General features: G+C 35.0%; 6 protein-coding genes and 1 long non-coding RNA gene across 20 annotated transcripts; 2 read left to right on the top strand and 5 right to left on the bottom strand.

The window, feature by feature from the left end:
• Window positions 1-32,534: 32,534 nt before the first annotated feature.
• Window positions 32,535-33,802, top strand: LOC138857858 (uncharacterized). Its single transcript, XM_070111814.1, has one exon. It carries the CDS (start codon window positions 32,589-32,591, stop codon window positions 33,690-33,692), a length of 1,104 nt encoding a protein of 367 aa, XP_069967915.1. The 5' UTR covers window positions 32,535-32,588; the 3' UTR covers window positions 33,693-33,802.
• A 55,546-nt stretch (window positions 33,803-89,348) lies between these two features.
• On the top strand, window positions 89,349-254,685 carry CapaR (Capability receptor). Of its 13 annotated transcripts, XR_011397124.1 has the most exons (13): window positions 89,351-89,721; window positions 94,538-95,483; window positions 125,712-125,862; window positions 142,299-142,389; window positions 142,628-142,827; window positions 143,034-143,204; window positions 143,498-143,569; window positions 156,557-156,701; window positions 161,292-161,481; window positions 170,414-170,524; window positions 176,936-177,744; window positions 177,796-178,013; window positions 178,638-178,778. XR_011397124.1 is itself a non-coding variant. In XM_070112015.1 (12 exons), exons 3-12 carry the CDS (start codon window positions 94,761-94,763, stop codon window positions 178,779-178,781), a joined length of 1,998 nt encoding a protein of 665 aa, XP_069968116.1. In that variant the 5' UTR covers window positions 89,354-89,721; window positions 93,595-93,677; window positions 94,538-94,760; the 3' UTR covers window positions 178,782-181,973. The 13 variants fall into 13 exon arrangements, 10 of the variants coding, with proteins under 10 accessions (XP_069968122.1, XP_069968123.1, XP_069968121.1 ...); XR_011397123.1 differs by having other exon boundaries at window positions 176,936-178,013; XM_070112015.1 differs by lacking the exons at window positions 176,936-177,744; window positions 177,796-178,013 and adding an exon at window positions 93,595-93,677 and having other exon boundaries at window positions 89,354-89,721; window positions 178,638-181,973.
• On the bottom strand, window positions 114,528-116,025 carry LOC118681121 (uncharacterized). Its single transcript, XR_004976756.2, has 2 exons — window positions 115,075-116,025; window positions 114,528-115,009 (listed from the first exon to the last, which is right to left on the bottom strand). It is a non-coding gene; the product is annotated as an uncharacterized lncRNA (long non-coding RNA).
• Window positions 208,883-222,563, bottom strand: LOC106618817 (Gustatory receptor 5a). Its single transcript, XM_014236705.3, has 9 exons — window positions 222,194-222,563; window positions 220,977-221,104; window positions 220,727-220,795; window positions 210,424-210,615; window positions 210,123-210,317; window positions 209,777-210,048; window positions 209,543-209,697; window positions 209,041-209,293; window positions 208,883-208,977 (listed from the first exon to the last, which is right to left on the bottom strand). The coding sequence occupies exons 1-9, from the start codon at window positions 222,304-222,306 to the stop codon at window positions 208,900-208,902; spliced, it is 1,455 nt and encodes a 484-aa protein (XP_014092180.1). The 5' UTR covers window positions 222,307-222,563; the 3' UTR covers window positions 208,883-208,899.
• LOC106618803 (gustatory receptor 5a for trehalose) lies at window positions 226,003-228,277 on the bottom strand. Its single transcript, XM_036364258.2, has 6 exons — window positions 228,079-228,277; window positions 227,810-228,004; window positions 227,483-227,754; window positions 227,267-227,421; window positions 226,221-226,473; window positions 226,003-226,170 (listed from the first exon to the last, which is right to left on the bottom strand). The coding sequence occupies exons 1-6, from the start codon at window positions 228,239-228,241 to the stop codon at window positions 226,093-226,095; spliced, it is 1,116 nt and encodes a 371-aa protein (XP_036220151.1). The 5' UTR covers window positions 228,242-228,277; the 3' UTR covers window positions 226,003-226,092.
• Window positions 251,356-262,334, bottom strand: Gr64f (Gustatory receptor 64f). 2 transcript variants are annotated; one of them, XM_036364167.2, is made up of 9 exons: window positions 261,962-262,334; window positions 261,581-261,714; window positions 261,460-261,528; window positions 255,898-256,089; window positions 255,335-255,529; window positions 252,764-253,035; window positions 252,522-252,676; window positions 252,176-252,428; window positions 251,356-251,783 (listed from the first exon to the last, which is right to left on the bottom strand). In XM_036364167.2, the coding sequence occupies exons 1-9, from the start codon at window positions 262,099-262,101 to the stop codon at window positions 251,661-251,663; spliced, it is 1,533 nt and encodes a 510-aa protein (XP_036220060.1). In that variant the 5' UTR covers window positions 262,102-262,334; the 3' UTR covers window positions 251,356-251,660. The 2 variants fall into 2 exon arrangements, with proteins under 2 accessions (XP_036220060.1, XP_069968124.1); XM_070112023.1 differs by having other exon boundaries at window positions 251,709-252,428.
• An 11,478-nt stretch (window positions 262,335-273,812) lies between these two features.
• On the bottom strand, window positions 273,813-283,570 carry Gr64e (Gustatory receptor 64e). The gene is made up of 10 exons (XM_014236692.3): window positions 283,352-283,570; window positions 283,189-283,265; window positions 279,574-279,648; window positions 278,052-278,243; window positions 277,769-277,963; window positions 277,416-277,690; window positions 277,113-277,267; window positions 276,594-276,756; window positions 274,951-275,040; window positions 273,813-273,965 (listed from the first exon to the last, which is right to left on the bottom strand). The coding sequence occupies exons 1-10, from the start codon at window positions 283,450-283,452 to the stop codon at window positions 273,882-273,884; spliced, it is 1,407 nt and encodes a 468-aa protein (XP_014092167.3). The 5' UTR covers window positions 283,453-283,570; the 3' UTR covers window positions 273,813-273,881.
• Between the last annotated feature and the right edge of the window lie 4,788 nt (window positions 283,571-288,358).

Here is a 288,358-nt window from a genome sequence, read left to right as displayed (position 1 = left end):
TCTATGTAGTTCTAACGGTAATTTGCTTAAAATGATTGCTGCCATTTTTCTTTGCAACTTTCGCTTATTATACTCAAGTCAACATCTGCAAGTATACCGCATAAGCTCCTTCCCCGTCTGGTGCCATATGCTGAAAGCCTTTCTAAATTTTCGCTTGTGTACACCGACTTCTCACTGAGCACTATTTGTCACTTGTAGCCATGAATAAATGCCCAAAAAGAGTTATAGTTGCGGGTGAAATTTTTAAGTGTCGCATTATTGCACTAAACTCAATTTTGCTTCCCGGCGGCTACATGGGCGACCCATGTGCGTTTAAGATATTTGTATTATGGATATGTGAATATATTTGTATACACTCCGCAATCAATTTGTCGCACTTCCATAATTTTTATGCGTACACGATGATAAATTACCGCTCATTTTGCAGAACTGTGTGGTTTTCAATTCTTGCTTTAAGCAGAAACTGGATTATTGTACCTCAGGATTCAAAACAACTTTTTCTATCTCAAATTTATGGAATACACAGAGTGGACTGAAAACAGTTTACAATTCAGTCGTTAGCCCTCGTGGGTAAAATATGATTAACGGATTATTAAATTTTCAAACAATCCATGGGAATTTAGTGCCGAAACAGTATCGATTAGAAAATGGATGTAGAAGTTGGATGAGACCTACATTTGTCAAGTCTTTTCAAAATAATGTTGCTTCTAAGAATTGTCGAATTTTCTCGAAAAAACAGGTCAAAATGTAGTTGAAAATTTTCACTCACGGTCACAGCAATGTCAAAACTACCAATAATTGCGGTATCGTGGATGTCGTATAATCTCTACTTATGTAACTTCCCAATATATTAACAGGTTTTACTCACTATACGTTGGACGGTGTATCTATTGGTGTACAATTTATTTTCAAGTGTGTTAAATATTGGGTTCTTTTAATAAATTACAGTGATTCGTAATACAACTCAAGGGATTCTACTTTATATACGTTTGTTTGAATGGTACACATATATGTATGTATGTATATAATAAAAGATAGGGACGAATACGAAAATAAATGCGTGTCAGGCGTATCAAATTATAAATATTATAAACATATACTTTTTAGGTAAAAATATCATAATTTCAAATCTATATAAAACCAATCGACTGTGACAAATAACGCTCAAACTTTGTAATTAAAGATTATTGAATAATATCACACTTGCAAATAACTAAGGTTTTAAAGTTTCGATATGATTAATTAAGATGATTTTTAAAAATCTGGAATCGTCGCACACTTCGATTTCGTTCCAAAATTACAAAATCGACGTGGATGCCATTAGGGTAGCACTAGATCTACTGCTCCGGAGGCAGCCTGCTTTGGAGTGGTGACTATCCACTCTGATATTGGCAGCGATATTAGCCTTGAGTTCGCTGGCTGTGCGCTCAAAACCAGTGAAAGGATGCCTAGATTCCTTATCTCTAACATTGAGTTATTTTATGATTATACATGTAGGAATCTCTAAGACGGATGCCATTGCTAGGACAGGTACATCTCTCCTCTGGCTTCTTGTTGTTCACTACTGGACTGTTGGGCCTCATACCAATTCAGCCAACGCTGGTCGACTACCCGCAGCTGTAAGGTCGCAAGGTTCTACTGGGCCAAAAGTGAAATCGTGAGAGGTCCAGACCATTCTTCGCTCCCAGCAAGGTCCACCTTTCAGTGAATGTTGGAGTTCTAACTGGGCACTATCCTATAAAATTAAATATTTTACCAGCTACCAGCTGCATAAGTTGTTCGGAAGAAGATGAGATAGACTCATCTCAACACTTCCTCCTCGAATGCCCCGCTTCTCCCAGATCAAGGCATAAATACTTTAGATCTCATACTTTTAGACATCCAGGTGAAATAAGGAAATAGAAATAAAGCACCTAAGCGGATTTGTGATAGGTTTAGGTTTTTGAAGGCAGCTGACATCCAACTATGGGAGTTTTTCGTTTTTTTTAAAACCGAAAATAAGAAATCTTAATGAAATTCCGAAAGAATTTCTTTCTAATAACAGTGTAGTTTCTTGACTGTGATTGTTAATAATGAATGCAACGTCTCCTACTATTAATTAAAATATATATGTACGAAAATCCCATATATCACTATACTTTGCGGGGGTATAAAATATTCGGTTACACCTGAACTTAGCCCTTTCTTACTTGCCATTTTGTTAATTAAAAAAACAAACCTTCGATCATGTACTATATTCTCTATTAATAGAATTAACTTTTTTGTCCGATTGATTTTAAATGAATCTCCAAGAATTAGTGATGATCACCGCAAATAGCTTCGGTTGGAACTAGATTAACACAAACAGGCATTATTTTTAAAATTATCAATTTCTATACACGGAACAGGGTACATTAAGTTTGCCACGAAGTTTGTAACACCCAGAAAGCCCGTAAAAATATGTATATGTATATATAGACTGTATAAAATATATATATTATATAAATGAGCAACATGTCGAGCCATCCTCGTCTGTCTATCGGTCTGTATGTACGGGAGCTAGTTCCTCCGTTCGCGAGATATCGATCTAAAACTTTACACACGTCCTTTTCACCTGTAGAAGCTGCTCATTTGTCGAAACCGCTGATATCAGTCTAATAAGGCATATAGCTGCCATACAAATGGGTGACCGGTATCAAGTGCTCGTGTGGAAAGCTTTTTCAATTGTTCAGATCCAGTCATTATTTCATATAGCTGCCATACAAACTGACCGATTAAAATCAAGATCTTGTATGTTTTGAAGCGTATAATAGGTAGCTTCAGTGCAACCGAAGTTAAGGTTTTTTTCTTGTTTTTTGAGGCATTATTCTTTCGTACTAAAAAACCTTCTCAGACTTTTTGTGTTTTTCTTTGTCAATGTCTTTGGAACCGTCCTCGTTAGTGATGGATAGCGACATGGACATAGATAAGGGCATAAAAATCCAACGAATGCTCTGGTTTGACCACGTCGTTCGTATGCAAGATGATGCTCCTTCAGTTTGAGACGAATGGGGGGACAACGAAAGCAAGGTCGTCAACGCAGCCAATGGAAGGTCCAAGTTCATAGCGACTTGTATGGATGTATTACTGGCGTGACTTCGTAAGGAATAGAGGCAACTGGCGAAGCTTTGTGTTGTCGACCCAAACCATGTCACGGATGTATTGCCAAAGAAATAGAAGAAGATATTAAAAAGTTGGTTCGTCTTTTGGTTCAACCTCAATTTCGTACACGATCATATCTATACGAGTATAGGTATGTTGCAATTTTGTAAGGGTGACATAAGCGCCAAAAGTCAGACAATACAGATTACTACCAGATTACTAACCTCCCGACATATCTGTCTAAAACTGGGGAGTTTTTTTGCTTAATCTGAGTACAGATTAGAACGCTATTGTAATTTAGCAGTATAAAATCAACTTTGCAGCGGAAAAGCAGGTCGTCAAGAAAAATATCTTAAGAGACCACTTCTATAGAGTTCACCAATTATGGTCTGTTCTACTAACCAAAGTCGAAAACTCGATGTTGCATTCTGGCAACGAAACCGGGTCGTCCATATATTTACATATATTGCCGTCACATACACATATTTTAAGCGTATATATGTAAGTAGGTATATGAAGATATTTAATGGATTACAAGCGCCCAACAGAAGGCGCATTTACACAAAAATATAGTCAACCGGTCAGTTGCTTTGGGGCACAATAAGCTTATTAGCTCACCAACAGATGCCATCGACCGGAGGTTGGGGTTTGTTGACTTCATGATTAGAATGCTGTAAGGCGGTGTAATGTTTTGGAATACTGAGGATTGTAAATTTTCATTTATTATGCGTGTAAATAACCGAAAGGTTAATAGCTGCGGAGACTGCACAGAAGCACTTTGCAATGGTCAACGCGCACGGTAAAACGTAAACAATTCCACGCACACACATGTGAACACGAACACACTCGTATGCACATAAAAGTTTAATTTACAATATGTTTTTGCTAAATTTTATGCTTGACAGAGGTTTGGGACAAGTTTCTGCCGCCGGCGCACCTACGCGACTCAGCGGAGCATGAAGGATTTTCCAATAATTTAATTGTATGTATGTAGATATGTATACATAACACAGCTTTACAAAACAAAAAAAAATTTTGTTGCCCTGGATACTTTAGCAAATTGTGATGGTTGCAAGTGTCCAGATTTATTCATAAAAATATTGAATGTGCTCTTGTTTTTGTGATATTTGTATTTCTTATATTTTGTTCAAATATCGGCTTATTAGTAACAAAATGAAAAACTTTCTTTGCGATTCAAGAGCATGCACCCAGAAACAATGATACTGCCAAATTCACCGAAATCGGAACAATCTATCAGTGGAAGTGAAAGGGGAGGGTGAAACATCTACGCCAAAATAATTTTCAGGAAATGAACTCAAGAATTTATTTGATATGTTATCAATATAGGAACGATAAAGCAATTTGTCAAAGCGTCGGACGTGGAAGGATATTGTTTTAATTACATTTGTAGAAATATTCCAATTGGTATGGAAAAGTTGAAAGGTTGGTCCGCAACTACGTCGATTCATGTAAGATTTTATCAACGTTATGGCTGTTCCGGAAAGTGAAGCTTGGAAAAGTTTAGTGTTGATAGTCGCAATTTTCCTAGTTAATCATAAAGCATCAAATTATGAAAAAAGTGTGCAAAATATGCTGATAAACTTTAAGATTCTTAGTGCAGATATAAATATCAAATTAGACTATATCCGCAATCATTCTGAATAAATTTCCCGATAATTTAGAAAATTATAGTGAGAACCATAAATGAGTTACATAATTCCAAAGGGTAGCAGCACCTAACCTTACAATGGAGAATAGAATAAATGGCATATGTTATATATACAAATCCCATCATATGTCAACCTACCTGCAAGATAGATTGTACTTATATTTATGTGTCCACTATCCATTACAGTAGACCTATACTCGATTTGAATATGTCAGAGCGATTGTATTAAAATCCCGCTATTTAAATGTCGTCTTTTAGACAGTGGTTTGTCAAGATACGGAGTATTGCAAACCTCACTGCGCTTCTTATTCAAGTATAATATTAATATCTTTTTATAAACAAAAAAATATCTTATACTCTCAAAATTCGTAAGTGTGGGTTTAAAGGTTGGGAAATATTTTCAGGGGTATGCAGTATTAGAATCACAAATGGCATGTTATTAACCTATATTATACAATAGATCGTGGACTCACCTGGTTTCAACACTACATTTTGCTTCATATCCGAGTTATTGATATTAAAATCAATCCAGTTATCTTAAATGACATATATGTGATATTAGCTCAACCAAAGAGGTTAAATTTAATATATTGGGTATATAAGGAAAAAATCAACCAGTGAAATAAAAATTATTATATTATATTAAGGATATAAGGCTTAGACCATATACACAGATTGACCAATATAGCGGAGGAGAAGATCTGGCTTTATTTTTGTTAACTTGTGACATTACTCTACTATATCCGGAAAAATGTTTACACCAATTAGATACGGCATTTGAAAAACCTTTTATGGTATAAAAAATGCGCCTATGAAGGGTATTATGCTTCAGTGCAGCCGAAATTAATATTTTTTTTTGTTTTAAAACATATCAACCATGAAATCCACAAACATATTTTGTTTTTATTTGCTAATATCATGTACATTATTTGCAAGGTATTTAATTTTTTCGATTCGTTTTTCTTATTAAAGAAAGTTTATTTTATTGAAGATAATATAGTTTTAAGCTTGCATTTTTACCAGTTCCTTTTTGAAGCTCTGTAGTACAAATGTACATACATATATAAGTTCATAAGTTCCCTTTTAATATGTATTTAACAGATGATGAATTGCTTTGATGCAAACTTAATTAATCATTTAAGCAATCATTACGAGTTAATCAGCACCATTTGCTTTGTAGTTGGAGGCCTTTTGGAAAACAAATTGTTGTTGTCATTAATTGTTCTCTCTTAAGTCTTTACAGTTACACGACCGCCAAACACTTTTATGATGCCGAGGTTAAAATAGAACCACGCTCTTTTGGTGACAATTATTTGCGGTGCGCTTTATACAGTAGGCCGCTCAGATAACCTCAGACGTCTCTATACTAACAACACTGGTGAACAGTACTTTTATCACACGAACTAGTATGGACATTCTTTTACCACCATTGCACATAAAGAGCGACTTGATAAAATATTTTGTATAAGCTATGTCGAGAGATTGCAGTGGATATGTATATCTGAAAGAGAAATTCCCCAAAAATTAAAGAGAGAATATTTGTAGGTCTACAAATATGGTAACTGATAAAGAATAAGATCTTTGAAGGAAACCTGAATGATTCGGTAAAACTCGCCTGGAAATGTTTTGTGAACGTTGTATTTTCTAGGAAATCATAAATCGGAAAATTAGAAAAACTTAATAAATAAACTAATAATGACATATAAAGCTTTGGGGTGTAATATTTTTATATAAAAAGTTCAAGCTCAATGGGGTTCAAGGTTACCTACCTATTTTACACTCATTTGAAGTTGTATGTGTACATCTTAGTAAAATTTATTCAATTAGAAAGATGATGACACTTTCAAATTGAGTGTACGAAAGTATAAAAATTTTTAATTTTAATGTCTAAATTATGATGGTAAATATATTAGATTAGGTTTCGTCGAGTCCGGTAAGTACATATATATTTTTTCTTTCCATTAACGCGCAAATGTTTATCATAGCTGGTTTATCAGTACTTTATGTACTCCATGCACATTTCTCGATTCTCGGGTAATTTGTAGTTCTCTACTGTTTAGTTCGGAGTCGGTCACCGTCAGGTCGAGACAAAATCTCCTCCGGAGGAATGCGCCCCTGCCTGAGAAGGCAGGTGATATCACCATAATAACCCAACGATTACCTTCCTCTCGCCCAACCGGCGCAATCTGCATACGCGCGGAAATAGCAGTGTCAGAAAAGACAAACAATGTTTTTAAGGGTTGAGATCCAAAACTGCTCAGCTACAAAAAAAAAATTTCAACAGCTAAGATTTATAGTTACGATATAATAAATTGTTAAGATTTAATTTATTAAGAGAAAGCAGTATAGTCATTTTAATTTTGAAAAGTGAGTCATATTAATCAAATGTGCAGGAAAGAGACTTAACATTCAAAATTTGATCTACAAGAATTTAGCAATAAGGGTCTAAGCTGCCTCGAAAAGCTAACCGGGATATTAAATTTAATTTCAGACAGGGGAAAAGAACTTCATACTGTTCCATTCAAGATTTTCACTAAGAATATTATGCCAAGCATTTCCCTAAGACTAGAAAGTGTAGGTAGATTTATAAGCTTAAAACGACTAGTGTATGGACGTATACTTAATCCCAACCGAAATGCCCAAAGGCGATTAGTAAAAATTGTTTTTGAACATACTCTAACTTGTCAGAATAGATTTGGTAGCTAGGGTTCCATACCACAGAGCCATATTCCAATATAGGTCTAACCAAAGTGTGCAACGTATAACAAAACTGAGGACATCTTTTGCTTTCAAAACTATGGTATCAATATGAAGACTAAAATTAAGTTTAGGGTCCATAGTAACTCCCAAATCAACAAAGTTAAAAACTTGCTCTAGACTATTGTTTTTTATTACATAAGGAGAGGGGTGCACAGGTCAGGGAAAAGCATTGTCTTACATTTATTGAGATTCAATGGCAAATCATTTCTATCGTACCAAGCAACCAAATTGTTTAAATCTGTTTGCAACAGATACGTTAGACGCTATTTCGGCTTGGATACCCATCGATGAATCAAGAAGATGGAAAGGAGTTCCCCTCAACAAGGAGTACGGACACTGAGACCGATACGAAAATGGCAGCAGGGTCAAGGTTGATCCTTCCTCAGGAGTCTAAACTTCTGAGCAGCCCAAATAAAGATTGCTAAGCACACAAATTAATTACCACCGAAACAGCGTGGCGCCCATGAATCTCGTCGACAGATTAACAAAATATATGTTTGACATTGCCTTAATCCAGGAACACACTACATCGTACCAATAACAGTGTCATGCCAACCATTTGAATAGTATGCAAAAAACAGTACAATTTTTCTCATTATGAAACACGCTGACAGAAGATATCACACGGGTAAAATGGCGAGCCATCTGCTATTTCTGGTGGAACTGTGCATACCCTTCGACCCGTCATCTCCACCTCCTCCGAATAAGTTGAAGATGATCGCGGAGTACGCGGATAAAACAGTTATACAACACATTATTGAAGTGGGATGCTCAATAAGTACGCTTTCAGTCCCTGACTCCTGAAGTTCTGTGTTAGATATCAAGTTAATAAACTGTGCTAATGGTTGATAGCCAAGGTTGTGGGGCATCTAACAAACAACAGACTACCCAGTCAGGATGACGGTTTTTTGTTTATCTCAGAAATGGTTACTAGTTTAGTAGTTTCATATCTTTTAAAGCACATGGTACAACAAGTTGCCAAATTCTTCTAGACCAACTGCAAAATATAGAAGAATCTGCGACGATATTATCCAGCAAATGTAAATTAGTTGTTACCGTTCAACATATGTTAAAGTAGTTGGGACAATCGAAAGATCCTTTGGCAAATGAAATTCACCCTAGCGGCGGACGGTGTTTTCAAATACGCTAATACGACTGCACAGCTATAGTATGTCGTTTCTTCGGATATTAATCAGAACTTGCTAGCTTGGTTAAGTCATCTGCTAAACAATAGACCAGTCATATACGATGGTTAAGGTATGAAAATAGCTCACCAGATAGTAACGCCCCGGAAGTAGGTATCTTATCCGCCCTGCTTTGGTTCACCTTTTTCAATAAATTAATATTCCAACCCGACAGGTAGAAGTTTAAGGTCGTCTACTAAGAAGACGTAGTATTAATGTCGGAAAAATCAAAAAACTTCTACCTTTGGGAAAGAGGGCAACATTGGGTAATGCATTACAGTGCATCTATAAACTTGGTAAAGTAGAATCGACAGAATGCAGAGTAGAGGATGATAACGTTAGAACATTACTATTGCGAATGCTCAGTCTTCAACCTATTGAAATGAAATATCTTCCACGTCCTTGTTTGGTTCAACATAAAATATATTGGGAAATTAGGTTAAATAATCAGATATTTTATCAAGTCAACTCTGTTGCTGAATAGGGATTAATTGATTTCCAATTGCGAGCACAATAGTAGTAGCAGATCAAACAATCAATCATAATTAAATACTTTAAAATAAAATTAAATTTAGTAAGAGAATAATTCCATTCAAAGTAAAATTAGTGGGTGCTTAATATATTTAATGTGACCATCATTCATTTTATCTGCAACTATTTATGAGAAAAGTTATGAAAATATAGTAAAAGACACCTAATTTTTTTACACTGAATTGAATCTTAATAACTTTAATTTTATTTTAATTATGATTGATTGTTTGATCAGCTACTACTATAATATAAACTCTTTGTAATTAAAAGTTATTTTCTACTTTTTAGTTCGATTAGCTACAATAGCGTGGTTTTTTAATTTTTAAAACTATTATTTACTTATGAAAGTAAATCTAAATTAACTATCCGTTTATTAGCAAAGTTCGAAAATAGTTGTAATCGACCCATAGCTTATTGGTATATAGGGTACCTCATTCCATTATTAAACATGGTACTACGGATTTTTCTGCCGGTGACTGATAACAACTGTTGGTCGATAAAACTTAAAATCTTACATTTATTCCCGAAAATACCTTGATTTTGGTGAAAGTTATTTATTTAAAGCATATTTCTTACTACTTTCCCAGTTTCGTTAAAAATCTCTTACTGTACTATAAAATTAACTTTTGCTGCGAATCTCCCCACAACTCTCTCACACGTAACTACCTTGGCGTTTACTTTTGATTTCCTACAGCTTTATGCTTTTTAAATTCCGCTCACAATTCACACTTTGCCATGCAAGCATCATAAAGCCTTTGAAACGAGCAAAATACTAGCACAAAACACACCAAAATACCAAAAAAAAAAAAGAAAACAATGAAAGCAGTGTCTTCAGCACGCATGAAAAACAACTGTAAAGTGTAAAAACTTATTTTTTTACTCAACTCTTTCATACGTGTATTTATTTGCTTCACAAGGTAAATTTTCGCGCGGTTACAGGTTTGATCTATTAAATCCCTTGAGGAAGTCATAAAACGCGCGTCGACTCAAATCGACGCATAAACGTGACAACAGAACTTTGATATGTTACATTATGGCCTTCACGCAATGGCGTGAGCGTTTATTAAAGAATAACTTGAAATTTTACCGTTCAATTATAAACATCGTAGTCTTCTCTATTCAATTTCCGATTATTAACCTAACAACTGCCGCTTTTGAAACAAAGAGACAGAGTCATGAAGAATGGAGAAATACTGGTGAGTGTAGTACCTAGAGGGCAGTGAATTTATCCTATTTATCCGATTGTGAGAGTGCTTCAAAATTACAATCATTTATTTTTATATTTTTAATTTCATTAAGACATTTCAATAAAACACCTTAGATTCGGAAATATATAGGTATGTATATTTTTTTTGATATGTACCATATATTAAGACATCGAGTTCGTGATAGAAAATTTAAAAGGGCAGATGTGGTGAAATTATAAAGATATATATTTTTTAAATACACACAACTATGTTTTGTAATATCAATAAGTGATCGAAAGATTGGCAATACTCGTATTAAGAAATATTAATATGATTTACACTGGAAAACTAATCCTTCTGTATTGAGATTATACAACAAGAACTTTTCGTTCATTTGAAGGGGTTTGGGGTGGTCAGAATTAAGAAAAAGTGCATTTTATTAAGGTATAATATCTTAGAAATATTCTTTGAAGTAAATTTGACAAATACTTTTCGAGTTATTCGCTAATTAGCAAAGGGTTCATGGGCGCCGTGGACCGTTCAAATGCGTTTTACTCAAAACTATGCTTTTGAACTGGTGACCACTTTAGCTCGAAAACCGTTAGGTAGATTTCTGTGAGTGCCACCTTATTTAATGGTGCTTTGTTTTTGCTTTTATAAAATAAAAAATTTACTGGCAAAAAAAAAATTTTAAGTTGTAATTTTTTCATGTCTCTGACTACACCTAACCCTTAAGTGTCTTAGATTCTTTTTGTGGTCTTACGCATCATTTATAAGTGTATGACTTATATCCCGGTCTTCGAAACGTCGTACTTACTCAATCCTGTTAACCGACATAGTTCTGCAGGTGCTTATCGTAGTATCTCACTGTGTTTGAAGAAATCAAGTAACTAAGATAAAGCAATATAGATTCACGCAACGGATTCAGTGACCAAGGACACTATCTCGGTGACCGGTTTCTACAAAAGAAGATGAACACATGTGTCTGCTCATCAAAATCGTCGGGAATTTTTGGAACAATATTTACATACACAAAATTTTAAAGAGTATATCAGGCTTTAATTTACAGCAGAAAAATTTTCCAATTAGGGCAAATCTTGTGCTCTCTCATGCATACATTTTTGTGTTGAAGATACTTTTTATATTCGAAAAAATTACTGAGGTCTGCGGTTAGTGCCATCCAAAGACGCGCATTATGTTTCAGATTGTGGGGAAAACCCTTTTGAAGATAATGACTCATTTTCTGTTAGCATAAATGAGCACTAAATTTCAACTCCTATATTAATATTTAAGCAAAAATAGCTCTTGAATGTGCTGTGGGTGTACCACATAATTCCGGTAAAAGTGCCGTAAACTTAGTAAATAAAATAAAGATAAAATATAGCTTTAATAAACTCATATTTAATTTAATAAAAATTTTATGAGGGGTATTTTGGTGATAAGTTTGTGTGTTTGTAAATAAATTTTGAACATCAAAATGAAATGGTGGAGTTAGCGTTAAAGCATAGATCACAGCGAAACTTACTACATACGTGACGGCTTTCAGCGTGCATTTGCATAGACATAAACGCACATTTGCACACGTAACTTCCATGCGAAGGCCATGCGTGCTTAAATGGGGATTTATACAATACCAGTGTTTCTAGCTGAACATAAAAGAGACTCACGTTTCATTTTGAATTTTAAATACGAATCAGCATGCAGCTGTTGAGGCATCAGTGACTAAGCGCCTTAAAGTATGTGAATTATGGGAGTGAGCAGCGTGATTGAATTGTATTATGAAGTTTTAAATAACAACACATTCACAAAGTAGTGTAATGGCAAATTACGGTTACATAAACCACTTGAATTCGATTCAGTTTATGGATGAGACCAAAAAGTATTTCCACGTAAAGTAAGTGGCATTCACAGAATTGAAACCAATATATGATACAATCATGATTTTAATTTAGTTAAACGTTTTTGATGTTACATTTTTCTTAATGAAATTTCATTGGCAAATTAGATTTAGTTGGTTACAAATTATAAATATAAATTATCAATTTGTAAATAAGTAGCAGAGCTCTCAAAGATGTTCTCCACTACAAAATGTTTTGGTCCTTTCAGTTCAAATCGCTTTTACATTTTAAAGTTGTTGTTAATAATTATCTTAAATATATATATTTCTATTTAATTTTTAAAATTGTTTCGTCGTTTAACATAGCCGTGACGGTATTTTGTTACGTAACACAATTTGGTTTCAGTGGCCAAAGTAAGGGCTGCACTGATTTGACTGTTTTCTGTTGTGTTATGCCTAAATATTATATTTATATACATATTTCTATTTTAAGACGAAAATTGACGAAGTTACGAGTATTTTTACACCTGTCGGTATGAACGTTTATATCAAAGTTTTTGGTATCAAAATTTTAAAGCGTTTTCCCCACAAATTTCTTCGAATAGTGTCTTCAAGGACCAAAATCGCACAATAAATGTTGAAGCCCCGGCTTTGATCTCTGAAAATAGCGAGAGTATAAAAGTTTCGGTTACATATTATTTCAGGCCTTTAATAGTTATTCTATTCTATTTACTATTTATTATTTCTGTCTAAGACATTTTTGAGAAGGGTTGCCGCTGATAGGATAAATAATTCGATAAAATAAAGAAATTCTACAATATGTTTAAAAAATTGAGAAAGCTTAAGAAAGTTTACAGTTGAAGGTATTTATTGGAATTTTCAGGGTCAAATTAAGGTCGTCTTCAATATCTAGACAGTAAATACTGTGGCAACAAATGTTAAATTCAGTGCTACGAAAAAGCTGCAAGATGCATGGAAGTAGGTACATCATCAGTATACATATGTATTTGAATGAAAGAGACTGAGCTGAGTTGGAATAATAAAGTCAAGTAGATATTTAGTTAATTGAACTAAATGGAAGTAAGCTAATAATTTTCCTCCGTCGGCCTAATTCGCAGACATAAATATGTAATACAACTACATGAGCTTAAACATATGTATATATCTGATAATAAAAACAATGCACAAGCACAGCAATTCTGGGAATAACAAATCGAAAGTACGTGGAAAATGCGTGAAGAATGAAATACACGTACAAGAAGGAAGAAAAAAAGCTTGTTAACGAACATGCACCTACATACATAATGGATGCCTAGATACATATGTTTCTCAATAGAGAATACAGCTCTGACACTTTTTCTGTTGGCAGAAGTTACTGAAATTGTGCTTTCAATATGAAAATGTACAAGAACATGGAAGTAAATGGCTTTACTTTACCAAATAAAAGTGGGATACTAAGCGCTATATTTCATCATTGTGGCTTTTAACTTTAGTATTTCAAAAAATGTAAAAATACCGCGTACGTCTCCTTTTCGGTCAATATTTCAGTCAGTTTATAAAATTTTTTTTTTTCACTTTTTAGTTTGAAGTGCATTAAAAGTGTGCTATTTAGTTTTTTTAAGCTATGTTTATTTTTTTCTTTTTAGTTTAATGTTCTTTAAAATCATTTTTTTTTTGTATTTTAAGCCATACTATTATTTAGCCACACGTGTTTTTTTCACATTCTGTAAGGACGCGTTAGAGTAAATGTGTTATTCAAATGACAGCATGGAAAGTTGATGCTTTTAGCTACATAGTTTTAAGGGCATTTCTTTGCAGGATGGATAGATAGTTCATGCTTTTACCTTAGTTTTAGAGTCGTACGATTTCGCTTACTTTTACAGTGTGTGATAGGAATGGCGGGGTTACCTTATATACCTAATTTGGTTGAAATTAGTTCGATAGTCCTGAGGTATAGCATTTCACCTAAAGGTTGGAGGTGCCACGTCCATTTTTCAATTTTTACACTTTCTCCTAAAAAGCTCTTCCCTAATATCTTGTTTGTGAAATTTATTGCTTATGGCACATTTATAATACATATTTAGTGAGTTATCGCACTTTTAGTAGTTTTTAACATAATCGTTATATACAAGATACAATTCAAAAGTACCAGGACTTTTTAAACAACGTGGCTTCTAGTGCCGCCATCTGTCTGAAATTGTTATCCCTCAATTGTGTATTCCTCAGTGTTGTCGTATAAAATTTATATAACAGCTGGCTTGTATAACAGCTGAGATATCGCGCTACATGTGACATTACATTTGTATTGTCGATCGAAAAATGAGCATCGAACAAAGAGCCAACATTAAGTTTTGTTTTAAACTTGGTAAAACTTTTACCAAAACTCATCAAATGATGAAACAAGTTTATCGCGATGATTGCCTATCCCGTAGCAGAGTGCATGAGTGGTTTCAAGTGGACATAAATGAGAAATGAGCCGAAACCCAAAAAATCGCGATAACCTTCTTGAACGTGTAAAACGTTGTATTCAGACGGAAGGAGACTATTTTGAAGGCGACCAATAAATTTTTCAAAAAAAAAAAATAATAATATTCGTTTTTTAATAAAAGTCCTGAAACTTTTGAATTGCACCTGCTAAGAGGCTTCATCCAAATTACAGTTCGGTATTTAATTTAGTGCCTAGTTATGGCACTTCATAGGTTTTCTTTGAATGACGTTTTATGGGCATGGCAGTGGTCATATTACGCCAATCTGCAACATCGACCTCTCTTTGGTGCCAAGAAACATATGTAGCAAGTTTCACGAAGATATCTCAATTTATACTCAAGTTTTCGCTTGCACAGAAAAAATTACAAACATACAAATATACAGGTGAAGCTAATAAATGCATTAAAAAAATAGGTTGAATCGGATGAATACTTCTCTTAGCCACCATATACCTAATTAATATTTTCGAAATTTCGGTTGACTTTATACCGCATATATCGGCAACTATGTAAGTTATTTAAATAAAATTGTGAGAGGGTGTTTTTTTAATAACGGTGCATCCTTGTGCCTTAAATAAATAAAATCAGGTGAAAACTTGCCGTATACACCATATAACTAATATCAGGATTTTCAAACAACTTGTTCACTTTACTCATTTTATACTGGTTATGGTATGTGAGGTTCCTTAATGAAACTCAAAGAGCATCTTTTGCTGTTAATAAAATGTAGAAATGCCAAAAATAGATAAGATCGGGTCAATACTGCGGAATATGAATATATATACGAATTACCCCGAATTTCCATAATTCTGCAATGTAAAAATCGATTGTCGCAATTTTTTGCCAATAGAAACGAAGGCTCCTATGAGAGAGGCATAATAAAATTACCCTTAAAATATCAACAAGTTATCGAACAAGACGGCGTATATTTGACCTAAACCGGATCATTTTAACTATGGTAATTAAAGCCTTTAATTTCATGCAAAAATAATGGAATTCTTTTTATTACACCAATATAATTATATATAGCTATAAAAATAATTAAATCTTTGATCCTTATACAATATATGTTAATAATATACGATAAGATTTGAATGTATTCATTCTTGATTTTGTCGAAAAATGAGTGTTTAATCTTTTCGCAGCATTTTTAAAATAAAGCGGTGCCAACACCTGAAGGTATTTCCCCGGCTTTGATCTTGGCAAGTTGCAAGATAATAAAATATTCGGGTATACCCAAACTTAGCTTTTTCCTTAGTAGCCTCGTTATGCCATTTTATTTGAGTTCAAAACTAATTAGACGATTGAGCGTTATCACTGAGAAGTTGGTAAAAGTACTCTTAAAATTTTCACCTACTTTTATTCGGAGACTTTACGTAATCAAAGATTATTTTGTCAGGAGATACTTACTTCACAACTTTCGATTTTCGTTCCCCTCGATATATCTTATTTTCAATCATTTAGAGAGTATTCTTCTTCGTTTTAATTCGATTTTAACTTTTTCCTGAGTTGGAAGGTAGTAAAGAGAATCAATTAACTTTACTCCACCATACAAATATTTTCATTAGAATTGATGAGAACTTATAAAGAGATTTTGTTTAAAAATTTCTTTTGATCAAACACATAGGCTATGGAGGTTATCCTCGACATCCGGCCTAAACAAGTACATATGCAAATTAAGTATGAGGCAATGCTTACGGGCAGGCGGCTCAGGGTTTAAGGTCATCGGGGTCAGACTTGGTATGGTATGGTATCAGACTCAACCTTGTTAATGAACGTAAGCTAAATTTGCAATGCGACCGAGAAAAGGAGATGGATGAGGAACTCCACACAACGTTTTCATTCCTCAGTAGAGAAGAATGGACCAATGATCCTGTGATCAAAGAGTTAAATAGAAACAAGAAGCTTCTACATCTTGTTAAGGGGGAAGTTAGTAATATTGTAGGGCTCATCACAGGGAACCCAGCTGAAACATTATCTTCGAATAATCGGGCATTATTATCGAATGTTCAGCTTTCAGCCGGATGAGACGGGATATATTCCACGGGTCCCAATGCTCCAACTTAAGAGACAGTAGGCAGTTTGGGTGAAAAAATTAAGTATTTTACCACATTCACTGAGTTGCTGGATAAGGCTTAACTTGGCTCCAGTGCCGCCGCCTGTTGTCTGGAGCTCCTGCGCCTTCCATTTCAACCAACTAACTTTAACACTAAATAACAGGTACGACTTCTAAGAAGATTGTCGATATCTATTTCACAATTGACAGTCTTTAATTTTTTAATGATTCGGAAAATATTATTTGTACTCCATTTTGTTATGTTGGAGTTACAGGATTAAGGATCTTTTTATGTGATCACGTCAATCGAAAGTCGAAAATGTCAGGGATGGACACGAAAATAATCAGACGAACATCACAAAATAGATTAACGTAGGAATAGTAATAAAGTCTTTACATATAGTCGTGCCCATCATTTTGATATATATAATATATACCTATAACACTATATCTATCACCAATATTTTTAGGTGTGGGGCGAACAAAACTATTATATACGGAGCAACAAGTTGCGAGAGTATATATCGATTTATTTAATATGCTTAGGCTATATATCTTCTTAAAATTGGAAGCACCCTGTATATTCAAGACACAAAGTATTAGAGATAAATATTTGCTTTTTTCGTAACAACAAATTTCCAAATCCGTATTTGCCTTCTTCATATACATGAACTTGCGCATTTGTTGTTGTTTGTTCAAATCTGTCTTTGTGTATTTTGTATATTTTGAATTGCCTTGTTGACTTTTAAGCTTAAGTGGCGAAGCAAATAAAGCAAACACATTTACATATTTGCAGTCGCAGAATATTTGTTCCTTTTGTGTGGATACCTATATTAAAGCCTTAAAGTGAACATTCCGAATAATAATCGACTCATGTGTCCACAAGCAAAATAAACAGCTAAAGCAAATAATAATTTGTGTATCGGGAGTTGCTCCTCGCGGGGCTATTTAAGAATTTTTGTATTATCTATTGATTGGATACGTTCAAAATTTTAAATTTACGATGCGTTAAGAGGATGCAATGAGATGGAAGAGTACAAGTATGACAAAAGGAAAATGCAAGTCAGATATCTCACACAACCAAACAAAATAAGTATAGCTTGATACATACTTTAGTGGCGAGGTTTCTGCGTCAGAAGATGGCGTAATGTGATTACTATTCCATTCTTTCAATATTACGAAAATGAATTGGAACGCTACTGTCCTTGTGCGTTTTAATAATTTGTAGCATTCATTTAAGGAGTAAACAACAATAATTTTTTGGCTCAAATATGTCGAATTTTTTGCTGAAAAAGTTTTTTTGCAGGGAGTTCTTCTTAATTTTTTTTAAGTGAAGAAAACTTCAGCTGGAAGTCATCGTAATTTGGTCGAAATTTATGGCAAACGTGCTCAAGCTAAGCTCACTTGTCAAAAGTGGCTTGCACGATATAAAACTGGCGATTTTGGCTTGGAAGACGACAAAAACGTTTAAGAGCGGCCGGATAAATTCAAAAGCAAGGAAGTTAGGTGCCATATGAAGTAAAGCCAAGAGACGTTGAAAGAGGATTTTGCAAGTCAAAAATGTTGTTTGAACGTTACAAAAAAATATTATTTTTCTTAAACCAGGTGAAGCCATGAATGCGGAATGCTATTAGCAACAACTCATCAAATTGAAGCTAGCGATTGCCGAAAAACGACCAGAATATGTGATGGACACGAACCAATAATTTTCCATCATGACAATGCTCGGCCTCATGTTGCAAAACCGATTATTTGGAAAACATGCCTTGCCCCTTCTTTGCACCATTTGTTCGTTGCAAAATGCCCTCACTGGTATATTGTTTACATAACAACAATTTTCCCCTTACCCTTGCCATCATTCATTCTCGTATGAAAAACTTTTTTATTTCTCAAGAATATTATAGCTTCGGTTAAGTTTTTCTTTTTTTTAATACATAAATAGCATTATGTTAAGTCAAATATTCTCGCATATTTTTGTTAAGGTATAACACGTACTAACTATCGTATACAGTGCAAAGTGGAATGGAGGAAAAACATATTCTTGAGTAATGTGAGTATAGCAAAATATATTAAGTGGTTTCAATAATTTTTCATACCCTATCACTTCAAGTATTAGGCGCAACACATTCTCCTAACGTTATGCAAACATCTCTCCTATCTTTTGAAACACAGCCAATTTATGAATTGATTGATTAACGAATTATTCTTTTATTTTGGGATCACAAACTGTGCACCCATTTTTACGCTTTGCCTAGAGACCGTGATGACCGAATGTTTAAATTAAATTAACTTAAGTGAACCGAATAGCTTGTGAGATGTGAAGTTGCGCTAGAGACATGCTGGTCCGACACTTCTAGGGTGTAAACTGTTGTAACGGTTTTTAGACGTCTGACTTTCAATGAGGTAATATTTTTGCGGAGTTGGTCTTTTTGACAGCTGTTATTTGATTAATACTCAGTTTGGTTTGCCATTTAATAATCAACAGACTTCCTCCGGAAAAATATTTGCTAATCGTGAAAATTTTTACCAAAGTATTCGGTCGACATAAGCGCCCATCGGAGTCGGTTTCCTTCCACATTTACTCTAGTGGATAATGTGGATCCTCACAGATGCCGTATAGTGCGTACCGATGACGCTATTGCTGTAGTGTTGAAGAAGACCCGAATGAGTCCATCCGTCATCGCACGTAACAATTGGAGCTGTACCCACCCACTTTATCGAAGATTATGCGGAAGGATTTTAATTTGCGGGCTTACAAAATATAAGTCGTGCACGAATGAATGATCATCAAGCTCGTTGCACTTCTTTGGTCCATAGTTCTTCAAAAATGAAGCCGGCCATAATGTTAATGACTTTTTTTTGCCTGAATTGGAGAATGTTGATGTGGACGACCTTTAGTTCCCACAAGACGACGGAACATGCCATACAGCCAATGAAACAATCAATTTATTGAAGGAAGTTATCACGTGCCAAGGGCCTGTGGTGTGACCTTCAAAATTGTGCGATTTAACACCTTAGAAGGGAATATTCGGACCGGTACTGCTGATATTCGATCCCAATTGCTACAAAATGAGGTGGAAAATTAGGCCTATGTGCTGGAGTTTATTCGATCCTGTCGAGGCAGTCACTTGCTCGAAATAATGTTTAAAACATAATTGCAAGCTCGCATGTTTATAAAGAATCTATATTCTTGGACATAACATTAAACTATTTGAGTTTTATTTCTTCTTGAAAACCGCATATCTACAAAAGCAATTTTTAAAACTAAATGAAATCATGTGTTAGTGGTAAAGGCATGATCATTTATTAAATGAAAACAAAGCCATGTCCCACAATTTTCTAAATGACATATTTATATTTGCATGTATTTACATTGGTTATAATCTTCCACTCTGTAAATATTATCACACATAGGAAGTATGTATTCATTCATTTTAGATATCTTTTGGAGGTATGAAGCCCAAATATGAAGGTGTGCTATTGGACCAATACTGCTATGTGTTTATTTACGTGACTGGGCATACATCGATTACATTAAAGCGCCTTTGTTTACTTATGTCCTATTACTATATGAATCGGTCTGATTAGAGCGTACGGCATTTGATGAATGGACCACAACTTGCATCGGTGAGCAAAGAACTCAAGATTGCAATATTTTGAACAGAACATGCTGTGGCCAAGTGGAGGGATAATAACAAATTTTTCGTGTAAGAAACGACTCTGCTCAATTTGGCTATATTGACAGAAGCTCGCTGTGAGCGATTATTACGATTACGGTAATTCATATTGTTGCAGCTTTTTGCTTCCGTTAGAGGTTATTAACGATGTGTTGAATATCAACTCCGTAGGAAAGTTGTTGTCTTTAAGGAATTTTTGTTTTACCCGCAAAACACGTTTTACTTTCTGTTTACTGGGCTTACTTTAAAATTTGAATGAGTTTTCTTAAAAAAAATATTGTTTGGGGATATAGAGATTTAAGCTGCTTTATGTTCGACACTCATGTGTGTCTGGGTCGATCTATAGGGATATAAATTTCTGTGTTATTCTACATTTAATTTCGGTCGGAATTCTTTTATTCGGCGGTTTTTCTTTTATATTGGACATTAAGCCTTCTTTGCCTGTTTCGATTGGCTCAACAGGTGGACTTAGATTTCCTACTTCTTAGTACTACCTTAATTTTTTAAATATCGATGCATAATTCGAAGTAGAGCTCAAAATTTAATGAGTTCATATAAAACGGGATGTAAACAAAGAAAATGGTGCTAATTTTTTAAATCAGTTTAATAATACAGCACTGAAGCATTTTAGAAAAACTTTTGACGGTTACTCTGTGGTTATGATAGCACATTGATTTATATACCGCAATCTCAATAGCGGCTGCTTAATTACCGTTTTTTAAGACTTTCAAAAGTGACATCAATTGAGAAGTAGACGTGGTTAGGCTCCGAGTTCGTTAATTTACAAATAGATTAGGAGCAGCTCACTGAGATGCTATGCATTACAGCTTGATTCTTGAATAGATATTGGAGTATAACATAATGAAATATTGAAAAAGCTGAAATAGTTCAAGGGCCAAAATCACTAAACGCTATAATGAACCTAAGATTTTTGGACAACACAATATTTAGGTTTGCGAATTTTAAAAATTTTTGATTAAAAATTAGATTTTCTTTTTAAAATGTTTGGTATTAAAACTTGAAAATGTTACTTTGTGTTTTTTATTTTTCAATCCGATAGTTGGGGTTAAAAGTTAAAAATATATTTATAATCCGGTTTTTGGAATACATATTTTTTTCAGGTATGTGGGATACCCAAATAAATTAAAAAATAAATGTAATTTTAATTCGAATAATCTTGCAAGCCTGACACTTATTAATAAATATTTTTCTATATTTGTATGCAAACTATTGTAATTGCCGTCAACATATTAATTATTTTCAGCTATAGTGTTACCAAATATTATTACCCACTTACCTGCTGGCGTTTATTGCCGTTACATCCGTTCTCTTGAAAATAGGAAAACACGAAATAGTAGTTCTATTATTGCTTGACGCAGCCTATGAATGTCTGGTGATTTAATGCGCCAATTTCATCGGCCTGGGAGAATGTAATGAAAGTCAGTAGCAGATATTAACGTCTACGCACATACACAGGAACATATGTACGGGCATCTGCATCTGCATTACGTTCAACGACAGACACCCATATACCTCGTCATAGCTGTCAAGAGAACGACATGGTCTCGGGCATTTAAATCAACAAAAGTTTGCTCCAGCCCAGTTAGGTTGAACACGAACGATTGGCTGGCTGACAGACAGGTGTTAGCCGCAGAAGCGTTCTTGCCTCTCCAGTGATGCACCCATTCCATACAAAGCATACTTTGTTTACTTTTGTCATCAGTATTGCTAAGGGTGCCCTGCTATCGTATGACAGGAAACCGAAAAGGTTATCATTCGTGTCTTTTGAGCTGCGGGTATGTGATGGCGCTTGTATTGGAGAATTTAATAGACCAAGCTATTAAGACACCCAGACACCCAGACCAGAGAAGGATGGTGTGGGAATGGGCTTGCATTACTTTACCTATTTAAAAAAAGGTAAAGACGTTGTTATAATTTTTGTGCAAATCTTTAAACAAAAGATTTTGTGAGCTGAACTGAATTCAATTGCAAAGATAATTTAATGTTGTTTGTGTTGTTACTTTCTTATTCGTCTTGGTTAGTTCACATATTTTCGTCTTTTTATGTAATGAAATGCTCATTGAGAGTCATTTAAGTATATATTAAATAAAGTTGCTACCAGGATATGTATATTTTCTGTGTGTTCAGGTTGGGTGAGTTGGTTTGAACTTTTCAATAAAATATCTGAATCAATGTTGAAGATACTTCAACTAAGTCAGAAGTTCAGATTGATATTAGTCCCTTAGTAAAAGAGTAAGTAAGGTATGTCAGATAGTAGTGATACCGTATACAAGAGTAACCTGTGAACCATTTTTTTTCAAACAACACGACATTTGGTCGATGTAATCGAAAAGTCGTTAAGCGGGTAATGGGAGAAGTGAACGCTATTATCAGTTATATAAGTGAAGTCGACCTTTATGCTAAGCGAAATATTCTAGTTTAAATTTATAGTAGTATCTACCTCACTAGATATTATGTGCTGCTTTCCTTACCCACCGATATAAATTTGCAAAGTTAGACATTTTTCAGTGATCTGGACTGGCTAAATCTCTTAATGCACACGAAACCATTCCAAACGAATTTCACACTTATCGATGTATATAGTATATGATGCTTACCATAGCTCATTTACTGATTCCACCTAATTTTGGCGCCAAACTTCAGTAAGCAAAACTTGATTTATATAAAGGTTTCTTACATAACAACCGATCTGTCGGATATAAAGATGACAGGCGTAACGTAAATCGTTGGTTGCTTGAGGGCTAGGAGAAGGTGTGGACCCATTTTGTTCATTTTTATACTATCGCACCATTTTCGTACAGAGTATAATTGTTTTGTTCTCCTAACAGTTGTTTGTATCATCTTAAACTAAGATAGATATATCCATCTGACTGTCTATCTGCGCAAGCGATAACTTGAGTAAAAATTGATATATCGCTATGAAACTTAGGCATCATAAGACAACCATGCCAACTTCCCGTATAACAATGAATATATCGGGATGAAACTTTGCACAAGTAGTGCCCTTAAGGGCAGCAGGCTAAAACTTTTTAAGAACCCAGATATATCTGGACCCAGTGAATTTCGCTGAGTTTTTACCAAACATATCGGTCAATCTGTAAGGTCTTGTTTTGAAATTTGGGGAGAAAATGATTGTGATGACAGCAAGCCCTTCGTCCAAAAATTAGTAAAAGCGGGTAAATTCTTCCCTTAGCTTCCATATACCTTATATAAATATTTTTGAACTTCCGGTTGACTTTAATCGCATCTATCGGTCGATATGTAAGAAATCAGAAATAATGACTTTAATAACAGTGTATCCTCTTGTCTAAATTAGATAAAATAAGGAAATACTTCCCTTATTCCCCATGTACCAAATATAGGGATTATATTATATATTGGCAAATTTGTAAGGTTTCTTGAGGAAATACAGAGAGAGCCTCTATTTCTGTTAATAATCGTGACAATACTACCCCTAGTCTCCATATACCTAATAGATGAATTTAAAACTTTCAGTTGGCTTTATACCGTATATACCGGTCTATATATAAGACATCATAACAAAATTGAATGAAAGTAAAATGCCAACAAAAAGCCAAAACTGTGCGATATCGATCGATGATCCTCAGCTTCCACACATAACATATAATGATATTCATTACTCCAGAATGAAATTAGAATTTCCAATCCTTTATTGATATTTTCCTTATATACCCTATATATTAACTTAAACTTTGATTGAGTTTACATACGAGTATATCACATATATAACATTTGAGTTTATAACGTTGACCTTAATTTTAATATTTGGGATAAGTAATGAAACTAAGTAAGTCTATGATTTATAATAGACATAAGTTAATAAAATACCAAACTTGATTGTTATGTTTTCAAGAATTGTTTAATTCTTTCGCAACATATTCTAAAACAAAGTTTTTCCAACACCTTAAGGTATTTCCACGGCTTTGATACTTTCAAATTGCGAGAGTATAAAATGTTCGGCCATACAACTTTACTTTTCTTCGCTAATTGACATATATTTTTAATATAAAATAAATCATAGGTAAGATGAATTTCAAAACGGTGTTATATGAAAAGTGATTGTAGTCAACTTTGCCCTACCCAAAACTTGGTTTACAGCTTCGCCTAGAAGTAAACTGTGCCGTTGCTACTGGCTACTGTATCATCTTAACGACAAATTTAATGTTTCTGACATTATTATATAGTTATCACTTTTTTAATGGTATTAAACCTAACTTTATATCGGCTTTTTTCGTATTTTCATTAAGTTCTTGAAGACAATGTTCTCACAAAGTAAACGTATTAAAAGGATGGACGACGACCACTTTTTAAACCTCACATGTTCCTTCTTCCTGAGTTCCTCGCTGTCAAATATAATTTTCGGTGCTTGAATATTGAAATTTGGCATATCCCAACTCAAGTTATCGCCTTCAAAAGATTTTAGACCAGTTAGTCTTTCCTCATTTCATTACAAATAAGATATAATTTAACTCCAGAAAAGCTACCAGTCTCGCGACATGTGTACTCTGTGGGGAAAAACCTCGATGGTAGCAGGGACTATAAAATCTCGGAAGGCTAAAAACACGCCCTCATAGCGATAAAGATCAAACATATGTTTCCATTCAAATTCATAATAGCAACGCTGAAGGTGAACAATGTGTAGATCTGTCCAAAGGGTTACACATCAAGGTGTTCTCCCCATTTCTATGGGTATATGGTAAACTATGAAAAAAATATTGTTAAATTTAGATAAATGAGTAGTAGTTATATTAATCCTAGCAAAACAGAGCTATTATAGTTCACTTATAAACACAGAATTTCAAGTTATCAATTAGATAGAAAGCAATCTTTGGGAATAATTTAAGAAAGGAAGCTCTCATGGAAACCAAACTTAGACGGTAGGGTAAGCTCTTTGGATTCACATGGCAGTTATAATAAGACCGATTATGACACACGGTATATTGGTTTGTTGGCCAATATTGAAAATGAAATACGTGGTAAAGCGTATGGAAAGCAAACAAAGAATAGCAATTATATGTATAATTCTTGGAACAACATCAAATCAGGCACTAAACGTTATTTTATATTGACTACCACTGACTTCCCTGTAAACAACTGGCAGCGAAGTCGGCACTTTGATTGAGGGAATCTGTCCTATAAGTCACCTGTTATAAAAACCATTATACTACTTAGTAAATTCCCGTTTTTACCTTATACTAGGGATTTTCGTCAGCTAAAAATCAATTTAATTCGGCCCTCAATATTACCTTTTCTTCTAGAGAGGGGTGGGATAGCGGTGAGATTGACAAATATTTACATATAAGTATCTGTACAGATGGATTCAAAGTAGATAATCGGAGAAGTCGTTTCTACTCGACTACGAGATCACCGCAGTGTCTTCCAAGCGAAGATCACTGCAATTAAAGATAGCTTTCTTATCCTTATAAAAAATGGTGCTTACAACAATAAATGTATTTACATTCACATATAGCCAAGAAGAGACTGAGAGAGAGAACGTTTCTAATATTTTATCAATTTTATTAACTTCTTCCCACTTACTACTTCCAATCTTTTGAAGAAAAGTCAGTCACTCTGCATTATATTTGCTTTCTTGTTGATGTTGGGTGGAACAAATTTGTTTGGTATGATTTTGAAAATTAGTTCATACATAGACTTTCAGTCAAAAATATTTTTTTAGATTATACCAGAATATATGCTATAACATATTCATATAGCAAGATTTAACAGTAAATAAGAAGACAGAAATATCTCAATCAAACATTTATTTATCGATCTGACTAATGAAATAACGGTTCTTTTGAAATCTGTTGACTATCGTTATTAAGTTTCTGAACATGCAGCTAAAAATCGTCCAATCTTAAATTTTTTGGAACTTAGAAGTGAGCTTTTGAAGCTTTGGCGACAGCGAATGATAATAGACTGGAAATCCCACTTCTTAGCTGATTCTGCATCTAGGAACAGTATAGCTAGTCCTGTAATCGTGCCCAAATACTTGCATGACCGATGAAAATTTTTGATCCTTTCTAAAGCACTAAACGAACGTTCACCATCTGAAACAGAAAGGTAAAGTTCAAAATATTCTCAAAGCGATGCAAATATTTGGGAAAAGTTTTCCTAATTTTCGAGCATTGATGGCATTCAATGTGCTGTATCGAGTAAGACGGGTTTAAAAATGTGCATCGTAAACGTGACTGCGGTGAATAGCTCCAATTGACAACTTATCAGATACATCAACGGAAACTTTTTTTCAAAATTTTTGGCAGCTGTTTTGAGTTCATCTTCTTTCATATCATGGAACTGTGAAAGACAGTGAAGTGAATTGGGTATTTTGAATTTCAGAATTTTCTAACGTTGAGCAGCCTCTGTAAATATTGAAACATTTCTAAACGACACCAAAAAAAGTTATTTCTCGAGGACAGCATTCAGGCGAGTTGACTCCATCCAAATTCAGCGTGTGGGCACCACAGGGCGAACGAACTGCATACTTATTGGGGGGAATCAACCGCACCGTACTTCAGTTGTCTACACACTCTCCTTGATGGGTTATGGCGTTAAGCAGCTACTTTATTGCTGCCATAAATCAGTGTTAATAAATTGTAAATAGCGGAAATTGAAAATTCTTGATTTACTTTCGCGTTTAGTGTTGTTTCCAACAAAACCAAATAAATAAATTCTAATTTTTCTCTGTTCTGTTTTAGCGAGAGTACTAAAGATTTATGAATATCCGGTTCCTGGTTAGCATACACAGATATATGTATTTATATGTATATTGTATATATGTATGCGGCAATTAAATGTAAGTAGTTACTTACAGTAGAACTAGTAAGAATCTTAGGACAACTAGTCTGCTGACTTTGTTCTTTCGTACCAACAGGACTTGAGAGGGGTTCACAGGTTTTGGTTCAAAATGCACCAGTCTTGTACTTGTTAATATTTCTTTAACAAATTGATTTAACGTCACTATGTAATGGGTGTTTTCAGACGTGTGGTTTACAATGGAACAATACTTTTTTCGGAGTTAGTCTTTTTGACAGTTGCTAGCTATTACCAAAATAATGGATCGGTTCGCTCAACGCATCACGCGCTACGTTCAATATGCGGTCGACATAACCGCCCAGCAGAGTCGGAAATTCGAGTAACAATTTCTCGGTTTGGCACTACGTTTACTTTAGTGGATAATGCGGATTATCAGAAACGCCGTACAGTGGGTACCGAAGACACTTTGCGGCTGTGGAGCAGAGTATCGATGAAGACCTGAATGAGTTCTTCCGCTATGGTCCATAACAACTGGAGCTGTGCTAATCGACTTTATGGGCTTACAAACTCCAAATCATGTAAGAATTGAAGTCGAAGCACCATCAAGAGATGTCCATCCATATTTTATACTCTTGCAACAACTTCAGGTGTTGATAATAGTAAAAAATGTAGCGAACGGGTTCAACTACATTGCTCGAAGAAATCGTGAATGGATTGAAATCAAATTTGGTATCATATTAACTTATTTTGAAGGTCATAGCTTCCATTAGTTTAATTACTATATATTACTTCCCGTCAGCGAAAATCACACTAAAATCATAGGGGACAGAGAAATTTTAGGAAATTATTGCATTAATTTTTGACAAATATACATGGGACCTTATTTTCAAGAAATTTTATAAATATATATTGCACTATATTGTAAATATAAACATATATATAGAGTAAATTTAGTCGGATGTTTCAAAATCGTGAATATCAGTCATATGGGAGCTAAGGCACACGAGTTATGTGTACACTATCATCCCAACCAGACACCACACAACAAAATATTGTAAATTGGACAAAATAAAAGATTAAAGAAAAACAAGTAAAAATTACAAAAAATAAGATAACAAGTAGAGATAAAGAACATAATGCAAATGCATACAAACATGTTTTGGTCCTTATGTTTGACTGTAATGATAACCCAGACATTATCGGGTAAACCACACAATCATGTTTGTTTGCATTCAATAGAAAATAAGATTACATTTAACAAATATTGTATTTCATAAGAAAATAGAAAAACAAAGAAATATATTAAGAAAATTGTAATCACTTTAGTAGTATTATAAGCAGAACATAATTTGAAAAAAATACAGAATAAAATATAATGTCACAGAAGTAACATCGTCGGAATTTTTATTTTTCCTCTGCTCGAACAACCAAAACTGGCGCAGTCGGTAAAAACAAACTGCAAAGTTAAGCGATACTAAAAACTGAAGTTTTTTAAGTTTCGTAAGCTTTAGCAACGGGAAGCAAATCCTAAGATTAGCTCCCATTTTAAAGATCTCTTGTATATATATAAATATATAAGTCGGGCGGTACAGATAGCCAAGTTTAAGAAACTTAAGTTTCTACACAAGTTATCTGGAACGTCGAAGAGCGACTCCGAGGATTACAATTTGTGAAGGCGAAGAATACCTTCATTCCTCCCATCAACATCACCAGGAAAAGTGGGATTAAAGATTAATGCCCCACACACAGAAGACGCAGAGAGAGCGAAGTGCACCATACAAAACAACAACAACAAGTTCAGTTGTATTAAAAGAGGATACATCAGCAATAAATCCAGGCGAGCAGCAACCACTTCAGATGACAGGATCGCAAATTTTGAAGGAAGCTTCAAGAATCATGGACTTTGACGGCAGAGATTTATCATCGTTCATCAGGGAAGTTGACATGATCCTTCCTTTATTCAATCCCAACCCATCAATGTTGGAATTTGTAACGCAGCGACACGTCAAAACAAAAATTAAAGGAGAAGCAGCAAGTGTCATCCGCCTTTGGGACCTACACCAACATGGCAGCAAATGAGAGAAGAACCCACAAAGAATTTTGGAGTAAAGGAGTCGTACCACAACCTTTACAATCAGGCGATTGTACTACGAAACTATACGTAAGTCAATGTTTTCAAAATTTAAAAGATATTTTAGATAAGCTAAATTTAAAATATGAATTCGATAGGATAAAGCCTATAGAATTTTCTCCAATTACCAACGAAAGTTTAATTCTAAAAACATTTTTAAATGGGATACACCTCAACTTAAGCAGTGTAGTGATTAGTAGAAATATTTATAAGCACCATTAGAGAGGCTTTTAGCGTTCTTCAAGAGACAGGTTTGCTAATACAATTTGATAAAAGACAAAACAGTTTTCAAAGAAATAATCATAGAAATTTTTCAAATAGAAGTTCTTTGGCTCACAATTTTGGCAATTTCAATAATAAACAGTATGCAAAATTCCAATAATTTTCAATTTGGACAAAATCAGCAGAGAGAATTTCGTAACAATTCTAACCAAAATGACAATTATCAACAATTTAACTTTGGACTAAAAAGGCAAAATAATTCTGAGCAATTTAGCTTTGGACAAAAGAGGCAAATTTTCGGTTGCCAGCCCAAAATAATCGTTACCGATAATAGAAGTGACCATAAAAAATTCAAAAATTAAATGTCTTATTGACATAGGGTCTACAACATCATAATTGAAATATAATGTGTTAAAAGATTATGAATGCATTGAGCTTGATAAACCAATACACCTTAGCACCATTAAGGAAAATGTTTCCCTAAATAAAGAGTTAGTCACCCCAACCCCAAACGAATTCAATGAAAAAAGTTATATACATTGGAAACTAACCAACATAAAAAATAATAACTTTGATGCTATAATAGGACAGAATATTTTAAAACCTATTAAAGCAATAATTAATTTAGAAACGGAGTATGTAGAAATAAACGGCAACAAAATTAAATTTATAAACTCATGCTCTTACAATTACGAAGATATTAATATACTTACAGAATGTAAAGAGAATTTGCTAGATATTTTATCAAATAGTTACATGAATGAAGAAGAAAAGCAAAAATTTGAATACATTCTAAAAGCAAATAGCGATTTATTTTTCCAAGAAGGTAAAAACCTTTCTCATACTCATGAAATTCAGCATGAAATTGTTACAAAAACAAGTAGACCAACTTATAATAAAATTTATAGATATTCCCAAATTCATGAAGAAGACATTAGTAGACAGATGAACGAGATATTGCGCCAAGGTATAATTAAAGAAAGTAATTCCCCGTACAACTCGCCTCTTTGGATTGTACCGAAAAAGCAAGACAATTCAATGAAGAAAAAATGGAGAATAGTTATTGACTACATCAAACTAAACGAAGTCACTATAGATGACAAATTTCCAATACCCCATATAGAAACAATACTCAGCAAACTTGGAAGAGCTCAGTATTTTACAACATTAGATCTTGCAAAAGGCTTTCATCAAGTATTAATAAAAGAAGAAGATAGACCAAAAACAGCTTTCTCTACATCCCAAGGACACTTTAAATTTATAAGAATGCCTTTCGGACTAAAGAATGCACCAGCAACTTTCCAACGTTTAATGAATTCAGTTCTAAGGGAATATATCAACAAGATATGTGTAGTTTATTTAGACGACATCTTAATTTTTAGTTCAAGTATTGAAGAACATACCCAAAATATTTTCAGGATTAAGAAAACATAATTTAAAGATTCAGGTAGATAAATGCAAATTTTTCGCGAAAACAACTGAATTTCTAGGTCACACTTTAACAACAGAAGGGATACAACCAAATTTAAGCAAAATCGAAAACATACAAAAACTAAAGTTGCCTACTACATCAAAGCAAATTAAATCATTCCTAGGTATAACAGGTTATTATAGAAAATTTGTAAGATATTACGCTAAAGTAGCACATGGTTTAACAAAATATTTAAAAAAGGATATTAAAATAAACACTCGCGATACTCAGTACATATCATCCTTTGAAAAACTTAAAAATCTATTAGTAAGCCCACCATTATTGAAATATCCAGACTTTAACAAAAAATTTGGCATTTCAACTGATGCAAGTGACTTTGCAATTGGCGCAGTATTAACCCAGGACGAAAGAAGTTATTCCACTACAGAAAAAGAACTACTAGCTATTGTCTGGGCAGTGACATATTATAGACCATACATTTACGGCAGAGCATTTGATCTCTTAACCGATCACCAACCACTTAAGTGGCTCCAAATAAAAAACAAGGGAAAAGACATTAACCCAAGATTGCAAAGATGGTTAATTAAACTAGGTGAATACAATATTAATATAAATTACGTGAAAGGAAAGGAAAATAACGTAGCCGATTTTCTAAGTAGAATAGATAGTAACACAGGCGAGATTCATTCATTGAAAGAAGACAACATAAGCACAAATGCTACAATCCACCCTCAAATCATTTTAACAAAAAAGAAAATTATGGAATCTGAAGAACTAGCCACATAAATAGTGGAAAAGTAGGTATTTTTTCTTATTTAACCGATAATCAGTACAATATAGTTCAGCAAAAGCTTATTCAAATATTTAATAGACAGGTAAAGTTTTTTTAGATGTGAATACCATGCTAAAGATATGAAAAATGAAGAACAAGTTTATAAAAAAATTGCTCAATATCATAAAAATGAAACACCATCAGATATAAAAGAAATAGAGAAGAGTTTAATAACACTCAAAAAGAACCTTACGTAAAAAATTATAAAGCGGTTCGGCACAAATACGAACCAAGGTATAGAAAATTGCCATTAGATAATATTCACCCGACAAATATTAAACGTCCAAACAAATTTTTTAGGTCAAATACATCTTCAAAATAACATTGATGATAGCAATTGTAATAATTAGTAATGCAGCCAAACTGGAAGTACATCAAATACATACCGACAATGGATACGCAGAAATTATCACCAACACTAAACAGATTGTTACATCATCTGACCTCGTAATTCACATAATTGACCCTCGTGAAATTCTTTACATACTAAATAATATAACAAAAATCTCGCAAACATATTCACATCTACAATACTACACCCTATCTAATGAAATTGAAATCTTGGGAGGTAAAATCAAAACATTAATCCCAAGAAAAGAAGTTAGTGGAAAAAAGAGAGGTTTAATTAACGGTATAGGTTCTGTACATAAATTTCTATTTGGAACGATGGATGATGGAGATAGAATAGATATTGAAAATCACCTTAAGAAAGTAGATGAAAATTTACATAATTCAATTACAGCTCTCAACCACCAAATAAAAATTAATAATTTCTTTTCGAACACGGTCACAAAATTAAAACAAATTATTGAAGACGAAAGAAAGAATTCTTTAATGTATCAAAAGAGAACAGACAAAATATTAATTCTTCATGAACAAACAATAACGATAAACATTCTCAAAGACGCAGTAAACCAGATTCAGGAAAACATTATTTCAGCAAAAAGTGGTATTTTTCACCCAAGCATTTTAACAAATGAAGAAATTTATAATTACAACATAGACCTCAACAAACTTCAATATATAAAATTATGCGCCTTGGAATATAAAGAAAATTTGATAATGTTCGTGGTCAAAATCCCAAAAGAATTTCAATCGGTACAATTAAAAACTATTATTCCTATACCAAATACAGCAGGCAAAGAAATAACAGCAGAAATTGAAAATGTTTTTGAATACAAAAATGTCACTTATAAATTCGAAGAAGCTAAAACACTCAATGAACTACAAATTTCTAAACATTGCATCTACTTATTAAATTGTGAACTTATCAAAAATAGCATTACAGAAATTTTTCAAATTGATGAAGAAACTATTTTAATAAAAAATGCAAATGGCATAGAACTAAACCAGAACTGCGACAACAGAAAAATTAAGTTGAAAAACACTACATTGATTCATTATAATAACTGCACAATTAAGACCCTATACCAAACATTCTCAAATACTAAAATATCATACAATCCAAACTATGATACTCACAATTTCACTATCAAAATTACAATTAACGACCTTGTATTTAAAAACGCAGAAAATTTAAAAGAAATTTATGAATTAAAATATCACAAAAATATCTCTCATATTGGAATATCAATTTTAGGTTTTATTACGATTATAATAATAATTTTAATATCTTGTAAAAGTAAAAAAAAGAAAAACAATACTATTCAAACTCAGGAGAGTTTTCAATTAAGGGAGGGAGGAGGTATGTGTACACTATCATTCCAACCAGACACCACACAACAAAATATTGTAAATTGGACAAAATAAAAGATTAAAGAAAAACAAGTAATAAAGATAACAAGTAGAGATAAAGAACATAATGCAAATGCATACAAACATGTTTTGGTCCTTATGTTTGACTGTAATGATAACCCAGACATTATCGGATAAACCACACAATCATGTTTGTTTGCATTCAATAGAAAACAAGATTACATTTAACAAATATTGAATTTCAAAAGAAAATAGAAAAACAAAGAAATAGATTAAGAACATTGTAATCACCTTAGTAGTTATATAAGCAGAACATAATTTGAAAAAAAGACAGAATAAAATATAATGTCACAGAAGTAAAATCGTCGGCATTTTTATTTTTCCTCCGCTCGAACAACCAAAACTCACGCGATCCAATTTCATTAAATTAACTGGCACATTGGCCGATGTATGTGCTATAAAGTCGACTGGAAGTTCGAAAATCTTTATATAAGGTATTTGGAAGCGTAGAGAAGTATTGCCCCGATTCAACCTAGCCCCTGTACCAAATGACAGTTTTATATCTTAATTTAGCGATTATGTCCATCTATGAAGATGGCCTTACTTTTTGCCAAAAAACACGTGTACAAAGTTTCAAAACGATATCTAAATTTTTACTCAAATTACAGCTTGTACGGAAAGGCGGACGGACGGACTGACACTCACCCGGATTTTAGTTCGTCTCGTCACCCTGATTATTGTATAGATATATAACCCTATATCTAACTCGATTATTTTAAGGTGATACAAACAATCGTTAGGTGAACAAAACTATAACTGTGCAACTGTTCTACATAAAAAATCATTTGAAAATTGTTTTGAATATTACTAATATTGTAAATTTCATATCTGATTCCTATTAAACAAATTACTATGTTCAGATTCCTGAACAGCTCTTGACGGCTACAATTATAGTAAAGATATTTTTGTAAATCTGTACTTAAACAAATATATATTACAAATCTTAATAAACTTTATCTCCAGCATATACAAATGTACACTTAATGTATTTATCAATTACCCATTTCTATCTGCACATGAAATTAATGTTAATTTCGGGTATATCGAATAGAGACTGTAGTATTTATTGTATGTAATACAAATATTGCACTGACTGTGTAAAATGATCCTAAATTAATAAAAAGATAAGAAACAATTGTGTTATGCCGTTATAATTGACATATGTGTACAAACTGCCGTTCTGTATAGTAGATTTGGATTATGATATGTATGTAGTTATATATAACACAACTATGTATGTATGTGTTACATACGAGCACACGAATTACGATAAGGAAAATCTATAAATAAAGGAACTCTGGGCTACCATACTCTCTGTCCATAAAGTATAACGTGTCTAATCTCTTTCGGAGCAGTTTATTCTCTGTTAGGCATCTCTAACTAGTGACATTATTGTTCACTAGTCTGAAGTTTCATTACAGCGTCTCTCTATAATATTTTACAGAAGTATGTATGTACGAATGCGCAACTGATATGTATGTACATATGGCGTTAGAAAACGACTTTAGCTGTTAGTTTATTGCCTAATTTGCCGCTGAAGTAATTCAATTTGCTTGGTGTTGGTCGTAAAATTCTATGGCATGGAAATACTCGTAACATTAGTGTCACTCAAGTGTTTAGTAACATTGTACCTGCAGTCGTAACTTCTTCTATTTACTCGCGTTCTCTCATCTATTCCACTTTAAATGGCTGCTGGTTATGGCCCAGTTGAAAGATGTATCATAGATCAAGGCACATAACGCCATCACTATAATCTGCTGCCGTTAGAAGTTATCCAATAAATTACCCAAGATGCTGACGAGATTAAGAGAAAAGATACATGATTATGTTTAAACAACTTAGCACCAGCTTGTTAACTGTTTGACAAAATTTTCTTGAGCTGTAATTTGATTTCAGTGGTCTAGTTAAGCAATAATCCTTCAACATTTGCTCGTTTTATATTTAAAACAGTCTCCTACTGGAAGTTACACATAAATGTATGGTATATGTAAAGTATAAGGTCAAATATCTCCCTTCCGCTTTTTTGTCTTTTGAATTTCGCGGCTATGTACAAAGCGCTACAGAGCTCGTATCTGGCAACACTATACATAATTTGAAAGGTCTTGACATAAACTACAAAACAACGCTATGCATGATTAGTTTGGATATTGCGTTCAACAGTTATAGACGTGTAAACATGGAGTTCACTAACGCCGAAATTCGCGTTATTTTAAAGTTTTCCTTCGTTAAAGGCAAATCCGCTAGAGAAACGTTCCGTGAGATTAATGGTGTTTTGGGGGATGGTACTCTATCACTTCGAACCACGGAGGAATGGTTTCGACGATTCAGAGCCGGTGAAAACGACACCATGGATAAGCCAGCCGGAGGAAGACCTGTGACGACAAATACCGATCAAATCATGGAATACATCGAGTTATACCGGCATATGGCATCTCGTGACATCGCCCAGGAGATGGGAGTTAGTCACCAAACCATTTTGAACCATCTGCAGAAGGCAGGATACAAAAAAAAGTTTGATGTTTGGGTGCCGCATAATTTGACGCAAAAAAACCTTCTGGACCGAATCAACGCCTGCGATATGCTGCTGAAACGGAACGAACTCGTCCCATTCTTGAAGCGGATGGTGACTGGCGACAAAAAATGGATCACATACGACAATATCAAGCGAAAACGGTCGTGGTCGAAGGCCGGTGAATCGTCCCAAACAGTGGCCAAGCCGGGATTGACGGCCAGGAAGGTTTTGCTGTGTGTTTGGTGGGATTGGAAGGGAATCATCCACTATGAGCTGCTCCCATATGGCCAGACGCTTAATTCTACCATCTACTGCGAACAACTGGACCGCTTGAAGCAGGCGATCGACCAGAAGAGTCCAGAATTGGCCAACAGGAAGGGTGTAGTGTTCCACCAGGACAACGCCAGACCACACACTTCGTTGATGACTCGGCAGAAGCTACGGGAGCTCGGATGGGAGGTTTTATCGCATCCACCATATAGCCCGGACGTAGCGCTAAGTGATTACCACCTGTTCCTGTCCATGGTGAATGCCCTTGGTAGTGTGAAGTTGAACTCAAAAGAGGCTTGTGAAAAGTGGCTGTCCGAATTCTTCGCAAATAAGGAGGGGGGCTTCTACGAGGAAGGTATTATGAAATTGCCGTCTAGATGAAAACAGATCATCGAACAAAACGGCGCATATTTTAACAAAATCCGATCACTGTAACACTTTTTATAAAGCATTGAATGAAGAGCAAAAAATCGGGAGATATTTGACAACCTTATATTATATACTTGTATGTATAGCTCAACCGCCCAAGCATTTGTGTGACTATGATTTAAGCTATTCGTACCGTTTGCAGTATGCCGATCTCCATTTCAGATACGTTGATTGGCTCATTTATAATGTGGTGCCACTAGCTTCCAATTATGAGTTTCTATATATTTGAAGCGACAATCATACTAGAGAGTTGTAATTTGTGAGTTTTACTTCAATAATGCAGAAAAAGAATTTTTCTAGCATACATACATCTGTTATTGTATCTATATTGTTTTACTATATACGATAGCGGTCATATGTTTTAAATATTTTTTATTGTCATTCGTTTCACAAAGCTTTCTTCATGGCTGTTTAATGGGATTTCTTCAGGTCCTCAAAATTCACATATTAATATTAGCCGTGGGCACTTCCCTTAAAGCAGGCATAATTCAATAAATCGCTGATATTTTATTGGATTTAGGTGCCAAAGTATATTGAATCCTCAAGATCCTCATCATCTTTTCTCTTTTCTACAATTAAAGACGACAAATTCCAAGTAATGGCTCTGAATCAGTCGTATTTAAAAGTAAAACTAAGTTGGAATTAGATCCGCCACCTATGAAGTTTTGATTTGAAAACATTCCTTATTTGTGCTACCAGGCAGAATATTTGTATAAACTTTATAATCATATGTCAGAGTTAGTACTTTTGGCAAACATTCAAGACCATATTGGCGCTTTCATATCTACATGCTGTCTACTTGAGGAAAGATAGGCGACGTGCTGGTAGTGAGTATGGGTGAAATGAAACATGTCAAGCTGTGAGGTTCTTGCCTTTAAACGAGAAGAAATATTAGTAAAGAGAAACTTTTATGGACTCACTGAATACCACAGAGGGTACTAATGCAAGCACATGATAAACATATGAGTCCGATTATAATAAAAACAAAATATCGATAATCGAATGTACAAAGCCCGCGAAATATCAAAATTCACCTTTTCCTTTGAATACACCTAATATCTCGTATATTGAAAGATTTATACTGTAAAATGTCCGCTGTTATAAGGCGATAGTAAAGATATAGCTAGCAACACCTTTGAAAGCACTGTTTTAAAGAAAATGCCGAAAATCAAGAAAAATATGTGTCTGGTACTTTAATCTATGGTATAACTTTTAAGCAAAAATCATAAGGCATGTGGGCTTGAAGTTTAGAGTTATCGCCATTTTTTACTCTTATATATTTTCTTAATTAACAAAACTATTTATGTGATTGAATCTTGAATATGACTTTTACCCACCGTAAAATCCCTAAATGCCACAAATTGCCTGATTTAAGTCATTTAAGAATAATTTTAAAGTTTTAATAATGTTTATTTAGCGTTTCTTTGTCTTTTAATTTAAAATTTATTTCACTCCACTTCTTATGTGAACCCATAAAATACCCCAATGTCAGCTTATATTATGCTATAAGGCTTCTAAATCGTAAAGTCAAATGGTCAACAAAACAGTTCGTGATTTCATGTGAAACACTCAGCCAAGTTTATGGTGTAAACATCAAGAAACCCATCATCTATCATATCGGCATTTGAATACAGTTAAATGCTGTATAAATTATCGACGGCATATCTCAGCGTGTCCGGACAGAGAAATCGAATGTGTGACAGTAAATTTCATTGTTTTATCAGCGTTTGCCGAAATGGGTTTGACTTCCAACGCGCAAACATTAACCCGACACCACCCGATTTTCTCACACCGTACGTGCCTTTCGGTTTTGGCAGACACATTACCAACCGACGAGCAGAAAACAAACTATTCAAACACAAGCTCGAATAAAATATGTACATAGTTGCATGCACTTTAACTCCTTCGTTGGGCCACACGCAAGCCGCAAGTGCTTATAACAGCCCTAAATATATCTGCCTTCACTAAAACCGACGTTATAAGCCATAAAACCAACACATACCTAATTGGATTTATGTAGTGCCTAAAATGCAGCGAATAAAAAAATATTGTTTACGTGCAGGGGGCGGCCGGCAACTGGAGCGGCGCGAGTAAGGTTGCAAACTCACACACATGGCCGCAGTTGGCGAACTGACGCACACAAGTGCAATAAAAAAGAAGAATGTGCAGGGTATATATATATTTATAAATGCGTGTGCTCACTGTTGACTATAAAATCTGCCGGGCACGTGGTGGCATCTATTTCCCAATAGCAAATATTAGCGCAGCGAAAACGTTCCACAAGCGCCGCCGCCAAAACAATGAACAGCTGTTAGTGCCAAACTGTTATACGCCTGCAAGTATGCTACGAAAAATATCCCTTGGCAAACTCGTGAATGAATGTCTGGCAGGACAGTGCTGAAGACTGAGGCGGCAAGTTCACAAATCAGTATTCATAGGATGTTGGTGCTTGGTCGGTTGACAGTAGCGCCGAAACAGTGCAACGAGTTACAGTTCGGGCGGACACGGCCTCACTGATCGGGACTTTAACCGTAGTGCGTTTATTGCTGATTTCGTTAGTTGGACTGTTTAAGTTTAAGCACTTCAGTTTGCTTCGTCAATGCAAGTAGGGCAAGTGTTAATCGTGTGAACGGCGCTTTAAAGAATTTAATTCCAAACCGATTTATTTAAAATATACCACTGACACAGTAAACATATTAAAGTTCATTGAAATGAAATGTTGTGAAGAATTAAAAAGGAAAAAAATATTATTTCAAAATTTAAACCAAGAATTAACACAAGTGAATGGAATGTAAAGCAGCACAATTGTGTGGAGAATGCCTGAAATAATTGTGGAAATTAAAGACGAAATTATTGAATTTTAATTATTTATTATTGAAGTTTACAAAAACACTTAATAATTGTTGAGAAATAAAATCGTAATAAAAATAATTGTAGTGGACTACTAAATGTTTTTGTGAATTTGCTATGATATATATGATGTTAGTTTGTTACAAATTTTAATAAAAATTCTGAAAGAAAAGGGTAAATATTAAGAAAAAATAATAATAATATTATAGCTTAGTGTAAATGTGGGACCAACTGTGTATAGTAAATTGAATACCGAGTGAGAGTAAACTTTTTTAAAGGAAGTGTCGAAAGTTTGAAAAAAAACGTTTGCAAAACATACACAAAGATTATAATGTAAAAAGAAAGTCTAAATTCAGGCTGAGCCAAGCACAAAAAAAAATATTGAAAATTTTATTTAAAAAAAAATGACAAGCAGAAGAAAAACACCAGTCAAGTATCTTTACACAAATGTATATATATTGTAAAGTGTGGGGATGAAGAGAAATTTTTCCAAGTTTATTAGCACTCGTGAGGTACTCGGATATGAAACCCATTTTTAAACCCTGAAAAGAGTTTATTTAGTTCGCCACAATGTTTGTAACACCAAAAAGGAAACGTCGAAGACCCTATAAAGTATGTATGTATGTATATAAATGATCAGCGTGACGATCTGAGTTGATTTAGCTATGTCCGTCTGGCCATCCGTCTGGTCTGAATTTGTTCACACGTCCTTTTCTCATCAGGAAACTGCTCATTTGTCGGAACCGCCGATATCGAACAATTATCGCTTTGTCGCAGTTTAAACGTTAAGTGCATGTATGAAAAACTTTTTAATTTTACGAGAAATCTTCAAAATTCGGCACGGATCATTGTTTACTAAAGTATATAGCTGCCATATAAAATGACCGATCAATCTAAAATTCTTGTAGGAAATGTTTTGTATTTGTGAAGAGTATTATATATTCGGTGCAACCGAAGTCAAAGGTTTCTCTTGTTCTTAGTTTCGGAAGGATGCGCATACTCGATTTTGTAATTGTGATAAAACTGCTCTGTGGGCGTGGTTTGCATAGCAAAAATATTTTATTAAATATATTATAATTTACTCACTCAATTGATTTTATAATTATTATTTATTTTCCGTCTGCGAAAATAATATTAAAATTATTCTGAAATGAGATATATATGACATAAACTGAACTGAAAAGTGGATATGAAATTGACACCAAGATCTAGACCAACTCCATTCATGTTCAGCGCTTAACCATTAATATAATAAGGTTTGTTAGAATAGCGGAAATATATTTTCGGCATTAAACTATAGTATATTAAATATTAATCAGTTAATTTCACAAATATATTTTATATATTGACCAAAATATACGGTAGAAAGCCAACTGAAAGTTTGAACAATGTGTATGAGGTATATGAGCTCTAAGGGATGTGTTGACCAGATTTTCTCTAGTTTTGGCATTATTACATACTATTAACAGAAAAGATGTTTTCTGAGTTTCATTAAGTTACCTTAAATATCATCATCAATATATACGGGATAAAGTCAAACGGAAGTTTTAAAATTCTGGTATTCAATATGTGGGGACTAGGGCAAGTTTTTATCCATTTTGGATATATTTTTATTAGGTATACGGGAGAAATTATAAGGAAAATATAAGGAAATTACTGCCTCAATTCAACCTATTTTCGACACTCAGACATACTATTATCAAGGCAAGGATTCTCTCCGAATCTTATTTATATACATACACATTGAAATCTTCGGTATCTTGGGATTTTCAGAGTTATGGTCCGATTTTGAGAATAATTAGACTTGTGATGGCATATCCCGATTTATTCATTGGTGCTTGATTTGTCTACTGGAAAGTGAAAGAATCAGATGTAATTGAAAGTGGTGTTCTAAGGGGAGGAGGCGTGATTGTTGTCCGATTGCGCTCACTTTCGCACTGTTAAATTAATAATATCGCATTTTTAGTAGTTTTTAAACTCTGATTTCACTTATTTTCGTAAGAGGTGTCAAAGGTATTTGCCCTGCATACATTTAGGTGGAATAGCTTGAATGGTTTGGGGGATATATAGTACATTCAACCTATTAGGTAGCGCAACCCCGCCCACTTTTTATATAGCCCAGCGAAGTCCCTCAATAATTCACTGTACTAAATTAGAGCTTTGTGTCTTAATTTGGACCTTATTTATTGGAGTTTATAGGTTTTCGATTAATGGCGTTTTGTGGGTGTGGCAGTGATCCGATTACGCTCGTCTACAATAACAGAATTTTTATGGTGCCAGGGAATATGCGCACCAAGTTTCATGAAAATATCTTAAATTTGATTCAAGTTACAGCTTGCACAGGCAGAACGACGGACGGACAGTCAATCACCCAGACTTCAGCTCGTCTCATCATCCTGATCATTTATTTAACCCTATATTACCAGCAAGCTTAGTGTGAATAAAACTATTATCCGTTGTAGACCCAATTGGGAGGCTTTTACATTAAATTAGAATAAATAAAATCATTATACTTAGTCTTGTCAGAAAATGTCTTACAAAGTTTTTCATGACTATATAATAATAATTTCAGTGTTTGTTTTTATTTATTAAAAATGGAGAACTTTGAACGTGGTATTGCGGGGATATTAGTCGGCCAATTAGTCATCATTAGACAAAGTGCTTAAAGCAAATTAGGCTCAACAGATACAAACGGCCATGGAAGCATCTTTTCTACTTTTCAAAGACATGCTCCCCATTCATCCGATGTATTGGTTTGATGGGGAGTGTCCTGTAAAGGCGTTACAACTCTTCACTTATGTGAAAAATGGTGTTTAAACTGGGTCCAAAGTGTATGGTGTTGGCGATATTTTCTGTATAAAATCAGCTTTACGCCCATAGGTCTTTATATAAGGTGGCCTTGAAAAGTTATATTCCGTTATCAAACATTTTCAAACTGTAAGGTTTGAGGTTTTACCTAAGAGTCGCCGTTATTCCCCCCCTTGTCCAATTTTTTTGGCGTATTACTTTTACGGTTAAGTTTAATATTTTTGACGTCTTTCGTTGCACCTTGACCTAATTTTTAGTAATTTCGCAAGTAATCCTTGTATGGGAAGTGGGCGAGAATATTATCGGAATTTTCTCATTTTTACACTGTTTCAAATAGTTCCAAAAAATAGCATTTGTACAAAGTTTGATTGATAGAGTTATTTAGTACACTAATATTTTGCGGCTAAGTTTTAGTAGTTTATATAAGTTCATTGTGAGTATTTTGTGGGCGTGGTATGATTGTGCCCTCAACAATTGCAATCTCCTCAGAGTTGCAAGGAATATGTGTACAGAAATCATTAAGATATCTTATATTTATCATTGGGACGAACAAATGAACTGGTAGAAGGGTGGAAAAAGGTCCGGAAACCAAATTGTCTTGTATTTTGATCATGTCTATCTGGATTAGTTTTAAGCCGGTAGTTAAACAAAACTAGTAGACTCTGAAACATGGCATCAAACATTAAATAATAAAAGTGGGTGGCGTCCAATTGAGGATTTCAATTTATTCACCAGTGCCTAATTATTTATTTAACTTTCTCAGAATAAGTATTATCTGCGTGATTAAAAATGTTTAAACGAGTTAATTAGAAAATCAAAATAACAGCTAACGATGGAAAAGAGTCAACAAAATGCAAAATAAAAACTCTTGGTAATTATTTGTTCTTCATGGTGATGAATAGTGGATATTTGTGTATATATATCATATTAGGTTGTTCGTTATTTCCCAAGTTGAAAAATCAACTTTTATCTTCAGTTTTTGCAACAAGCTTCTTATTTTCAATTTAAACTGTACCTAAATCAGTTTTCTTTTCCTATATATTCTGTATAGGATATTTTGATCCTTTGCAATAATATTTGTACTTTAAAGAAAATAGATCTATTACATCTTTGAAAAATTGATATTCTAATACAAAACTTTCCAACCTTAAAAAAAGTTTTTATACCCTGAACAGGGTATATTAAGTTTGCCACGAAGTTTGTAACACCCAGAAGGAAACGTCGGAGACCCTATGAAATGTATACATAAATGATCAGCATGATGAGCTGAGTTGATTTAGCCATGTCCGTCTGTCTGTATATATACAAACTAGTCCCTCAGTTTTTATGCTATCAATCTGAAATTTTGCACCTTTTCTAACATATCGATATCGGACCACTATAGCATATAACTGCCATACAAACTGAACAATCGGAGTCAAGTGTTTGTATGGAAAACTCTTTCATTTGACGAGGTATCTTCATGAAATTTGGCGTGTATTATTATTTAAGGCATTAATCCAATCCTCGAAGAAATTGTATAGATCGGATGACTATAGCATATAGCTGCCATATTAACTGAACGATAGGAGTAAAGTGCTTGCATGGAAAATTTTTTTATTTGACGAGGTATCTTCACGAAATTATTCACGAGTTATTGCTTAAGGCAACAAATTATTCTCCACAGAAATTGGTCAGATCAGATCACTATATCATATAGCTGCCATACAAATTGAACGTTCGGAATCAAGTTCTTGTAAGGGGCCTTTGTATTTGTGAACGGTATTATAGCTTCGGCGCAACCGAAGTTACCGTTTTTTCTTGTTATTGATTTTTTTCATACAAACATTGGTTTATAAAGTTATACCTTAAAGGTGCTGTATTCATACAGAGCACCATGTCGTATGACCAACACAGAATGACCCATATAAATCACTTGAATGAATGTTCAGGTAACTGCGTATAACTTCTAAAATAATACTTTCATGAAAAAAATCATGTAAACCTTTTTTGTAGAGGGGAAAATTTTGTATTCGAATATCACTTTTTCAGGGGTTTAAGTTTACTTCTTTAGTGCAAAATATCCTATGTTATATACAAGGGAAAATAAATATAATTTGGGCACGGTTTAAGTTGAAAATGAAGAGTTTGTTTACGCTGGATCCACAACTTTAGTGAAAAAAATTAAATTTCAAAGAGCGTTTGAAAAAACGCAATCATCTTGGGAAATAACGGACACCCTAATATTTATGTATATATAAATATATGGATATGACGGCCATTTAAAAGACAAAGTTTACATAAATAGCAAGTCATGGAAAATGCAAACAAAAAGTGCGTCAATAGTGATCACATAAAATGTGGTAGTGGGGACGGAAAGATCAAAAAACTAAAATTGACTTCATAAAAAAATCGGTAAATTAAAACAACCAAACGTAAAATAATAAAAAAAAAATACTCGATATAACTCAATTGAACAAAAAGCGCTAACAATAATATTTTAAAGCCAATGCTGAATAGTTATCAGTTATACTTTACCATTTATACTTTATACAGTGTATGTTTAAGTTATGTGGTTATAAAAAATCTGGACTCAACAAACAAACCATGTTATGCACAATATATAGTTTGACTGGACATAAGTATTTGTGAGTTGGATGTGCGTTTGTGTATTTATGTGCAAGCATCAAAAGTCGGAGTGTTAGCACTTTTCAATTTATGGATCAGTTCTACGAAACAGTCGAAGCATACGTGAAGGAATGCCTTAAGTTTTACCCAATGGTATTGCAATTACATATGTCATTAATCTACTAAATTTCCCACGTTTGAACATAACTTTTTAGCGATATCTCCATATAACGGAAGGGTTGATGGTTTGAATACATTGTTTTTTTATGATGAATATTTTTTATTCGTTTTTTGATTTAAATATTAAATCTTGAATTATGAAACCTGCTTATTTAAAATCTTTCAATAAACAATAAATCTTAAATTTACTTAAATTTAGACAAGCTCAAGGTTGTGGTTAAGCCGTTTTAATAATACGTTGCTCGTTAGAAGGTTGGTCGATTTCTTCTTTTTAAGCGGGTTTGTTTACGGGATTGTAGTAAGGCATTTGCTAACGGCTTTGGACGTTCATGCAGTTTAAGTTCATATTTCTTCCTGCTGTCCTCTATTTATTTTCTTATCTTTGGAATATCAATATCTTTGTAAATATTTTTATTACGAATGTATCATGGTGGACCTGAAATCGAAATCAAAATTGCTCTAAGGCTTTTTGACTGGAGCCCCTGTATTATGTCGATTTTGGTTGCACAGGTCGTACTCCACATTTGAACAATATATGTCTTTCATGCTCTGGTGAGACATATATTACGGCATACTATGGCTGTGTTATTCGCAAAAGTAACTGTCAATACAATATTACCTGTATAAACCAATCGGCACACGGTTTCTAGAAAAACTTCGATTTAACACAATACAAACAATCAAAATTACTTCAATACCTCATATAAAAATAAATTAAAATATTTCGTAAAACTTGACGACTTCATTCCGATCGTTGAGTTTGTAGGGCAGCTATACGACGGACATGTCTAAATCAACTCAGCTCGTCACGCTGATAACACATATGGGTTCAAATACACCTCTAAGGGTCTTTAACAAGTACGAACTCTTAATTTTAACCATCTTACATTTTCTTATTTTTTCTTATTATCAGCTGATAAAATTCAAACCTGACTAGAACTACTTGAAAAAATATCTCGTTACATAGAGCATGTATGAAATTTAATGATCTCCAAGAAGATCTCCAGACTTTTGGGTAAACTTAACCGTTTAAAAGATATTAACTTTTTATTTTAAGGCAAATTTTTTTCCTTATGAATTTAAAACCCAATAAAATAAAATCATTATAAATCGGAAAACTCATTATGAAAGTTAAAGATTTTATATGGGAGTGAGGTCTGCCATGCACCGGTTTCGTTAAGTTTGGTACAAGTATAAGTATGTAATGTTTGGCTGCACATTATCTTAGACCCCTTTCTTCTTTTATTGGTCCCGCACACCGATCACGTCATACAAAACCTTAGTAAATCATAATAAATTAGAAAATTATTACATGGTGGTTGAGACAGAATATCACTATTAACAAATTACAGGATTAATTAAAATGAGCGGGGAAATGCTGCATATGAATTTTTTTATTTATCCTGCTGAAGTGTAACCTTCCAGCCAATTTAAATTATTTTTATGTAATAATTCTTCCCGAATTGGCTTTTTTTGCAAGCGGCTCCTGAAATTTCAGTTTTTGCTCTAAAAATAAGTATCCAGTCTAAACCAACTGCTTATTTTCAAATTAAGCAAATAAATCTACATATTTAAAAAGTTGATGTTCTGATAAAGAGTTTTCCTCTCTACAAAAAATGTCTGAATGATTTTTTCCTAACAAATATTACTTTAAAAGTTATACGTTGTTAAAATTATGCATCAAATGTACTGTATTCATATAGTACGCCATGTCGTATGAGGAACACAGAACGTAAATACAAATACCTTGTATGAATGCGGGTAACTTTTAAACTGAAAGTACTTGAATGTTATTTTGTCAATATTTTAAGCTTAACTTTAATCCTAAATTTCAAAGTCCTATGTTTTGGTATATACATTAAAAAATAAATTTGATTTAGGCATGGATTAAATTGAAAATAAAGAGCTTGTTTACGCTGGATCCTTGTATATATTTTTAGGGCAAAAAGTGAAACTTCAGGAGTCGTTTGCAAAAACACAATTAACTCTGGAATTAATGAATAATGTGAATACGTCTTTATGTGTTAAGCATATACATATATAGACAAAATACATGTGAGCATGGACAGGATTTTGTTGTTATGAAAGTTTGCGGAAATTCTCATCTAATTAAAACCCCAAATTCATATGCATAAACCCAATTCGGTTTGTTATTATTATTTTGCCAATGCAGAATTTCGTAATAACTCCTGGACAATTGCAGCACTTATCAGACAGCACAACATCAACAACATAAATATTGACTGAAATTCGGTGTTTTCCATAAAACGATTAATATCACTACAATAGAGTAGTATGGCTGCTGACATTTTCAACCAAAAACGGCAACTTTTGCAGAGATATGAGAATTTATATTCCGACAATTTCGTTGCAACGATATTTATAACAAGTATGAAAGGGCTAAGTTCGGATGTAACCGAATATTTTATACTATCGCAACTTGCAAGGATCAAAGCCGGGAAATTACTTTAGATATTGGCAAAATTTTATATTAAAGGAAGTATTGAGCAAACTCAACCCATTTTTGACTCAAAAACATACTATTATCGACAACTTCATTTATTTATTTTATTTTAAAAATTTCAATTATATATCTTAGACATTGACCGATATTTTCGGTCAAAAGTCAACTATAGGCACTGGGGTCCACATATTCAGTACCTAGGGGCTTGAACAGTTTTTGTTCGATTTAGACAATTATTGATCACAAGGTGATATGCTTCAAATGCGTTATTCACGCAAAGATTTACGCCGATACAATCATTGTTGTTTGATTTGCATAGTGGAAAGTGAAAGAATCATATGGAATTTAAAATGCTGTTATATGGGAAATGGGGGTGGTTGTAATCCGATTTCGCCCATTTTCGCACTATAACATAGATATATAAGAAGAATATTATGCATCAGTCTACCGGATTTAAACTCATCTCTTCATCCGGATCATTTTTATAAACATAACCCTATATCTAACTCGATTTAGGTGATACAAACAACCGTTAGGTAAACAAAACTATTATACTCTGTAGCAACATGTTGTGAGAATATAAAAATGTTGTTATTCGATGAAACTGTAAATAGATTATAATCAAATTTAGTATTTTTTTGAGCTATATTATAGTTCATAGAGTCACTTCGTTTTATTACTATATTTTACTTCCCGCGAGCTTAAGTTGGGTTACAATCATCTTCAAGTGAGATATATGGTATAAAAACTCAACTGAAGAAGCTAAATTTAATATAATGAGTAGACCAATTTCATTTACATTTCCACACAATTTTAAGGTAAATTTGTTAATATAATTTTTTCAAGTATCACACAATTTGTCAGATGGAAAGGCGGAAATTATTAAACCGGCCATATTGAACATATAACAGAGAAAGGTATGGACGAAAATCAATATATGTAGTATTTGGGAATTGCGGTAATTCGTAGACTAAATTCACATATTTTCGGCACTAAACTATAGTGTGTCCAGTATTATACGTTGAGCTATAATATACCCATTATTAGTCAGTTAATTTTGCTAAGATATCTTACATATTGACTGATATAAATGGTATAAGGCCAACCGGAAGTTTGAAAATCTTATGTTAGATATATGAGAGATAGGGGTATTATTGACCCGATTTTATACATTTTTGGTAATACAACATACTATTAACAGAATAAAATGCTCCGTGAGTTTCACTAAGGCACCTCACATACCGGCACCAACATATATGGAGTAAAGTCAACCGGAAGTTTGAAAATTCTATAGTTCAACCGGAAGTTTGAAAATTCTATAGTTAATTATATGGGGGAAAGGGTAAGTTTACTCCTGATTGTACTTAGTTTAGGTACAAAGTTACACTGTTATTAGGAAAATACGCTGTCTCATTTTAATTGAGATAAGTTACAAAATGGTCATTGTATGCGGTATAAAGCCACTCGGAAGTTCGAAAATCTTTATATTAGGTCTATATGGGTTAAGAGAAATATTGATCCTATTCAACCCATTTTTGACACTTAAACGTACTATCATCAGGAAAGTATTCTATCCGAATTTAAATTATATACACATATAAAACATTGAGTAATTTTTTCGGTAAAAAGTTGACTATATGGAGTGGAACCTACTTATCCTCTGTACATAGGAGCGAAGTCGCTTGGGAAGGTCGAGCGGCTTTAGTTCTTGCACAATATGTATTTTGTATGCTTTCAATTTAAGATCTCGACGTGAAATACGCCAAGTCGTTCCATACATCAGTCCGAGTTGCTGCGAACGGCGCCGAATCGACTTGCCACGGTCTTCTTGTACACTCTCAGCTACGGCCGCTATATTTTCTTTACTGGTCGTGGTCTATTTGGTCGAATATTATCCAATTATAAATGCTGGGTCTCAAGATGGATAATGGTGTTGCGAATAGTACGCTCAGTAGGCCGATTATGTTGACCATAAGTTAAGCGAAGCGCGCGAAACGCATTCCTTACAGAATGTGAATTTTCGTAATTAGAGCGCATACTGGGAGAGCTTTATTTGAGGTGTCTATCCACCAATTTTTCAGAGTACGAAGCGAAAAAAAAAAATTCGTTTTTTTTTGATCCACTGTTATGTATATTTGTATATATATATACATTCATCTTTATGTAGGAATGATCATGATGAACAAACGAGCTGAATTTTTAACGTCTGTCGGATCTGAATAAATAAGTCAGAAGCATGAAATTTCATAACTTATATGATACTGAAGAGCTTCATAGGACAATGGCGTGGCACCGCCCACTTTTAGGTGAAATCACATATCTCCAGAAGTACTGAACCAATTTCAATAAAATTTAGTGTGTGAGGTAATCCAAACATTACCATCACACACTGTGAAAATGGGCTACAACCACGCCTATTTCCCATGTAACACAACTTTAAATTTCATCTGAAACTTTCACTTCAAGTATGTAAACCAAGAACCAATCAATGTTTCGGGATAAACTTTGCATGAATAGTGCGTTTGAAGTGTGCCACCTTATGACCAAAAATTGTCCAAATCGGGTACAACTGATTACGCCCCTGATACCGAATATGTGGACCATGGAATATATCGGTCAATCTGTGAGATATATAATATAATTGAAATTTGGAGAAAGTTATTGAATTGAATTCGAATTGGGTTAATACCTTTTTTAGCCTCATATTCCTTATATAAAGAGTTTCGAACTTCCGGTTGTTTTTATGTACAATATATATCTACGTCCCGAATTTATCGGTCTATATATGAGCTATCTTAAGGAAAATCATTGAGCGTATTTTTCCAATAACAGGGTATATTAATACCTTAAATGGATAAATACGCTTGACCTACTCCACATATAGCTAACATCAGGGTTTTCAAACATCCGATTGTCCTTACTACTTAGATAACTATTGGTGATGGTATTTGAGGTACCTTAACGAAACTGAGAGAGAGTTTTTTTCTCTTCATAATATTTAGTAAAGCTAAAAATGGATAAAGTTGGTAAAGGTATTTCTGATATCTTTAACATATGATTTTCAAACTTGCGGTTGACTTTATTCCGAAAGTATCGGTTAAAATGTAAGATATCTGAACAAAATTAACAGAATGTATAATATTGGATAGATTATGATTTAATGCCGTAAATATGTGCAATTGGTACACGAATTACCCAAACTCTCATATTATAAGTACAATATGTATAGAATAGTTTTTGTTATTCTAACAAACCTTATGCCGAATATGTCGGTCAGTGTATGAGTTATATATTTACATAAATGCTTTAAAATATATGTTCTCGAGTGTAGTTGAGTAATGTCAAAAGTTTGTGCAATCAGGTCATGACGACATGTAAAATATTGTAATAAAACTAAGTGTGTCTACGACTTTTAATATAAGTTTATTAGATACAAATTTGATTGTAATTCAATCGCAATTTCATCGACTGTTGATTGTTGAATTCCTTCGCAACTTTTTTTATACTCTCGCAACCTGTTGCTACAGAGTATAATAGTTTTGTTCACCTAACGGTTGTTTGTATCACCTAAAACTAATCGAGTTAGATATAGGGTTATGTATATATAAATGATCAGGATAAAGAGACGAGTTGAAATCCGGGTGACTGTCTGTCCGTTCTTCCGTCTGTCCGTCCGTCCGTGCACGTGTTTCTTGGTACCGTAAGACTGGTACTACCGTAAGGTTGGTATTGCAGATGGGCGTAATCGGACCACTGCCACGCCCACAAAACGCCATTAATCAAAAACAAATAAATTGTCATAACTAAGCTCCACAATAAGATACAAGGCTGGTATCTGGCACACAGAATCGCATTAGGGAGGGGCATCTGCGGTAAAATTTTTTTTTTTAAGTGGGCGTGGTTCTGTCCCTAATAGGTTTAATGTGCATATCTCTTAAACTGCTAAAGCTATAATAAGAAAATTCATTGGGAACAAATGTTTTTAGCACTTCTATCTACGGTGTGAAATCAGGTGAGCACCCCGCTCACTCCCCATATAACGGTACTGTTAAAAACTAATAAAGCGCGATAAATCAAGCACTAAACACGCCAGAGTCATTAAACTTAAACACAGGGACTGTGTGAGCTGACTTTATAGGTGCCGCGTTCGAAATTAGACAATGGGCGTGGTACCGCCCACATTTAGGGGAAAACCGATATTTCTCAACCGATTTCAACTAAATTCGGTACATAATATTCTTTTCATATTACTATGCTACAGTGTGAAAATGAGCGAAATCGGATTACAACCACGCCTATTTCCCATATAACACCATTTTAAATTTCATCTGATTTTTTCACTTTTCACTATTCAAATTAAACAACAGTGATTGTATCGGGGTAAAACTTTGCTTGAAGTATGCCACCTTGTGACCAAAAATTGTCTAAATAGAACCAAAACTATTCAAATCCCTAGGTACTGAATTTGTTGAAACCAGTGCCTATAGTTGCCTTTTTACCGAAAATATCGGTCAACATAGAACAAGGCGGCAAGGTCCACAAATAAATCTAAAACGAGAATACCATTTGACTTTGCGAGAGTATAAAATGTTCGGTACATCCGAACTTAGCCCTTCCTTCCTTGTTTGCATTCAAATCCTTCAGAAAATTCAGAATAGGATTTACCAACTTCGTGAGTTGATCTTTAAAATTCTAAGAACTATTTTACGATGTAAATTTTAAATTACTTCACGATCTTAGTAAACATATTTTCTTCTCTTATCTGCACATTAAATTCTCGGATTAGTAAACCTTACTCTCCATTAAACATTTGTACATAACTAAAATGACGCATTGCCAACGCAAAAAACTCTTATGACATAATTCATTTCGAACAGTTGTTGTAAGTTGACTTTCAATATAAAGGGTAAACAGATCCTATTTTTATAGGTGAGACGTGAGACAAAAATACACAATTTCTTAGCGTAAATTTAAAGGAAAGTAAGAAATCGAAGGAATCGTCCTATTTTGAAGGCTTTCAGTATTTACCTGATTTAACTGAAATTATTTTTATTTTGTTTTTACCTTGACCTTGTTGTTTTTCTTAGATAAGTAGTCAATTAATGACAGCTGTCAGACGAAACCTATCATTGTCGCAGTGTTATGTAAACCGCCAACCTCAGTGGATTTGAATCTACCGCTGCCCACTTCAGAACAATTTCCAAACTGTACAGATTTGTTATATCACTACGCACGGGATACGTTGTCAGGTGTCGTGTATATGTATGCACATGCCTAGAAAACACTCGGATTATAAGTGGCATAAATAACGTTGACAATGAGAGATATTCCTTAAAAGCGTGTGAGTACATATTGGCAAAAAAGGTAGTTTTTTTCTGTGGTTATTTTTCGTTTTTGTTGATGTCACACATTTGCACGCCGTTGAAAGCATTTTTTATTTTTTAACCTAATATTCGAAGTGAGCAGTGTAGGAAAAAATATCCAGCGCTCATATTTATCTAGAAGGTGGATTCGATTCGTTTGCAAAGTAACGTATAACATGCAAAGCATTTCAACCCACAAGGACAAGAAAAAAGTATTTAATTTTGTACTTCTGATAATCAATTCTTTCAAGTAAACGAAGAATTGCTTCCCAATTGATATATTGGATTTATACTACCACCTTTGACCTTTTTATGTGGAACGAACTGTTCCCTTTTCTTTGAGCATGTCCTCTGAAGAGACTAATTGTACCCGAATACCCGTTTTCAACATTAGTCTGTTTTTTCACAATTAATCCACATACAAAATAACTACAGTTTAAGTTTTTGATTCCATTTTTTCCATCAACGCCATTAAAGACTCAATGAATTTATCACTAACTAATTGTATCCTAAAGATAGACATTGGAAACTAATTCATTCCGAATTGTACCCTTTAGAGAGTAATCCGGGAATACTCTCTTTAAAGATTACTCGCACAATTTTTAGCAGAGATTTGAGTCGGTTTTCATGACACCTAATAGAATTAAATTTCCTTAAAATATAATAAAAATGAATTACAGTGCATATGTATTCAGAAAGGTCTAGCACTCAGCTGATTTCCGTCACAAGTCGCAAAAACTGCAGTCTGCACAAGAGGCTTGTTTGACAGGTGTAAAATCCAATTAGTCAACGGAATTTGTCTGGTTAGGTTTATGATACTTTTAAACCCTGTAAGGTTGTAAGCCGCCATTTTTAGATTTACCTAGCGCATCGTTGACAGAGATTTATTTCTGCATACTGACTTATAGCAGAAGCTTCTGCTTGAAATATGCTCGGGAAGATCCCATCAGTGAGGTAATTTAGTGTCTTTCAACGATTTCGAGCCGTTAGTGTACACTTAATAGTGTTATGCCTCAAAAGTGGGTCACATGTGGAATCACTCCAATCGTCCTTACTGCAGAGAGTGTCTTTAAACCTCTTTGTGAAGTTAATCCTTGTGTTAATGCCTTCCTTTGGGAGCAGAGGGCTTCAATTGTTAAGACCAGTTGAAGATAGATTAATTATAATATCATCTCAACAAATAGAGGCCCTAGGTGAAGAGACACCACTGGCCTTGACTTTTGTTATAGCATAGTGTATATCTCTGCTGTTATAGCATAGTGTGCTTTACTGCTGGATTAATAGCTGTATGGATGACTTATATAACTGAATAAGCATATTTAATTACTACTAAAAGTATATTAAAGGTTATTTTCATGCTTTCTTGTGAACTTAAACATCGCTTAAAATGTTTTCATTAAATTTCACAAAGTGCCTTTAGCACTTAGCAGCTAATTCGCTCAATTCACAAATTAAAGTACATTTTCATATGGATACCATAATCACGTATTTTAAACGAATACAATTTATTGAGAATTCACTTATAACATGTGGATTTAACGCTCTCATTTTTGGCATCAGTAAATAAAAAGCAATTTGTAAATATTGCCGCGAAACTCAGCGAAAGCGCGTGCATATTTAAATGGGCTTTCAGAATTGTTCAACAACCGGCAAAAAGGTGAAAGCAAGTTGCAATTTTTCGCGCTTGAATGAGTGTTACCGTTATATCTTCCATAACCACCCACGTATATACAAAAGAAATTCGAAGGAAGGTACTCAAAAATTTTTAAATTGGAAAAGATTGCTGAAAGGAGAGCGCATGTAACTCTTTAGAATTGCGTGCAGACATTCAATATGTTTTCTCTCAGTAGACAAATTGGCAATTATGATACGTATACGTATACATATTAAAATACCATACCAATGCGGTGAAAAAGTATTGAAAGGTAACTAATAATGTCGAAAGCTTTCGTAACAGTTCGGTAAATTTAATAAACCATCAGTAACGATATTATATTGGAGATTGTAACTGATTTGCCTTGGGTTGCTTCAGTCAAGGTCACTTATTCGCAGATGTGCAGACGTCAAGAGAGAGAGGGAAGAGACAACTTGGTCATCATACTTATTTTGAATATAGATACGCTTCGATTACTTAAATAACAGTATATAATATCAGTCGAAAATCAAATAGTGTTTACTTTTGAATTATAGCTTAGTCGCAGTGCGAAAGCTATTGACATGTTTCGTAATGAGAGAAACCTGAAAATATTTCGAATGCTTATAATTAAGTTAACCGAACAAAAGCTAAAACAAAAACAAGTATTTTATAAAACCTTTAAATGTCAAAATTTAAAACTGCATCATTTTGCGACACAGTTTGTAAAGGCGATCAATGTCACTCAAGTGCTACGAAAATTAATAACAACTTTTAAATAAAGCATATACAAGTAAATATTAGGCAGTTTTGCGGTACTTGTGGTGTCTATCTCACCATCTCTTTTTATCTTACCTAACGGTTATCTTTTTCTATCGCAATACTTTTGCTCCCCTCTAATGGCTATCAAATCTTTCACTGAAAGTCTTCTTAGATTTTTAAAGAATCGCTTACAGCAAGTGAGTCAATATTTTTACTAAAACTAATATCTATCCTTATTAGTTTTGCTTTTGCTCTTTGTTTCTTCGGCACCATACCGTCGTTTCCTATAACGCTGCATTATATCATTTTATCAATATAGTCAAGTTAACGTCTAGATCACAGACTAATTCATAACTTAAAGAGAGGTATGCTCAAATTTTATTTTGTGATTTGCTTCAGAATATATTTGCTCCAGAATATAATATTTCTGAGATATGTAGCTAAAGTTAGTGAAACCTTCCACAACCGGACACTGACGGTTCCACAATTTATGTCCGCTTATTAAAGTGGTAGAAGAAAAAATTCACTAAGATATATATGTATGTACACACGCTTCCTTTTAAATAAATTAGATTTCGTGGTAATTTACTTTACATATTTTATTTTTCTTGTGAGATGTATAATGGTTACAATAAATTCGTTTGTGTACATACATATTTATTTATGCTTTTGTTTTCAAAAATACTTTTACCGTAGTTTGTCCCAACTTTTTTTGATTCTGTTTTATAAAACAGTTTTCAATATGACTTTCCAAAGTTTTGGCGTACAGGTATCCAGTAACGTCCTCACTAATGAAATTTTAATGCAGTGAAGTTGTTCTAGTGCTTAAGAATATTATATAATTTGACCCGCACCCTGTGCATACACTTCATTTAGGTCTTCGGTTTCTCTATCTGATAACTTTTTAGTATCACTTTCGTCAGTGACAATGTCAGTGTCAATATTATTTTCATTCGTATTAATAATTTCGTCAATTAACAAAAATGCGTCCGAATGCTGACCTTGTTGATTTTCTGAGTTTTATCAAAGCCGATAGCGTCGATATGGAAATGTCGTCCACCGCCAAAGTCAGATATTTCACTCACACTTTTTTGAAAACCAGCTTTTGAAAACATCATGTAGTATTAATAAAATAAACAATCTCTAAAATGTTAAATGTTTTTGAGAGTTTGTTCACTGAAATGTCTTCTACTATCCTCAAAATATGGCATATGTAGTGACATTTAAAATTTTGTATAATTCCTTGATCGAGGAGCTGCTCATATACGCAGGTAAAAAAATCAACTTTATGTTACTAAGTTTAATATCTTGAGGGTGAGTTAAATGGAAACATTTTGCAAAGACAAATCAAATGATTTACAATAGTTGATATAGGTCCCGTTACATCTTAACATGGTCTCACATGATCATCATGATCCTTTCACCAAAAAATAGCACTACTAGCTCCAAATTTTCTTTTCTCAAATTGGTACATCTATCTTGAGAACACATGCAAAGTTACAAGTCAGTCTGTCAATTATTTCTTTGTTCATAAGTCATGTGAAGTTAACGTGTAAATATGAAAAAAATTGAATATTTTTAATATGAAAAAAATTGAATATCGCGATTCTTTGTTTTGAAGAGCTCAAAAGCAAAATAAATTTATTTTTCACCTTACCTTCAAAATTTTGGGTTGGTTAATTTAAACGTGGTCGTACTAGGCTTGAAGACGATCCACGCGAAGAACGACCATAAACCGCAACCACACCAGAAATCATTGAGCAAGTTCATAATATTGTTAGTACAGATCCAAGTTTGACTAAGCATGAAATTACTAATGCCATAAGTATCTCAGATGAATGAGAATTTCCTATTTTACCTTGAGAATTACATATGAAAAAGCTGTTTGGAAAGTTAGTGCCGCACACCTTAACATTTCAACAAAAACTGGATCGAAAACAAATTTCTAAGCAAAATTTGGAGTGTTTTAAGCAGAAGATTTCTTGTATCGTTTTATAACTATGAGGCTTTGATCTACCACCATGATTCTAAATTGAAACAAGAACGTTTAGAGTGGACTAAAGCTGATTGTTCAGTTTCAAAGCAGGTCAGCAAAGAGGGTTATGGCATCCGTTTTTTAGGATGCAAAAGGATTTTTGTTGATTGATTATCTGCAGAAAGAAAAAAATCAATTTTGAATATTAAAATTCGTGTGAAAAGACCTGGTTTGCAGCACAAAAAAATAATTTTTCATCAAGAAAATGCACCTGCTCAGAATGGTGTTTCAACAATGACAAAATTCAATAAATAAAAGTACAAATTGGATGAGCATCCACCGTTTTCACCAGATTTGGCTCCCAGCGATTACTACCACTTCAGAAAGTCATTATAAGGATGGCATAAAATTATTGGAAGATTGAAGTTAAGGCAGATTAGGTCGAATAAAAAAATATTTCGTACCAAAAACAGTATTTTTTCATTGCAAGCGTTGAAACTTTTCAACCAGTATATGTGTATAAATCAGGAGGATAACGAATTTCAAACATCCGATTGACTTTACTCCTTTTATATTGGTTTTCTGTTAATAATATGTGATAAGGCAAAAAATAGATAACGTTGGGTCAGTACTACCTATTATCTCCCATATACCAAATAAAAATTTTCAAACTTTCGGTTGGTCTTATGCCGTATATATCGGTCAATGTATAAGAAATCTTAACAAAATTAATTTGGATATACTTTAGTTCAATGCCGAAAATATTTGAATTTATATTAAATTAAATTAAATAAATTCCGGTATTCTAACACACCTTATTGTATTAGTGGTTTAGCCCTGAGCATGAATGGAGTTGGTCTAGACCTTGGTCTTGACCTCATATTACTAATATTATCAATTCCGATCTCTTGTTTACGTTTTTCCCGTCAACTGAATATATTAAATTTAGCCCTTTCGGGTAAGTTTATGTCAGATATATCTCATTTGAGTATATTTTAAAATAAGTTTCACTGGCGGGAAGTAAAATATAGTTATAAGACGAATTGTGCATATGACCTATAATGTAGGTTAATAAAAAAACTAAATTTGATAATAATTTATTCACCATTTCGTCAGAAACTGAATGTTGAATTTTTTCGGAATATTTTTTAATGTGAAGTTCTGCCAACATCTGAAGATTGAGTTTGTTCCATTATGAATTAGCGGATGTTAAACTTATTCCACTTTCTATCTTCAATTTTGTAGCATTACCAGTGCAAATCAACTTTTTAGCCATTTCAATAAAAGCTTTGTTGCACTCCTCTTATTTTTGCTGCATTTATTATGTGTCCTTAAATATTTGCTTAAAATTTTATTTTATGCATTGAAATTTCGCGTTTATTTCACATTTTGCTGTTGTACATTTTTTATTTGCATATGCTATTAGGTTGGTTCTAATCAATTGGCAAACTCGTTCCCGCTCGCAAGTTAAAATGCCAAGTCACCGCTGTATCTCTGCATGCCTTGATACTCGTACAAGTATATGTAGTTATATATTTGAATTTTTATTTTCCTAAATAATTTTGTAAGAACTCCTTTTTTTAAACCTCGTTTGAAAATTCGTCTCTCTTCCTTTTCCATATCCAGCTAATAACACATCGAATACTCTCCTAGCAAGACACTTAACAAATACTAGAATGAGTACAAAGCCGCTGATTTGTATTACGGTTCTTTTTAGTCATCGTGCAGCTCTCCGGATTTCGTCATTCACATCGTTACTGCGTCAAATGTTAGTAGGGGCTTTGTTCATCGATAGATTTCTATACTTCTTCACTCCAAAGTTGCAATTATTGTCAAGAGTGGTTAGGTTAATGATATTTTCCAAAGCAAATTTTGCAGCAATACTAAATTGAGGTATATGACCAATTCCTAAACATTCTTTTGAAAGCGGTTTTCGACAAATAGATGGAAGGGATCTGTTCTTTTGGGTCCAAAGCTGCACACTTGCTGAATTTCATTTCTAAACCCAGCTAAAGAGCTCGATAGATCCTTCAGGCTGTTCGAGGGATTTTCTTTCATTCAGGCATTTTCTTGCACTCGTTTTTTTTTACTGAAAGTCTTTGATCGGATGAAAATCCAAACCCACTGCAGTTACATAGATCCGACTGTGGTGGGTACGGTTTGATAAGTTGCTCCCATTAGGTAAAAAATCGTTACGTTCTTGAAGCCATTTGGGAGACTTTGCACCTTTTGGTAGAATCTTGGGGCGCCATTCGTTTTTTCTATTCACTCCAAGTTTCAACTTCGCACTAAAGCGCTTAAACGAACAAGAACATGACGAGGTCGCTCATATGCATTGGCCTCTCATACCGTTAACCTAACCAAGTGGCCGATGGGGTTCATCAATCTCATCACCACGGGAATTTCGCGAAAATTATAATAATGACAATGTAAATCAATTAAATACTTAATTAAATAATTGGCTGTCACTCAGTTATATGGTATTTGAAATTTGAGGTATATGCACGTATGTATTTGTTATAGCATGTATACTTATTAGGATATCCGTTATTATCCAAGTTGATTTTTTGTTGCAAACGCCGCCTAAAAACAAGGAACGTAAAAATAAAGCTCTTTATTTTGAATTTAAACCACGTCAAAATTATATTTTTTTCATCTCTATGTAACATGGAATTTTTTGATATTTTGTATTAGGTAACATTCTAAAAAAAAAATTTACGCTCAATAAAAAAGGTTTTAATAATTTTTTCATAGAAATATTCTTTTAAAAATTATACTCATCTAATCATGTAACTTTTTAAGTAGCATTTACATGAAAAAAATTGTTGAGACCTAATTTGTAGAGTTTTGTAGACTTTTGTGTTAGAGTATCACTTTTTTAAAGTTGCAGGTGTATTTTCTATTTATATAAAAAGTTTATTACAAAAGATCAAAAAATTCGAAATTAAATATATGGAAAAAGTAAAACGATTAGGCATGGTTGAAATTGAAAACAAAGAGCTTGTTTATGTTGGATCTTGGGCAAAAACTGAAACTTCGGGAGGCGTTGGCAAAAAAAACCACTTCGAAACTAACGGACACCCTAATACTTACGCGCTCATAAAAAGTGTGTAAATATTAAATACGATTTACGTAGGTTAATTAACTCGAGAATACCACAACTATGTGAATTGATTAAATACTCATGTATTAAATAACTGTAATTTAAATCAATTGCACCAACAAACAGGGTACGTAATACTTAAAATGTATATTCGAAGCATATGTTATGAGTTGATTAAAGTATGATAATGTTATTAAGTGTTAAATTGATTAAAAATTTGAAACACAAAACATCGGAGGGGTAATAAAAACTGCATTTATGGAGTACTTTTATTTGAGCACACTGTTGGTTCCAAATATTGGACTGAATATTGTGAATAAAACAGCAATGTTGCTCTTAAATACGTGCAAGTGAAACCACAGAGCTTTATTTGTTGTGAACTTATTGTCGTTATTTTAAAAGAATAATTCAATTATTTCAATATTTAACTGTAAGAGTAAATCGTAGTATAATAAATTTTGGAATTCGGAAACTGTATTCAATAGACGATTAATATTGATTTCTTTTGCAACGTTTGTTTTTAATGTAAAGTATTTCTCATACTTGAAAGTATGCCTTCAGCTTGACCTCTGAAAAATGCTTGTGTTTAATTGACCCACGGAAACACCTTTAGGCGCATAATGGTTGTTAGAACAACGAAAATCAATATTCATACATACAATATATGGCCCAATTTTACATTTTTTGGCATTAAATTGTACTATATCCAATATTATACATTCAGTAAATTTTGCTAGGGTATCTTATTTATTTACCGATATATTCGATATAAAGTCAGCCGATAGATCGAATATCTTTCTATTAGGTATATGAGGGCTAGAGGAATTATTGTCCCGATACAACCTATTTTGGACAAACAGCCATATTGTTAACAAAAAAGGATTCTCTTCGTATTTCCTTTATATATCTCACAGATTGACCAATATTTTCGATAAAATGTTGCCTGCAGGAACTGGAGTCCACATGTTTGGCCTCTGGGGGCTTGGAGAGTTTAAGTATGACTTTTACAATTTCTGGTCACAAGGTTACCTCCTTTAAACGCATTACTCGTGCAAAGTTGTATCTCGATACATTCATTTGATCTTGATTTGCATACTGGAAGGTGAAAGAATTAGATGGAATTTGAAATTGTGTTATATGGGAAGTAGGCGTGGTTGCGGTATGAAGATTATATAAGGTTGTCATATATCTCCCTTCCGCTTTTTTGCTCTTCATTCAATGCTTTATAAGAAGTGTTACAGTGATCGGATTTAGTTAAAATATGCGCCGTTTTGTTCGATGATCTGTTTTTCCATCTAGACGGCAACTTTATAATACCTTCCTCGTAGAAGCCACCCTCCTTATTTGCGAAGAATTCGGACTGCCACTTTTCACAAGCCTCTTTTGAGTTCAACTTCACACCACCAAGGGCATTCGCCATGGACAGGAACAGGTGGTAATCACTTGGCGCTACGTCCGGGCTATATGGTGGATGCGATAAAACCTCCCATCCGAGCTCCCGTAGCTTCTGCCGAGTCATCAACGAAGTGTGTGGTCTGGCGTTGTCCTGGTGGAACACTACACCCTTCCTGTTGGCTAATTCTGGACGCTTCTGGTCGATCGCCTGCTTCAAGCGGTCCAGTTGTTCGCAGTAGATGGTAGAATTAAGCGTATGGCCATATGGGAGCAGCTCATAGGGGATGATTCCCTTCCAATCCCACCAAACACACAGCAAAACCTTCCTGGCCGTCAATCCCGGCTTGGCCACTGTTTGGGACGATTCACCGGCCTTCGACCACGACCGTTTTCGCTTGATATTGTCGTATCTGATCCATTTTTCGTCGCCAGTCACCATCCGCTTCAAGAATGGGACGAGTTCGTTCCGTTTCAGCAGCATATCGCAGGCGTTGATTCGGTCCAGAAGGTTTTTTTGCGTCAAATTATGCGGCACCCAAACATCAAACTTTTTTTTGTATCCAGCCTTCTGCAGATGGTTCAAAATGGTTTGGTGACTAACTCCCATCTCCTGGGCGATGTCACGAGATGCCATATGCCGGTCTAACTCGATGTATTCCATGATTTGATCGGTATTTGTCGTCACAGGTCTTCCTCCGGCTGGTGTCGTTTTCACCGGCTCTGAATCGTCGAAACCATTCCTCCGCGGTTCGAAGTGATAGAGTACCATCCCCCAAAACACCATTAATCTCACGGAACGTTTCTCTAGCGGATTTGCCTTTACGGAGGAAAACTTTAAAATAGCGCGAATTTCGGCGTTAGTGAACTCCATGTTTACACGTCTATAACTGTTGAACGCAATATCCAAACTAATCATTCATAGCGTTGTTTTGTAGGTTATGTCAAGACCTTTCAAATTATGTATAGTGTTGCCAGATACGAGCTCTGTAACATCACCGAAATGTGGGTGGTGCCACGCTCATCGTCCAATTTTGTATCCGGCTAGTACAAAGTTCTTTTGTATTATTCTATATGTACAGTTTGAAATGAAATTTTTTTTTTAAAAACTGTGTGGAAATATGAATGAAATATATCCGTAAAATAATAAATTGCTATCCTCTGATTGTCGTTTACACATCAACTCATTATATTCAATATACCTTCTTCAGTTGAGTTTATATTCCATAAATCTCATTTGAAGATGATTTTAATATAATTTTAGTAAACTATAGTAATAAAGTTAAGGGAATCTGTGACCTATAATATAACTTAATAAAATACCAAATTTGATTCTAATCGACTCACGATTTTATCGAATAATGCGTGTTAAATTGTTTCGCCAGAGCTTTTAACATAAAGTTTTCCTAGCACCTAAAGGTATTTTTCCTGCTTTGATCCTTGCAAGTTGCAAGAGTATAAAATGTACGGTTACACCCAAACTTAACCTTTCCCTACTTTTTTTTTGAATTTTGTGAAGAAGCATTTTATGTAATAAATAAATAAAAAAATTATATTTAGAGAACATAATGTATTTCATTTATAAACAATTTACTTTGAAAACATTTTAAAACCGATTTCTAGTAGGTCCGCCGAAATAAGGTGTCTGTGAGTGAGAAGGTTTCCTGCTTAGAACTATATGAAATTTAGAAGCATGAATTTAGATAATTATCGAAGAACAAGTAGAAATTCGGTTTGTATTTGAAAATTTACACTTCAGAATCAAATGTACCTTTGTGAAATATAAAATTAACATACTATATTGAAGTTTCAGCATTAGGGGCTTTTCATTTTAAAGGTGGTGCAAGTAAAGCGCAGTGTATAAGAATGTGAAGATACTTGTACACTTGTAATCGCAGACAACCACTTTTTTTATGAACCAGGGAATGTATTTTTCTTCAGGCAATGTAAATGCATAAAAACATCCCAAGCACAAAAAATCCCCCATGGAGGAATATAAAAAATGCAACAAAATGCAATTTAGCGCTTTCGCCTCATGCGAAAGCAAAACAAATTGGGTACACAATTATTTATGCTGGTGGAATATTGCGTTGTAAAAGTTTTGTGCGAAATCAACTGACAACAGAATGTCAAGTGCTTCGGTTTGTGAATCGCTAGTTGCATATGGCTGAAAGCAGTATATTTGTTTCAGCCGATTGGATCGCCTCATTTGCATACAAATTAAATAATTTTAAAGTATAATACATATGTGCTAAGATTGTGAATTTATTTTTAATCTCAAGACGAATATAAAATGGATTTAAATGCTATCAAATATTTTTGATATTTATAAGGCGGTAATAAACTGTTTGTTTGCTGCTATTTGTTTTCTTCAGTTGTTCGTGAGATGATGGTAGAATATCACAAACCCGGCGATATTTATATGTATGTATATGTATATGAATCTAACGGTTGCTGTTCGGCACTATTAGTATTGTTTATCTAGACCATAATTCGAAAACCTGGCTAGATAATAATTCGAATCATGTGCAAAGCAACAACACAATTCCAATTATAAGTTGCAGTTGAAAATGAGTGGGTAAAGGATATCCAACCTGGATCAAAGGATTGTAAAGAAACACTTTAGCATGTGACACATCTTGGACATCGTAACCAACATCATATTTTGTCCAATGCTTTCGTTTGCATGATCATAACCATAAGAAGTAAAATCAAAAAAAAGCAAAAACAATCTCTGGAAAAATCACAAAAACGCACACTTTATATTCTCAGCTCCTGTAAATAGGTAGGATCCGCTTTTACCGTTGCTAATAAGAAATTTTTGCGGTTAAGTCATAAAGAAACAGGCGATAAAAAGACGGAATTAAAATTATATTTCAGGTTAAAAGTAGTTAGTTTGACTGAAATGAACGACGTTATCAAAATTTAATGAGATCGGTCCAAAACAGCAAGTAACTTGTCATGGTGTCGATTAACTGATACAAGTACTTTCATAATTGACCAGGTGGCAATATTTATAGCTATAAGTTATTAAGAAAGAATCAATATAATAATCGGCAAGTTATGTGGAATACAGAATGCAGCCTCTGCAGGGGATGCAGGGGCTATTAATTCATGTCCGTCCGATGCTAATAATATACTCCTCCATCAGTGGCTAGTTCTGCTAAAGGAATAAGGAGGTCGGAACGGAAAGGATTATGGAGATATCGCCAACCTGAACCAGCTAAACTTAAGTAAATCAGAATTTATCCTCCAAAGGTAAGATTTCTATAGTCTGAGTTAGGATACCCTCCAGACATGAATGGAAAAGAGGTTTAGTAAGGAAGGATGGTGCAGCCTCTACAAGTATAGCATCCTTCAAGCGGAAGTACTATGTATACAGAAGACCTGTGGTATTTTATTGAATAACTACTGAGAGATAAATAAAGCAAGTATTGTATATACACGGGTAGCCAAGCGGTATTGATAGCCTTATCTACAACACAAATTAATTTCAGTGAGGTCAATAATTGAAGGAAGGTTTAACCTCACTGGCTGGTCAAATCCACTTCTCCATAATTTGGGTTCCCGGTCACAGGGACATTTCGGCAAGAAAAAAGCAGACGAATTGGCCAAGCCAGGAGCATCTTTATGCCCGCTGGGCACGATCAAATGACAGTTTTATACACATTTTGAACAAACAGCTCATATTAGATGGAAATCAATAACTAAATACAGAACAACGAAAGAGTTATGGCACAAGTATAACAGTCGTAGAACCAAGGACTTATTAAATAAGTTCAGAAATAGTATATACAAACTTACAGCTACTATAACGGCACTGGCCTTTTGGAGAGCATGCGCTAAAAATTGGTTTGACTTATAACAATATTTCCTGCAACTGCAAACTCGAAACTGTCCTCCACTTTCTCTGTGAATGCCCATCTCTTTCACAAACCTAACACTGCATATGTGGAACCTAACAGGCTCCCATTGAATGGCTGTCAACAAAAAGTACAACGGATGTAAGTAGTTTCATTGAGAACACCAAATAGTTTGAACGTAACGATGAAACGAGATATTAAGATTATAAATGTCTTACGATAATTAATCAAAATGGCGCATCCAGCGCTAATTGAGCCCAGAGTGGCTGCACTCCCACCTACATAGTGAGAGAGAATAAATTTGCGGATGTGTCATATTTTGAATGGGATTTCTGCTGGAGAAAGTCTCGCAACAAATTTGTTGGTATTTCGTAGTCTGTTTAAAACTTAATTTCGATTACTTGTGTGATATCGTCAATGCGCATAAAATACGATTTGATTGTAGTCGATGAGAGTCCAATAGTTACAAGGCATTGACATTATCATAGTTTTTTAGAACAAAATATACAATTCCTTCCTATTCTCTGTTTTAATACCCTTATGGTCAAAGCGAAATCGGAGTTTAAAAATGTATTAAAGATTGGATCAAGCGTTGGCATAAGTGTAAATGCACAAAATTTAATCTTCTATTACACCCGAATGTCATCAACTTGATTTTTAAGACCGAAAGTGTTGTAGAAATTGTAGTTTTTCATTTTCTTGGCTGCTTAAATAGTAAATCCAGCGTTAAAATCATATGCGTTCACACATTGTGGCAGCAGAATTAATTCCCGCTCTAATGCAGTTAAAACGCTTGCTTCCATGCATATTCTTTTCATCATAAACATATTTATAGATACCCAAGCGACCACCATGTTGTCCCCTTTATGGATCGGCTGTTGGCAATGGGGGTGGTGCCGGCTCGCCAATATAAGCGCGTACGTGTGCTCGTTTTTACTGGACGTATTTCAGCTCAGCCATCTGGGCTGTTTGAGAGTGCCTGTGAACTTCTCTTTGTACTGTCCACGTCAACAACACTTTTCCGTAGATAAATTTGCTTGGAGGCTTCACAATTTTTTATGAAGTTTCACTGGACTACCTTGGCTGTTTACTCGGCTTCTCTAACTAAGTTTGAATTCTGCAATAAACACTGTGAGATGGTCTGTTCGAAGCCGGTTATAACATACCTTTAATACTCTCACATGTAATTTGTTTTCAGTTGTTGAGTATATTCTTTGAATATATGTTCTTGCAAAACATCCGTTACTATTGGCGATTACTAAACAGAAACAAATAAGGAAGGGTTAAGTTCTGGCGTAACCGAACATTTTATTCTCTTGCAACTTGCAAGGATCAATGCCGGGCAAAAACCTTCAGGTTTTGACAATACTAAAAAATGTGGCGAGAAGGTTCAACTTCTTTGTTCGACGAAACCGTGAATGGATTACAATCACATTTGGTATCATATTAACTTATATTGAAGGTCATAGACCCACTTAGTTTTATTACTATATTTTACTTCCCGCCAACGAAAATTATACTTCATCCTTCAATGAATGTATGTGATATAAACTCAACCGAAAGGACTAAATTTAATATATTGAGTTCATGTGAAAAACGTCAACCAGAGAATCGCAATTCATTTTATTAGGAATATTAGTTGTTGACCAAAATACCATTATTAGAGTTTTTTAATTCTTAAGAAAACGTGTCTACTTAATGTCATTAAAATATTACACATTTTGATTAGAAGGAAAGTCAAAAATCATTATATAGGATATATTGGGGAAAAGAAATGGAATGGCTGATTACATTAAGTTTAGACATTGTTCAGGTATTTTTAGAAGTTATTTTTAAGAAAGTTTAGAAATATATAAATATAAGCAGATATATGGAGTAAAGTTAGCCGGATGTTTCAAAATCCTGAATATCAGTTATATAGGGGCTAAGGCAAGTTTTCGTTCGATTTCATTTTAAACAAAAAAATACACTGTCGTTAGAAATTCTGGAAGTTCGAAAATCTTTATATCAGGTATCTTAGTATATGGGAAGTATTGACCCGATTCAACCAATTTTTAACGCAAAGGCTTATTATTGTCAGAAAACGGTTTCCTTAAATTTCGATAACATATCTCATAGTTGGACCGATATTTTCAACAAAAAGTCAGCCACACGCACTTTGGACCACTCATTGAGTATGTGGAGGTTTGAACAGTTGTGGTCCGATTATGGCAATTTTTAAACTCGAGATCGTATTTGCGGTTAATTTGTGTACTGGAAACTGAAAAAATGATATAGAATTTCAAATTGTGCTATATGGGAAGTAACGCCTATTTTCCACAACCACGACGGTTGTAGTCCGATTTCGCCCATTTTTACAATGTGATATATGATGGTCAGGATAATATTATGTTCCGTGGTTGAAATTGGTGGAGTACGTACGAATATTTGTGATTTCACCTAAATATGTCCGGTGTTACGCTCATCGACCAATTTTGACCCTCGGATTTTGGTCGAAATGCTGGATGTAAAATTTAATGTCCCTGGCACATTTAGTTATTGATTTATCGACTTTTTGTAGTTTTTAACAAAACCGTTATATGGAGAAATAGCGGGGTTATAATCACTTTTCACACTGTCTGTAGAAGTTCTTATAAAAATTATTCTAAGCGAATTTGGTTATTGTAGCTTTAAAGGGCTTGGAGATATGTACATTCAACCTATTAGAAAGCGGGGCCACTCTTATTTTTTTAAGAATTTTTAGCCCACTAGTTCCCTTTGTTATTGCAATCCACTGTACCAAATTCAATATTTAATCTATATATTAATTTAGAGCTTAGTTATGGCATTTTATAGATTCTCGAATAATGGCGTTTTGTGTATGTGGCAGTGGTCCAATTACGCCTATCTACGAACTCGTTCTAACTATTTTGCCAAGGAACACGTGTACCAAGTTTCATTATATTAATTTCTACTCAAGTGGTCGCTTGCGTAGACCGACATCAGACTCGGATTTCAACTGGTCTCATTACCCTGATCATATATATATAACCCTATATCAAGCTCGATTATTTTTAGGTGATACAAACAACCGTTAGGTGAACAAAACCCCCATTAGGAGTTTTTAATAACCAATTCGCTGGTCGCAATCGTGATGATGTCATTTATTTGTCTGATTGAAACCTGATTCGTTTACCACTAAATTATGCCAACGCAGACGTCCTCTAATAACATCAGTCTGAACCATGTGCAAAGTAAACTATGTAAATCTGACAACGCGTATAGTGTAGAAATTGATATATTTTAAAAATATGAATATGGTTAGATGAAGATCTAATTTACTCTGAAGAAGCCCTTGATTAAAGTAAATACAAACCATTTTCAGAGTGCGAAACTAAAACCCAAACGCCATTAATCAAAAACAAACAATTTGCCATAACTAAGCTCCACAACATGACACAAGATTCTTATTTGGTATACAGGATCACATTAAGGAAGGGGCATCTGCAGTTAAAAAATTTTTTTCAGGAACCACGTTTAAAATTAGAGAGTGGGCGTGGCACAGTGTCTATAGTTGACTTTTTACTGAAAATATCGGTCAACATAGAACCAGGCGGCAAGATCCACAAAGAAATCTAAACCGAGTATACCTTTGCGAGAGTATAAAATGTTCGGTAAATCTGAACTTAGCCCTTCCTTACTTGTTTTCATATATTTTGTAAGTAAAAATAAACAATAAGAAATTAAAGAAAAGCAATAAAATTATCGAAATTAATTCATAAAAATTTACTAATAATAACTAATTTTGTCAATAATATTACACTGTGCGCCGTTTCCTTGTGGGTGTTACAAACTTCGTGGCAGACCTAGAATACCCCATTCAGGGTATAATGATTCGCTTCAAATACTTGGAAGAATTCGCGCCAGCTCTGAGTTGCTCTATAGTTACTCACATGTCGTAACATGTGTTGTTCTCAGAAAGAAAATTCTATGGTCAGTTACTGATGTTAAGGTGCTATTATGGAAGTCTCTTGCGATGAGCTGCTATCTGTGGAGGTTATGTCAGTCTTTGCTTTAGCCCAGTACAGTAATTCGGCAACAACCCATTCAGATCCTTAAAGAGAAGACAATTTTTAAAAGAAAACGAAGGAATTGAAAAATTGAAAATGCTATAAGTATAAAGGAATAAACTCTACTACCCATATTGCTGAAACTTATATGATCTGAATCATTAAGTTACACCATGTTTCAACATTGTGCAGAACTGCATGATTAAAAAATGGTTGTGTGTAGCTTTATTCTGAACTTCTCTTAACTTCTAACTGCACTTCTCTTAACTATTAACTGATTAATTTGAAATTCTTCACATTTTACTATGAATAACAATGGAATTTTTTGTAGCAGGAACTTAAATGTAATTCACTTTTTACTTGAAAAATGAAGTGTTTTTTAAATTTCTAATTCGATATATCAGTAATTATACATCACTATTTGCATATTGCATGCGTATGTGCGGAAAAAATTTGATATTTTCTTTCATAAATTATTAATCAAAACTTAATGTCAGAATGTTGTATGCTGAAATATTTTCGTTAGCTTCCGAGTACGATAGACAGTTATATTTATACTCTTGCAACATGATGCTACAGAGGATAATGGTTTTGTTTACCTGACCGTTGTTTGTATCACCTAAAACTATTCGAGATAGATATTGGCTTATATAGATATACAATAAATTATCAGGATGACGAGACGGGTTTAAATCCGGATGACTGGCCGTCCGTCCGTCTGTCTGTGCAAGCTGTTACTTGAGTGAAAATTGTGATATCATAATGAAACTTGGTACCCGAGTTCCTTGATAAAAAAGTAAAGACGAGTTCGTTGATGGCCGTAATCGAAACACTGCCACGTCCACAAAACGCCATTTATCGAAAGCTTATAAATAGTTATAACTAAACACTAAATTCAGCTATAGAACTGTAATGTGGCACAAGATATCGTAGTAACTAGCGACACCTGTGGTCAATGCCATGGTCAAAAGTGGAGGATGGACGTAGCTCTGCCCACTTACAGGTGAAATGACATATCTCGGGACCTGCTGTGGACCGATTTCCACCAAATTCGGTATAAAACATTCTTCTAATATTCCTAAGTTACAGTGCGCAAAAGGAGGAAATCAGACTATAAAAATGCCTGTAAAGCGTGCCATCTTTTGACCAGAAATTGTCAAAATCGAACTAAAACAAGCCCCTATGTACCGAATTTGTGGGCCTAGTGCCTATAGTCGACTTTTTAACGAAAATATCGGTCAATGTGTAAGTAATATAATTGAAATTCGTAGAGTGTCCTTCCCTGATTATAATATATCTGAGCATCAAAACTGGGTTAAATCGGGCTTATATTTCCCTTAGCCCTCTTTTACCTATTAGAATACCTATTAGAAACCGGCTGACTATATACCGCATATAGCGGCCAATATATGAATTATCTCAATGAAAATGAGAGAGCGTATTTTACTCATAACGGTGCCTAAAATGATTAATGATGGGCGAAAACTTGACTTAGCATCATGCAACTAATATTAAGATTTTTGATTTCATTCAGCACTTGCAGGAATTAGCCGGGCTTTGCCGAACTTGGCTCTTCCTTACTTGTTTTAAATAGTTTAGTATAGCTTTGGAGAGCTTATCTGCTACGGTTATGTCCAAATCGAAATAATTTTCCATCGCCATATAATTTTCAATATTATTCCAGTCAAACATTTAAAAGCGATTTGTTTCGTTTCACATGAGAGCACATATAGGGATGTATATGTGTACTGATTTGTGTAAATAATGGCGAATTTTCATTTAACCGAGAACACAGCATTGACATCAATTCCAACACACAAAATATATACACAGCAGTTATGTAGCTTGGAAAAGCAGCGTTTACAAACGGGCAAAGTGAATATAGTTAAGAGCGTGTGTAAACATAAATGTGTATGTACTTGTATATGTATAGGTAAATACGTAAGTATTTGGATTTTCCCCACAGTATTGCACTTTATCAACTGTCCCGTGTGGCAACTTTGTTACATTGGCCCCCTTAATAAGTAAGTTTTCTCATTTTGACTTTCTAGTGCACCGGTTTACACACTTTCACACATACAAACACACACCCACGTAATACATTCACTTACGCGCTGCAAATATTGGTGTCCAATTCTGAAATTTTGTACACTACATAGTTCCATAAGTGAATTAGGGTGTCCATCATTTCCCAAGTTACTTTTTTTTTAAAAGAAGGCTTAAACATAAAAAAGCAAATAAAACACAACAAAGCAAATAAATCTACAACTCTAGAATAATTTTATTCTAATACAAAATTTTCCGTTCTAAAAAATTCTCAATAATTTCTTTCATAAAAACATTCCTTTGAAATTTACAAGCAGTTAAAGTTATGCACCAAATGTACAGAATGCCTGAATCAACTTTATAAATCCGCAGTACATTTGATTTATACATTTATTTGCGTATATATTTTAGAAAAATTGTAAATTAGAATAAAGCTTTTTAAAAGTTATAGCTTTACCTGCTTAGTGCAAAATATCAGATATTATTTACATGGGAAAAGAAATATAATTTTAACACAGTTTAAATTAAAAGCATATTTACGTTGGACCCATATTTTTAGGGCAAAGGTTTAAAGAAGGAGGAAGTTTGCAAAAATAATCAACTTGGGAAACAAGGGACACCCTGATGTATGTGCACATGTGTTACCGGGGTTTACTTATGTATGTACTATGGTCGTAAATTTTCACTTTGCAGAACGAGCGCAACGCAGCGAGTAACTTTACAATTAAAGAATTTGACAGTTGCAAGGACACCGCAAAAATTGAGTGATTTGTGTTCATAAATCGAAACCGAATGATGCCAGCGTTCATTTACATACGCATGGGGTTTCATAAAGGGGATTCATCAAGTTTTAGCAATATAATCTCACGGCGCACGGTGTCTTAAATTTATTATAGCCCACGGCATCCCATCCATAAAATAGCGGCATCTGGCAATATTATTTTGATGGGCGCTGACAGGGCTGACAAGTTATGTTATATGTTTTGCCTTATTCTTCACCCTTTAACTGCCAGTGTGTGTTACTTTGTCCTTTTTTATGTGAAAATATGAAAAGTGAATGTTGCAATGAAAAGAGCGCATTTGGGCGGTACAAGTATTCCACGTATGCTTTCGTGATAATGAAATTTATGTAAAACATGCCTTAAAAGGAATTAACTTACAAGAGTAAATTCGTACAATATAGCATCAGTACTTTTGGAAATTTACAGTCGAACAACAGAATGATGCACATAACGCTGGAAATCACTCATTAATTGAAAATATATTTGGAGAACATGAACGCAATAGAACTTCAAGATTATATACCAATCAGTGAGAATTGATCGCAGTAAAAAAGGAAGAAAAAAATTAGGTTTGGTTGCACCGAATATAATACTCTTCACAAACAGAATTCTTTACAAAAACTTGATTCCACTCTTTAATTCTGTATGACAGCTACATATATTCTATAGTATTCCTATTTGAACAATTTCTCCGGAAATTGTACCGTTGCTTTGGACAATAGTCCATGCTAAATAAAGTTCGTGAATAAAGCTCTTTTAGTGAAAAAACTTTCCATACAAGCGGTTGATTCAGATAATTTATGTATGTATATATTTCATAGGGTCTGCGACGTTTTCTTCTAGGTGTTACAAACTTCGTGGCAAACTTAATATACCCCGTTCAGGATATAAAAAACCATACAGCCTGAGTAATTAGCGTCGAAGCTGTAGCACTGGTGATTATGTAATTTGGAGACAGTCCGTCGAACCAATTCAGAGGTTAGTTTTGGTCTGCAAGCATATACGCTTCATTTAAAAGGTACATTCAAAATTATACTCAAAATCTACTTTTGGCTGTTAGGAGCCAAATCTTGAATTTAAGTTCTACAGATAACAATTAAATAACTCTACCGAATTGAAATTGTACTGGTTCTAGTAGTAATTACATAATTTCTAACGTCTTTCCGAGTTTTCAAAATCCAATTATTTCTTTACCTCCCACACATTTGTTCACTACCCCTTGATGCAGTGTTCTATTGATTGAATATGCACTCCTGGCATAATTTTGTTATTCAGTATACTTATTAAATTTGTACCTCTAAGAGGGTATATTCCAATACTTTAAAATTAATATTTTATGGAAGCAGATCATTACTATACAAATATCGTGGCATAGACGAACTTCCCGCTATTACAAAACTATTTCCAGAACTTTTTACACATGAAATATTTGATCTTCTCCAAGATATCCTCGAGTTTTCGACTTAGATCTCCAATGCGTTTAGAGAAAGTAAAAATATTGATTATTTATGTAAATACTTCTCTAGAGCATTTAAAAAAGCGTGTCAGTCAATACTCAATTCTAAGAAAGTTCTACTTGGATTTCGACCAACAATGAAACCTTTTATTCCTATATGACAAACACGAAAGTAAAATATTTATGGGTTATTACTAAAGTGTAACTAAATTAACAAAACTTGGGTAATTAAGGCAATTTGGCCTTTGTTATTTTTTGGTATTTTGCATTAAAGAAGTAAACCAACAACTTTTTCCAATTTATATTCTTGTAGAAAATTGTTCGCTCTACAAAAATTGTCTTATTGATATTTTTTTCATAAGACCTCTCCTTTAAAAGTTATTCTCTGTAAAAATTAATTTCTGTTCTAGGCTGGTGAACATTAAGTGAAGTATTTGAAAATAATTCTATTGGTATTAAGGCGTATTTGAAAATAATTCTATTGGTATTAAGGCGTTTGTGTCTCATAGATCATCGAAGCAAAGCTCTCCACTTTCAATGTAGCAGAAAAAAGGGAAGAAATAAAAAGCTTCAATAATATTGACTGACTGATGTCCAGATAATTCTATAAGAGCTTGTTATGTCGACATTATACGAGTATACTAAATAAATATTGGAGTGCGTGAAAAGCCTTTGTTATATTTTTTGACGGCTTCTGGAAAACAGCTCCTTTAGCTGCATTTTTGATTTTTCACGAACAAAGTTCCTTTATTTGTATATATACTTACTCAGATCTAAGTTTAGTATGAATACCGTTACAAGTATAGCTCTTTGAGAACTTTTTATATTCATTACATGTGTAAGTCGGAGTTAGGATTGACACTTTAGGAAAGGAATACAACATAAATCACGGATGAAAATCTGAGGAAGTTCCTTTTAAAAAAGAATAAAAATAAATAAATAATGGTTTTTAAGGAAATCCAAGGCTGATATGTTCTATTGACGTTTAAATATTTTAAATTGTGGTCATGTCATCGCAGACAATTATTTCAATACAATTGACTCGGCTCGAGTTCATTGGGGCAAAATTAGTCCCTACTCTGACTTCGTCGCTTTATATTATATTTAAACACTTAGCAAAGTTTTTTTAACTCGTCACATTTTCTATTCAGTGATACGACTCTCTCTTTTAACTTGTATATGTAAATTGGGATTTCACTTGAGGTTAAATAAATATTATCTTATTAGTTTCATGTTAAAAGTCGAGTATTATATTAGTATATTAGTTATAATGCCGAAAATGTTCAACGAGTTATTACTGGAGAGCAAATTTGTATTTATTATTATATAATAAGTAGTCGCTATCGCCTTATTTGGGCCACTGCTGCTAGGAAAAATTTATTGAAAGTTAGTATATTTCAAGCGTAAAGGTCTGCTAATATATATATAAAGGACTTTTACCAAAAATATCAAATATTTTCTTCTATTGAGGATACAGTGTGAAAAATTACCGGTGTTTTTGATCACCCACAGTGTTGCAAATAATGCATTGAAAATTATTGAATTAACATTTGAATACTTTTTTTTTTGTCTGTACCGACTATATTTTAACATATTTGCAATCTTTTTTTCAATCAACTGAATTTTCCAGGCCCTGAGTAGACTATTTAATTTTTTTTTGTGTTTTTTGTTGCCTTGAGTAATTAAACACTCATGCAGTCCCGACTAAGTATTCACAAAGTTATTGACGGTCGGTGTTTTTCATTTATCAGTGCTTTTTCAAAACTTTTTGCTGGTCTACCCAATAGTGCGAATTCATTCACACTTTCGATGATTTATTTATACTTCTATACTCATTCCGACGCGCCATTTTGAAAAATGAGAAAATTGTATGATGACATGCACTTTCAACAGGAGGTTATGTATCTATGGGTTTGAAAATTTACGTTGAAATTCCGACACAAGTGGGCCAAAATAAATGTGACGCAGTTTTATAACGAAGATTGAAGTGACCTATTTTAAATTTTCAAGTTGCTTATTACTTGGAGCTAGAAATATTATGAGCCAAACGATTTTGGATCGATTTTGAGTTTAAAGTTTCCTAAGAGTTAAGGAAAGGTCTATATAAGGCTACCATTATTTAGAAAATACCTTCATTTTGACACAGTTTATTGTGGTTGTTTGGATTACGTTAAATACCCTATTTTTACATTAAGAGGGCCATTTAAAATGCGGGATTTTGAAATTTTCACATCTATGTTTTCTTTTCGGAAAATTAAATTGGAAGCGAAACATTCTGCCTGCATATTTTTGAAAGCGTCCTCCCAACTTTCCAAAAGTAGAATCCAAAGAGTGAACCTCATAAAAAATATGCCAAAGATGCTGCTGATCTAGTTGACACAAGTGTGTTTGTGCTAAGCATTTGATTATTTGTTATAGACTCTATTTTCATAGGGAATTTTTCAGAAAATAACCCAGTATTGGAACAATGGTTACTATTGCAAATATTTTCTCCTTTCCTTTGAGCCACGTCCTTTATTTACTTACTTAATTGCTATTTAATATTACATTTCACATATACAAGGTGTCTTTGATTCTCCATTTCTCTGCTCGCCGTATTTGCGATGTGCTCTCTTGTCGAAAAAATTACACTGTGTTAATGCCACAAGGAAAGTTTGCGAATTTAATTTGATACAGAAGAGTACACGGATAAACCATTAAAGTGGTAAAAGGTTTTCTTCAATGTCTCTAAGCTCATGTTATCCAATTTCAAGAACGAAATACAAAATTTTTTTTATTAATTTAAAAACTCAAGACTTGAAATAAATCAAAATTGCTAATAGATATCGTTAGGCATGGGCGCTGTTCGATAAAGGTTATTAAAATGTGCATTGCCGTGCAATGAAGATGTTTTTTCAGTAAAGAAAGAAGCGCAACACAGTTATGCACGTGTCAGAGCACATGTTAGCGCAAAGTTGAGCCGTAAGTGCTGCAACCTGCTTTCTAACGATTAGCGTATCAAAGCCAGCTACAATTTGCTGTTACCAGTGCAAGCACACCCTAATGTGCTGTAGTAGAATATGCTCCCAAACTATGTGCATAACGAATATTGGCAATAAAATAACACTTTGTACTTCGATACACGCTTTCATCATTAATGTCTGCCTTGTGTATGTGTATGAGTATGCATGTCCACATATGAATGGTATAGTTGCTATAAAAAGATTTTCACAGTCATTACTACGCGCCAAAATCAATATTTTTGCAAACATATATTATAGTGGCTAAGTGTCATGCGCCTAAAAGCAGACAACGTACAACGGTCGTTAGATAACACGCCAGAAACGCCAAAAAATAACAAACAACTGTGAAGGCATCCGAAATAATGTTGCTCACAAGTACATGCAAATGCTTATGGCAATACTGTTCGCTTTGCTTATTAGGAATTTGTGCACATTTACTTATATTATATATACACATACATTTATGTATGTATATGGTCTTGTATCAAAGTTAGACTAAACTGTTTGTCATGTCGTGCCGTCACACCTTTTACTGGTGTTCCGATAATATTAATACCCTAAACAGAATATATTAAGTTTGCCAAAAAGTTTGCAACACTCGGAAGAAAACGTTGGAGACTCTACAAAATGAGCAGCGTGACGAGCTGTGTCGACTTAGCCATGTTCGTCTGTCTGTCCGTCTGTATATACGGAAACTGGAGCCCATTTGTAGGAATTGCCGATATCGGACCACTATAGTTCATAGCTGCCATACACACTAAACGCTCAAAACCAAGTTCTTGTATGGAAAACTTTTTCATTTGACTATATATTTTCATGAAATTCGGCAGGAATTATTGTGTAAGGAAACGGTACAGTCACCGAAAAAAAATGTTTAGATCGGATAACTATAGCATATAGCTGCCATATAAACTGAACGATCAAAACCAAGTTCTTGTCAGGAAAACTTGAACCTGAGAAGAGTATCTAAAATTCGGTACAGCCGAATTTTCTTTATATAGCAGCTAGTACAAATATTGACATATAATAATTTTAAATTTTCTTTTCCATATGATCATTCAGGTAAATATATTTGTTTGTCGGTGCAATATTTAATTTAATTGGTTCAAAACTAAGTAATTAAGAAGAGTAGAAAATTGAGGAAATCCAAAGCATTTGGTGAATGAATGGGGTAGATTTGCTTATTAAGCGAAATAAACCCATCATTACTTGCCAATCAAACTTCAAAGATTCCAATTTAGCAAAAATATGTCGCTTTGCCACTTAAGAGAAGAATTTTGTGTTAATATTTAAAGTATCAGACCTATTTCTTTCAAGATTTCGGCTGTTGAACGAAAAGCTTCAATTTGTCAAATTAGACGCTTGTTATGATTACATAAAACATTTCGACTGTTGCCAAGATTTTTGTTTTCCAATTACTTACTCCACACAGGCTAATTTAAAACATATACTGTTACTAGTTAACTAGTTGTTGTCAAGTGATTTTGGTAAATACTCACACAATTTATGATATTGGTATTGACTTTATTTTTGGTGTACATTTTCAGAGTTTGAGCGTCACTTAAAGTTTGTATTTGTGTTTTTGAAAGCTTTGGCGCTCCAAATCACTTGCGTTCAGGTTGGTTTACTTTTTGCTGCAACAACTAAAAAGTTAATTTTCAAATTTGACAATTTCTGTGGGAAGAGTCGCGCAAGTGCAAAGCCACATAGATTGCTTTTCTTTCTGACATATATGGTAATAACCAAGCCCATTCCCGATATTGTTGTATATTTAAATTACAACAAAAAAACATTAACTTCGGTTGTACCGAAACTATAATACCCTTTACAGATGTATTTTTTTAAGCATAAAATTGTTTAAAAAGATCGTCATCTTGATTTTGATGGCTTAGTTTGTATGACAGCTATATGCTATAATGGTAGTTTAGAGATTATAGCACTCCTTTAGATAATGATCTACGCGAAATTTCTGGAAGATACGTTGACGAACAAAAACGTTTTCCATACAAGGATATCTCTCGATATCTCAAAAACTGAGTATTGGAGAGACAACCGAAGGTGGCTGAATCGACACAGCTCGTCAAGCTGATCATTTATATACATACAGATATATACTTTATATAGTCTTTTTTCTTGCTGTGTATTACAAACTTCGTGGCCAACTTAATATTCCGTGTTCAGGGTATAAAAGGTATTACATATCATTAGCAAATGCTGATGTGACTTCAAATGTATCGGGCTTAAATGGGATTGGGAGCGTAGTACTATCCACTTTTGAATATGCATGCAAAGCACTTCACAAACTTGAATTTAACGTACGTTGAGTAAAATAGGGTTTATTTAATTTGTTATATGGGCACAGAGGTTGACAAATGATCCATTTCATTCAGCGATATGCGTTAGTCCATTAAAATTAGAACAATTTTTTACGGTGAGTCCCCGTACAGTAAAGGAGGATCTCCGGAAAAATAAAAGAGCTCAGAGAGACACTGAAACTATTACCTGTCGGCGCCATATAAAAGTGTGAATCAATTCGAAATCTTGTGGCCCCACGGAAAAATTCTTTCTTGATAGCAAAGGAGAAAGAGAAAAATTCTCCACTTTAGAGAGGGAGTGTATTAAGTGTCTCACAACCTGTAGTGCATATCTCTACTGTTATCGCAACATGTTGCTACAGAGTATAAAAGTTTTCTTCATCTAACGGTTGTTTGTATCACCTAAAATTAATCGGAAGGAGCTTAGTATCACAGATGGGCGTCATCGTACCACTGCCACGCTCGTAAAACGCCATTAAACGAAAATATACAATGCATCATAACTATGCGCTAAATTAAGATACAAAACTGTAATTTAGTATAGAGCACCACAGTAGCACCTTTGGATTAAATAGTTTTTAAATGTGGGCGTGGCCGCGCCCCTAAATGGTTAACTAACTGTTTAACTCCATCTGATTCTTTCACTTTACAGTATACAAATCAAACATCACTGAAGTTATAAGAATAAAACATTGCATAAATAGTACCCCAATTTATTTCCAAAATTTGTTGAAATCAGGCTATAACTTTTCAAGGGACCCTGTTGTACCCATACACCTAATATAAATATTTTCGACCTTTATACCGCATCTATCGGTCAATACGTAATAAAATGATATTCAGAAATAATCTCTTTCTAATAATAGTGTATCTTCTTGCATGTGATTGTAAATAATTGATACAATTATATCTTACTTTTAATTAAAATATCACTTTTATACGAAGATCCCGTATATCCCATTACCTTGCGAGAGTATAAAATGTTCGGTTACACCCGAATTATTCTTGACCTCTATTTTTTAAGTTCTCGATGCCTTAAATAAATAATGGTCGTATATTTCAATTTTAGACTTGCCTAAAAGAAAATGTATTTTCAAAAAGCAACTAATTTAGGCGCACACTAACACATAAAAAAGCAATAGATGGGTGAAAATTTTTAAATTTGCAGCGTCGCTTCTTGTACCTATAGTAGCAGCAAAAAATGCACCGTTATATGACCACTGACTTAACTTGCCAACTGCCTGGTCACGTCCTTGACAGCGACACGTGTGCAAGCCATATATTCACGCTATTCGAACAAAGTTTGTACACAGTGAGGGCAATATGCGCCAAAAACAGTAAAAAATCGCATCTATTGTAGTTGGCGTAAATATAATGAGCTAAAAGGAAATTTTGGTAGAAATACTATATGAGTATTTATAAAACGTGGCTGTTTTTGTGCATGTTATGGAAACCATTCTATCATAGTCCTTTCGATGTTTGAGCCGTATTTATTTATTAATATTTTCTATTTCGGACCTAAAATTACAGAAATACTGCACACAAAGTCACACCCAGTGAACAAACTGAGTCGATTTACTCACGTCCGTCCGCCTTCCTGTATATACGCGAACTAGTCCTTCAGTTTTTGAGGTATCCGTCTGAAATTTTTCAGACGTTCTTTCCTCCGCAAGAAGCTGCTCATATGTTGGAACCGCCGATATCGAACTGCTATAGTATAAAGCTACTCTACAAACTGATTCATCAAAATTTGTCTTGAAGCTTGTTTACATTAAATAACGTGGCCATGACGCAACATAATGTGCTCACCAGAAGTTTCCTCCAATGAATTGATTGTTTCGTTGGCTACAAGACATCTACCGCCGTCCAAAAGGGTTTCAAAGAGAACCAAGGGTCGTCCACATTAACATTCCCCAATTCAGGCACTAAAAAGTCATTAATCATGGCTTCATAGCCTTCCCCAATGGCTGTAACATTATGGCTGGCTTCATTTTTAAAGAATTATGGACCAATGATTCCCTCCGCCCATAGTGAGAGACCAAACAGTGACTTTCTGGGAATGTAGCGGCGTCTCAACAATGGCTTGTGGACTTTCATCACTCCAAATGGGACAGTTTTGATCAAAATTTTCTTGTGAAAATTGCTATCGGTAGCAATCTCGTTTTGCGTCCATTTACCGAATGTGCAACGCGCTTGATGGTCATTCGGTTTCAATTCTTGCACGAGTTCGATTTTGTAAGCCCGCAAAGCAAGATCCTTCCGCAAAATCTTTCATAAAGTGGATGGTCACAACTCCAATTGTTGCACGCGTTGGCACTCATTCGGGTCTTTTCCGATATACTTTCTACTCATCACTCACTATCCACTAGAGTAAACATTATTTTGGTAATAAATTTGCAAACGTTGTTCCGGATTAAGTCTGATTATTATGAAATGACGGATCAAACTGAATATAAATCAAGTAACAGCTGTCAAAAGACCAACACCGGAAAAAGGACTGCCTCATTGAAAACCTCACGTTTGGAAAACCACCCATTAAAATAGTTTCTATAAGAAAATCATCTTTAAACGGTATTATATATAGCTTATGCAGGCAGAGCTAGTGTTTACGTTTTTTTAACTCAAAGTAATCGTCTTGGCGGCATTATGGCGTTCTGAACAAGCAATGCAAAAAGACACTGTTCGTTTTTTAGATGGTCTGACTGTACAGCCATTATATCGTTTGTTCACGCTTAACGAAGTGGAATCAATGCTGAATCAAAAGCCCAAAGAAATTAAATGTGTTGAAGTTCATTGTCATGGTTCTCCCATTGTATTCCTGTTATTGGCACATTGCCAGCAAGAACGCATTCAATTTAAAGTTACTTCTTCTTCTTACTTCTTGTTGAATTGAATCGACTGCGTTCCTTGCCACTTTTTTAATAGCCAGTATTTCAACATTACTTAGCTAAGCTAAATTATTGAGCAGTACTACTAAGTATAAAATATATTTGGTATTGACATTTAATTATCTATTCCACGATAATCACCTATAATCTATTCTAGCAATACAATTTTATGTTTTTGTGGTAATGAAAAATTTCCAAAGAAGTTTTGGGAAATCGAGTTTACTGTGTGTAAATCGGGGTCCTTTTCAATCACGCATTCCCAACTCTCGTAATCTGATTACCAACGCACCAAACTGGATTTTCTATATACATACATATCACTGTGATCAAAAAATAAGGTGAATTTGTTTTGAAATGTAAATTCTTTATTTATTTTTCCAAATCAAGTTCATCCTTTTCAAAGTAATTACCGTCCGATAACACACATTTTTTGTCAGAAATCAGAATAATATTTTTCCGGTATAGCCTTCTAGACATTCTTCTTTGTCAAAACGGCGTCTCAGCATTGGGCTTTTGAATTTGTTTAATAGCCAGAAGTCGCGAAGAACCAATGCAGTATGACATGGTGAATTATCGTAATTAAGGAACCCAGATTTGTTCGTCCATAATTCAGGCTGTTTCAGACAAATAACCGCAAACGACGCATAACGTTCAAATAATATTCATAAGTATCAAGTAAATGTTGGAACCTGTTTGTAGCATATAATCCACAGAACATCGACTTATTTATTTCTTTTTTCTGAGGAGAGGATATATCCTGTATTTTTACGAGGACGATCTTTATCACGTGGGGCCACTAACGGAACAAATTTTGTATCATGTAAAATATTCTCGTAGATGGAAACGTCAAAATTTCAGCCGAATTGTACTCATAGGTTTCGAAACGCTATAGTTAGTGGATTTTAGAACAATAAAAACCTATATTATATTTTTTTTTTTGAAGAACGTCGAACCTTTCGAATGTGAGTTTTTGATGAGACATGACAAATTCCTCGAAAACGGGTACCACGGAGGTGTGATGGATGTAGCGTTTTGTCACTTCGGACCACTAACCACCCCTACAGTGTTTGACGGTGTTTAAACAAGTCCGAAGAATAATCTGCGTTATTTGGTGCCTGTTGACGATACATGAATCGACTAATACACATAAATTCAAGGAAGATTCGAAATACCGGACTTCAGCCGGCGGCTTAGCCTTGTTCGCCTTATTCGAAAAACTTTTCCGAAGCTATAATACCCTTCACAAATACAAAATTTCCCATTTCTGCCTTTAATAATGATCCGTGCCAAATTGTCTGCATCGGCTGTTTCGACAAATGAGCAAAATTTTAGTGAGGAAAGGACAGGTGCAAAAATTCAGATCGATAACTTTAAAACTGAAAGGCTAGTTTGTATATATACAGACTGACGGACAGACAGGCGGAAACTGCTAAATCAACTCAGCTAATCATGCTGATCATTTATGTATATATTTTATAGGGCCTCCTACGTTTCTTTCTGGCTGTTATAAACTTCTTGACAAACTTAATATACCCTGTTCAGGGTATAAAAATATTTGAATTTGATTGCCCAGTTTGTTTATCAGCTATATGCTAATATGAACATATGAACAGCTTCCTGAGGAGAGACGACATGTGCAAAAGCTTAGATAGATATTTCGAAAACTGATGGACTGATCATATATATATTTATGTATTTTATGGGATCGGTGTTCAGGGTATAATTATACTAAGACAAAACCTACTAAATGAAAAAAACTACCATGTTTGGTAGAATCGGCCCATATTCGGCAACACTAAAACATAGACCGTTAAGGATGTTTACAATTTAAATAATGCGGCAGAAGGTTGAGATGAATTTGGTAGGTAAAATTAAGTTCAGGTGTCATGTCGTAGTAGTTAAAGTGTTAATGTTGCGACTGGCAAATGAGTTGGGATTTGAAAATATTTGCGTACGGAGTTGCGAACTAAGGTTATGTGTAGTAAATTTAAACTGAAATTAAGAACTTAAAGATGCTTAAGAAACCGAAATGAGAATGCAATGCATGAGTAATGTAAAAGCAACTAAAGCAGATTGGAATATAAGAAATCGGAATAATTTAAATAAGTAATGAATAAAGGTACCTTCAATTGTAAAATAAGGCAGCTGAGAAGTTCGTATATTTTAAAAGTAAAATACATGTGTAATAAAAGACATATTTTATATAAAATGAGTCACCTTATCGACGAGTAAGTCTTCACTGTCGCTAAAGTTATTTCCAGAGAACATTCTCTTGACATCTAAGATTTCAAAGGAATATCACTGAACCAAATCTGAGAAATACGGTGATGAGAAAACAATTTGATGTAAAAAAAAAAATATTTCTTCATTACGATACAAAATTTCATTTATTCATGTTTTCAAAATACCAAGACTTTTTTTGAGACAAAATGAAAATCAAATACGGTTTTTGGTTCCTTTCGACTGTTAGGTCTTCTTCATATAAGAAAACCAAATACAATTTGGATATGAGGATTGACTGCTTATATATTATATCTTCTACTTAATATATAATGGCGGCTATCATTTGAAGAGATAATAAAGGCTTTCATACCAAATTTTCTGTCAAAATAAAAAATACGCTGTGATCATTTACAGCAAAAAGTACTTTCCACGTTTTTCTGTGAGAATTTATTGTCGCTTAAATAAAATACCGTAATAAGAATAAGCACGAAGCTGTTAGGCAAATGCCCAAAGTTACTCATACGCACCTTGTCGCACATCAAATATGTTAGTATAATATATACGTACGTGTATGCGCGTGTGCAAGAAAAAATGTACGCTGTGTTTAATGTGGCTTTTTATAACAAAACAACAAAAGCCATGACTGTTGTGGCGCTCTGCAGGGGTAATTAAATTATTTGCGAACGACTTTAAGGCGCGTCAACTGGAACAAATAGCTGACTGGCTGTGCAATGTTCAGCTTTTATTGTCAAGTTTGAAAATACTTTAGTGTAGTTGGCAAAGCCCAGCCGACGTCGCGTTGTTTTGAATTATGATTATTTTACCGTAAATTATCCACCCGCTGCCCACCTTTTTACATTTATTCATAAGATATTTGTTTGCAGATTTCTAGTACAGAGCACGACCGATATTAAGATTCATTAAAATACTATTGCTGAAAGGTCAACAGTTACCGCTTAGGGCACTACTGTGTAAGTATCATCGTTTGAATTACGATCAAATTCAATGCCTAGCGTTACTTTTCCATGTCCGCCAGTATATAACAAACAAATATTCAGCATTATAACATATATATCCTACATATTTAAATATTTTAAATCTCTTAATTAATTTAAAATGCAACTGATACTCCTCTCGAGAGGCAGTTCATCCATTTCCATACACAATATATAATTACAACATAGACAAGTTTTCCGATTCTGGAGCAGAGCTCAGTAATTTGGAGTCAGAAGTATTGAATTTATTTAGTAGTGAAAGTAAAACTTCCTGAAGCCACTAGGCTATCAATGTACTTGTGCTCCAAAATATTAATAAAATCGTAACAAGAATGTCTTTCTATAATTTTGAAGTTTAGGACTCGTCAGGGTTTCCTTATTTTATAACAATGTTTCCGTTGATCTTACAAAAATTCATCAATCAAGTCTCTATATCGTCCTCCATTGACTGTAACATTATGGCGGCCTTCATTTTTGAAGAAATATGTACCCATAACATACCGGAGACCCCATAAAACATAACGAACTGAGTCGATTTGGCTGGTCCAAGTCCTGCAGTTTTTGAGACATCGATCTGAAATTTTGTATACGTTCTTTTCTCCTCAAAAACCTGATCATTTGTCGAAACGATCAAATACAAGTATGTACATGTAGGAAAACCTTTTTATTTGACAAGACATCCTCAAGAAGTTTGGTATGGATTATTGTCTATGGCAATACATGGTACAATCTTCGATTATATTTTTTAATTCGGACCACTATAGCATGTGCTTGTATATGTGAAGGCGTGACTTGTGTGTGAAGAATTTTGTTTTTTTTTTGTTATCAATCAGCCAAAGGCACTAAGGTCTTCAGATTCGGTTAGGGGCTTAAAATTTTTAATAGAGAGAAGACATACTTTAAGGCACTATTTGTACAAAGCTCTTGAACGATATATTTACTGCAGCTTGATTTAAACTTTACTACCGCTTGTGTTAAATTTAGCGATTTCACCAAACTTTCACGCTGTATTATGAGCTGCTTAGAAGAAGTGTTTTCAACAACTTTGCTTTTTATGACTTTTTTCTGTATGAACCGTTGCGAAAATATTATTATGAATTATGTATATATTTACATAAGTTTTGATGAATTACTACTCCACACAGATAAGTAATAATATATTACATTTTCGAAACCCTTAGATAAGTTACCACTATCCGGAGTATAGGTATGTCTGATATGACATAAATCTACATTAGCAACTTTCCCCTTAGAATACCCTGAGTATTTCTAGAGTTCTGTGCAATTATGCAGATAGTCACTAATATGACAGTCTCTAAATTGTGAATAGAAAACGCTGACCAATGGCAATGAGTAGTCACGGCATAACAAAACAGAGTATTACTGTGACTGTCATTCAAAAATTTTGAAAATAATATGTTACACACGTTTATCTCACAGAAGGAGGTCATGCTACAAATATTCTATTTGAAAAACGGGATGGGTTCATAGGTGGAACAGCTGCAACTGATAAAAATTGGTATGAATCGCCGAATGGTAAACGCAGGAGCAGCAAACAATGGAATGTTAGTAGGCATACAGTATGTCAGCTGGTATTTATGTAAAGTTAAATGCGTCTACGGCAAACAGCTTCCAGAAATGTTGACACGTCACACTGCTGTTGAATTTATTGCTCATTGCGGCAGCTGCAGATAAGTCGAATAGTGCGACACTTTCAAACAACGGCGACAGCGCGATTAGATAAGGAGTTGCAGACAACAGTGCTCACAAAGGCAAGGCAAAAATAGCTCAAACTGCTAAAAAAAGCAACAAAAGAAGGCAAATAAATGAGCGCTTGTGATACACACACGCGCCTAAGCACACACGGTTCGCAATAATCCGGCCGGCAGCTCGTTGAACGGAATCACGTCAGCAAAGCGGTGGCAATGCACAATATGTGGCATAAAGCATTTCAGTTACGTCCAAACAATTTAATAACACACTGTGTTGACGTTCTCCAGCAGACAAGAGTGGGTTGGTAGTCTCGAAATAAACACTTACTTATGCTTACCTATGTATGGCATGATAAGTGACTACTTAATGACTATTAACATTGTGTGATGTTCTGAAAGTGGGATTTTAGAATAAATGGGTTAAATATGCTAAAAGTAGCAGCCTTTTGGTTGTTCACTATTAAGATTAAGACTACCACAACATATTTTTGTCGCTTGCGTTGTTTGCTGGTGTTCTAAGACCAGAGATATTCTTCTAGCGTCCATTGCTTCAAGCTCTTTAGCCCCCATATACGTATTTTCGAACCTTCGTTTCTCTTCAAATTCAAACGGAATCTCTTTCACTTGCCATGGATGAAATGGCGATACCTTCCTTAGTTTGATATAAAGTTTTACCAATACGTAAAGGTATTTCCCAGGCTTTGATCCGTGCAAGTTGCAAGAGTATAAAATGTTCAGCCGAACTTAGCCCTTCCTTACTTGTTGCACTATTAACATATTTGATATACAATTGAATATATATACAACCATTTCAAATACTTTTAATTATACTTATTATTTTAAATGTAATTTTTACTCGTTTTTTGTGTCATTTTATTAATTGGTGAAGACACCTGTCACGTTCCAATTCTTATTTCGAATACCAACGAAATCGAGAAAATACATACCATAAATGCACCATTTCCTTCAACTCGTTATAGACTGTTCTACAACTGGCATTAACCAAAACCTTATCTAAGCAGACAGTTGTCTTTTTTTCTAGTATTGATGCCCTGTGAGGGGATTCATATACTATTCCAATTTTACCAGTACGAAAAATATGTTTAACAAATTAATCTATTAAAAAATCATTCTATAATTAATGTGACGTTTTTCTGTCTAGCTTGACATCAGACATGAATTTCTAGTTGTGAATGGTAAACTTGATTAATGTTTCAAAGCTCATATGTATAGACATTTTTACGACAGCAGATTTCGTTTGAATTTGGCTGCATCGAAGCAATAATACCCTTCACAGGTTCACTTTTTATAGCCTATAAAAAGATCTTTATCTAGCTTTCGATCGGTCAGTTTGTATGACAGCTATATACTATAGTGGTCCGATCCCATGAACAATATATTTGGAAATATTATGGCGAATTTAATACACCCTGTTCTTCGTTTCAAGCAGCCGCTTAATTGAGTCATTAATGTATGTATTCAAAATTTACTAATTGACTGAGTTAACTTTAAGATTATATGCTTATTCGAGAAAGCATACCTGCACGTTTATATTTGTAGTTACATCAGATAAACATGTTCAGATTTTATTCGCTTTGGAGGATCTATAATTGTAGGCCCAACATTGTATTAGTGAATGCGGCTTCGTTCATCCCGTTCTCACATGGGAAAAATCGCTGTGTTGGCAGTTTAATTGCTTTTTAATATTTACATTGTGAGCGTACGCCGTTCTGCGGAATTTTTTATGACTGCTTAAAGAGCAAAAACAAAAATATAACGTTTACTCTAACTGTGATAAAAATTTATCATCGCAAAGTTTGTTTTTATCTCTCGGCACTTTTAATACTCTCTTAATTGTTTCTACTTTCGGCAGCTGTGGCTATGTGACTTCTAGAGCACTTGCGCCCACTTGTAGACGAGCACTTAAATACATATCAACGACTGTATGTATGTTTAACTGGTGTGTATGTACGACCACATGTTTGTGGAGCAACAAAGCCTTGTGTCATCTGATGCTGAATCTAGGCCCCTCCGGCTACTGAAGAACGTGTGGCGCTTTTTATTCGGCAAAGTCTGTTTGATAAAAAAGTATCTATCTCGGCCACAGATCTTTGTGCGACCGCTTTCGCATTAGATAATACGGGTGAATGTGTTCCGCTGTCTACATTCAACAATTAATGAATTCTACAAAAATGCCGAAGATTTCGCGTGTTTAATTAATTTTTATAAATATTCGGAAAAAAAGTGTGAACAGCTCAATTATCCATTACGGACTTAATGATCACATTTCGTGAGAGAATTGTCAGCGGGTCAAAAGCTAAACGCTCAAATGCATAGCGTGTGTGTATGTAAGACGTCAAGCAAGTGATTTGTTTGGTCCAATTTCAGCAAATTCTTTTGAAATTTCAAGTGTATTAAAGATTGATGAGCCATTAGAAAGTGCTTCTTAGTGCTTTTGGAGTGTTAAAGAAGTGTGGCTGTGAAATCGAACAGAAATTGGAACAAGTGAATCGTAAATAATAATAAGTTAGAGTAATTGTGAAACCGAGCCATAAAAATTTAATAATTACAAGTATATTATTAAAGATATTTTGGTAAAACAATCTAGCCTTGCAATTTTGGATAAAAGTGTGGCTAGTGATCACTGAAGTGCGACAATTAACAGACCTTATTGCAAATATTTCTAAATCCATCAAACACCTTCCATTCAATGTCTATATTGCAGTATTTCATTTATTTTATCAATTTCATGTAGGTACAAGTAAGGAAGAGTTAAGTTCGGGTGTAACCGAGTATTTTATACTTTCGCAATTCCGAAAAAATAAAGACCGGGAAATATCTTCAGGTGTTGCAAAACTAAGGTTATGTTAGCCTGGTAGGCTCGTGAGCTACGCATGAACCAGTTTTGATTATTAGCGATACCAGATGGAGTGCCATTGCGTCTTCACTATCGACACATCTTCCAGTGTTTCGTACCGAGGGCCACCAATTGTTTAAAGCGTTGCCTCGCTAGTGCAGGACAAGTTCTCAAGAGATGCTCCATTGCTTCCCTGATGCCTTGCTCTTGACATTTCCTGCAGTTTGCTGCGAAACAGGAGTGAGCATTCATTCCATCGAACTTTACCTTCATCTCCACTATTTCCCTCCGCTCCTGTGACATCTGATGACTGATCAAATACCGTTTTGCAATCTCATTGGCTACTGCGGCTGCCATCGATGTTGTCGGTTAATCGTTTTTCAAAGGCGCCTTCGGATCGCTATCTGTCGACCGCTGCCTCTTTTCAGCGAGATGCAAAGTGTGCCCGGCCGTTTTTCACCTCTTCTCTGGCCCAAGCCCACCGTTTCACCTCCTTTTCCTTCAGGTTGGACTTGCTCTCGAGTCGGTTACATATTCGAATCGCGAAATATTTATATTAAAATCAAGATAAATAACTAAAATAAGATACATACATACATGTGATAAAAAATCAACCGAAAACCCGAAATTTAATATATTGGGTGTCTAAGAAAATATCAACCAGAGGATCGAAAATCATTAGGGATATGCGACTAAGACCAACGTCTAGACCAATTTCATTTCTACTCTGCGTATATTGGGACTAATAGAAGATCTCGATTGGTAATACCCTTTGCCATTAATAAAGTATACTCAAGAAATTGTTTCGATGTAGGATAATTCAGTCACTAATCGACATATTGGGCACGAAGTCTACTAGAAATCCCAAATCAATATAGAGAGTATATGGGGGCTGGGGTAATTCGTGGACCGATTTTACACATTTTCGTAATTAAACTTTAGTATATTCAGTGTTATATTTTCACTTAGTAGTCTTTAGATATATTACATACATATTGACCGATATGTCAGTATAAAGCCAACCAGAAGTTTAAAATTCTTCTATTACCTATATGGAAACTAGGGCAAATTTTCAACCGATTTTATCTATTTTAAGTACCAATATCCACTGTTATTGAGTACAGATTTAATTGGAGTTTCATTGAGATAACTAATATATTATATTAACCGATACATGCGGTATAAAGTAAACTGGATGGTCGAAAATCTTTATATTAAGTACATGCTGGCTAAAGGAAATAGTGACCCGATTCTACCCAATTCAAAATGATAGGCATACTATTATCAGGAAAATATTTTCTGTGAGTTTCTGTAATATGTTTTACAAATATTTTCTTAAAAAAGTTAGCCATATTCTCTGGGACTTAAACAGTTACAGTCCAGTTTTGAAAAGTTTAGTCATTCAGACAATGTAAACTTTAAAGATACTATATCCGTAAAGTTGTATCCCGATATATTTATTGTAGCTTGATGTGTGTACTGGAAAATGGGCGGTGCCACCGTCATTGTCCAATTTTGTCACGGCCTTTAAGCTTTTGTGCCATAGAGCATGTAAAATTTAATACTTCTGGTATAAATACTTCATTATCGCACATTTAGTAGTTTTTAACATAACCGATATATGGCGAGTGGGCGTGGTTACTATCCGATTTCACCTATTTTCAGAGCGATTAAGGACATGCTGAAGGGAACTATCCTCAGCAAGTCTCGTTAATACAGCTTTTGTAGAGCTTCTGCTAGACGATTAGGCATTAGGCGAACTCTGCGCTCCAATAGAGCCCATAAATGCTCAATTGGATTAAGGTCAGGTGATTGTGGAGGTGAATGTAGCTGTTTTGTAGCATTGTAAAGAAGCCAAAGGCGAACAAGCTCCGCTGTATGCTTAGCGTCATTATCTTCTTGAAAACAAAACACGTTTGGTATTCCTAATTTGTCAGCATTTTGCTTCATTTGTCGTTTTAAAATATTTAGATAAACAAATTTATTCATTATATTTTCGATAAAGTCAATGCCAACTCCACTTGTTGCCATACACCCCCTCAATTGAACTCCACCCCCACCATGGTTTACGGTTGAAGTAAGATTTCGCGCTTCAAAGGCCGTACCAGTTTTTCGCCACACCACCTGTCTTCCTTTATTTTCAAATATACTATATTTGGTTTTATCCGACCATAAAACTGATTCCCAGAAAGATATAGGCTTGGTTATATGTTCGTTTGCGAATGCAATGCGCTGCATACGGTTTTTTAAGGAAATTAATGGCTTTTTTCGTGCCACTCGCTCATGATATCCAACCCGTTTTAATATTTTTCTTGCTGTGTCGCTGGATATTATTTTTTTAAATCGTATTTTTACATCTTTTTCTATTTGGGAAGCGGTTAAACGCGGATTAACCTTTACAAGAGATACAACTTTGCGTGTTTCCCGATCAGTTGGACCTCCAGATCGAAGCGTTGAAGTAATAATTCCCGTTTTTTTGAAAGCCTGGATGAGTATCGCACTGATGACCCCGTTCTGTCTCCCTTAATTTTAATATTTATAATTTTCCGATCATCAACATTTATTTATTTGCCTTTTGCACTCATTTCGATTCAAGCTGAATAATTCGAAAAATTTACTCACAAATTACAGATTTTTCCTTCGATTATCTAAATCTGTATTATTGACAACAACGCACAAAAAATTATCAGGTCTTAAACGCGTAGAAACTACAAAAAACTGATGTAATAAGCAATGGGCGGATACTTTTTCTGCTTATTCTCCATTAGAAGAATTCAAAAAATGACGTTAACTAGGAATTCCATGAAATTTGGCGACTGTAATGCTATTAGCATGCGCATCTGATATTCTGAAAAGAACTTCAAAAACGCATATATTTTATTAATATTATAGCTGAGCTACGCCCATTTATTATAATTCTCTAACACACAGATTTCCCTCACTACTAATCCCCTGTATTAATTAACGATTTTACATCTTAATTTGGAGCTTAGTTATAGCACTTTATATGTTTTCGCTCGTTTGCAATTTTTGGACGTGAAGGTTGTCCGATTACGCTTATCTGCAATACCAACCACCCTTATTTGCCAAGAAATACGAGTACCAAGTTACATCAATATATCTCACATTTTACTCAAGTTACAACGTGAATCGACGGACATATGGACAGACAGCAAGTCAATAAGTCTCGTCATCTTGATATCTATCTCGATTAGTTTTAGGGGATACGAACATTGAACAAAACTATTATACTCTGTAGCAGCATGTTACATTAGATAAATTAAGTTCAATCAAATTTTTCTACAATCTTTATATAATTACGCTTACAAACGCTGTATTCCCTTTTTGACTGTGTTGCAGTTAACATATATGGATAAAATGTATATCGTTAGAAAGGATAAGACATGCAGAAGTGCACAACATGCACGTCAACGAAAACACAGGTAAAAATGCGTTGGCACAAATTTAGCGACTACAACAGCTACAAGCGCGGTGGCGGGTTTTCATTGGTCTATGTTGTTTCTCCTTTGCGCGTCACATTTGACACAGTCACTTACAGAAATACATTTCGTCGCTGTTATGTATAAGTTGCAAATTCATATATCGGTGCATCGTGTACGGCGGATTTGTGGTTGCGATATTTTTTCCCAATTTTAATTGTGTTAGGACTTTGCGTGTCGCAACACTGAATTCTGTTACAATTACATTTTTAACTCACTTTAAATTTCAAGTATTGTTTGTAAAAAGAACACAATGAAGTGGAAATAACCTTTGATATCATTCGTTTTATTTTGGTGAGTTAGCAAATTTTAGATTAATTTGAAGTGAATTGTGTAATAGTTAATTTTTTGAAAATTTGTTTTCTAATGTCAATTTTAGGTAATTGGTTGGATCGAAAATATCAGCAACTTTCTATAGATTTTGTTAAAATTTTGTTCAAATTCTTCAATCACATTGTTAATAAATTGTGTTTTCTGTAGGACAGGCGACCCTAGTTATATTTAATCGGCAAATTTTGTTAAGCTCTTTAAAGGAAACTGTCATTTGCATTTTTTTGTTGTTGTTCTTTTATCATGTAAAAACGTGAACGTGACGAAACCGAAATAGCAACTATTTGGACCTTGGCACTTAATTTTTCCAACTTCCACACTTGACCTACACATCTAAGATTGGGTGATGATACTTCGAATTTAACAAAATGAAAATGAATGTAAAGTTTTCGGAAATTCTAATGAAATCCACGAAATGAATTGCATATTTACGAATAAAAAAAACTTATAAACCTAATGATTTTTAACAATAGATTCCAGTGCTTACATCAACAAAAAACCAATTGAAATACCCGTATCTTAAAAACCATTTGTGAATTAAGACACTTATCAAACTATGTTAATATAAACAAAAAAATATTTAATATTCCAAAGTGTTTTCTATTCGATTAACGGATAAGTGTTAAAATTTACACGGTGAAAATGCCAACCGTAGTTCAAATTGCCAAACAAATGATAATATAAACATCGACCGAAATGAATTTACTAGCGCCCGCTCTAAACATAACCACCGATCTCCCCACCATTCATACAAATGCTAGCAGCTATAGTTTCGCCAATAATTTACTCAATGAAAGCTTTAACAACAGCAATAAGCTGATTGGCAATGCATTCCTTGATGAAAACTTCGCTAACGGTACAGACGTTGGCTTTTTCGACGGCTTCGTGAATAACGGCAGTGAGAGTGCTTTCAATGAGTTAATCGCCAATCTAAGCACAATTGCATACGACTTTGGCAAACAATTAGTAACCACAGTAATCGATGCAAGTGCCGATGCTACAGCTTCCGCCGTCAACACAATACCCGTCCCACCATCAGTGACGTCGGCAACGACGCTGCGCGCTAGTGCTGCCACTGATGCTAATAGTAATATTGTGGGATATCACGATGTATCACTATTGCTGAATCATTGGTGGCTTAACGCCACGAATTCAACGACACCAACCGCCGTCGATGACGGAGCGCGGAGAAATGAAGAGGTACTCGATTTCGCTACAGCTGTGGCTAAAGGGAATGCGAGGAATACAAGCACTGATGCCGATAGTTGGGTGACCAGCACACAGACTTTTTACAGTAACTTCGACGACGAAGAATTAGACCCTTGCCACCCAAACAATTCGAAATTCAACTGCACACAGACTGATTTTGTGAAATTCCTGCTCGGACCACAAACGCTGCCGCTCTACAAGGCGTTGCTGGTAAGTAAACACACAATTTTAAATTTATTTGTTTGTAAATAGAATGTGTTGATTCTGGCATGAAACCCATATATTTATAAAAAATAGTAAAACCATCTTAACAAATCAGTAATTCACGATAAATAGTACGTAGGTGGCCTTAGCTTTTCTTCGCAAATCGACGGAACTTGATTTGAATTAATTTTTTATAAGATAAGATATAGTGTAATTGACGACACGAGAGCTTCTGATCTTTAAGAAACGTCGATTCTTCGTCTTTTTGATGAAAACTACTCAAACTAATGATGCGGGGATAATGTTTCTCAATTTCCTATTCCACCTAAAATCATACCCCTTCTTACTGGCAAACCTTAGATAAACAGAGAAGTGAGGTTTGCAAAATATATGGTTTGTTAATTTTAAATTTCGTAATTTCTGAGATATAGTACTTTATAAGCATACACGCTCTCTCAACATATTTTATAGAGGATTATAAATTGTTCATATTTATTTATAACATGCTGAAATAATAGATATTTATGAATGGTTTTAAGTAAATGGAGCACAGAGTTAAAAGAACTGAATTGATTTCGGACGGTTTATCTGTCCGTCTTCTGTGGTACTCTGAGAGAATGGAGTGTATCGAATTATCTCCACCCTTAAAAAATTATGGTATGCCCGAACACATATTGTGCTAAACTTTGCAAGGCATTAATTCGGCGTAGAGGGTCACAGAAAAGAAATATATAAATAAATTTCTATAATTTCACTTCAATGTTGTACCCCTTAAGCTGTTGCTTATGCCATCATGGTTTTGTTGATTATGTGTAAAATTCCACGTCCACTTTCCACAAAGTCATTTAGTTCAAAATCAACATTTCCGATTCAACTCTACAGAAAAAAAACGTAGAGCTTGTTGCTAGGGTTTATACTTGTTTGAGTTCAAGAATAGACCACTCTGAACTAACTTGTATCTCTCAAATCACTCTTCTGATTTGAACTATATACCTCTCCTCTCTATATGGAACCGTTTTGTGCCGATGCAACAGCTATTTAAAGTATATATTTGCATGCGGAAACAACGCACAGCTCGTCTTCCTGATTGCTTTTTCGCTGTACATATCGGCCAACGCTAGAGTTAAGAAACGTTTTCCTTATAACATTATCTCAAAAAAATATCCTAAACAAATAAACATAAAAACAACTTCATATAAGCAAAATATATAAAAACAAGTAAGGAAGAGCTAAGCTCGGATGTAACCGAACATTTTATACTCTCGCAAAGTCAAATGGTACAAGTATACTCGTTTTAGATTTCTTTGTGGATATTGTCGCCTTGTTCTATGTTGGCCGATATTTTCGGTTAAAAGTCAACTATAGGCACTGGGGTCCACATATTCAGTACTTAGGGGCTTGAACAGTTTTGTTTCAATTTAGATAATTTTTGGTCAAAGTTTATGCCGGTATAATCATTGTTGCTTGATTTGCATACTGGAAAGTGAAAACATCTGATGGAATTTAAAATGATGTTATATGGGAATAGGCGTGGTTATAATCGGATTTCGCCCATTTTCGAACTATAACATAGAAATATGAGAAGAATATTATGTACCGAATTTCGTTGAAATCGGTGAAGCGGATCCCAAGATATGGGGTTTCCTTTAAAAGTGGGCGTTGCACGCCCACTGATTAATTTTGAACGCGGTTCCTATAAAGTCATCTCATACCATCCCAGAGATAAAATTTAATGTCTCTGGCGTGTTTAGTGCTTGATTTATCGCGCTTTTAGTAGTATTTAAAAGTACCGTTATACGGGGAGTGGGCGGGGTTGTCACTCGATTTCACCCATTTTCACACCGTCGATAGAGATTCTGAAAAAATGTATTCTCAGTGAATTTTGTTATTATAGCTTTAGCAGTTTAGGAGATATGCACATTAAACTTATTAGGGACCACGCCCACTTTAAAAAAACAAAATTTAAACTGCAGATGGGAGGAGCATCTATCTAATGTGATCCTGTATACCAAATAAGAGTCTTGTATCTTGTTGTGGAGTTTAGTTATGGCAATTTATGTGTTTTTGCTTAATGGCGTTTTGTGGGCGTGGCAGTGGTCCGATTACGCCCATCTGCAATACCAACTGTCTTATGCTACCAAGAAACAGGTGTACCAAGTTTCATAAAGAGATCTCAATTTTTACTCAAGTTACATCTTGCACAGACGGACGGACGGACGGACGGTCAACCGTATTTCAACACGTGTCTTCATCCTGATCATTTATATGATATATATACAACCCTATATCTAACTCGATTAGTTTTAGGTGATATAAACAACCATTAGGTGAACAAAACTATTATACTCTGTAGCAACAAGTTGCGAGAGTATAACAAGCTTATCTTTGAATGAACAGAATGTTTCAAAACAACATTCAACAAAAAACATAAAAACACCCTTATCTTAGAACAAACGGAAAGTATCTAAACAAACAATATGATATATGTATGTATGTAAACAAACTATCAACTAGTATGAAGTAAAGACAATAGTTAGTATAAATAGTAATTAGATCTATGTAACAAGTTAGTCTTAAGAACATCAATAAATAGTACACTTTTTGGGACAGTTCAAAAGTATATTTTTAAGGACTCATATCGTGTAAACGATATTAACACTAGCGCTTTCTTAATAAAACTTGACGAGGATTCAGTGTAATACCAGCAAATACACGACAATATATTAAATCCCCCCTTCTTTGTCCTCGCCATTTAAATATTATTGGGCTGATCTAACCTGCTTGGTTTCATACCGAATACGAGTATATCTGTTCGTATGCGATATATCGGACTAAGCCGATCAACATCTCCCTTTAGCACCCCTGGGGTGAATTTAGTGAGTTCTGTTTGTTCACTTCGTTATAGACACTTCGGATATGCATCTACAGAATACATTTGTTTTAACGGCCGATAATGTTTTCATAGTTGGAGGCTTTAAGACATTCAAATTGGCGTTTGTTCCCATTTTGCGCTCCTTTCTTGAGAGCGAATATTTTTTGAGTCTAGGAAGCACTCGCTGTGAGCTAAATTTGTTGAATATGATGAGTGTACTTGATTGCCGATTACTTTGAGATAGACTTCCCATGACTTATTTTTCCCATCAGGACACAAACTCACTTTGTGATATGTAATGCTTTTCAAAAATGTTCATAGTCCACTTATGTGAGACAGTGCAATAAAAAGTACCCTAGTAAAGTCCTTCAAATACCTTTAAATCGAGAGCGATTTTTGGAAATTTCTATTTCAGTAGAAGTAAATTCGTTTATAGCAATATACAGAATCTAATTTAATATAAGAAACTTAAGAAGCTCATCGCCCATGCTTCTTTCATATATATGTACGTATAAGTGTGTCTGTTCAGTAGCAAAATGGTATTTTTGATCGCCCCTGCATTATCAAGAAAGAGCTTACACAGCTCTGAAACTAAAAGTTATAATATTTGGTATGCAAATGAGTTCGGTGTTAGCGCTCGCCCCGCAGACGCCTACGAAGCCGTTTAAGCTAACGAAGCCACGCTATCCTGCGCTGTTAGGCAAATATTTATCTGTTGATTTACTTCTTTGCGTCGACATTTTGCTGATTAAGACCCACGTTCCTAGCACACCCAGTTGAAGAAATGTAAGTGTAAATGAATATACTGTAATCCTACAAAGTTGAATTTACTAATATTTTTGTTAAACTTATTTGTAAAAGGGAAACGGATTGGCTGCAGAAAGCGACACCTTCCATCCACTTTATTTTTCCGAACACAGAGTGGGCATTTAGGCAAATTGATTTAATAGTTAACTAAGATAGTTTTCTTCGCATATTTTGCATTTTTAAATGAATTTTTATTGGTTTAAAAATAGATGAGCAGACATCATTAACTATGACCATTCAAGCACTGACTTTACACTATATAAAGAGTACATTGAAAGACCATAGTGGAAAGTTCTCCCGGGTATTTTTGTTGCACTTAAAATTCATTAAATTTTATTTGCACTCATAAAAGTGTCCGCAACATTTTCAGCATATTAATTTACAAATTGGTATTTTCGACACTCTCTCCGCTTTGGTTCTTTCGCAGCTAGGCCGGCCAGGAATGAGTTTATTATCAAATAGTATATTTTCACGCTGATAGTGTATACGGAACGTAACACTTTTTTTAGTCATTATTTTAATTATGGGTGGACTATGGGAAGTATTGACTCGATTTTAATCGTTTCGAGCACTAGGGCACATTATTAGCACAAAAAGCTCCACTCTGATTTTGTTTGAGCTATCTCATAGATTAATAGACACGGAGTTTCTCAAATTCGGAAAATGCGGTCTTGGAAAGATGTACCCTTTTCATATGAGAGATACCCCGAATGCAATTCTTGTGAAATGTTTTATTATGATATCTTATATTAATGCTTGGTTTATAATGGTATTGTAAGAAAATCTAGTTGAATTTGAAATTGTGTTTTTGTAGACCGATTTCGACCACTTTCAAACTGTAACAATAAGATGTCAGAATAATATTATATACCATATTTGAAATTGTTTGAGTAGTTGCTGAGGTAAGAGATTTCACCTAAAAGTCCTCAGCCTCAGGCCTATTGTCCAATTTTTACCCCGATGGTACATGTCACCCTTGTGCACCATCTTTGCTGTAAAATTAAGTACTTCTAATATTTTTCCGTAGATTTCTCAAGCTTTTAGAAGTTTTCAACAAAATCAATATGTGGAAGATACGCATAGTTATCCTTCGATTTCATATATATATTTTCGCGCTGGATGAGGGGGATTTTCTTTTTCTCAGCTAGTTTGGTTAATTTAAATGTAAAGGTTTGTGATATAAATTTGTGATATTATCGTCAAGTAAAAAGTTCGTTCGGTTTTATATTGATTTTTCAAAATATGGTAACTTTGTGCAAATTTGTCCGATTTAGATGATGCCAACTTCATTATACCCGTCTCGTAGAAGACTGCGTCCCTATTGGCAAAAAACTCGGAGAGTCAATTTTCACAGGCCTCTCTTGAGGCCAATTTCTCACCATTAAGCGCGTTCGCCATGGACAGGAAAAGATGGTAATCACTTGGTGCCAGGTCCGGACTATAAGTGAGTGCACTAGGACCTCCCATCCGAGCTCCCGGAGCTTCTGGCGCGTCACCAAAGACGTGTGTGGCCTGGCGTTGTCCTGATGGAACTCAATTCGGCCTCTGTTGATCAAAGATGGCCTCTTCTGGATGAGTGCTTCCTTCAAGCGGTCCAGTTGTTAGCAGTAGAGGGCCGAATTGAGCGTTTGGCCATAGGGGAGCAGCTCGTAGTAGATGATTCCTTGCCAATCCCACCAAACACACAGCAAAACCTTCTTAGCCGTCAATCTGGTCTTGGCCACCGTCTGGGCCGCCTCCCCGAGCTTTGACCACGACCGTTTTCCCTTGATGTTGTCGTAAGTGACCCATTTTTCATCGCCAGTCACAATCCGCTTCAGAAACGGGTCGATTTTGTTGCGATTCAGCAGCGAATCGCAGATGGAAATTCGGTCCATCATGTTTTTTTGCGTTAGTTCGTGTGGCACCCAAACATCGAGCTTCTTTTTGAATCCATGGTTATGCAAATGGTTCCAAACGGTTTTCTGGCTTATGTTTAGTTCCTCAGCAGTTAAATAAGTGCACACGTGACGGTCTGTTTCCACTATTTCCATGATTTTATCGCAATTTTCGACGACAGGCCTTCCAACGCGTGATGAATCTTTGACATCGAAATTACCGGAACGGAACCTAGCAAACCACTATTGTGCTACACGTTCGTATCGGGCCCATAAACTAAGTTAATTTTTTTAGCGAATTTTCTCCTTGCTGGTGACCATCTTTGACGAGCGCTCCCAACGTAGTGAGTCAATCAATCGAAAAACTATCAAAGACAAACTTTTAGCGCGAATAAACACGTTTTCAGCGCCGTGTGGTATGACATGATACGACACGTTGTACTATGAACAATAACGCCATCTCTTAGATAAAAACCGAACGAACTTTTTACTTAATTTACGATTTGTACATCTCAGAATCGAAATGAGAAGCAAAGCAAATGAAAATGAGGAAAATGTTAACAAATTATAATATAACAATAAATTTTACTAGACAACCGAATCTCACGGGAAAAATATCCATTAATTTAAAGATATTAAAAGCGGAAATATAGCTAGAAACATGCTGAGGTTGCAGCTCTTTCCACCTCCTACGCAAATTAGCGAAACGGCCTGCGACTTCTGTTTACCTTTTTCGCGAACGTAAGTACGGGCAGGCTTAGGAACGTGTACGTATACACAAACCTGCATATATATGTATATTTCTGAACATAATATATCATCATATTGGTATATTAATTTACAAGCGAAGGTGTGAAATGCGTTTTAAAAACACGAATTTGGGTGGAGCGCCTTGATTGCCATTGTTCAGACAAACTTGTACTTGTACTGGCTTATTTATTTCATTTGTAAATATTATTGTATCTGTTAATTGAGGTCGCTGTATTTCAGAGATAATTTGAAGTAATTCGAAGTTCCTGTTTATTGTTTTTCAAACTTTTATTTGGAAGAAAAGTGCCTAATTATGAATACGGAATTGCTTACATACATGTATTCTATAAGCAACGATTTAATGAAATTTGCTCACAGAGAAAATGTTTTCTTTTCTACAAAACGTCTAAAGAGAGTTTTGCAAATAATTTTTAAATTATTATTTTCTTTTGCGAATACCTCTCCATAATGTAAAGTCTTAACATGGAAAATATCTCATATATATCAGGAGACAAGTCTACCAAATTTAATAAAAAATTTAATATTCAAAATAAATATTTTTTTGCTGCCCTCGATCTTAGCAAATTTTGATTGTCCAAATTTTATTCATGAAAGTAGTGAATATGCTCATGTTTTTATGATTGTTACATGTCTTATATTTTCACTATCTGCTTGTTAGTAAAAAAAAAAAAATATTTTGCCACGTCTGATTAGGGATCTAGGCCCCTGTTTCGCGTAAAGGTTTTAATAAAAATCGAAGTGTATAAGACAGACATTTTCCTTGGGATTTCAAAACTTGTTGAAAAACCCTCAGAAGGAATTATCTCGCCAAATTCCCAGAAATCAGTACAGTCTACCAGTGAAGGTGAATGTTAGGCTAAAATATCTAAGCCAAAGTTATTTACTCAAAATGAACACGTTGGGTTAATTCGCTATAAAGCAATTTTTCAAAGCGGTGGACGTGGAAGAATATTGTTTATTACGACTGTTCCGGAAATTGAGGTTTGGCAAAGTTTTGTGTTTAATTATTAATTTTCTGGGTAAAAAAGCTGAATAAATTTTCGGAAAATCTAGGAAATTATAGTAAGGAACAGAGAAAGCGGTTTCCGCAAGATCTAATAAGGATGGAAGAAACGTACCAAGATTGACCAACTGGAAACATAAAACAAGAAAAAACGTGAACTTTGCTCGCATCGAAGCTACAATAACCTTCACAAATACAAATGATTCCAAACAAGAACTTAATTATATATATACAGACGGACGAACAGACAGAGGGACAGACCAACGAACATGGCCAAATCGACTCAGCTCATCAATTTGATCATTTATATATGTATATTTTTATAGGGTCTCTGACGCTTCCTTCTAGGTGTTACAAACTTCATGGAAAACTTAATATAGCCTGTTCAGGGTATAAAAAATGCTCATAGCAATGATCAATGCATTTTGTTGGACATTTTTCTTTCTTACTTACTTTGATGATTCTTTATTTTCCAAAACAAAACCAGCATTAAAAAAATATCTGTTATATTGATTCATGTTTTCTTATTTTAATTATGTAAAATGGAAGTAAAGATTTAAAAGTAAACGAGAGCTAGTAGACCAGTGTTATTTATTTACTTAGCATATATTCAGAAAAAATCTTCTTTTCTCTTTTATTTTCTTTTGTTGTTAGCAGTTTTGACTCTTGGTAAACTTCCATAAAAACAACAATTAGATAGATTAAGCCTTCCTTGCAGAATCTCTTAAGAACGGTTATATGTATTGCTTTAATCCTATCGTCATATTCACACATGGGTTAACTTTTGACTTCTTCTCTCGCAACCATTTTATCTAAATGTTCATTTATTGAAAGGAAATAGTTTCTAGAAAAAAGGCGTGAATTCTGTTTTTTGTTTTTGTACTATTCTTCCTGTGTTACGACTTTCTGAATTCAAAGTTATACGAAATTCAACATTAAAATCCGCAAGAATTTGAGAATGCAATTCGATATTTGGTTGTGGTGAAAAGCTACTTTAAGAAGTGTAATCAAATACAAATAATTATGCAAAGCGCTCATTTGAAATCTGCCAAAAATTTTTTCGTTTACATTTTTAGAACCTTTTCTCTTCTCTGAAAATTTGCAGCTGGCCACTATTCAAAGCAGCTGGCGATTTGCTGCTAACGAACAAACCTATATTTAATTAAAATGTTTGCCAACATTTTTGATTTTTGTCCTTAATATGGTTCAAAAAATTTATAATTCAACTATAACCACAAATTTTCCTCTCTTTTGTTCCTACGAGGGAAACTTTTAATTGGTTCGAAAAGCTGTTGGTAGCTGAGGGTATTAAGATATACCTATGGAAATATTTTTAAGTAAAGGGTGAGCCAAAAGACGGGTTTTCCTGTAACTAATGTAAATTATGCACCTTGCGAAGCTTTACTAGACCTACCAATATGCAAGATTTATATACATTTTCAACGCGGCGTTTAGACCACCCTATACGTGTGTTTATGCGTACATACATGCATTTTGTTTATGCGTACATACATACGTATAGAAGCTTGAGCAATTTTGCACTTTCTGACTTGCTGTTTTCAGTCAGTTTAAAAACTTTTGGCAGTTATTTAATGTGTTAAAATTTGTTTTATTTAGTTGCTCCTCAGTATGGAAGCCCTCGTGAACCACTATTGTGTTAACATATTTTGCATACTCGTTTAAAGAGTTTTCAATCAACAATTTAAGTGCGAAATAAGCACCACACAGTACCTTGAAATGATTTTTAAATTGATCGTTGGCGCATGCGCTCTCATTTCTATACTTTTCACTGAAAGAAACTTTAACCTAACGATGAATGCATGAGAGAGTAGACATTTAAATGGAATACGGACAATTTTGCTTTTGTATTCTCCAAAAGAACTGAAAGGTACTCAATTTTTTCTCACTCTCTTTCGACTTGATTTCTAAGCCGACCAAAAAACCTTCCGGAAATGATTCTTGGGAATCGGCATAATACTTTAATTATTCGACTGATGAAGAAATTTCAAGCTACGGTGGATGTATACGATATACGAATATGCTCTCTGATGTCTTCAAAATGGCAGCAGTCTCCAATAACTTGATTTTACGGTCAGCCAAAATCATATTTCGGATTTTTCTTATGTTTTCGTTCGGACATCCAATGTAAAAGGAGTGAACTAATGATAGTATAAATGTGTCTTTTTACTGTAATTAATGTGAAAGTAAAATCAGTGAAACAAACATTGCCACCACGAGCGAGTTAAGTTAGTAAGAAGAGGAAAACGTAAGAAGAGAAGGTACGTAGAAGTGTAAGTATGCTGTTAGAGATAGGAGTATCGGTCTATCACATATACATTTTCCGTTTAATATTACCTTTTGATGATTAACATATAATCGTTGCGCCAACTAATTACCCGATTTCATATTGAAAACGCTTATATAGTGATCTATTTTGCTTAAAATATAGACACATTTATTTTTCTTTCAAGACATTATGTTAGCGAGCCTCAACAGTGATCCTAAGCTCCTCACGGATACATGGCGTGAATAACCTAAATAATACAAGAATACTTGTATATACCACCTGATCAAATACGGCTTGGACTGAACCATCTAAACTGCGCCAACAAGCCGAATCGATAAATTTTATTTTCATAGATTGGTACATCATTTTTTATGTTCGTGTGAATTTTTTTCTTGAAATGTCAGTTAGTGTGTGTTTGGCAGCTGTTTGTTTTCGCCGCGAAAAGTTTGCCTGGCGATTTTTACCATGAAAATTTAACAACGAGTTTGCTTAAAATTTTATGTTTCCAATAGAATCATGGCAACGGAGTAATTGAAAATATTTCAGAAGTATTTTGGGGTATCTACTTTATCATGAAAACAAGTGTTTGAGTGGCACAAAGCATTCCGTGGAGGTCGTCAAATCAGCACAAGCTTGCATCATACATTATCCATTCACCTAAACTACCAAATTCGTTTGCAAAAACTACCGAGAACAACGGTCGCAAAAGAAATGCTTGACAAAGTAGCCATACATTCTTTAAACGCATAATTGTTGAAATGAAACGGAAAAAACCAAAAATCGGTAAACAAGATTCGATGAATCCGGGTCAAATTTGATCACACGGTTATAAATCAAAGAATAACAACTCTAACAAATAATTTATAAGATTTCGCTAAATGTTCGAAACAGAAAAGCTATATAAATTATTTATTTAAAATATATGGCCAGAAGTGTACAAAAGTGTACTTGCATATAAAGCGCTTTAGCATGATTGCCCATTCAAGTCGTTCATATTAGGCTTTTAGCAAATAAAACCGAAACTTTAGAAAATGTGGCGAATTTAATTGCGCGAGTTTCATTACGACATCACATTTTCTTTATTGCACACAAGTAGTTTAAAGTTCTCCTTTGCAGATCTATATATATATACGTTTATATATATTTATATGAAAGCAAGAGGGAAAGCATTCAAAGCACGTTCTCCATTGCCCTTCTACAATATCGTAACGGCGTGCTTTTATGCCACAACATAATGGAAATTACTTTTCCCAAATAGCCGAAAAGTTGGCCGTTATGGCCTCAGTAGCGATCTTTTGGTGGCATGTTTTTAATAATTTTTTGTTTTTCGAACTTAATACAACCTAGTACTCAAATACGCACAGTCTAAACCATTTGTGAGCCTGTCGCTCTTTCGAAATGTTATTGATTTGGCTTTGTTACATACATTTTGCACTTGCACATATACTACTACAATACTACTATACTTATATAGAAACATGCAAAATTGTTATTGTAAATTCCCATCTTTAGTAGAATCGGAATAAATTTAATAGATGTGAACCTGAAAATGCTTAAATTCGATAAACGAATTGCACATAAGCGCGTCAATGAGGCACGTAGACATTTCTGGTGTACTTTTAGGGTTGTGCTTGGGGTTAGGGAAGCAAGACTTGTAAATATTTGTGAATTGCTTGCAATAAAAATTGTATTGTAAGTTTCCTTTGTTGCTTTACTTTCAATTAAAAATGTAATAATAATCACAAATGTGCAATCGGATACATCCATTGTATCTGTTTTTAGCTTAACGTGCGTGCCCACTTTGGCTGCGGCAGCAAGCACGCTCGCTTCGGATAGGGAAACTTGTATGTCTAGTACTATTTAAATGTGCAGCAAACCAAAAAGAAACATTTGAAACTAAAATTCGCTCCATTGCTTCTTCATATGTACAGTGGTGCTCACGGTTTGGTAGGACTATGTATACATATATCGACAAACACAGTAAATGTGTACAAAAAACGTTCATCCAAACGTTCATTGAGTTGATTATACCCGAAACGTGATATAATATTAAGTTTACCACGAAGTTTTTAACACCCGGAAGGAAATGTCGGAGACCCTACAAGGTGCGTTCCAAAATAAATAGGACTTTTGAAAAAAAGACAGAACATATGTTGGCAAAATCAATTAATTTTATTCAAAATAGCCTCCTTCTGCTCTAATACAGCTTTTTGCACGGTCCAAAAGCATGTCGAACGAGTGTTTTAGCTTGTTGCCCGGTATGGCCATCATTATGCCGGTGTAAGCCTTTTGAATGGCCTCCACGTCTGCATAACGCTTTCCTTTCATTGACAAATTCATTTTTTCGAAAAGGTAGAAGTAGCACGGTGCCATATCAGGTAAAAACGGGGAGTGGTTGATTGTTAAAATGTGATTTTTGGTCAAATAATCGGCCACAAGCGTCGATCGATGAGATGGCGCATTTTCGTGCAACAAACGCCAACTTCCATCTTCGCGATATTCGGGCCGAACACGTCGAATACGGCGCACCAAACGCTTCAAAACTCCAAGGTAGAATACCGCATTGACGTTTTGGCCGGGTGGAACAAATTCTTTGTGGACAATACCCTTGGAATCATAAAAACAAATCAGCATTGTCTTCACTTTTGACTTCTTCAGGCGCGATTTTTTGGGTTTCGGCTCATTTCTCATTTATGTCCTCACGACCACTTTGAAAACGTTGAAACCACTCGTGCACTCTGCTACGGCATAGGCAATCATCGCCATAAACTTCAATCAAATCAATTGAAACGTTCCGGTAAAAGTTTTACCAAATTTAAAACAAAATTTAATGTTGGCTCTTTGTTGGAAGCTCATTTTCGAACCGATGATAAAAACATACTGGCACTTAAAACGCAATAACTTCACTTCCAATAGATGAAATGTCATGAAATTTTTACTGGAAGTCGATAAAGGATAGCAGATACTAACGCACTAGTCGACATATAGATGGCGCTACTAGAGTTTACTTTGTTACTTTTTTACTGTTTATTTTGGAACGCACTTTTATAAAGTATACGAGTATACTCGTATATAAATGACCAGCATGACGAGCTGAGTCAATTTAAGCATGCCCGTCTGTATACACGTGAACTGGTCTCTCGGGTTTTGAGGTATAAATGTGAAATTTAGCGTAATATTATATTATGTTCGCACCGACACAAATTCGTGTTTTCATAGACAAAAGAGGTTTTCACGCGACAACTTGTGTTTTCGTCCATACAAAATCTGTCAAACGAAAACACAGTTTTCGCTGAAAACCCCTTGAAAACTTACATTCCACTCATTATAATCGGTGCCTGCTCTAGTTTAATCGATATTATTAGAAGACATATTTTGCCAGCCCTAAATGGCAGTTGACAATTTGTTTACATTCCATAATTGGCCTAAACGTACCCTACAAGAAACTGCTGATGGGTTCACCAATACACTCACATTTGATATGTCAGTACTGTTAATTTACATTTGCATTTCTAAATTCAGAACTATCCACTGATTGGAGAAAGACGTACGCAGAGCTATTGAGAGGAGGAGATGGCATCAAGTGAAAATTCATTTTTATATTTTCATATTTTATTATATTTTTTGTTGCATTCCTTTTTATATTTAAGTATATTAGTATAACTAATTTTGATTAATAGTTTGAAATTTATTAAAGAAATAAAAATTATATTATCTACTGCGCAAAAGAATTTTTCACTTCTGATAGCGTTTCAGTCATAACTGACAATTTTCAGCTATGACGAATTTATGGTCAGCTTTGACTGTCATATTACCCATCAGATGACCATCACTGTTCTTGTAGGGTACATAACAAATGTAAACAAATAGATGTGTGAACTGTCAATGCAAACTCATCGAAAACACACAATGTCGGTCAGAACGACTTTGGTTCCACAATCCACAAATTATGTTTTCAAGAGGATTTCAATTCGGTGCGAACATAGTATAAGTAAGCTAAGTTAAACCCAAAAATAGAGATAGCAGTTCGGGATGAATCTTTTAGTTCAAAGACTAAGTTTTAGTAAATCAGTCATGAGTCGCTGTGACGAACCATTTTATAACAGTCCGGATTTAACCCAACATTATACTCTTAGAACTTACAAGGATCAAAGCCCGGGAAATTACTTCAGGTGTTGGTAAAATTTTATATTAAAGGACCCCATTAACCCATTTTTGACTCAAAAACAGACTATTATCAAGAGTTTTATTTATTTATTTTAATATATGAATTTCAACTATATTTCTTACACATTGACCGATATTTTCGGCAAAAAGTCATCTATAGGCACTGGGGTCCACATATTCAGTACCTATGCGCTTGAACAGTTTCAGTACGATTTAATGAATGTTATGTGCCTTATTCGGTTGAAATCGGTTAAAATCCCAAGATATGGGTTTTGACCTAAAAGTCCATTGTCTAGATTTGAGCGCAGTTCCTATAAAGACATCTCATACCATCCCAGGGATAAAATTTAATGTCTCTGCGTGTTTAGGGCTTGTTTATCACGCTTTTAGTCGGTTTTAACAGTACCGTTATATGGAGACTGGGCGGGGTGGTCACCCGATTTCACCCATTTTCAGACTGTTGATAGAGGTGCTAAAAACATTTTTTCTCAGTGAATGCAACTATATTGAGTTGATGTGCAAAACGTGGATCGGAGTGCACGTCCGGAGATATTGTTGTCATCTTAATGTGGACGGTGCCACGCTCATCGTAATTTTAGCAGGGGCTCCTATTAAGCTATCTCCTGTGATCTCGAGTGTAAAATGTTATGTTTCTGACTCATTGTTTTTGTTCAATTATCGTGCTTTTAGCAGTTTTAACAGTTATATGGGGTAATCAACTGCTTTCATACGATATCTGTAGGGGCGCTTAAGGGATTTGTCCTGAGCAAATTCGGGTATAATAGGTTGAATAGCTTAGGAGATTCACCTTTTTAGATGGCGGGGCTAGGCCCATTTTTTCAAAATTTGTAGCGCTTAGGAACTTTCTAAAAATAGCATTAATCTTGAAAGGTAGTTATTTTATGTTACAAAATTAACAAAAACTAACTTGTGTTGTATTTATTTTTAAATCGATACTTTAGTTTACTTTGTATTTTATGCATTTTATGTGCTGTCTAATAGGCAGACTTGCAAGTAGATTTGGATTGCCATACTTGTATAATGACTATTGTAGAAACTGTCAGGAGGCAGAAGAGGAGAAGACTGTAAAACGTCTCCTATGCGAAAATAATCGCATAATAATTTCCAGAGGAAAATTATCACAGCCATCGGTCGAGGGATTCTTGACGACGTCTCGTAGGTTGCACGGATAAAATCTATCTTACTGATAAAGTTCGTCAGAAGTACGGGGTGGTTCAAAGAGGAGCCAATAGAGTGAAGGGACCTTAATATGCTTACATAAAGTTTGAGTTATGTTCCCCCCGATTCCTTCATTTTTTTCTTGTTCAGTATATTTGTATATGTCTAAGGTAATAAAAAATTAAGTCTAGCTGCCCAATCTGCGTATAATCTGCAATATAATAACGTCATCTTAATAATATCCCTGGTGTGACTCCCTACATTGGTTCATAAAATTTTACCTCAAGGTTTTGAAGTTGTAAAACATTCCTTGGTTCCGATTAAAGAGCATACACAGAAAAGTTCACGCGTCGCTTTAAATACAGATTTAATGAACATATTAAGTTCTGATCCCTTTATTACCGGGCAAAGACAATTTGCTTATAACCACAAATCAACGCTACTAAAGTCAACTATAGATTTACTTGATGACACAATATGATAATTATTTATAAAATTGTTGTTCGTTTTCTAATTATTATATAAATGTGTTTTTCTTGGATTATTTTTTTGTTATCACAACACTTTTGAGTACCTGTAACTGTAACTAAAGTATCGATTTAAAAATAAATACAACACAAGTTAGTTTTTGTTAATTTTGTAACATAAAATAACTACCTTTTAAGATCAATGCTATTTTTAGAAAGTTCCTGTGAGTTACAAATTTTGAAAAAATGGGCCTAGCCCCGCCATCTAAGAAGGTGAATCTCCTAAGCTATTCAACCTATTATACCCAAATTTGCTCAGGACAAACCCCTTAAGCGCCCCTACAGACATCGCATGAAAGCAGTTGATTAGCCCATATTACTGTTAAAACTGCTAAAAGCACGATAAATTAATAAAAACAATGAGTCAGAAACATAACATTTTACACTCGAGATCACAGGAGATAGCTTAATAGCTAAATGAGATATATCTGAATTTAATATATTGAACTCATGTGGAAATGGTCAACCAGAGGATCGAAATTCCTTATATTAGGGATAGAGGTTTAAACCAAGGTTTAGACAAATTCCATTCACATTCAGTGGCAACCACATAATTTTCAATCATTTCATTAATATATCACATATTTTGACCAACCTGTACGGTTTGAAGTGAGCTAGTTTGAAGTCGGGCTGATTGCATTAATTTGGGCATTGCTTAGGTATACTTGAGAACATTTTTTCAAGCAATTTTATAAGTAAATATATAACTCACACACTGAACGACATATTCGACATAAGGCTTATTAGAAAAACTACAATCATTACATATATGGGAGTAAGAGTAATTCGTAGACTAAATTCACATATTTCCGGCATTAAATTATTGTACGAATATATATACATATGTATATATGTATGTATATCGCACTTTTAGTACTTTTAAACAAAAGTTATATATAGGGAGTGGAGTCATCCGATTTTAGCAATTTTCACACTTTCGTAAGAGTTGGCGAAAAAATGTATTCTGTGCAAATTTAGAAGATATAGCTTAAATCCTTAGGTAGATTCATGCACAAAACCGCTTGGGGGACGGGGCCACACCTACTTTTTCAAAATTTTTAAAACCACATATGCCGCTCTCTAATGCGGTTTGTGGGTGTGGCAATGGTTCGATTACGACCATCTGCAATTAAAATTTTTTGCGGTGCCAAGAAATATGTGTACCATATTTCTTAAAGATATTTCAATTTTACTCAAGTTAGCGATAGCACGGACGGCCAGACATCCTGATTTCAACTCGTCTCGTCATTGTGTTCATATATATATATATTACTATTAGTTTAAGATGTAGAAAAACCACATTGTAAATGAAAAGCGTATAACAAGTAGAATACCTCTAGTAAGATTCGAAATATGCTTTAATGCAAGACACGTATATATTTGCGATTGCCATTTCGCCTAAAATTGTGTTTTCCGCATAATGACGGTAATAATGGTATAGAAAATTTGTAAGAACCCTAGCCCTATTTCCCCTGGTTTTGTTAAATGGTCAAATTCAAAATGACGGAACATTTCAGAGATGGATAAATGTAACATGTTACTTTTCATTTAAAATTTTTAGCAATAAATTCTCGTCCTCAAAACCGCTCTAATATGTCTCAGTATACTGTTTTCACCGAGAAGGATGCAGAAGCTTCTCATCCAGTGACGATGCTTCTCATCCAGTGACGATGTCTTATGTATATGAATCATGGCATTATAGACCAGTTCAAAAATTTTAATAAGTTTAGGAGGTTCGGGGCCTTTAAGAAGACGAAGAACTCCAAATTTTACCGGAAAAATATCAATAAATGAGAGTAGATTGCTCAACTTATTGATTAGAACCCAACCCGAAACCTTCATTCAAGATATGAAGGAGAAGGAAAATAAACAGACCAATAAAAACGTTCTATGATATGCAGAGCGGCTATCAGTACGGCTGATAGGTGCAAGGGAGGGTTTAAATGACACTATTCTGCCGACTAAATATTAGTACAATTATAGTTTTATTTTAATTAAGGAATGGAATTTTTGTTTTTTAGTGAATATGTTTTTAATTGTTGTATTGTTTTTTTATAAACACATATTTTCGTTTTTTTAACACTTTTGATGGAACGTAAAGAAATAAAATATAATTTATATATGGAGCTATTTGTGTGTATCGTGTATCCGAAAACAAGTTGCTTTAAAATTTAATCGCATTGATTTATGAAAACGTATTAGTTTTTCTTATTCCTAAACTAGTACTGCTAGTATTATGAACTCAACTGTTTGTATATATATTCATGGTTAATACTGTTTGCGTTGCTCATAACCGACAAGGGGAGCGATTTATATTAATTTTCGTTTGGCCTTGTAGACTTGAAATATTTTAATATTTCGAAATTCTGATTGTATGCAACGACTGTTATTTATAGTTTTATGTTACATATGTATTTGTGACGTTTGCCTTTTGCTTTTAACTACTTACATACACACAGACTATAACTGCATATATAATTTGTGCATGAGTATGCTTGTTGTTGTACACTAACTGCATACCCTTCGCCAGTTCTCAAATCGTTCAAGTGCAAATACATGGAAAGAGCACTTTAATGGTAAGAAATGCACAAATCTATTCAATTGCTCTCTAGTTGTAAGAGCCTGATCCACAAACCTGCCCTATGTTTAACCCGCCTCTGTCAATGACAGACAAGGACATAAAAAAATTAATATTTCAAGAAAAAGTAGAGTTTAAGATATACTTCAACAAAGGATTTGAAAGAAATTTAACGAGATATTTTTACCCGATTTGGCATGGGTTATTGTCCACCGCAATGGTACAATCAGCAACCAATTCTAGTGCGGTACAAAAAGGTTAGAGAAAACTAATTTGTTCTCACAATGTTGTAAGTACGTATACCGAGGTCTCTTTAGGTAAAGTAATACAATATTTTCGCAATATTTAATTGAAATAATGCCCTTCTATTTCGAATCTATTAACTCTGTATCACATTTTGTGTAGATATAACTGACTATAACCATTTGGTATAAATTATAATAAAACAAGTAACGAAGGGCTAAGTTCGGGTGTAACCGAACATTATACTCTTGCAACTTGCCTGGATCAAAGCGGAGAAATACCTTCGGGTGTTGGCAAAACTATATTTTAAAATTGTTACGAAAGAATTCAACAATGTCACCAATAAGAGTAGCCATCAATATGTATTGATAGAAAATATATATATCTTAAAAGAATTTAATGAGTATAATTATTACGAATAATGTGGTTGAAATTAGATGACATCTTTTAACTTATAAAGTGTTAATTCATAAATTTTGTATAAGTACTTCAATAAGTACTAATCATAAGTTGAGCGAAGCGCGCGACACACATTCTTACAGAACGTTAATTTTCGTAATAAAGTTGAACAATTTGTAAACGTTTTTCAGGCGTATGTCTTTCCTTGATAAAATGTCAAACAATACTAAGCAAAAATAACACGAGACCTTGACACGATTCACGCGTGATCTGTCAAAAAAAGAATATTGAAAAAAGTACCTCTACTTGGTTCACCCGTTATAATAAGCACGCCCATATGTAGAGAAATTAATTTTACAACTTTTATTTTGCCTTACTATAGGATAACTACTTATTGGACCGTCCTCGTAAATGCTCCCAGCCCTACAAGTATATTGTAAACAGCGACTAATTTTTGCGGAATCATTAAACAGAGAGTTATCATCATAAAAGTGGCCAAACAACGTCCACTGCTGTACATAGTATCTCGTACGGTTAATTAATTTTAAGCTTTCTTGTTAACTACATATTGTATATTCTTTTTCTTTTTTTTTGTGGCAAATCCGTTGGCATCATCGTTATACGCGCGATCAAGACATCCTCTCCGTTGCATTTTTCCTTGATGATCTTGGCTTCGATGACGTTATTCATTAGCTAATACACATTTAGTTTTGTAGCAGGAGGGTAGGTTTGTAGCAATGTCAACAAATTTGTAAGTTAACAACTATCCTGGAAGGAATTTAATCGTCTCAGAAGCACGCTGAATAAGCTCCACTTTCGAGTCTGTGAAGTGACAGAAATCGGAGGAAATGATATTAATCCAGTCGAGATATCAATTGCGACCTTACCACTTCCAATATCCAGCAACTGCTTCGAAAACACAATCGCAGTTTGGTCTTGATACAAAAACACTCGCATCATAGTCGTTAATTGAAGTTTCTTTACATACCGATAATTTCAGGCATGCGTTTAGTTCGTGAGGAACATTTGATCGATTGCGAAAATCACATGATGACAGAATTATAGCTCCACCAAAAATGTTTTGGTTGTCACGTAAGTCTTTCAAAGTTCTGGCCAGTGCCTCCAGCGACTTATCAATTCGCATATCTGGAGAATCTTCGCTATCACGCTGTGTTGGTGATGTTGCAAATTGGCGATTCCTTTATTTGCATGTTAAATAATAATTTTAAAGCAGAATGTGCATTTCGTTAGGAACGTTTTTCCAGCGAACAGTTTTTGAATTTTATGAGGCGATAAAGATAGAATGGAACTCTTGGGTGTAATATCTCAATGCGAATCGTTCTCGAGCAACTCTAGTAGTTGACACTCCTCACGCAGATGTCCATCAACTCTTCTCTGTTGTCTAACAACGTTATAATGGTTACAGAATAAAAGTTAACTCTTTAAGTTTTCGTGTGATGTTCGACAGATGGTTGAATATAAACAATCGACAACCAACTAACATCCCGATTGTTTTTCATTCCACTAAAAGAGTTATTGAGTGTGCGAAGCAGCAAAACAAAATTTTCTTTACATTTCTATCATGACAAACCAATTATACTTTGGAGCATGCTTCCTCTTCCAAAAAATGTTTATTTCATAATCACAAAAAAACTTTCTTTTGTTTCTCTCATGAATTTCTTATTTACATTATGCTGATTTTGTGGTATTTACAATCTATTCGTATTTAGTATTCAGGAATGTTTGAAAAATAGCTGATTTTGATATTATGAATTAAAATACTTTTGATAAATTGTTGTTGACAGTCAATATTCTCATAACGAGCGAAATAACGAAAAATCAAAGAAACGGAAAACCAGCAAACACTAGCAAGGAAATATCAACATGGTGCTTTTTTCAATAACTTTATATCAACACTTGAAATTCAATCAATATAATTTTTATTTTCACAGTTCAAAACAATAATAAACTATAGTTTAAAAAAATAAAAAAACACGCTTTAGAGGAATTTTTGAACTTTCACCTATAAAGCTCTTCCCTACCATCTTGTTTGTGAAAACAGCAGTTAATGCTTATGTCGCATTTATTTCGTCAGTTATCGCACTTTTAGTATAATTTAACATAACTGTTATATGGGGAGTGGGCGTGGTTATTATCTGATTTTGCCCATTTTCACAGTTCACACTGTTATCAAATTATTGCATTGTCATCGGTCCTTGACACGTCTGCAAAGTTTCAAGTTGATCAGACTTCTGGAAATTCCATTACATACATACAACCCAAGCTAATAAAATCGTATTAAAAACAAGTAAGTAAGTGCTAAGTTCCGATGTAACCGAACATTTTATACTCTCGCACAGCAAATGGTATACTCGTTTGAGATTTTTTTGTGGATTGACTGATATTTTCGGTAGAAGGTCAACTATAGGCACTGGGGTCCACATATTTAGTACTTAGAGGCTTGAACAGTTTTGGTTCGATTTAGACAATTTTTGTTTACAAGGTGGCATACTTTTTTTTAATAATAACCCAACGATTACCCTCCTCTCGCCCAACCGACGCGAGGGGCGCACTCCGCATACGTGCGGAATTAGCCGAGTCAGAAAAGGCAAGAGAGTTTTTTACGTGTTGAGATCTGAAACTGCTCAGCTACAAAAACAAAAATTTTCAACATCTAAGATTTATAGTTACGATACAATAAATTGTTACATTTTAATTTATTAAGAGAAAACCATAAAGTCTTTTTAATTTTGAATGAGAATTAAAATCATGACATATACGGCGGAATGGTTCATTTAGCTCGAAATTTGATCTACAGGATTTTAACCGTGAAGGTCTAAACTGCCTCGAAAAGCGAACCGGAATATTAAATTTAATTTCAGACAGGAGAAAAGAACTGCAAACAGTTCCATTTAAAAGTTTCACTAAGAATATTACGTTTAACAAAACTGAGGACAGCTCACATGGCTTCCAAGACCATGGTATCAATATGAAGACTGAAATTAAGCTTTGGGTCCATATTAACTCCCAAATCAACATAGTTAAAAACTTGCTCTAGAATATGGTGTTTTATTACATAAGAAGAGTGGTGCACAGATCTACGGGAAAAGCACATCATCTTAGATTTATTGAGATTCAATGGCAAATCATTTTTATCACACCATGAGACCAAATTGTTTAAGTCTGTTTGCAACAGACACCTTTCCTCAGTTGAAGTGTATGATTTAAAAAGGTTTACGTCGTCAGCGTATAATAAAATTTTTCAGAATTCTATTACTTGGCTGAAAGCCCAGCAGATCAAGTTTATGTATGAGAATCGAGATATTTACTTTATCGAAAGCTTTGCTAAAGTCTGTGCATATAACATAAGAATGCTTATGTTCCCTAAAACCCAATGATACATGGTTTACAAATTCAAGTCAATTTGTTATAGTCGAACTCCCTTTACGAAATCCATGCTGAGATGAGGAAATTAACGGAGAAATCGAAAAGGGTATATGGTCAGCTTCAAAAAGTTTAGGTATAACTGATAGTTTTGCGATACCTCTATAGTTTTCAATGTTGGATGTAAATCCACTTTTATGCAAAGGGATTATAAATGACTGTTTCCATATTGAAGGAAATATACCGTGTTTAAGAGAGGAATTAAATATCCTTGTCAAAGGCAAGTAAATATATTTGGCACTATTTTTTAGGAAGCATGAGGGTATCATGTCTGGGCCATAACTAAAAGATGGTTTTAACTTATTTAAATTAAGTAGGACGTTCTCTTCAGAAATAATTGGAGCGTTAATTAAAGTATTCGAACACAGCACGTGCTGATAAGAAAAAGTTTTGAAAGAAATATTACAGTAGTTTGACTTAAAAAATTCTGCAAACATATTGGATATAATAACATTGTCAGTTGAAATGATAGATTTGTATTTCATCGCGGACGGAAATTTGGAAATCGTGCGTTTGGAGTTGACGAAATCATAAAACGATTTTGGATTACTCACAACATCCTTTTTTACTTTATTTAAGTAATTATTATAACATTTTCTGTTTAGGTCAAAATATTGTCGACGCAATACAGAATATTTAGAGTAGTCGATAAGAGTTTTTCTGTTTTTCAATTCATATAACTCTTTCGAAACCAACCTTTTTCGAACAACTCATTAAAACATGACCGATTGCAAATCGGCACGATATAGTCATCGAAAGGTTTCCACGAAGCACACGGTAAATTGAAATCGCCTAATACAATTATTGAATCTGCATTATTTGCCATCGAGGTAGCACTATTTATTAAAGAAGCATGCTGCATGTATACCTACAGATAAGTCCGAATGGGGTGGTATACAAGATAGGGTTAAATAAATAAAGCAACTATTAACGTATACTCTAATACATTTAAATTCAAATGAGTCGGTCCCTGGAACAAGAATATTTTTAGATGGGATAGAGGAATGCATGGCAAATAGAACACCTCCACCGATTCTGTTCAGTCGATCACATCTAAAATTTGAAATTCGCTGTTTAAAATCTCATTATCAAAAATGTGAGGTTTTAACCTGTTTCTGTGAATCCAATTATATGGAAATTAAAATTGGAACTGTTCAAATACAAGTCAGTTAACTTTGTATTAAGACCTCTAACATTTTGATAATAAATGCTTAGCGAATTTCTACCAATCAGTTTTTTATATCGGTGGTTGCTTTTGGTAATTTAACAATGTTTTCCTCAGTTTGACTTCTAAGTTTAGGTTTAAATTCGCGTACAAAGGCCCCAGGTGGCCAGAATGAACTATCTAAGATCTTTTTGAATGTTTCAAGAGATACGTCTATTTTAAATGATGATATACTTCTATCATAATTGAAGTTAAATTTACGTATTTTGATATCATCGATTTTTAAACGTGACGAAATGTAAGATTTAATGTCCTCCACCAAGGTATCTTTGGCAAGTCTCGAAATAAATATAGACTTTTTAGGTGGAATAACTATCAAATTATTAACTGATGCTACTAAGTTAATAGGGGGAGCCTCTGGAATTGTGAGACACTTATTACTATTAGATACAGCTTTTGGGGAATTGAGCTCTTTGGAAGTTGACGGCTTATCACCTTGAGGGCAAGGAGAAGAGAGATTTATTAGGTCATTGGGAGGAGACGTTCTTTTCTGTACAGAAGAAGTAAGTGTTACTTCATCGGAAGGACGTTTACGCTTAGGAGCAGGTTTAGAGGATTCGTGAGAATCATTCAGGCACTTAAAAGATTTGAACAATTTTTCATAGTGCCTAAATTTTTCAGTGAGGGTTACAAGATCACGACCGATTTCGTTAAAGCCATTGCGTGTCTCCCTATAAACTTTAAATAGATCGATTTCAATAGATCTACAATTTAAGCAGGACCAACGCAATCCCTTACAGTTGAGAATAGAATCTAAGATTCTACCTGTCAGTCCAGCTTATTTAATATGGGCAAGCCCATCACAAAGCCAGCATGAAACGTAGCGATCTGACTCGCCTTTAATGTTACAATTGGGGAAGTTACAAGACATAATAAACTACAAGAATTAAGATCAAATAAAAAAAGAAGTAGAACAAAATTTAATAGATAAATAATAAATTAGTGTGTTAATAAAATATTAATAATAATAAATTCAAATCAAATCAAAATCAATTTATCAAAGTTTAAAACCAAGACAATTTGAAAAAGCAATGTAGCGAGCAGTTTTAGAAGCACTGTAACAAATAAAAAGCTAAACGCAACACAGCTGTGAATAAAGAAGTAAATAAGATAAATAAAGAGAGAAAATAGAATAAAATAAAACAAAATGAAACAAAAAGCTGACTCGGCACCAAAAATTCGAAAGTTTAAACTTTTTAATATTGCACAAAACTTAAGAACATTTATTACTTATCATGAAACTGAGAGTTAAATCACTAACAATTGTATTAACACGGTAAAAAAATCATTTAAACTTCAAGATATTTTTAAATAAAAACACAAATGTACACAGCCAAAAAATTACAGCTTAAGAGCCTGAAGTGTTGCCACTCTACTTTAATATATTATTCACGCAAAGTTTAACCCCGACATAATCGTTGTTGCTTGATATGCATAGTGGAAAGTGAAAGAATCAGATGGAATTTAAAATGGTGTTACATGGGAAGTAAGCGTGGTTGTAGTCCGATTTCGCCCATTTTCGCACTATGACATAGAAACATGAAAATAACGTTATGCACCGAATTTGGTTGAAATCGGTTGAGCAGATCTCAAGATATGGGTTTTCACCTAAAAGTGGGCTGTGCCACGCCCACTGACTAATTTTGAACATGGTTCCTATAAAGTCATCTCATACCGTCCCAGATGTAAAATTTAATGTCTCTGGCGTGTTTAATGCTTGGTTTATCGCGCTTTTAGTATTTTTTAACAGTACCGTTATATGGGGAGTGGGCGGGGTTGTCACCCGATTTCATCCATTTTCACACTGGGGTGCTAAAAACATTTGGTATCAGTAAATTTTGTTATTATAGCGTTAGCGGTTTAGGAAATATGCACATTAAACTTATTAGGGGCGGGACCACGCCCACTTTAAAAAAATTTTTTAACTGCGGATGCCCCTCTCAAATGTGATCCTGTGTGCCAAATAACAGTCTTGTATCTTATTGCAGAGCTTAGTTATGGCAACTTATTTGTTTTTGATTAATAGCGTTTTGTGAGCGTGACAGTGGTCCGATTACGCCCATTGCAAATACCAACCGTCTTACGGTACCAAGAACCATGTGTACCAAGTTTCATAAAGATATCTTAATTTTTACTCAAGTTACAGCGTGCTCAGACGGACGGCCGGTCAGACAGTCACCCAGATTTCAACTCGTCTCTTCATCCTTATCATTTATATATACATAACTCTATATCTAACTCGATTAGTTTTAGGTGATACAAACAACCGTTTGGTGAACAAAAATACTACTATTATACTCTGTAGCAACAGGTTGCGGGAGTATAAAAATGATCAGGATGACTAAACATGTTGAAATCTGAACATCTGTCTGTCCGTTCATCCGTCCATTAACTTCAGTAACTTGAGTAAAAATTGAAATACTGTACACGTGTTCCTTGGCCAAAAATGGAGGACGAGTTCGCAGATGAGCGTAATCGGACTACTGCCATTCCCACAAAACGCCACTTAGCACTAAATTAAGATATAGAATTGTAATTTATCACAGGGGATCGCAGAGCAAGGGGCACCTGTGGTCTAAAATTTGTAAAAAGTGGCTGTATTCCCGCTCTCTAAGAGGTTGAATGTACATATCTCCTAAACTATTCAATTTTATAAGCAAATTATCTCAGGACAAATTCAATCAATAAATAAATAAATGCGTCAACAACATAACATTTTACACCCGAGATGACAGGAGAAGGCTTAATAGGAGCAGGTATTTAAATTAACGATGGGCGTGACACCGCCCGTATTTAGGTGAAAACCCATATCTCAGGACCTGATACACCCATTTCAACCAAATTCGGTGGGTGGGTTCCCACATAACACAATTTTCATGTCCATCTGATTCGTTCACTTTCTAGTATACAAATTAAGCCCCAAGAAATACAACGGGTCGCAGGTCCCTTGTTTCTATATGGTCGCTAGTTTCTATTGCGAACTTTTTATATAATATATCAGTCAGTCTGTGGGATATATTATAGAAACTCAGAGAGAATATTTATCTGATATAAAATTGCCTCTGTGTCAAAGTTGGGTTGAATCGGAACAATAATTCCCTTAGTCCCATATACCTAATTAAAAAAATGTTCGAACTTCCGGGCTTATATTGGTGATGGTATGTGATATACCGAAATGAAACTCAGAGATAATCTATTTCTGTTAATAATATGTAGTAATGGAAAAAATAAATAAAACGTTTCAATACTATTTGCATCTCTCATACACCTAATATAAGATTTTTAAACTTTCGGTTGGCATTATATCGTATGTATCGCTCAATATGTAAGATATCTTAAAAAAGTTATCTATATGTATACTATTGGACAAAATACATTTTAATGCTAAGATTATGTGATATTGGACCCTCGTATACTACATATAAAGATTTTCGTTATTCTAACAAACTCTATGTATGTAACAGTGTATGAGTTATACATTTATAAAAGATTGAAGATATGCTCTTGAACATAACTGAGCAATGTCCAAAGTTAGTGTAATCAGGTCAGATCTTGACTGGATCCAATATACCCTATATAATGATTTTCGGCTTCCCACCTGTCCTGAAGCCGTTTAGGTGGGTCCAAATGTGTGATATTTTATTAAATTTAAGTGTACAAGCTTTCTTAAAAATTATTTGTATAAATAGTATAAATGGAATTAGTCTCAACCTTGGTCCAAACCTCATTTCCATAATATAATATAATAATTTTCGACATTCTGGTTGATGTTCTGCACATGAACTTAATATAATAAATTTAGCCAGATAAATCTTATTTCTTATATGTGATTTAAATATAATTTTTGCTGACAAGAAGTAAAATATAGTTATAAAACCAATTTAATCTATGACCAATAATATAAGTTAATAAGATAAGAATGTTGAATGTTTTCGCTACATTTTTTGAAATAAAATTTTTCCCACACCTGAAAGAATTTCCCTTGTCCTTGCAAGTAAACGAAATGTTCGGTTACACCCGAACTTAACCCTTCCTTACTTTTTGAACCATCTTCAGTTTGAATGGAAAAATAAAATTTTCGTTTATTTCAAGACTAAAATGAACCAAATCGGTTCAGCCGTTCTCGCGTTTTATCATAATTCGCTTCAAAAAAATAACCCTGGTCCAGCCAGCACCGGGGTGTTCAGAATTCTTTCGAGTCAAATTTCTACACTGTTTATGTTAATTATGACATTACTTTAACTTTTGTTAAGATAACCCTCAAAAGAACTTCTACGGCTTGGCAACTAGATTTTGCGAATATTTACAAAAATATTTTATCGTCTCAGCCTACCGTTATCATAAGGGGTAAAATATAGAGACTATAAATAATAAAATTGGGAAAGAGTATTTGAAGGCAAAAGTAATTGCGAGACATATTTCAAAAGAATCCCATTGCGTGCTCGCAATAATAATTGTAGTGGGAACAATCATAATGATTATATATTACAAATTTAAAATGTACTGTAGAGAAACCTCCATTCAATTTTCTCTTTCATTGTCTTTTTGTTGTCATCATTTTTTCGTTCCTATGCACACATTTCCGCGAATGTACTTGTAATGATTACTTCAAGGTATTAGTTAAGCGACTATCGCAACATGTGTCGGATACACAGAGAAATAAGATTGAGTATTGGGGAATGCCGCAATAAATTTAATCTGTTTTAAGGTTTATTATTAAGTAATGAAAGCTTCTTTTGAATTGTGTTTCAAATTCTTTTTCTTATAAATGAATGGCAGAAAACAATGTCATATCAAACTATATTTATTGTGATGTTCGCAGATTATTTATCATTTCCGAATCCTCGCTTTATTTATATCAAGGAGTCTTCAGCAGTACTGGAACTACTCTGAATTTCTCTCTTATCACTTTATCAAATTGGAGAGCAAATAACTAGGCATTAACATATATAATATATTTTTATACATTTTGATACTTACCTTTCCATTTCATATGTATTGAACTCTGGCTTGGTCGAAATTTGGACTCACAACACACAAAGTGGAGTCCCAAAGACCTCCTTGATTCTAATACATCAGCAAACTTTAGACTACAGGACAAAACATAAAACTGATCGACAGTTAACAGCATTTTTCCCATCAATTCACGAAGCGTTACATATCAGGGACCAAACTCAATATTTTGTAGTGTTGTCTCGAAAACTTTTAAAATGCCTGTTGCAGATACTTATAAAGCTTTTTGCATATACTGTGATTTATCTTTCAGGTTCTAATCTACCGTTGTTTTTTCGTAATTTTCGTAACAATCAATAAAACAAAATAATATTAGCTCGCGAATTCCAAGTTCTCACTGGGGTATCCATTGAATCATTTGTATTTCTCGCTAGAGCAAAAAGCTGACTATTTCGCGTAAATAGTTGGTTTGCCTTGCATCATAATAACTGTAACAGAAATCTGCTTATTCTAGTTTTACTGAAGAGTGAGCTCATTTAAAGTAAGTAATAAAATATAGTTTTACACTAATATCTATTAGTTAACCATTGCAATAAGCTTAAAATCTAAAACAACATTTCGAAATGGAGAAGCAAAACATTTTGTGGTCAAATCAAGGTCAACGGTGACTCATAAGTAGTCCATTCCAATGATAATGAGCATTATTACATGCAGAAATTGTCTGAGTGTGCGAATTGATATAATTGTCTACTTGTAAAACTATAATGAATCCTTTTGAATACCTTATTACATGTTCTAAATGCTCTTGTTAGTAGAAATTGCTTCCTGGTCTTTCTTTCCTTTTGTGTACTTTATCTTGCAAACCCGCTGGGAACCATTACTTTGTCTGCTGTGGCAGGCAGGTATTACAGTAACATTGGGCTAACGCAATGTATAGCCTTTAATACTTTCAAGGCAAATGTAAACTGTGCCGTATATTCATACATACCATAAAACATACTCGCACATTAGGGTGTCCGTTATTTCTGAAGTTGATTTTTTTGTGCAAACGTCTTTGATGTTTCAGGCTTTGCCCTAAAATATGGATCCGATGTGAACAATTTCTTATTTTTTTCAATTTGAATGGTGCCTAAATCATACTTATTTTCTCATGTACATATATAATATAATATATGCATTTTTTTGATATTTTTTATTAAGCAAATAAATCTACAACTTTAGAAAAAGGATATTCTAATTAAAAATTTTCCGCTTTCCAAAAATCGTTTAATGATTTTTTCCATAAAAACATTCCTTTAAAAGTTATACGCAATGGAGTTAACACATCAAATGTGTGCAGATGATTTAAACATTCGGACATGGTGGCTTTAACAGCGTATAAACTTGGCAGCAATATTTTTATGAAAAAATTCAGCAGCTTATTTTTTATAGAGCGGAAAATTTTGTATTATAATATAATTTTTTTAAAGACCTAGGATTTTTGTTTTCATACAAAAAAATTGATTGCGAAAGATAAAAAAGTCACTTTATAAATATATTGAAAAATTAAAGAGATTTAGGCAAGGTTTAAATTGAAAATAAAGTGCTTGTTTACGTTACGTTTTTTTAAATCAAACACTGAAACTTCGTGGAACGTTTGCAAAAAAATAAATCAATTCGGGAAATAACAGACACCCTAATATACATACATATATATAATATAAATGTAGTATGTGAATGCGTAACATAAATTGAGGTAGTTTCAGTTTACTCACTTGCCTGTTAATTCTTCTAATTTTATGTAGTACCGCGGTAATAATTATGACTTACGATTGCTTTTATGAATAAGTAAATACATATATGCGCATCTAGAATAGTAGTAATTGTTGCACACTTTGGTTTGCTATATACTTTTACTTTCAGATCACAATAATTTTTGGTGGAATTTTCATAACCGGCATGCTGGGCAACATTCTGGTGTGTGTGGTTATTATACGCCATCCAACAATGCACACGGCGACGAACTACTACTTATTCAGCTTGGCAGTATCGGATTTAATTTACCTTCTGTTTGGTAAGTGGCAAAGTTAAAGAAACCCTCTTTACAACTATATTTATACAAAAACAATGTAAGTATTACTAAACCATAATAAATAACATATTATATGTTACATACCTAAATATATTCTGTGTTGAACTAGTTGATATGAGACATGTTTACTCATACGCCGTGACGTCCCATTATTAATAACCTTTAGTAAAGTTAAAACTATGGAATTCCTCTAAAAGCCGATTATCAATTCATTCAGTTGAGATCTCGGTTAAAAACTTATTGTTATAGTGGTTAAGCTTTCTAACGAGCATACAATTGGGTCAATGATGAATGTACAGAGAGATATTGGAATGTACGGAGAGATACGCAATGTTTCTAAAGATAAAGTGTTTAAAATTAATTGTTTTTTTGTACCCTGAGCAGGTTATTACATATACTATAACAGGTTTATGAAGAGGTGGATGTAGGCAGGTGGGTAGAGTGGGTGTATGTTGACGCGCCTAGGCATATAGGAGGACCATTGTGATAACACCGGGACTAATGTTCCTTTACTCTATTGTCTTGTCTCTGAACCACGCCGTGCTTTTGATGAAGTTCATCAGTACAAAAAGTTTTATTTGTGCAACTTCTGAAATGTCGTACAGAAACCCTCGACCGATAGTTGCGATTCTTTTCCTGTATGTATAGAGCTTTGCCTTCGCATAGAAGATGTTTTACAGTCTCCTTTTCTTCTACTTCTTTACAGATTCTACAATAGTCTTTGTGTGGTGCACCTAGTTTGCTGGCATGTCCTCCAATTAGACAGTGACCTGTTAGCACTCCTACTAGAGGTGCTTATGTCGTTCCTTTTGAAATTTAAAAGTCGGCATGTGCGACCCATGTTCCATTCATGCCATCTTTGCATGCTTGTTGAGCAAGTCAGGGATTGACTCCACTGATATTCAGCTAAATTTATAATATGTTCGTGGAATAAATGCTTACAAGTGGCCAGAGGCATAAAAATTCTCTCTTTTTTTGATTCTAATTATAGGGTGATGCCTGCTTTGGCTATAATACATTCTTTCACTATCTTTGACGAAACCCTAGGAGACTTTAGTGATTTCAAAGCCGCTTGGCTATCCGCATATATAAATATAATATAATAGTTGTTGTGTGCCCGCTTCTTGTCAAAAAACAAGGCTTTCTTTGATTGCTGTGATCTCCGCTTGGAAAACACTACAGTGGTCTGGTAAGCGGAAGGCGATTTTGGCATCTAGTTTCACTGAGTTGACACATCCGTATAGGTGCTTACCCCTGCGTCTTTGTCTAACTCACCCCTTTCCCACTCCGGGAACGCAATATTGGGGACCGAATTTAGTTTCAAATCCATAGGATTTCGAAAATCCGTGGAAGTGGGTAGAAACGGGAACTTACTTAATTTCTTAGAATGCCCCTTATCACAGCCGACTAATCAGTCTAAAAGATGACTTTGCTGCCAGTTACTTACAGAAAAAATCTGTTGGCAGTAAGTGTAAAATGACGTTTAGTTCTAAGAGTTCCACTGATACATATACTGACTGCTCTTTGGATGCTTTCCATACGCCACGCCGCGTATTTCTTTTCTATTATTGGCTACCAATATACCGTATGTCATCATCGGTCTAACAACTACTGTTTAGATAAGTTACCCGATGCATTAACACCCATTTGTGCCCCGAACATCCTTTTGCAGGTGTAAAGTATGTAGCTGCTTTCTTCACCCAAGCGTCTTAGTTTGGTTTCCATGAAAGCTTCCTGTATAATGGCGCCATAACTTCTGGAGTACTAAGTTTCCTAGTAAACAATAGTAGCTTCATCTTGCTATCATTTAAGTTTACTCCGCACGATACGGCCCAACGATTTATGGCATTTAATATTGTTTCCATAGAGTTAGCGAGAGTGTTTGGGAATTTATTTTTAACCGACACATCGACCACATCGTCAACGGAGGCCACAACATATATCCCCCTCTTTCTAAATCTAACAGCAATTTATTCATTGTTAGGATCCAGAGAAGCGTTGTTTTAAGTTGTGTTTTATGTGTATGTCTATTAGTTTCTCGAACGTTTTTTAAAGAAATGAGGAGAAACTAATTGGTCTAAAATCCTTTGGACTTGTATGTGGGCTTTTGTCCGCCTTAGGTATGTAGATCACCTTCAAGTGTTTGAAACTTCTTTTCGCCTATTTCTACAGGAGAATCTATCCCTACTCCACTGTCTTGCGTATACTCCAATGTATGGTTATTTGAGCTACCTAGGAAGTGGTAATCCATTAGTAGGCCTAAAGACGCTTCACTGGAACCCGTCCAGCTGTGGTCTGGTTTCTGAAGGTGTCGAAACGCTTCCGGCGTATTCTCGATACCATTGCAAAAAAATTGCCTAGAATTTCTTTTAACTTTCCCAACCTCATTTCTATGACCTTAGGAGGTTGTAATAACTATCCCAATATTCCTCGCCTTGGGATAATTAACCTAAATTAAACTGATTCCTGCAGTCCTTCTGTAATTTTTAATTGCAGGAAACTACCATGAGTGCCTAATTCTTCTCCTAGTATGTGTTATTGGACAAGCCACCTCTAATGCTTGCCGGCATTCTCACCTTCGTGAATACGTAATTGATCTCCTCTCCACTTTTCGCCAGCAGTTCGATGGGTTTCTTTATTTACACAACATAATTTACATCCTAGCCTTTTTGGTCTCCATGCCAGGTTCTGCTTCGGGGTCCTTAACCAATTTCCATCCCTCCGTAGGCAGATTCGGATTGCAGGCTTTGATGAGATGCATTATCTGGGCCGGCTGCGATGGTGTTGCCGGGATCCAAACCCTTGCACTTGGCCTGGACGGGATGTCAATTTTGTCCTTTCCTTCGGGATCTCTTTGATCCAGCACACCAATGATAATGCGATTTCCACCAATGATAATCCGGGCCACAGCAGCAAACAATTTCGAAGGATGTAACGTTCTTTGGTCTTTTGGCTGACGGCTTGGCCGCAACAGCTGACCTCTGTCGCTTGGCTGCCACTGCTGGTAGTTCAAGCTTAAAATTTAGTAAGAGTGACAATCAATGGATTCTTGGAGCTCCTTCGCGAGGAAGGTTTTTGTGGTTCTGGTTCATGTTTGTTAAGGCTCTCTTATTACGGAGGGTGCCAGGTATTCGTAAGCTCCATTCGATACTAGGCTATGTAAGGCCCCCTGCCAATTTGATCCTCGGTATGGTTCGCAGGACACCTTGATCCAGCCCTTTTCGTACGCCCAACACTAGTAAGACTGATCTAACCCTCTCGCAAGTCAAACTGATATATGGGATTATGGTATATATTTTTGCATGAAATTTAATGCTTTAATTATTAGTTTTCGTACCAAGCCTTATTAAAATGGTTTTTTATGCAATGTGTAGGTCCTGGACAATTGTAATCGATGTTTGGACTCGGCGATTTCCATTAGTTGACCGATTTTTTCGATAATTGGTCTTCCAGAGCGTGGTGCATATTTGACCGCCGGAACGGAATCGACAAAACAGGGCGATAAACGCTATTCACATTTTTAACCGCCTGGCTTGAGTTTTCGCCCTTACCGCAGAAAAGGTTTTTGCTTGTGTCCGCTCAAACGAAACTGAATCAACCAATCACAAAATTGTCAGAATTGCGTTTTTAGTACGAAATGTCATCTTTTTAACGCCATCTAGCCAAATCCGATCGAACTTATATTGTACAACGCGAGAACAGATATATAACGTCATCTATTGGAAAAACAATGTATTTCTTTTTGCTACATTCTTTTAATTAAAAGTAGGAAGTATTGCATCCATTAGTTACAATCACAGGCAAGATGGTACACTATTATTAATATTATTAATTTAAAAATATTTATGTATATTAGGTTTATGGGGGCTAAGGGAAATATTGGCCCAATTTTGCCCATATTTGGCATAAAGATATGCTGTTATCACAAAAATATTTTCCCCGAATTCGATATGTATACTGTAAAGTGAAAAATTAAGTTGGAATTTTAATTTGGAAGTTTGTTTTAAGAGGAATGCCCGATGGCTTCAGCGATTTGGAAGATATATGTACATATAACCATTTAGAGGGCGTGACCACTCCCACTTGTAAAATTTTTGTAGTGCACAGACGTCCCTTACAACCGTGATTCCCTGCACCAAATGATTCTTAATTAGGTTATAGTTATGGCACTTTTGTGTTTTCGTTTATCACTTCGTGCAGGGCAATTGTGGGCGCGACAATGTACCGTTTCCACCCATCTGCAATTGACACCTCAGTCACTCGGAATTCAACTCGTTTCGTCACCCTGATCATTCATATACTTGTATATATAACTCCATACCAATCTCCATTAATTTTAGGCGATACAAAAAACCGTTAGGTGAGCAAAACATTATACTCTGTAGAAACATATTGCAAGAATATTAAAAATTCATTGGTTTTGTTAGCATAGATTTTGTAAGAAGTTTCTCCAGTATAATAATCTTCTTCATTTAACTCGACATATGTAGCCAAATCTGGAGAATACGGTAGTAGTATATCAGTTTTCAGCCTATTTTGTCCAATTTGGTCGGGCCACCCAGAAAATGGTAGCCGTCAGCTTTCTGACCGATAGCCTCTGCGTTCTTCGGAGCAGGTTCATCGGGTGAAGTCCATTGTTTCGAGTGCCTACTGGTTAGTTACAGGTACAGTTACTTCGTATCCGTAGTAAGCAAACGCGGCACCCATCACGCCAGCATTTTTTCTAATATTTCTTACAAGAAATGACCAGCGCGGTCTTTTGAGATAAATACTGTCTATTCAATCTTGCGCACCTTTAATTGTTGGTTGGCCAATGAAAAATCAACGTGCACCAAGTGTAAACTCGTTAAACCAATTTTTACCACCAGCATTGGAGGAGAAGAGTCGCAGTAAACAACAACTAAGCGCTGTTTAATTTCACAACGGGTTTCTCTTTCGAAAACAAGAAACGAATCGCCGGCTGTGGTTGGGAACTTATCGAATTGCCAAATAAGTGCAATTTGATACCATTATAAGAAATATATCTTTAACTTCACCTAGGCCCCATATGATGCTTCCTAATTATCAGGTTGATTTAACAATATTGTATAACGGTCATTATATGAGATACTTGAGGAAAATAATGGGAGCATGTTGTACTTGGCATAATGTGATTTGTTATCAAATATGGATGAAGTAGGTCAAGAAGAAAATATTATTCTCGAAAATTTTAGTTGTCAGTTTTAAAAACAAACATATTTGAAAACCTGGCATTAAGATTGTGTAGTGCTTCAAACAGCTGACAACAAAATTCACTTAAAGATTTTTACAGAATTGAATGCGTTACATTATGGGAAGAAGACAAAGGCATTGAAGGGCAAATATAACTAATTAAACCTGTAGGTAATGCGGATTATTTCGATTTAAATTTCAGTTACGCATACATTTAAACAATTTATGCTAATATCGAAACAATACAATTATGTCAACTGGCAAAATAAGCAAATAAACAACAATGCGACAACACTGAGGCAAAATAATAAAATTAGCATAACTTAATAATAGGCCTTGTTGCCCCAAATTGTGCCCTTCGGAGACAGCAAACACACACACTCGTACACCACCCCCGATCGCAAACAACACGTTCACATATATATCCCTCAGACATTCTACACGCGCCACACACATGGATTTAATTCCGACTAAGTGCGAAATAATAATGTAAAGTTACTACAAGTAGTACATGGGGTAGTTAGGTTTAACGGGTGTCACGTTTCCGAAAGTTCCGACATGTGTTAAAATGAAGTGCTGCTAACACAATGACTCCGACGAGCACTTAAAACGAACGCAAATTGTGGGAAGCACATCCGTGACGGGTTCATTATTGAGACCATGATTCCACACATTGCAGGCACTGAATATATAATATATAACGGTACAATTATTGAGCGCACCAAAAAAAATCCGTGGTTTTAGACTATCTGTAACACAACAACTCACTTGTTCTTACAAATAATCAAGCAAAGACTAAGTCTATATTGGCAGTCTTCCAAAGCTCACACTCTCACATGGAAAGTGTCATTCTTGACTCTTGATTCGTGACTCTTGCCATATAATTTTAGTGTTCCATAATAACCTCTTAGATAAATTATAATTTTCCTCCTCACAAAGGTGCCGTTACGGGGTTTAAACTTGTGAAATGTAAATTAGCATAGCGATTGCCTGAATTTGTAAACAGAGAAGTAAATTCAAGACGGAAGGCACTTTCATAAGACAATAAATTTCAATAAAGCGCCTGCACGCTTTCGTATTTATCGCAGTATGAAGTCATTACGCTTTAATTGTTTTGGCAGGAAATGAAGTAGATTTTTATTGCGCTTGCCGGAGCTAGAAATTATCATAAATGAAGAAGTAAGAGTTGTTTTTTTTCACGTAGAGTGGTAGGAGAATAGTTTATGGACGTAGAATGGTGTAATGAAAAATATCGAAAAAGGTATTCAAAAATCGTGGTCATTCAAGTTTCCTACTTCTTGACCATAGTATATGGTAATTAATAGTATTTGTTTGAAACACGTTTTATTATAACAATTCGCCAAAATTGATCTGAATTCGATCATTTTGTATGATAGCGTTGCCTTGAACAATAATATGTGTCAAATTTCGTAAAAATGTCTTGTCAAACAAAAAACCTATAGTGATCTGATATCGGCGGTTCGGACAAATGAACAGTTTCTTGGGGACTAAAGAACATGTGCAAAGTTTCAGATCGATATCTCAATAATAATATTTAATTATTCGGAACTATTCATCGTGAGCTTGCTGAATTTGAAAAATATTAGACAATATGAGATATATAATATCAAAGATATAGGTATTACATTTCAAAATCTTTTTCAATTTTTCGATTTAACTAAATTGAAGCTTTTTAATCAACTTAGTTTGATAATCTTACAATTCTTTGAGTTATAAATTTTTAAAAGCTAATGTTTATTAATTTGGTTGAAACCGATTACCGAAGTATATGTACAAATAATCAGGGTGACGAGCTGACTCCGTTCTATATGTGTGTCTGTATATATGCGAAATAGACCCTCAGTTTAAGAGATATTGATCTGAAATTTTGCACACGTCCTTTTGCTCTCAAGAAGTTGCTCATTTGCTGGAACCGCCGATATCGGATTACTATAGATAGTGTGATGACACTTAGTACATACGTTCCTTGGCACCCTAGGAAGATTGGTGTTACTGATGGGCGTAATCGGACTACTGTCACGGTCACAAATCGCCATTAAATGAAAATATATAAAGTGACATAACTAACCACTAAAATAGAACCAAATAGGTCAGTCTGTGAGGTCTAGTAATGAAATGCGGCGAGAATATATTTGTGGTAACCGCTTTGCTCTTATACATTTTTTCGAACTTCCGATTCTCTTTATACCGCATCTATCAGTTAGTGTGTAAGAAAGCTTTATGAAATTCCGAAAGAATCTCTTTCTAATAATAGTGTATATTCTTGTCTGTGATTGTAAATAATGGATGCACTACATCGTTCTTTTAGTGAAAATATATTTTAAAAAATCCCGTATATCACTTTACCTCGCGAGAGTATGAAATGTTTGGTTACACCCTAACTTAGAGCTTCCTTACTTGTTTCTTGGCTTTTTAGACTCTTGCAACATGTTGCTACAGAGTACAATAGTCTTGTTGTTTGTATCCCCTAAAACTTATCGAGAAAGATATGGAGTTATAACATATATAAATATATATATATATAAAATAATAGATCACGATGAACTTTGTACACACGTTCACTGGCACTAAAGGGAGAACGACTTCGTAGATTTGGACAACTTCCACGCCCAAAAAACGCTTTTAATCGAAAAACTATAAAATGCCATAACTAATCACTAATTTAAAATTTTGCTGCTATTTGGTACAGGAATTGCAGTAACAAGAAGCTTGTGTCCTAAACATTTTTTAAAAATGGGTGGTGCACCGCCCTCTAATAATAATATCTCCTAAACCACTAAATTTCCAATAACCGAATTCGCCAAGGACTAATCCTATATGAACCGCTACCGACATTGTGAAAAGGAATGGAATCGGAGGTTAACCACGCCTACTCCCCATACACCATAACAACTACTAAAAGCGCAATAAATTATTAAATAAATGCGTCAGAGACATTAAATTTTACACCTAGGGTGGTACAACAGGGCTTTACAGGAGCAATTGTCAAAATTGGACGATAGGCGTGGCGTAACATATTTCCGGACCTATTTGACCAATTTCAGCCAAACTTAGTACATAATATTTGATATTACCATGTTACACTGCAAAAATGGGTGAAATCGGACCGCAACCACGCCTACTTCCCATATAACACTACTTTAAATTTCATCTGATTTCTTCCAGTACACAAATCAAGCGCCAATTAATATATCGGGATAAAAACTAGCGCAAATATTGCCTTTAAGGTATGTCTAAATGTTTCCAAAGTCGGACCATAACTGTTCAATCCCCCATATACCAGAAATATATATGGAAAGACCCCATCGCTTACGGCTGACTTTTTACAAAAAGTAAAAGTCAATATATGAGAAAAGTTATTGAAATTCGGGGAATATGATTCTTTAATAATAGTCCTTGTGTTAAAATGGGTTTGATCGGGTCAATACATCCCTTAGTCGCCATACACTTAATTCAAATTTTTCAAACTTCCGGCTGATTTTATATCACATATATCGGCTAATATGTGAATTATCGTAATAAAATTGTGTGACGTGCTTTTTTAACTACGGTGCATCTGTGAGCTTAAAATATATAAAATCTGATGAAAACTAATCCTGGCCCCCATATAACTAATATCAGAATTTTCAAACATCCGGTTGACTTTACTTCTTATGCATATATTGTTGTTGGTACGTGAGGTACCTGAATGAAACTCAAGGAACATGTGTTTCTGTTAATAATATGTAGTTATGCCAAAAATAAATAATATAGGGTGAATACTACACCTATCGCATCGATATTGTTCATAGTACCGAACTCAAAAATAGACTACTACAGAAACTTCAAAATATGCACCGATTAGTGAAATGATTTTAAAATTAAAGTTGTTAAGTATAATACAAATAGTATGTTAACATGCCATGAAAATTTTTTTAACACAAGATGTGGAATATTTAATATGTATTAGGATGTTTTATAAGGAATAGAAAAAAATATCATATTAAATAATATGAAATAAGTTATAAATTTGGCCTTGAAATATTAGTAGCGGGTATTCAATACATTCTGGTGTATTAGGGAGTTCCCGTCTTAAGTATTTCTTTGAAACCATTAAGTGGGTATTATGCATATTGTTCTACCACATTCATGGTAATTCATTGCAACCAAAATGTGAGACCATCATCCCAACATACAAATGAAATATGCAACACACTCTAAGCGCGCTATACCGGCAGCGCTAACCGCCCATCATAAAATTTTTTTTTTGCTTAATCTAATCGCGATCAGTAAAATTTTTTTGCAGATTTCGTTTCTTTAATGTTTATTGCAAAATACTAAAATTTTTTTTTTTAATTTTTTGAGGGAGAAGTCATTAAAATTTTCATTTGTTAACTTAAAAGTTAATTAACAATATAAAAACAAGTAAGGAAGGGCTAAGTTCGGATGTAATCGAACATTTTATACTCTCGCAAAGTCAAATGGTACTACCATTTTCGCACTATAATATAGAAATATGAAAATAAAGTTATGTACCGAATTTTGTTGAAATTGGTTAAGCAGATCTCAAGATATGGGTTTTTACCTAAAAGTGGGCTGTGCCACGCCCACTGTCTAATTTTGAACGCGGTTCCTATAAAGTCATCTCATACCATCCCAGAGATAAAATTTCATGTCTCTGGCGTGTTTAGTGCTTGATTTATCGCGCTTTTAATAGTTTTTAACAGTACCGTTATATGGGGAGTGGGCGGAGTTGCCACCCGATTTCAGCTATTTTCACACCGTCAATATAAGTGCTAAAAACATTTGCTCCCAGTGAATTTTGTTATTATAGCATTAGCGGTTTAGCAGATATGCACTTTAAACCTATTAGAGGCGGGACCACGCCCACTTTAAAAAAAATTTTAACTGCAGATGCCCCTCGCTAATGTGATCTTGTGTACGAAATAACAGTCTTGTATCTTATTACGGAGCTTAGTTATGGCAATTTATTTGTTTTTGATTAATGGCGTTTTGTGAGCGTGGCAGTGGTCCGATTACGCCCATCTGCAATACCAACCGTCTCATGGTACCAAGAAACATGTCTACCAAGTTTCATAAAGATATCTCAATTTTTACTCAAGTTAGAGCTTGCACGGACGGACGGACGGACGGACGGACAGACAGTCACCCGGATTTCAACTCGTCTCTTCATCCTGATCATTTATATATATATATCCCTATATCTATCTCGATTAGTTTTAGGTGATACAAACAACCGTTAGGTGAACAAAACTATTATACTCTGTAGCAACAGGTTGCGAGAGTATAAAAATTGTTGTTAAAATTAAAATTGTTGTTAAACTGAGCTTGGGATTACTTGTTCATATTGACTACTTTATGAAAAAAGACACACATTCAAATTCAATGATCAAGTGGAAAATGGGGGGTCCACTTGACGTGTTTTTACTCATATATTAAACTTAGTCTCTTCAGTTAAATTTATATCAGATATATCTCATTTAAGTTTTGCTAACACCTGAAGGAATTTCTCCGGCTATGAACTTTCGCAAAGTGCAGGCTCCAAGAGTATGAAACGGTCGGTTACACCAGAACTTATCCCTTCCTGTCAACGCTGCATATATTATACTTCCTCCGTCTTCGGTTGGGACTGTTCTGCCTCTTTCGCACCAAAAGTTTGAACTATTCACATATTTCTAACGCAAAGTGCCGTTTCACATTGGGACGCAAAAGAGTCTCACACCAGTTTATTGTGGGCGAGGGGACGACGAGGAAAGACGAAGGGACCGTGCCACTCGTGTTCGGGTGGCACGCTTTGTGTTCTTGTTCGTAACAGCTCGCTGCTACCCTTTTCATCATTCCTTTTCACTTTCAAATTCTTTGAATGGTTGCAAGAGCGCTCGGTTTCAAATGAATTCGATCGCAAATTTGAGTTCTGTTATCTATTTTTTTATGTAATATGCAAATACGTATGCATAGAATAATAGAAATATTATGAAAATTGGAAATAAGGAGAAAATTAAGATATAGATTATGGAGTAAAGAAATTATGAGTTTTTAATACTTAAAGATTAGGAAATTCCTATTATAAATTTGGCCTTGAAAATATTAGTAGCGGATATTCAATACATTCTTGTGGATTAGGAAATTCCCATCTTTAGTATTTCTTTGAAACTTGTGTTATGCATATTGTTCTACCATATTCATGGTAATTTATTGTAAGCAAAATGTGTGACCATCATCTCAACATACAAATGAAATACGCAGCACGCAGTGTTGCGCGGTGTTGCGCAGTCGAACCGCACAAATATTTACGAAAATTTTGTGAAAAGGAATGCAGAAAAACTAGACTCGAGTTGTTGGACTCTTTTTGACCGTGTGAATGCCCAGAGCCACACCAAAAGAAAATTTGAAAAACATCAGACTCTTTTGAATCCCTGTCTGAAACGGCACAAATTAATGCTTAGAGTGCCTGACTCAAAACAACAAATAAAGGAAAAATAAATTTATTCCATAAGAAATGCGAGATAAAAGCAAAAAACAGTATAAAGTGCTGTAAATAGGATCAGTTACGAGTCAATGACCGCAAATGCTTAGGTTTCTCAAATTAATTAGATCTTGACTTAAAAATTAACCGTTTTATATGCGCGCATACTAAATTTAAATGCGCAAAACGTTTCTTTTATGTTTTCCACTATTTGCAAGTTTTTAAGTAGGGTTAACGTAAAAAAAACGATTTCGAGTTGTGAAACTTTAGCGATTAATATTCAAAAGGTACACGAATGAAATTTACTATTCACACATATAAACACACATGACATGTGCCATATTTAAATGCTCACCTTAAAATGGTACACATGAACACGTTGTTGTTGTTAAGAGGCTGTTGTAATCTCGCATCAAAGCCACGAGGATGCGATACTGAAGACATAAAGAAATCGTAAAATTCTTCAATGATTAAGAAAATACACTTACATACATATAAATTGCTGCAAATGTGCATACCCTGCAGTAAACCATTAAACCAGCAAGAGCAGGAACTGGTAGGATAAGAACTAGTCAGAGATATATTTAGATTCGCATTTACTATTACGAAAATTGTTTTAAAAAGGGCATGCAGTTACTTCAGAATTAGTATTTTTTTACAAAATTAAAATTATTATAGTATGAACTGGTATATTTCTGACCGAAATCTAACAATGGGCGTCTCGAAGCATATCATCACTTACAAAGGAATTTTCGTTCTTTGTTCCAAAGTTGGTTTTATAATGTTTTGGTAAAATATTTTTTTAGTTTGAGTTTGCTTTTGTGTTAGCTGTAGTAATACTAGCAAATTTTTAGTTATTTATAAATTTTAATTAATTTCAACACATTTATAAACACCGCCAGCGTGTTCACCAATTGTAGCAAATCTTTGAGCTTACTGGTAGAGTAACTCCACAGGGTTCTTGGACACAGAAAAATTTTCTGCAACGAAAACAATTTCATATGACCTACGTATGACAAGAAAAGAGCTTGAGGTATATATGTACTTCTTAAATAGGTCCAGGAAAATAACATCCAAACTTTCGGCTACCATAACGGAGTATTTGGTGAACATGCGTTGAAAATAGGTCTGCCCTATAACAATATTTGCCGCGGCTACAAACTCGAAGGGACTAATAAACCAGTAAGGAAGGGCTAAGTTTGGGTGCAACCAAACTTTTAATACTCTTGCAACTTGCGAGGAAATACCTTCAGGTGCATAAGATTTGTTAGTTATATTAAGTCTAGGGCAAGTTTTAACAATATTTTATTCATTTTAGGTTCAGGGATACACCGTTATTAGGAAAAGACTTTCTCTCAATTTTATTAAGATAACTCACCTATTTATCGATGTAAGCGGTATAAAGTCAACCGGAAGTTCGAAAATCTTACTATTAGTCTAACGGGGGCTAAAAGAATTATTGGGAAGCAACTCTGCCCGAATTACAATAATATGTCTCACAAGTTGACCGATATTTCCGGTAAAAAATTAGCAACAGGTACTGGGGTCTCCATATTCGGTATATGGGGACTTGAAAAGTTATGATCCGATTTTAACAATTTTTAGATTTGGGATGGAATGACTCAAACTAGTTACATGTGTAAAGTTGAATCCGAGTTTTTTAATTGGTGTTTGGTTTTTATACAGAAAAGTGTAAAAATCATATGGAATTTTCGCAAAGTAACAGAGGAATGTCATAGTAATGTTATGCACCAAATTTGGTGGAAATTGGTCCAGTAGAACCCGAGATATGGACTTTTACCTCAATGTGATCGGTGCCACTCTAATCGTTCGAATTTAACACAAGGTCTTTCGTACCATACCATACCACCGGGTATAAACTTCTATGTCTCTGGCGCATTTATTTGTACATTTATCGCACTTTTAGTAGTATTTAACAGAACTGTTAAATGGGAAGTGGGCGGTGTTATCATCCGATTACACCTTTTTTCACACTAGTGTGATAAATTAATATTGCTAGTGTGATATTGTTAGTTATGGTACTTTATACGTTTTTGATACCCCGTTTTGTGGACGTGACAGTGGTCCGATTACGCCTGTTTACGAACTCGTCCTCACTTTTTTGCCATGGAACATGTGTACAAAGTTTCATCAAGATATGTTCCTTTCTACTATAGGTACAGCTTGCACAGGCAGATGGTATCGGATTTCAACTCGTCTCGTCATCCTGTTCATTTTTATGTATATAACCCCATATTTATCTCGATTAGTTTTAGGTGATACAAACAATCGTTAGGTGAACAAATCTATAATACTCTGTAGCAATATGTTGCAATAGTATAAAATGATAACAAAATGAATCTCGTTAAAGGTTGGTAGAATCGTTTCACTTATTTTCGCCTCTTATTTCGAACGGCAAATGTAAGATTTTACTGATCTTAGGCTAACATATGCCGATGTGTCGTCAGATATTAACTCTACCTAGCTAGGCTAACATATATTAATCTAACTTGGGACTAAACAAAATTCTAACGGTTTAACAGTTTTCAAATCTTAGAACTTAAGACGACGGAGTGTCGACTATATAAATTCACTAAAACACAAGTAAGATAACCTAACTGCGGGTGTAACCGAACTTTTTAAACTCTCTCATATGCAAAAATTAAATGCTGGGCTTAATTTCCGGTATTGACAAAGCTTTATAATAAATAAATTATGCGTATAATTTCAACATTTAATATTTGACGAAATCTTGGATGAATTACAATAAAATTTAATATCTTACTAATTTACTCACTTAGTTTGGTTACTACATTTCGCCTCCTATCCGAAATATTTATTAAATTCAACATAATTAACTCAAACGAGATATATAGGGTAAAAAGTTAACCAAAGGGGCTTAATTTAATATATTGGATATATCAGCTAAAAGGCAACCTAATAATCGAAAGCCATTACATTAGGGGCATGAATTTTAGACCTATTCGATTATAGAAATCAACACTACCCCACGATTTCTTCCTTTTAGGCACAAGGCCACACTGTTAATAGATAGCGATGCTCTCATAATTTCTAACGGGTCGATTCAGGCCTTGGAGCAAAACACATGCTCGATCAACTCATAAAAAATTGGACCCAACGGATGAACCATCTGAGACGTAGCCGCGGCCAACATTTGAAAGAGATAATCTTCAAAAAATAAATGCCAGAGAATGTTCTTTCGAATGATAATAAACATTCCCCATTAAATTTGAACTTTCCTAATTTTTTTCTTTAAAGATTTTGCAAAAGTAGGGAACCTCGAAATGGATCACCCTATATAAGATGTCTCACATATTGACTATAAGGTATAAGCTCAACCAGAATTTTTAAAATCTTACTATTAGGTTTATGGGGGTTAGGGTAAACCTTGAACCGATATTATCCATATTTGGCATCACGATCCAGAAAAAGATGATCTCTGTCTTTCATTAGGTAATTTCACAGATCGGCCGATATTTTCAAAAAAAACGACAGCTTTAGTTAAAGAAGTCCACATTTTCGGAACTTCAGACATGAAAAGATTAAATAAAATTGCAACATAACGTCATTGGCTCTCATATTAAATATGTGGGGAGTGGGCGTGTTTATCATCCGATTTCACCCATTTTCACACTGTATGATGTTTCTAAAGGTTTCCTTCTTAGCAAGTTGGGTCGATGTAGCTCTTATGATTTGTGAGATATGTATCTACATTAAATTTATTTAAGGGACGACTTCTTGCAAATTTTCAACCCACAGATGCCCCTTGCTTTTACGCCAATTAAGCCTAGCATTTCACAATGACCAGCGAGTACGGAAAAATTTATTTAAAGTTATGTTTTGCAATACGCTAAGGCAATAAAGAAAGTTTGCTTTTTAAACGTCTCTAACTTAACGTAAAAAACTTGACAGTGAAAATTGAATGTTTTACTCTTCTTATTATATAATATAATATATATAAAAATATTTCAGTTGAAGGATGAAAATTCAAGCGAATCGGTAAATAGAGATAAATCATCGAGTTTTTGGTTGACAATATTGCTTCTAGGAAGGGAAGTTCAGGTGATATCATTGCGCTACCAGAATAACTTTAAATTCAAATTTCTATATTGCAAGAGACATCAAGAAACCACAAGCCGTATTACCAAATTTTATTAACATGGCATTTATTTTAGTGTAAATAGCACAGTCTCAACAAATACTAAAGTGAACGGGCCTATAACTTTAAGGATTTTGCAATTTAAATATTTTGTACTAAGCTTAGTGGTCTGGAACCTTCTGAGACTTATTATTCGTCCTGAAAGTATTTTCCGCACACATTTTAAGTGCTGGTTGTCAATTGCGCGAGATTTACGAGCTTGCACCATTGACCCGCCGTGACCGGCGAAAATCCAAGTTTTATATTGATTTAGATTATTGAATTGTGTTGGCGACGCCAGAGCGTGCATAATTTATGTGAAAACTTTCCAAAATGAACAAATGTTACACGCAGATACATACATACATATGGGAGTATCCAAACAGCTGAAGTTAGAAAATGTTAGGTATTTTTTTAAACTTAAAGTTCGCATAATCTCACGCGGGAGCACTTTGGTTTGATTTATACATTTATCGAGTTTTAATTGCTAAATACATATATAATATTATAAATTACATAATAAATGTAGTCTAAAGAATTTTTTTTTTGATTTGCTTCTAGGCTTGCCCGCGGAAATATTCCTCTACTGGCATCAATATCCTTACCTATTTGGATTACCCTTCTGCAAGATACGCGCATTCATCTCAGAAGCGTAAGTAGCCGCCTTGGGTATTATCAGTGAAATATTATTGATGATGAATGTTAAATGGACGCTAGAGGCATCGTATTATGAATTTCGATAAAATATTCAATTATTATTACTACAGTTACTTAAAAACATTATCTTGCCATTCCTTTTATTGCCTTAATGTAATGCTTTCACCATCACTATAATTATTTTATTGTAATTATTATTGTTGTAATAATTGTTATTGCATTTCAATCGGCAGCTCGACGTACGTCTCCGTACTCACAATCGTCGCTTTCTCCATGGAGCGCTTCCTCGCCATTTGCCATCCTCTGCATTTGACCGCGATGAGCGGCTTTAAGCGCGCAGTTCGCATCATCGCCGCGCTTTGGATTCTCAGCTTGTTAGGCGCCATCCCATTCGGTCTGCTCACGGATATACAGTACTTGAATTATCCCTTAAGTAAGCAAGCAAATTATTCGTTTGCGAAATATGTTGAAAATCTACTCAACACTGTCAGTCACAGCAGTCTATAAATATTTTATTCATTTTATGTTAAGTCGATTTTCTGGTTAATTGGAGAATTTCAATTCAATTAGGAGTATATGTTACGCACTTCACTCACAACGTAATTATAACAAAAACTTTTTTCTTTCTGCTTCGAATAGCTGAGACGACAATACCGGAGTCCGCGTTTTGCAGTATGTCGCATTACCCTGATGAGTTTCCACTTTTCGAGATCTCGTTCTGCTTCTTCTTCGTCATACCGATGCTGCTGATAATAATCTTGTATGGCAAGATGGGCGCACAGATACGTTTTAGCACGACACTACAGTTGGGTGAGTAAGAGTTTAAATTAGTTAGTATTTTAATTTGATGAACTTGAAGAATATATGTTAGTCACAAGTAAGTAAGGCAAGGTTGGTTGATGAGCATATAAATAAGATGTTATGCTAGGATAAGCGTTGGCAGTACTCTTTCCGCTAATACTTATCCCTACATTATGTTACCTTGTTATGCCCAGTTATTGGCTTAACTCTATTATTTCTCAACCCATTAGATTTGCGTAAGAGCACACCCACATAAGAAGCCCTTTACATTAACGCTTGCTTCATTTATTTTCTCTCTCCAGGCGTTCAAAAGGGCTCTATGCACAGAGAATCTCGCCACCAGCAGTCACGCAAAGCAGTAATACGAATGTTGGGTAAGTAAAATCTTTTCGCTAGTTTATTTTCATGGGTTATCAGAGGGCAACATAAAAAAAAGCATGTAATGAAAATGAAAAACTGCGAAAACTTATGGCGTTGTAAAAAGCTACCGATTATGAAACGAAATAAAAAACGAATAAAAATTTTTAAAATGGTAACAAGTCCAAAGATAAAACGAAAAAAAAATGTTAACTTTAGCTGCAGACTCGGTACCCACTTTACAAATAAAGAAGTTTACATACAAGAACTTGATTTTGACCGTTTAGATTGTATGGCAGTTTTATGCTATAGTGGTCTGATATAAAAAACTGTGGGAATAGTTTCCATATATACAGACAGACGGACATAATCAGATTAACTCAGCTTATTATGCTGATCGTTTCTTCTTCTTCTTTGGGTCGATCTGAGCCGAGAACACAAAACTTCGACAGTGGCCTCTATCCTTTGCGAGGTCACGCCAGTTGTACATCTCAAGTTCAGATAGATCGAAAGAGTTTTTAGATGGAACATAATCTTATTGCGAACGACATGGCTTAACCAGCGCATTCGTATAATTTTTATGTACTTAACTATATACATGTTACTGTAGAGCTCATACAGTTCGTGGTTCTATCATCTTCGATATTCATCGCTCCAAAGATCTTGTGGAAAACAGTTCTTTCGAATGCTCTCTCATCACGGTTCATCATGGTTCATATTTTTGCGCCATATTATAGGCCGGGAATAATCAGAGACGTATAAAGAGTAACTTTTATTCGTCAATTGAATACCGATCCCAAAGTCGCACCTGTTGGCAAGAGTTATTCTGCGCTTAATCTCTTTATGTTATATTATTTGTGGAATTTACGCTGATTCCTAGACATACAAAATCCTCAACTTTTTTAAATTTATATCTGCCAACATTGACATAGTTTCCAAGAAGGTGTGTGGCCTCCAGTTACTTTCGCTTGTTTTTGTTCTAGGCTGGGCAAGGTTGCCCTGGCGGTTCTGTTATTAAGGTCTACGATGTCAACATCAGCTGCGCATGCCAGTAGCATTATATTTTTAGAGTAGGCAATGCCACTACTGTTCAGATTAGCGGCACATAATCATTTAGATATATATATTTTATAGAGTATTCGACGTTTTCTTCAGGGTGTTACAAACTTCACGGCAAACTTAATATACCCTATTCAGTGTATAATCTTTGGCAAATGAAAAAGCTTAGCCATATATTACTTTATCTCTAAAAACAAATGCATCAAAAAGTAGAATTTTATCTTGGACTCATTCAATCGGAAACGTATTTTCTAACAATTATTGTCCAACTGCAGGTAAGATGAAACCTTAGTGATTTCAACCCCTTGTCATTTGGAACTGAGACTGAACCCTCGCAGAATAGGTCCATTTTTGAATCATACCTATATACCATATGTAGTTTGTACATTTTTTTTTTCAGAAATGAAAGAAATATGTATGTGTACGTAGTGGTAGGAGCAAATTTCAGTTTTAGTTGCGTAAAAACAGGTTGGGACTAAGTTTCTCTTATCTCATCTCCTGCCCAAAAAACTTGCACGCCAAATAATCAGTAACCAGCCTCCAACACTATTTTCTTCACTTTCATTTAAAGCTTTCATCAGCCATTGACGTGGTGATACGACGAGTGAAATTAGTCGGTTCTTCTTAGAAGAGTATTGGTAAACTCACTTCGAACAATTTTCCACATTTGAAGTGTTTTTTTCTATTCCTAAGACACAATTTTAAATGGGTTTGAAAATAAATAAAAAAAATTGATTTTGTTTATATTGTTTTATTAAATAGAACATTATGTTTAAATATTCTAACAAACTTATTCAAATCGATCGGAGTAAAATTCAAAGAGATAGACCTTTTGGAAGTTCCGCCCATCAGGCCACGTCAGTGTAGCGCTTCGCACTTAAAAGCGTTTATCTCAAACCTCAATTTATTTTGTCATTGTAACCAAATTTTTAAAAAGTTATGAAAAGTTTGAAGTAACGTTATCTAGTCTTTGAACAAAATGTTTTTATTTTTTATTACAAATAATTTTTCAGTCCAATACATGGCGTAAATTTGACCAAAAAACTTATTTTTTTGTTAAAAATCTGTCAAATATTAACTATTTTTTCCTTCGTCCAAAACGAGATTAATCTTTGTACTATGTACTGCACTTTTTGATTTTAGATGAACTAATAATAAGTTACGCTGTCAACTGCAAGAACTTTTCGCAAAATACTGTTTGAATATGTATCTTTGATATGTCGAATTGTTTAAATTAAATATATGATTGAATATACTTGTATTAAAAAACATAGGAAAAACACCTTTTTTAAACATCTAAAACAAAAATAAGCGAAAAGCCAGGTGTAGCAAACAAACAAAAACAAGGAACTTTACACTGCCGTAGCCCTAACTTTTTGAATACACCTTGTATAAAGGATATTCTTGTACTTTGACGCTTTATATGAAACCCCTTGTAACAAGCACGAAAATAATACATTCAACCCAATGCAGTCCTCTGCACAATGATGCTTTTGTATATCCATATGTGACACGAGTGCGTTTGGTCTTTCCCTAAGCAGACCTTAATATCCATAGAACATGTTTGCAGTGGAAAAGTCTAATAAGTGGCACTTCAACTCAGCTTACAGTGCTTCAAGTGCGTCTGCCATGGCACTTACACACATAAATGCGGGTAGGCAGGTAGATATGTATGTATGGATGTGTGTATTATAAATATAGTATCCTGGTAAAAATGTGTCTGCAGACTCAGTTTTATTTACATATGGATATTATAATGTCTGTGAATTAAAGTTGTGCTCAATATTCCGATGGAGGTTTTTTTAACTAAAGTTAAATGTCCTTGAACTATTGATTAAAATGGTGACATTTTATGTTAGTTACAAACTTATATTTGGACATGTGATTTCATAACTGGTATTGACTGGCGGTCAAAAACAGGTCGAACTTTGGTCTGGAATCCACAGTTTACTCTTCATATCGTACGAGTATATAGGCCAGTTTTTAAAATCCTCGACTGGTCTAGCACTTTAAATATCTCACATATTGTCAGGTAGTGCGCATAAAGTCAGCCAGAAGAAGGCAGATTCTCATAATCAGTAAACGGAATTAAAAGTATACCTACAATTTGCATATGCCAGGACTTCCATTAGCTCTAATTTTATTTTGATATCTGGGTTGTGCTTAAATTTGAAAGTATTAGTGTTGGCAATTACTTATATTTGCAAACTTAAACATACTCAAGAAGACGTGAGGAAAATGTCAAGAATCAAGTTATATTTAAATCCGTCACACAGTTAATTGTGTATGAAATTTTACATAAAACTTGGTAAGGCCATTGTATAATGACCGAGATGTTTTTTAGGCATCTTTTGTCGAATCTTCACTATTAAAAATTTGGGATTTAGCGAGAATTTCTTGTGGTGGCTTTGTACCGAACTTACACCTTTCTTTTGACCTTTAATATGCTCTTTGTATGTGGTATCGTTAATAGTTAACCCGCATGCTGTTTCAGTAAACCCTTTATATACAATTTTCTAATTCGAACGGAGTTAAGGTTGTCTGTGAAGCAGCTCAAAATCCCAAATCCATGAGCAGAGAAGAATCCATAATCAGGCACAGGTTTAACAGGGGTTGAACAATACAAAAGTTGACTCATCTGTAAATATTGCATTACTCCAATCATGGTTGATATTTTCCTGCGCCCAATGCAACCTTTTTCCAATGTGTGGTTTTGAATGTAGGGGTTTCTAATTTCTCCATAATGGTTATACCTCATCTTCAAATTGTACAACTTGTACTTAAATACTTCACCATTTTTTAGGATGCTTCGTTAGAAGGGCTGCTGCTGCGGCAGTTTTTCGCAAATTAATCGCGTAAAGGAAAAACGTTATTTTTTGAACGCACTGTTTATAATTCATATATGGATATATGCTATACTAATGTATGTAGTACATATATTCGTACATAAGTATGCAAATGCTGTGTCTTCTTAGTATTGAAAAATATATCATGCGGGCACTGAATTTCCGACATAAGTATGCAAGAGTTTTAAACACGCTGTTACATATAACTAGCGATAACTCTCTAGGAGACTTGATTACGCTCATCGAAATTTTAACTTGCGTTAGCCTAGAGCAAATATAACTAAGCATGTTTAGCGTTTATTTGGATTCCAAGAACTCTAAAAAAAGTAAACCACAAATGCCAGCAGCTTGGCTGAGTTATCTAATCAAATCTTATCCGAATTACTATTTATTTATGTACTTTAAGAAACTTATTTGCAAGCCTTTAGCATTGAAATCTATTCGAAATTATTCCTGCGTTCTCATGCGTCGCAAAATTTTTTCTTTACTCCACTCTCATGTGCGAACACAATTCCATTTCACGAAAGCATCCTTTTGTAATACTATTCTTCGGATTTCGCATATAAAGACCCGTTGAATTATATATGTGCACCAGAATACTTACATACCTAAATATATATGTGTTACTGTGCATGCTCGCAACAATTTCTTTAATCTGAAATCAATTTACTTCGTCTGTTTAGTTCACATTCGATATATGGACTTGCTCTTATAAATAGCTAGCTCAACAATATGTTTTGCAAAATATCGTGCAAGCTTTTTGTTTACCTACAAACATATGTAGCTGGTAAGCCTTACATTTGTTTGTGTAAATGGCCTATATAACATATATCATGAAGACACACATATTGGAAAGCGATTCTGAATTGAGGACATAATCTTCAAACGAACTCAGTGCAAATAAATTAAATCGCTGATGTACACAAATTGTCACCCCATCCTTAGAAGACTAAATGAATGCAATCAGTATTAAAATAAATAAAAGTTTAAATGGTTTCGGATGATAATGAAGAGGCTGTGGCAGATTTTGAAATTTGACAGTAAATCACTTTGCAATAAAAAAGCTTGCATCCAACACATGATCGATTACAATCACGTTTGAATTTCTTACTTTTTTATTTTGGTCTATGGGCACACTTAGCCTCATTGCCATATCTTTCTTTATATCGGAAATATCTGTATTAAAAACAACATAACACTTATCATTTTAGTGCTGGGGGAATGTACATATAGATAGCGCTCCTTTTTTTCTACCAAGCGACATAATTTTAGAAATGAATTTAATTGCACCGCGACCTATTGTGCGCCGAGTAACATAATGCTAATCGCAATATTCATACTATATTTTACTGCTACATCTTGAGCCCACATCGTGATATGCGATACAAACTCAGTCAAAGAGACAAATATTATAAAAGTATATTCAATATTGGATTCAATAGACCCAATAACAGAAATAATTATATTCGTTGTATGGAAAAAAAGAAAATGGAAGTCAACATCCTTAGATTAGATATGTAGGCGAGGGAAAAAAAACTGAATCGATTTCATCCATTTTTGACACCAGAGCACATATGTATCGGTTAAAGATATACTCTTTTATTCATTAAGATCTCTTACGAATTGATCGATTTTTAAAGTAATTACCGGGTTTTCCAATAATAGTGATTTAATTTTTTTTTTTTTAACCCACTATTTATTAAGGAAATTCAAATGTTTTTTATTTAGTCTGACGAACAATCGATAAAATTATGTTCTGAATTTAACTTCATTCAAATTTCCTCCACGACTTTTTTTGCAGAAACGATTACGATGAACCCAGTTTTCGAGTACTTTTTGCATTAAATCAAGTCGTATGTCAAGAAGCGCATTCAATTGACTTCTAAAGTTTGAAGTGGGTCTGTTTAATTGCTGAAGACCAATGACTTTAAATAACCCAACAAGAAGTAATCTAATGACGTTCAATCACAACTTCTTGGAGGACATTCTATGTCACAATTTCTTGAAATTATCGAATCTCCAAACTTTTCTCGTAACAATTCGGTAATAACCCTACAAGAAGTAATCTAATGACGTTAAATCACAACTTCTTGGAGGACATTCTACAAGTATGTCACAAAAATTCTTGAAATTATCTAATCTTCAACATTTTTCTCGTAATAATTCCCCGTCTTGTTGGAACCAGATGTTGTCAAGATCAACTTCTTCCAATTTCGGTCATAAAAAGTTGATCAACATCGATCCATACCGCTCTTTTTTGACAGTAACGGTGTCCCAACTTTATTTCGAGTTAAGTACGGACCGATTATTGCACCAGACCAAAAACCACACCTTTCAATTAAGGTGATTGTAATGGTTGTTCATAAATAATTAGTATTAATAGTAGAATTAAAAAGCTCACGAAAAGCTGCAATTGGAGAACGAATATTTGGTTTATATCAATATTCGCGCTGGATACCTTATTGTGATGGGAACCGTATTCCAGTGAGAGCAGGTGTACATACTGCAACGGTCATAACAAATGATTTCAATGTATTTTTCCACGTAAAGTTGTCGCAGTATATCCATTTCTCGTCATCAGTCACAATCCGATGCAAAAACCTTCGGTTTGTAGCGTTCAAGAAGAATTTCTGACATGCAAAATCGACTTTAAAGCTTTTAAATGATGTATACTACTACTAGAGATTTTAACCTACTTTGATAATTAAATTGTTTTTCAATTCCATTAGATTCTACCGCTTTGAAATATATAAATGAAGATATCGAAATAAAACTTTACTTATTAATTTTAAAGAATGGCAAATCTAATCTAAAACGGCTGAAATTGGACTACACCTTTTGATAATGAGTATTAGGAGCGTGGTTTTCCAATAGGGATGATATGATTCCTAAGTGTAGCTTCGGTTATTTTGAATATGTCATGATCTGTAGTTTTTATACTCTCGCAACTTGTTGCTACAGAGTATAATAGTTTTGTTCACCTAACGGTTGTTTGTATCACGTAAAACTAATCGCAGTTAGATATAGGGTTATATTTATATAAATGATCAGGATGAAGAGATGAGTTGAAATCCGGGTGACTGTCTGTCCGTTCGTCCGTCTGTCCGTCCTTCTGTGCAAGCTGTAACTTGCGCAAAAATTGATATATCTTTATGAAACTTGGTACAGATGTTTCTTGCTAGCCAGAGGGATTAAATTTTATTTCTGGGATGGTATAAGATTATTTTATAAGATCCACGTTCATAATTAGATAGTGGGCGTGGCACCGCCCACTTTTAGGTGAAACCCCATATCTTGGGGTCTGCTTAGCCGATTTCAACTAAATTCGGTACATAATATTCTTCTCATATTTCTATGTTGTAGTACGAAAATGGGTGAAATCGGATTACAAACACGCCTATTTCCCATATAACATCACTTTAAATTATAGTTATGAACTTCTACCTGTGCTCGCTATTCGTCGAATTGTTTAAAATTAATAATAAATGAAGTAATGAAAATGTTGCTGCCGTCCAGGCAAGTGTTGCCGAAGGCAGCAATTTGTCGATTCCAAGATGTTGTCAAAAATTGCGACTATCTCAAACCACAACCTGGCGGATTTTGAGAAAAGATTTTGGCGTGTATCCGTATAAAATTGTTCTCACTCAAGAACTGAAACAATTGGACTGAAGCCACAAACGTCGTGAATTTGCAGATTTTACATTAGAACAACTTGAAAACGATAACGATTTTTTGAAAAAAATTATTTTCTCTGATGAGGCTGACTTCCATCTGAGTGGTGCGGTAAATAAACAAAACTGTCGATTCTGGTGCGAAGAAAATCCACAAATTATTCATTAACAATCATTACATTCACCTAAATTAACAGTTTGATGTGGTGTTGGGTCCGGTGGAATCATCGGTCAGTACTTCTTTCGAAATGAAGCTGGTGACACCGTTACTGTCAAAGAGGAGGGGTTACGGATCGATGTTGATCAACTTTTTATGACCGCAATTGGAAGAAGTTGATCTCGACAACATCTGGTTCCAACAAGACGGGGCAACGTGCCACACAGCACGCGCAACAACCGAATTATTACGAGAAAAGTTTGGAGATTCGATAATTTCAAGAATTTTTGTGACATACTTGTAGAATGTCCTCCAAGAAGTTGTGATTTAACGTCATTAGATTACGTCTTGTAGGGTTATTTAAAGTCATTGGTCTTCAGCAATTAAACAGACCCACTTCAAACTTTAGAAGTCAATATTGAATGCGCTACTTGACATACGACTTCATTTAATGCAAAAAGTACTCGAAAACTGGGTTCATCGTAATCGTTTCTGCAAAAAAAGTCATGAAGGCAATTTGAATGATGTTAAATTCAGAACATAATTTTACTTTCATACTAAATAAAAAATATTTGAATTTCCTTAACGATTAGTGTGTTTTTTTTAAATCATATAACCTTGTATTATCCTATATCTAACTCGATTAGGTTCAGATTTGCAAACAACTGTTAGGTTAACTTTTTAACGATTGTCTTTCTTTTATTATTTTTAATGAAATTAATCCTAATTATTAGACGAAGTTCTGAACAGAGTACGCTTAACTTATCATAACCTGAACAAGGTATATTAAGTTTACGACGAAGTTTGCAACACATAGAAAGAAACTTTGGAGACCCTATAATATATATATATAAAAAATTCTATTTCTAAATAGTCTATTTCTCTCCAGAGGCTGCTCATTTATGTAAACCGCCGATATTGGACCACTATAGCATTAAAAAGCTACCATTGAAACTGAAAGATCGGAATCAACTCGTTGTATGGAAAGCTGGAATGTTATTACTTACTTCCGTGCGGAGTAAAATACTATTTTAAGGAAATATTCTCGTTCTATTTTGATGAGATTGAAAATACCTTGCTTCACTGCGAAACTATGAATGGTGAACAAGTACTAATTACTACTTACATGTATTCATACTAGATTAATTTTACCGCAGAAATTTTACTTTTTAAATGTACTTAAGTGCGCAACTACACTTAGAGGGAGTACATAACAATTTATACATCCCGGATGGGTCATAAAAGAACTATAAACTCTACTAATTACAAGTTAGTGAGCAGCAGCTGTGTGTATAGCACGGGCAAAGATTGTAAGAAAACAGCTCTTGGGTCTAAACAGCCGAAGTGCCAGGTGGTTGGAAGTACAAGCAGGCACTTCGAATTTCAAATGTTTAATAAATAAGTTTGCACTGCGACAATCTCATAGTAATTTGACGAGCGTTAAGTTACGAAGTGAGCAATTAGGTTTGTGAAATTGAAATGCCAAACTTCTCATAAAGTAACTTAGCAATCAGGCATCTTATGTTACAATATGGATTGATTGGAATGTAACGGTTTTTTTTTTCGAGGTAATGAACTTTAAGTTGGCATTTATGTTCAAGATGGCGACCGATTTAACAGCTGTAAAGTAATTTATTCTCAGTTTGGCTTGGCAATTTATCATGAATAGACTCACGCCTGAACAAGGCTTGCAAATAGTGCAGTTTTATTTCGAAAATAATGGTTTTGTACGGAATCCGCGCTACGTTCATTTTATCGTATGATACGATGAAGCGCGCTTCTGGTTGAACAGTCAACAAACAAAACTGCCGCATTTGGAGTGGAGCTAATCCTCAAGTGTATGTCGAAACACCGTTACATCCAGAAAAACTGACTTTATGGCCTGGTGTAATCATTGGTCCGTATTTCTTCAAAAACGATGATGGCCAGAACATTACAGTAAATGGTGATCGGTATAGAGATAATGATTACTAACTTTTTCATTCCTGAATTGAACAACCATGATGTCCAGGAGCTGTGGTTCCAACAAGACGACGCAACATGTCACACAGCTCGTGCCACAATCGATTTATTGAAAGACACGTTTGGTGACCGCCTAATTTCACGTTTTGGACCTGTGAATTGCCCTCCAAGATCTTGTGATTTAACACCGCTCGACTACTTTCTGTGGGGTTATGTAAAGTCATGGTCTATCCGTGTTATTGCCGATATACGACCACAAATGTTGAAAAAGGCGTCGAAAATTGGACGCCCCGATTGGACTACATCCGCGCCAGCCGTGGAGGTCATATGCTAGAAATCATATTTAAAATGTAATGCCACAAGATTATCTTGCGGATAAATAAAAGTCATGTCAATCAAATAATCCATCATTGTTTCATTGCAATTTAATGTTCTATTTCTCTAAAAAAAAAAACACCCTTTATATGAAAGTTAGTGGATTTATTAAGCCATACATAAGAGCATAGAGATTTTATTGAAACGACATGTGAATTGAGCTTACAGAAGAATCACTCACAATTTTCCAAAACATTACACCTCACGTCGTGAACAATTCCGACTCATTGGCCGAACTATTGGATAAATAAATGTTGATTCTGTAAGAACTGTAGTGCTTTCTCAGACCCATTTGCTAACGGGCTCATAACAGGACAATAGATATGAAAATTGACAATAAGCCTTTTGAGTTACAACTGCTTAGCCCCCTTAAGAGGTTGTTATTGTAGGGTTAAACATTATTTTTTCTAATATTTATTGTCCTATATGAATGCACAATATTTTAAGAATGTTGTGTCAAATTTCAATTCAATTGAAGTAAAATTGACAAAGCTATGAGTATTTTTGTACCCATCTTATGAACGTTTTAATAAATGTATGGTTATTTAAGTGATCAGCATGAGCTGAGTCGATTTAGCTATGTTCGTCTGTATACACGCAAACAAGTCCCAGTTTAGAGAAACCTATCTGAAATTTCCCACACATCCTTTTCTTCCCAAGAAACTGCTCATTTGTCCGAATCGTCGATTTAGGACAACTATAGCATATAGCTGCCATATATCTTGTTTGGAAAACTTTTTTATTTGACAAAATCGACGAAATTTGGCGTGAGTTATTGTTTAAAGCAAAGCACAGCAAAGTTGGCGGCGCTTTGTTAATAACTTCGAAGGAAATAACAACTTTTAGTTTATTAATACTATTTATTGAATTAATTGTTATTAAAAAATAGTTTACCAATTAATTTTGTAAATTTTCTTGTTATACTCTCGCAACCTGTTGCTACAGAGTATAATAGTGTTGTTCACCTAACGGTTGTTTGTATCACCTAAAACTAATCGAGTTAGATATAGGGTTATATATATATAAATGATCAGGATAAAGAGGCGAGTTGAAATCCGTCTGTCCGTCCGTCCGTGCAAGCTCTAACTTGAGTAAAAAATGAGATATCTTTATGAAACTTGGTAGACATGTTTGCCACGCCCACAAAATGCAATTAATCAAAAACAAATAAATTGCCATAACTAAGCTCCGCAATAAGATACAAGACTCCCGTCCCTAATAGGTATAATGCACTATGACATAGAAATATGAAAAGAACGTTATGCACCGAATTTGGTTGAAATCGGTTAAGCAGATCCGAAGATATGGGTTTTCACCTAAAAGTGGGCGGTGCCACGCCCACTGTCTAATTTTGAACTCGATTTCTCCAAAGTCATCTCATACCATCCCAGAGATAAAATTTAATGTCTCTGGCGTGTTAAGTGCTTGATTTATCGCGCTTTTAGTAGTTTTTTACAGTACCGTTATATGGGGAGTGGGCGGAGTTGCCACCCGATTTCAACTATTTTCACACGATAGGTTGAAATTCTAACAACATTTGCTTCCAGTGAATTTTGTTATTATAGCGTTAGCGGTTTAGGAGATATGCACATTAAACCTATTAGGGGCGGGACCACGCCCACTTAAAAAAAAAAATTTAACTGCAGATGCCCATCCGTACTGTGATCCTGTATACCAAATAAGAGTATTTATCTTTTTGTGGAGCTTAGTTCTGGCAATTTATTTGTTTTTGAATAATGACGTTTTGTGGGCGTGGCAGTGGTCCGATTCCGCCCATCTGCAATACCAACCGTCTCACGGTACCAAGAAATATGTCTACCAAGTTTCATAAAGATATCTCAATTTTTACTCAGGTTAGAGCTTGCACGGACGGACGGACGGACGGACGGACAGACAGTCACCCGGATTTCAACTCGTCTCTTCATCGTGATCATATATATATTTATCCCTATATCTAACTCGATTAGTTTTAGGTGATACAAACAACCTTTAAGTGAACAAAACTATTATACTCTGTAGCAACAGGTTGCGAGAGTATAAAAACAATAGTATAAAAGGGTGTAAAAAGATCTTTATTTTGATTTCGATCGGTCAGTTTGTATGGCAGCTATATGCTATAGTGGTCCGCTCTGAACAATACTGTATATTCGCAAATGATAGATTCTCAAATAAAAAAGTTTTCCTTTCAAGGACTTGAGTTTGATTGGACATTTGTATAGCAACTTTATGATATAGTTTACCGATATTTTCAGTTTTCAAAATTTCAGGTCGATATTTCAAAACCTGAGGGATTAGTTAATGTCCATACAGGCGGACTGACATGGGTAAATCAACTAAGTTCGTCAACCTGAGCATTTATCTATGTATTGTATTTTATGTGGTATCCGACTTTTATTTGTCGGAGTTATAAACTTCGTGGCAAACTTAATATCCCAGGTTATAAAAACTAAAGGTTAATAAGAAGGGAAACTAGGGTGCTTATTGAACAAAGTTTCACAAATTACCAAGTCTTGTTTTAAACTCTGAAGTTTATTTAGCCTCCGGCACATGACACTCACTGAGGACTCGAACAAAGGCTTCATTTGCAGACCAGAACTTTGTAACGTAAACTTTATTTTCTTTCTATAATTTTAAAAGTTAGTCTCCAAATTGAATGATTTTCTTCAGCAACTAGCCCGAAACGTGTTTAGATATTTGTTGCCAACATTATGTCCTCAAATATAAATTGTCGATACTTATCCTACATGACCTTAAACTTTCTGGAACGGGATAAATCCATATTTTGTTTTTTAAAATGCATCATTATATACTTATGCATTTTAATGCCATACAATAAATTCTGACAATATATACATATGTACATATATACATATAAATATATGCATGTATAGTTTTTTTAAAATATTGTCCTTTGTTCTCCACTGTCTCTTGCAGCTGCCGTTGTAGTGACCTTTTTCATTTGCTGGCTGCCATTCCACATGCAACGATTATGGTTCCTATATGCCAAAGAACAAAACAATTTCCAAGAGATAAACGAGTGGCTGTTCTCCATCGCCGGCTTCACGTACTATGTGTCGTGGTAAGTACTCAGATAAATTTCTAAAATTTCAAATATTTTATTTTATATGTGACTTATTTTTATTTATGTGCACATGTATTTACATAAATAATATATACTTAGATATATATAGTAGATGTGACCACATGGATGTTTACACTTTATTTTAAGTATTTCATCTCTGGTGAGTGGAGGGCAGCAGAAAGAGTGTATGTCTTTGCAAGTAGTTTTTGTCATGTTGGCTTTGATAAAACTGTTTAAGTCTCTTTAACAGAAAAAAGAGACAAGGCACTGAAGTAACAATTAGGAAGCAGATGAAAACAAAACTGTGTAAATAAGTTGGTGTAAACATTGGAGCATTTTAGCTGTGGAAAGCAAAGTTATTTATCACGAGAGCATATACAAACAAATGCTAACGCTTTAGCAGCTGTTTGGTTATCGTAAATCTTAAGGTACCACTATGTATGCACATATGTCTTTACTAATCGCCAAAGGTAGCAAACAAATTTAAACAAGTAAGGAAGTGCTAAGTTCGGGTGTAACCTTGCAAGGATCAACGCCGTGGAAATACCTTTAGGTGTTGGCAAAACTTTATATTAAACAAAGGGGAAAATTAGTCCGATTTCATCCATTTTAGACAAGAGATTGTTATTAGAAAGAGATTCGTTGCGAATTGTACTAAGATTCCTTATATATTGGGAGATATATGCGGTGTAAAGTCAACCGAAAGTTCGAAAATATTTATATTAGGTATATGGGGGCTAAATGAAGTACTGACCCGATTTTACTGTCAAAAAATATCTTTACGAGTTTCAATACGATACCTCAAAGATTGACCGAGATGTTCGTTAAAAAATTAACCATATGCGCTGGTGTCCACATGTTTAGTGCCTGTTTCCTTGAAAAGCTATAATTCGATTTCGTCAACTTTTGGATGTCAGATGAAATATTTGTGCTAAGTTTTATTCTGATAACTTCATTGATGTTTAATTTGTATACTCTAAAAAAAATCAGATGGAATTTAGAATTTCGTTATATGGGAAATAGGCGTGCAAGTTATCCGATTTTGCCCATGTCCACAGTGTACGATAAGAATATTTATGCTGCCTCACACATAAAATTTTCTCGATATTTCAAAATAGTTCCTGAGATAAAGAATTTCACCTAGAGGTGGGCGGTAGTACACCCGTTGTCCGCTTTTTACATCTGCTCCTATTAAGCTTTTCCCCATTATCTTCGTTGCGAAATTTAATGGTTATGACGCATTTATTCAGTGAGATGGTGAGATTTAGTAGTTTTTAACATAACCGCTATATGGGGAGAGGGCGTGCTTATTATCTGATTTTACCCATTTTCACAGTATATGAAAAAACGCTAAGGAGATTTCTTGTCATCAATTTTGGTTGATTTCGATTAAGGGTTTTGGAAGATATGTACATTAAACTATTTACGGAGAGGAACACGCCCACTTAAAAAAAGTAAACTCACAGGTGTCCCTCGCTACTGTGATCCATTGAAAAATTACAGTTTTGTATCTTAATTTTGTTCTTATACCATGTTTCAACCGACATTTATGTTAATCGCGAGAATTAGGCTGTTAAGTAGTTTATTTTACTCATCTACTAGATTTATCAAGATTTCGCCATACAAAACTGAGACTTGTTAATCTCGTCACCGAAGAGATTTGAAGCTAATCTACTCGGACTCTCTCTGTGCGACTCTGATTTAGCGCCATCTGTTTGTCAGTAGGGATCACATCACAGCTGATTTAGACACTATAAACTGTCAAAGCGGAAAAAATTGAACAGACAAATAAAATAAGAAGCAAAAAGTTAAAGCAATCATATCATTTAAATAAGTGAAAATGATAAAAAAAATAGTAAAAATAGGAAAGTAATGTGTTGTTGATGACCTGTTAGGTATGGCACAAGAGAAGGAATTAATTTAGATGAAGGGGAAGAGAGCTATAGAGTAGTGATTGATGTTGGACAGTGTTAAGAAATACACGTGCGAGGACCTCGTAACGGTGTAATAGCACCTAATGCTCATCTAGGGGCTTCTTGTTATACCTAGTTGTCGAAATAACAAAAATGCATAGAGTATTTCAAAATGACAAGAATACCGTTAAACAATCATGTCGGATTTTCTGAACATCTGTACCTTTACTGAACAAATCTTATAATTGCACAGTTTAATATCTTGATGAAGCTTTGCGAAAATTACCTCTGGCCCTGCGGGAAGATCAGTATTGCTCCAATTTTACATATATGTAAGCATTATAAAAGTTTTGTTCGAAACGAATTTTGCTCAACTAGAGAGGTGGACTAATTTAATGAGACATATTAATTCTGTTACAAGTTCAAAATGTAATACATTTTGTTTATAAAGTTAACTTTGGTTAATAATGCATATATATATTAAATAAGCGATGTACAAAATTTTATTCGAAATTTCGCTTTCACATAGGCTCTCAAACGATACGGCCACTGTTCAACAGCAGAACGCACATTTTCTATTGGTATTGGCGACGATGTCGAAAAAAGGAATTTTTTCTCTAACCAATGGATTCAAGTTTGGACTTTCAGACGTCCAATCATCTGCAGTTTTGAAACCAGGAATATTTTGTTTTTAAGCCACTGCTGAGTTGTTTTTGCATTGTGTGTTTTGCATCTTGTTGGAAGACCGAATGCTCTCCATCGAAGAAAGTATTGCTTAACTGCGTCACCACGTCTTCTAACACATGCCGCTCGTACGCTTTTGCCCAATTTTTTAGACGTGAAGAAAAGAGGTGTAACACATTTGCAGGGGGCCAAACCACTACAGCAGCTGGATGTTGACCATGAACCCTTGGGGTGACATATTTATAGTCTTTTGTCGTTTTGCTTATTAAAAACTTATTCATATTCTTTTTATCTGTAACAAGTAAGGAAGGGCTAAGTACGGATGTAACCGAACATTTTGTACTCTCGCATAGTCAAATGGTATACTCGTTTGAGATTTCTTTGTGGATTGACTGATATTTTCGGTAGAAGGTCAACTATAGGCACTGGGGTGCACATATTTAGTACTTAGGGGCTTGAACAGTTTTGGTTCGATTTAGACAATTTTTGGTCACAAGGTTGCATACTTTAAACGTATTATTCACGCAAAGTTTTACCGCGATATAATCGTTGTTGCTTGATATGCATAGTGGAAAGTGAAAGAATCAGATGGAATTGAAAATGGTGTTATATGGGAAATAAGCGTGGTTGTAGTCCCATTTCGCCCATTTTCGCACTATATTATAGAAATATGAGAAGAATGTTATGTACCGAATTTGGTTGAAATCGGAGAAGCAGATCCCAAGATATGGGTTTTCACCTAAAAGTGGGCGGTGCCACGCCCACTGTCTACTTTTGAACGCGGTTCCTATAAAGTCATCTTATACCATCCCAGAGATAAAACTTAATGTCTCTGGCGTGTTAAGTGCTTGGTTTATCGCGCTTTTAGTAGTTTTTAACAGTAGCGTTATATGGGGACTGGGTGGAGTTGCCACCCGATTTCAACTATTTTCACACTGTAGGTAGAGGTTCTAACACATTTACTTCCAGTAAATTTTGTTATTATAGCTTTAGCGGTTTAGGAGATATGCATATTAAATTTATTAGGGGCGGGACCACGCCCACTTTAAAACAAATTTTAACTGCAGACGCCCCTCTTTAATATGATCGTGTGTACCAAATAAGAGTCTTGTATCTTATTGCGGAGCTTAGTTATGGCAATTTATTTGTTTTTGATCAATGGCATTTTGTGGGCGTGGCAGTGGTCCGATTACGCCCATCTACAATACCAACCGTCTCACGGTACCAAGAAACATGTCTACCAAGTTTCGTAAAGATATCTCAACTTTTACTCAAGTTAGAGCTTGCACGAACGGACAGACAGTCACCCGGATTTCAACTCGCCTCTTCATCCTGATCATTTATATATATATAATATAACCCTATATCTAACTCGATTAGTTTTAGGTGATACAAACAACCGTTTGGTGAACAAAACTATTATACTCTGTAGCAACAGGTTGCGAGAGTATAAAAATATACTTTCATCGCCGTTAACCGCGTGCCACTAAAGAAGCCGCTTGCATCTGTTGAGCGAGCCTAATTTGCTTCAAGCGCGTTTTCAGTAGATATCCAGTTCACCGACGATAGGCATTCATATGGAGATCATCTCTAATAAGTCTGGACATTAATCTAGTCGGTATATGTATCCTTCGTAACAGAATTTATGGCATGACTAAATACATATATTGACGTTGTCAGGCAACCCTTATGTTTAAATCAATTAATAAATATAAATAACCTACATTTTACAGTTCATCATACAATATTTATTTTGAAACTATCACCTGAACGCCAATATATTAGCTTATATGTTTTTTCCAGTTGAGAAAAAAAAAAAAGATACGAAACCAACTGTATATAAAATAAATTTCACCGTCGACAATTTCTTCATATCATAAACCCCTCAAAATGCGAGGACTTATTGTATGCTAATTTTTAAATCTTGCTCTTAAATAACCATTTACAAGCAAATTAATGAACCATGTTTATTTTTCTCTTTTATTCTTAGCACGATCAATCCGATTGTGTATAATGTGATGTCGCACCGGTACAGAGTTGCCTTCAAAGATATACTCTGGGGCAAGCGACGGAGCGTATACTACAACAATGGCTTTGCTAGGGATCAGTCCAGCTTTCGAGAGACGATGGCTTCCAGCTTGGGTGGCGGCAACAACAGCACATACGATCGCGTACATTCGGTTAGTGTAGTCCATACAAATGGACTAATATAATAATCCCTTTATTTTGAAATGCTCCAACATCTTTCCTAGTAACTTGATATATTTAAATATGTGTCACACTCTAGCAGTTTGTCTTCAGCTAAGTCGGTGCAACTAAATGCATATGATTTCGAAAGTCGACGTCGGCACATACATTCGTACAACAGCAACACAAACGAGTGCCATCTGCAAGCACTTAGTCAACGAATAATTTCCCATGCGACTTAACTCCTACTCGTATTATCTGCTTAGTAATATTTTAATAATAAAGCCACTGACGCTGAGAAAATTAGTTATTATATGGATATAAGTAGAGGCAAGTAAAAAAGAAAGCAACTAAGCAAACTAGACGAAAATTTAATTGGATCAAACATCTCGTTTACATACATATGGTTGGTAAGCGTAAGCAATCATATTATGCAGGTTATGTTAATTATGTGTACGACTACGGCAACAGCGGTTATTTAAATGTGCTGAATTATTTCATTTACCTGACTCACATTAAAACCCAGCAGTGCTTTTGACATTGTGTATTACTATATGAACTTACGCAACAACTCGGTGCTAATGCGTTTAAAAATGAAAGTGCTTATTGCCCTATGAAACAATTGTTGTTATAATTAGGATTATCACGAAGTTTGTAAGTTAGAAGGAAGTGTCGCAGACTTTATAAAGTATCCATGTAAATCCATCCATGATGATTGTGTGAGTCGTCCTAAAGTTTATACGTAGTTTAAAAAAAATAGTCGTAATAATATAAATGACAACCAAAGGCCGGGTCTTCCAGAAGCTAGTAATCGTGCTGAATTGGGAGAAAAAGTCGGTGAAATTTTTGGTATTAATGCAAATTTTACTGCGACGATGTTCTCTGAGGGATTAAATCAGAGTTGTGCATTTACACATATTTTCACATTTTTTACACTTACATTGTAAATAATTCAAAGTAAGTAATTGTAAAACACTGTAAACAATTTAGTAAATTATGTGATGAAAATCTGGTCATCTACAAAACAGCTGATTTCCATCTTATTTATTGTGTTGTTCGTCATGTTGTAAAATAAAAATAGAAAGATTTAAAAGGATCTGAACTTTCAAGTTCAAAAAGATGTAAAACAAGTAAGGAAGGGCTAAGTTCGGATGTAACCGAACATTTTATACTCTCGCAAAGTCAAATGGTATACTCGTTTGAGATTGGTCGATTTAGACAATTTTTGGCCGCAAGGTGGCATACTTTAATTGCATTATTCACGCAAAGTTTTACCCCGATATAATCATTGTTACCTGATTTACATAGTGGAAAGTGAAGGAATCAGATGGAATTGAAAATGGTGTTACATGGGAAGTAAGCGTGGTTGTAGTCCGATTTCGCCCATTTTCGCACTATGACATAGAAACATGAAAATAACGTTATGCACCGAATTTGGTTGAAATCGATTAAGTAGATCCCAAGATATGGGTTTCCACCTAAACGTGGGGGTGTCACACCCACTCTCTTATATTAAAAGTGGTTCCTATAAAGACATCTCATATTGCCATCCCAGGGATAAAATTTAATGTCTCTGGCGTGTTAAGTGCTTGACTTATCACGCTTTTAGAAGTTTTTAACAGTAGCGTTATATGGGGAGTGGACGGGGTTGTCACCCGATTTCACTCATTTTCATAGCGGTATAGAAGATATACACATTAAACTTATTAGAGGCGGGACCACGCCCACTAAAAAAAAAGAATTTTATCTGCAGATGCCCCTCCCTAATGTAATCTTGTATATCAAATAACAGTCATGTATCTTAGTGTGGAGCTTTGTTATGGCAATTTATTTGATTTTGAATAATGGCGCTTTGTGGGCGTGGCAGTGGTGCGATTACGCCCATCTACAATACTAACCGTCTTACGGTACCAAGAAACATGTATACCAAGTTTCATAAAGATATCTCAATTTTTACTCAAGTTACTGCTTGCACGGGCGGACGGACGGATTTACAGTAAAAAATTCAGGCTTTAAATTTAAAATTATTGTGAGTAATGTATATATTTTACACGCGCAACTCTTGATTAAAACGAGTAATAATAATATTTCGAGAAAAGAATATAAAACTAGCATAAAAGGAGTATTTTATGATGTTTCTAAGCAGCCGTAATATTGTATTGAGTTCGCTGAAACATATTTTGAATCAATAATATCTTTGAAATTTAATATATTGTGCATTGGGTATTCTGTATCTAAAAAATTCGGTTGTTTTTGGGTCACGCTGTATACAACATCTAATTTGTTAAGTGCCAAAAGTGCCAAAGAAATAAATTCCACTCACAAACTCCTTTCATACTCTCAAAACACGTTTTATTCTATTCACCTAATGGTTGTTTTACCTAAAACTAGTAGATATAGATATAGAGATATATAGATATATTATATACCATGTACAAATGATCAGTATGACAAGTCGTTTTGAGTTCCGCACGATTATCTGTCCTCCCGTTCGTGAGAGAGATAACTTGAGTAAAAACTAATACCGTTATGTGTTTAACTAAGCTCCAAATTAAGATAGATTACTGTAATTGGTACTGTCACCAATGTGCGGCGAATTTAACGCATATTTGGTTTCCGGTTTATTTCTAAATACACAAGCATTTAAATTATGCCCTCTCAAAGAATTATAATATATTTCACTTACCTCAGTGTGTCCTTCCACCTTTCTGGTTGGCTGATCGGTGACAAAGCTCGAATATAATTTGCCAGAACTTATATGCACAAATATTGCCATTTACCGTACAGATCAGCACAGGAGAATAGGGGAACTGCACACTGCAGTTTACAAACAACAAGCATGTAGATAACTTAACATATGTATGTAGTTTATGGCTACCCCTTTATGCGAAGGGAGAATGGCAAACATATAAATCGCACAAACAAGGAAACAGAAACTGTATAGCGGGAAATGCATGTATGTAAATGGAAAGCGAGACAATTCAAGAGCATATAAAGAAATTGGAATTGAAAGTGCACTTTTACATTAGGACTCAAAAGAGTATAATTTTTTTCAAATTCTCTTTTGGTGTCGCTCTGTGCATTCACACGGTCAAAAAGAGTCCAGCAACTCGAGTCTAGTTTTTCTGCATTCCTTTTCACAAAATTTTCGTAAATATTTGTGCGGTTCGACTGCGCAACACTTAGAGCGTGTTGCATATTTCATTTGTATGTTGAGATGGTGGTCCCACATTTTGCTTGCAATGAATTAGCATGAAGGTAGTAGAACAATATGCATAATACCTACCCGCTTAATAGTTTCAAAGAAATACTTAAGACGGGAATTCCCTAATCCACCAGAATGTATTGAATATCCGCTACTTATATTTTCAAGGCCAAATTTATAACAGGAATTTCCTAATCTTTAATTATTAAAAATTCATAATTTCTTTACTCCATAATCTATATCTTAATTTTCTCCTTATTTAAAATTTTTCATAATATTTCTATTATTCTATGCATACATATTTGCATATTACATACAAAAATAGATAACAGAACTCAAATTTGCGATCGAATTCATTTGAAACCGAGCGCTCTTGCAACCATTCAAAGAATTTGAAAGTGAAAAGGAATGCTGAAAGGGGTAGCAGCGAGCTGTTACGAACAAGAATACAAAGCGTGCCACCCGAACACAAGTGGCACGGTCCCTTCGTCTTTCCTCGTCGTCCCCTCGCCCACAATAAACTGGTTTGAGACTCTTTTGAGTCCCAATGTAAAAGCGCACAAACATACAAATGCAAAATAAACATAGAAATTAAATATAATATTAGGGTGGGCCGAATCTACAACAAGTACAGAGACTCGCGGTAGGGAGGGGATAACACAAGTATACATATCTAATAAACTACTGAGTCTATTTCGAGCAAACATGCTGAAAAAAAGTGTTTCTAACATCTGGTAATACATTGTGGAAATGGGTGAAATCAGCTGATAACTACGCTCACTTCATCTTGAAAACTACTGAAAGTGCGATAACTCAATAAATAAATACGTCTGAGATATTAAATTTTACAACCAAGATGGTAAAAAAAGCCTTCCTAGGAGCGGGTATCAAAATTGAATGAGCACGGCACCAGACACGTTTATCTCATGAATTACTAGACGAATTTCCACTAAATTTAGTGCGTTATATTATTTCGACATTCTTATATTACATTGTCAAAATGAACTAAATCAGAAAAAAGCTACGCCTACTTCCTTATATCACAATTTTAAACTCCATCTGAGTGTATATAATTTGAGAGCTAATGATATTATCAAGGTAAAACCTTGCACAAGTCTTTAAGATATGCCAACTCACGTCGAAATCGGACTATGAATATCGGACAATCTATTAGATCTAGCATTGGAATTTATAGTGCATATTTTTTTAACTATATGCCCTTCTGTCAAAATCAAGCGAATCAAGTCTCGTTCCCAAATATTAAATATAAAGGTTTTCTAACGTCCGGTTGAAGCTATAACGTATGACATATGTATAATTGTCAGTATGTATGATGTGTTAGCAAAGTTATATAATTTCTTGGATACTACATCTTATACCATACTACAGGTTATTTCCAAAAATTACACAAATTACAACTATTACTTTGTTCGCACCGAATTGAAATCCTCTTGAAAACACAATTTGTGGATTGTGGAACCAAAGTCGTTCTGACCGACATTGTGTGTTTTTGATGAGTTTTCATTGACAGTTCACATATCTATTTCCCTACAAGAACAGTGACGGCCATCTGATGGGTAATATGACAGTCATAGCTGAAAAAATTTTGTCAGCGCGCAGAACAAAGTTTCTATCATTTTCTTAAGAGCTTTGTGCAAAAACTGATGTAAACTAACGTATGTGTGTGAGTTTGCATCTCTCTTTAACACATGGGTATTCGGAATTGATTCACTATATATCTATACTGCTCACTCTCATGTCTTTTTCTGAGTAATTGCTGACCATAAATCCGCCATAGCTGAAAGTTATGACTGAAACGATATCAGAAGTGAAAAATTCTTTTGCGCAGTAGATAATATAATTTTTATTTCTTTAATAAATTTCAAACTTTTAGTCAGAATAAGTTATAATAATATACTTAAATATAAAAAGGAATGCATCAAAAAATATAATAAAATATGAAAATATAAAAATAAATTTTCACTTAATGCCATCTCCTCCTCTCAATAGCTCTGCGTACGTCTTTCTCCAATTGTAAATTAACAGTACTGACATATCAAACGTGAGTGTATTGGTGAACCCATCAGCAGTTTCTTGTAGGGTACGTTTAGGCCAATTATGGAATGTAAGTAAATTGTCAACTGACATTTAGGGCTGGCAAAATATGTCTTCTAATAATATCGATTAAACTAGAGCAGGCACCGATTATAATGAGTGGAATGTAAGTTTTCAAGGGGTTTTCAGCGAAAACTGTGTTTTCGTTTGACAGATTTTGTATGGCTGAAAACACAAGTTTTCGCGTGAAAACCTCTTTTGTCTATGAAAATACGAATTTTGTGTCGGTGCGAACATAGTATATTCCCATACACAATATATAATATATTCGTATACTGATTTTCGTTATACTTTATGGCGAATATTTCGTTGATAATCTGCCTTCGAACTTTGCCCGCCCGTCCGTCCTACTGTCTGTATATGGTATACGATAATTTCAGTCTTTGAGATAACGGTCTGAAATTTTGCACACGTCCCTTTGTTTCCAAGAAGCTGCTCAATTAATGGAACCGCCGACATTGGACCACTATAGCAAATAGCTGCTATTCAAATTAAACGATTGGAATCAAGTGCTTGTAAGGAGGACTCTTTGATTTGGCGAGATATCTTCAAAAAAAATTTGACATGGGTTACTGTCTAAAGTAATGGTGCAATATCCGTAGAAATTTTTCGGATCGGATTAATAAAGCATATAGCTGCCATACAAATTGGCCTATCAAAATCAAGTTCTTCTAAAGAGTCTTTTGTATTTGTGAAGGGTGTCATAACTTAATTTTTACTAGTTTTTTATAATTTCGTCCTCAGTGTCTCCTTATGATCATAAACTATATTTTATCGCTTTAATATCTTATGTTAAGCCAATAACGCAGAATTAACTTGCAAGAACCTTGATTAAAGTTCATATACCAGCTTTATTTATAACACCAGCAAATATACAGCTACATATAATATATTTATATACCATATAAAAGAACTATTCAACCGGTTTACTTTGCACAGGATATATTAAATAGAATTAAAATATTCTCATGTCTTTTTATGAGTAATATAAGTTTCTCGTTTTGTTCGCTTAAATTTAATAAAAATGAGTAAAGTTTTCTTTTGTGGCTTGATTACTTTTGAATTTTTTCTAAAATTTGTTGAAATATATACACGTGTTGTACAACCGAAACACTCCTTCAAATATCCCATTGTAATGAAGTGAAAAAGTTAGTAAAACTGTAAAAAATGTGAATGTCCAAATTCATATACAGATTGAAGAAATGTTTGTTGTTTTTTGTTTGTATCTAAGTACAACATGAGCTCGTTCAATTCTTACCCTTATCAATTTTATTTGTGTTTCCAAAAAGTTTTAAAACGGCGCGCCCATAATGCTTTTCGAACTAAACACAAACTTTTTGTACATGGCGCGAAGTGAAATGTAGCGTAATATTGAGCGTTTGAAAAGAATAATAAGTTAATTTTGACTTGCGGGGACTTTTTTCTTCGCCTTCTGAAAGAGAGAGTTTTTTTGGTGATTTTTTAAGTGCCGCGAATCGGGGTCTGTTTAATATTAATGTAATAATATGTCAGTCAAGGAAAAGTAAATATTGACAGTGTGCCGTGGGATGAATAAGATGTCTTTTCGGATCGAGCCATAATTAAACCAAAATTTTGACAAATATGTAGACGCACTGATATTGTAAAAGGTTGCACATTGTCTCATAGTTAACTAAGCTTTTAACAGCGTAAAATATGTACATAGTTGAAGCATGTCTCAAAGTGAAACTTATTTTCAGTAGTCTCCTCTCTTGTAATTATAAGTTTACCAATTTCCACATTTAAAAATATGGCAACATTCTAAAATAAAATTATCGTCCTCAGACCAAAATAAATATCTTCATTAATATTTATTGTTTTGCATTGAAGTATGCGAAGTTTTTTCTTTCAAAAACAATGTGCTACAATGTTCTTGCAAAACCCCAAAAAAAAATATGGAGTTCCAAAAATATATTTGAAAATATCAGATGTTTTAGTAAATTCTGTAAGTTAATCCACTCAACAGTTGATCGTTTTTCCTAGCATCTAAACACTTTCTTCTCCACTGTCTAGCTCGATACCTTCGGCAAACCGAGCGAATTGCCTGAAATTGATATTGGTCTCTTCAACAAATTTGTGTTAGACTCAAAGGACATCGTCGATACATAATTTGGAGTTATTGGCATCAAATATCATTTGTAGTACAAATATCATTTGTAGTAGAATCCTTTGTGACCGTTTTCGTGAGGATCAGCCTGTAAGCTAATATAACCTAATCAAACTGATTCTTAGCAAAATCACATTTCAAATTTATCCTCCACATAACTACTATTCTAAAATCATGATTTCCGCCACTTTTTTTATTTAAGATATCATATATATATATATATAGTATATAATAAATGATTGGATCTTCCTCACTATTGCCGTTACTATTTGTTTAAGTCCGTCTTTAAAGCACTCCACAGCTATAGTCACTAAATTATAGACAGATCCTGCCCATATGTACATAGTTGAAGTATCAAAATATTTAATCGAAACACTGGGGTTTGCGGAATAATACTAAGGCCGTTCCAGTCCTTCTACTTTCTAAACGTCCCCCCTAGCAGATCTAATCAACTATCAAAGTTGGGCTGGTAATTTACGACCACAATTTCCCGGGAAAAGAGAGTTGTACAAGATGTTCAGCGAAGCAATGGCTTAAAAAGTGTTATGGGGATTCAGCATCATCAGAAACCGCAATAAACGTTGGTTTGCTGACTTCAAATGTGGTCGTAGAAGCACCTGGCCCAAAACACAGTGAGCGTCCAAATGAAGCTATAATATCAGAATATATAATAAAATCCACAAAATCGTTCTGAATGACCGGAAAGTGAAGTTGCCTAATTGATTTTTCTTGAGAGACTCATAGTGGCGTCACACAGGCATTTCGAATTGTGCTGACATGTTGCACATGGTCAGCTTCATTTTTAGAAACAATTATTACGTCATCAACATAGACATATCTTTCTCTGAATGTCGTCAATAGTCCTTTGAAAAATACTTCCCGCATTTTTCAAACCAAAGGGAAACCGGCGTGATATAGCTAACATCGTAAGGATTTCAAAATAACGTGTTGGCTTTATATTGCATAAGAATTTTTCCATGCGAAAACTCGTATTGATGACTTTGAGCAGTGTTTGGCCATGTTTAAACGTAACAAATTTGAGTTTTTTTTTGCTCCTAGCGATTATTGGTTGTTCGCAGAACTCAAAAACATCCTTGTCGGTAAGCGGCGCTGGAATGATGGTGTCGCTCTTGATGAATAAAGCCAATTTCGTACAAAACACACCGTTTTTTTTTTTTTTTTGTTAGGCCCGGTAATTTTCAGCCCATGTGTTATCTCTTGTTTTACAACTTATTACGACATATTAGGGTAGCTTCAAGCGAAATTTTGGACAAAAAAAATTATCTTATGTTAAACTCACAAAATCAATCAATTATAAAATAAGAAATTGCTCTTTTTGAGCTTTTAGTAAAAGAACTACCAAATCGGAGTTCAAACTAATTATGGCAACAACTCTTACAGTTGGTTTTGTAATATTATTTCTAATTAATATTTTTCTTTTTTCACTAGTCTAATTTTCTACAATTCTTCTAAATTTTAGGTACGAGTGCGCTCAATGCGACATGCCAATAACTTCAGAGATCGCAACTCTATCAAAACCAAAAATGTGCTGTGGACCAAGGATGTAGACTACACCGTGCCACTAAAAAAGGTAAGGGTTCAGAAATATTAAAAAGCAATCAAGAATAAACTTTAGCTTCGATGCAGTCGTAATACCGCTCACAGTTACATATCTTAAAGCAGTTATGTAACTATGTACTACAAGTATAACTAAATCTTAAAAAGTAACTGGCCGACAGTGTTGTCCGATCTGAACAATATCTTCGGAGATTATAGCGTGGGTTTGGTTATGCTAAATTTCGTCAAGATATCTTGTTAAATAAAAATGTATTTCATTAAATTCTTGATTTGGATCGATCAGTTTGTATGGAAAGTGGTCCGATATTAGCGGTTCCAACAATTGAGCAGCATCAATGTCTCATAAACTGTGGGACAAGTTCGCGTATATACAGACAGACGGACATGGCTAAATCGACTTACCTCGTCACACCGATCATTTATATATATATGTTGTAGATTCTTCGACGTTTCCTTCTGGGTGTTACAAACTTCGTAGCAAACTTAATCTGTTCAGTTTAAGTTATAATTGCTTAAAAAAAGGCACCTATGAACAGTATCATAGCTTCAGTTCAGCCGAAAATAACGTTTTTTCTTGCTCTGATCCCACTTAATAACCATTAAATGACCGCACTCACCAAGTTTCAACCCTTTGCGACTTATTTGGAAGATTAAGTGACACCTAGGGGACCATTTCTGAAAGTTGCATATATTATATTTACTACTGTGATTGCATATACTTGTCATGTCATCACTAAACGTCTGCACATACGTTTGCCACTGCATACCAATCACACAGGAACACGAGGGAATTAACTTTTACTTCGTCATCAAAATTCCACCGCTTCACACAAGTGATATAGTGTGAAACTCACAGTCATCACAGGGAAGAAAATCCACTACATGAAGGTTAAGGTGAGCCAAAAAACCAACTAATTGATTTTTTAGGTGAAAATTAACCTATATACATAGAAAAGATTATCTCCTCAAGGCAATGATTTAAAAGGTGTCAATAAGCATTCAACGTTTCCCATTTAAATAACATGTAAAAAATAAATTTTATCCTCTACAAAATTTTTTAATGAAAAACAAGGAAAAACGTTTACATTGGTTGCACCGAAGCTATAATACCCTTCACATATACAAATGATTCCAAACAAGAACTTAATTTTGATCGGTCAGTTTGTATGGCAGCTATGTATATGCTATAGTGATCCGATCTAAACAATTTCTTCGTAGATTTACCACTGCTTTGGATAATAATTTATGACAAATAAATCTTGTCAAATAAACAAAGTTCCTATAATTAATTCCGTGATCCGCTATCGGCGGTTCCTACAAATGAGCAGCTTCTTTGGGTGAAAAGGACGTGTGCAAATTTCAGATCGATAGTCAAAAACTGAGGGACTAATTCGCGTATATACCGCCCGACAGACTGATAGACATGGTTAAAATAAGTCAGTTCGTCATGCCGATATACCTATATGCATATATTTTACCCTATCCAATAATAATAAATATTTTTTACGTGTTATTGAAATTGTGCTAAGCATCCTGCCTTGTAGGGAATTTTTTCTTTTTCAGTATTTATGTAAGTTCATTTAAACCCATTAATTGCATAGGCTTGTTGTCTTTTTGGTGCACCCTAATGCATGTGTAGCCCACTCTTCGGTATTTTCAATAATGTGATAGGCTTTCTTAGCAGACGGGTGAAAGAATCCTTATGATTCTTAATCGAATTGCTTAGGTTTTTTTTTTTGCCTGGAATGGCTTACAGCAATTATTCTGGAATGCCACGTGCTGACGACATTACCATTTTGTTGTCGTACATGTCAAACTTTCTCAGAGGCAAAAATTTTCCATTATTCATTTTTACATTGCCTCTTTGTTTCCTGTAAGAGTTGTAGGAAATTGGAAAGTGCCATATTTACTTGTCTTGTTGTTGCCCTGCTTCTTTAAATAATTCAAATTTGTAATTTGAATTTATTTGCCTTGGCCTTGTAGGTATTCTTGCCATTCTCGCATTACAGTGTGTTTCTCCAGCCGATGTGCTTCGGTGCATATTTCGAACAAGTTCCAGACTGCCAACTGAAGTGTGTGATTTTGAAGATAAAATATTATGAATTATAGTTTGTTACTAATATTATAATTGTGTGTTTGAATCAGATAGTCTTCTTCAAGTAAATATTATTTTTTTTAATTTTGTTACTTCTTTGGATGTAAATAGTCAATTGAAAAGTAAGTTGGTACTCATGCAAATGTGATACTTTTCACTGTTAGTGGACTCTTTCTTAGCCCAAGCACTCGACCTGATCAGTCTGTCAAAAATACAAAGATCTCTCTTCTTGACATATTTGTTACAAATGGATTCCATTTGAATTAGCTTATACCTTGCTAAATAATGTCATCATTCTACCGCTTGAGGTATTCGATACAGTTAACACAAGAAGCACCATATTTCAAGTATGAACAGAGCCTTGCAGCTATTATAATAAAAAGTGACGGGACCAATATAGTAAAGATTTTAGAAAATACATTTATTTTTGTTCTCTCAGGTGTATTTCATCCAACCACATGATCCCTTGGTTTATACACCCGTGTATCTCCCATTTATAGAATTTTGTCACTGAGTTCCAACTGCGAATCGGTGCGGAATCCCAAAAAAAGCTATCAACTTTTAAAGCGGGCGATTACTGGTAATAAAAAGTGGGTCACTTACAACAAGCTCAAGCGAAAACGATCGGTTTGCTTTGTGTTTGATAGGATGGCAGGAAATCTTGTTATATGAGCTGCTTTCCTACAACCAAATTCTTATTTCGTTTCTTTACTGTCAGCGGTTCAACTGCTTGAAGTAAACAATTTAGCAGAAGTGGCCAGCTTGAGACCATAGAAAAGGAATTTTGTTCCAACAGGACAACGCCATGTAACACACATCGATAGAAACTCGCCATAAGCTCCACAAGCTTGGTTGAGATAATCTTATGCTGTCACGGTTTTTTGCAAATAGGGACGATAACAAATTATCGGACAAATCAATAATCAACTAAATTGAATAATTCTAAAAATAATAGCCGTCAATTCAATGCAAAAATAATTGATTGTTTTACCAGACCTTATACATGTGTATATGTATCTATATTGGCTTTGTTCAGCAGGTTTTCAATGCTATTGAATACTGCTATCAATAACGATCTTGAATACACAAAAGAATAATCCGATGTTAGTATTGCAAATCGTCTCCGAACATACTTTTCACTGAAAGGAATACTTGAGGCCTTTCACTGTTTTAATTTATTTCATTTTTGAACTTGGGTCGCTATTTGGCCTTTTCCGAGATCCAGTGTTGCAGGGAAAACTTCTGCTACAACGTCATTTGTTTTACTACCAACTGGGGCTCCTTAATTCACTCGCTATACAAACTCAATAAAGCTTTATTCATAACATTTCAACCTTTGCTATTGCGCGATCATAAAGTTGATAGTTCAGTCAGAACAAAAGTTCTCGCGCTACCACATTTGCGGCGCAAAACCAAATCCATCGCTTTGTTGACATATGCTAAAAGGTTTTAGAAATCCAATTTACATAGCACTTACAATGGTATATTCATAATGGCGCATTGGAAATTTAAACATAAGTGGTTTCTTGAAAAGTAGCTATTTAAGTTTTGCCTAATTTCGGTTGCCTTTTGTCGGCATACAAAACACAGAAAATCATTTAAAACTTGTTGGGCTAATCGCATTATTTCCAACAACAGAAAATAGCAACACTTCGTCGTTTCTGTATATGTTTAGTTAATTGTATTCTCCTCATGGTGCGTGTTCCATGTTCTTCCTCATTGTGTTGTTCTTGGATCTGTACGCGAAAGACGAAATCGCAAAACCAATTAAGAGCGAAGAACTATTTTTAAAGCAAAAATTGCAATAGAAACTACAAAGATCAAAGCAGGGAAAGTACTTTCAGGTGATAGGAGAATTTTATATTAGGAAATGTTGCGAAACAATGTAACATTCATTATTCGATGAAATCGTGAATAAATTACAATCAAATTTGATATATTCTTGTCTTATGTTGAAGGTCATTAACTTAGACTGCCCTTCCTCAATTAGATTCGTTGTACCAAATTTGTTCCGTACTCGTATCTTAATTTACGGGTTTGTTATAGCTTTTTATAAATTTCGAATATTGGAGTTTTGTAGGCGTGGTAGTGGTCCGATTACGCCCATCTACAAACCAGACTTAAACTCATCTCGTCATCCTGATACTGTACCTACCTGTGTAACTTTATCTGTCTCGATTAGTGTTAGGTGATATAAACTACTGTTAAGCAACCAAAAATATTATATTCTGTAGCAACACGTTGCAAGAGTATAATAAGAAAACACTTTCGCAACAAAAATATAATATCCTGCACAGTAACAAAAGATTCCTTACAAGAACCTGATTCCGATCGTGCAGTTTTTATGGCAGCTATATGCTATAGTGATCCGATATCGGTTCCGAGCTTCTTGAGGAGATAAAGACGAGGGACTAGTTCGCGTATATACAGACGGGCGGACAGACAGATTATATATATATTTCATAGGGCCTCCGACGTTTCCTTCTATTCAGGGCAGAAGAATGTAAGAGATTAGTGAAAACAATGTCATACAAGTAAATAAGGGCTAAGTGCGGATTCAACCGCTTATTTTATACTCTTGTAGATTTCCGGGATCAATTACAAAATCAAAACATGTAGGGAAGGGCTAAGTTCGAGTTTCCGAACATTTTATACTCTTGAAACTTGTCAGGATCAAATCTGGGGAAATACCTTCCATTTTATAGATGATATAACTCATACTCTGACCGACATATTGAGCATTGGATTTGTTAGAATAACGTAAATCATTAAATGTGGGGTAAACTATAGTATGTCAAATATTATCCGTTCAGTTAATTTTGTTAAGATATCTTACATATTGACCCTATATTTGTACATATGCGGTATAAAGTCAATCAGAAGTTTGAGAACCACATATTTGGTATATCAGAAATAGGGATTATTGCACCGCTTTTATCCATTTTTGCCATTTCCACAGAAAAAGATGGTATCTAAGTTTCATTAAGGTACTTCACATACCATCAAAAATATATGCGGGATAAAGTCAACCGTATGTTTTAAAATCCTGATATTAGTTTTATGGCGGCTAGGGCAAGTTTTAAACCGATTTTATCCACATTATACACAAAGAATTTTTATAAGAAATACACGCTCTTTTGATTTCATTAAGATTACATATATACCGATATTTGCGGTATAAAGTCAGCAGGAAGTTCGAAAATTTGTTATCAGATAAAGATTATCTTTGAGTTTCTATAATATACCTCACATACTGACCGATATTTTCGATAAAATGTTCGCTATAGGAACTGAGGCCCACATCTTCTGTATCTGGGGGCTTAAATAGTTGAAGTCCGATGTTGACACTTTTGGTCATAAAATAAATTACTAAGATCGATAATAATACATATTAAATTTGGTCAATATTCGCCCCGAGATTTGAGTTTTCACCTCAGTTTGGGCTGTTCCATGCCCATCGTCAAACTTTGAACACGGCCATCTTGGATCTAAAATTTATTGTCTCTGGCGTATTAATTTATTGATTTATCACGCTTTTAGTAGTTTTTAACAGAACCGTTATATGGGGGGGGGGGGGACGATGTGATCATCTGATTTCATTAATTTTTACCATGTCGGTAGAGATGGTTAACGGATTTGTCCTAAACAAATTTGATTATTGTATCTTGAGTGGTTTACGAGATATATAAATATATTAGAGGGTGAGGGCACGCCCATTTTTTTGTTTAATTTTTGGTCCCCAGATGGCCTTTGCTACTACGATTCCTTGTGCCAAATTACAGTAGTGTTAAGTTTTCTTAATTTAGTACTTAGTTATGGCACTTTATAGATTTTCATTTAATGGCGTTTTGTGGGCTTGGCAGTGTTCGGACTACGCCCATTTACGAACTCTTCCTCACTTACAGTCACTCGGAATTCAACTCATCTCGTCATCCTGCTCATTCATATATGTATGTATAACTCCATATCTATCTCGATTACCTATAGGTGATACAAACAACCAATAGGGGAAAAAACTACTATACTCTGTAGCAACATGTTGCAAGAGTATAATAATAGGTACTCGAGGGCAGGGGAAAACTTCCGCCGCCCAGTTTTAGTATATCCAGGATTATAAATTACATATTCACCGATATCTACAACATAAAGCCAATTGGAAGTTTAAAAATGCTTATACTTTGAAAATAAAAGCAGAAGAAGTTTTCTCGCAAACCTCAGAAATCCATTTTGAATTTTCTGAATACTATTTTAATAAAGTACGATATGCAATATGGTCTCACGATACTCTCAAAAAGCCGCAAGTAATATTAATATTTATATTTTATATAGATCAAAAAAGTCGAAACAATTGCGACTTATAATCCAGTTTTAACAGCAAAATATTCACCGGCGGATCAAAGTGTCAAATACGAACAGGAGCGGCCTTTTTTTATAGTAATTCATGCACAGAAGGTAGTTTCAAACTAAATAACTACAATTAAGTCTTTCATGCCGAAATTGTGGGCATTATATAAGGTGGGACTCTGCTCCAACCAGCAAGTCCATAAACATTTTAGAAGATAGCGGCAATTAGGGCTAACATCATCTGGGTACCCCGTCATAAAGGATTAGAGGAAAGTGAAGAGGCAGACGAGTTGGCCCGCTCGGGGGCAGCTGGAAACACATTTCACCTAAGCTGCCCCAGACCATTCAGCTCCTTCAAAGGTTGTTTGAAGCAACGAACACGAACGGAATACCTCAGATCCTGGAACACTGGCAATACAGAGCATACAACAAAGTTAGGTCACCTACCCTGCAGATCCCTCCTTCACTAAATTGGAAAAGTAAATATGGCGGAATGCAGAGCATGCACGCAGAATGATGAGACTCTGATGAGACATTATCTATGCGAATGCCCAGCTTCCAGCCGATGAGACGGGATATATTCCACGGCTCCCAATGCTCTAACTTAAGAGACATTGGGCAGCTAGGGCAGAAAAAAATTAGTGCTTTACCAAATTCACTGAGTGGCTGGACAAGGCTGAATTTGGTTACCACCCGGTAACACAATGGGCTTCATAATCCTTTAAAATGTCAAAAGATGAGTTTAAAATGGCAGCAATATCTTAACCAATCGCTTTTCATCAGAGCATCCACCAGTAATATAATTTTACAAAACCACATAAGTTTTATAGATTTACCAATTTCAGATATATCGGTATAGTGGAGGTCTCTTCAAAGCTGATTTAAAATCATCACAGAGATGGTGGGTGCCAATCCAATAATTTCGATATTTACATCATGGCAGTTGTCAAAATTCATGGGCTGAATTTTAAACTCTACAGCATCTCATACGTTTTGCTATTCTGGTACTCTATTTATGAGCCGGCTGATAATTGAGCTTTTCATTTGTGCGGCTATCAGGTCGGTAGGTGGTCAACTCTTTAAATAGCGCTGTTATCTTCAAAAAAGCAATTGAAAACGTGATGGATGCTCTAACACAAGGGTTTCAATAAATAAAATAAGAATATCTAACAAACTCCAAATTAGCTGCAACTCAACTCGCTAACTGAATCTTAGAGCGTGTAATTTGATTAATTAATAGTCTTTTTCCGATTACACTCTGCGTGAAATCAAACAATTTATTTACTTTTAAATTTGGATCGCTATATTTGTAAGGATTTACTCCAACGCGGATTGGATTGAGAAAGCGGATTTTTTTCGATGTCATGTTTCTTGAGTAAAATTTGTAAAACAAACTTTTTCAACTTCTTAACTTTGCCTGCTGGAATGCTGGAATGTTGAAAGTGAAGGGTGACGCAAAGTGAAAGAAAATAAGTTAGTTTTTTCACAAATGTTCAATGAGCTGTCGCCTATTTGCATTATCCATTGGTATAATACTTATTCACATCACGTCTACATAGCTACCAGAAGGATTTCATTTTTCAACGACAACTGAAGCAATTTGTTTGCAGTTACGAGTGTTCGAAGAGTTTTTTGTTGTCTTTTCTTTCCGATTTTCAATAACTTTTCACTATTTTTACCATTCTAGGATACACTGGACAGCAAACTGAAGTATGGCACTAACGTTGTAGTTGTTGTGGACAATGGCGGCATCAATGGACGACCCCAAGTATTCACAGAAAACGAAGCCGAGGCAACATTGATGAGCAAGGATAACGAGACTTGTATATAAGAAAGATGTAGGATGAAAGAAAGCAGCTAACAATAAATAAACGATCGATTGCTTTGAGTTGCATGCGAAATGTGGCAGTGTGTTTGTAAAACAGCAAGATAAAGCCAAAAACAAGTGGACTCTCACGAACCAATGCTTTAGTACTGTGAACGGGAATTCGAAATTAAGTCGAAGTATGTGTGTATGTATATATATTTTGTATATACCGCATTCGGCAAAAGGAATAACAGTTGTTCCATTTATTTATGAGTTATACTGTGCAAAAATTTGTCTATAAATAAGATAATTGATTATTGCTATTGTCCGTGGATATTGGCAATGAATTTAGGCAAATTATTTACAGGCGCCTCAGCCGCAAAGTATGTTTCATTCATTCATATTCGTTCAAAAGTTGGAAATTTTTGCGCGTGCTTGATAGAGTCGGATGCAATTATTAAAATAAACTCCAAAAGTTTGCAATTGTAAACTAACCAAAATAATTTTAATTTATTTGAGCTTTAAAATATTTTGTTTAAGCTATGCTTAACAGTTAGCTTTAAGAACTAATTTTCGCTTTCCGCAATTATGTTCAATAAAATTTAAATATTAAGATTACAACAAAAAACATTTCGAAGACATGTGAAAATTCATCACATAATACATATTTTTGACATCGAAAAGTTATCGTGATTACTTAAGGGTTGACTGACTACGAATCCAAAATTAACTCGTATTTTTTAAGAAATTCGAAGAAAATCCTATTTTTACTATATCAATTTATTAAAATTATAAGAGTGTTCTATCAGCTAAATAAAATTATACATAACTGTGTAATATAATTTTAATTTTATACAATCTAACTATCAATTTTAAATTAAGGTAATTTTTAGAAAATTAATGTGTCTCTAACTATTTTTGTGTGGTTTTTGTTTTTTTATTTAATTTGAACATTCTGTAAGAAAAACGTTAACAACTTTCTTCATTACCTTGGCATCGTGGATATTCGGCTTTGCCGTTGATTCGGCTGCTTGGCCAGGTTTCACATATGATTGTTAGCATTTTGGTTGTTGTAATGGATCCATTTTTCAACATTAGTCACAATTTGGTGGAAAAACGATTTTTTTGTAGCATTCAAGCAGCATTTCTGACTTGCAAAATCGTCTTCCAATGTCCCTTGGCTTCAATTCATATGACATATCTCATATGTCTAAATTGGCTGCTTATGTGACGCCTAAAACTTCTGAGAGATGTGTTTGGCAAAATTCTTCATTGTCTAATGTTTTCAGCTCCTCATGCTCAAAGCCAAAATCACCACTTTTAAATCATGCAAATCACTTTGGCACGTTCGCTCAGCTAGGGCATATTCACTATAATTTCCATTTGACGAAATATTGGAGCAATATAATTATTATCAAGTTACTCCATCTCTTGGCAACCCGCACGAATACAGTTATAGAGCCAATAACTTAAAATTTCACTTAATCGCTACTTGTCTGTTATAAATTTAAACCGAAATCCCTATATATAACACTCTTTCTACGTTCTTACAATGTGCACAAATATCTGACCCGATATCAGCCTATACTCTTCCTTTACTAAATTTTTACTTATATATTTTTATACAAGCTTTTTTAAGCGTTGTAAATAACGTTTCCAATTTTTCTGTAATATAAGCTTATTGAGTATTAGTGAATGTGTAGATGAAGTATTGTGAGCTGTTATAGATTAAATGCATAAATATTTGTTGCACTTTCGTCTATATATAAAATCCGTCATTTAAATATAATATTATATTATGGTATACAAAATAGTATAATCTATATACTCGAGTTAGTAGCAATAAAGATGTATTAGCACCATATAGTTATATTTTTACTTATAACCATATATGTATAATGAATACATATGTATATATGTACATGAATGGATTTTTCATCCAGCAGCTTTAACCTAACATAACTTTAATCGAATTTATAAGTACATATGTATGTATGTGTGTATATTCATACTAATGTGCTCAAGCTAAACACTGAACTGGTTTCATTGTAAGCGTATATGTGGTAAGTGGGGAAAATATTGAAAAAATTCTCAAGAAATGTTGTCGATGTTTTGTATATAAACGACGAAAAGATAAAAGTTGCGGAATACAGTACGCTTGTTAATATTTTAAGAAATTTCTTTAATAAAATTGTAAATAGTAAACTTGTTGTCATTACTCTCGCGCTTGGCAACCCTTAGCAATGCAACAATGTGTTATTGTGTAATAATAAATTCTTAGCAACATGTAACTGTAAATAAGTAAATACAAAATTGTAGGTTTATCGAGAGCGATTGGCAAAAATGTTATGAGGTGAATTCGGTAGGATTGAATGTGAAATGTTGCGTATACGCCGTGTACAAAGACTAGTCCTTCTCATAAATTTTAATTGGAGCAGTTTTTGATTAGAATATAAATGTTATAATTGTCAATTGGAAAAAATATATATACACATTCTTGTCTGCGTTTACCCGTTCGCGGCAATTGTGGTCATGCCAGCAGTTGTTGGCAGTAAGTGCATGTTACGTATACGCCGTGGGAACATAATGGTTATTTCGATTTCGAGCAATTATTTTTACAAAAATTTTATTTAATATTTTTTTTATTTCAAATATCATGAATATCTTTGTAGGTGATGTTTTTATTATTTCCAAAAAAATGGGTACTGCTTAAAAAAAATTTAGGCGCGATCTCTTTGACTTATAAACACGTTTAGGAAAATCTTAATAGTGTTATGGAAATATTTTATTTATATTATATAAAACTTTGTTATTATTACAATATCGTATTGATTATATTTGATATTAATGTTAATTTTATAATAAAGGCTTACTAGGTTCAAAGCTTTTCCATAATCTGCACTTATTTGTTGCAATAAACCGTTAGCTACAGCTAAAGGCAACCCAATGCTATTGTAACTGAATGTGATTGTATAATATTGCTGAATTACATAGGCAAAATGTTATACGCGTACACTAATGACTAGCAGAAATTTTGATAAATTCTAAATATTGTTGGCAAAAGATTTAATAATAAATAAAATTGATGACATGTGTACATTCATAAAGTAGAATCCAACAGATTAAGTTATAAAAGTAAAGTATTACTATTTTTAAGTAATTGGAAATTGAATAACTTAAGGAAAATCGAAATATATAAAACATTATAATTTACAATCCAATGGTTTTATTCAAGGAGAATTTTAAAAAACCCATAGTCAAAAGGTCTGTGGAAATATTGATTACTTAAAATGTAAAGTTCAACCATATTCAGAGTTAAGAAAGCTAACTGAGTCATCACAATTACTCAGCGGAAAATACGGAATATTTTAATCTATTGCTCTTCGGTTAGATATGCAAGTTGTTACTGTAAGATCAAATATTGTTTCGCGTGTAATATGGCTACTTACATGGTCATATATAGTTATGAATGGTAATACATTAAGGATGCTCCTAAACTGATGTCTGATTAGGTCCTTAGAGTATGTATGAATACAATAAAATGGCGTAATCAAATCTACATGCAATGAAGATAAATGATTTTACCTCTTACTCGAAATTATTGAAATTTATTTAATAACTCTGTTCCTGACATCACACATGTAAATTATTATCCAGGTTCATAAACAGAACAAAAAGAAAACTGAAAAGTCGAAGACAGCTATTATAGCCTACAATTATATAGTAAAAGTTGACCAAACCCATATAGATCGCTTGGACCTAGTGATAAATTTTGTCATCATATGTAAAGAGAGCACCACATTATGCTTCAGTTATAATGGTTTTACAGCAAACGATCACAAATAATTTCCCATTATTTTCAGAACACGCCGCGTATATACCATACATATGTACTATAAGCGTATTAATGTCAGAATAGCTGTACAAAATATTTGCTCTAAGGCAAAATGGTAACACGACGAAAAACATGATAATTTTAAGCAAATGTAGTTCGAACAAACTAAAAAGCCATCCATTATTGCTCTGTGCACATACTCGTATGTACTATATGTACATATATTTTGCACGAATAAGACTCCTTAACTTCGCTTTAATTTTTCTACTATTCTATTCTACTACAGCCTCTATATCTTATATACCTAACATAAGATTTTCAAACACTTCCGGTTGGCCTTATGCCATATATATCAATCAATATGTAAGATATCTTAGTAAAATTAACAGATTAATCTTTACTGACTCTATATGTAAGATATCTTAGTAAAATTAACAGATTAATATTGGATATATTATAGTTCAACGTATAATATTGGATATATTAAAAAACCCAAAACTGACTCAATTAACCCATCCCATAATAAAATTAAATGAACGAGTTTTTTTAAAAATTGTATTTAAATATGAATAAAATTGGTCTAGAGATTAGTCCAAACCTTATATCCCTAAAATTATGATTTTCGAGCCTCTGATTGACGTTTTTCACATCAACTCAATATCCTTGTATTATATTAAATTTAGCTTCTTCAGCCATATATCTTATTTGAAGATGATGATGAGATGAAGTAAAATATATGTAACAAAACTAAGTGAGTTCTATAATATAATATAATTTAATAAAATACTATATTTGATTGTAGTTCATTTTCAATTTCATCGAATTGAACTGTTTCGCAACATTTCTTAAAATAAAGTTTTGCAAACACAGAAGTTTCCCGTACTTTGATTCTTGCAAGTTGCTAGAGTATAAAAGGTTCCGTTACACTCGATTTTACACACCTTTTTTGTTTTGTATTAATATTAAAAACACTTCAATTTGCGGAAAAATAAAATATTTTCAAGAAAACTCTCGCCGTCGGCAGCGTATAATGGTAACAATATTATATCAATGAAAATCGCAACAAACCAAAATTTTTTCATTACTCTTTTAAACGCTCCATTACGCCTTATTTCAATTCACGCAATGTACAAAAAGTTCGTTTTTAGTTAGTTTTAAAAACTTTTAGTAAAATTGATCAGGATAAGAGCGAAAAGAGTTTGTAATATATACATAGATACAAAACAACATCAACAAACATATCTAATTAAGTAATTAATAAATTAATTTTACCTTCACTCACCGTTAGCAAATAATAATTAAAAAAGAAGGAGAGTCGATTTAGGCGGGTGCTCAAAGAACTGATCGCTAGCGAGTCGATGAAAAAAGGGGAGCGGGATCCTTCTTTTAGTCCCTTATATATCTGTTGATGTCTTCATGGTGGTGTGATCGGTGTTAAGTTGTATTTGTGTGCGTGTTGGTGAATGGTGTAGTGATGTGGAATGTATGGTATGTAGGTGTGGAATGTATGGTAAGTAGGTGTGGTGATGTGGATGTGAATTGGTGTAGTGTGACAGTATCTTACGGTGCGGGGGGATTGAGTGGTCATTTAGCCATCCCGGCCCCCCTAGGCAAATTATTAGCTTAGTAGTCGCTGCAGCTGTTGTAACGTTTCCACAACGCTGCTCAGACCATTGGAACGACGTGGTTGCGGTCTAGGCTGTCGACACCGTGGTGTTACATTCCGCGGGTGTACCGCACGAGTTGAGGGTCGAGGTCCTGTAGCGCGGCTTCGCATAGTAGGTGGCCGACCAACGTCGCTCCTCGAGATGCGATGAAGTAGTGTGTGATGTGGTCTGCTGCAAATTAGGCACAGACCCGTGGACACACACTCTTGAGTCCCATGCGTGTGCGATAGGCAGTTTAGACAGTGCCCGTGTGCCTGGGCAACTTACTGTCGTTGCAATGGCCGCATACTTCTGAAAATCCCACAATGTTGCAGGCGATGTGGGCGCCGACAAATGGGACATCGTATACGAGGTGCCTCTGAAGGCGGCGATGATAGCGTCGGTGAAGGTCTCGTTCCACTGCGAGGAACTGGTGCTGACATCGGTGTCGTTGCAGGTACGCTTGCAGGGGCAGCTGCAGCTGCAGATCGGGGCGTTGGGGTAGGCCCCATGCGTGGCACGTTGGTAGCCGAGCGTACAGTTGGCGTGGGAGTAGTTGTGGTTGATCGTTAGTTAGTTGTTTTTTTGTCTGGCATTACCACTGCATGATGCGGCAAGTAAAATGAGTGGTATTTGCCGTTGATGATTTTTTCGCATGGACTTACTTCCTCCATTTGGTCTAAATGAAGATATTCTTCCAACGCACCATCATATACTGGTTTGAGTTCGCCTTTTTTAAGAAGTTTTTTTCCATACTTTGAAACTGCTGTATTGCAGAGGTGCGAGAGTGACCTAAGGCGATTGTGTTGGGAAATTGTTGTTTTAGTGGTAGTCGTACGACGTACCGACCATTATCTGATCTAGTAGTTGTGGATTTGTAAAAGTCTTCACAATACTGATCTTCAAGGGTTGTGATTGATATGGGGGCGAGCTCTTCTAACTCCCAAAATTGTTTCAATTGTGAATTGAGGTATTCGTTTGAGATTTCCTCAACTTGAGTGGTCATAGTGGTAACTGGTTCCGTAACTAGTCCACATAGGGTCCAACCGAAAATGGTATTTTGTGCCAATAGGGTATTTGAAATTTTCTCAATACCTTCGAGTATTATCTGTGGTATGAGATCGCTGCCTAATAGAAGGTCTATTTGAGCGGGAGTGTTGCAGTTGGGATCTGCTAACTTTAAGTGTGAAACCTTTTGCCAATGCTTGCTATTAATGTGATAGCTTGGAAGCATATTTGTAAGTTGCGGTAAGACTATAGCTTCTGCTGTATGTGCTTATCCGCTTGGGGGGAAATTAGGGTAATGAGGCAGATTTTATTTGAGTTTTGGACAACTCTTCCGCCCATTCCCGTGATTTCAAAATTGGCTAGTTTTGTTGGCAGTTGTAGCCTATTTTGAGCCCTAGACGCTATGAAAGATCATTGTGATCCTTGGTCTATTAAGGCGCTAAGTTTAAACAGCTCTCTCCGGTGTTCGATGGAGACGACTGCTGTGGGTAGTAGTACTCTACTTTGAATTTCGCTGTGTAGCGTTTGGGTTTTTATTGCCTTTGAGCAGCATGGTGCTTCTTTGCAATTTTCGGGATTTCGCACTTCGGGATTTGCTGTTGCAACTAAACCCGTGTCTCTTTTCATATTTGCGCTGTTTGGGGGTGAGCTGGAAAATGTGTTGTAATGCAGCATTGAATGATGTCGTTTATGACAATAAACGCAATTAAATTTGCTTTCGCACTCTTTAAGTGTATGTGCATGTGATAGGAAATTTGTACAAAGTCTTTTTGTTCTCACAAAATTGCTCCTATCGACAATATTTAATTTTTTGAATTTATCGCAAGATTTAAGTTTATGCCCTCCTGTACACAGTTCGCATGACGTTTGTTTATACTGTTCGGACGTGAACGATTGATTTTTAAAAAAACTTCTATTTTAATGGTTATTGCTACTGGTTTGGGGTCTATTAAAGCTTCTATTGAGGTCGTTTTGAACGTTTTTAGTTCTAACTAGTTTTTTGTCTACCCTTTCTGCTATTTCATATTGGGTAGTTAGAATTCTTTCATTTGCTGCCACGTTGGGCATTTTTCCGAGATGAGAGCGATTGCTCCCACAAAAGTAACGATTTTTCTGGTAATGCCGCGGTGCATATATTTACCAGAATAGGGTCCCAGCTGTCTGTGGGAATATTTTGTGTCAATAAAACCGACAAACAATTAGAAACAGTGGATTGTAGTCTAATAAATTCATCACTTGTTTCTTTCTGAATTTTAGGCAAGTTCATTAGTATCGTTACTTGTTTATCGACCAATATTCTTTCATTTTCATATCTCGCTTTTAGAGCTTCCCAAGCCAGATTGAAATTATCGTCATTTAGTGCGAACTGTTTGACTATGACGCCTGCTTGACCTTTTGATTTGTATCGGAGGTGATACAATTTTTGTGCATTTGTTAATTTTGGGTGGTTTATGTAACGGCTGTAAACATGTCCCGGAAGGACGGCCATCGTTCATAACCACCATGAAAGACTTCGGTATCACATGTGGGCACCTTGAGATGGATGCCTGAATTTGACTCTTGACATTGAATTTGTGGCAGCTCTACTCTTGGATGTGGAGCAAGTGCTATAGCTTTAATTAATTTTAATTGATCCGAAATCATTGCTTTTGTTTCTTCAAACTGGTCTAAGCAGTTTTCGTACTTGGCGTAAGCCGAGGATTTAAAATTTCCAGGTAGATCTGAGTCGTCAGATTCTACTATTGCGTCATATGCAGCTTGGAGACGTGTCCAGTAATTATCAAGATTTTCCTTTTTGATTTCTAATACCGATTCAGAATTGTCCTGAATCGGCGAAGATGAGAATCTAGTGCAGTATCTTATTAAACTGTCACTTTCCGAAATGAATTTAGTGTAAGAAATGTCTTTACCCCTCTTTTGCTTTGTAGCACCTTGCTTTGAGCGTGTAGCTTCTGCAGGTGTACATGGACTTTTATCATCTGAAATCATCTTTGGTACTTTTAACAATTGAGATGTTTTTGATTCTTTTGAGTCTGAGCTCATTTAAAAATTGTATGAAATAAATTCAAAATTCCTCAGTGTCGACTGATGGATAATTCAGGAAATTTCTTCGTATATAGAAATGTGTGAACGAAAGCTCTTTTTAGTGAATAAAGTTTTCCACTTTGAACAAAATTAAGATTAATTTTCGTATATATGTATAACCGTAAAAATTTTTTTGTTAATTAGCGTTCTTAATTTGAAATAAATAACTGAAATACCCGGATTCAGTTGTTATAGATACCAGTTCGTATTTATTTTTAATTTAATTTAAGAATTTATTGAATAAATTGTTTATTTTTTGATGTCCTTATTTAGGGGTATGTACCCTAATGCGTGGACTTGTAGTTATGTATATATGTACTTGTGCAATTGAGAGCTCGTTGAAGAGATCAATGCACTTTGTACCTTGTATTATTTATATAAAATAGTATGATTTTTATTAAATATTCCGCGTTTTATTTACCGAACCGTATTTACCCTATGTACATATATAGGGTATATAAGTATAAGCGTATTGTATACTGTAAGTAATGTAAAAAAACGAATTATGTATAATCGTAAAAGAGCGCGAGAGAGAAATTGGCAATAGCAGGTAATGTCGCAATTTTCAAGAAGCACTGTATGTACGTATGTAAGGTTTTTATTATATGTATAAGATATATACATATGTATGTAAAATACGATATGTTGTATACGATATTAATGTTTAATGTTTAAAATTTAATATTTAGAATACATATGTATGTATACGTAACTATGCACTGTATATAATTTTATATATATAATTGTTATATATACGTTAGAAGTAAATGAAGTACTCCTTTTGGTACGTATATATATATATATATATTTTTTCCCCTTTTTTTCCGTTTAATTTCGTTTATTGTTTATTATATATATTATTATTATATTTTATGCTTTAAGTTTGACTTCTCCTTTGCTCACATATATTTCGCAATCCTGCTTACTGCTTAATTAAGCGTAAGGGGTATTGCCGGAAAAATTTGTAAGTATTGAAATACTTAAATTTGGGGCTTTTTATTTTTTGTATATTGTGTTTGAATACACGAAGGTAAGTCAATTATTATATATTATATACATATATATATCTTTCGTATATGTATGTGTATGAATGTACATATATATTACAATAAACGGTTTTTCGTTACTTGAACCCGCAATTTAAAACCGGTAAGTTAGACCAAATTGGCACCCGTTAACAAGATATTGAACGGTTTTTTGATGTTTTATTACAGTTTTTTGTACAAAATATAATCTGTAATTCGCAATGAATATACATATGTATGTGCATAAATATAAGAAAAGGAATCGAATGGACTCACTTTGATTTCCTCCAAGGGCTTTTGGGGAATATATGTATTGCGTGTATACTTGTATACAATAGTTACGTGTATGTACGTCTATGTGTTCTTCTGTGTTTCTTTCCAATTCCTTTGTCCTCTGCTGTTTCTGATTTTGCGTGCTAGGAGTTGCTTTTTGTGGTGTTTTTTGTTACTCCGCGCCCGAATGTATATTTGTATATGATATTAAATTTGTTGTTAGGATCGCGCCCGGTTTGATTTTGGGATTATTTTCGCGCCCGTTTTGTTTTTATTGTTGTTATTTAAATGTAATTTAAGCTTTTATCTCTTTTTTTTTTGTTTTTGTCACACCACTTTTTAGCCACTTATTTTTTGTTGTCAGTATGCACATAAAGGTTTTTATTTTTTCTCAAGGAAAACACCGTGTATATATATGTATATATATAACTTTCTGTATATATGTGTTTAGTACACTTCACCGCACTTTGGATGTTTTTATGTTTTTCCTCTTATTTTTTTTTTTTAAACACTGCACTGCAATTGTTCGTCTCTGTAGATATCTTTTTTTTTTTTTTTTTTTTTTGTTGTTCACTTTTTGTCACTGCCCCTTTTTTTTTTAACTGTTTGTTAAATTTTTTTTTCACATTATTTATTGTTCACGTTACAATCTTGTTCACGTTATTTTAATATATATATTTTTTTTTTCCTCGTTTATGTTTAACTACCCATAGTGCCGTCCGCTAGGGCTCGAAGGACCATAATTAAGTAATTAATAAGTTAATTTTACCTTCACTCACCGTTAGCAAATAATAATTAACAAGTAAGGAAGGGCTAAGTTCGGATGTAACCGAACATTTTATACTCTCGCAAAGTCAAATAGTATACTCGTTTGAGATTTCTTTGTGGATTGGCTGATATTTTCGGTAGAAGGTCAACTATAGGCACTGGGGTCCACATATTTAGTACTTAGGGGCTTAAACAGTTTTGGTTCGATTTAGACAATTTTTGGCCACAAGGTGGCATACTTTAACGCATTATTCACGCAAAGTTTTATCCCGATACAGTCATTGTTGCCTGATTTGCATAGTGGAAAGTGAAATAATCAGATGGAATTTAAAATGGTGTTATATGGAAAGTAGGCGTGGTTGTAGTCCGATTTCGCCCATTTTTGCACTGTGACATAGAAACATGAAAAGAACGTTATGCACCGAATTTTGTTGAAATCGGTTAAGCAGATCTCAAGATATGGGTTTTCACCTAAAAGTGGGCTGTGCCACGCCCACTGTCTAATTTTGAACGCGGTTCCTATAAAGTCATCTCATACCATCCCAGAGATAAAATTTAATGACTCTGGCGTGTTTAGTAACTGCAGATGCCCCTCCCTAATTTGATCCTGTGTACCAAATAACAGTCTTGTATCTTATTGCGGAGCTTAGTTATGGCAAGTTATTTGTTTTTGATTAATGGCGTTTTGTGGGCGTGGCAGTGGTCCGATTACGCCCATCTGCAATACCAACCGTCTCACGGTACCATGAAACATGTCTACCAAGTTTCATAAAGATATCTCAATTTTTACTCAAGTTAGAGCTTGCACGGACGGACGGACAGACAGTCACCCGGATTTCAACTCGTCTCTTCATCCTGATCATTTATATATATATAACCCTATATCTAACTCGATTAGTTTTAGGTGATACAAACAACCGTTAGGTGAACAAAACTATTATACTCTGTAGCAACAGGTTGCGAGAGTATAAAAAAGAAAGAGAGTCAATTTAGGCGGGTGCTCAAAGAACTGATCGCTAGCGAGTCGATGAAAAAGGGGAGCGGGATCCTTCTTTTAGTCCCTTATATATCTGTTGTTGTCTTCATGGTGGTGTGATCGGTGTTAAGTTGTATTTGTGTGCGTGTTGGCGCATGGTGTAGTGATGTGGAATGTATGGTATGTAGGTGTGGAATGTATGGTAAGTAGGTGTGGTGATGTGGATGTGAATTGGTGTAGTGTGACAGTGTCTTACGGTGCGGGGGGATTGAGTGGTCATTTAGCCAATATCCTTAGACGTCAGGGGTTGAGGCACTGATTTTTTTGTTTTTTAACACTCCCAGCATATTGTACACCATGCAAACAAAAAACTAAAAACTTCTTTAACAAAGCCACAAAACTAAAATTTGGTTTCTACAGAGAATCATAGAAGAAAGGTCATCTGTGAATGAATTTTAAAAAGCAGGCGCTGACAATGGATTGGTTTTTAGTAAATTTATGTTGTCCGAATTTAACTTTAATGTTCCAGCTAGCTCATTCAGTCAGTTTAGACCCTTAGTTCTTTCTATCGTATATCTCATGATTTTAACATTAAAAAACTATAACAAATCTCCTCATAATAAAAATTGTAAATAAAACCTTCTTTTAACTTAACTTTAAATATAGCACTATAAATTTTTTGTTTCTGCAAACTTCTTGTATCCGGATTGCTTCCCTCTCGTCTGTAAGTGGGAGGTGGGGAATCCTTGAGATTATTACTAGCAATAAATTCCATTAGACTCCTTCACTCATAAGTCAAGCAAAAAATTATTTTTGAAGCCCCTGACACCGAATATAAGGTCCTCAATGCGTATAGTTGACTTTGTATGCAAATCATCGGTCGATGTGTATGATATCGTAATGAAAATGAGTGATTATATTAATTTTTGTCTTCCCGGCTGACTTAAGCCACTCGAAAATATTTTAAACCTTTAACCTTCTAAATAGAGAGTATATATTGCTCGACGGTTTGCTAACTTGTCCCTTCCTTACCTTATAATATTTTAATTAATGTTTCAGCTTTATTACAGTGAATTTGAATTCGGTGGGGATATTTTAAGGAACGTGATCGGATATACATACGAAAATGTACTGTATGTATGTATCCGAAATATGAATACAAAAAATTAAAACGCTCCGCCTATGAAATTGGGTATTTAACTGTAATAAAAAGTGGCAGCGGAACCCGGGCTCTAAAAACTAAACCTAAACACACAAAAAGTAAAAATGTTCAGTGCTTAATCCAATATTCCATACACCTGTTATAAGCCTGGGCTAGGATGGGCTTCAGTACCTTCATCGATCTTTGTTGTTTTTTTTTTGTTTCGGTTCTTTTGTGATCTCTATTCAGCGTAGTTTTGCACAAGATTGATGTTAATTGGTACGCGTCTAGCATTGACGCGCTTCACACCCAAAACATTAACTAAAATATTTTCGTAGAACAATAGGAGATGTTAAGATCCTCTGATATCTCTTTCCTGACAAAAGAAAGATTTTTAAATACTGTTTCTTTCACTTTTTCAAGGTTATCGTTATTAACAGAGGTAGACGGACGACTCGCAGGAGGAAAGCTTTCGATGACTACACGACCTTCACTGAATGCTTTTTGCCACTCAAATACTTGTGTTCGTGATAAAGTTTACTACCCAAAACACTTCTGTAACATTTTCAATGATTCCGTAGCCGTGACTCTTTTCGAAACATAAAATTTCAAACAAACTTATTTTTAAATTTTATTATTATTTCTATGGTAAAAATCTCCAGACAAATTTTTCGCGTCGTAAGCACACAACTGGAATTTAGAGCAGGTTCGCCTCCGCGCGGTGCAGTCCGGTTAACGCTAAATGACCTGCGGGCTATACGGCCTTTAGACTCCCACGGACTTTGGACCCATTTCTTAACACTGACTATGCTTAGGACTATTAGTAAAGTTGGTTTGAACGCACTGCTCCATAAGGACATAAGGACGAGTAACTGAAATAACATTGGAACTATATAAGGCGACTAGCTTCCCGGGAGGCGGATAGCCCTGAGTGGGGATACATAAATAGTGGCAACAACCTCAATATAGAGTCTGTTGGGAGAGATATCATCACCAAGGGCAACGGAACCGTCCCCCGAGAAAGGTGACGACAAAACCCGGGAGAAGTGACAGTACATACATACAGGAAAGATACGGGCAAAGGCAAAAGCATTAGTAGAGGAACAGCTGGATTACGGATTCTTCAAAAAATGTTAAGGGCCCCACTAGAAAGATAGTGACGGCAGCTAAAAAGCTGAAGTCAGACCGTTGGTTGGCATACAAGATTTTGGGTACTACGGTGGCAAACAGGATGAGCAGGGGTCTTAGCAGCATACTAGCACAAATAAGTAGGCTAAGAGGGTGCTAAGCGGCGGAAACGATGGAGAATCGCTCTCAAATAAGACTCCCTCGATGCCTCCCAATGCTGGTATCTGGTTACAGCCGAACCCTCCACCTCGGTAGAAATCGAGGAGATGTTGCGTCATTGCAATCCTCATCTACCTACCAAAGACTGGAGGGTGATTAGGCTGGAAAGGACCAAGGAGCCAAATCGACAAGCGCTAATATTACTTAACAAGGAGAGAGAGAGAAATGCGGATAGTGGTTGGACCGCGAGCTGCTATGAGTCATTGGAACTACTCCTGGTTGCTCACTTTCCATTGAACCATTCCTCTGAAAAAGTACCACCGTGGGAGCCTTCTTCGACCTATAGTAGGTCCTTTTTCAACAATGTGCGGCCGACGGCGGTGTTAAAGCCTTCGAAAAATTTGAGATGGAATTGAACCTCAAGCACCTCATATATAGTCTTCTTTGCTACAGAACGGTCGTAGAGGAGTGGGGTAGTTCAAAGGCATCGCGAAAGATTATCAGGAGCACTACGCAAATTGAGGTACTTTCTGCTCTGGATCTTGGTGGTTAATGACCTATTTAAAGAACTCGAAGAACGAGATGGTCGTGTGACAGCCCGCGCTGACGAGATTGTTCTTGTTGTAAAAAGAAAATGTTTAACTAGCGTCTAAGAGCTAAAACGAAGGTGGTGTCTAACAGCGCGGTATCCAACTGGGTGAATAGAAGCTGCTTAACCGTTAACCTAAATATAATGGAAATGACTTAAATTACCAGGAGGTATTAAATTCAAGACGTCTGTATCCTTTTATTCGGAGGCTCACGCCTTCAACCTGCTGATAAGTGGGGCTTATCTTTGATAGAAAGCTTTCATTGAGGCCAAATATTGAGGAGACAGTAAGGAAGGCATCGGTTTCCTTATATTGCTCTAGAGGAGCTATGGGGAGAAGATGGCAACTCTCACTAAAGGTGGTAGGAAAGCCAATAATGTTCTAGGGAGTATTCGTCTGGTGGAAATCGCACGAAACGACTGCACTTGCTAAGAAACTTGAACGTGTACAAAGAGCAGCTCTCATTGGCATCACCAGGGCACTTAAACATAGCACCCCGAAACGTTGCTAGCAGGAGTATTGTACAAATCTCTCCTCCTTCAACTGCATTCCTGAATTCTTGGATCACTACGTCACAAAAGCTACTCGTGGCGGCTTGGTCTCTGCTCATATATCGACGAGGGATATATGGATGAAGAGAAGTCGCTGGAGCTTGAAGAGGAAGGTTGAAGAGGAAGTTTTCTGTAAAGAGCTATCCGTCAAGCCAGAGCTTTAAACGCCGCTTCAGCCTACTGACCCATTGTAGTGTTTTTTAGGCAGAAGTGGCTGCTATTAACGTGGCGGTAGACAGTCTGTCTGTCATCACTAGAAATAGCTACTCAAGCTACTTCATCATCACTCGTTTGGGTGCCTAGCCATAACGGTATCGCTGACATCTACAAAACTGATGAACTAGCAAGAGGGGGCACCCTTGCCCCGCTCGCATTAGGATGAGACCAAGTTGCATCCCATTGTCGTCTTACGTTCTAGCATTGGACCAATGAACAACGCATGCGCTTAGTTAGCGGTGGTCAACGACTAGCTCCTGTGCCAGCGCGAGATATTTTTGACCTAAAGTATAACACAAGTATTGAACTACTTGCCCTTAACAAAGTTGATTTTGCCGCAATCGTACTTACTGTTCTTACTGGCAAATAGGCATTCATGCGGTAGGGCTAAAAATCTTGCCGGACGCTAGTTATCAAATTTGTATGGAAGAGAGTGAGGTGGAAACATCCAGGCACTTTCTTCCCCATTGACCAACATTTGCAGAAGTGAGGCTGAAACATCTCGGCAGTCTTACCTTCAGCAAACCAGCAGACATAGCAAAATGACATTAGCCGTCTAAACAAATTTGTATTTGGCTCAAAGCGCTTTGTCGGTTTGTAAGGGTCTTATCTATTATATGTATAGCCTTGCAGCCAGGTAATCATAATATCTATTATCTCATAAGTTAATTTCAGGTAAAGATTATGACGTTAACCAGCGAGTATCGTAGTGCTCGACAATGGAGACTTTTACTTAGAGCCTTACCTAATTAATAAAATACGTAATTTTCATGTCCATAAATTCGCAGTTATTCATATACGAAGCACATATTTATGTTTATATTTCTCAAAAAATTCACTTGTGGTTATCGAAACATATTTGCGGCACTTTTGGCGACAAACCACACTTTTTTTGCATAACAACAGAATTATTATTATTTAAAATATATTTCAAATGGATAATTATCGCTGCTGTAGCTCGATTATAAATTAAAATAAGACCGCAATAAGTACTATGACCGCTTTTCGTATTAAATAATCTCATCCTTACACAATTTTCGAAATGCTTTATTAAGAACATACTTGTATATTTTTATTACCAAGTTTCATAATATGTGTGTATAGAGGAATCTTTCTCACGTACACTTGTCTTCAAATATCTAAATGGTTTTTTCAATATAAAATGATGTATGGTGATAAAACGAGTGTGTGGTATAAAAGAGTTCACCATTTGCTTATGCTTTTTAAAAAAATTAGGTCAATAGAAGATAGTACGAAAATAAAACAAGTAAGGAAGGGCTAAGTTCGGATGTAACCGAACGTTTTATACTCTCGCAAAGTCAAATGGTATACTCGTTTGAGATTTCTTCGTGGATTGACTGATATTTTCTGTAGAAGGTCAACTATAGGCACTGGAGTTCACATATTTAGTACTTAGGGGCTTGAACATTTTTGGTCCGATTAAGACAATTTTTGGTCACAAGGTGGCATACTACAAACGTATTATTCACGCAAAGTTTTACCCCGATATAATCATTGTTAGTTGATATGCATAGTGGAAAGTGAAAGAATCAGATGGAATTGAAAATGGTGTTATATGGGAAATAGGCGTGGTTGAAGTCCAATTTCGCCCATTTTCGCACTATAACATAGAAATATAAAAAGAACGTTATGCACCGAATTTGGTTGAAATCGGTTTAGCAGATCCCAAGATATGGGTTTTCACCTTAAAGTGGGCGGAGCCACACCTACTGTCTAATTTTGAACGCGGTTCCTATAAAGTCATCTCATACCATCCCAGAGATACAATTTAATGTCACTGGCCTGTTTAGTCCTTGATTTATCGCGCTTTTAGTAGTTTTTAACAGTAGCGTTATATGGGGAATGGGCGGAGTTGCCACCCGATTTCAAGTATCACACTGTAGATAGAGGTTCCAAGAACATTTACTTCCAGTGAATTTTGTTATTATAGCATAAGCGGTTTAGGAGATATGCACATTAAATTTATAAGGGGCGGGACCACGCCCACTTTAAAAAAAAAACTTTAACTGCAGATGCCTCTCCCTAATGTGATCCTGTGTACCAAATAACAGTCTTGTATCTTATTGCGGAGCTTAGTTATGGCAATTTATTTGTTTTTGATTAATGACATTTTGTTAGCGTGGCAGTGGTCTGATTACGCCCATTTGCAATACCAACCGTCTTACTGTACCAAGAAACATGTGTACCAAGTTTCATAAAGATATCTCAATTTTTACTCAAGTTACAGTTTGCGCGGACGGACAGACAGTCACTCAGATTTCAACTCGTCTCTTCATCCTGATCATTTATATATATATAACCCTATATCTAACTCGATTAGTTTTAGGTGATACAAACAACCGTTAGGTGAACAAAACTATTATACTCTGTAGCAACAGGTTGCGAGAGTATAATTAGCGGACACTTGTAGTGCCTACAATATGAGACCTCAACTGAATAATTATTAGTTGTTTAGAGGTAAAAGTTAAAGAACTTTTAGCTATAATATAATATTTGTACCTATGATGGCCCAGAATGGGAGATGCGACTTAAATTTCAAACTTCAAGAATTTGAAAACAGCGAGTTAAAATCATTTACAAATATTATACCAGATATAGATATAAATATTCCAGGATTTTGTGCCACAGATGCACATTAATTTCCGATGGAAGACAACTAGTTTTCGTTTGTGCAATATGAATCAATTCGCAAAAATTCATAATGAAGCAACATTTGAATAAATATAGTTCAAAAAACTAAAAAAAAACTGGCTTTTAAAGCACTTCAAACCAAAAAGTGAAAAATAATTCTTTATATAAACTCACAGAAATTTTGGCCGAAAAATACTTGTATTGTGAAAAAATTGTGGTATGCTCGATATACGAAAAATATAGCAAAACCATCCATATGAAAAAGTGCTAAAAAGACTTCCTTTCAGCAATTTTGGTTGAGTTAGCTTTAGCAATTTGAAAGAGATGTACATTCAACTATTTACGGGGTAGGGCAACGCCCACTTGTAAAAAGATTTCAGCCAATAGATGTCCCATATTATCGTAATATCCTGTACTAAATTACAATTTTGTATCTTAATTTATTGCTTAGTTATAGCACTAATGGCACTTTGTGGGCGTGACAATGGTCCGATTCTGCCCATCTGCAATACCAAACAATCTCACATTTAGGTGGCTATCTTAACACATGGCTCTTATGTAAGTTGTCGTCGAAGCTTGATGAAGGAAAATTACTTCGAAAAGAGCACAATCGAATATTCAAGAAGAACGTGAACAATACAATAAGGAATACAATATGAGGAACGCTTCAGATAATAATATGAAAAACTATCTTTTTATTCTTTATTGAAATTCTATTCATTATAATTTTTTGGACATTTAGAGTTCCTTTTCTCTGGGAATCGTGATGGAAAATCAGTATCATATTCCTCGAAAAATCGAAAAGACACCCAACCATAAACCACATCTTATAATTATTTCTCTAAAACAGACTTACAATATTCCTCTTCAATTGGAACAATTACTCACCGTAGAAAATGTTATCATCTTTGATTCTGTAGTGAAGACTCTAGGGTGAAAGACTTTCGTCTTTTCTTTCTCTTTCATCATTAAGTTCTCTTTTCCGGTCTGTAAACCATTAATGCAGCCTCAAAGAGATTTTATGGTGGGCCCGATTATTGTGCAATAACCAAAACCTTAACGCCGGTACCTAGTGGTACTTAATATTCCTATAAAATTGATCATAAGAACCCTCATAAATCGAGAAAGCGCTTTTAGCCCATCACAGATTTGTTGAAGCGGCTAATGTCAGTTTCGGCTATGTCTCCTTATTCACTGAAGGTATTACTGCCAAAATGTTTCAACCTTAGTGTTGAAAAAGTTAGACAATGGAGGAAAAACTGCCCGGATCTTTCCCCCTCCCCTTCTTCCATACAACTTTGACAATTTGTGTCCGATTAGATATTTAGCACTTTTAACTAGGTCACCGGCTTTGCAGCTCCCAGCGATTTCAAAATGAATAGCGTAATGTTATTTATAGTGGAGATAGATACTCCTGACTAACTTTGAGCGCACAGTTTGCGAGCTGAACGGTAGTATTCCAGCTCTGCTATCGGAATAAATGACCAACTAACCAAAAGAAGCTGCATTTAGGAGCAGGAAGTTTACTGCTACTTTAATAGCATCTACCTGAAAACCTCTACAATGGTCCGGTAGACTAAAGTTATACTTTATAGAGAGCTTCTTACAGAAGACTCCCCATCCAAAGTTCGGTCCTATGTAGGTAGGTAGGTAGAGTGGCTGTCTAACGACGCACCTAGGCCTATAGGAGGCCCATTGTGATACCACCGGGACAATGTTCCCTCACTCTATCGTCTCTTCTCTGAACCAACCTGTGCTCCTGATGAAGTTCATCAGTATAAATAATTTTATATTAGCAACTTCTGATACGTCGTCAAGGAACCCACGACCGATAGTTACGATTCTTTTTCTGTATAGAGCTTTACATTTGCATAGAAGATGCTTTACAGTCTCCTCTTCTTCTACTTTTTGACAGCTTCTACAATAGTCGTTGTATGGCCTAGTCCACTGGCATGTCTACCAATTAGACAGTGACCTATTAGTACTCCTATCAGAGTTCTTGTATCATTCCTTTTAAATTTTAGTAGTCGGTTTGTACGACTCACGCTCCATTCCTGCCACGTTAGTCTGCTGGTTGAGCAGGTTATTGATTGTCTCCACCGAGACTCAGCTATATTTATAGCATGTTCGCTGATTAAGTGTTTGCAAGTTGCCAGAGGCATATAGATACCCTCTTTTTCAGGGGTTCATAGTGGTGCCAGTTCTGGCTAGTTCATCTGCTTCGCAGTTACCAGGAATATCACTATGTCCTGGAACCCATTGCAGGTTTATTGTGAAGTAGGATGTCAAATCCTCTAATAGGTCAAGACATTCTTTCACTAGCTTGGATGAAACCATTGGAGACTTGAGTGATTTTAAAGCCGCTTGGCTATCCGTATATATATATATTCTCCTTGTTGTGAGCACACTTTTTGTCAATATCACAAGGCTTTCTTTAATTGATGTGATCTCCGCCTGGAAGACACTGCAGTAGTCTGGTAAACGGAAGGCGATGTTGGTGTCTAATGTTGCGCAAGAGACACCACCTCCCACTCGATTATCCAGTTTGGATCCATCCATATAGATGCTAATTCCTTTATTCCTGTCCACCTCGTCCCTTTTCCACTCCTCTCTTGCGGGGAAGGCAATATTGTGGACCGAATTTAGTTTCAGTTCTATTGGATTGCGGAAATCCGTGGTTTTGGGCAGGAACGGGAATATACTAAGTATCCTAGAATGCCCCTTGTTGCATTATTGGCCACAGACCAGCTTTCTGTCTAAGATTAGTCCCAGGTAGCTTGCCTTATCTCCAATTGTTAGTCTACAACCATTCATTAATGGCGCCGTAACTTCTGGAGCATTATGTTTTCTGGTGAACAATACTAGCTCTGTCTTACCAGCATTTAGGTTTAATCGGCACGATACTGCCCAACGATTTATATCGTCCAAGATCGTTTTGCGAGAGTATTCGGGAATTTGCCTCTGAACATTTCCCCCCCTCTTTTCTAGATCTAACAGCAACTTATTCATTGTCAGGGCCCAGAGAAGTGGGGATAACACGCCTCCTTGAGGTGTATCTCTTTGGACAGATCTGCACATCGTTGACGCTCCCAGCGTTGAAATTATTGACCTGCTCGTGAGCATCTGTTAAATTAATTTCCTGAGAGGTTCAGAGATGTCCAGATCCTTAAGCGCACTTAGTATGGCCCTAGGCTGGATATTATTGAAGGCTCCTTCTATATCTAAGAAGGTAAATAGAGTGTATTCTTTAACTTCCAGAGATCTTTCAATCTCCGCCACCACAGAGCTTAGTGCTGTTTTTGTGGATTTTCCTTTAGAATACGCATGCTGCGAACCAGCCAACCTTTCTGGTTTCAGTTTGTTTCTTATATGTAATTCTATTAGTCTTTCCAGCGTTTTTAGAAGGAATGAGGAGAGGCTAATTGGCCTGAAGTCCTTTGGACTTGTATGCGAGCTTTTGCCTGAGCTTAAAGCTATTTATTGCCCAGTGTACGTTGCTTTCTGACACTATATTTATAAGAGAGGAGTCGATTTCTGCTCCACTGTCTATTGATTGAGTATATTCAGCAGTATGGCTTTCAGAGCTGCCTGGGAAGTGGGTATCCATTAGTAGCCAAAGGGATACCGTCCAACTTCGGTCTGGCTTCTGAAGATAACCGATACTATGCACCGATTGTGCCATTATTTTCCTAAGTCGAGACGCTTCCGTCGTGCTTTCGATATCATTACAAAAAGATTTCCATGAATTCCTTTTTGCTCTCCTAACTTCCTTTTTGTATGACCTAAGGAGGTTGTAATAATAATCCCAGTCTGACTCGCCTTGGAATTGCTTAGCTAAATTGAACTGCTTTCTGCATTCTTTCTGTAGCTTTTTAAGTTCTGGAGACCCCCAGGGGGCCTTATTCTACCCCTACATCGTGTTATTGGACAAGCCACTTCTAGCTTGCCGGCACGATTTCGTAAGTCGATTAACGAGGATATCTAGATCCTCCTTGCTATTGGGCTGAAACGGTAGAATTATAGAGATACGTTTTTCCAGCTCTTGCATGTGGACCTGCCAGTTCGTTTTCCTATGATTCCTAAAGTCAACGCCTCTATCGGCCCTTTTCTCTATTGTACATTCAATATATCGGTGATCCGAAAAGGAATGTTCTTCGAGAACCCTCCTTTGGGTTACCCTGTCAATTAGTTCTTCCGACACAAGTGTGATATCCAGCACTTCTTGTCGGTTTCTTGTAATAAATGTTGGCGTGCTTCCCTTATTACACACCAGTAACTTAGTGCCTAGTAGGTAATTAAAGAGACACTCACCTCTGTCGTTGACATCTGAGCTGCCCCAGACTGTGTGATGCGCGTTTGAGTCGCATCCAAGTATGATCATGCACTTGAATGCCTCGCTATCCCGTCCCACCTCTTTTACCATCAGAGGTGGCACCAGCTCTTGCTCTTATGGCATATAGCACCAGCCGGTAACTGCTTGTGCCCGTTTCCCAGCTTACTGCTGCTGTGTCGTTGTTGCTGTAATTATGTAATATAAAAACAGTAAGGATTTTCTATGCCATTATGCAGGCTCTGATTTTACCTTCTCAATTAGCCATCAGTAATTTATATTTCGGCGTCCTCAGTCCGCAAAAACGCCCTCCATTAACCCATGGCTCCTGAATGAGGACAAATTCAGGCTGTTCCATTGCCACGCGGTTAATTAGGGCTGCTGAAGCTAGTTTGCTATGATGGAGATTAATTTGTAGAAGCCGCATTAACTATTGTTATATCTGCGTCTTCCTGAGAGTTTATTTTTGTTTTGTGTTTGTTTATTTATGTTTCGGTTTATTGATGGTCCCACGAGTGTGGAAGAAAGTATGTCCGCTTGCGCATAGCCCCTTTGCGCAAGTAAGGCTATCTTATTACGGAGGGCGCCAGGTATCCGTAAGCTCCGTTCGAGACTGGGATATTTAAGGGCCCCCAGACAAGTTGATCCTCGGCACGGGTCGCATGACACCTTGATCCAGCCCTTTATAGTACCCCCGACCATGGTAAGGCTCCTCATCTGTATGCTGTGCTATTGAGGAACACCGAACACACAGATAAGAAGTCTGACCTTAGCTAGATTCCTCACGCCCACTGCCTTCTTCTCAAGAGACTTCTCCACGTCCACATATCCCTCGTTGGTAAGTGAGTAGAGAAACAGCCACCAGGAGTAGCCTCTGCGATGCAGTGGCCAAAGTTTTCAAGAATGCAGTTGAACGAGGAGATAATTTCTTCAACGTGTCCCTGTTCCTTGATCTTCGCACTAAGGCACCCGCCGGAAATATCCACGGGTGCAATGTGTACATTATCCACAAAGTGCTAGTGTTGGTATAGTCTGCAATGCACCGCAGATGCTGATAAGAACCGCTCTTTGGACACGTGCAAGCTTAATAGCAAGTGTAGCCTTTTACACCATAAAACATTATTGACTTGATTACGGCTGTGAGTTCCACCTTTTCCTATGGCCCCTCTACACAATATACGGCATCCGATGCCTTCTTTACTGACTGAATAATAATACCTTCTGGTAATTAAAACCATTTCAGTTTTGTTTAGGTTGACGGTTAAGCCGCTTCTATTCACCCAGTTGGACACCGCGCTGTTGGACACCACCTTTGTGTTAACTCGTAGATGGTTGTTGGAAATTTTCCTTTTACCACAAGAGCTATCTAGTCAGCGTGGGTGTTACCCAACCGAATCGTTTTTCGAGTTCTTTAAATATATTATTACCGTAACCGTTCTGTCGCAAAGTAGGCTATATATGAGGGGCGTAAATTGAATTTCAGCTCAACCTTTTCGAGGGCTTTAGTCACCGTCTCCAACCGCACATTGTTCTCTTTTTTATACTCTCTGTCCGTCCGTCCGTCTGATTTGAAATTGAGATATCTTTATGAAACTTGGTAGACATGTTTCTTGGTACCGTGAGACAGTTGGTATTGCAGATGGGCGTAATCGGACCACTGCCGCGCCCACAAAACGCCAATAATCAAAAACAAATAAATTGCCATAACTAAGCTCCGCAATAAGATACAAAACTGTTATTTGGTACACAGGATCACATTACGGAGGGACATCTGCAGTTAAAATTTTTAGGTCCCGCCTCTAATAGGTTTAATGTGCATATCTCCTACACCGCTAATGCTATAATAACAAAATTCATTGGAAGCAAATTTTTTTAGCACTTCTATTGAAGGGGTGAAAATAGTTGAAATCGGGTGGCAACTCCGGCCACTCCCCATATAACGGTACTGTTAAAAACTACTAAAAGCGCGATAAATCAAGGACTAAACAGGCCAGTGACATTAAATTGTATCTCTGGGATGGTATGAGATGACTTTATAGGAACCGCGTTCAAAATTAGACAGTAGGTGTGGCACAGCCCACTTTTAGGTGAAAACCCATATCTTGGGATCTGCTTAACCGATTTCAACCAAATTCGGTACATAACATTCTTCTTATATTTCTATAATATAGTGCGAAAATGGGCGAAATCGGACTACAACCACGCCTATTTCCGATATGACACCATTTTCAATTCCATCTGATTCTTTCACTTTCCACTATGCATATCAAGCAATAATGATTATATCGGGGTAAAACTTTGCGTGAATAATACGTTTATAGTATGCCACCTTGTGACCAAAAATTGTCTTAATCGGACCAAAAATATTCAAGCCCCTAAGTACTAAATATGTGAACTCCAGTGCCTATAGTTGACCTTCTACCGAAAATATCAGTCAATCCACAAAGAAATCTCAAACGAGTATACCATTTGACTTTGCGAGAGTATAAAATGTTCGGTTACATCCGAACTTAGCGCTTCCTTACTTGTTTCAATTAAGATCGAAATCTTAAAATTAAATGGCTCATATGCAACACACATTCTTTAAAACAGCATTGAACTCAACATAAAGATATTCAAATACACGCACACTTCTCTCTGTTCATAAATGTTAAATAAAATACATACTTATTAGAAATATTATATTAGAATTCCCAAAGACCAAACTTATTTGGCGAAAGGGAAGAGTGCTCGCTCATCTTCTCATTTAACAAATTTTGTATTAAACGCGATATAAATTTGTGGACCCTCTTCAACAAATAACATATCTGAAATTTTTAGAACTGTGGCCGATTTATCAATTTCCTGTCCAATCTCTCATAAATATTTAATTATCGAACAATATTCACAGTTATGAAATGATGCTACAAAATTTATGACCCACCCCAACAAAAACAACAGCAGCAAGACATTCAACCACACATGTGTACGTACATGGATGTGTGTTCGTATGAATTATGTATATGTATGTATGTTTTCCGGAAGTTCGATATTTACGTAAGCGGCATATTGAAAAGATACATAAATCTGCCAACCGCCCTCACACTCTTGGAACATAAATAACAGAGCGTATAGTAAGTATTCGTAATAATGTATGTGTATGTGACACTGAAAGCATAACCAAGAAGGAAGACTGCTACCAACAGACTCCCTCAATTGAAAATAGATCTGATATGTACCGTATGTAGGTACAAATATGTGGACTTATGCAACATTATTTGATAAAAGATACTAAAGTTACAAAAAGAAAATTATATGGATTAAAATAGAACGACTGTTGTCTGAACTTTTTCGCATTTGAGGTGACTACTCAAGAATTTTCAATTTACAAATGAATATAATTAAATATACTTATTAGAATAAATTAAGTGAGGGTATTTTTCTCCTCATATATACTAAACTCATGCAACATGTGGCTACAGAGTACAATATTTTTGTTCACCTGACGGTTGTTTGTATCATCTAAAAATAATCCACTTTGATATAGAGTAATATATATATTAGTTATCAGGATAATGGGACGAGTTAAAATCCGTGTGATTGTCTGTCTGCCCGTCCGTTTGTCTGTCCGTCCGTACAAGTGAAAACTTGAGTAAAAATTTAGATATTTGAATGAAACCTGGCACACGTGCTTTTTGGCAAAGTGAGGACGAGTTCGTAGATGGGAGTAATCGGACAACTGCCACCATCACAAAACGCCTTTATTCGAAAACATATAAAGTGCTATAACAAAGACGTAAATTAGGATATAAAACCCGTAATTTAATACAACGAATCGCAATTATAAAAGGAGGCCCCTGTCTTTGGATTTTTTTAAAAAGTGGACGTGCCCCGCCTGCTAATATATGCAATATATATATCTCCAAAATTTGCACACAACATATCATATCGACACCTCTTTAGACAGCATGAAAATATGTGAAATCGGATGATAATCTCGCCCACTCCCCAAAACGGTTTTATAAAAAACTACTAAAACTGCGATAAATCAATAACGAAATGCGGCAGAGACATTAAATTTTACATCCGAAATGAAACAAAAGGGCTTTATAGGAGCCGATGTCAAAATTGAAAAATGCGAGTGACACCGCCCACATTTAGATGAAATCACAGATCTCGGGATCTGTTGAACTGATTTCAACCAAATTTGAAACATAAGAATATTTTGGCGATTCTATGTTATATTGTGAAAATGGGTGCAACCGGGTAGTAACCACACCTATTTCCCATATAACACTACTTTTTCACTTTCCAGTATATAAATCAAGCACTAATAAATTTTTCGGATTAAAAAACCTGAACAATGTCAAAAATTAATGCAACCAGGAAGTTAAATCTAGTAATAAAACTAAGTGAGTCTATAACTTTCAAAATAATTTAATATAATACCAAAGTTCACATTTTGTTGAACAAGGAAGTTGAACCTTTGCGCTACATTTTTTCATATAAAATTTTGCCAACACCTGAAGGTATTTGATCCTTGCAAGTTGCAAGAGTATGAAATGTTCGTTTACACCCGAACTTAGTCCTTCCTTACTTGTTGTATTTATGTACGTTTTAACATGATCCTATGTTTTGTTATAGCTTTGTGTTTAAAGCTTTCATGCATATTCTATTTAAGTTTATCACAGTGTCTCTTGTAGCACACAGGAATAGCGAGTGCGCCTCATATACTGATGACACATCCATTAAATAGGAAATTAGCATTGCGAAACGGGATTACAAAAAACAAACAAAAGATTACTTTCAATCACTTGATTCCGATCGTTCAATTTATATGACAGCTATATACTATAGTAATCTAATCTGTACAATTTGTTTGAAGCTTGCTCCGTTGCTTGAAACAATAACCCATGTCTAATTTCGAGAAGAAGTTATCCATACAGTTTAAAATTTCAAATAGACTTATCAGAACTGAGGGACTAGTTCGCGTATATACAGACAGACATGACGAAATCGTCACGCTGATCATTTATATTGCAAACTTCGTGAAAACTTAATATACCCTGTTGAGGGTAAATAAGTAATGAGGGGTAAGTTCTGGTGTAAACAAACATTTTATATTCTCGCAATTTATGTGGCTCAAAGTCGTTGAAATATTGTCAGATGTTGACAAAACTTTATATTGCAAAATAATTCAACATTTTTTATTCGATGAAAGTAAGAACGGATTGCAATCATATTTGATGTATTATTCATTTATACTATAAGTGACTCACATAGTTTCCTTACAAAATTTATCTTCGTGTCCAAAACTATTATTTTAAAATCAACTCGATTAACTCAAAAATCAATAAACTTGTAGGTAATATATGGAGGCCGAGGTGTTTCGTGGACCTATTTCACATATTTAGCAGCATTACACTATACGTTGTATATCCAGTATTATACTTTCATTGAATTTTCTTAAGATACCTAACATATTGATTGATATATTTGGTATAAAGCCAAACATAATATTAAAATTCTTATATTAGGTGTATGGTATTGACACCATTTTATCATATCAGTACGAGAAAATAAATACTCTCTGAGTTTCATTGAGATACCTTCACATATTGACTAATATACCTGTATGTATGACAGTGTCAAATCAACCGGAAGTTTGAACATCCTTGTATCGGTTATAGTGGATCAAATGCAAATTTTCTCCCTGTTTCATCCATTGTATGCTTAAAGATACACTATTGTCGGAAAGAAATTCTCACTGAGTTTCATTGATATAACCGACATATTAACCGATAAATGCGATATAAAGTAAACTAGAAGTTCCAAGATTTTTATATTAGGTGGATGGGGGCTAAGAAATTATTGAGCGGATTCCACCTAACTCAAAATTACAGGGATACTTTTAACAGCAAAGTATTCTCTCCGAGTTTCAACAATATATTCATAGATTAACCGATATAGAATCATATAGAATTTGAAGTTGTGCTATATGTGATGATATGGTTGCAGTCCGATTACAATTTTTTCACTGTACCATTAAAATGTTACAGTCATGTTATGTACCCAATTTGATTGAAATTGCTGGTGTAGGTCCAAAGATAAATGATTTCCCCCGTTTTTGTTGTTGTTGTAGCGGCAGAATTTTTTCGAGTTGACAGTCCTTGGCCGGAAAAAATCCGGGTCCGTTCCGGTTACGTAGACCCGACTGTTATGGGAACGGTTTCCCCTAAATGTGGGCGGTGCCACGCCCATCGTACAGTTTTGACAACGAATCCAATAAAGCGCTCCTGTACCAATTCGGATATAAAACTTTTCTTTTTCGTTTCTGATTAATTTAGTTATTGATTTATCGCACTTTAAGTAGTATAATCAAAACCGTTATATGGAGAGTGGACGGGGTTATTATCAGATTTCAGGTTTTTTTCGCACTGTCATAGGAGGTATCGAAAGGATTTGTCCTGAGCAAATTTGTGTAATATAGCTTGAATGGTTTGGGGGATATACATATAAACATTAAAAATATTAGGGTCAATGTCACGCCAACTTTTCAACAATTTTAAAACCACAAGTGTCCCTTACTAATACGATCTGTTGTTCTTATAGCTATGTATCTTCATTTGCGGCTTAATTATGGCATTTTATAGTTTTTCGATTAATGGCGTTTTGTGGATGTAGCAGTGGTCCGATTTCTGCTATCAACTAGACAGGACTTTTTATAGTACCAAGGAACATGTGTACCAAATTTTATCAAGTTATCTGTATATGTTTTATTCAAGTTAGTATAACTAGCTTTATCTTCTCGATTAGTATATGGTGTTATAAATAACAGTTAGCAAAACAGAGTATTACTGTAATAGCATGTTGCGAGAGAATAAAAATTTTATATAACTAAGAGAAGGAAAATAAAATAAATTCTACGGGCAACGAAAATAATTAATTACGTTACTTTAATCTAGGAAGTATACTTATTATAATTAAAGTGTTGAAAATAGAATCAGAAATTACTAATGCCTCTTTGAAAATATGTCGTACGTGTACATAATAAAATAAACCCTTTACTTCGTGCTTCACTGAAATCTGCCAGTCAACATTGATGTAAACTAAAAGAAACTTTCTCCTTTTACCTTTGGTTTCGCTGGAAGGACTAAGTCTTTGTAAACATTTTTAAATTCTTGAAATAGTAACAAAATGTTTCATTGAGCTATCTTATCGTCGGCTTAGACGAATTTCTTTCAGGTGACAGAAACGTTTGAAAATTCAGATGTCCGCGATCGTTAAAAGAAAAACACAAATTTGTGATTTATCCAATCTTTAATTTAAATAAATCAACATTAAATTTGCTTCATCTAATAGAGTTAGTAAGTCTACAAGTAAAATAAAGAACTCAATATTTCGCCTTTTAAAAAAAGGTCTGGAAATTTAGCATTAATTTTTTAATAACCGAAAAGCAATCCAAAATAGTATAAGCAAGTTTTGAGAAAAACTTTACTCTGCTTTACCTTACTGCTTTACCTCTTATTCAACTGAACCTAAAGCCAGAAAATGAAGACATACTTACATACTTTACTTACTTAAATATGTACTCGTATGCTTATCGAAATGATTATAATGATTGTAGGAATTGACATATGCACAATGCTCGTTGTAGAGTTAGCCAGATGGATATACTTATAACCTCATAAACCATAGTTTAAAAACCGCAGCACAAATAGAAAAGCATGGAAATATTTCAAATGTATTTATTTCAAATTATTGCAAACGAACAAACTAATTAATTACAATTCCATAAGTTCTGATCTTCATGAAACTGTATAAGCACTAATTCGTAAGTGACAATAGTGCCGGCAACCTAAAAAATTAATTTACAAAATTAAATCGAGATATTTCGCACATATCGTTGTAAATCTCTCACTGTCAACACCAATCCACGGGTAATGTTAAAAAATTGCAACCCGGTCAAGGCTACCGTATCCATGCCTATCTCATGAGCCAACCGGTCGATTTCAGGATGAAAGCCCTCCTTCCGTACCTGTTTGATTATTTTTAAAGGTTCACGAGAGCGATCGTTGACCTCGGACAAATACAATGAGACCGCTAAGGTACGGCCCAAGAGAAAACTGAGCGACGCATAGAAGTAGACAAAATGTGCTACAGATGGCATTGTGCTAAAGAAACATCAAGAAGTAAGGAATGATTATTAATAATATAAGATATAATATACGATGCTATACATATTATGTTTGTAAAACTTTGTTTAAGGTATGAGACTGCTTTTGCATGTAAAAAATTTCTAACAGACACACTAACTAATAGAAAAATTAGTACTTGGCAAACTCTGAATATCCTAATCTATGTGTATATTATATATTCAAAATACCTCCCAAGCAAAGACAATATGCAATGGGCAAACTTACTTCATACTCTTGAGCAATTGGATACAAACGAAGTAAAGATTGTTAGCGAAAGACAGCACAGTTAAGGCAGATACAGCGGAATCTACTTGTTCTATGAGGTCACAAATAAGCCGATATTGCAAGCGGGTACGCGTCCAATAAGCTTCGGGCATCACCTGAGAAAACTCAAAACAAAGACACATATTTTAAGTAACTAAGTAATTATTATTATTCAATTCCATATATTTGTGTTACCTGACCCCTGACACGGTCTAAACTGTTTTGCACTTGTTCGAACAGTGATGAGAGTCCTATGCCAATTATCATTAGAAAGACATCCATGTAACTCCAACCGAAAGTCATGAGCACATTCAATATCTTTCCAAACCAAGCCAACCAAGTAGAGTAATCAAAAACGAAAAAAATATGCGAAACAACAGTCATGAAATACGATTCAATTGGATCCACTCGTGAAGGACAATAGTTGGCGAAGTGTATGGCTGAAATAGTGCTCAGTAGATGCTCAGCTGAAAAGCAGAATTGAATTTAAATTAACGGCTAACTGACTAAATATGTCATGTGCGTAGAGCGAATCACTTACTCAGCGACAATGTGATCAGTACGAAGGTCACCTTGTGCACCCGCACCGCCAGCGCCTCGCGTTCACTCCACGACTGAAAAGGCGGCATATTCCGTTCCACCCGCTGCCACTTTCGCATCAGCTGCGGCCATTTTCCGGCCAGACGCAAGAAACTAATTGAAGCCAGAAGTATACTGACATGAAATATTAATGGTTCTAAACACGTTTTATGGTTAAAATATGAGATAAAAGAGTTTTAAGGAGTATATTAGCAAGACTCTCAAGGCACTTTAAGATCCAAATGTGAAAAGCAACCACCAACCAATGTTTCGCACATCCAGTACACCTTTTACGACCATGTTAATGGTGAAGCCCGTATCAGCAATGGTCACCAACGTATATAATATGCAGTACCACGTCCGAAAACTCTTCCAGCGGAAGGACAACCCTTTCGGGCTGGGTGCAAGTATTCCACGCACCGGCATAAGACAGAAACACTGGGCAATCACAAGCACTGAAATCAAACACGAGAACTGTACCTGTACTTCGTTTTTTATCGACATTCAAATAAAAATTGTATAACAAATGTACATACACATTATTTCTGAGTAGGAGTGGGAATACTCCGGTGCGTTAGTGTGAAGAAAATCGCAATAAAAACGAGGTTAAGGATGGGTGTAAAAGCGTAAGTGACGCAAATTTTAAGAACACACTTATGGTACATACAAAATTTTCTGCGCTCGAAATGAAAGAATACTGTTTTTGGGCCGAAATATATTGTTTTATACAAAATAATTTTTCTTCCAATGAACCTCAAATAATTTTATGCCATCCCTATAATTACTTTCCGGGAGCTCTACGTCTACGGCTGTAATAGCTTCTTCATTCGACAAAAACGCTTTCCACGAAGAAATTGTTTCAGGTTTCTGAAGAATTATCGCTGGGAGCCAAATCTAGTGCACACGGTGGATGCTCAAGCAATTCGTACTTTAATTCGTTAAATTTTGTCATTATTAAAACACCTTTGTGAGTATATGCATTGTCTTGATTAATGGTTTTTTATGCTGCAAACCAAACCTTTTCTCACAAATTTTTTCGTCCATCTGAATCGAAGGCTGCAATAATATTCAGAGTTGATTGTTTTATCTTTCTGCACATAATCAATCAACAAAATTACTTGCTATTTCTTGGTGCGCACTACTAACTTTTCAACCAACCTGTTCATAAATGCGCATATGAATAAGAAAAGAATGTAAAACATAAAATTACAGATGTGTTCTTCAGAAAAAGTTTACTGTTAAAGTGATTTATGGAAGAACAGATGCAATGTGTTGGAAAGGTTTTTCGAGCCAGAGTAATAATCGACTATAATAATTTTCCACATTAGCACTTATTAAATTATTATTTCAAAAAAATTGCATAGAAATTTAAATGCGTATCTGATTTCAATGTTCAACTTGAAAGCAGCTCAAAATTGATTTCACAAACTTTCATTTCATCAAGTCATTTTGATAATTTTACCTCTCAGAACTTGAAAAAAGTTGTAAATTAACATTTCTCGCAAAAGACTTGGTCTTTGCATAGAAATATGGTCTACGTAATTCGAGGAATCAATTTATTCATTCTTTCTTTGATCAATGCCAATTGATATTTTATGTGTGTCACTGTCGTAAAATTTTTAAATATTCGATCTATAACTATGAGTATATTTGTGCGATTTGCCAAGAGATGGCGTAACTTGATTATTATTCAATTGTTCAAATATTCCGAAACATATCATGAGTTGGAAAACTACTGTCTTTGGGCGTCTTTTTTAACTTCCCGCTAAGAAAATTGAAAATTTTCTAAAAATCGGGAAGATATTGGTTTCACCCCATTTTGCAAAAATCGAGTTCTCAACAGATCTCGACGTTTTGAGGGTCGAGGAAGCTTCCCCGAACATTTCTACGATGATGTCCGTATGTCTGTATGTATGTGTGGATGTATGTGTGTGTGTGTGGATGTATGTGACCCTCTTATAACTTGAATTTCGTGTGAGTTTGGACCCAATCGGACCAGTAGATTTTGAGAAATCTCAAAAATAAAAATTTTGAAAAATCGACCAAACGACTTGACCGATCGACACCAAAAACTAATCAGTTCTAAACCTTGAAGAAACACATCGTTTGCCGCGAACCGGGTCGAAATCGGTTGATCTACTTGCTAGATATCGAAAACAAAAAATTTCGAAGAGCTCAAAAGCAGTGAAAAAAGCGAAATTTGAACGTTAGCGTATGAAATTAGAGGGAAGTTGCAGGGATGGCCCTTGAGGCCAACCGTTTTCCACATTTCTTTATACTCTCGCAACCTGTTGTTACAGAGTATAATAGTTTTGTTCACCTAACGGTTGTTTATATCACCTAAAACTAATCGAGTTAGATATAGAGTTATGTATATATAAATGATCAGGCTGAAAAGACGAGTTGAAATCCGGGTGACTGTCTGTCCGTCCGTCCGTGCAAGCAGTAGCTTGAGTAAAAATTGTGATATCTTTATAAAACTTGGTATACATTATTTGCGCTTAATGGTGAGTAGTTGGCCTCAAGAGAGGCCTGTGAAAATTGACTCTCCGATTTTTTTGCCAATAGGGACGCGGCCTTCTACGAGAGGGGTATAATAAAGTTGGCATCTATTTAGCAACAAGTCTGCGAACAAAACGGAGCATATTTGAGTTAAATCGCACAAATGTACACAAGGTTATCATCTTTTGAAAAATCAATAAAAAAAACCGAACGAACCTTTTACTTGACCTAATATAATTGAAATTCATATAATAAAACAAATAAATGAAACTCTTGATAATAGTATGTTTTTGTGTCAAAAAAGAGTTGAATCGGATCAATACTTCCTTTAATATAAAATTTTGCCAACACCTGAAGTCATTTCCCGGGCTTTGACCTTTGCAAGTTGCGAGAGTATAAAATGTTCGGTTACACCCGAACTTAGAACTTACTTACTTGTTTAGTATATATTATTCACTTGAAGAGTAAACAACAATATTTTTTTCACTCAAATCCATATGTAGATTTTAGGTATACTTCAAAATAAGAATAATAATAAACAAGTAAGGAAGAGCTAAGTTCGGGTGTAACCGAAAATTTTATACTATTATAACTTGCAAGGATCAAAGATGGTAAAATACTTATAGATGTTGGCAAAACTGTATGTTAAACAAGCAAGAAGAGTGAAAAGGTTCAACTTCATTGTTGAACGAAATCGTAAATTGGTTAAATCAAATTTAGTATCATACTAATATATTTGAAGGTCATAGACTCACTAAGTTTAAGTACTATATTTTACTTTCCGTCAGCTAAAATTATATTACACCGATTTTTAAATGAGATATAAGCAAAAGGCTAAACTTAATATATTAAATTAATGTAAAATATTAGGGGTAACATAATTTTATAACTTTTAAGAAAAGTGAAAAAAAACTTAACGGTTTAAAGTCAAGTGGAAAGTCGGAAATCAGTATATAGGATATATTGGGGGCAGAGAAATGCAATGGCTGTTCATTCATTTTTGACATTGCTTAGGTATACTTGAGAACTAATTTTTAAGACATTTTATAAATATATAAAATTAAACATATGTACATATATATGGAGTTAAGTTTGCCGGATATTTCAAAATCCTGAATAGTAGTTACAATATATGGGCGCTAAGGCAAGTTTTCACTCCATTTTATCTATTTTAAGCCCAAAGATACACTTTTATTAGAAAAATACAATATGTTCTTTCGATTTCATTAAAATCATTCCCACATCGGCCGATATATGTGGACTGAAGTGAACTGGAAGTTCGAAAATCCTTATATTTGGTATATGGGAGTATTAGACCGATTCAACCCATTTTTGACACAAGGTTGTACTATTATCAAGGATTTTCCTCAAATTGCATGAATATAGCTTACAGTTTCACTGATATTATATTTTCAGCAAAAAGTCAGTTATATGCACTGGGGTCCACATAGTCAGTATGTGGAGGCTTGAACAGTTTTATTCCGATTTTGAAAATTTTTAGACTCGAGATGGAATACTTCAAAGGCACAAGGGTACAAAGTTTTATCCGAATATATTAATTGGTACTTGCAACATGTTGCACAGAGTATAATAGTTTTGTTTACCTAATGTTTGTTTCTATCACCTAAAACTAATCGAGATAGATATTAAGTTACATATATATAAATAATCAGGACGACGAAGCGAGTTAAAATCCGGGTGACTGTCTGTCCGTCCGTCCGTACAAGCTGTAACTTAAGTAAAAATTGAGATATCTTTATGAAACTTGGTATACATGTTTCTTGGTACCGTAAGTTGATATTGCAGATGGGCGGAATTGGACCACTATCACGCCCACAAAATGCCATTAATCGAAAACTTATAAAATGCCATAACTAACTTAATTAAGATATCGAACTGTAATTTGGTACAGGGAATTGCAGTAGCAAGAATCAAATGTATCTTCGATAATAATATACATTTGCATCAAAAATAGCAAATATTTTCAATTTGTAATCGTCCTTTCTTATATATATTTGCTTATATATCCAGAATATTCGTATATATCGGGATACCAATAAGAGGGTTTAGATAGTGCAGCGGTACCATGCTTTGCAGTCCGTCATTTCCGTTGAAAGGGAATTCGGAATTTTGGCGGAAGAAGACCGCACCATCGAGATCTGTATGTTCGCTTTCAAGAAACAATCGCAGCTGTTGCATCGCCAATTCAGGAAAATTCAAGAGCTTCGACTCGCAACTTGGAGTTAGCAGACTGTCATTACAACCGATAATTCATGATGACTTAAACCTGTTTCCGTACAAAGTTTAAATACAAGCCGGTTAAACCCTCTAGATTTGACTATTCGTCTGGAATTTTTCCAAGAAATGATTCAAATGGCCGAAGAAGACAATAACTTGATAAATTTCCTGTTTATGTCTGATGAGGCCCATTTTTATCTGAACAGAAATGTAAACAAGCAAATTACAGTATATGGAGTGAATCAAATCTAGAAATAATCCACGAGATGGAACTTCTTTGAAGAAACGGTGACACAATAACTGTCAATGGCCGCCATTATTTAAAGATTTTACGCTGAAGACGTATCCCTTTCAATAGCGATTAGTTCCAGCAAGGTGGAGCAGCTACACACATAGACAGACCAGTTATTGCTGGTTAATATCAAGAAAGTCCACTATTCGCTGGGCCCCCAAAGGTTACATGGCATAACTGCACCATACTTTTTTTATGGGGTTATGTCAGCAGAGGTGTATAAACAAAACCCAGAAATCTGACTGAATTGAAGCAGTCCATTAAATCGATAATTGAGGCAATCCCGCCTTCAGACCGCAATGAATAATTATCTAATTAGCGACAGATATGCATGGCTGAGCAAAGAGGTTATTTGCGGTCCATAATTTTTTGAAATAACTAATTATGTAAAATAAAATAGAATTTGCTATGCATAAAAAAAAATGTTATGCATTGATGAAAAAAACGTTATAACGGTTTGTTTTCATAGAACGATTCGTTAGCCACCCTGTATTTATGATTCTATCATTGACGCAACCTCATAGTTGCGTGCCATATAACCATACCGGCTTGATAATTTATTTGTATAAAAGTAATTTGTTATGTACAATCCGAATCGGTTTGACCTTCGCCCAGGTCGTATATGGGCATATGGTATGCAGACATCAAAAAGACTTATTGCTTGGCTAAGTGATTATTTGTTCGTGAAACTCACATGAACCGACTTGCTACCATTCAGTTTTATTCTCCATTTCTTGGTTCATTTAAACACGAAGTTGTGGAATTAGCGAAATTGGTCTATATGATGAAAATATATGAGGATCCTTTTCAGATTTCGGAAGCATAACAACTTCACCAACTTTCCAGAGAATTGGAAATGTGTCACACGGATTGATGAATTAAAAAGATAGGTGGGCTTTAGTAAACTTTTGTACGGTAACTGCTTTAAAACATCAAATGTAATTAGGGCGAATGCTGATGCTTTCTTAATTTTAAGCCTTTTAATTTAATTCATAAATGGACACTTCTGGAATTGGACGAAAAGTTTCAAATAGGTGTGTTGCGAATGTATTTGCTTTATCCTAATCACTTCTTGCCCATACATAAATGTTAATTTTTAATAGAGCAACGTGGCGTATTGGACGTTTAAGATATTTGGTACTTTTCCAAAGCGAGTTATCTTCTTGTTTTTAGCCGATAGCTGAGATCCTTGTGTATTGACTCATTTTTAATATGTGTGATTTCTCGTTTTAACTCCGCTGTTACTCTGTTAAGGTTTGTTTTGTCAAGTGATGAGAATGTTTGTTGCTATTTCCGTCGTAACTTTCTATTCCTGGTTAGGAAGATTTTTTTTGATTTACTTGTAGGGTAATTGTAACTTATAACTTTCCGCTTCATCTCCGGAGTATTATCCTAAACCGCTAGTTGAATTTCTTTTATGAATCTGTCAACTTCTAGCTATAGTTGTTTGATTGTTGTGATTTGTGGACAGTTTATTTATTTTATATAGCTTCAAATGTAGTTCTTTTTGAGTGACTGTTTCACTTAGTGTTAACTATATTGAGAACTGATCAAAGCTTAGATCTAGCGCCCCTTCTATTTCGATGAGATTTCGGAATACTTGCCTAGTAATAAATGATTCTATGACATCGGGTATTTTGTTGGAGTACGTTGTCCAATAAGTTGGAATTCCGGTCGATACAAACTCACATTCTGTTTCCTGAGCCGCATCGAATAAATCTAGTCCTTTTGCTGTCGTTAGGCGCGTCCCCAGTAGACATGCTTCACATTAAAGTCGCCGCCCATAATAAATTTGTGGGTGTGCATGTTGAAAAGCTCTTAATATTCGTCAACGAGAATTTTATACCTCGGCAGAAAATATATTGCAGTAATTGATAAGGAGTTGGTTCATTGTTTTTACTGTAATAGTTGTGGTTTGAATATTGTGCGAATTGATATTTCCATCTTTATAATGTTTAACACTGTTTTTAACAATTGCTCTAGTACCTCCCCTCGTGGTTTTTGAAAGTAATGTAGATTGGCCTCGTAAAATGAGTTTCAGATATTAGACATACATATACATATGTATCTATTTTCTCTTTTTCAAAAATAATTTAAAGTTCTTCTTGGTGCTTTAATAATTCATTCGCGTTCCATGTCATAACCCGGAGAACACCATGCACACCTTAGATTTTGTTTTATTTTTACTTTTTTCGAGATTATCTAAACGGCTACAAAGATCGAAATTGAATTTTTTTTGTTTATTAAACATCTCAAGAATTTGAGTCAATAGGTCTTCATTCAATTTAGTGTTTTTTGCGTTAATTACTTTTGAGTACTTTTCACAACTTCGGAAAACTGAGCTTACTCGTTTGCACTCGATGCGGGTTGTTCGCATCATTTTTATTGACAGTGGGTGGATTATTTGATAATCTTTACAAATTCGTAGATATTTTTTGTTTCCTTAATGTTTTGTTACGAATGCTTTGAAGCTTCTTAGCGACAATACATTCTCCTCTCTAGTTTGCCGGATGGCTTTCGCCACAGTTTTAGCATTTTGGTTTTTCGGAAATTGGTTTTTGACACTCGACCGTTTTGTGCTTACCACTGCATTTAACGCATTTAACATTGACATATTGCTTCAAAAATTCTTGGTATGGTGAGTTTATATAATTGATATGAAAAATATAAGAAGGGCTCACTTCCTAAATGTTTTTTGCTTTGATTTCGAACAATGTCACACATTCCCAAAAATTATTGCGGAAAGTTTGATAATGTATCGTATTCCTAATGGCTAAATTTGTTGATGCAATTGTTTAATACAATAGCGACCGAAAGAGAAAGGTAAGAAAATGTTTAAATATTTTACTATTTTTCCAATACGACATGTTTTAAATTTTCATCAAAAAGAAGATCAACACCTAGGCGAAGCGGCGACAGCGTGGAAATATATCGACGAACTGGATAAAGTGTATGCGTCACGAATTGATATAATCGCACCGGAAGCTTATTTATCATCTGCATTGTCCCCACTTAACGAATAAAAATACAGAGTCAGATTCCTCAATCAGCAGTGAGAACATTGGTGCAGCTCCGCCACGAAAATGCGTTCGAAAGGTTTTTTAACAATGAAATAATTGCATGCGCTAATGAGAAATATTATTTTCAGATTGCAATTTTTACTTGTACTATAATAGAATGTATTTATTTTCCATTGTAGCAAATAAAACTATCCTTGGACGGCTGCAGGATTTTTATATGTATACCATCAATACATCCCAAAAAATATGGGATTGGTGTGATCGGAAAGACACAAAAGCTCCCGTAACTCTTACTTGGTTACTATGCTCAGTAGTTGGAAATGCTATAATCTGCTTCTGCGCAGATAATACCTGAACAAAACCTCTGTAACAAGTACTCATTCCAATATTAAAGCGATCGCTAACTTCTATATTGTCATATAAAGACACTTCTTCAATGGGTCTCCGAGACGCCCAGTAGGCAACTGTTACATGAAGGTTTGAGCATACAGGGTAATTTTGAAAGATGGAGTAATAATAATACCTTTCACATAACGAAATTACATTTCTTACCTCGTAAGTTGGGATGTGCATTCTGAAATAGCTATAAAACACGTCATTTGGCATTTGATTAATGGTTTCCAAAATTTTTTGATTATTTGGTATTTTTCTCTCGCACATTTTTCTGCACAAATATTGCAGCCAGGCTTTACTGTTTTGTAAAAGTACTTAAGTTATTGACTGTGAAATAAATTTTTTCACTTCAATTAAATTGACAAATTTTTCTAACAACATGGTTTCCTCGGCCATTTTTTGCGCAATAGAGATGTGCCTAAACGCAACAGTGTTATAAAGTTTATTTATAAAAGGTGTTTTTTTTTATAGGTATGAAACTTTAAATTGCAATAAAACAACGATGGATTATTCGATTGAAATACATTTTATTTATCCGAAAGATAACATTACATTTTAAATATGATTTCTGGCATATGAACGTCACGGCTGGCTCGGATGTAGACCAATATGGACGTCCAATTTTCGATGACTTTTTCCAACATTTGTGGCCGTACATCGGCAATAACACGGTGAATGTTGTCTTCCCAATGGCTAAGCATTTGTGGCTTATGCGCATAGACCATGACTTTACATAACCCCACAAAAAATAGTCTAGCGGTGTTAAATCACAAGATCTTGGAGGCCAATTCACAGGTCCAAAATGTGAAATTAGGCGGTCACCAAACGTGTCTTTCAATAAATCGATTGTGGCACGAGCTGTGTGACATGTTGCGCCGTCTTGTTGGAACCAAAGCTCCTGGACATCATGGTGGTTCAATTTAGGAATGAAAAAGTTAGTAATCATGGCTCTATACCGATCAGCATTGACTGTAACGTTCTGGCCATCATCGTTTTTGAAGAAGTACGGACCAATGATTCCACCAGCGCACCAAACAGTCAGTTTTTCTGGATGTAACGGTGTTTCGACATACACTTGAAGACTAGCTCCACTCCAAATGTGGCAGTTTTGTTTGTTGACTGTTCAACCAGAAGCGCGCTTCATCGTATTATACGATAAAATGAACGTAGTGCGCGATGCGTATTCCGTACAAAACCATTATTTTCGAAATAAAACTGCTTGCCAAACCAAACTGAGAATAAATCACATTACAGCTGTTAAATCGGTCGCCATCTTGAACAGTAATGCGAACTTAAAGTTCTATACCTCGGAAAAAAACACCCGTACAAAGTTTAGAACTAGCAACGTTGCAAAGTATGAGTGCGTATTCATACTGCATAAAAGCTTTGCGTCTGGACTTTTAGGAAGTCAGCCAAGATAAGGTAATAAAAGATAATAAGATGTCGATGGGAATAACTCTCCGATATATTTATATATCGGCTCCTTTTTGTCCGCTTCGTCTGAGGGACCCGGTCGACCTGGCTCCCGTTTTTGTTGTAAAAAGGGCTTATCTTCATTTGTTTTACATAATTGAAGCGTATCGGCGTAAGAAAATACTAACAAATTGGGTCCCTAGGGTTTTTTGTGCAAATCTCTCCAAATTTGCGATAAATTCACAAGTTTCTTTACACAATTAGAAAAAGATTGTGTAGTAATATGAGCTTTTTCTCAATGCATATTGCATGCGGGAATACTGAGATTTCCAATTTCATTTAAAGTTTAATTCACTTGACGAATCTTGTAGAAAACAATACTAAAACTTGATGATTAGAAGGAAGTTTTTATCCCTTATTTAAACTTTTACATCACCGATTAAAATATATGTTTCTTAAAACTAGGCAATTGAAAGGAAAAACACAAATTATAACAGTCATAGCGATAATAAGCGCGTATCGCATGTATTAAACAAATATTGAAAAGTTTCGATACAAATCGGCATGGGTTATCGTAATCCTACCTACACAAAACTTTGTTTTCAATTATTTCAACATGATTCAAACAAATTAAAAGGCTAAAAGCAAACTTTAATTTTTCTGGGCTCAATAATACATATACTCATACATACGAATGTAGTTACTTACAGGGGCCGACGGCTTCATGGAAGCTGCCATTGTGTATGAAATCCGCGCGTGTACCACGCTTAATGCCGCCTTTTGGGCAGTTGTCAAGGCATGCAATGAAATAGATTAGAAGTTTATAATTTCAAGAGAGCTTAAACAAAGCAGCAATTCTAAAAAAAAAACAACACGTTTTACAATATTTTCTTCGCAGCCCCTAACTATACGAAATTTTCTTTGTTTAGAATACTTAAAGCGGGAGATTTTTACTCACGAACTTTCGGATGTCTGCTTTGTTCGTACAACTCTTTGGCAATTGTGGTTTGCTTTATTGACAAGTTACGGTGCGCAGGTAAGATTCCATTAATTATTTGAAGTCGCTTTCGGTGTTGCTGCGGTTGCCTTTTCATTTATCGTAAGTTCGAAAACAATTTTTTCAGGTACAGCAATGCAGAAAAAGAAAAAGATGATAGGGTGAACAATGTTTTATTTCAGTTTATACAGACCTGCTCAAAATAATAGATACGCTTTTCAGAAGACAGAATATATTTACTATAAAGGCAAAGAATGCTAAAACTTTCATGTTCTATAATTTATATTAGCCATACTCGATTCGCCATTTTTCTGCTTGTTATTTTTGGTCGTAGGTCTCTTGTAAAAAAAATGTATATAAGCAACATCAAAGTTAGAGGAAAGAAGTAATTTTCGACCCAAGACTGCGTTCACACGAGGATCCCTTTGTCGTTCATTATCGGCAATTTTCTTGTGATCTGGCTCATTACGTTCTTACGAGCGACAACTTGAGTCGGACAATTTACTGCATTCTCTCTTATATCACATTCTCAAAACCAAAAATACAATACAAAAGTCTAATATTGCTGTTAACAATTAAATTTAAATATCTCATTAATGCGTGGAACTTATTTATAGAATTCAAAAAAATAACGTTACTTATTAATAGAACGAAAACTCCTGTAATATTTATAAATTTGGCCAAATTTTGTAAAAATGTAGTGAAAACTGAGTTTTGAACGAAATGTAAACAATTTAATTAGTCTTTTGAACAAATAACAGTATTTCCAGATATTCGAGACGATAGACATTTTAACGATATTACTCAGGACCAATTCAATTTGAGAATTCGTTACTGCAGATTTTGAAAAAAGTTTATTGAGTATTTTTGGATTGAGATTATTATGATAATTATTTATACACAATTCGCTGAGAGCACTTTACCATTATGATAGTAATAAGGGTTGAGTTTTACACACAATTTCGGCCTGCCAAAATTCGTTTTTTAATTAAATATCGGCGGCTACATTTAAAAAGCTGTGACTCAAAAGAGATTAAGAATTTTAGCAGATTATTTATAAAGGTATAAACTATCGAAATATCCAAAAAAAAATTATTTACACTTATTGTGTCCCTTAAGTGGAATGGATTGCATTGCAAAAAAGTCAAAAATCCGAACTAATCAAAAGCTTCACTCACCGATTTACACTGTTCTTTCTACCGTCATCTTGTTGTAACTCCGTAATTTTCTTCGCTTTCAGGTATCTCACAATTCGCTTCAGAAATGTATAACTTAAGAATGATTTATGCATGTTCGTGAGTTTGATGCATGCAACTTAGCACAATTGGTCCGCCGCCCGCCACGCTGGAGTAAAGTAAAGAGGCGCTTCTCAACTTGGTAAGCAAAATATTGTGCTCATGTCACGACGTGACCTAAAAATTCATTTATTTTCGATGCAGTAAGTAGAAATAAGCAGTCAATTAGTTGAGGAAACAGAAGTATCAACGCTGTAATCAAACTGTTTTTGCGAAGTAATCGGCTAAATGTTTGCGAAGTGACTTCATCAAGTTGGCTCCAAAGCCTTGATAATTGTCGCAACTTTCAACTTTTATACCCTCATATACATGTGCAGACATTACAATACCATTTCACTCAAAATACGCAGACAAGGTACACAGGAACTAGGCGAATATTTATCACAATCATTTATCGCTTAATTGTCTTCTCTACTCTGCTGCTCAACTTGATTTCTCTCTATTTTAGTGTACAAATAGTTTTTTAATGTGAATTTGCGTTTATCTTTTTACTAACAATTAATCTAAAGCAAAGGCAATATTTCTCACCAAGGCCTTATGCTTTTTTAACCCAATTCTTCTAGCTTAAAAAAAAGAAGCAATAAATGGAAAAGTACATCAAAGAAAATAATGCAATCAGAGCTACTAATAATCCTTTAGTAAATATTAGTTAATTGAAGAATTGATTAAATTGATCAAAGGTGGGGAAGTTACAATTATGTTTAGTATCTTATTAACTTATATTATTGGTCGTAGACTTACTCTGTTTGAACGCTACATTTTGTCCGAAATATTTATATAAAATTGAACTTAATTAACTCAAATTAGATATAAACTCAACCAAAATCGCTAAATTTATTATATGAGGCATATGGGGGAAACATCAACCAGAGGATCGGAATTCAATATATTAGGAATTTAAGGCTTAGATTAAGGTCAATTTTATTTATATTCAGAGCTAAACCAATTTTTTTATTTTTATTTATTTAGAACAAGTAAGAAAGAGCTAAATTCGAGTGCAACCAAACATTTTATACTTTTGCAACTTTCAAGGATCAAAGCTGGGGAAATACATTCAAGTGTGGCAAACCTTCATATTAAACAAATAAGTAAGGGCTAAGTTCGGGTGTAGCCGAACATTTTATACACTTGCAACCTGTAGGGAACAAAGGCAGAGGAACACCTTCAGGTTGCGGCAAAACTTTATATCAAACTGAGGAAAGTATTGCTGTGTTACACTGTTATTAGAAAAAAATTATTTTCTGATAACTTCATTAACGTTTGATTTGTATACTGTAAAGTGAAAGAATCCGACGGAATTTAAAGTTTTGTTATATGGGAATTAGGCGTGGTTGTCATCTGATTTCGCCCATTTTTACAGTGTCTAATAGGAAATTTTGGGTAACCTCACACACCAATTGGGGTTGAAATCGGTTTAGTAGTACCTAATATATAGGATTTCACCTGAAGGTGGGCGGTGCCACGCTCCTTGTCCAATTTTCACACCAGATCCAAATAAGCTTTTCTTTAATTAATGGTTAAATACCTTGGATACCAAGTTTTTAAGATATCTCAATTTTTACTCAAATTATCGCTTGTACGGACAGACGGACGGGCGGACCGACAGTCACCCGAATTTCAACTCGTCTTGTCATCTTGATCATTTATATACAAGTATATATAACCTAATATCTATCTCGATGAGTTTTATTGTAGGTGATAAAAACATGTGATATATTATGATATTGGTAATGAGGGGCAATTGCGGTTTGAAATTTTTTTTAAATGGGTGTGGTCTCGCTCAGTAATGAGTTTAATGGAGATATCTCCCAAACTATTCAAGCTATAACATATCACCTAAATTTGCACAAGGCATATCATTTTGGCACCTGTTTCGACAGCATGAAAATAACTGAAATAGGATGATAACCTAGCCCATTTGCAATAAATCAATAACGAAATGGGTCAGAGACATTAAATTTTACATCTGAGATGTCACAAAAGGTCTTTATAGGAGCAGTTGTAAAAATTGGACAATGAGCGTGGCATCGCGCTTATTTAGGTGAAATCCTATATCTTAGGTACTACTAAACCGATTTCAATCAAGTTTGGTACATAAGATTATTTATATTACATGCCCATGTACCAGTGTGAAAATGGGCGAACCCCGACAGTAACCACGCCTACTTAGCCCTTTCTTACTTGGTTTTATTTACATACCTTCATTGGTGCTTGATTTATTGTATATACTGTAAAGTAAAAAAACAAATGGAATAGAAAATTTTGTTATATAGGAAGTAGGAGTGATTGTAGTCTAATTTCACCCATTTTTACACTGTAACTTTAGAATACTAGGCTTATGTTATGCACTAAATTTGGTTGAAATTGATCGAGAAGTTTGTTCTCAGAAGTTTGATTGATATAGCTTTAGTGATTTGTGAGACAAGTACTTTATACCTATTAGCTAACTTTTTTCTTAATTTTAAACCATTCAACAACGGCTGCCTCTGACTGACTTTATAAACTATATAATAGCAATCAAATTGTGAGACGCATTAATAAAACGAAGTGTGCATACATTCCCGTCGTATTGCTTTTATTTTTGATTAGAATCTGGTATTGAATACGGATGGAACTAAAGGTTTCTCTTTCCACTCTAAATATAGAACTCCAATTCACGAAAATAACCTTTTACACTTTATAATACAAATATCGATAAAGATATCGATACAAAGCTTAGTACAAATAGGACCAACAACATGTGGCAACTTTCATCTAAAACTGGTCGAAATCGAACAGCAGAATGTTCACAAATATTTTCAATTAAATTTACAATATATGAGTTTAATAGTACCAAATATGGTAAATATAGTCTCCTCTATCCGTTATACCGCCAACAGAGTGATTCTGACCCGATTTGACGCGGTCTTGCATAAAACATCTACCGTATTTTAATTCAAATCTTAATTATCGCCTTCAAAATAGGCTCCTGAGTCAATACGAGTAAAAGCGTGCATGTTTAATAAACTTGTTCTAAGCCTCGTCTGGAATGGCCTGCAGTGCCTCCAGTGAATTTTGGTTTCGGCTCATTTTTGGAGCGTCATTCGCTAGATTGTTGGACAGTTGGGCCGATCCTCTGCTATCTCTCTGATGCCAACATGACAATTTTCAAGCACTGATTCTTTATTTTTTTCGATGTTATCGTCATTAACAGAGAAGAATAGTGCATGAGGCAAGTTCTCGATGACTTCACGACCTTCACTGAATGCCTTGTGCCACTCAAGTATTTGTATTCGTGATAAAGTAATTCGCCAAAACACTTATGCAACGTATTAAACGATTCCTCTGCCGTGGCTCCATTGGATACAGAAAATGTCAAGCAATCTCTGTGTTTAATTTTTTTCAATGGCAAAAATCGCACAGTTTATATGGTTCAGCCTGATCAATTAAGTTTGAACTCACTCGAGAGAAAATCTCATTGTAAACGAGAACTTATTTTCTGTTCGTCATAAGTAGAGCCTTCAATAATACACCTTCGTACTGAACAGTACAGTTTAAGTACAAGTAGGAGTATTTCATAGTACATTTGATAACAAATGTAAAGGTCAAATATTAAACTTCATTCCATATTCATGTTCCTTGTAAAAACTAGGTATATCTGTGGTAATATGCTAAACTTAATTAACTCGAATTAATTGTGTAGAACTGCCACTAAAATGTTGGGGCTGAGACATCTTTATTTTAAACGCAAACAATACATTTTTATTACAAAATCGATATACCGAATTGGTCTCAGAAAAAACTTAACTGCATTTCCATAAATTTTCCTCTTTTTGGAACTGCATAAACACCAGTTCGTAAGTAACGATGGTACCGGCCACCTGAAAATGTAAAATGAAATTCCTAAATAATGGTAAAGGTTTTTTCTTACCGTCAATACCAGTCCACGCGTTACATTGAAGTATTGCAGTCCGGTAAGCGCCACGTTGTCAACCGTTATCTCGTGCGCAAACCGATCTACTTCAGCATAATAACCTTCCTTCGGAACTTGTTTGATAACTCCTAGCGGCTCACGGGAGCGCTCATTGATTTCGGAGAGATACAATGAGACAGCCAAGGTGCGGCCCAAAAGAAAACTCAGCGAAGCATAAAAATAGATAAAATGAGATGTAGATGCCATTTTGCTGAAAAGGGAAAGAATTAAACAAAGAACTATCCAAGCTTTTTTGAAGTCATCTACTTCGCTATAATTGCAATTTTTTAACCTATCGTTTTTGTAAGTAAAAGGGAGAAAGAGGACAAAGTCTTATGTATGGATGTGCCTATAGAAACAGACAACTTGTCCACGGCTGAAAAAGAGGGAGAGTTGATGGCACCACTCGTGGTGAAAGCGGTTACTTCACCAAGTGATGTGACTACTTAATAGACCTTAGCCCAATCGACTACATAAATAAATGCATCCCAGTCGCTGAAGATTGTATATGAAGAATTAGTATATGGATCTTTCAATCATGGAGTCAAATAAACTCAAAATCATGTGTTAGAATTATTAGAATGTTTAACTTAAGAACCATTCATTCAATATTAAAACCCTGCTTAAGTTCTCCCCTGACCGTTTTTAATCCCAATTTATTGGGATAAAAACATTAATTTCCTTTCCGAGTAGCTCAACACTTTGCTGGAAGGCTACTTCTGTTACGCACTGTGCCGAAGCACTGGGCTAATATAAAAAAATCTGTATAAAACACATTCAACAGCGTCCTTATTCCTGCGAACGTAATCGATGGTGATAGATTTCTATCCATAAAAACAAAATGCAATTGAAAACTCTCATGGCAAGCTTTGGTAAATAGTCGAATTCGTATCCATCTAAATCACCGCCGATCGCTCGTCTGGCGCGGATATCTTACATATCAATGTTTATATGAATATAAACCGTACGGAAAATTGCTGATTGAGAGCTTTAAAAATACTAACTTGATGCTCCTGAGTAACTGGATGCAAACGAAAAAGAGATTATTTGCGAACGAGAGCATAGTTATGCCGGATACAGCAGAGTCTACTTGTTCTATGAGTTCACAAATAAGACGATATTGCAAGCGAGTACGCGTCCAGTAAGCTTCGGGCATCACCTGAAAGCGAAACGAAGTAAGTGAACACTTAAAGTTATACAATTTATACCAATCATGTTACCTGCCCCTTGATACGCTCCAAAGTGCTCTGCACTTGACCGAATAACGACGAAAGTCCTATGCCAATTATCATTAGAAAAACATCCATGTAATTCCAACCGAAAGTCATGAACACATTCAATATCTTTCCGAACCAAGCCAACCAAGTGGAATAATCAAAAACTAAAAATATGTGTGAGGAAACCGATGTGAAATACGATTCGACGGCATCGTCCTGTGTGGTGCAATGAATTGCAAAGTGAATGGCCGAAATGGTGCTCAAAAGATGCTCAGCTGAAAAGGATGATTTAATTAAACTGCTGAATAAATATTTCATCGAATCACGTACTCAGCGACAATGAGATCAGTACAAATGTGACCTTATGGACACGCACCGACAACGCCTCGCGCTCACGCCACGACTGATAGGGAGTCATCTGCAGCTCCACTCGCTGCCATTTTTGCATCAACTGTGGCCATTTTCCAGCCAGGCGTAGGAAGCCGATAGAAACTAAGAGAGCATTTACTTGGAATACCAATGGTGCTACATAGAATACATACAAATAACTGGGAATTCTAGTATCTTCAGCATCGTGTATACCATAAATATTAACTTACAAATGCTATCCACCTCTAATACACTTCTTATTGTCATATTCAGAGTTAGACCGGTGCTAGCGGTTGTTAGCAGTGTATATATTAAGCAATAGCAAGTGCGAAGATTTATCCAGCTGAACGATAATCCTTTCGTAGTAGCAGCGAGTATTCCACGAACCGGCATAAGACCGAAACACTGAGCAATGACAAGCACTGAAATGAAAAGAGCTGAGGTTATTTTTAAGCACAGCACTAAAGAATTTAAATCGCTAAAAAAAACCCAAATTCTAAAACAATAAGAATTTCTAAAAAATATCAACTGTACCTCAAAAGCTGCCCAATATTTCGCTAAATTAAGATTTCATCTAGCCAAAATAATCTTACCTGGAGCCATCGAAGAAAACTCGTCTTTGACCCTTTATTCTGAGAGTAAGGGAAAAGGATTCGAAATTCTCTTTTTCATGCTGTATTATGTTATACATGTATTTAAATTAATACAAAAAAATTTGTATTAACAATTTGATACATGGTGGCCACTGGGCCAATCTTTAGAATCAACTTGGGGCTGCAGAAAAGAATTAAAGAGCGTTTCTTAATGTAAAAAAGGATTGCCAGTAATTTCTTATTACATTTCTAGCTGTAGCAATTTTTCAAAATATTAAGACGAACTTGTACAAAAAGCTCTTTTTTTACCAGAAAAATATCAGTTAAAATTTCAAGAAAAACGCCAAACTGACTCACCGGAATGCTTTAGCACTACAGCGAATTTGACAATGAAAATTTCAGCAAAAACTGGAAAAGTTTTTAGGACAATGTAGTGTAAATAGTTGACCCAAATTTTTGAAAATTAGATACCTAAATCTGAAATTAAAATACTTTTGAAATGTTTCGTAATCGAACCGACTGCTATGAAATACTCAAAAGCTTCTGTTATAATTAAAGTATAAAGAGCGACAAGACAATCAAGGATGAACCCATTTCAACCATAGTTTTCCATCCAATTATATATGGTAACAAGTAAGGAAGGGCTAAATTCGGATGATACTCTCGCAAAGTCAAATGGTACACTCGTTTGAGATTTTTTTTAAATACAATATTTCAATAATTAAAAGTACGAACTGTTGCCTCAGCTATTTACATTCACAGCGAAATTTATTAGAACAATTTGTAATCTAAATTTACTCAAATTATGAGAAATCGTTCTTGTGTTTTATTGTATACGCTTATAATTGATTTTATATAGAGTGCATTACAACTGTATTGAGGAGTATGAAAAGAAATCGTTTTTTGACAATGAATAAAATTTTATATATATTATATCGATATTATTATACATGTTTAGCTTAAAAATAATAAATATTAAAAACTTTAAAATTTATATTATTATATTAATATGTATATAATATTTACAATATTAAACATAAAAATTATAGAGATTCTTATAAATATATCCAAATTATATAATATTTCTTTCTCTTTATACTATTGAATTTCTATCATATATTTATACAATAATGTCTTATACAATAACAAATTATACATATAATTTAAATTTTCTTAATTAGATTCTTTACATATTTTTCTTAAAATTGTCTTAAAAACTACTGTTAAAATTGCTATACCATTATAGTTCGATTATATACATTGCTATATTTTAGTTCGCGTCAGCGAAAATTATATTTTAAAAAGAAAAACATCTAGAAATGAAATATACATATGTATGAATGTGATATTAACTCGACCAAAGTGGCTAAATTTTATTTTATATTGGCTAATGTGGAAAACGTCAACCAGAAAATAGGAATCCTTTATATGAAGGTGTGAGGATTAGACCAAGGTACATACTTGTATATATTAATTTCTTCAAATTCAGCGACAAGCCACATAGTTTTTAAGTAAACTACCCACTTAATTTTAATAAAATATCACATTTTGATCACCCGGAACCGTTTAAAGGCAGGTGGAAAGACGGAAATCATATATGTATTGGGGATAGAGAAAGGTATTAATTATGACATTGCTCAGCTACACTCGAGAACATATTTTGAAGCAAATTTATGTATAAAAAAAATATTAGTACACACTGACCGACATATTCGGCCTAAAGCTGGTTAGAATAACGATCATCATTATAAGTAATATATGGAAATTGAGGGTAGTATTAACCCGATCTTATCAATGTTTGGCAGTACCACATACTACTAACACGCCACCCGGAAGTTCAAAAAACGTTATATAAGGTTGCTCTTCATTCAATGCTTTATAAAAAGTGTTACAGTGATCGGATTTAGTTAAAATATGCGCCGTTTTGTTCGATGATCTGTTTCCATCTAGACGGCAACTTCATAATACCTTCCTTGTAGAAGCCCCCCTCCTTATTTGCGAAGAATTCGGACAGCCACTTTTCACAAGCCTCTTTTGAGTTCAACTTCACACCACCAAGGGCATTCGCCATGGACAGGAACAGGTGGTAATCACTTGGCGCTACGTCCGGGCTATATGGTGGATGCGATAAAACCTCCCATCCGAGCTCCCGTAGCTTCTGACGAGTCATCAACGAAGTGTGTGGTCTGGCGTTGTCCTGGTGGAACACTACACCCTTCCTGTTGGCCAATTCTGGACGCTTCTGGTCGATCGACTGCTTCAAGCGGTCCAGTTGTTCGCAGTAGATGGTAGAATTAAGCGTCTGGCCATATGGGAGCAGCTCATAGTGGATGATTCCCTTCCAATCCCACCAAACACACAGCAAAACCTTCCTGGCCGTCAATCCCGGCTTGGCCACTGTTTGGGACGATTCACCGGCCTTCGACCACGACCGTTTTCGCTTGATATTGTCGTATGTGATCCATTTTTCGTCGCCAGTCACCATCCGCTTCAAGAATGGGACGAGTTCGTTCCGTTTCAGCAACATATCGCAGGCGTTGATTCGGTCCAGAAGGTTTTTTTGCGTCAAATTATGCGGCACCCAAACATCAAACTTTTTTTTGTATCCAGCCTTCTGCAGATGGTTCAAAATGGTTTGGTGACTAACTCCCATCTCCTGGGCGATGTCACGAGATGCCATATGCCGGTCTAACTCGATGTATTCCATGATTTGTCGTCACAGGTCTTCCGCCGGCTGTCTTATCCATGGTGTCGTTTTCACCGGCTCTGAATCGTCGAAACCATTCCTCCGCGGTTCGAAGTGATAGAGTACCATCCCCCAAAACACCATTAATCTCACGGAACGTTTCTCTAGCGGATTTGCCTTTAACGAAGGAAAACTTTAAAATAGCGCGAATTTCGGCGTTAGTGAACTCCATGTTTACACGTCTATAACTGTTGAACGCAATATCCAAACTAATCATGCATAGCGTTGTTTTGTAGGTTATGTCAAGACCTTCAAATTATGTATAGTGTTGCCAGATACGAGCTCTGTAGCGCTTTGTACAGAGCCGCGAAATTCAAAAGACAAAAAGTGTATGAGGGCTATAGGAAGTATTGATCCGCTTCAGCCCATTTTCGACACAAAAACATTATACTACCGAGAGTTTTATTTATTTATTTTATTATATGAATTTCAAGTATATATCTTACACATTGACCGATATTTTCGGTAAAAAATTAACTATACGCACTGGGATTCACAAATTCAGCCCCTAGGGGCTTGAACAGTTTATGTTTGATTTAAACAATTTTTGGTCACAAGGTGCCATATTTTAAATGCATTATTTACGCAAAGTTTTATCCTGATACAATCATTGTTGCTTGATTTGCATTGTGGAAAGTGAAAGAATCACATATAATTTAAAATGGTGTTATATGGAAAACAGGCGTAGTTGTAACACGATTTCGCCCATTTTCGAACTGTAATATAGAAATATAAAAAGAATGGTATGTACCGAATTTGGTTTAAATCGGTTAAGCAGATCCCAAGATAGGGGTTTTCAGCTAAAAGTGGGCTAAAACGCACACTGTCTAATTTTGAACGCGGTTCCTTTAAAGTCATCTTATAGTGTTTAGTTTAGTGCCTGATTTATCGCGCTTTTAGTAGTTTTTAACAGTACCGTTATATAGGGAGTGTGCGGGGTGAACAAAACTATTTTACTCTGTAGCAACATGTTGCGAGAGTATAAAAATATTTATTCAATTGCATTGATAAGATGAACTACTTAATATTATATTATATAATATAGGTATCGCTCTAAAGTGGCTTCCAAAGCCAGCATCAGAAAATATGATTGAATTAAATTTAAAACATAAACTGGAAATTACAATATGGTCTTGACCATTAAAGAATTCAGGAAAAATTTCAGGCGGAAATATCTTCGGAAAGACTTGCACTCCTCAATTCAAAAACTAAACGATTTGGCATTTCGGCATTTTTGCATAGGAAAGGTATAAAGATTTCAACATTTCACCGATAACTATAAGACGCTCTCTATGCATATGAGCACTCTACACTCTATCTAAGTATCTTCCACCTTAATAACTATTTAATTATTTGTAAATATAATGAATGCATTTTTTTACCAACAAACTACAAAAAAGTCACAGTCCGATGTATTGAGAATATAGAGGTTAGGGGTAGAATTGATCTGACTTTATCCTTTTACGCATAAGGACACACTATTATAAGATAGAGGTGATATTTTCATGTCTTAAAGATATCTCACATATTGGCCGGTATATACGGTATAAAATCAACCGGAAGTTCGAAAGCCTTTACGTTAGGTACATGGGGGCTAGGGAAAGTATTTCCCCAATTTTATCCATTTTTAATACAAGGGTACCAAAAAGATCACAGCTATTTTTGGCAAAAAGTCTGCCATACGCAATGGGGTCCACATATTCGGTATTTGGGGGCTTGAGCAGCTATAGTAAATTTATAGACTTGATATGGCATACTTTAAAGATTCTATTTGTGCAAAATTTTATCCTGATATAATCAACGATGCTTGATTTGTATACCAAAAAGTAAAATAATTGTTAAATTTAGTATCTCTCGCACGTTTAGTTAGTGAGTTATCGCACTTTTAGTAGTTTTCAACACAACTGTTTTATGGAGAGTGGGCGGAGTTATAATCCGATGTCACTCATTTTCACACTGTCGGAGGTTGTACCAAAAGATTTTCCAGAGCAATTTTGGTTGATTTACCTTAATTTGTTTGGGAAATATATACAGTAAACATATTAGTCGGCGGGGTCACTCCCTTTTTATACCCCGAACAAGGTATATTAAGTGTGCCAGGATATGTCTAACACCCAGAGATAATTGTCAGTGACCTTATGATGTATATATGTATATAAATGATCAGCTCGTAGTGGATTAAGCCATGTCCGTCTGTCTGTCCGTCCGTCTGGATATATGAGAACTAGCCCCTCAGATTTTGAGGTATCAATATTGCCGGAACGACCAATATCGGACCATTATAGCATATAGTTGCCATAAAGAGATAACGATTGGAATCAAGTGCTTGTATAGAAAACTTTTTAATTTGAAGAGATATTTTCACGAAGGCCACGGTGCAATTTTCGAATAAATTGTTCAGATAGAGTCACTATAGTATAAATCTACCATACAAATTACAAATTAACCTTCAAAGTTGTTGTAATGAATATTTTGGATTTGTGAAGGGTATTATAAATATTAGCTTCGGTGCATCCGAAAGCGTTAACTTTTTCTTATTTTTCAAAAGGCAGACAGCCATTCGGGACTTAACTCGCCTTGTCATTCTGATCATTTATATATACACAACTCTATATCTATCTCAATTAGTTTTAAATCTTACAAACAGCTATTAGGTGTACATAACTATAATAATTTGTAGCAACATGTTGCGAGAGTATAATAACAATTCGGATGACATTGCAGCACTCAGAATTTGATTGATTGATGTAACAAATACCCCTCAATCTTACATCAAAGTCTGAATGTGTCAACCTTTTCCCTATCTTTTTACAAAGGTCAGCAGGATAGTTATTAAAGGCAAATATAAACAAGTAAGGAAGAGCTAAGTTCGAATGTAACCTAACATCTTATATTCTCGCAAAGTCACATGGTATACTCGTTTGTGATTTCTTTGTGGATTGACCGATATTTTCGGTAGAAGGTCAACTATAGGCACTGGGGTCCACATATTTAGTACTTAGAGGCTTGAACAGTTTTGGTTCGATTTAGACAATTTTTGGTCACAAGGTGGCATCCTTTAAACGTATTATTCACCACATTATTCACCAGTTTTACCCCGATACAATCATTGTTGTTTGATTTGCATACTGGAAAGTGAAATAATCAGATGAAATTTAAAATGGTGTTATATGGGAAATAGGCGTGGTTGTAATTCGATTTCGCCCATTTTCGCACTGTAACATAGAAATATGAAAATAATGTTATATACCGATCCCAAGATATGGGTTTCCACCTAAAAGTGGGCGGTGCCACACCTACTATCTAATTTTAAAAGCGGTTCCTATTAAGTCATCTCATACCATCCCAGAGATAAAATTTAATGTCTCTGGCGTGATAAGTGCTTGATTTATCGTGCTTTTAATAGTTTTTAATAGTACCGTTATATGGGGAGTGGGCGGAGTTGCCAACCGATTTCAACTATTTTCACACCGTAGGTAGAGGTTCTAAAAACATTTACTTCCAGTGAATTTTTTTATTGTAGCATTAGCGGTTTAGGAGATATGCACATGAAACCTGTTATGGGCGGGACCACGCCCACTTTAAAAAAACAATTTAACTGAAGATGCCCCTCCCTAATGTGATCCTCTGTACCAAGTAACAGTCTTTTATTTGATTGCGGAGCTTAGTTATGGCAATTTATTTGTTTTTGATTAAAGGCGTTTTGTGGGCGTGGCAGTGGTCCGATTACGCCCATCTGCAATACCAACCGTCTTACGGTACCACGAAATACGTGCACCAAGTTTCATAAAGATATCTCAAAAGTTACAGCTTGCTCAGACGGACGGCCGGTCAGACAGTCACCCGGATTTCAACTCGTCTCTTTATCCTGATCATTCATATATATATAACCCTATATCTAACTCAATTAGTTTTAGGTGATACAAACAACCGTTAGGTGAACAAAACTATTATACTCTGTAACAACAAGTTGCGAGAGTATAAAAAGGGCAAAAAGGCAGCAAGCCCGAAACAAAACAAGACCTTTATTGTAACCCTTCGAAGAGCTTAGGAATGAATGAATGTCGATCAAATATGAATTCAATTTTAATTTCTGCAACATTTGTTACACAGCTTCTATAATAAATAAAAATGCAGGGAAACTGGTAAGGATAGTATTGTTGAATTGTTGTACTCCTTAATGCCCTAAACCGACGTCACTTTTCACTTAATCTTAGAAAATCGCAAACATACCAAATTCACAATATCAATGTGTATACGACTGTTGTGGTATTTTTGCATCATAACAGATTTATTAACAACAGCTGCCTTTTAAAAGAAAATGTTGTTTATAATCAAAAATTAAATTTATATTAATTGTCAGTAATCTTTTGCTCCCTGGCGGTGCTATAGGATACAGTATACACATATGTATCTGTAAATATATTTAATTATAATATAGAGAATTTTCGCAAGCTCAATTTCTAAACACAAAAAGTTCGTTCGGTTTTTTATTGATTTTTCAAAAGATTATAACTTTTTGTACATTTGTCCGATTTAAGTCAAATATGAGCCGTTTTGTTCAACTTATTTTTACGCTTACTTATACTCTTGAAGCCAACTTCTCACCATTAAGCGCGTTCGCCATGGACAGGAAAAGATGGTAATCACTTGGTGCCAGGTCCGGAATAGAAGGTGGGTGCATTAGGATCTCCCATCCGAGCTACCGGAGCTTCTGGCGCGTCACCAAAGACGTGTGTGGCCTGGCGTTGTCCTAATGGAACACAATTCAGCCTCTGTTGATCACAGATGGCCACTACTGGATAAGAGCTGCCTTCAAGCGGTCCAGTTGTTGGCAGTAGAGGGCCGAATTGAGCGTTTGGCCATAGGGAAGCAGCTCGTAGTAGATGAGTCCTTGCCAATCCCACCAAACACACAGCAAAACCTTCCTGGCCGTCAATCTGGTCTTGGCCACGGTCTGGGCCGCTTCCCCGAGTTTTGACCACGACCATTTGCGCTTGATGTTGTCGTAATTGACCCATTTTTCATCGCCAGTCACAATCCGCTTCAGAAACGGGTCGATTTTGTTGCGATTCAGCAGCGATTCGCAGATGGAAACTCGGTCCATCATGATTTTTTGCGTTAGTTCGTGTGGCACCCAAACATCGAGCTTCTTTTTGAATCCATGGTTATGCAAATGGTTCCAAACGGTTTTCTGGCTTATCTTTAGTTCCTCAGCAATTAAATAAGTGCTCACGTGACGGTCTGTTTCCACTATTTCCATGATTTTATCGCAATTTTCGACGACAGTATCTTTGAAATTGAAATTACCGGAACGCAACCTAGCAAACCACTTTTGTGCTACACGTTCGTTTACAGTATCGGGCCCATAAAATAAATTAATTTTTTCAGCCGCTTTAGCTGCTTTTTCGCCATCGAAGAAAAATTTTAAAATATAGCGAATTTTCTCTGTGCAATCGGAAAACTGTCAAAGACAAACTTTTACCGCGAATAAACACGTTTTCAGCGCCGTATAGCATGACATGATGCGACACGTAACACTAGTACTATGGACAATAACGCCATCTCTTAGAAAAAAATCGAACGAACTTTTTACTTAACCTAGTGAGAACACAAGCTTTGAAATCCATAATGATTTCATCTTAAGAACTGAAAACATTGTTTAATCTGTCGCTTTCTCTGATGAGGTATAAAAACATTTTAACATCCGGAGAAGTTAGGAAGGTATATATAGCCGATATAGTTTGTCATCATTTAAAGCTAAGGTTTATTTTTAACAGAAGATAAGCTATTAAGAAAATCTACAGTTACAATACAATAATGATTTCATCTTAAGAACTGAAAACATTGTTTAATCTGTCGCTTTCTCTGATGAGGTATAAAAACATTTTAACATCCGGAGAAGTTAGGAGAAGATAAGCTATTAAGAAAATCTACAGTTTTTCTTCTGCTAAAAACGGATCTTAAAAGTAATACATATCCTTAAACCTAATAAAAAAAATTAAATGTTTCCATTAATAAGATATACTTACGCATACTTACAAGTTTATTTGTCAATCTTTTTTTAAATGTACCTTAATTTATTGTACTAAACAGGTAAATAATTTTTTGTAATATTGACAGGAACTAAATTTTTCATACATAATAAACCAAACGGTAATATTTTTTTGAAAATAGGTGTAATGTACCAAGGAATTCCGTCTTAAGTACAAATTCATTCACTGATTTTTACTATACATTGAAGATGACAAATTTTGTAGCACCCAGATGAAAACTTCGCAAACGCTATAAAGTATTGTATATACTCATATAGGTATATACCAAAATCAAGACCTTGCATGGTAAACTTTCTTATTTGACAAAATATTTACACGAAATTTTGACACAGATTATTATCCGAGGCAATAATATCCGAATATATTGTTTGTCCGACCAATAATGCATACAGCTACTATACAAATCGACCAATCAAAATCAAGATGAAAATCTTATTATATCCTTTTATGCTAAAAAAATGGACCTGTGAAGTTTATGAGTTTTGAAAGATTTTGAAAAAGTAGGTTTGGCCCCGCACCTTAAAAGATTCGATAATATTAATAATCATTGGGATAAAACTTTGCCTGTATAATATGATATCTCAAATCTAAAATTGGTCATATTCGGATAATAATTGTGCAAGCCCCCATATACCGAATATGTGGATCTTATTGCCTGTGTCCGACTTTTTACCAAATATATTGGCCAATCTGTGAGAAATATTATAGAAATTCACAGATAGTGATTTTCTGATAATAATGTACTTTCGTGTCAAATGCGCATAAGACCGAGTCAATACTTTATCTAGCCTTCATACACCTAATATACAGATCTTCTAACTTCCGGTTGACTTTATACCGTTAATAAGGGTCAACATCTGTGAGGATTTTCAGTGAAGCCTATACATACCGTATATATCGGGGAATATAAAAATAAGATATCAACATTAAGTAAACATTATACGTTTGTATTATAGTTTAATGCAGAAAATGGGTAAAATTGGTCAACGATGTACCTCAGCTACCATACACTGCATATTTTGTCGGTTGTCAAATCAACCGGATAAATTGATTTCCGAATTTCTTGCTGACTTCAAGCCATTTATGTTAGTCAATGTAGTATATAATTGATATTTTAAAGTTTTCATAAACATAAGATGATTTAGCGCTGAATAAAAATTAAACCCGTGTAGACCGTGGGATAAGCGCCTAATCCCTAATATAATGATTTCCGTTTCACTGGTCAATTTTTTACTCATATACCCAATATATTAAATTTAGTCTCTTTGGCTGAGTTTATATCACGAGATATAGTTTGAATTAACTATGATGATTTTAGTACAAATATATAGGATATAAGGCAAAATATAGTAATGAGACTAAATGAATCAATATTAGTATACTTCTTTAGATGTATTAGTTGTAGTAAAAAGAAATCCAATATTTTTGCATGAAATAGAAGGCTTTAATTACCATAGTTAGAATTATCCTATAAAAAATTGGGAAATTCGACTTTCACAAGCCTCTCTTGTAGCGAATTCTTCACCAGCAAAATTGTTTGCCATTAACAAGAATAGATCGTAATCACATGGTGCCAGGTCCGGGCTATAAGGTGGATGCATAAGAACCTGACAACCAAGATCCCGGAGCTTCTGGCGAGTCTCTATCGATGTGTGGACTGGCGTTGTCCTGATGGAATACAACACGGCCCAATTGTTTGACAGTACAGTTCCGAGTTAAAAGTTTTGCGGTATGGGAGCAGCTCATGGCATATAATTCCATCCCACCAATCACACAGCAAAACATTCCTGGCTTCCAATCCTGGCTTGGCCACCGTTTTCGCCCCTTTTCATCGCCAGTCACCAACCGCTTCAGAAATGGGTCGATTTTGTTGAGATTCAGCACCGATTCGTAGTTGGCAATTCGGTTCATGAGATTTTTTTCCATTAACTCGTGTGGCACCCAAACATCGAACTTCTTTTCGTATCCAGCCGTATTCAAATGGTTCTAGACGGTTTTTTGTGCAATCTTTAGATCTTGCATAATGGAATCAGTGCTTACATGATGGCCGGGCTCGACAATGTAAATGATTCTATCAACTTTTTAGACAAATGTCCTTCGAGTGCGTCTTGCATCTTTGACGTCGAAATTACCGGATCGGAATCGACAAAACCAAAATTGCGCGTATTAGCTGTTACAGTATCAGGACCATAAACGCTATTCACATTTTCAGACGCCTGGCTTGCGTTTTCGGCCTTACCGAAGAAAAAATTTCAAATATAGCTATTTTTTCTTTGCCATCACAAAACTGTCAGAAAGATTTTTTTAAGTATGAAATGTTATCTTTCTAACGCGATCTAGCCGAACCGGATCGGACTTATATAACGCGAGATACAGATAATTAACGTCATCTATTGAAAAAATAATGGCTTTATTTTTACTACACCTAATATAACGCATAATCTTCACTTATTCCCACATATACCATATACTTGTATGGTATATATCAGTTCATAAATTGCAGTGCGGTCACTTATCCGTAATACTTGATATTCATCTGCAATTGCCGTGTCCAAACATCGAGTACGATTGTCCAGGACCTAAACATTGCACAAAAAACCTATTGGGACCGTTAGAATAAGGCTGGATACAAAAAGTAATAATCAAAGCATTCAATCTCATGCAAAAATAATGGATTTCTTATTACTACACCTAATATTTGACGTCAAATAGCAGAAGAGAGTTATTTCTCATTCGTTATATGTAATTTAAGAGCTAGCAAGAATACAAGTATAATAACACAAGGAATGAAGGATTAAAAGCATATGCAAGCTAGCGTTGCGTTTTAGGAGTTAGGCAGAGTTGTATTTTAGGATTAAGATTGTACTAACACCGTATTGATCCTAAGAGGTTGCCACAATACTCCCTAGACACTTTGTAAAGTGGCGACGAAAGCAGGTTTCAAACTATCGACTGAAACTTTAATAACACTGATATTCACCTTCACTAAAAAGCAACGCTCATAGAATAGAAGGTTACGACAACTTTGAAATCATATGTTTGGTGACGAAGTTGGTTCAAAATGGTTGGTTGCCATATACATATAGCAACTCTAATTGCTTGATGATATTTGAAATAATGACATATTTAAATAAGTCAAGTCCGTTATACTCTCGTATTATACTCTCGCAACTTGTTACTACAGAGTGTAATAGTTTTGTTCACCAAACGGTTGTTTGTATCACCTAAAACTAATCCAGTTAGATATAGAGTTATGTATATATAAATGATCAGGATGAAGAGACGAGTTGAAATCCGGGTGACTGTCTGTCCGTACGTCCGTCCGTCCGTGCAAGCTGTAACTTGAGCAAAAATTTAGATATCTTTATGAAACTTGGTACACATATTTCTTGGTTCCGTAAGACGGTTGGTATTGCAAATGGGCGTAATCGGACTACTGTCAAACTCAAACACAACTAAGTCGGCTGGTGCTGCGTCCAAGTCGTTTTTGTATGTAGATCTTAATAAAATAAGTGGTAAATATGAAGTCCACTGGCTAGTTTTATGGCATTGAAGTGCTGCTTTTAAAGTACGATGTCATCTTTCGACGAGACCATTTTCTTGTTGGTAGTAAGGCGTAGTACGAAAAAGACGGGTACCTAAAAACTATAGTAATTGTTGAAATAGGGTGCTCTCGAACTGGCGGCCTAAGTCTGATGTGATGATCACAGGGACACCAAACCGAGAGATCCAACCATTCAGTAGTGCTTTGGCAATAGTAGGTGCTGTTATATCTGGTATAGGTAACGCTTTCGGCCAGCGTGTAAATCTAATCAAGATAGGGGACAATAGCAATTTCGTTCAGATGTTGGAGATGATCCAACTAGGTCAATATGGATGTGTGCGACACGAAGTATTGGTCATTTTTGACGCTTCGGTTGTGTCGTATAATTTTATTCCGCTGCCACTGCAAGCAGCAGCGAGCAAAATTTCTGCTATCGCGCTGCACACCAAGCCAAACAAATCGTTCTGTTACCAATTGTGTAGTTCCTCTATTTCAAAATTACATTTGAGTGAAAGATTGTGAGGTTACCGTAATAACGTATCCCTAAATATCTTGGTTATGAACGGTCGTAAACGGCCAGTTGAGATATCTCAGGATAAGCTTTTGGAACTACAAGGAAGAGAGAAATTTTTAGGTTAGGAGGGTGCTTTATGTTACCACTTAAAAGTTTTCGAAGCTCCTCGTCTTTGGACCCCAGCCAAGTTGTCATAATTCAAAGTTTCTACTGAAATTGAGTTTATGCGTGACAGCATGTCTGCTGTTACATTATATTCTCCATTCACATGGCGATTGTGGGTGGTGATCTGCGCTATGAAGATCTGCCGATTAGAAGCTCGGTCCAGATTTTGCTCAAATGCGTATATCAGTGGCTTATGATCTGTGTAGATATGACAACGGCAAATTTCGACCATATATTGAAAATGTCGTAATACTAGGTATGCGGCAGTCAGCTCCCTGTCGTAAGAGCTATATCTTTTTACAGCACTAGTAAATCTGCAAGAAAAAAATTCTATTGGTTGTAGAGTTCCCTCCACGAATTGATTTAATACTGCGCGAGCAGCGAAATCTAATGCATTCACCACCCAGTATTGTACAGTCTTGTGTCTTCGGTGCGTGTGGTATGAAGCGACGGTAGAAATTAAGCATCGCTAGAAAGCATTTAAATTCCTATACAATGACTGGTCGTTTAAAATTACGTAGTGCCTTAATACGTTCTGGTAATAGCCGTATACCATCTTTGGTGATAGCCCGAGGAATCGTAGTTCCAAGACGCCGAATTCCGATTTGCTAACATTGATCGTTAGGTTGTTTCCCCTGACGTAGATGGTTTTGATGCTCTTCTTCCAAAATGGATGCAATACATACATCATAGAGACAAACAAACACGAGAGATTTATTTATTATTCGTTATAACTTCAGGGCTAACAAAAATATAATAACAAAACGAATTAAGGATTAAAAACAAATGTTAACTAACAGAACTCCTTTTCATCCTGATCAAATATTGGGTTACACTCGAACTTTGCCTTTCTTTACTTGTTACTTTCGTTATTTATCACAACGGCTGCTCGTAACCCTTATTTCTAATTGAGACCTATTTGCGTAAATATATACATACATATATATTTATAGGGTGATCCATTTCAAGGTTTCCTACTTTTTTAAAGAAAAAACACAGAAAATTTAAGTTCATAGAGTTGAAATCCGGGGGACTTTTTATCCCTCCGTCTGTGCAAGCTGTAACTTTAGTAAAAATTGAGATATCGTAATAAAACTTGATATACGCCACGCTCACAAAACGCCATTAATCGACAACTATCAAATTCCATGACTTAACACTAAATTAATACGTACTTGTAAAACTGTAATTAGCACAGAGGATGGCAATATTGAAAGAAACCTGCGGGCTATAAGTTACAAAAAAAACATGAGTGTGGCCACACTCTCCAAGGGGATTAATGCACATATCTCCCAAACCATTCAAGGTATTATAATAAAATTTGCTTAAGCACCCTTACCGATACTGTAAAAATGAACGAAATTGGATGATAACCCCGATTGGGTTTTGCGGGTTTGTTAAAAACTACTAAAAGTGCTTTAAATCAATAACTAAATACGTCAGAGGCATTAAATTTTATATCCACAATGGCACAAGACGAAAACCCATATCTCGATACCTGTTCAACCGATTTCAAACAAATTCGTGCAAAAAGTGCGAAAATAGCAATGCTAATACTGCCTTTGTCAGAAATTATCCAAAATGGACTAAAACTGTTCAAGCCCACCCGTACCGAATATATGGACCTCGGTTCCTATTGCGAACTTTTCATCGAAAATATCAGTCAATCTGTGAGATACATATATGTATTATAGAAACTCAGAGAGAATTCTTATCTGATAAAAATAAGCCCGTGTGCCAAAAATGGGTTGAATCGGATAATTTCCTTAGCCCGCATATACATATGTACATACATAATAACAAATATTTACGAACTATTTTAATTAAATTAAGTGAGCGTGTTTTTCTCCTAACGGTGCATCTCTGTGCCTAAAATGAATAAAATCGGGTGAAAACTTGCACTAGTCCCCATATAACTAATATCAGGTTTTTCACATATTCGGTTGAGTTTACTCCTTATATATTGTTGACGGTTTGTGACGTACCTTAATGAAACTCAAAGGGCATTTGTTTCTGTTAATAATATGTAGTAATGCCAAAAATAGATAAAATCGGGTCAATACTACACCTATCTCCCATATACCTAATAAAAGATTTTCAAACTTCTGGTTGACCTTATACTGCGTATATCGGTCAATATGTAAGATATCTTACATAACTTAGTCCTTCCTTACTTGTTACACGGCAGATTGGTTTAGAAAACACCGTGTAAAAAAGACATTGATCATTCGCCTATATGTGTGATTTACAATTTCTCTGACCAGTAAATTTGCTTGTATCCACAAAAGGAGTTCCTCTTAATTTGTGATATGAATTTATCGCATAAAAATTAAATCTGACAAATAAAATGTGAACCTAAAAAATTTTGAATCGTGTTAAATGGAATAAAATTGGGTAAAAAATTTAAAATTGTTTTATTTTCAAACCGTGTTAAATCATAACCGTGTAAAACCAGAATTAAGTGTATGTCCATTATACTTTCATTTCATTTTGCTAAAATATCTTACATATGTATGTATTGACCGATATGTACGGTATAAAGCTATCCTAAAGTTTGAAATTCTTTTAAAATTCTAAACACTTTTCTTATATAAGATATATATAGGTTTATATCCGTTACGGAAATTCTTGATCCAGTCCCCACGCTCAAAGCCCGCGTAGAATATGTGCAATAGCTTTAAAATAAGATGGAATTTAAAAGCTTGTTTTATGGGAAGTACGCGTTCAGCCAAATTTGGTTGAAATCAGTCAAATAGTTCCTGAGATAAATGATTTCATTCAGAGGTAGCCGGTGGCACGCCCATTGTCACCTTTTTATAATCACTCCTATAAAGACTTTTCCTAATATCTTGATAGTGAAATTTCATGCTTGTATCGCATTTATTCAGTGAGTCATCGCACTTTTAGTAGTTTTCAGCATAACCGTTATATGGAGAGTGGATGTGCTTATAATCTGGCATATAAAGAAGTGATACGAGGCTATTCAGCAAGGTTGATTTAGCTTCAGTGGCTTGGAAAATATATACATTAAACCATTTAGGGGGTTCATTTTAAAAAAAGTTTTGAAGCACAGGTGTCCCTGGCTACAGGGGTCACCTGCACCAAATTATAGTATTTTAATTTAGTGCTTAGTTATGGCATTTTATAAGTTTTCGCTTGGCGTGGCAATGGTCCAATTACACCCATCTACAATACCAATCCCCTTGGATCCCAAGAAATACGTGTACCAAGTTTCAACAAAATATCTAAATTTTTACTCAAGATATCGCTTGCACGGACAGACGGATGAACAGACAGTTACTCTGATTTCAACTCGTCTCGTTATCCTGATCATTTATATATACCTATATATTATATGTATATATTAATCCATATATATTTCGATTAGTTGTAGGTGATACAAACAAACCGTTAGGGGATCAAAACTATTATACATGTACAACGTGTTGCGGGAGTATAAAAATATATTTATTTACTTACCCGGTCCGACTGCTTCATGAAAGCTGCCGTTGTGAAGAAAGTCAGCACGCTTGCCACGTCGGATGCCTCCTTTTTACACATTTTCAAAAAGAAACGAAGAAATTATGAAGAAAGTTTGTTACGCCAGTACACAATAATAGCTTAAATTAAGTACTTAAAAGTTACATTATCTGATTTATTCGTTGTTAACACAAAATTACCCTAAGGTTAGGGTTATTGTTTACGTTAAAGGAAATTTAAATTCTTACTTACGTGTTATCCAGTATGGCCTTGACTTCAACTTGTACATTTCTTTCTTTTTCGTTAATTTTTCATCCAACATAACTGTCATTTGCTTGTGTGTCGCAGGTAAGATATCGTCCATTATCTGAAGTTGCTTTCGACATTGCTTCGATTGCTTTCCCCATTCACTAGAACTAACGTGAGAATAAAGCAATAGGAAGAAACAATTAAGTAAGTTTTCATCCTCTATTTAACTAATAGCTCCCTTCGATTCGCCACTTTTCTCCAAGGCAGATAATACAAAACAAGAGATAATGTAAACACCTAATTAAAGATGTTTTGAACACTCGCTACTCTATCTTTTTGTAATTTCACCATCCTTTGTGATTTATACAAGCTGTTTGTTGGGTTGTTCACCATATATTATAAATACAAAGCAATGTTGCTATTTTTGTTTAACAACAGGAAAAAACGTTAACTTTGCCTGCATCCAAGCTATAATACCCTTCACAGGTGCACTTTTTATAGCAAAAAAAGGAATAAAAAGGTCTTTATCTCAATTTTTATCAGTCAGTTTTTATCGCAGCGATATATTATAGTGATTCAATCAGAGCAATTGTACGTTACCTTGGGCAATAATCTATGCCAAATTTTTAAAATATATCGAGTCAAATAAAAAAGTTTTTCAAACAAGGGCTTGATTGGATGGGTTAGTTTGTATGGTAGCTATATCCTATACTGGTCCGATAAAAGCGGTTACAAGCAAATGAGCGTATCTTGGGGAGAGAGGCCGTGTGCAAAATTTCATATCGATATCTCCAAAATTTCGGGACTAGTTCGCATATATACAGACAGACGAACGTGGCTAAATAGGGTCTCCGACGTTTAGTTCTAGGTATTAAAACTTCGTGGCAAACTTGCCCTGTTCAGGGTATAGTTATAGGTTCATAAAACCAGCAGACTAGAACGATAGCACATGCATTATTGTGAAGAGTAGGGTGTACAAAAATTGGAACCATAATGTTTTAATTATTAGCAATAACTACAATACAATCAGAAATATAATTAAATAGCTGTAGACCTAGATGGGGAAACAGGAAAATATAGGGATATTGAATTAAAGTTTCGTTCGGGTATCATATAGAGTTTGGTCTTCAGAAATAAAGTATTAGAAACTACTAAGGGCTGTTTTCTCAATGTCTGGTTAGCAACCATCTGTCAGTTAAGTATTGGTTGAGACCAAGACTCCTTCTTTCGGCTGAGTTACCCAGACCTAACCAAACAGATATATCAGGTTCGAATTAACTATTAATGGGGAACGTTAACGACAACAATTCATCAAATTGAAGCGAACGACTAGACACGAGCCAATAGTATTCCGTCATAAATCAATTTAAAACTATTTTGTAAACTTCGGCTGAGCTTTATTGCACATACCCTGCCCGTTTTGACTACCATTTGTTCCGATCGATGCAGAACGTCCTCACTTGAAAACGGCTCACATCAAAACAGATTATCAAAATTTTTTTCGATTCATTCTTGGCCGCCTAGCCGGGCAGTTCTTTTGCGATGGAATCCACAAATTTGCAGAAAGATGAGAATATATTAAAGCTTCAGATAGATTATTCTTGTGTAATATTATTATACACGTTTTTTTTAAATAAATGTTCAAACGCTACAATATAGTTATAGACACCATATAATTTGTATATACGAGTAATAAGAAAAACAGTTACTAGACCACATGCACCTTTTACCAGTGTCCTGCTGGAGATTCGTAATTTTCTTCTCTTTCAAGGAGTTCTGCATCAGTCGAATATTTGTAATTTATTTATAACTTAATCATGGAATCTTAGGAGCATGTATACATATTTTCACTATGTAAATATCATTAAAAGTGTTAAGTTCACATACACATGCATTTGCATATTAAATGTCAACGAGACGTCATATAATTTATATTTATAATCTTCGGCTTGTATACTGATAAACGAAAGTTTTATTCCGATTTTCATGTCCTTTCCGACAGTGGCTTATCTACGATTTTAACACTTTGCCAATTGCTGAAATATAGATTCGTCCATTGGCAAAATGTTGAGGTGCTATATAAGTGAGTAAGTTTTTATTTCTCTCCAGTAAATGGGGTGTTTGTGTGGTTTTGAGTAGTAACATTCTAACGCAAACCAAGTTTTGTGCTTTAAGTGGTGCAATGAACGCAAAAGTCAACTATCATTTATCAAAATCTTTAATCGCGTAATTGCACTATTTGTCTTAATTACAACTTCCCCTTATTTGCATATATAATATATAATTTCCCATATATTTTTCGAGCTTTATTTTCGCTGGTAAACATTTAGAAAATTAATTGTAATATTCGGATTCTTGACAGGTATGAAGTCCGGCACATGGAAAAAATTTAATTTCAAATATGCCCCGTCGTCCGTTGCTTAAGATAGCTTATTATTTCTGTAATATTACAACAAGAAAAAACATTAACTTCGGCTGCACTGCAAGATCATTATTTTAATTTTGATCGACCTCGTTGACATTTAATATGCTATAGTCGTCCGATCCATACAATTTTTTGGAAAATATATATGGCATAGAGACAACTTATCAGACAAAATAGTTACTACAAGTATATAAGGACTTGACCGATCCAACGTCAGTTTATATGACAGCTATACGCTATAGTTGTCCGGTATCGGCGGTTCCGACAAATAAGCAGCTTCTTGATGAGAAAATGGCACAACATTTGAGATCAATATCTTAAAAACTGAGGGACTCAGCACGTTATGCTGATCATTTATGTATATATTTTAAAGAGTCTCCGAAGTTTCTTTTGCTTGTTAAAAACATCGTGGCAAACTTAATATACACTGTTCAGTGTATAATAAATCAGGGTTAAATGTTCCTTTATCTTTATTAAAAAAAAGTGAATGAAAATCATTATTTGCCTTAGTTATGCACTGACTTCTTGTGTGATGCTTACAAAGTTTCTTATTAAATAGAATATTTATGATAACGTCTAGCTCACTTGAAGAAGGTGCTCTATATATCATAATGGGCTATCAGAAGGTACAGATAAATTATGTCTTTTAGGTACTTAATTACGCTTTGTTAATCGTAATATACTTGCCTGCTTTATTAGGATATCTCACATATTGACCAATATTTAAAGTAAATTCCATATTTACCCTTGTTGTCACAAATGCTAGAAGAGGTTATGAGAATGCTATGTACCAAATTTCATTAAAATCCAAACAAATTATTTGTAGAGTTTTAAATTTCACTCACTCATTTGTTAATGTCTCTGAAAGTATCCATACTTAGCACATTTTTATACTCTCGCAACCTGTTGCTACAGAGTATAATAGTTTTGTTCACCTAACGGTTGTTTGTATCACCTAAAATTAATCGAGTTAGATATAGGGATATATATATATAAATGATCAGGATGAAGAGACGAGTTGAAATCCGGGTGACTGTCTGTCCGTCCGTCCGTCTGTCCGTCCGTCCGTGCAAGCTATAACTTGAGTAAAAATTGAGATATCTTTATGAAACTTGGTAGACATGTTTCATGGTACCGTGAGACGGTTGGTATTGCAGATGGGCGTAATCGGACCACTGCCACGCCCACAAAACGCCATTAATCAAAAACAAATAACTTGCCGTAACTAAGCTCCGCAATAAGATACAAGACTGTTATTTGGTACACAGGATCACATTATGGAGGGGCATCTGCAGTGAAAATTTTTTTTTAAAAAGTGGGCGTGGTCCCGCCTCTAATAGGTTTAATGTGCATATCTCCTAAACCGCTAATGCTATAATAACAAAATTCACTGGAAGCAAATGTTTTTAGCACTTCTATTGACGGTGTGAAAATAGTTGAAATCGGGTGGCAACTCCGCCCACTCCCCATATAACGGTACTGTTAAAAACTACTAAAAGCGCGATAAATCAAGCACTAAACACGCCAGAGACATTAAATTTTATCTCTGAGATGGTATAAGATGACTTTATAGGAACCGCGTTCAAAATTAGACAGTGGGCGTGGCACAGCCCACTTTTAGGTGAAAACCCATATCTTGAGATCTGCTTAACCGATTTCAACCAAATTCGGTGCGTAACGTTCTTTTCATGTTTCTATGTCATAGTGCGAAAATGGGCGAAATCGGATTACAACCACGCCTATTTTCCATATGACACCATTTTAAATACCACTTGATTCTTTCACTTTCCACTATGCAAATCAAGCAACAATGATTATATCGGCGTAAAACTTTGCGTGAATAATGCAATTAAAGTATGCCACCTTGCGGCCAAAAATTGTCTAAATCGAACCAAAACTGTTCAACCCCTAAGTACTAAATATGTGGACCCCAGTGCCTATAGTTGACCTTCTACCGAAAATATCAGTCAATCCACAAAGAAAGAGTATACCATTTGACTTTGCGAGAGTATAAAATGTTCGGTTACATCCGAACTTAGCCCTTCCTTACTTGTTTAAAGCATAGTTTTGCATCTAGTTTTAAGGTAGGTAGGTAAGTACAGTCGATGTCTGACGACGCATCTAGACCTTTAGGCCACCGAGTTTAATACCCCTATATTAGACATTTATGTGCAAGATAGTTGAAATTCTTTTCCTATAAAAATCCTTGCAATCGCATAGAAGATGCTATATAGTCTCTTCTTCTTCAACCTCATGACGGCTTCTACATAAATCGTATTCCCAGTCTGCTGGCATGTCTGCCAATTAGACAGTGACCTGTTACCACTCTTACTAGAGTTCTTATGTCATTCCTTTTGGGTTTTAATAGTCGGCAAGTGCGGGCCATATTCAGCAAGGTAGGGATTGACTCCACCGAGACCCAGCTATATATATAACATGTTTGTCGATTAAATACCTACAAGCAACCAGAGGCATATATTTAACCTGTTTATCGGAGTTTATTTGTAGGGTGATGCCTGCTCTGGGTAGGTTGGCTAGTTCATCTGTGTTGGTACGACTTCGTTTAACTCGTAATCCACACCATTAAAGAGTCACTTGCCGGGCACAAATTTTAGTCAAATGAGAAGGCAATCGTCGTCACGGAAACCCACTTTGATGACCTTTAAAAAACGTATTTTTATGCGCATTAAAAAAGTTGGAGCATAGCTGATTTAAGTGTATTAAGTCAACCAAATCAAGTAATAAACACGCCCATTGCCAAATAACGGCTTAGTTCCAAATAACTAAAACTGGCAGTGGGCTTGGTATAGTCCCTTTTAGATGAAATTTAAAATCTCACATTCTCCTTTTTTGTCATTACTACAGGGATGTACTCTTGTACCAGTCATCAACAACTCTGATACCAAAATAATCGAAATCAGCCTAGGCCTTCCGTTAGCCCCATATACCGAATATGTGGAAATGAAATTTAGAGAACATATTTCTTAAGCCCGATATAGACAACGCAAAGATACATGACTTACATCGTACATATCAATTAGAGTGCGAGATATTGCAATAAAAAAGCGATAATTGAATTATAGCGTTTAAGATCTTAGGTTGGGTTAGGTTAAAAGGTCAATCATAACAGGGATCTCTTTTTGAGTTCCTGGTCGCACCTACAACTGCAATAAAATTGATCCTAAAAACCCTCATAAATCGACAAAGCGCTTTGAGCCGATTACAAATTTGTTGAGGCGGCTAATGCCAATTTCGGCTATGTCTCCTGGTTCGCCAAAGTTGTGAGTGCCTGGATGTTTCCACTTCATCTTCTTCCATACAACTTTGATTGGAGTTTTAACTTTATAACATGAATGCCTATTGGACAATGTCCAGTAAGAATTCCTAAGATAGTGGAAAGATGAACTTTTCTAAGGGCAAGTAGCTCAGTAGATCTCTTACGTGATACTCTAGGCTAGAAGGATTTCGTAATAGCGCAGAAGCTGGTCGTCAATCAACGCCTGCTAAGTGCACGCGAGGTCAATAGGTCCAGTGCTACGATCAATAACTTACTTCCAACACTATTATTATGAACTGATTCAGTAAATCTTATAAATTGTTAAAAGCTTTTTTGAAATTTGGATTATAGCCACGCCTATCTACATTATTGCGCTATTAGGGTGGGATGCTAGAATTGTTATAACTCTGTAATATGACATTAATACAATACCAAACGCGAAATTTTATAAGAGGAGCTTAAAAGAAATTGATAATGCTTTATTGAGATTTTAAGCTTAGTTATCATGGTTTAGTCACGTTTCAATTTTGCTTGGTTTATAAATTTTATTTTAAAGTTGCTTCTAGTTATTAGAGTTAGATCTTTTTGTATTAATATGATAATATGGTTGCAGAATTATGCTTCAATAATATTTCCACAACAATTCATAAACATTTTTTACATACTTAATTGTATAATTAATGCAACAAATCTATTCGGCTTACAGAGTTTATATAATAGCATTTGTATAACGGTTAATTCCATTCCACCTACTTACTTAAGCTCAATGCAAACTGTTGTTGCCTGGAGATGACAGTGGACGTATGCTGCTAACACATTCTGCAAGTTTGCTATCCTGATGGAATTGTATAAGCACTAACTCATATGTCACTATAGTTCCAGCAACCTAATAACATTGAAAACACAATAACAGAAGAAGTAGAAGACAAGAAAACCAGAAAACCGGGAAAGCAGACTATAAATGATTAAGCTCGAAAATGGTAAATTGATACTCGTGTATATCGAAAGGGAGGTCAAATTGAAGAAAGACAGCAAAAAGCGTGTAAACTTAAATCAGAAAACAGATTGCACAAAAAAGAAGTAAAGTTCATCACACAACAAAGAAAAATTGTGGAAAGACTAATAATCCTCACGTCGTGCAGTACGGGCCACGTAAGTCATGGGCAGGAACAAAGCGTGAGTGAAAGTAAGTAGTAATGAATAGGCAATCGAAGAAATGCCAGTGCACGTGGCTGCCCAGGAACAAACGACCGGATAGCAAGGCTGTACGGTACTTACGCTCAGCACCAATTTCCGTGTGAGATAAAAGAATTTCATGCCACTTAATGCAACCAAATCGGTGCTTATATCCTCCGAGAAACGTTTCACCTCAGTGCACCAGGACTCTTTCGGCACGCAGCGTAGCACTCGCAACGGCTTCCGTGACTCATCATTGATGCTAGCCGAGTACAGTGATACGGCCAAGGTACGGCCGATAAGAAAGAAGAACGAGAAGTAAAAGTACGCGGCATGAGCAAGCGATGGCATTTGGCTACAATGAGAGAAAAACAGACGAGACGAAAATTGCCGGCTATTATTCACCAGGCGAACTAAATTATATACCATTATCGATGCGTAAACTCACTTAAGACTACGCAGCAGTTGCACACAAATGAAATACAAATTATTTGAGAAGGATACCATCGTGATGAGCGAAATGGCGCCGTCAATGCGTGTACAAAGCTCACACAAGTTCCGGTATTGTTTGCGGCGCGTCGCCCAGTAGAGCTCAGGCATACGCTGTTTCGTCGGTCAGAATGCAATAGAAAGCAATTAAAAGTGTAAGGTGATATTTGAAAGTATGGTATGTACGTAATATAAGCTCACCATGCCCTTGAACTTGAATAAATTATCGTTGAGCTGCTTAAATTTCGCTGCCAATCCTATGCTAACAATCATCACAAAAACATCCATGTAATTCCAGATGAAGGTGCAGAGTATGTTTTGCACTTTGCCCCAAATAGCTAGTGATACGGAGTAGGGGAAAATTAAAAATATGTGCTGATTGGTCAGAATAAAAAAGTTTTTGATCGGGTCCTCGGTCTGGGGACAATAGTTAGTATAGTGTATGTTGGATAAGATATTCAGCAAGTGTTCGCCTGAAAATAAAAAGATACATATAAAGAAAATTACATAGGAGCACATTTGAATGAAGCCATTTCGACAAAATAGCCCAATTTAACTAGAAACTTAGAAATCTTTAAAATATTGGCTCACAACCTTCTACCTTCCTAGGTGGATTGGTATCGCGAATGAGCGGTTGCCCAATAGAAAAAAACGATTTGTGAGATAACCTAATAAAATAAATTAAAAACGTAATTTGTGTTGTAGTCAAAAACGGATGAAATCTGTCTATGATTTTCCTATGATGACTAACAGAATATAAAGCTATTTAAAAATTTAACAGTGAGTTCAAATGCGAAGCGCGTGCAGAGGTAATACTTTTCTGCAAACCCTATTTTGAGGTAGCTTAAAGCATAGTGACTATAACTTCGTCTGTTACCGCTGTGTAACGAGGTTGTTAATATAACCGAAGTTGGTAAGACAGCCACAAGGCAACTTCTTTTAAGATCCCATCTCAAGAAACTAGATAAAGTGATGTCAGTATGCAGAACATACCCCGTGGATAACAATTCCTTACAATATTATAGATTGAGTTGAAAATAGTTCCATCGATTCCAATTTCTCAAAGAGGAAAAATTTCAAAAATACTTTAAATCAACCAGCTTGGTAAATGACGGTTACTTAGGTTAATGGAGCACAAGAAGCCCAATAACTGCTTGAGTGCGAGTATAATTGTTTTGTTAACCTAACTGTTCTTTGTAACATTTACAACTAATGAAGAAAGGTCTAGACTCTAGAGTTATGTATTATTTTCTGTCGAAAATATGTAACATGGGCCATATGGTTTCTGGAAACTGTGTTAATTGTTCCCATATATAATGATTCCTGTTATTCTTGGAGACTTTATACCTAATATGTCGGTCAGCGAATGTCATAGCTGTCATACAAACTGACCGATCATAATGAAGATAGAGATATTATTAAGGTAGACTGGTAACTTAGTTTGGAAAAATCGACCTTTTTTCAAAAGTACTATATATTCAGAATACAGTGTAAACATTTGAGAACGAAAATCGAATAGCTGACGAAGTTATACCACCTATACGTGAGTGTCTCATAGTATTTCGAAAGCGGAGAAGGACACAGCTTATCTTTCTAAAATTTCCAGAATGAGTCGCAGGTCAGAAAAAGTGACTAACAATGAGGTTTATAAAGAAGTTGAAGGTTTATTATATGCACCAGTGATAGACGACTCGTATGTAGTATGATTTAAATATATGATGAAATATAAATCTATTAAACATTCCATATTTAGTCTGTTGTTGAAAATTTAAACGCGTTTTTCTCGAAACAACGTTCTTACGGTTAATAAACAATTTTCTATCCAACCGATTGGGATGATTTGAATATGTTATTCTACTCAACAATAGCTCACGCAGGAACTTGGATCATTTTTTATCGCTAACTTTCCATTTTACAGTCCGATTTCTACTAAAAAAATTTATATTGTTTAAAAAATCCATCCAACTAGAATGACAAGCTCATACAACAATAATCTTTTTGATTTTTCTATTTCAGGTGTCCGCAAGCGACCAAATCACCGGGGCCACCTCCTTTTTTTTTGTTTTGAGATGCTCACTTCAGTGCTACGAAACAACAAATTTCAAAACCAAAAACATAAAAATATTTTTTTGTCCATTCTGAGATACTAGTAATAATATATATCATAATTAATATCATTGAATTTTATTTTTTTCAAATAAAATATTTCCAAAAAGGTATTAAAAAAATGTATGTCACCAGACTACTACCTTAAATAACCTTAATTCGACTTGAAGGTTGTTAATATCAACGGGGCTAAAAAGAACTAACTTTTTCCATTGGATGCGAACCGTTGACCGCTTACGTTTTGTGATCAAGTTAGACATATAGTTGCTATAAGAAATGCTCCTGTAAAGGATATTATAGCTTCGGTTCACCCGAAGTTAAAGTTGTTTCTTGTTTAACATAAAGTTTTGAAAAGTAATTCCGGGCTTTTTAGCCTTGAAAGCTGCGAAAGCATAAAATGTTAGGTAACTTAGTTTTTCCTTACTTGTTTTCTGTAACATCACTGAACCTCAAATAGAATTTATTGTTCAGTTCTTCACGAACTGAGACATACTTACTTGTCAGACTACTGATTGTAAGATGTGCACAGGTACATACATACTATGTCAGTATGTATGGTATCTCAAAGAAGTTCCAAATTCTTACAATTTCTTTAAACACTCAACACACATGAGCTCATTTCTTGTACTCTGTGTCCATGTCATATTAAATGATCATCCAACTTACCGAGTGACAACAGCATGGCCACAACTGTCACCATTTTAATCCTGTACGCCAGACGTCCTTTCTCCATTTGCGTTAAATACTCCGGCAAGTCGCACTCGATTTCGTACCAATCCAGCATCAATGCCGGCCATTTGCGCGCCAGTACGATGGCATTGATGCAAACCACAATAATGGACAGACGAAATATCAGCGGCTCTGCACAATTTCCAAATATAGGTATGTGAGTTAGCGAGCAAGCGACGATGTAGGCGAGCCAGGTCATACAATGAGCGTCGAACGAAGGACAATGAACGATTGAGGAATGATGCAGACATGACAGAGATAAATGTTTATATAATAAAGTTACCATGCAATTTCATTAAAGCAAAGTTGTATTTGTATTTTTCCTGTGTGACTTAAACAAAAAAACAAAAGAATGAAGAAAAACATTGAAATAATAGCCGTCTAAATGTCAAACGCAAAACTAAATTTATGTGCATACGACCACTTCACTGCCTCGGTCCTACACTCAGTGCGCTATGTGCAATTCTCTGCATTTATGCAGAGAAATTCGTGCGACTTACCAACACTGTTGAAGTTGATTGGTTTGTGAAGCATTTTGTTCATTGCAAATCCCAAATCAATTATTGTCGTTGTTATAAACAACAAACAGTATAAGGTCCGGATATTTGTCCATGAGAACGACAACTGCCGTGGGTGGGCCGCAATGACTCCCTTGACGGGCATTATAGCGAAGAACTCGGCGAAGAGCAGCACTTGTTGATCATCGGCGGGTGAATGAAAATGTCACAAAGAAAAATGTTGATTAGTGAAGGACAATGTGCAATTACTTATCAATATTGTTGTTGTTATGTTGGTGGTAAATGTGAAGAATCGATATGTGAAACTATGAACCACAGGCTTAATTATGTGTTACTTAAGAGTTTCTATGCACTACGACATATATGATATTGACTTCCACTTACACAAGGTTATCGGTGCTAAGGCAAAGAAATTGCATGAAGCAGTGGAAAAGAATAGTTCGATGCAAAGAATTTAATATAGAATGGGCGCTTACGGAATGTATATATTATAGCAAGTTATATTACTCCGTTTAATTCAAAGCTACTAAAGAAGTTACTTTATAAAACAATCTTTAGACAAGACTCTATCAAAATAGGACAAATAGTTAACAAATTAAGAGAGGTTAGCTGGGAATAGGAAATGGCATTGGTCTTCTTCGTCAACTTTAGTCAAATATTTTGCTCTCAAAGTGGGTGACACGTATGTTTCCGTATTTGTATAATTTTTGTGTCATATTTTATCATAAACATTAGATTGCAAAATTTAGGTATATCTTTCAGTATTTCAGCAGTTCTATATCATAGGAGAAATATTAGTTAAAGTTCGGTGACGTGATTTCGGGGATACAGCTAATTGGACACCACTTGTACAAATATATTGCGCCAAAAAATCATCTTGTTCTTAATAGTTTGCAAAAGTTTCTGTAAGCGATAATTGTTTTCGGTTATTATTATTGTTTCTTACCAAGTTTGTTCATCGGAATGGTCATATATAATATTATAAGTAGTGCCATAAGTTATGCAGTTGCCATACGAAAAGCAACACAGTTAAATTGCTCCAAAAACATGGTATTTGATGCACTAAACCATTTTCAAAACTACCATACAACCACCTCCCAATTAAGCGTGTGCAAACGCTATCCGTATAAGAGTGCTGATGACATCTAAGGGATATCTTTGATCAAGTTGATTCAGGCATATTGAAATGGTCTGTCGCTCGTCATTTGGTTGAGGCTAGTCTCCTTCGTCGCATTTCCCGGAAGAAACTACTTGTATTGGTGAATTCAAGTTAAAGAATGCGCTGCTCAGAGTTCACTAGACGACGTGTTGATTGGGAGCTCAATAAGTAGAAATATGTGGTCTAGAGAAGAGAAACAAAGACTAACCGACTTGGTCTAGATAGTAGAAATATGTAAGAGTTTACATTTGCACTGTCATCAAGCATGGCGACGGAAAAATTTTTGTGTAGAGATGCTTTATTTAATTGGTTTTGGTAACATCATACATTTACCTGTTATTTCGTAGTAGCAGATGTAAAAAAACAGAATTGAATCGTTTGGTGGGGTCTTTTAAGCATTTTCTGAGAATATTTTTAATAACATCAGAAAGTAGAGATTTCAAGAACTTGGGTTTTGTCTCAATTTTAAGTCAAAATAAGGTTTCCCCCTTAATATTTTAAATTAAAACAAGTAAGGAAGGGCTAAGTTCGGGTATACTTGAACATTTTATACTCTCGCAACATGAAAAGATCAAAGCCGGCGAAAGTTTTTTTTTCGAATTTCAATAATATATTTGACAGGTTAACTGATATTTTTGGTAAGAAGTTAGCAATAGGAACTGGCATCCACATATTCGGTATCTGACGGCATGAACAGTTTCGGTTCGATTTGAACAATTTCTTGCACATTTCAAAGGCATCATTAGTGCAAAGTTTTATCCGAATATATTCATAAGTGGTTGATATGAGTATTGGAAAGGAAAGAAATCAGATGGAATTTAAAATTGTATTATATGGAAAGTAGGCATGGTTTTGGTCTGATTTCGAATATTTTTGCACCGTAATGCAATAATCTCAGGATAATATTATGAGCTTAATTGAAATCGGTTGAGTAGGTCCCGGACCGTAAAACCGTTACATGGAGAGTGGCCATGATTTTAATCCGAATTCATCCATTTTCACAGAGTAAGTAGGGATGCTGAAAGTATTTGCCCTGAACGAATTTTTTTTTTAGAGTTGCCGCTACTTAGTGCAATACGTTGTACTAAATAACAGCCTTGTATCTTATGGTAGAGCTTAGTTACTATATAGGTTTTCGACTAATGGCATTTTTTAGGCGTAGCAATGGTCCGATTCCACCCATCTACAATACCAACCCTCCTTGGTTGCCAAGTTTCATCAAGATACCTCAATTTTTAATTAAGTTATTGTTTGAACGGACGGACAGACAGAATTCAACTCGTCTCGTCATTCTGATCATTTATATATACATATATACATACATAACTCCATACCTATCTCAATTAGTTTTAGGAATACTATCAACCGTTAGTATAAGAAAAAAATGTTTATACTAATTACAAAATTACTTTGTAGCAACATGTTGCAAGAGTATAAAAATTACAGTGTGTTTGGAATATAAGAAGGTAAGTTTACACCAAATTTCGTGAAAGAAATTTTATTTTTGTACAAGATAAAAATACAAAACCCAAAAACTTAGGTATTTGAATTTTTCGCGTAAATTTTGAGGTTATGTGAACAAGGAGTTAAAACAAAAGTTCGTAGATCTTTTCATTACCTACAACTTTGCCAAATTACTAGAACTCGTAGTTTTGCCGGAAATCGAGATAACCCGTTTTTAACCCTTAAATATAGATCCACGTCCCCCCTTTCTGTTCCCGACCTCAGATCGATCGTAAAATATTTTTCCTTTATTTTTTATTATTTTATCTTTCATTTTCAGCGGGTTTCAACCTACTGTGGATTTTTTTTAACTTTTTACTATTTTCAAAGACTTCTTTATTTATTCATTTTTGATATTACGACATATCATTACCATAAAAAGATACTCCCTGACTTTCAATAAGATAGAGTCAACCGAATGTTTGATAATATAAATATCAGGGCTGCTTCGTTTTATTGGACTTGCACTGCACCACGAACTAAACCGCCTTTGTTTTAAAATGGGATAACCGAACCGGAAACGACTCAAAAAAATGGTCGGTTCCATTCGAAATTAAAATCCGCAATAAGCATTTTTAAGTTAAATAATACACGACGTGCTTGAAAATTTAACCCTTATGCTACCACAAATATCTGGAATGCAACGCCATGAGATGTCAATTTTCACTGTAACTTGAAATAATCGCTTATGTAATCGCAGAGGGTTGGCATACTTTTAAAGTGATTATTTTGTAAATATTTTTGAAATGAGTGTGAAAGCTTTATTTTCGCAAAAATTACTATACAAGTGAGCGCATACTTTGCACCGACGTTCCAGGGAAGATAGTTGGCGAATTTTTGAAGAAGAAATTCCAGAAGCACTCTTCATTGACAGTCTACATTTTGTCATGCTACATGTGTATATGTATATTAGAATAACTATTGGTGTTTGAGATTTGAATATTGTTTAGGGTATAATCCTCCCTTTTAAATGTACATAAGCTACGCCTATCAGATAAATATCGCCTGATTGTAACGTTATTTAGTGTATCTATTGTTATTCGCATTCAGCTATATACATACATATAGGCATTTTAATGTATGTACATATGTACAGGTTGGGTCAAAAGTTGGTTGGTTTCACCAATAAATAGCACTACTAGCGCCATATTTTTTTTCTCTCTCTTTTTGGTACATCTGTCGCATGCAAAGTTACAAGTCATTCTCTTTGTTTGAAAGGTTTAAAAGTAAACGAAATGAACAATTGTTAGAAGTATATAAGTCCTCACCTTCAAATGCACCGTTGAATTTTGGACTGGTGAATTTAAGCGTGGTCGTACTAGGCTTGAAGACAATCCACACGCTAACAATTCAAGAACAACTGGATCGAAAACAAATTTCTCAGCATAGTTTGGACCGTTTTAAACAGAATAGAACCGATTTCTTGTGTCGTTTTATAACTACGGATGAGGCTTGGATATGCCTCAAAGAAACAAGAACTTTTACAGTGGACTAAGGCTGGTTGTTCAACTCCAAAGCAGGTGTAGTCACAAGGATCAGCAAAGAAGGTTATGACATTAGTTTTTTGAGATTCAAAAATAATTTTGTTAACTGATTATCTGCAGAAAGATAAAATAATCAACTCTGAATATTATTGCGAATTGCTTGAGCATCCAATGTATTCACCAGATTTGGCTCCCTGCGACTACTACCTCTTCAGAAACCTAAAACAATTCCTTCGTGGAAAGCGTGTTTTGTCGAATGAAGAAGCTATTACAGCCGTAGTCGGGTATTTTGCATAGCTTCCGGAAAGTCATTATAGGGATGGCATAAAATTATTGGACGATCAATGGAATAAGTGTATTGAATAAGTGTTAAGAAAGATTATATTGAATGAAAAAATAATGTTTTTGGTACGAATAAGTGTTAAGAAAGATTATATTGAATAAAAAACTATATTTCGTACCAAAAACATTATATTTTCATTTCTGGCGCAGAAATTTTTCAACCAACCTATATGCCAAAGACGCCGACTACCTACTGCGCGTGTGCACTCCACTAGCTTATGCTACATTCCTTGAACATAATAAGTTTACATATATATGTACATACACATGTTAAGTACAAGCGCATCTATTTGCACATTTGTAAACTGCATAGTCTATAGGAGTAAAGTGATTATTACTGTTCTTGTATATGTGCCTATTTGGCATATAATTGTCTGCTTTCACGGATTTTGGGTCAGTGCTAAAAATAAAGTCGTGAAGACAGTTGAGAAACCAACAAACGGATTTTCTTTTAATTTAATCTTATTCAAATGGTATCTTCCATGCTAGGTGTGGTAAATTTATTCAACGCTGAAAAGTTTGAATAAATATTTTACAGGAGGTTGATCTCAATTACGATTGAGTGGTTCGAACCACTGAAACGAAACGCATCGCTTTTTGTAGTGGTTTACAGCCCAGATAAACATATCTACAATGTTAGGTGTTCTTGCGGCTAAGCATAGAAGTGAAGTTGCTTCAAGCCGACTTGATCAGTCCTAAATCAACAATGAAGTCGTCTACACAATTATGATTGAAAAGATATAGCGCTTTCAGGTTAAAGTCAAGGTCCCTACTAATGTAGTTCTCAAAACCAATTGACTTCTCCACCCTGAACTATCTAGTATTCATGCGATTTCTTAGTACTAGGAGTTCAATCATTGACGGAACTCTTATCACCTGGGCCAAAATTTTTACCCTTATTGGTGTTGCCACATCAAATTTTAGAAAGTGAGGTATAAAACAATTGGTCTAGAAACTCCTACACCAAACAAATGCGGCAAAGCAGAGAGCTTTAATTTAAAGTTGTAGAATCTATTGTAGGTAAAGTGTTACATATATGATATTTTATTGACTCACCCTTACCGACAGCCTGATGGAAGCTGCCATCATGTAGAAAATCCTCCTTCACCGACTTAGCCAAAACTTCTGACATAATTTCGTAAATTTACAATCGCAATGGTGTTAATTAGTCACTTACTTGGTTGTTTGTCTATTTGTAGATGCAGCAGCTCCCTTTGAGCAACAAACTCCGTGCAGGTAAGTTTAATTAGGGTAGTTTTGTGGTTCGGTTTATGCGGTCCACATGTCGCGGCAACATTAGAGCCATTTTGGCTGCAAATTACGCTTAATTTATTATTAAAGTTTGACATACAGATAGACTACATATGTATAAAATATGGAGGCACATAAAATTGCTTCATTAATAATACAGTATTTTTGAAATTTGCTGTTAAAAGACACCAATCCGATTCACTCTATATACGTATATGTAAGTTTATGGATCCTTTTAACTCACTCCAACTATATTTCGAAGGATCACCGTTTAAAACATCACTTACACGCTTCATGTACCACTCACCTAAACCGACGTATGCCGCGTTCGCATTGTCGCCGCCACAATCGTCTATTCTTTCGTGCATCTTGTTGTTGTTGTACACGTAAGCGTGCATCCGCGGTAACGTTACCAATTTTCCAACCGATTTTAATTGCGAACTTCATAACATTACTTCACAAATAAGTTATTTTGGTGGAAATCGAAGTATAGTGTAGTTGTAAAATGCGGCTCGTTGTAGCGTGAATGGCGTGGCACAATCAACTGGCAGTGCTCCAAACCCAGTGCCCTGATTAGCAATATTTACTTGCAAGCCTGTACCTTCGAATATCACACGCGATCTATGCATGTATAATGTGTGTTGATTTGCTTTTGATTGTGACACCTGGCGCATTTCCCACAATCTGCATGCGAAGTAAATTTATCAGTGTCCAAACAATGAAATGTTGACTGAGCAATTTTCCAATGTTACCGAAATAATCGCAAGTAAGGAAGAAATAACTCAGGTCTAACCGAATATTTTATACTCTCGGATAATATTATAATTTTACTTGGTATCTTATCAATTATTTCATAGGTCTCGAACTCACCTCGTTTCATTACTATAACCCAAATGAGATATACAGTACAGGTTAAGAAAACATATAAAGTTCAAATCTTTGAAATATCACATATATTGACCAATATTAACGGTTTAAAGTCAGCTGGAAATGAAAAATTATATCGGACTGCATAACGTTTTAACATTACTTAAGTATACTGGGAAACATGTACATTTATGAAGATAACTCACTAACTCGCCGACATATTCGGCTTAAAGTCTACTAAATGGAATAACGAAAATCAATATATAAAATATATGGCAGCTGGGGTAATTTGCTGACCGATTTGACCCCTTTTTGTCACAAGAATTCACAGATATTTGCGGTATAAAGTCAGACATAGTCACTGAGACTTTGAAGACACAATTTGTGAAAGATTTTATTTCAATGTATATGGAAATTAGTCACATATTACGGGAATACAAAAATAATAAGCCCTTAAAGACGCAGTTTTAATAGTTTCAAAATTAGAATTTTATTCCGATTATAATCAGGGCTGTGAATATTTTAATTAAAGAATTTCCGGTATTTGGGTAAAAATTTAAAAACTATTTTTAATTAGGAATTTCGGGATTACAAAATAAAAATCAATTTAACTTAATTTTTTAATGCATTATGTGCAACCCTGATTATAATTAAATTGAATTTTTTTAAGTGGCTTATGGGATATGTATATTTCATCAAAAATGGTGGTGCGACCTTTTTCTATAAGTTATTGCTCACGATTTCTACCATATTAGGTTGCACCTATTTTTGGTTTAAAAGAGTGCTATTTGGACACAAGATATCTTTGATAACTTTGTTACCTGCTATAAGTTCATGAGGTTAAACAAAGGAAGTATATCTGTAATGTAGGTGTGGCCGTGCGATGTTGTCCATTTCCAAGGTGTATCTAGAAATATAGTAATTTGAGATACATGCACACAATTTGGTTACATCGGAAAGGTCTTCTGTTAATAACGAGCTAGTAGTTTATGAACGTAATGCCACATATAAATATACATATATCTCGTTTAGTTTTAGGTTATACAAACAACTGTTATACAAACAACTGTTATAGAAAACTTTTTAATTGAAAAAAAAGCTTCACGAAATTTGACATACTCGTATGCAGATTATTATCCACGGTAAAGCTATAATCTCCGGACAAATATGGCATATAAATGTCATTTAAGCTGACCGAATGGTGGTGTATACATATATCTCGTTTAGTTTTAGGTTACACAAACAATTGTTAGGTGTATATAAATATATATATATATATATAAACATTTGAATAATCAGGATGGGCGTGATCGGACCACTGCCACACCCACAAAACGCCCATATTCGAAACCTTATAAATTGCCATAACTAAGCGAATTAAGATATAAAACTGTAATATACAAGTAGTACACGTAATCGCAATAATGAGAGGCAACTGCGGTTTGAAAATTTTTAAAAAGTGGGCATGGCCCCACCCCCTAAAAGGTTTAATGTATATAACTCCCAAAGCATTCAAGCTATATCACTTAAATTTGAGCAGGAAAAATTATTTGACACCTCTGGCGTGTAAAAAGGTGAAATTGGATGATAACCACGCCCACTCCTCATATAAGGGTTTTGTTACAAACTACTAAAAGGCTATAACTTAATAACTAAATGCGTCAAAGACATTAAATTTTGCATCCAGGATGGCACAAAATGGGTTTATATGAGCCGGTGTCCAAATAAGACGATGTGAGTGGCACCGCCTACATTTAGGTGAAAACCCATATCTCTGGACATATAAGACCGATATCGACCAGATTTGGTGTATAACATAACCTTGACGTACTCTTGTTATAGTAGGAAAATTGGGGGAAATCGGACTACAACCACGCGTACTTCCCATGTAGAGCAAATTTACATTCCATATGATTTTTTCACTTTCCAGTATACAAATCGAGCACCAATTAATACAAGTATAGTGATGAAAATTTTCACGATTATTTCCGTTAAAGTAAACCCTTGTCAGGTCTAAAGATTTTCAAAATAGGAACATAACTATTCAAACCCCTTTAGTTACTTTTGTACCTTTGTTCTCACCGTTTCCACTTTTTCGTTCCACTAAACACTCACGTATTTGTAAAAACTGAAATTTATTTATAAATATGTTGATATCTTATCAACAAACCAAAAAAGAACTTATAACGTCACTTGAGTAATAAAAGGTTATAATCGGGATGTGTGACCGTGGAAAAAAGGCGAAACTTCAATTGCGACTTCCCTGTTGACGCTTTCGATGGAAAAGAGGCTCGGCGCTATCGCCCTCCCTGGTTTTGTTCATGTTGGTGTGTAGAGTTATTCTGCTGTGTGTGGGTGTATGCTGCTGCTTCCAGCAAGGTTGCATAGGTGCGTGGGGTGTGAGTGTGCTGATGTTTCCAGATGTGGTGTGCCAGTGTTGTGCTGTAAGTGGTGTGTTACGCTGTCGTGTGAGTGGTGTGTTGTGTTGTCGCATGAGTGGTGTGTTGTGTTGTCGTATGAGTGGTGTGTTGTGCGGTGTTGTTGACTGCATTAGGGCGGGAAGCTGAACTCATTTAGCCACCCTTCATACCGGAAATGTGGACCCTAGAGCCTATGGCTGTCTTTATTACTGAAAATGTCAGTAAATTTGTGAGATATATTATCGAAATTAGGAGAGAAGCCTTTTTTCATAATAGAATGTCTATATGTCAAAAGTTAGTTGAATCGGGTTAATATTTCCCTTATCTCCCATATAACTAGTATCAGGACTTTCAAACACCCGGTAGATTTTACTTCGTTTATATTGTTTATGGTTTGTGAGGTTCCTTAATGAAAATAATAATATGTAGTAATGCCAAAAATAGATAAAATCGTAAAATAAATATACCTTATATAAGATTTTTAAACTTCCGGTTGGCCTTATACTATATATATATAGGTCAATATGTAAAGTATCTTAGCAAAATTAATTGAACATATAATATTAGATATACTTTGTTTTAATGTCGAAAATATCTGAAATTATATTATACAACATATAATAATTTCCGTTATTCTAACAAACATAATTATATTAATGGTTAAGCGCTGAACAAGATTGAAGTTGGTCGCTATCTTGGTATTAATCTTATATCCTTAAAATCACCAATTATGATTATCAGGTCGACGTTTCACACATCAATTCAATTTATAAAATATAGCTTCTTAGGTTAAGTTTATGAACGTATGTATATCACATTTTAAGATGCTTTTAACACTTATATTAGTAACCAACTTTACCGACGTCTTTTAGCAGCCTATCTGAGTATTAAAAATTTTGTTTATTTTATTTAAAAAAAATTTTCTAATCAATTTTTTTCTTCAAATATTAATAGTCAGTGACAGTGACAATTTAAAAAAAAAATTATTAAATAACAAGGTAGAATCGTGAATAACATCTGAAACCTATTTGGGACACCCCAGGTAGTCGGCCGGATTTTATTGTTCGGAGCCGAGCAGATGCCGTGCGAGAGAGAAAGAAAAACTCAAAGTTATTTCTTTGTTTTCTATCGCGCACTAGATTTGAGCATTTTTTAGTATGTAACAGATTTTTGGTGGGATCAGACGTGTTTCATTTTCTTGACAGTGAAAAATATAGCTATGGAACAATTATCGAGAGCTGACTATGATCGGTAAGTAAACGTTACATATATTTAACATTTGTAAATATTTTAATTACAATTTTGTGTAATATAATTATAATGTTTTACGACGTATATCACATAATATTTAATTTATTAGGTTAAGTGCAACCGAAAGGAATGAGGAAATAATTTCGAATACAGATCATACATTTGACATGTGGCACTCCAATTCTTATCCGCAGTATCCCACGATGATGGGATTGACGAGATTCCATAATATTCTGCGTTTTTTGCGATTCAACGATGGTAATACTCGAAGTGAACGTAAAAAAGAAGACAAGGAAGCTCCAATTCGTGATGTATGGACAATGTTTAATTTAAATTTAGCTCAGATGTACAAACCAACTGCTAACTTGACGATTGATGAACAGCTTTATCCATACCGTGGCCGTACTGGATTTACTCAATATATTCCATCGAAACCAGCTAAGTATGGTATAAAGATCTGGTGGATTTGTGATGCAGAAAACGCATATCCTTTGCAAGGGATTATGTACACTGGTAAAACAGATAATACTCGATAAAAAAAATCAGGGTGGAAGAGTAGTGAAAGAATTGGCGGCTCCGTACCGAGGTAGTGGGAAAAGCACCTGCAAGGATAACTTCTTTACTACTGTACCAGTTGCTAAACATTTGTTGTCGTGGAATATTACCATTGTTGGGCGAATAAGACACGGGAGCAGTATTCGACAGCTTTTGGATTTCACGAAAAGGTTACCATGTGTTCCTACGTTCCTAAAAAAAATAAAGCTGTCATTCTGATATCTACAATGCATTCAGATATATCAGTTGGTGATGACGCTAAACGAAAACCAGAAATAATAAATTTTTATAATAAATATAAAGCTGGAGTTGACAATATGGACCAAATGGTGCGGAGATACACCAGTCAACGACGATCTTCGAGATGGCCAATGGCAATGTTCTTCAACATGCTAGATATTTCTTCACTTGCGGCATATATAATTTATTATGAAAATAATAAAATGATTGTCAAAAAAAGACAGAACGTCGTCAATTTATGCGTAAACTAAGTGAAGAACTAACATTGCCGATGATTGAACATCGCACGGCGAATCCACAAGTAATGCGCCACTTCTCAACAAAGATTGCCATTGAAAGTGTATTAGGCCATATACTGACTGAAACAGTCGTGATAAATCCTGGTCCAGAGACTCCAAAAGATAAAACCGAAAGGAAAAAAGTAACAGGATCTTGTCATGTCTGCAATGCTTTGCCAATAAGAAGACGGCGAAAGACACGTAAGGCCTGTGCCAATTGTCACCAACCTGTGTGTGACGAGCACTCAGTTAATCGAGTTCAATGTCATTAATTATAGAAAAAGTGTAATATTTCTTTATTTTTTTAATAAAATTTAGTTGCATGCATTAATGGAAATTATATACAATTTTTTTCCTATGGTTTCCACTGTGGATGGCTAGAGTTTAAGCTCATTTAAAAACAAAAATAAAATAAAAATCAATTAAATGAACTCACAAATAGCTTTCTTTTAAGTTAAAAAACGACGATTTGAGAGCTTGAAATGATATATTGAATTTTTTTAAGATATTCACACAAATACACCGCGTTACCCGGTTACTAACATAAGGGTTAATAAAATTTTCGCAAATGGGAAGTAACTAAATAAAATACCTAATTTGAAAGTAATTCATTCACAACTTGCTGAATTCTTTCGCAACATTTTTTTATATAGCAAAATATATCCATATTATTCGATCAAATCGCGAATAAATTGTAATAAAATTTGGTGAATATACCACTTATATTGAAGTCCATAAACTTAGACTTCATTTTATTGCTATATTTTAGTTCGCGTCAGCTAAAATTATATTAAAAACATCTTCAAATGAGATATATGTGAAGTCGACTCAACTGAACAGGCTAAATTCAATATATTGAGTTTATGTGAAAAACGTCAACCAGAGGATCGGAATTCATTATATAAGGGATATAAGGTTTAGACCGAGGTGAAGACCTATTCCATTATAATTCTGAGATTTTTAAGAAAACTTGTATATTTAATTGCATTAAAATAACATACGGTTTAAATACAGGTGGAAAGTAGGAAATCATTTAAAGGGGTATATTGGGGATAGAGAAAGGGACAGGCTGATTGTATTAATCTTGGCATTGCTCAGGTATACTTGATAACATATTTTGAAGCAATTTTATATATAAATAGTACTCACTTACCGACATACTTGTATTTGGCATGAAACTTGTTAGAATATGGAAAATCATTATAAGTAGGATATGGGCGTTGGGGGTTGTATCGACTAGATTTTATCTATTTTTCCAATACCAAACACATCTAACATGCAACGGGCTAATAAAAATGCTCCCAGGGTACCTCACATACCATCACCAATCATATGGAGTAAAGTCAGCCGGATGTTCGAAAATCCTGATATTAGTTATATGGTGGTTAGGTAAATTTTATCTATTTTAGACACAAAATTACATTGGTATGAGTAAAATACGCGCTCTTATTTTCATTGAGATAACTCACATATTGGGGGATATATGCGGTATAAAGTCGCCCGGAAGTTCAAAAATCTTTATATTAGGTATATGGAGGCTTATGGATGTATTGACCTGATTCAACCCATTTTTGACACTCAGACATACTATAGTTACTTGTTTTTATACTCTCGCAACATGTGGCTACAGAGTATAACAGTTTTGTTCACCTAACGGTTGTTTGTATCACCTAAAACTAATCGAGTTAGTTATAGGGTTATATATATATAAGGATGAAGAGACGAATTCACTGAGAGCAGTGATTTTTGCAGCTCTATCGACAGTGTGAAAATGGGTGAAATCGGGTAACAACCCCACTGACTCCCCATATAACGGTACTGTTAAAATCTACTAGAAGCGCGATAAATCAAACACTAAACACGCCAGAGACATTAAATATTTTATCTCTGGGATCGTATGAGACGACTTTATAAGAACCGCGTTCAAAATTAGACAGTGGGCGTGGCACCGTCAATCAAGCAACAATGATTGTATTGGGGTAAGACTTTGCGTGAATAATGCATTTAACATGTGTCACCTTGTGACCTCTAAATCGAACAAAAACTGTTCAAGCTCCTCGGTACTGAACATGTTATATATGAAATTCATATAATAAAATAAATAAATGAAACTCTCGATAATAGTAGGTTTTTGTGTCAAAAATGGGTTGAAGCGGATCAACTTCCATATACTACTTATAATGCTTTTCGTTATTCTAACCAGTTTTATGCCGAATATGTCAGACAGTGAGTATTAATATTTTTTTCCCCAAACGAGTGTACCATTTGAATTGTAGAGTCGAGAGTATAAAAGGTTCGATTACATCCAAACTTAGCCCTTCTTTACTTATTTAATATAAAGTTTACCAACACCTGAAGTAATAATTCGGGCTCTGATTCTTGCAAGTTGTAAGATTATAAAATGTTCGGTTACACCGTTCTTGTCTTCTTGTTAATTTGAGGTTTGACCTGAAGAGATCTGAAGGTATATCTGATATTGTGCGATATCAGCGGTGTGATAAAGTTCAGATCGATATCTCAAAAACTGAGGGGCTATTTCGGGTATATACAGACAGATAGTATGGCTATATCTACTCAGCTCATCTTACTGTTGATTTGTATATATGCTTAATAGGGTCCCCAACATTTCCTTATGGGTGTCGCAACCTTAATATACATATGTTCAGGATATTATTAAAATTAAATCATAACTTAACAACTCCTACTTTGCATATGCCATACATATTTTCGTTGCTTCGATTTATAAGAAAGTTGAATTCGATCATCCATACCATCGAGATCCGTATGTTTGTGTTCAAGAAACAATCGCGACTGTTACATCATCAACTCTGGCAAATCCAAGAGTTTCGACTCGCAACTAATCGGCGCAACTTGGAGTTAGCTAGACGGGCATTACAATGGATAATTCATGATGACTTAAGCTTGTTTCCGTACAAAGTTCAAATAACAAACCGGTTAAATTCTCTAGATTTGCCTATTTGCCCGGAATTTCGAAATTGCCGTATATATAGTGAATCAAAACTAGAAATAATCCACGAGACGGAACTTCACCCAGAACGAGTCACTGTGTGGTGCGCAGTTTCATAAAGTTGTATTATGGGCCATACTTCTTGGTATAAAATGGTGTAACAGTAACTGTCAATGGGCATCATTATTTAAAGTTGTTGGAAGAGTTTTTTTACCCAGAACTGCGCCAAAAACGCAGCAATAGCAGTTAGTTCCAGCAAAATGGAGCAACTGCACACATAGCTAGACCGGTTTTTGCATAATTCCAACGAAAATTTTAAAACAAATTAATATCAAGAAACTCCACTTTTCGCTGGTTCTCAAGGCCACCCGACCTGATTGCACCAGACTTTTTTTTTAAACAAAACCCAGAAATCGGACTGAATTGAAGCAGTCCATTAAATCGATAAGGCGAGATCGAGGCAATCTCGACTTCAACCCTTCAAGCTGCAATGGAGGTCATTTACACTCCATAGTTTTATAAAATAAAATAAATGTAATGCATTAGTAAAAAAAAAGAGCCATCTTGTATTATACTAAGGGAACTATTGCCCTGATCTATTTTATGTATGAGGATACACTGTTATTCGAAAGATATTCTTTAAAAAATTCATTAAGATTTCTTACATATTGGCCGATATATGCGGTATAAAATTCGAAAATGTTTATTATAAGTATACGGTGGCTGAGGGGAGTACCGCTTACTATATATATTCATTTTTGGCACCAGAAAAGCTGTCGTCACAAAAATATTCACCCGAATTTCAATGCTAGACTTTACGGGTGACCCTTATGTTTAGAGATATAGGAGATCATCTAAAAAAGCGTGGTGTCATGCCCTCGTCTTAAGGAAATCTTAAGGAATCCCCGAACCTTTTTTTACGCCGTTCCTTACTATCTTGGTTTATTCAGTGAATTATCGAACTTTTAGTAGTTTTCAACATAATCGTTTAATGACGTTTTAAGGGCATGGCAGTGGTCCAATTACCCCATCTGCATTACCGGTCTACTTTAAGTACCAAGAAACATACGAGTATGTATCAAGTTTCATCTCAATTTTTACTCAAGTTATCGCTTGCACAGATAGACTTACACAGTTGCTCGTCTTGTCAACCTGATCAAATATACATAAATTACAAGTATATATAACTCTACATATGTCTCGTTTAATTTTAGATGAACAAAACTACTATTATACTCTGTAGCAACATGTTTCGAGAGCATAAATAGATATATGGACTATATGTGATTATGCGGCCCATAGCGTTTTGAAAATAAATATAGAGCTTCCTGGATATTCCTGATTGAATCCAAATACGGAATGAAAACTTTAAGTTTTCCCTTAGCCATATTATGACATAAACATGTTACTTTTATGTATGTAATAGCAAACACTTAATCCATCCAAAAATATTTAACGGCAAATTTAATTATTTATTTAATTCAAATTCAACCGACAGAAATATATATTTCCATTATTCTCTGGCGTATTACCCTCAACTTCATATTAGCTTATCTTCTGCATATACATCACAAAAATTAAATATGTTTCAATGTAATCCCCCTTACAAACTAAGACTCTTACGCAAGCAAGGAAATTACAAAATATCTTACAATGCAAATAACTTGGCGCCTTTCATTACACAAAACTCATTGCTTTCCAGTTACCTCGTGACAGCATTCTTTTAATATCATGGTGCACCCTTTTTAACAGAATTTTAATTACAAATCCACAACAACTATAATTAACACCAATAACAATTCACATTTCTGCATACTACAATTATATATTTTTGTATTATATGCAGAAATATACATCTACAAAAAAATAAAAACATATACATATATTCAAATAAGAACTCGCATTGTTCCATTATATATTTTGAAGCAAAGCTACCTTCTTGGAATATCCATTTTCCCTCTCTTGCTTACATACATATTTGTATTTTTTTTTTGTACATATATATTTAGACAATACATACTCACCTGCATTCAGTGGTTTTCTTCAACCTTAGTGATAGATAAGATTTACCAATATCATAAACATACCTTTCGATAAGCATTAGGCAATTTCATGAAATTATAACCGAGTTCTCAATAAAACTTTTTTCATGGGCATTATAATGCTAGTATGACTGAAATATGCATTTCCGAATCCTCTTTGGATTTGTGTAATAGTTTTAGTCACCCGAAATACTGAGACTCAATTTGCATAGTTATTATTTATAAAGTTTTCTCAGGATAGCCAACTCCTAAACTTTAGCCGAGCCAAGACTTTTTTTAAAATACCCCGATGCTCAAATTATAAATGAGCGTAAAAAATATAATGAGCCTCCCACAAACTATGCGAATAATTCTTTCAAACCCTAAAGTGGTTTGCAAAATTGGGAATAGGCATGGTTTAGATTTTTTTTTAAACAACTTGACTGGAACGATTCTTGAAAACACGACATACAAAGTGCGTTCCAAAAATTACCGAACTTTATATTTAAATCATACAACATGCAGCGTTGCCTATTGAAAATTTTCAGTATTAACAAGTATGGAAGGGCTAACTTTGGGTGTAAGCGAACATTTTATACTCTCGCAAGGTAAAGTGATTTTCGTATATTTTTAATTAAAAGTAGGCAGTATTGCTTCCATTATTTACAATCAAAGGCAAAAAGATACACTATTATTAGAAAGAGATTCTTTCGGAATTTTAATAAGTTTTCATGCATATTTACCGATAGATGCGGTATAAAGTCAGTCGAAAGTTCGAAAATATTTATATTAGGTATATAATATATGATCATTCGATTTTACCCATTTTTGGCACAAAAATATTATCCCCGAATTCCACTAATAAAACTAACGGACTGACCAATATGTTTAGCAAAAAATCAGCCATATGCACTGGGGTCCACATATTTGATGTGTGGGTCCTTGAAAAGGTATAGTCCGATTTCGGCAAATTTTGGTCGTTAGATTAAATACCTTGAGGGCACTATTTGTGCCAAGTTTTACCCTAATAACGGCATTGATGTTTGATTAATGTACGGTAAACTGAAAGAATCAGATAGACTTTCAGAGTTTGTTATATGGGAAGTAGGTGTGGTCGTCAACCGATTTCGCCCATTTCCATAATGTACAATACTATTTAATAATTGGATAACCTCACACACCAAATTTTAAATTGGTTCAGTAGTTCTTGAGATTTAACACTTCTACTAATAGTGGGCGGTGACAAATTTAATGCTTGTAGCTCTTTTATTCAGTGAGTTATTGCATTTTTCATCAAGATATCTCAAGTTATCGCTTTCACGGACGGACTGATATCATACTATGTACAACATGTTGCGAGAGTATAAAAATATACGTTCATCCTCTTTCAAACGCACCTAACTACATGTAAATCGGACGTATTAAATTTATTATTATAATATTTAAAAATGGTCGTGAACATCGGAGCACCCGACTTTAGCCTTACGTACATATCAGTTAATTGTCAATTATCCTCGGTGCACACTTATTTAAACACCCTTTCATTACTGTTTCACGATATATTTCACACAAATGTTATACATATGCGTACACATACTCAAAATACATATACTACACCCCATAACGCTCAACCTTCGTAACAATCGTTCACTTTATCCTCCTTATTGAATTGCAGTAAAACCAATTCGTAGGTCACAATGCTGCCAGCTACCTATAAAGAACAGAAACGAAATGATGAAATGGAAAAACATACCTGTATACATATATACATGGAACGTTGAATGTAAGTGTTAAAGTATAAAATTATTCAGACAATTAAGCAAAATGGCGCCCAAACAGAATTATATGAAAAAGAAATATCTATTGGTAAGTTAAAGTTGATTTGCGTCTTAACTAACATATGGGTATGAGAGATTATATAATGTTTCTTCGCTTAGCTCGGATAGTAGAAGTGTAATGCCTCAGCACAACCATTCTTTAGAAGTTCCCATGACCTTCGCTTACCTTATCCCCTTATCAAATTATAAAATATAGTAAAACTCCGCATGATCTCCAAGAACCTCAATTTAACAAACAATTCTACAACATTAAAACATTGAGTATGATAATTATTTAAATAATCTAAATGTTTAGCTACTGACTCACGCTTCTCAGTCACACCAATTATATTGTACTGGATTATATGGTTCAGACTCACCAATACGATTTCAACTACTCTGTGTAGAATGTTGTTTTGCTATCCTGAAAATAGGCATATTTCCGTCAACCACCATGCACTTTTATAACGGATTTCAAACATTCGTCCTGGTCTGGCCGACCATTCACAATTTTATAAAACCTCCAAGGTTACCACTCATAAGATAAGACGTGTAATTGGTCGTGTCTATGACTTATAAGGAATCGCTATTTCCGGCCAGGCGTTTAAGCGATTTATGTTCTATCTCTTATTCAACTAATCCTGTGCATCTATAAATAATATAAAACTCGAAATCGACCTCTATTGAGCTTTAATTATGGTTGCTAATCACAGGATTTATATATTCCTATAAACAACTAGAATGTAAAATTCAGCGACTCTCTTTACTCCTGCAGATTACGGTGACTTGAGGTTTTATTCAATTATTCAATAACTCTCTCTCGATTGCGCTTCAAACGCAAAATTTCACTATACCAACATAAATATACAATTTACTTACCGTAAGCACAAGACCACGGGTGAGATGAAAGAATTTCATGCCTGACAACGCAACCACATCTGTGGTAACTTCTTCCGAGAAGCGTTTAAGCTGTCAGAATATATGGATGTTATTGGCACCGCAACGTGGGTATGGGTTTCCCGCAATATAAATTGAGAAAATTTAATAATACTTATCAATGTAGTTATGTATAATTATAAGTTTTAATTGTAATCAGAACTTGAATCCCGGTTTGATATAAAAAAGTTGAACAATTTTTCTATCTTCGACATACAGTTAATAAAAGAGACTCATTAAATAATATCAATAATATTTTAGGACAATGTTTAAGGTAAAAAAATATTATAAGTTAATTCTTGTCTCTAGGTGTTTTCTTTTAAATTAATGGAAACAAATCTTAATTCCCTTTAGAAATGTACCAAAAACTATATTCTGACTTCCCCTATGCATATCGTATGAATATTACCACATATTTGTACGTCTTCCGAATGTTAAGTAATTGCTCTTTACATCTGTATCTCAGGAATTTCGTACTACCGTAGAGAATCATTCACTATATAGAATCTTTTGTATGGCTTTAGGTTTTTCGTAGGCGAAACCAGGTTGTAGAACCCCACATTTACCATCGTTTGTGATGTAACGGTTTCTATCGCTACTTTTCTTAAGAACGTTTGACAGACATCGAGACATCATCAACAAAAGGAAGATACATTTTGGTTAGCAACTACCATGATAGTAAGACTGTTCGTTTCGTTTATGATTCGAATTCACTCGAAAAGATCAATTATATGGTGAGTAGATTCAAAGAAAATGTCAGAAAATATTTAATTGTTGATAAACTGAAACCAAGCGGGCTTACAAAATCCAACTCGCGCAAGAATTGAAGCCGAACAACCATGTTGTTATTGTTGTTGTAGCGGCAGAAAACATTCCTGAAGTAATTTCGAGGAATGGTGCCGAGGGAACGACCGAACAACCATCAAGCACCTCGCACTTTTGGTCAATGGGCGCAAAACAAGATGGCCACCAATCACGATTTTCACAAGAAAATTTTTTTTAGCGATGAAGCTCACTTCTGGTGGAATTGGTAAATTAATAAACAAAATTATCGGATTTGGAGTGATGATAATCCTTAAACCATTTTTGAGGCGCCGTTTCATCCATTAATATTACAGACAATGGGGAACGCTATAGAGCCATGATTAATGACTTTTTCGAAGGATATTGAGGTGGACGAGCGCTACAAGCCATACTGCCAACAAAGCAATCAATTAATTGCGGAAACATTTGGTGAGCGCATTATCTCTCGTCCAAGATCGTGCAATTTGACAACGACGGACTATTTTTTGTGAGGCTATCCCTTGGAAGAGAATACTCGGCGCGTTTTTGCTGACATACGACACTAATTTGTGCAAAAGGTGGTCAAAAATTGGGCTTCTCGGCTGGAATTTATTCGAGCCAGCCGCGGTGGTCACTTTCCCGAAATAATTTTTAAAACCTGATAGCAAACTATTATATTTATAATAAAGCTGAATTCTTGGCCATAACATTCAATTGTGCATGTTGTATTTCTTCTTGAAGACCACATATCTATAAAACGCTCTAGAAGTGATATATAAACGAGTGAGAGAGAGAACAATTACCTCACGGCACCAGGACACACTTGGTACACTTCGAAATACTACCAGTGGCCGTTTTGATTCATCATGTATTTCGGCACTATACAAAGACAACATTAAGGTGCGCATCAAAAGGAAGCCCAAAGAGAACCAAAAGTACATTGTATGTGAATAAGATGGTTTCTTTCTGAAAAAAAAAATTATTTTTATTTATAATTATTGACCAAAAAACATGCCAGCAATCCGATTTGTGCTAACGAAAATAGTAGAAGAAGATAAATGACGAAAGTTTCAGGTGGCTTATATATAGATTTGCTGTTTGCTATGTTTGTGCGCACTGATGTGAAGCGGAGTTTAAAAGGTCTCACAAAAACTTTTATTTTTACAATTCTTATATAATAAAAAAAATTCTAATATCTAAATTTTTATCTAGTGGGCTTAAAACTTGTAACCAATCCTTCATCATTACGAATTAAATAAATTTAATATCTCGAAAACTGTACATATACATTAAATAGAAGAGTGTATGTTTTCAAAACTCACTGTAGACTTTTTAGAATTTTACCACAGATGAAAAACAAGTTATTGGAGAAACACAGCAGTGTGATAATCGAAATCGTATCATCAGTTGCTTCGCATAATTTACACAAATTGCGGTAATTTACGCGAGTTTCAATCCAGAACTTCTCCGTAGTTGGCTGCAAAGAAATGAGCAAGCATTAGCTTATGTTTTCCTTGTTAATTTGTCGAACTAAAGCACACACAAATGAAGAACATATAAGATGTAAATCCGAATGTGAGACCAAAACTAAGCATATAAAGAGCTGCAAATAACGGTCAGCTTACCCGCTTAGCTACGCGCAACATATGCTCGTTGAGTTGGCGGAAACGTGCTGAAAGCGCTACGCTTACCGCCATCACAAATATGTCATTGAAATTCCATGCGAACGTCGATATAATATTCAACACTTTGCCGAAGATGCCCGCCAGGTTGGTGTAATCAAAGAAATAGAAGTACTGCGCCCAGTTGCTGTATAGAAAACTCTGGATAGGATGTCCTGGTATGGCCGGACAACCATTCACGTAATAGATAATGCCCAACATGCTAAGCAAATGTTCCACTGCACAGCAAAAGTTAAATAGTGCAATTGATACAAAAGTTTAACACTCTCACAGAAGAACTTGACGCTTACACTCACCCACTGAACACATAGTCGCCACCAAGGTGATCATTTTTATCCGATGAGCCAAAGCTGCTCTCTGCATTTCCGTTTTCAGCGGCGGCAACTTAGACTCAATATTCTCCCAATGTACCATTAACGCCGGCCACTTGCGAGCCAATTGGAAAAATGCCACCGCTATTAGAAATATTGAAACATAAAAGACGATTGCTTCTGCAAACGAAAGCAAAGCCAAAGTTTGTTGGTTAATGTTTAAAATAAGGATTTAATAATAAAACTCCCAAGTTTAATGTATACTTACCTACTGTATCGAAGTTAAATTGTTTGCGAATAGCAAAGTTGATAGTGCACAAGCTGGCCGGTCCAAGGCAAAAAATCACCAGCAATGCGTAACAGGTGCGCACAGATTTCCAGGAAAAATACACCTTCGACGACGTTTTCGATAATATACCACAAACAGGCATCAAGGCGAACAACTGTGCGAGCACCAAAACTAGGAAAAAATTTAAAACTAAGACTTGTATAGGTACACTTATGATTCGAGAGAAAAAAAAAACTCATATAGCATGGTCTTATCAAAAAATTGAATCCCTGTATCCTCGATTATTATTTAATTAATGCAAGCATTTTGAAGATTAGGTATAACCACACAAAAATACGGAACCAAATTTATTATTTAAATATAATATATCAAAGATACCCCAACTTTAATGCACTATTTGTGATGACCCAGATTTAACTTTATTATAAAGGTAATGGTTTGCCGTTATGTTTTAAAAATCATTTCGGGCATGTTACCGCTAGCTTGAATAAATTCCAGCCGAGAAGCCCAATTTAGACAAGCGCTTTCACAAAAAGTTTCCTTCATTAATTGATTGTTTCGCTGGCTGTTTAACATGTAGCACCATCTTGTTAAAACCAAAGGTAATCTACATCAACATCCTCCAATTCAGGCACGAAAAATGCATTAATCACGGGCCTATAGCGTTATCCATTGATTGTAACGTTGTGGCTGGCTTCATTTTTGAAAAAAAAATTGGATTTTTTAAGCTCACAAACCAAGACCTTTTCGGAAAATCTTCCATAATGTGGATGGCCTCAGCTCCGAATGTTGCGGGCGGATGTACTCATTCCGGTCTTCTACGATACTCTGCTCCACAGCAGGAATAGCGCCTTCGGTGAGCGCTGTACGGATGCTCTAAAGATGCACATTATCCACTATAGTAAACGTGGTGTGAAACCGATTCATGGTTGCTCTAATTACCGACTCTACAAAGCGAATTCGTGGACCGAATATTGGAATTTACACAATTTGCAAGCGTTGTTCTGCAGTAAGTCTATTCATTATAAAATGGCAAACCAAACGAAATACAAATCAGGTAACCGCTGTTAAAGAGAAAATCTCCAAAAGGAGTATTGTATCATTGAAAACCGTACGTTAAAAAACACCCTTTATTATGCACCAATTTGGGTGAAATTAGTGGAGAAGCTCATAGCTTAGCTGTCACATTTTCCATCAATAAAGCTCAAGATCAGTAATTTTGGTTCACTTATGGTCTGTTGCAGCCTGCCAGAGAGTAGTGCCAGCAAAAATATTTTTATTGGTGCGCAAAAAATTATAACAAAACAAATAAACAATTTGCATTCTATAACATGTTGAAATTTGAACTATTTTGCATATTTATCCTAAAACAGTGTTATGAAACCCACAAACAGAAATTCACAGTACTAAGAAAAAATATAAAACCTCGATTGATTCATGAAAAACATATTAATTTAGTTATAATGTAAATTGGATGAGCTTTTGCGTCCATAAAACTTACCTGGTCCAATCGCCTCTAAAAAACTGCCCGAATGTTCATAATCTTTTTTTGTACCGCGCCGAAATAAATTTCGTACTGCAAAAGAAATGTGGAATAAAATATAAATTCGCAGATATTTTTAAATACTACAACATGCCAAATATGTCACTCAAAAGAAAATATTTAATGAATAGTGTCACAAACTGTGAATTGATTCGCTGCAGCGGTGCACCAGTGCTGGTATATTCAGATACGGTTATGTAACTTTATTCACTGTCACTTAATATTAGCAGTAAATTGTCACGAATAAAAGTGGGCATTAGAGTTATACACAAGTTTCAATAATAAATCGGCGAAATGTTTAATACTTATTATTGATAAAATATGAAGTAATTTTACTTTAAATAAGACAGCCATATGATTCGTATACTAAAAGGGGATAAAAGACGTGGATAAGTTTTTATACCACCACTCACATAACTATTTCGATATCTTGAACAAACTACACGTACACAATTTCTTTGGAACCAAGAGAAAACTGTGTTCCCATCTTTTAATAGTTTTCATCTACTTATCTCATAAACTGTTAGTTCCATATCAGCAAAACTTGATCGAAACACAATAGTCCTCCAATATAACGAATCTTATGATTTACACCTAATTCGCAAAATCGAAAAAAATTTTAAATCGGGTAATTTTTTGTTTACCTATAATAAAACCATATTTTTAAATAACTAACCAAATACATTCAGCTTAAAATATATGTATGTTTAATTCAATCACGAAAACTTTATATATTTAAAAAAAAAAAAAATATTTTAATTCTCGTCTGTTTTTCAACAATTTCCGAACTTTTTTGAATTGTGATTTGTTGCAAAACTCTTAGTACCAATACTTTTGACAGTTCAACATTTTTTGGTAATGCCCAGGTGACACATTTCTCTAACAAATTTATTGCTTCTTCGTGTTAAACCTCATTGGCTGTACCGTTTGATTACGTAGTGGTATGTATCACTTTGACAGTTCCTAAGAAAACGACAATAGGGATACAGCATTGCAAATTTTAATAAATTTGAAAGATTCTGAAATAGTGTTCATTCCAGTGGAGATAATTTTAGTCAAAAGGCAATTCCTGTAAGTTTCAGAATCCTAATAGCGTTTTAACCGTCAATCGCAGAAACTGAGTCTCCGGGACTCACTCAAAATGTACTCGCATCATAACAAACACATTTTTTTTACTTTAAGTACCGCACGTTCGTATTCTTTCCTGCGGTCGAGTGTAGAACGTGTGGTAGTAAAGATTTAAGTGCACAAGTATTTGAAAGCTTAGATTTTATTAATGGTGGATCCCGGGTATTCATTGTGGTGTTTTGTGTGATAAAATTTTATTTACAGATTTTGCAAATTTTTTGGGTCTTTTTTAATCGTACAAAATGTAAAAGTATGAACCAAATGAATCATTCTGCTGAAAAGTAGAAATATGGCTTAAGGAGGATGAGAATGGAAGCGATTTGGAAGAATAATATTTTGATCGTGCACGGCCTTCTCAAGATTGTATTTCCGAAGTATTTATTTATATGGTAAGAATAGATTCAAATGGTCAGTGGTCCCTCCAACACGAAAAGTTCAATTGATACACATAACCTCTTACGCATGAACTCTCAACCGATGATGGAAAACCTTAGTCAGGCAAACGTTTTTATCCGAATTTCGAATTCAGACATATGAAATTTGTTTCGTACTTGTATTAAAAATTGAATAACTGAGTATACTCAAAAAAACTAAGTTAATCCGAAATGATAAATTAGCCAGTGAACAGAGGAAATATTTTTATATTTGTATTGTAAATCAAAACTTCTTACCTTTGTTTCACTTCCAAGCAACCAGTTTATCTCACATTTGCCAAAAAATATGTTGTGGCATGTGCTTCGATTGAATAACTTCACCCGTTCCACGATTTTTTGTTTTGTACGGTGTGTAAACCTCCTAAAGCTTATTTCTTAATAATACCATATGTTATGTGAAATATACATATAAGGTGTAAGAAAGAAATTCATTATTTTTGCATGAAATTGAATGCTTTAATTATTATTTTTCGTATCCAGCCTTATTCAAATAGTTCCAAATGGTTTTTTGTGCAATGTTTAGGTCCTGGACAATCAAAATCGATGCTTGAACTCTACGATTTCCATTATTTGATCGATTTTTTCGATAATTGGTCTTCCAGAGCGTAGAGCATCTTTGATTGGCTATTACAGTACCAGGACCATAAACGCTATTCCGATTTGCAGCCGCCTGGCTTACGTTTTCGCCCTTATATAAGAAAAACTGTAAAATGTAGCTATTTTCTCTTTGCTAGTCTCCCTCTTTCACGCGCGCTCGAACAAAACTGAATCAACCAATCACAAAACTGTCAAATAAGCTTTTTTAGTACAAAATATCATCTTTCTAACGCCATCCAGCCGAACCCGATCGGACTTATACAACGCGAGATACAGATAAATAGCGCCACCTAATGGAAAAATAATGGATTTCTTTTTACCACACCTTATAAAATTCTTTGTTTTCCTTGCACTATTTTTATTAGTTTTTATGATTTGGTTTCCTTTAACTTGAAGTCTTTAATTTTTGACATTTTTACATGATCTCAGAAAAGTATCACAAATAACAACATTTTTTTGATATTACTGTATTTATATATAAAACTTAAAATGTATCTTTTATTAAATAAAATGTTTAAAAAAATAATACCTTTGGTGTTGTTTTCTTAATATAAAATATGAATCCTGGGGACTCAGGTTTGTGGTGTACGTAATTTTTATTAGGGTGTGCGATTAATGGATAAACCATCGGTTGAATCAATGGTTACATTATGTGGCATACAAGTTGCCCAAATCACTCCCTCATCGGTAGCTTTAACCAATTTGTTTTCAGATAATTCGCAAGTTCATGAAAGTTTCTAAGTAAATCAACATACCAAACACACTTCGAGTACATATAGGTTACGGGTAGCAATTTTTTTTTGTTGTTCAAAACATCTCGGGTTCTGAGAATTTCCAATTACCAAAAGTAGTAACTTCTTTGTTCTCAAAGAATTGACGCACGCATAACCTTTATTAGTGTTCTTTCTTCCTAGTGCAGATGTCACTTCCTTCCATTAGTTTTTATTCCATTATCGAGTTTGTTTATAAATGGCTCCGCACTTCCCACATTAGATGTCAACTTTTCACTACTCTCTTTAAGAATACGTATTCCGAATCGTTTTGTAATTTAGTCATCGGACCATCACTCGCACACAAATTTCCCTAGTAGAACTTGGAATGAAACTTTTTCGCAATTGTCTTTAAACTGGCACCACTAATAGGGATATGGTTTCGATGTTGAGTCGTAAACTACAATATTTATAGAATACCTCCTCCTTTCTAGGAAATTGCTTAAGGGACTTACATACGTAATGATTTCGTGCGATGCGTTTTTTCAACTTAATCGCAAAGGATGCGAAGTTCGCAGTGAATGTTTTTTAATAAACTAGTCCCTAAAGGCCTTCTTCTTATTTTGGTCAAAAGCATTATATTTACATAACATATATATATATATATAAAATAACATATACATATAAAGTAAGTTTAAACTCACCTCGCACCATGCAAATTTGCCTTTTACGTTGTTTTGCCGATTTTGGCATAGCACTCCATTCTTTGCGTTCGAGCAAACTGCATTGAGACATAAGAAATCACAAGTAATGTTACTCGAATGATATATAAAAATATATATTAGACTATTAAAGATCATTGCCTACTCATTGTCTACTTTTCTGCCACGTTGCCACACTTTAATATTTTGCAAGCGCACTTCTTGGCGCTGCAACCAATTCTTCGTGACGTTTGCCGCAACTTTCATGTCAAATTGCAAATTTTTAACGTTTAATTAAAGATTGAAGAGCGCGTAGGTACTTGATGATTTCTGCCTGCAAATAAAATATGTGCGCACCTACACATATGGAACAATCCGTTGCCGAATTTCATTTGCTACTGACTGCGTGTGAAAAAGCGATTTACTCGCCAGGATATGCACATTTTCAACATTGTTGCAAATTAAATATTTGAGTTGACGTGTGTCCGCCTACTCTTTGCTGCGACGCATATTCAAGTGCAATTACAAAGTGATGTTGTTGTACCCGTGTGCAACAACGCTGCATTTAATAGCTTTGTTATTTATAACAGCAGAAACTAGTTTTCTCTGTAAAAACTTCCAACCCTTCTTTGGTCTGAATGTTTTTATATTTGGAAAACATATTTGGGGCCCCCCACACACGTTAGTAAAGTTAACTCACAATTTTTATTGGCTTCCCGGTTGTGTTCCCAGATCCAATTTTAATAGACTCGCACAGTCTTCGACTAACTCTCGTGCCGATAAGACGTCTTGTATCGGAGTTCTTTTGATTAGTTAGTTTCTTCTCACCCCACTTCTAAGTGTGTTGAATATTTTCTTTAGTTATTTTTCTTTCTCGCCTACCACATACGCATAGTTGTTGTTAAAGTAAACGTGCAAAATGATAAATCGTTTCTAATCATTTCGCAATACTCGATACCGGTCAAATAAAAAGAAAAAAGAAAAGTGATCTCGAAATAAGTGCACCCTTATCTGCATTCCCTTTGCTCCCTGAAACCAAAATCGTTGACCCAAAATTCATAGTAATTAGTACAACCGACCCATTAAAACCCCTTTCATCCTACTCCTGTTTCGCTATACACCGTGCCATCCAGCAGATCAGCAGCCAAGTGCACTCAATAACCTTCCTACGTGATGGAAAATTACTTCTTCTAGTAAAAAGCAGTGAAGTCGCATACAAATTTCTCAGAGTTAAGGCTCTTGGAGACATATGTGATGTGTCTGTCACATTCCATCAATCCCTAAACCACGTGAAAGGCATAATTTATACGCCGTTCCTTAATAATGTTCCTGAAGAGGAAATTATTAAAGAACTGAGCTCTCAAGGTGTCGTAGCAGCCTATAAATTCCAAAAAAAAATATAAGGAAAAGAACGTCCTACGAGAGTGTTGTTGCTAACTTTTAATCTTTATAACCTACCCAGTAAAATTGATATTGCCCGGTGTACAGTTTTAGTTCGACAATACATACCCCTCCCCATGCGCTGCAAATCATGTCAGCTTCTAGGGCATACAACAAAACATTGTAACCGTTCTCCACTTTGTGTAAATTGCTCCCTTCCTCACCATACCCCACAAGAATGCGAGCGCATTCTCTGCACCAACTATTCCCAGCAACACCCATCCTCCTCAAGAGAATGCAGTAACTTCCTCCAATCAAAAGAAATCCTCAAAATTAAAACAATAAATAAATGTTTTATGCGCGAAGCTATCAAAACGCACAAAGAACAACAAACCATTCAAAGCTCTCCTAGCAGCTCTTATGCTGCCATAGTATTCAACCAAAAAGCAAACAAAAATGATTATCTACCAACAACCAACAAAAACAACGAAGTACAAAATTCAGATGAAACAAAAAATAGCAAAGACAATAACCAAATTGTAAATCTTGATCATAAAGAAAACACCTCCTCCAATTATTCCCCTCCTATGGACTTTACCAACTCTCCCCACTCCACAGAAACAGAACCCACCTCATTTGTAGAAACAAATAATCAGGAGTATGACTTCTCGTCTTATTCCTCATCTCTTAATATTTTATATAATTCTTCATATCTCAACCAAACCAACAATGATTTCACCACAGATCAACATACTCTCACCGGCATATCCCCTTCCCACCCTGCTGAACCCCAAACTCTTTACGACCCTCTCCCTTCGCTCTCACGAATAATCTCCACTTCTCAAATGCATGGGTGTCTCGCGTCCTGGAAAATTGGTCCAAAAGCTTTTCAAATAGTAAAAGCTTTCATGGCTCACCGACAATTTAGAGTACGCGTCAATAACGTCTTTTCAGATACACACCAACTCAAAAACGGTATACCTCAAGGCTGGCCCTTATCAGTAGTACTTTTTATTATTGCTTTCGACAAACTCACTGATATTTGTTTAAATATCAAGAGCGTCAAACTCACACTGTATGCCGATGATGCCATTGTTTATACTAACTTAAAAGATCCACAAGTGGTTAATGACACCTTCCATAAAGTACTATCAGAATTTAAAAAATGGGGCCTTAAATCAGGGGCATCCATCTCTATACCCAAATGCAAACTTCTTCATATTTGCAAAAAAGTTAAATGTAGTTTTTCACAACTAGTCTTTGACAATACTATTATTCAGTCGGTATCCAATTTAAAAATTTTAGATAAAATTGAAAAAAAAAGTTTGATAATAAGTTTACTTTTAAGCATCAATGTATTAACCTCAAAAACCATCTTTCTAAGAGACTCAATATTATTAAGTATATATCAAGCAAAAAATCATTCATACACTCCAATACTCTCATCAATATTACAAAAGCCATAATACTCTCCAAGATCGACTATGGCTTACCTATCTTTGGCTGGTGCGTCAACACAAGCATCAAGCAACTTGAACCCATCAAGCAACTTGAACCCCCAATTCGTCGCAGTATTAACGCTTTCCCTACATCTCCTATAAAATGCATCCTAGGAGAGGCTCGGTTTCCGGCATTGCGACAAAGAGTATACGATACCACGACTCAACTCATTCCAAAAGTTTTACATTCTCCTAACTATGATAAGACTTTAATAGCTGCCTCCAGACACAAAAGAAATTTCCGGCAAAAGTCGACTCTTCGTTGATGCGTCAGATATTGTCAACTTTTAAAAATCAATATACTACCGAATTTTAATAAAACCAATACGCAACCTGATTGGCTTATTAGTCAATCCATGATAGATACATCAAATCAAACACAAGTAACACAACTTTTCAACAACGATTTCTGGAACTAGTTGACACTTACAAACAAAGAAACTTTACACCAATTTACACAGACGGCTCCAAAGCAACAAATACTGCCTTTGCAGCCACCTCATCCAACTATTATAACAGGGGGTATCCTTACGCCTCACTCGTCTGTATTTACGGCCGAAACTTTTGCTATCTACAAAGCATTACAGTACGCAATTCATCAAAAAGGTAAATTCGTCATTTGCTCGGATAGCCTCTCCTGCTTGAACGCAGTAACAAACATACGTAACAGCTCAAACGTTATTGGAAAAATCCGAGATCTATGCATTAAACATAAGCAAAAAGTTGCTTTGCTCTGGGTACCTGGCCACGTCGGAATTCCCGGCAATGAGCAAGCCGATAATGCAGCGAAATATTTCGAATCAGCGCCAACCTTTCAATATGAGCCCCAGGACCAAAATGATGTTAAGAAAATGCTTCAAGAACATAGTCGCAATAAAAGTCTTATGAAGTGGAGACGCTTTGAACACCGATACACAAATCTCAATCCTGCTCGGAACAAAGTCATTTACCCCACCAGCATCAGTCGCTTACAATCAACCATCTTCACACGCCTAAGGATAGGTCATACTCAGTTAACACATTATCATCGGCAGGCAGCCATTGCCCTTTCTGCGGGAACAACTTGTCCATCGATCACATTTTCAACAATTGTTTGGCTTTAGAGAGTATTAGGAATAATCACTTTATCACTGATCAGTATCATAAATTATTAACTACCCCCTTTCATGATAATATTACAAAGATTTATAATTTTTTTTTATAATATAAGTTTTACTTTAGCTTTTTCTTTATATATTAACATTCGGAGCCGATGGCCACCGTTGCTTGTGCTCCTCTATGCAATTAAGTCTAATATTTGTATATTATTCCTAATAAACAATAATAATAATAATAGACTCGCAACATAGCTCACCTAACGGTTGTTTATAACACATAAAACTAATCAAGGTGCACAATAACTTATATAGATATATGGTTATATACAGTGCGTTTCAAAAATAACGTTTGTGTTTTCCAAAGTGTAGGTAGCGTTTTTTGCTACAAATTTCTTAATTATAGAAAATTTATTTCTTTGCTATAGCTGACGGCTATTCAATACTTCCTCCAATCTCTTTTCCGATATTTTGACTTCCATTAAAGCCCAACCATCCTCTATTGGATTGGCGTCTGGTGACTGTGATGGCCACAATCTAAAGTAACAAAAAAAAGTAAGTTTTACTGTTACCATTGAGTACAGAGTCTGCTCCTATGTTCTATGTCCGTTCTTTATATTCTTGCAGTATCAAATTATAGTTATTTTTAGCACAAAGCATTTCAGTTGGTTTAAGTTAGCCCTTTTCGTACAATTTTATCATTCTAACGGCGTTTAGGTTTTCTATGAAGCAGTTCAAAACCCCTATTTTCATGAGCAGATAAGCATCGATAAACCAGCTCATTTTGGGAGGGCTTAACACACTGAATCCTTTTCTTATCCAAACACTTCTCGAGGGGTTGAGCAATCCAGATTTAAAGTATCTGTAAATATTACATTGCTCATCACGGTTGATGTTTTCCTGCACCCAAGGTAACCTTTTCTCAATGTATGTTTTTGAAAGTGGGGATTTGATTACAGTACTGCTGCGTTTGAAGTCTGTCCCGTATTTAAAGATATATCTAATCCCATTTTAAACAAAACTGGCTTGTCATCTATGTTTCCAGTTTATACATAATGACCAGAAAATCTCTTCACAAATGTACAACTCGTATTTAAATTAATAGTCCAATTTTTATATCCAGAACAGGGTATATTAAGTAAGGAGACCCTATAAAATACAATGCAAATGATCAGCATGTTGAACAGAATTGATTTAGCC

The sequence above is a fragment of the Bactrocera oleae genome, chromosome 6, assembly GCF_042242935.1.
Source record: "Bactrocera oleae isolate idBacOlea1 chromosome 6, idBacOlea1, whole genome shotgun sequence".
Lineage (NCBI taxonomy): Eukaryota > Metazoa > Arthropoda > Insecta > Diptera > Tephritidae > Bactrocera > Bactrocera oleae.
Note: the sequence above shows the minus strand (reverse complement) of the source record. Positions and strands in the feature narration are given on the sequence as shown.

Excerpts from the sequence above, each read along its gene's own strand:
- Gr64e (XM_014236692.3), bottom strand. The coding sequence starts at position 283,452 with ATGAAAGTTGCGGCAAACGTCACGAAGAATTGGTTGCAGCGCCAAGAA. Across the intron at positions 283,266-283,351 it reads GGCAGAAAAGTAGACAATGA|TTTGCTCGAACGCAAAGAAT; the intron begins GTAGGCAATGAT and ends GTCTCAATGCAG. Across the intron at positions 277,964-278,051 it reads ATTTAACTTCGATACAGTAG|AAGCAATCGTCTTTTATGTT; the intron begins GTAAGTATACAT and ends TTTCGTTTGCAG.
- CapaR (XM_070112016.1), top strand. The coding sequence starts at position 94,761 with ATGAATTTACTAGCGCCCGCTCTAAACATAACCACCGATCTCCCCACC. Across the intron at positions 142,390-142,627 it reads CGCGCATTCATCTCAGAAGC|CTCGACGTACGTCTCCGTAC; the intron begins GTAAGTAGCCGC and ends TTCAATCGGCAG. Across the intron at positions 143,205-143,497 it reads TAGCACGACACTACAGTTGG|GCGTTCAAAAGGGCTCTATG; the intron begins GTGAGTAAGAGT and ends TTCTCTCTCCAG.
- LOC106618803 (XM_036364258.2), bottom strand. The coding sequence starts at position 228,241 with ATGCCGGTTCGTGGAATACTCGCTGCTACTACGAAAGGATTATCGTTC. Across the intron at positions 226,474-227,266 it reads CAGTTACTCAGGAGCATCAA|CAAAATGGCATCTACATCTC; the intron begins GTTAGTATTTTT and ends TTCCCTTTTCAG. Across the intron at positions 226,171-226,220 it reads CGCGTGGACTGGTATTGACG|GTGGCCGGTACCATCGTTAC; the intron begins GTAAGAAAAAAC and ends TTACATTTTCAG.
- Gr64f (XM_070112023.1), bottom strand. The coding sequence starts at position 262,101 with ATGAAGTTCGCAATTAAAATCGGTTGGAAAATTGGTAACGTTACCGCG. Across the intron at positions 261,715-261,961 it reads CGCGGCATACGTCGGTTTAG|CCAAAATGGCTCTAATGTTG; the intron begins GTGAGTGGTACA and ends CGTAATTTGCAG. Across the intron at positions 252,677-252,763 it reads TATTCAAGTTCAAGGGCATG|CGTATGCCTGAGCTCTACTG; the intron begins GTGAGCTTATAT and ends CCGACGAAACAG.
- LOC138857858 (XM_070111814.1), top strand. The coding sequence starts at position 32,589 with ATGGATGATGGAGATAGAATAGATATTGAAAATCACCTTAAGAAAGTA.
- LOC106618817 (XM_014236705.3), bottom strand. The coding sequence starts at position 222,306 with ATGCATAAATCATTCTTAAGTTATACATTTCTGAAGCGAATTGTGAGA. Across the intron at positions 210,616-220,726 it reads CCATGAAGCCGTCGGCCCCT|TGCTTGTGATTGCCCAGTGT; the intron begins GTAAGTAACTAC and ends GTTTGATTTCAG. Across the intron at positions 209,294-209,542 it reads CAATTGCTCAAGAGTATGAA|CACAATGCCATCTGTAGCAC; the intron begins GTAAGTTTGCCC and ends ATGTTTCTTTAG.